At 41.9% G+C, this 261,443-nt stretch overlaps 4 protein-coding genes across 4 annotated transcripts; 1 reads left to right on the forward strand and 3 right to left on the reverse strand.

The window, feature by feature from the left end:
• Positions 1 to 3,876: 3,876 nt before the first annotated feature.
• lrrtm4l1 (leucine rich repeat transmembrane neuronal 4 like 1) lies at positions 3,877 to 127,358 on the reverse strand (the record flags this gene model as incomplete). Its single annotated transcript, XM_079179268.1, has 3 exons — positions 3,877 to 3,942; positions 26,010 to 27,640; positions 127,349 to 127,358. The coding sequence occupies 3 exons, from the start codon at positions 127,356 to 127,358 to the stop codon at positions 3,877 to 3,879; spliced, it is 1,707 nt and encodes a 568-aa protein (XP_079035394.1).
• A 73,996-nt stretch (positions 127,359 to 201,354) lies between these two features.
• On the reverse strand, positions 201,355 to 208,693 carry tmem230a (transmembrane protein 230a). The gene is made up of 4 exons (XM_079179521.1): positions 208,590 to 208,693; positions 205,025 to 205,132; positions 204,491 to 204,613; positions 201,355 to 202,241 (listed from the first exon to the last, which is right to left on the reverse strand). The coding sequence occupies exons 2-4, from the start codon at positions 205,124 to 205,126 to the stop codon at positions 202,101 to 202,103; spliced, it is 366 nt and encodes a 121-aa protein (XP_079035647.1). The 5' UTR covers positions 205,127 to 205,132; positions 208,590 to 208,693; the 3' UTR covers positions 201,355 to 202,100.
• Positions 208,694 to 225,316: 16,623 nt separating this feature from the next.
• adra1ab (adrenoceptor alpha 1Ab) lies at positions 225,317 to 232,238 on the forward strand (the record flags this gene model as incomplete). Its single annotated transcript, XM_079179484.1, has 2 exons — positions 225,317 to 226,235; positions 231,772 to 232,238. The coding sequence occupies 2 exons, from the start codon at positions 225,317 to 225,319 to the stop codon at positions 232,236 to 232,238; spliced, it is 1,386 nt and encodes a 461-aa protein (XP_079035610.1).
• Positions 232,239 to 244,812: 12,574 nt separating this feature from the next.
• On the reverse strand, positions 244,813 to 256,909 carry dpysl2b (dihydropyrimidinase like 2b; the record flags this gene model as incomplete). The annotated part of the gene is made up of 13 exons (XM_079179552.1): positions 256,875 to 256,909; positions 255,991 to 256,175; positions 254,224 to 254,388; positions 253,498 to 253,559; positions 252,254 to 252,334; positions 252,006 to 252,074; positions 250,483 to 250,603; positions 249,452 to 249,608; positions 249,178 to 249,319; positions 248,618 to 248,788; positions 246,167 to 246,346; positions 245,902 to 246,067; positions 244,813 to 244,904 (listed from the first exon to the last, which is right to left on the reverse strand). Exons 1-13 carry the CDS (start codon positions 256,892 to 256,894, stop codon positions 244,813 to 244,815), a joined length of 1,611 nt encoding a protein of 536 aa, XP_079035678.1. The 5' UTR covers positions 256,895 to 256,909.
• Between the last annotated feature and the right edge of the window lie 4,534 nt (positions 256,910 to 261,443).

Consider the following 261,443-nt stretch of genomic DNA (forward strand, 5'->3'; position numbering starts at 1 on the left):
ATCAGTGTATTTTGCTTGTAGTTTAACTTCTTCTTCCTGGGGCCATTCTGTGGAAGGGTTGTAGACTGCCAACTGTTTGGACTCGGGTCAACAGGGAGCCCAAGCTACATGAATAATGCATGGTGTCTGCTCTCAGGCATACAGGCCTGTCTGTGCTGCCACTGCACATGCAGCGCCGGGGACTGAGTTACGGAGATCATAGAGAACAGCGACGGATAAGACAGAGAGACAGAGAGGAGAGCAGGGAGACAGAGAAACACAGAAGATAATACCAAGCACAGAGATGTACACTCTAATTACAAAACAAGTTCCTCATGTACCACTAAAGCTATAATCTTATTTTGGATTAATTTGTTTGTATAGTAACATATATTTTTTAAATAATGTAAAAACAAAATTTCATTTGATAAAATGGTGCCTCAAACCAAAGACTTCTTAAAATGTATCGTTTTTTGTTTTTGGTATTTTTCCAACCATCATCCAAAACCCAAAGATATTCAGTTTACACGGAAATATTTGGAACGTTTTCATGATAAAGAATGTCAATGTCCTGCTTTTATTTATCGTTGTGAATTTAATATTTTGGGGTTTTGGTATTTTGGTCAGACAAACACAATAGTTTTAAAAATGTGACCTTAGATCAGGGGTCCCCAAACTTTTTCCTGTGAGGGCCACATCACTGAACATATCGTTTGACCTAGGGCCCGATTGGGGGGGGCAGGTGAGCGACTGTTGCATCGTGCGCGCGGATCGGGGCGGAACACCGCCGTGCGCGATACAGAGAGCAGGGGAATTGAAAACGCGCGACCATGTAGTGACAGACACGACACGGCGTGTAAATAAATTAAGCACAAGTACTCGTCCTTCAAGCTCCTGTCTCTCTGCTTCTTTTACTTCTTCTACTCTTCTACTTCTACAGGGTGCGCGCATGACAGCTCTCATCTCGTTCGCCCCCTGGTGGTTGGCTGATTCAGGAAGCGTTTGATTTGATATGTAGCAGAGCACGTATTTTAAACGTTAATATCGCAGACGATCATGCTCATTTAATCATAATGCGTCTCTGGTATTGTTCAGGGGGCCGTAGTTTGGCGACCACTGCCTTAGATACTTGAGAAAGTGGTTGAGACAATTTCCTAGAAAATATTTTGGACGAAATGATTATTTTAAAAAAACTTCTGCAAAAACTCTCATGCATGGCGCATGTGCGCTTCTGGTGTGAGTACTGTCTATGTAAATGTTTTAGATAGTAAGGTTTTAGCGAAAAAGCATGTTTGTGGAGTATGACCGGATTAATGAGACTTAGATTATTATTATTATTGTGTGAGAACTTGTATATAGTTTATCGTTTTGCTATTGTATAAACACTGCCCCAATTAACATCAATTCATGAAGACTTTTCTCCATATTTTGGATTTTTCGTTCATCGTGGAGAAATGCGAGAAAGTTTATTTTCACAAATTCAAGGTAACACCGGGGTGAACATCGCTATACAATTGATCAGTTTGTGATTTAAGTATTCTTTAAAGACAGAAGAAGGAAGAAAATAGCCTAAAACTGTCCAAAAATGTCATAAATAATGTTTAGAAACCGAGAGCCAGTGAGATGTGGCCCCCCAACACATACTGTGGGAAGACAAGATGAGCAAGGGAGAAGTGAAGCAGCAGGGGGGGGGGGGGGGGGGGGATAGGTAGAGAAGGAGTATGCGAAAATACCAGAGGGAGCGTCGGGCAGATTGGCCATCTGGACCTCTGAGCTGACAGCTTGACATGTTCCAAGTGCAGCAAACGTGGAGCAAATTCACCAAGCAGGCCCCCCTCTTGAGATATACAACACATTACACAGGAAGTGTAATTAGAGGGCTGGTGGGGCCAGCAGTGAGCGTCACCGTGAACAGAACGGTCGAACAGAGATCAATGTCCTGCTCTCTAAATTAATGAGGCTGAAGTTGACGCGACGGCCTTCGTCCACGTCGATCTGGGGACGGCATATAGGACAGATTTCTAACAGGCGTGAATGGAGACGCGAAACAGGGCAGCAGCTTATTCAATTACAGCGGGCAGCAAGCATAAACACACACACACAATAAGAAAATGCTTCAAACACACTTCAACACACAAAAAAATGATTAATGAATATTTTAATTTGACCAATTCAATTTGCTCTCCAATAAAGTCATTATTCTCATTATAAAACATACTGTTGAAAGTGAACAAAGAATACAGCTGCATACTAAATATCAACAAATTCAAAGGGGGGGGGGGGGGGGGGGGAGGGAAATGTACAATAGAAAATCATCATTTTCAGGTGTAGAAAGATTATGTCTGACGGTTGAAACAAACAATTCACGACTCGGTGTGTCTGGAAACCTAATTCAGAACTCATAACGGATGAAACACAAGCACACAGGGAGCCGTGCACAGCAACATCTGGAGTGTCTTCGAGGGGAGAAGATGGGCAGATTATTTGAAGGAAAGTGAAGCACGTATTGAACATAAGTCATAAAATGTAAACAGTGCTCGAGGTTATCTTTCAGACGAGATCCTCTTAATGAAGACTGCCTTTGCAAGATCGTTTGTTCACAAAGACTTTCACATTACACACGTACAAAAAAAAGAAAGCCAATTGGGTAACAGAGTACTGCTGGACGTGAGGGAAAGTTGAGGCTTTCTTTTCATTTCTCAAGGATTTCTTTTAAAAGAGCAACTCCCGGACATGTTCCACCCCATGGTTAGGAGAGCCAAAAATGCTCCATTTGGCTCTTTGGTATTTGGTGTTGAAAATGGCAGAAACACATATTCATAAAGTACAACATTAACAACATTAAAATTCCAGAAAATTACATTTTTACCATTGATAGGAGCTTTTTCTTTTTTCCCCCCTTCCTTTGCTTCTGATTGCCCTTACTGTCCTCAAAATCAAACTAAGTAGTCGAGGTTTGATTGCAATTAGAAACAACTTGGAAAAATGTTTTATTTTTTTTTTCCCTTTTCTTTTTCTTAAAAAAAAGCAAACAAACAATCAAACAAATAAAAAATCACCAAAGGTCAGCGGCTGGGGGATAGTTTTGCTTTCCCATCTGGCAACGTTTCACAGGCTTCACACCGTCCCTCAGCTGCTGCCTTGACTTCCACCTGATGGAGCGGAATCGTCGAAAATGACAGGTGCACAGACACTCCTTTTTTTTTAATAATGTTTCTGCTCCAGTGAGGCACATTTACACCATCCTAGCCTTTGATTAGTCTTTCTTAAAAAAAAATATATATATTGAAAAGGTGATAACATGACGCTCAATATGGAATCAAAATAAGGAAACCCACTTTAAATTATACACAGCTGTGTTAGCGGAGCCACCTCTTCAGTGCATTTTTCATTAGTGATTCATTGCTCAGTTTAGACTTTTTAAAGCCCCTTCAATTTGTACAGTCTCTTGCCTCTTTTTCCCCCCAACACAATGCCACATTGTCCTCGTGGAGACAATAAGCTATTAATGTCTATACAATAAGCTTCCGTGTTGGTTATAACCATCCATTAGTGCCCACGAGTCTTCTTCCAAGGCTCTGCTACCCACCATAGGACTGCATACCCGCAACCCTCTGCGTCAGTGTTTGTGTGGTGATGAAGCGCGACGGAATGCAGCAAAGCGGATGACCAGAGACCACAGGTCCAAAAAAAGGAGACATTATAAAATCTTAGGAAAAAGAAAAGGACAGTATTATCTCCTGTTTGTCTTGGTCAGCGGATGCCCTTCGCGTGGAGGACGTTTTTTTTAAACGTATCGTTGAATGTGAATGATGGGTTCTCTGCATATGTCTTTCTCCTGTATCCCTGTTCCAGTGTGGTTCGCTGCACCACCCCAAAGCAGTTCCCTTTTAGGGGTTAATGGATGGTAGGCACATCTCCCAGCCAGGCACCAGGTAGGGGGCGTGGGCACGTGTACTCATTCTGCAAAAGAAAAGAAGAAAAAAAAAAAGAAAGGCAATATAGTTAAATCCATTTAACAGCTGGTCTGTGCCAGTTACAGAGGTGGTGGTTACAATGTAAAGTTAATTGCAGTGTCCAGTGATTTGATAACGGCACAATGGGGCTGTGACAGAGCCAGCAAAGCAAATTAGGGGAGGCAATTAAGCAGATGATGGAATCCAATGTGCTCAGATAGCTCAGAAAGCTGAGGTGGAGAGACTTCCCCAATGTCTTATACAGAGATTAAATAAAAGCTCAACACAGAGGACTCGTACAAGGATTTGTGTTGAAAATGTTAATTTGGGATGAAATAATTCAATTAAGAAAATGTGTTCAATTGAACCATGCTCACCTAAAAATGTTGTCACATTACGTCAGGTTTTTTTGCAACAATAGATATTCTAAGTATCCTCCCGTCAAGCAATGATCGGCATCTGGACAACAGCTGGAACAGCAACTGTCATTATGTCAGTGTATGCAAGTTAATTACATGACAAGTGCCATCAAGAAAGATTACTTTTGTTTTCCTGACTTTTGTTTCCAGACGGATGGCTATCTTTAGAAATACATTCCTTAGATGCTGCATTTACATTTAAATTGTATGTACAAATGGAAGTGATACAGAACAACACATCGTGTTATGTTTCAATACATTTTTTTCAATAATGCCAAAATAAGAGTGCTTATATTTTCAATGTATCCCCAATGCAGTACGCGGTTACATTTCCAGAGTCAGTATAAAATACATTTACTCAAAATAAACAGGCTCGTTCATATCGCTTAGCATATTGGTATCACTAGAAATAGTAAATTAGAAATCATGACGAAGTGAATAATTGGGGGCATTCACATGAGAGCGCTTTCCCACAGGTCAACAACTCAAACTTGTTGAGAGCTTGTTGCAAATTTTCTGAGAGATTTTTTAAAGCATTTTGCTCTGATTTAAGAGCCTCGAGCTTTGGATTGATCTTCACACTGCACGATCCAAGTTTGCCTCTGAGCATCTGTGCTCTGAAACCCTCCACTTTACAACTTAACCTTTTTAAAAGAGCCTTTTTTGCTACTTGGCTACAGGTAAATCCACATCGGCGTAATAACACAAGTGCTGTGAGTTTTTGCCAGGCTCAGCAATTTCTAAAGCTTTCAGAATCTGCTCGAGAAATTACCCCGGCTCAACTTTTTGCCGCTCAAGCCGAGATTGTTGTCGGGTGTGAAGCAGATCTCTGTAACACAGGGTTTCAAGACGAGTATGCCCTGAGCACGACTTTTATTTAAACGTTATCAAACAGGCTGATAAGCCTTCACTCAACTCTTTATCTCCGTTCTCAGGTGGATGTGAGCGAAGCGAAGACAGCTGCCTGCACAAATTGTCATACCGTAGACAATTCCACCGGAGCACAAATACAGAAGCAACTCGCAGCAAAAAAAAAGCTCAGGCTGCGTTTGTGAGCACGTGCGCGCGTCGAGGTGAACTCTAAAGAAAAAAGAGCCGTGCAGCCCTCTGATCAGGCACACACACACACACACACACACACACACACACACACACACACACACACACACACACACACACACACACACACACTTAAACAGAAACACATCAGCATAGGTGGAATAAAGATGCAACAAATGAGGATATTAGCCGATCGTCTACCCATTTCAATGTTGTCATTACACAGGATTTAATATTACACTTCTTTGCCCCATTACAACTGGTAATGGGGCATGAGCTAGCCTTGACAGCCTTGTTTATCTCCTATAACTGAGTGGATACAGGAAATCCATTATTATAGAAGTAACACATGGCAAGTCGCACAAATGACAATATGTACTTTTATATATATAAATAGTCTTATTTAGCAATTAGTCTCATCGGCAAGTTATCAAACATTCTGCCTGGTTTGATGTTTGTTTATTCAAATGTTTTATTCTCATCGGCTCAAAAACGTTTTTCCACGGTGCTTTGTAGAATCCGGTGAGTGGTCAAATGCAGTGACCTGGCAGCAAATTGAAAGTAATTCGCTGTCACGTCTCTCGTATCTGAATTTAAGCGGTGGCGTTTCCCACTCCCCCTTGTTGATGGTGGTTGCAGGGCCGACTCGCGTGCGCCTCGTTATGCTTTATTTGTTGGTAAATGCCCACAATTTTCCCAACAAGATCGCAGAAGCAATCATTTCCTTTATTGTCTTGTTTTTCCTTTTTTTTTCCTCTTTCTGTGGATTGGTTGCTGTCATAATGTATCATGCAGTTATTTCAGCCCCGCTCAAATGTGTGCTTTATGGACACAGCCGAGCTGTTATTTGCGAAAAACTCATTACGCTTCAACATGATTTTCTTCAAGTGCTTCGTTAACGAGGAGCACTGGAATTCACTCTCCTGCTCGTGCCTCTTTCAACACTTGCATTGTAAACAGCCAAAATTTTGATGGCTTTCAGCCATAAGTTGAAGACAGTACTTTTTTTTTTTTTTTTTTTTTACATCACTTTGCATGAAAGGACGCGATGGGCTGTGGATATTTCTGTCCCCAGACTCCACCAATCCTCATCATGTCTGCTGCCGGCAGTCAAGACTGACCTCCTTGTCCAAGGAGGTTGGGTCATCTTTCACCGGGGACACGCGCTTCACTCTTGCACTCTCAGAAGTGGGAGCTTTCCCGTGGTAAAAAGGGAACTAAAATGATTTGCTGCCGGCTCTCTGGCATTGATATCGGAGTCACCTGGACTGCACTAGTAGCCTTTCACAACAGAGCAACATCTTTAATACATCAGCAGGAGCAATTGTCTCCCCGTGGCAGCCTTTTGAAAATGCTGCACAAAGCCAGGAGAGGGTAGCTTCCTCGGTTAGAGCAAAAGTGGGAGTTACAACAAGCTGGCAAGGGCCCAGGGTGAACTTGGCAGACATTATGATCAGGGGTCCTTCTTTCCCAACAATGCAGCATGGCAGCGCGTTGTAGAATTGTGGCCTTTGGCTATTTACACTGTTCAAGATCTCGGAGAACCTGTGTCACTGAGCCACAAGTAATCTGCTCTGCCTCAAAGACAAGCCAGTAGCATCCTGAAAAGTTGAGTCTGATTTAGAATACGTCTTAGTGACAGGGGATTTAATTTGCTCGTGGACAAACACCCACTATCCGTTGTGGATCCCGGGCCACCCGATAACAATAGACCCCTGGGAGGCCCCTCTGCATCCTATCAGCCTTTAGTGCATGACATTATTAGTAAGAACTCCTGCTAATTTAAACCAGACTCTGGTGTGATTGCACTCAAAGTACTGTTCAAAATTAACAAATTATATAAAAGAGGTTGAGCTCAAAGTAATTCTCGAAGAACCTTGAACCTTTGCCAACAAAAGCCACAGAGATAGATGCATTTACAGTCAGAGCAAATCTGCAAATTGAAAATGTTTCAAATCTCAATTTGTACATTTTTTGGCAGGAGCTTTTACTACCTTTCATCTATTTTCTTTAGAATCTTTCAATCATGTGTCAAGGACAGTAGGGTTATGCACTTCGTTTACGAGGACCACATTTGAATTTAAACTTGGAATGAGATAGTAAAATGACTTCAAATCTTTCTTGGTTATAGTCAAGCTGTAAACATGAAGACAGAAACAATGAGAGAAAATAAAGTATTATGGCCTTGCCTTTGTTCACAGATTTAGGGTTACGATGTGTAACCATTGATTCAGATACAAGACATCAGATGCAACATAACAGTAAAACTGTATAATCCCTCCAACTCTCAGCACAATTAAAGATGGCAGTTGCACCAGCCCTATTGGCCCGAGCAATATGATGTTGTATTATCAGAACAAAGCTCCAAAATGCATTATCTGTTCAATTTAATTGTCAGCTGAGATGACACGTACAGGACTGTGAACGCCACAAAAGAACCTTGTTTACGGAAAATTACAGTGATAAGTCCTCTTACAGCAGGAAACCAACTGTTGGGGTTTGTGGGGACGTAAAATCAATTTAAAATCGATCTACTTCTCAAAAACAAACCCTGGTATTTCTTTGGTGAAAACTAAAAAGAGTAGGTCTTTGTGGTCAATCCACTCTGCTTTAAAATCATTGCGTACACAACAAAACAACACCATTAATCATAAATGCTGTTCCCCTGCTATGGATGCATTCCAAAGGGAAACCTACTGCTTCCAACGCTCTTTTCAGGAACACAGGTTACTTGTCCAGATCGGTGTCTGCAAACACCCCGTTTAATGCCTTCATGTGCTTTTAATTAGGAGGCTAATTAGCATGCTACAAACATGATGTAATTAATTTGCTCTGATTAAGGACAGCTGGAAGTAACAGGCATATACCAGCCACTCTGAGGGTTCACAAGGCTGTTCAATTAGCCTGTTCTATCTCCTCACCAGTTTGCCTTTATGTTCGTGTTACGTCTCATGTTCCCCTACAGACCATGAAAGGAGAGGCAGACAATAGGAAAAAGTCCCACTGTGTCAATTCAATGCGAAAAGTTAATGAAACAATTGAAATACTGTGTGCACTGCAACGTAGTCCGGTATGTATGTATGTATGAACACAGTTGCTCATGTGTGTTCATATGCACATACGTGCAGTGCGTAGCTGCATGTCTATTTTAGATTCACACACTCCGACAAAAAATGAGATGTTAGAAATGGATCAGCTCCAATCCAAACAAGCGATACAGACAACGGATGGCAAATGCAAGCGTCACAACCGAGCTTATTCCTTCTGAACGGAAAAACAACAATTGTTAAGGGTGTTCTTCCTGGGGAGCTGATGCCTGTATAAGCTCTTGATCTCAGCAACACAGATACTTACACACTTTTTTTTTCTTAAGCCCTCGCTCTCTCCCCGACACAAACACACTCTCAATCCTCTGATCAACCAAGACCAAGTGATATTTCTGTCTTTACGAGTCGCAGCATCGGTTCACTTTTGTTTGATGTTTCAGTCGCCGGTAAAAGAACACAGCGGTGGATTGGCCACTGTGAACAAAGGTGTCTGTGAACGTCTGTAGAAGTTGGTTTGGAGTAATTGGGATCCTCTCTTTGATAACGAGACAGCTTTGAGTGGAACTAAAAGGTGGATTAATGGACATCCTGCTAATGGTCTGACAAAAGTTGTGATCTCAGCAAGGTCACATCTGCCATACTGGTCTATTACATATATAAAACATTAATGATGTAATACTTGTATCATGGGAAAATTCAATTGTCTTTTTTTTTTTTTTAGAAGTTGTTATTTCCACAAACACCTGAGATGATATTTCGTGTCTACAAACACATTTGTAGGTAGTATAAAACAAACGTAGTACAGTACCCAACATGTTTGTTCGTTTTGAAGTGCATGGCCATCTCTGTTTTGATAGTATGAACCCAGATTAATATGCCAAGAGCATAAATGTACGGATATAAAAGATCTTGACAGCAAGTGCAATATTTTGCCTCCAGCCAGACTTTATGACCTAGATTTCCAATAACAGCAGTCAGACAAGACACCAATTAAGGAAAAACATATGGAAAGCAATATGGACACAATAACGCACAAGCATCATCACAGCGTTCATGTAATCACACATTGTATCCTCATGCTGCTGGATGAGTCCAGCCTGAATCACTGGCTGTGCGGAGAACAGAGGCTGAACACCAGTCACTTCTATTGGCAGGTCAAAGGGTAAAACCTATATTTAGCGACCTCATCGCACTAATTCAAACCGCGAGAACAACTACCATCCAGCCACGGTGGAATTCTAGCGAACAGCTATTCTAAAAATGCGCAACAGAAATGCATTTTTCATATCCTATTATGTCTGCGTGTTGAGTCACCGCAGCATCCGAGGGTAAAATAAACAAGCTTAACTGAGCTTAAATGCATTCACGCTAGTCTACACTGTCCCCGTCTCGAACGACACAAACTACATTTCATTAGACGCAAGGGCATAATGACACATATTCAAGCTCCTCTAAAAGAGAATCATTTGAAGTTAAACAGAGAGCGATTTGCTGTTTGCGTGCATTCGGCACGAGATGGAAAGCGTGGTGTGCAGCCAGAGCTCCAAGATCTCCCCGAGGAAATCTGATCGAGTGTGCGCTGGATGGGGAGCAAACTGATGACAGGTCTCAGTGTGTGTGTGCGCAGACCTATACGCAGAAGTGCATGCACATGCATGTTTATCCGGAGCGGTTATGATTTATGATGAGGGTGATTCATGCAGGTGATGGATGACCACATTAGAAGCAGCAGGTTCACCCCCGACACACACCCCACCCCTCCCCCTCCCCACCAAGTCTCTCTTCTGAATATTCCATGTGGTGCACAATGAATAAAAATAAACCTAACAAACATATGTAAATGAATCCGTAAAGCAAGGAAATGATTTCTTACCCTCGTTAGGATACATGTATCATCTACTGCATCACACCCATAGAGCTGCATCCATTCCTCGTATCATATCTGAGTACACACCTCGTCCTCAATGAAACATCTTTTCTCTGTGTTTTTGTTTTTTTGTTTTATGACTCATTTTTGTCATTCTTACCCTTTTTGTCATAAATATCACAAAAAGAATGATTCCCGTGCCTTTTAAAATGCCTTCGGTTTGTGTTGCTAGGCAACATGTAGTCTAGCTTAAGATGAAAGGGCGGATAGCAGCTCGACACGTACACGACTATGCAGGGGTTTCAGGTTTTTGAATGTTTTGAACAACTTTTGAAAAGAAGTTTCATCCCACAAAGCTTCAGTGACCACCTGCTCCGACACGACAAGAATACAGAATAGTGTTCTGCACCATCCGCAACATATTCAAACGAGTATTTGAGTAAAAGAAGTCAGCAGAAGTCACTCTTAACAAACTGCGAACATGAGCATATAGGCTAATGTACTACAATAAAAGAAAGTCTTGTTAATGTTACACATTTACCTACATTAAATGTAGCCTATATTTAATTTGTATACCTTTTGTTTATGTGTTTTATCCTCAACATGTATTGTGTAAATCTGGCTTTACTATGAGCCAGCGCCCAGCCGCTGTTGGATGCTGTTGAAGGAGTGAGCGGCGCTCTCCAAGGTACTGATCCTGTTGCTGGGAGTTGTCCCCGTGCATCACTAGTGTGTAGCTTATGTGTATGTTTTCTTCATTCTTTTCTACAAATGAATGTTCAACAAAGTATACAACCTATTTTGAAAGGCCATATAATCATCTAATAAAACGTGCAATCAGCACACGAAAAAGATCATTATCTAGGTACCCCTCTGGTGTCGGTGTTAGACGTGTCAGGGACAGCACGGACAGAAAAGATCATGGTTTGTGTTGAAGTAAGCATCTGTGTCACATTAAATAAGTACACTTGTCACATAACTTATGTATGCTACATTCATTTACATAACAAAACTAAGGTAAAAATACTTTACTTGATTTCGCCCAGGACACAAAGAGTCCCTGTTTGTCTGACACATCCATTCACCCCCAAACCTCCTCTCTAAGTGGACTTTCCCACTCTTTATACTATTTCAGTAGCTCTGACTGTCTAACACTGACCCAGTGGGGTTTCCACTCTAGTGAGTTGAACGCCATGTGCATCTCACACAAAACGCTGAAGGGTGCTTTGTGCGTCAATATGTGACAAGGTGGGAAGTGAGAACGGGTTGTTCTAACAGAAGGGATCATCACTCAGGACCGTATGCCTACAGAGAATGGAGGACCATCTGATCTGAACTCCCCACTCTGCAGGATTTACACCAGAAGGCGCAGAACCAGCGCTAGCAGTTTTATGAAGGATCCTCACCACCGTATCGATAAACAATTGCAGGTCCTACCCTCAGGCTAATGCCTTTGTATCCATCACAGATAGAAACAAGATGAAATCAGGCTGGTGAGCTGTGTCCTCTGTACATCCTTGGCCTCGTCGAGCACATTGTCCTCGGTGAATTCATTGCATTACCTCGCACTCTATCGTGCATACGCTTGAGTGTATAGATTGCTCACAATTTTCACAAGATTAAATAAATCATCTTGGAATTCTTTCTTTTATATGAAAAGGCATTTTTCTCTCATTCGTGTTAGGGAGCCAATGTCATCCATCCACCTGCTGATTGAACAGCATGATTATTAACATGTACAGGTGTGCCAAGGGCTACAGATATGCATTTCCTTTCTTCTAGAAACATCTATGGTAGTTGACAAATTTCCATTTTCTCTTGGCATAAATGATCGTATCATCCAACCCTGCTGCGCACTGTGCTGCTATAAGACACAGACAGGAAACTGAGCGACTTTGGGGTTCAGCTTCTTGTCATGCCGCCTCCCTGCAAATCCTCTCATCTCAGCTCAGGACGTTCCCTCAGTTCTTGTGTGTAACTTACACAGCTTCTACATCTGGGTTTTTTCAGCTTGTTTTGAGTATTGTTTTTGTATTTGGGAATACTGGGTCATATCTGAGCAACATGTAATAAGGCTACAATATACTGTGGTTACTTCTAGCTGTAAAGGTGTCTCAAAACTAATTTTTCTAATCTTCTATTGACCTATTTCTTTTTTTGCTGTATGAAATGACCCAATAATCACTTATTGAGGAAAGGAAAAGTCGCTCCAAATTAGAGTTCATAAGTATAGTTTCTGTTGTCACATACAATTCAATGAATCAACGTTTCATAAGCATGAATGACTCATTACCACCGGCACACTGTTGATTCATGACTTCATACAATCTAGTGCTAAAATGTGCAGCGATCTATAGTTTAGTTGTAGTGATATTGCCAATAATACATGTCACTTATTTTTGGGGGTTTGTATCTTTCCTTCCGACACTGACATCTTCATATGGAATATTAATCTGTATTTGTTGACTCAATGAAATTACTTTCAGGCCTGTCTTGATGCAATACAATGCATTGGAATATGATTAAGTATGATATAGTCGTTGTACATTTTTTTTATTATTCCATTATTTCTACTGGACAGTATTTTGGCCACTGGTTAAAGGGGGGCGTGTTTGGCATCGGTACGAGAGAAGATGTAAATTACAATGGACTGAATGTAAGGATCATGATAAAAGCCTTTTTAGATGATTAATTATATTCCGTTTGGACAGATATTGTTACACTCTAATTTTATTAGAAGTAAAAATGGAAATCAGTCATCTAAAATTAAGCCTTTCAAAGTAGTGTATACACTCTATATGCTGCGTCTTCAATAGTTTCTTTTGACCATGCGAAGCTGTTGGTGCGTGAAAACACTGCATATTCATAGCTCTGTGATGGCGCTGTTACAGCTGGCTGTAGATAAAGTGAGCCGGATGGAAATAATGGCAGTTGAAATTAAACACGGTAAATCTCACCAATATGAAGTTCTAGTGAAGGAGTAATTTGATTCACACTTAAGTCTCTCCATGTGCAATCTCTATCAACAGATTCTGCATGTAGTCCGAGTCGTGGCGATCAATCACCGGCGAGCAGGCTTTGGTTGAATGCAGGTAATTCTGTTGAGGAGAGCAGTAAACGCTGAAATGCAATCTGGGATCCCACCGGTCAGATTTGTAGTGGTTTAAAATGAGTTTATAAACTGGCTACTTGTAAAAACAATCTGGTTGTACACACATAGTCTCCAACTCCAGTCCAGCATTTCAAGTTGCTGATTGGACTGTAAACAATGAGCAGCGCACATTTGCCTGGGTAACCGCTGGCTGCACTGGAACCCAAGAAAGACAGCCCCTTACCCCCAGAGGCTTATCTGTCCTCAGACCGATAGCTGGTGTTATCTCGTGCATCTTGGATGAATTGGATAGCTGTTTGATCATCAAAAAAAAGCTCAATTGAAATGGACTCAAAGGTTCATTCGAGACTGATTGAAATCGTGTGAAGTGTTTTGAATCTGGCCAAATGGAGAGACGGATGCGTCACTAGTCTTATCAAAGAAACAGAAAAAAAAGGCTCCAGCAATTCACGTGATACAATCATACAGGATGTGCAACTGTTGTCTTTGCCGCATTCAGTTGTGTTTCTGGTACTTAAAAGAGGTCAAAGCGTTTCTTATACACTTCCACACCTCCGAAGCTAAAACATTTTGAACAAAACGGCTGCTTTTGAAAGATTTCTATCGTTCTGATAAGGATCAGGGTCAGAATGTATAATTTTTTTCATGAAACTGTATAGCTTTAGGATAGAGTATCATTTTTATCTCAGAAATAGATGCCACTTTTAATGCTGTGGGTAATGTGAGGGCTAAATGTACATGAACCCACGTTAGTTTCCCGGCTTGGATGAGAGGGCTCTTATACGTCTACGGGTTGGTGGAACATGCTACGGAAATTTAAATGCATCCAAATATAACAGGACTCTGAGCGTTCTTATTAATCCAACCAAACACAAACACAGTTCCGTCTTTAGGCTGCTCTGCCTCTAATTTCTAGTTTTCTGGCCAAAGCATGTTTAGTTAAGTTTTATAGTTCAGCTTGAGTAATTAATTGACTTAGTTTCAGAGAGAACCGTGCCATGCCGAAGCTGTGCCAGTGTTTTGCTGTGTTTAATGTTGCCAGTGGAAACTACAAGGCGTAGGAATTGTTTGTCTTCCTATCCTTTTTGTTAAAGGCTTTTCAATCCTGTTCACATGTTTTTGAACCAGCTGAGACTTTGATAAAACAGGATTTGATCCTGAAGAACTGCAATGGCTACAGGAGACATCTTTTTTTCCATTTCCCTCCCCTTCCCACTGGAGTGGCTGTTGACACTTGCCAGAGGGTGCAATTGTGCAATTAGCACTCCTACTGCAACTGCTAGCGACAGTGTCATACTCTGTTAAAAAAATAGCGAGCATAATGTGACATTTAACAGAATATGGAATGCAAATGATATCATGATCCTGAATGTGACGCCTTGAACTTTTTCAAGCGCCCTGGTATGAAAACACTGTCAGGGTTTTTTTTATTAAAACGTAAAACCGTTCAAATGGATCGTGAAGAGCAGTTAAAAGGAAAAGCACCGATTTCCCTCAGGACCTGCGTCAATTTAAATGAATACATTTAGAAAAGTATTATGTCATAACATGTACTAAAAGTATTTCTTCACACAGGGTTCCAACCGCAGTTTATGGCATCAGACTCTGGAATGCTGATCTACGTATGTAGAGCCCCTGTTTGGTGTTGCTTTAGCATACGAGCACCTTGAGAGGAGTAAAAAGCTGTACAGTTCATGAAGAGGAACCTCTTTAGAGGCTCTTATCATTAGTGTTTTTTTTTACAAGAATTGATTAAAGGTAGGTATCAATTTGGTAAGAAGTATTTGAAAATATATATATATATATTTAATCAGAATCTCATGCAAACAAATGCAGCAACAAATGATCAGGGCTGGATAATACTGCACATTTGGTAACACTAACTTCAAACCAAGGATTTATCATCACAGAGACACTGAATTTTAAGCAGTTTAGGAAAAGTCATCTGGAACTTAGCAAAACTCAACACTTCTACATATAACACAATCAGACGATTCAAGGCTGCTTTACATTTAGTTAAATCGGACCCAATACCGATATGGTTACACTTCATTTCAACGAGGTCTATTTAGAATCATAAGCAGTATACAAACAATTAACCAATTCTTTATAACGCAGTATAAAACATTATAGTGCACTTTTAAGCTGATATTGAGACATTCTTTAACGTTCATAACTGTGGTACAAACACTTAATGAATGCTTGATAACACGTGATAATCAGGCTGTTGCCATTTACACTGTGTACAAAAAAAACATGATGACGGTCAGAACTTTGGAAGAGGAAACAAAACTTTCCCTCCACATTTATTTCCCCCTACGATGGCATCAAATTGAAGCTTTTCAAAGACTACGCCTAAGCACAAAAGCAAATTTAGACGGCATCACTCTGTGGCCTCGGTGGGGGGCTGTCGCCTGATTGTAGCAAAACGAACATGCCTATAGGGCAGCAGCATTCAGAAATATGTGATCTCCACAAATGTCTCGGCTCCCTTCTGAGAACAACACTTTAATAATTTAAACATTTGCAGAGGAGTTAACCGAGATTAAAATTAATGTGACTAGTAAAAACTGCAAATACAGTTCATTTTCAGCAAAAGCAGCTTTAAAAAGATCAAGACAGGACAAACTTATATAATATAGACAGTGTCCAATATTATTCTGATAATACTGGCAACTTACAATGAGGCACTCCAGAGAAAACAAAAAAAAGATGTGACATTTTTATTGATATTCTCTAACTTTTACCTAATAATCCTTGGAGCACAAACCAATGAACTGTGACAAAGGGCTTGTATTTTTGAGTGTGCTGACTCTTGAAGAGTAGAAGCATTTAAGGGCTTTTAACCAGACCGCCTCACAGTTTCAAGGTTCAGGATGCGTGGCAGGACAGCTTTGTCACAACCCTTCATTGTTGGAGTAAACTGGTCACTGCTGTGACCCTTTTTTTAAAGGAGCTGCAGCCCTGCTCTCCCTGCATAGAGGTAATTTCAAAGCATCTCTTGCCCATTATCCACCAACCTCATAATGACATCAATAGCAATTGAAATGGCATGGAGCCTCCTTCTTTCCTCTTGTGATTCCAACTGATTTCCTGCAGGCTTTATTTCCCCTTCATCCTCTGAACTCAGTTGGCTCACAGTTGCCGATAAAACTGCAAACTAGGAATCAAAAAGGTGCTGCAAGCGAAGGTTAATTAAGAAAAAGGGGTCCATGTCTGTAAGTAAGTGTATTCCTTGTGGGGAGTAGAATGTTACACTATCCTCCAACTAATGATTACATTACATTGTCAATTATGATTATTTAGCATTTCATTTAGTACAGTGCTTCTAAATCTGGATTGCAGGAGCCCTTCAAGGGTTGAATCTAAGGGATTGAGAGATGATTAACTGGATAATAAGGGGAAAAAAAAGAAAAAACATAGTTCTGCTCAACAAATTATAATATTTTAGGAGTCTGTAAGTCAGTCCACCACTTGGGTGCAGACTGGTGCCATATTAGCTATTGGATGGATTGCCATGACTCAAACTCAGATGCACTGGTAAACATAGAACCTGCTTGACATCAGCATGTTAGCACTGTCATTGCGAGCATGTTGACATGCTATTAGCATTTAGCTCAAAGATACGCTGTGCCTTAAGTACAGCCTTAAACAGCTGCCGGCATGGCAAGAGTGTGAAAGGTTGGAAGATACCAACTCAATTTGACAAACTCAAGACTGCTAAAGCCTCATATCTACCTTGGCTGGACTTAGTATGGAACTGAGGATGTTGCCCTCCATGTACAGAGTAGCTGCAAATAAAGAAGAAGAAAGGAATATCTGAAAAACTTCATGGGCAGAATTTCTGAAAAGCTTTATGGCCAGTATGGACAGGAGTTTGTCTGCAGCTTGTGGATATTTGTTTCTCAATAATCCTTTGGTATATAAAGTGTCAGAAATTGTCAAAAAGAGTCAATCACAATTTCCCAAAGCCTAAAGGGACATCTTCACATTGATGTTTTTGTCACAGCGCCAGACAGACCACATTTATTGTAAACTCAAAAGATTGTCTCTCTACTATGACAAGACAAAGAAAAGGGGGGATTTGAGATGCTAATTATGTAATTGCAATGTTCGAGTTTGGCCAGTTGCATGTCATTCCGTGTCTTTCTTTACCCCAGTCATTTTATGTCAACGCTGGACGTTTTGTAAAGTGGTACAGTTGTCATCGTCAACCAACTCATCAATTGATCAGTTAATTGTCTCAGCGCTGTATCCCACATTCCAGACTTTACTAGCCGTAAAGTTGTATGCACTTTGGAAAGAGACTGTGTCAGCGAGTGTAGGCAGGAGTGCTGTTCACTTTAATTACACTTACACTTTTCAGTGGAGTAGTGTCATGATACTGCTCGTTAGTTATCCCCTCAGCACCTGTACATTTTAGGGACGGTTATGTATTCATGCCAGTGAACCGTGGCAGAATAAGACGTTTGTGGGCTTTTTGAAAGAAGAAGTGAAGGAGAGTGGGCTGATACTACTGCTATCTGAGGACAAGGCACGCAGGGGCCGCCAAAGCCCGTGGCAAGAGTAAAAAGGAGGGGGGTTATAAAATTACATTTTGGGCAATAGAGATAGATGTGGTGAATCTCTTTTTATAAGGTGCTACTGAGCCCTGCTTCCCTTTTCAGCCCAAGAAACAAACAGACATGCATACACACGGCTTCAAATCTATGCTGTAGAATCTCCCTTCTCTCTGTTTTTGTTGTGATATCCAGCAAAACAGAAGATCCCTATTTGTCTTTGCTGCAGGGCCGAGCCAAGCTCCAGATGCTGCTAATAATACACGGCTCATTGGGCCTTGTGAGTACGTGTGACTGTATTTCTGCATGTGCAATATGGAGGAGGGCCTGGGGCAGAAAGAGCCACGTCTACAACATTTCAGCACATGCATCATCATCCGGTACAGCCTCTGCAGGGAGATGTTCTTTTGAGGATGACCCAGCAATCGAGGGAAGAGGGCATGAAATTGCCCCTCTGAGATATTTAAGAGGCAGTTGCACTGAATAAGTGGAAATACTTCTCACCAAGAGGTTTGCCGGCATTGTCATCCGAGCAGCTGTTCGTTCACCAAATGATGATAAACCAAGGTGTTTTGCAGTTTTCCTGTTTCGTCGAGCAGAAAAAACACTTGAGCCAAGCAGAGAAAAACATATATCTCGTCCTAATTAGCCCCCCTTTCCTTAAGTAGTGGTTCATTTATTGGCTGACAAGAGCAGCATGATCTCACTCCAACTCCAGTGTAAAGACACTGGGAGGTTTGGAGCTGCATTGAACGGAAACGGAAAGGTTTTTTTTAAACTGTAAAAGAGTCTTAATAATTCAATCTTTTAAAACTCTATCTTGCTTGATCACAGCTATGATGAATTTAATAATTCAAGGCCATAAAGAATATCTCGATGTACACGATCAAAGCTGCCGTTTCCGTGCCTTGAAGGGAGAATATTTTTTGGGGGGCTGGGATCGGAGAACAAACGTCTTAACCAGCCTATGAGACCAACTGTATATTCATTGAGACCCTGCTCCGTGGTACACGCCTGCTTGCACTTAAGCTCTTAATAGTTCCTTAAAACTGATGAAGTCAAGGGGGGAGGGACCCGTTAAAATGAAAGTGTTCTTCTACATTCTTTTTTTGGCAGAATGCCTATCGAGTGGAACGGAACTGGAGGGGAAATTAGCCAGGGGACATGCAAAGTGAGTGCTGTGGAAGGCTGTGTGACATCCTCCTCTCTTCAAAGTGGTCTGAGGGGAGGAGGCGTACAGTCACAGTATCTCCAAAAGGCAGGGAGTGCTTGAGGAGAAGACCGGAGGGAGACGGTGAACAGGCTAATCAGTTTTTTTGTCAGTTACCTGGTGCTGCTTTTTTAGGACTGTTTTTGCTAATAAAGTATTTCTATCCATCTACTTGTCCTTTCAGAGTTGTGAATTCTGTAGACCAATTTCAACCATCAATCACGTATCAGAAAAATGATGACTGGGGATGGGTATTGCTAGGATTCTATCAATACCGCTATTGATGCCTGTGCTGCTGATCGATATCAATGTTTACAAGTACTCTTATGAATACGCCTTCATTCCAAAGGGATTCAAATTGACTACTGATCAATGCGCCCTTGCTTACTTCCTTTCTGCAAAGTGACCATGGCCTATTGTTAGTTGCCGTTTACAGGGAGGTGGAGAGAATTAATGTGTGAGTTCGAGATCTTGGCTGTCTAGCCTGCATGGTACGGAAACATTCCAAAACACCGCAAATACTGTATATGGCATTTTGTCCCGTTAGGTCCCTGACCTTAACCAAGTAGTTATCTTTGTAACCATGAGTAACTAACTAACCTAAACTAAGTGGTTATTTTAGCTGTAATCTTTACCAAGTTGTGTTTGTGCCTAAACCTACCAAAGTGCAACCACATTAAATATGTATCTGGAAGGGGGCGTAATCACTGTGACATCACCCATTGGCTAGTGGACTGCCGGTTTGAAGCCTTGAGTTTGGCATTTTTGCCGCGCCATCTTGGATTTTGAGACCAAAATGTTACAACTTTTGATTTAGTAAAATTGATTTATTGTTGTCTTGGAAGACAATGACAAATGCAAAATACAAACTGAAAATGCTGAATTTTAAATGAATGAATGAAACCAAATAAAGATAGCAGTACCTACTGGTCCTATAGCTTACTAGTCAATACTGAATTGACCATTTTGGAACCAGCACCTATTTACGATCAGTTATCGGTATATATCCCTAAAGCAACATCAAACAAACGTATTTCTGCTTTTCTTTTAATTCATCGGAGGCGTCATTTTAACTGACGCAATCTGACATTTTTGTTCATCTCTCAAGGCACCGTCATCATTATGGGGCTATATGTATAACTATAAGGAGGCATAATGTAACTCAATTGTAATGCACTGTATTATAGTCATTAACTCTATTTACAATTGCTGATGTTGGTTTCTTAATAGTAAAACTTTTTGTTTTCGTCCGAAGAAAGAAATCTAAAACTATTCCATAATCTAAAAGTGAGAATGCAGTCTTTTTAATCAACACCTCATACAATAAGCTTATTTTTCAAGATGAAATGTTCTATTTAGGCTTTGAACATACCAATAATACGTGTTCTTTAGTGTTGTGGTTGAATTACAGTTAGTTATCGCTGAAGAACTCAGGAATACTATGCCATGAAATGTTTTTTTTTTAGACAAATCCCAATGCTGCCGCAATTTTCTAAAGACATTTTTGTCTGAAAACAACACTAAATATTTAAATACTAACCTGGTTTATCAGTTCATAAAGAGCGTCCCACTGTGTTTTATGAGCTCATGAAAGAAGAATTTACAGAAAAACAGAGTGAACCTCATTGTCTCGTTATACATTTGTCATCCAATACAACGTTGAGTAAAAATAGTGTCAGCTTATGCTCATATTGCAGAGTGTCCCACTCATTGTGTATTTGGCGTATTTTAAAGCTCCTAAACATGGATCACCCACATGTGTATTTGCACTTGTTTTGCCTGATTCAACCTCTTCTAATGAATGTCTGGGCGTGTGGAGACTGTGCTTGATATTTTTCAGAGTCAGGAAAAAAGGACTAACTCACCCTCCCTTTGTGATTACGCGCAACCCGGCCCTACTCGCTCTTTGTGGCTCAACCGCAGCGTGATAACGTTACATCATTTTTGCTCAAAATGAATGGGTACCATCCACTTCCTCAATACATGCGCAGATTTATTTTTCCCCAGAGGCCTATAAATTATATATTTTCCTGTACATGGGTTTTAAACGTGATTCATCTTGTAGTTGTAGGATGTTGAAACAGTTTGATGCATATGTGACCTTTATAACACAGTTTGTTGCATATCCTTTGAGAATAGCGTATGGGCGTAGCTGTGTGGTCGAGCGGTAAAGTTGTGTGGAGGTGGTAAATGTATAGTGTCGGTTTCAGTTTGTATATGAATAAACACTGTGAGCATGTGGGCATGTTCATATTCATCATGGGATGCAACCTAGTTCTGGTCTGTTAAACATTTATTACACAATAACATTTTAAATGAGTAATCCAGAACATCAAATTGTTGAAATAGCATGACTTTAGCCTATTGTTGAATCAATTCGATTAAAGCCATCCTCAATTTTTTGTTCCAAAGGTAGCTTAACCAGGTCATATAATACGATATCTGTTTTTAATAAAAAAATGCTTGTGACATCTCAAATGTGGCCTTGATTTACAACTGAACATTCATATTGAAGTGAATATTGTGTTTTGCCATTCCGCTTAAAAAATACCAATGACTTTTGGGCTATATCGTCCTACAATAATACAACATTCTTCAACGTTTTAGTGGGAAATTCCAACAACTCTGTTCACCAACTGCAGAGCTACCTGTTAGGCAATCACCTAGGTTATGTACAAATCTTTGGGAACCTGACCATCAATAGAATCTCAATTCGAAAGTGATTCAGTCCACTGAAACGCAAAATGAAATGTCTATGGCACTTCAGCTTACTGGTCCCTTAAAGTAACCTAAACCAAAAAGGCAGAGTTGACAGCTTATGTCAATGTTACACTTCACATTCATTTACTGGTTACCACTGGCTAAATGTCTTTCTGTTAAGGAGAAGTTAATCTACATGCTCTGGAGATAGGGGGAAAACAGTGTTTGTCTATGTTTTTATTTCTCTAGCAATGCCACCACTTTGAGTTATTTTCTTTACTGAATCACAGTTGGCTGAAGATTTGTCAAGTGGTGCAGAGTGTGTTTGTTAGCCGGCTCATTTGTTAAGGCTGGGGTTCAATGATCCACTCGCTAACGTTAATCTCTGCCTGACTTTCAAGGTCGTAAATCCATAGTGTGCTCAAACACTGGCCTGTTTAGGAGATTACCAACGCTACTTTTGGAATCTCTTGATTCAGACTCGAACAAGACAAACGTCCCAACTCATATATATATATCAACTTTTTCCCTCACCCCCACTTATAAGGTCACTACTAATTATGTAATTTACAATTACAATTGTGGCTCTCGCGAATTGAAAATTGCACTTGAATATTGAAATACTTAATTGTCCAGCCCCAATAGATATAACCAGTGTAGGCTACATTTTAATTAGCTGATTTTACTAGTGTTCAGAGCCTTCTGTAGTTCTTTTCTCAAAGTGGAAACGTCGTAGCTGTGAGATATTCCGACTTACTCCTACTCGAGACGACCGAAACTGCATTTCCCATTCAACTGCTCACATTTACATTCGTACAATATGAGGAGAATTTGATTTGAGTGAATGGATTCTGGTGATCTCAGCAAACTCCCAGCATAGCTGCATCAAACGTTTACGTGAGCGAAAGACCAAATCAGCCAGAGTAGATATCCCCTTCTGGGTTTGAGGGGGCTTTGAGGTTTGGAGTATCCAGCCCCAAAGTGAAACAGACTGTTCTGTTCAAACTCTTTTCCTGCTGGGCTCTGATACCATTCTATGACAATACCTCATTTGAATCCTTCAGCAGGGTGAATGTGTTGTGTTGCCTTTTGTTCTGCCACATTGCCGTCCACAGAGACTGCTGGCGCTGCACAGACCCATAATGAAAAGCACAGTCGGCTGTGCTGGCCAGCAAGATGGCACTTTCATCAAACTAAACCCAGCTTACGCCCGCTTCTCAATTATTAAACACCTGAAATAAGCAACAGTGTAGAGAGCCCACCCAGCAGGAAACTAGCGTCGAACACCTGTCAGGGATGTTGAAAAGGACAGATTGTTTTTCAGATGAGGAGATTTGGATTATGGTTATGTAGAGAGAGACAATACAATCACGCTGATTGCTACAGAAATACTTGCAGTGTTGGAGGAGAGAATCGGAACACCTCTTTTGTTTTGTAGCATCGTGTCGTCAAGCTGCATATTGACTCCAGATGCATGACTAACGCATCAGGTTTGCAGCTAGGCCCAAAATAAATCGGTCTGTCATGTGAATTTGCTTATGACATACTATATTATACTTATAATAGAGCATGGCAACAGCTTCAAAGCGATTATACGTAAAAGTGTCAATGTATTTCTTTCTCGTTAAAAATACATCAAAATGAGATTTTTTCCCCATGGGGAACGCAGCTAACTTGTATGCTGCTAAATAATAAATAATAACCACAGTAAATAATGACAATATCAATGTGCTGTCCTGCTTGAGGTTTTCCCCAGTAGGACTGTAGGGTAGAACTGGATAACTTTGAATTCTCCAACATTTTTCTCCATCACAACTTCTCCTGACAATGCTGGAATGACATAGGATGCGGTCCATGGAGGTCACCATGTGAGAGGTCAAAGTGTGACTTAATTGAAATTTGTAAAATCTGGCAGGACATTAAAGCATTGAAAATAATGTTCTTACTCAGCACAAACTTGCAAATTGTTCAGCAAACATTAAAAATCAAAACCTCTCCACCCTGCCATGCGTCACAGTTGAAAATAGGAAGGTACGTAAGTGGAATTGCTCTATATGTGAAAGGAGTCAATTCTCCCAGTGAGGCAGAAATAAAACAGGAATCAATTTGGCCTCACAATAATGTTCTTCAACATTGCCTTTTCAAAATTGCTTATGCACAACATAAAATCATAATCCAGCACAATCACTACAATTCCTCTATAGCTCCAAATGTTTGCTTTTATCATAAGAAAGGAAGTAATAAACCCACTTTGTCGTGGCTGTCAAGCTTTTCTTCCGAACACAGGACACAAGCAATACTTGCCGTAACTGCAAGAAGGAGCTTGAGAACATTTTTATAGTCGATGCAAAAAGATAAAAGCTAGATCTGCTCCACTGTCAATATCAAGAGATTTATGACTCTTACAAAGTGGGATGACATGCTTTGCATCCATTTGACTTTTCCTATGCAGATGATGATCCCACAGCAAAATCATATATCCTGTGATGCACGTATTAAACTATCGAAGATAATAATAACAATAATAATAAATATTAAAAAAATAATTTCACTTTTAACATTTTTTTTCGGTGAAGGAAAGACAGTACAGTAAGGTACAGTGACAACAATAATTTGGCTTGCGCAATGTGTAGGATTTTCAAAAAGTAGCATGATTACTGTATTATACAGCGCAGGGAATTCCATAAATACTAAACATCACAAGGAATCTTTACTTTTCATTTCAAAAAGTTTGTGAAAGTTGCAAATCATTTTCTTATCGCCATTTGTATACATTTCCGTACCTTTACTGTAATGATATAATACATTTTGAGCCCAAAGTTAAAAATATACAGGATTTAAGGCTTTGCACATCGAGTCTCTGTCAAAGCTATGCTAACTTCCTGTAACTAGGGAGAAGTTACAGTTTGAGGTGGTAATATATCCCGTGGTGTCAGAATATCTTTGTTACTTCTCTTCACATCTTACTAAACACTTTTTTTTATTGAACCCTTAAACTCTGTGCCACCCATGAATAAAACTGTCTTAGGTGTGCACCTAAACCATGCTTCCTGAGATCAAACAAAGACGCGTGACTGTAATTACCCTGGTTTATAAATATACTCCTTATCATATCAGAGGGATCCACAGTTAAGACATATCATACGCTTTGGGATTACTGTAGTGCCTCTCCTCTGTACAGATTACCATAAATCTTCCCATACAGCTCAGGGAAACATGAAGGGCAGTTACAGTGCACATCCACAGACAAAACCACACAAACCACAGTCACCTGTAATTGATGTTCAACCTTATAGTGAACAAGTTAACGGCAGCTTTTCAGTTGCATTAATTGCCTCTCAAGCTAAATATCTCACTTAGCCATACGATAACGACACTGTCAAATCCTGATCAAAACCAATACAGTTCACTTCATCCACCACTGCTTTCGCACAAATGATGATGTTGTGTCTTAGAGACTGACAAAAGTTATGGCACTTTAGAGGTTTGCATTGGTATATGAAATACACATTTCCAGAGAATCTAAGGTCTGTAGACCAACCCTCAAAACTCCCCTAAACACAGACACACACACACACACACACACACACACACACACACACACACACACACATACGGTACAAACACACAGCAAACAAATAGCATATCAGCCATGCCATGCAGATGCAGTGTCCAATTATTCATGGTCCATTGAAGTCAACATACCATAAAGAACATTTGCAAAAGAGTAGCTTGGCAATACAAATTTGATACAGAGATGAAAACCATGTTAAAGCCACACTCAATTAACCTCAGAGAACACAACAATTTAGTACTAATGTTAGACAATGGTCCTCTGAACCCATTTTGTAGATTGCTTTCCCTGAATCAGATTAGTAATTTTCTGTTTTTCACTTTAATGTTTTAAAAGTAAAACCTGAATAATTGGACACATCTAACATTTTAACTCAAGTGTGTTATGAGCAAAGAGTCAAATATGCTTAACTGTGAATCAACAGTGTCTTTTTAAAGGGCATACTTGATAAAGGATTTACCTCTCTGTTGAGCCTTTGTATTTTGATTTTGATTTTTGATTTTTAGGGCTGAGGCGATGAATCATACCTCACACTCCCTGGAGCCAGAAATTGTGCATGTGCAGGAACCAGTGCCATTGCCTAGCACCTCCAATGCCTCTGGTGTGGCTGCAGGGTTGTAGCTCATGTAATACTCTTGCAGCTGGGAGCTCAGATTCTGCTCTGGCTCTGGACTCTTTTTGCGACGCCTCCGCCCCACCATGGATCGCTGTTGCAGCAACCTGGTTGCTCCTGGATAGCGCCGCCAGAACACATAGATAATTGTCAAGATTAGGGACGTGGTGAAGAAGAGTGCCACGCTGCCCACCACCACTTTGTGCAGAGTCATGTGCTCAATCTCTGGGGGTGGTATAGGAGTGGGTCGAGTGCGAGCAACTGAGTCTCTTGGGTCTTTGCTCATATGCCCAGGCAGGGTAGGATGAGGAATCGATCGAGGTCTGAATGGTGGGACAGGACCAAAGGTGCTGGCTGGTGGCATAGATGGAGAGCCGCTAGTGGGGGCAAAGGTTGGTTCACCAGTGGCTTCAGAAATGAGATCTGACATTGGTGAAGGTGTTTCAGTCAGAACGTAATCAGTTTCCTCACAAATACCATGGTTCCTCGTGGCTTCCATCATTTTTTCTCCCTGGAGATATTTTGGGCTGCTGCATATCATAGTGGTGTCTTTACTACCCCGGAAATTCCTCAACCAAGCCACAAGTGGGCATATGCCAGTTCCACAATCCCACATGTTCCCTGCTAGGCTGATAGAGGTCAGTGAGATCCATGCTGACACTGCCTCTTGAGACACATTAGACAGTTTGTTGGATTCCAGGTTGAGGACTTGAAGGTTGGGCAAGCAGTGAAACACAGCTGGGTCCAGGGTCTGGATTTCATTTCCAGACAGATCAAGTTTCTGCAGTGTATACCAAGTCCATGGAAGGCCCTGGTTGACCACCCTAATGCGGTTCCACTGCAGATAGAGTGATCTTAGGTTGGCTAATCGTGGAAATAGAAAAAAATTGATCCGTGAGAACTGGTTGTGCTCCAGATGCAACTCCATCAGCTTCTGCAGCCCCAAAAAGGTGGTGCGGGTAAGAGCCTTGATTCGATTGTAGCCCAAATCCAGAAACTCCAAACTTCGGCATTCCAGGAATGCTCGAATTGGGATGTTGGAGAGACCATTTGAGCGTAGGTGTAGGTTTTGTAATTTTCGCAAGCCATGGAATTGACCTGGCTGCAGGATTTCCAGTTTGTTGTAGGACAAGTCCAGACTGCGAAGATTGGGAATTCCATGGAATGTTGAGTTGTGTAGGGATGTGATTCTGTTGGAGCTCAGTATCAGCTCTTTAAGCCTGCGGACCCCCTGGAATGCTCGACTGTCAACAGCTGAAATCTGATTATGGTCCAAGTATATCCAGAGAAGCTGGCTGAGGTGAGCAAATTGATATGGCAGCAGGGTGTGCAGTTCATTGTAGCGCAGAGAGAGGCCTTGGCAGCCTACCGAGATGTTTTCTGGGACATCTAAGAAGCCAGCTGAATCACAATGGACGGTTTTCCCCTCACATCTGCAGCTATTGGGACAGGTGCGTTCACCAAAGCTGAACAACAGGGGAGCCCGCAAGAGGAGGAGAAGAGGAAAGAGGAGGTGTTTCAGTCTTCCATAACACAGCAATGGACCTATAAGAGAATATAAGACACAGAAGAAAGAGGGCAATTTAAGGATTTTACTGAAGTCAATTTTTTCAGATGTTGTATGCAAACAAGCCATGTACAAATAAAATAGTCAGTATCCTCTGTGAAGTAAAAAGGATTCACAACTTTTCCAACAGATTTGGTAAGTGAAAAATAGTTTAAAGCTTTTTGTTACACAGTACCAGAAGAATATGAAAAAAATAGAGAAATGGCGGCTCTCAGGTGATTTAAATGAAAGAATGATCTTCAGAACAACATCATGAATGCTTTCTGCAAAATATTGACTTTTGGAAAATTACTTCTGTGGTAATGCAAATGGAATAATGGCTGCAGTGTGAGAATTGTTTTCCTTCAATATTGGTACTCATTCTGAACGCAGCCATAGCAAGAATCACAATATATACTTCCATACCACGTTTTTTTAGTCGTCCTTTGATTATGGGGCACAATGCTGGTTTCTGCAAAAGTGCACTTATTGGAGATGTTGCTCTCCTCAAACATTAATATTCTGAACCCAGACTTGTCAAGGACACAACCAACTAGCAGTCTAGAAGTTTTAGAGGATCATATGAAAGTACTGGTTTTTTCAGGACAAGTACCAGCCCTCCACATTGAGTTTTGAATATTTGTCACAGCAAGACCCCTTTGACCCCTATGTTGATTTTACAGGGAAGGTTTTCATACATAAATACATACATACATTTTGATAAATATTTTCCTCTGAACCGTAGTGCTATTCATCAATCTAGGTTGTTTTGGTGTGACTTAGAAATGTCTGCCATGTCTTGAATACAACAGAACGAGATGGCACTTGGCATATTAGCCAGCTTGGTGACGTGGTGCGGGTATAGATGCACGTTTCTGTGCAGTTATACGGTTGGCGGCTGTAGTTCGGTGGAACGAAAATAGTTCCTACATGAAATTGCTCACAACCAGGTCTGTGGATTATCTTGAGTACCCGGATCATGATTTCTAAAAAGAACATTGTGGTTAAGTTTTAAATGTATCTTTTTTTTCTGCTTTGACCACCTCAAGCCGATTGCTTTCTTGTTCCATTATATTGGAGAGAAGGCAGACACCTCTGTGGCTGATATCTTATAGGCAACTCACATCAAAACAATCTAGATTTACAAACAGCACTACAGGTAAGATGTTTTTGGGTTGAGCTGTCCCTTAAAAAATGTGAAACTGGCCGTATATTTTGTACTTATCTTTCAGAGTTGCCAGTACTTTTAGACATTTCCCCATTTTAAGAGGTTTTCACCATCCTCCATACAATGGTATATACAGAAGTTTAATACAAAAGGAGACTTGGGTAATAGCAGTATCTGAGTCCAAAAATTCCAGGACCTTGACACAGACCATCAAATTTTGAGAAATATAAAGGTTTGATGGGTATCATAGCCCTCCACTCAAGATTTGTTCTGTCTGATATGACAGTCTTGATTTTTATTTCTCACTCTTGAAGGAACCAGCATTGAGTCTTTGAATATATATATTTTAATCTGGATCAATGACAACCTTAACCTTTACATTCAAGGTTACTTATACTGTGTGAACAATCAAGGGCGTATGGCGCCTTTTTATAGTAGTCCTACAATTATAGGACATTGCAGCTGTGATCCTCAATACAGGCAAGGCAATCAAAGATTTTCTATAGCCAAAGAGTGGAATGTTTTTGACTGTCCATGTCAGTAACCTGATGCAAAAAGCTTCAAATGAAAGCTGACATTTGGCCCTTTTTTACCCAAAATAGCCTTGTTTGATTTAAAATTCTACATCTTGCAGTACAGAGCCAACAGTTAAAAAGGATGTGTCACTGACCTAATACATTCTGACTGCACTATATGTCAAGGACACACATCCTTGACCGAGGGCTCTCATCTGGTCTCACACTGAATAATGCTCTGACTAAGGATATTCATATCTCAGGACAACGCTGCTTTCAAATATACTTTTACCTCCCCCCAGGCACCTATCTGCTCTCTGTTCAGTTTTGCGGCAGCTGCTTTGCTGTTAATAGCTAGATTTGAAAATTAACAATGAGAAGCTCATCTAAAAAGGCATAAAGGGAGGAAGGGTTCACATTTTTGTTTGGACAGGCTAAAATGACAATGGTTCTGAGTAGGGTAAGGTGAGGGTGGGAATGACATGTTTCATTGTGGAGATGTATAAAGTAGTAGTTACAGCTTGTATCTAATTAGTTTTAGGTTTAAAGGTCTGGTGGTTTTTAATAATAAATGCTACCACAGGCAATTTGTAATTTGAGTTTTGGGAGAACTATCATTTGTTGAATTACTAAGATCATAATTGTATGCGTGATTGCTATATCTTAGAGAGAGATAGAAAAATGATTTCCTTAAGTGGGGACTATTAAGAGTTCCAAATGTATTGGCAAAAAAACAAACAGGAGTAGAGGTAATGCTGGATGTAATTACATTGTAAGATATTCATATTCAGCATATTTTAGTATTTTTATGAGAATTTTAATAGTGGCTGGCCTTCCATTTTTTCTCTCCTGTTTTTAGTGAGTTGAGTTTTGTTTGTAAAGTGCTGGTATTGCACACGATTAGGTTACAAGTCTCTACATATATTATACATGAACAAAAAATACCTCCATCTATCCATTCTCATACACATGGGTTGCAAATATGAGAAAACCCATATTGACTAGGGATGCCTTCTAAACGGGAAGACAGTAGTTTAAACATGGAGTATCGATTACGTCCGGAGTTAACGGTTCTGCTATCGGTGCTTTAGAAGTTACGGTGTGAGATCTACGTGTAAAAAAGCAGCGTTGAAAACCTCCTCTCTCTGTTTCTGTGCCTGTGAGCTGTGCTTTACTCTGACACACACACACACACACACACACACACACACACACACACACCGACTCCGGCTCAGTACAGCGTGAGACACACATCATGGCAGACAGAAGAAAAAGATTGAAAGTGCGGCTACATTGCACACCAGTAGATGCTGATAACTGTCGTCTCAAATGCAATAAAACCCTGAAAAGTGTGTGAGTTAATACCAGCAGTTTATCAAAACATTTGGCCAACAAGCAGAACACAAATGTGCAGAAATGCTCAGTGTTCTACAGTTTGTCGAGCAGCTGTCCATCCTTGCCCTCTGCAGGTAAAGTTAGCGATGTCATAGTTTGATAATATGTACAGACATAATAAATGAAAGCTAATTGGTTAGCTAATTGTTTAGCTGCGATTGTATTTTAGGGATTTGGGGACTTCTTGTAGCTTGTCAGGTGAAGTTGACCCAGCCCATCCCCCCCTTCCTCAGCCCAATTCCCTTCATGCGAGCAGCTACAGGGAAGAGGGCACAGGAGAGGCTGAACGAGTGTCAGAGGGCTGTTACCCAGTTTATTGTTAAAGGCGTGGGATTTGGGATTTGAGGCGTGGGATTTGGGATTTGACAACTAATAAGTCTGTCAGTTGTTTGATACATAGTTATTAATAAGGGGAGCAGCTGTGTTGTTATACATTAGTGTTATTAGTATGTTAGTAGTATATAGTAAGTTATTTTGAAGCTGCTAGTCCCACTACCACTCCAGTCAACACACCTTAACAATACTTGTTTCTTTACTGTAGGGCGATGGCCAAGGCTCTCAACTCCATTTACTGTATATTCCTCCCTGTAGGAGTATATTTGTTGTTGGCATTAAAATTGTATAGTCAACAATAGTAAGTTATTTAAACATTTCTGCTGTTGCCATTTAAGAAAGACAATTTGTTTGCATATGAATAATAAATCAATGTTGATTCTTTTTTAATTGTCTTTTTTTTCTCACAAAATACACAAAAAGAACCAATAAGCAGTATCGATAATAGTACTAGTATCGATAATAGTACTAGTACGATCCCTAATATTGACAGATCAAGGAAATCAAATTAGTTATGATTAAACATTAGCATCAATTCATGCATATTAGAATATAACTAATGACCTGTTGACCTGATGTTAGCTGCCCACCACGTTAGCTTCCATTTGATTTGGAAGGAGTTGACTACGTGTACAACACACACACATTTGTACCCCAAAACCCTGATCCTAACCTTAACCTAAACCTAGAACCAACCCCAGCCATTAAACTAAGTCCTAACCTCGAAACAACATCTCCTGGTCGAGGTAGGGACTGAATAAAATGTCCTCACTCTCAAAGTCTAACACTCAAATGGGTCCTCACAAAAATAGAAGTACAAGAGCTCACACACAAATGTTTTGATTTGGAATATGCATAAGAAGTTTGACTTTTGACAAGGTTAATAAAATGATAGCAAGTGAATGAGATGAATACAAATACAGAAACTGATCATTTTACTGGCGGAATGTGCAACTCTGTATAGATAAGTTTTGGAGAGACATATTGCTTTCCAGAACTTGGTGGACAAACAGATTATTAAAGATAAACAGACGGGGGGAGACTGCTTGATGGCAAGTTGCAGAAATTCAATATGGAAATGCAAATTCAGAATTTAACAAATAATATGTGTTGTCACTTTATATTCACATTGACAAGTCTTCAGACAGCTGGCTACATTGCAAGGGACCAGGACTAGAAGTATTTTGTGTTCAGAAAATGACTTGTCAATTGTTCTGTGTGCTGACCTGCTGTTGTAACTAAAATAAATCCTGTGTGGGGGGTTCAATGTGCAGAACACATTATTATGCATCATTACACCACAAATTGTTGGGTATCACACATCACTGGTACAATTTCTTGCTAAAATGGATAGCAAAACATGCACTGTCACAAATTATCTACAATTATCACAAGCTTCCGGTGTGTCACTATGCTACACCTCGGTACAGGCAGGGTTTGTTTTGAGCCATAAAGTTACCAAAGAAGCACAGGTCAGGTCATATTGATTGGAATTACATGGATGAAAGTTGAAGGTGGCAGCCTAGTTGTAAGTTTCTAGCCAATGTGCAACATTAAATAGGATAGAAGGTATGTGTGCTCGGCCCTAATTACATTTGCAATGTGACTACTAAGAAGCACTCAAAGAGTTGAAAGTGTTGTTAGTCACGTGAGTTGCTAATCAATTGCGCTTTCCCGAAACCTAACTAAGTGGTTTTGTTACCTAACTCTAACTTCCTGTGGGGACAGAAGTTTATTTTGAAAAGACAACAAGCGTGTATGTAGATGCACGCTATGTTAAAGAAAGAAGAAATAAATCCCTTAAGTGCCCCAAACAGATGGAGTGCCATACCCATCACCTCCATTAGGAACTCTGTGAACTGAAGCATCCACGGCACCACACATAGTCATGTGTCCGTTGTGAAGCACTTAGGGAAACCTCATTTTGTCATATCACTAAAACTACATTTGGGATCAAACTGAGAAGGGGGTTCGCATATATATAAACCTCCAAGCTGTACGCTGTGATAGCAAGCCACAACCTTCAGACACTGGCTCATTGACGCCTCCGCAAGACATTATCTTTAATTAGCACACATTGGTTCAGCAATGGAATTCTATGTAGACAGACGAGTAATAACAACTAACTGGACATGTGTACAACGGGTTCCCAGGGGACATTACACAGAGCAGAATGAAGAGAGACTTCCACTTTTAGCACAGATTGATTACCCAGTCGGTTAGAAGCAAGAAACGAGGACTCCCGCAGAACAGCATACAGTGTATCGGGGCAAGCTGTGCAAGCCTCCTACAGCTTTCCAAATATACATGAATCATTTCAAGCGCTTGTCTCTGAGTCTGACCGACAGCAAACAGAGAAAATAGCCTCCTGGAACGGCCATTACGGCTAACTCCACAGAGATCTACATCCCTACATCTGTGTCACTGCAGGACAAGACTGCAAGGTAGGAACATTAAATATGAATATAATGATGCAACCATGGTTCGGCAGGCATTGCTATCAGTTCCCAGCAGAAGAGATTTGATCTCATGTGGTAAGCTACACACATCTGTTTACCTGCCTCTCTCTTCTTAGTAGAGCATGACCAATCAGAGCCGGAGGGTTTTGGAAATTTCATATCTCGCAGAAGTTAAATCTTGGAGATTTGAGCAACTTGCAGTTCAGCAATACGGAAGTACACATTAGTGTAGTTATCACAAAGATAAATCTGTTCCTAATAACTTTCAAGTCCCAATTCTGTTTTTTCCCACTTCTTTTTAAGTATTCAATGGCAGTGGATGGGGTTAGCGTGGTAGGCTGGCAGTCTAATAATGCTGTTAATGCTATAGTTTTGCATTGATTAACATCTGACGCAGAACATCTATGGATTGAGCCAACAGTCTCTTTTTTTCCTGCATGGAATCCTCCTGTTACACTTAACCAAAAAAGTATTGTTGCCATCTTCCAAACACTGTATTCATTCTATATTAAGAGCACCAATTTAGCGTTGTGACCCCAAAACACATTGACAGACTCATGTATGACAGTAAAATAAAAAATAAAGAATCAAAATTGATTTAGAAGGGACAGGTTTTTTCATTCCATGCATTGTTCTCCCATATCAAAACCTGGTGCCTGCATTCCACACAATGCAACAGTAAAACCTTTTATTCTTAAAGTGATCTAAGTTAGAACCTTGTTGGCAAAAACCGAGTGTATTGCACTTGATCCAGTAGAACAGAGCTCTCGGAGAAGGACAAGATGGGTGGTTGTGCTTCAAGAAAACTGGGGCACATTGCTTTATCTTTATTGCGTGCGGCGAACAATGCTTCAACACAATTTGCATCTCATGAAGATGCAATGGCAGCCAATGAATATCCATTAAAGAACAGGCTCTGTGCCCCAGTTTCCCTCTGGGCTAAACTACTCACTAACTGGGAGCAGTTGGACACTAAATGTCAACTGAACTGGACTTGCAAATGCACAGAACAGCAAATGTTGAATCATTATATAATTTAATAAAATATATCTTATCCCCGATTACCTCACCTAAGGTCAACTTCCAATGAGACTGCTCCCCCCCCCCCCCCCCCCAGGGAAAGAGTGGATTCTGGCAGGCCCAACAGATTCAGCTGTCGTCTTCCTTGGCGGTGCGACAAAGTTGATATTTCATTTGAATGCACGCCGCTCTGAGCACTGATGCAGAGGCTATTACCCAGAGTGCCCGAGTGGGTTGGCCAGCAGGGCTAAGGCCGCACGCTGGGGGCACTTCAAAGAAATGAAAAGTGCGCAAGAAAACAAAATATTTCTTATTAAATGGTCTACTGTAGTACAGGTTATATACATTAAAATGAAGCGTTTCTTTGTGGAAGCTATTCAAGGTTATAGACGGGCAGAAATGTACAGTCAACGTTTTTATGAATTTATTGCAGGCATGCTATATTTCTTTGTATATTTACTTAAGACATTATGTAGTATACTATACTTCATTGTATATACTTGCTTGTGTATGTGTCCTCTCCCTAAAACTGTACAAAATGTATACATGTTGCCTTCTTAGGGAGAGACTGATCACAACACAACTAAGAGGCTGTATGATACATAATCTGTATTTTTCCATAACTTGCCTCAGACAGGGATTTGGTCATTCTTCCAGACCAACCTCCTGCCTTCCTCTCTGACAACGGAAGCCAAGGGTTTTAAACTGTGTGAAGTGCGATTGAGCTTAGGCAAGCAGAACTGTAGAACACAACAGCATGTTTGACATATTACATTATTGAGTGTGCGCGCTCAGATTTAAGGCACATAGGATTAAAAATACATTCAGGGCACTGAAGTATGTGACACATTACTAGTCACTTAGCCCACCATGCAACACTGATAAATTGGACACACTGCCTTTACAATATTGAAATGGAGTACCTTCTACACACTTAAAAGCAATTATTTTACGCCCTTTAATTTGAAAATTGGAGTCAACTGTAATTTGAACTCGCAGCAACAGCAAGAAGCAGCGTGAAACGGACAATTTATGATAGAATAGTAGAACACGGCTGGTTAATATCTCAGTGGAAATGGCGAAATACAACTTAAATGGGGCAGCAACCATTAAAATTTGAAATGAAATGAACAGTTGATTTTGTAAACTCAGTTATTCTGTCTGGATTTCTGAGGGATGTAGTAATTGAGGTCTAGCGAGTCTATGACCTACTCAAGAATACAAATGTAAAAGGGGAAGGAAGACAGACAGATTGCTCTAGCTTTGCCTGCTGGCCCATTTTATAGAAAAAAGAGAGAGGCCTAAATTATTACCACTTAAAGATCTAATGCCATGATTAGGTGTATTGATTTGCTAAGTCTTACTACACCTGGAGCTGCACATACATGCAGATCAATAGGATTAGCAACATACGGTTTATAGAATTCTTATTTAAGAGAGACTGCCTGTAACGTGCATCAACTTCTCACTCTAAGTGTTGTGCAGCCAAGCTGGCCGCCATGTCTATTGACTGACATGTCTGTAATTATAATGAATACCAGGACCACTGTGAATTCTCAATTCCTATTGGCTGGCAGCAGGCGTGGATTAACTTGTAGTAACCACACAGCAGGTCGCTTTTGACGATAACCGTGATATATAAAAATCCTGTTAATAAGAAACATAATTAAAAATGATTTTCGAAAATAAGGGGGATTTCTTCCTTCCGTAATTTAGTATTTTATCTGTAAATTGTATTTTCTCAGTAGAGCATGCTTCTGATAACAAGTCATTTTTTTTGTATTAAACCGGATATCATTTTAGGGGACAAGAATACGACAGCAACGTTAGTTGAGGAAGTGACTTTTTCTAAAAGCTTCAGCCAAACCATACTGGTCTGGTGCCTACAGCTTTTCTCTAAGCCATAGTGCTGCGCCTGATATTTCAGTGACTTGGATCCCCATGAATAGCCAATAATCGTAGATCTGTTTAAGCGTGTTTGTATATTTTCATAAAAACATGAAAACATCACGTTTTAGAGTAGACAAACATAAAACATAAAGATAAAAGATGATGGCACTTAAGAGAGGTCAGAGCAAAAGTTCAATCTACACACTTCTTTATATCCCCATTAAAACTTTAATTATCTCTCGCTGCAGTGTTTAGATCTAACAGGAAGTTCGTGCATGATGAAGATCTATCAAAGATAGCAAAACTGTAGCAAAAGATAATTAAATTCATGAAACAGTAAAGCGATTTTATTTTTGCCTTGATATCTGCGTCTTTATCCAGCTAGTGTGCTGCTTATCTTCCTTAGACACTGGCAGTAGCTTCATTCGTTTGCTGTAAAGATACACTTAATGATTCCTTCCCCTCAAAGTGATTAAAGTCTAATGGAAACTATTTGAATATGGTGGCATTTAAGAGGTCTAATTGGGGTGAGGTCTGACTTTTAGTCATCTTATTTATTTATATTTGCTTACGTCATACAGTGTGCCTCTTAGCAGCTCTAGCAGCTAAGAGGCACCCTATAAATCTAAAGTATTCCACCTTAACACCCACACTCAAAATGTGACAGCCAAAACTCTTTACAGGCCAATAATACAACACATATCAGGAACTTCACTGACACTGGCTTTCCTATGGATCTACACACACACACACACACACACAAATGCACGGACACACATTATTGGTTTAGAAATCTGTGCAGAGAGGTAGAGAGCTGCATTGATCGATATAAGAGCTGGTGTCAAAAGATCAGCACTAACCCAAACGTCTAAGCTGGCCACTGTGAAGTAAGTAATCAGTAAAGGTCAAAAGGACCCGTTCAGGATTGTGAAAAACACTATCTATCTTTAGTAAGAATTCAGCACTTAATACACTGTATATACGTAACCTTTACAAAAACGTTCTGTATGTGTCATTTCTTAATTATTTGAGCTTTGAAAAGGCCTTTACACTGACCCTGGCTGTGGAAGGGTTGGCCAGGAAATCATTATAGAAAATAACATTTTGGTGCAAATCCAGTTATGATCCTAAAGATAACTGAATAATAAACATACATATAAAAACTGTCGGAAAATGTTCAGTCCCGATACAAATAGATTACCTGGACTTTGGGTATTGGCCAATACCCAATAACATTAATTAGGAATTGTTACTCCAGGTTCTATGAATATAGGCGTAGCCCTCTGAGAGCTGTTGCTATTGGGTTTAGCCCAGTGCACATGAGCAGTCATGAATATTTCTTGTCGCAACAGAGACCTCCCTTCGCACTTGCAACACATAACAGCCATGCGCCCACAGTTCTGTTTCAAAATTAAACAAGCATTTCTTTTCAGCTGGCACAGATCGAGCCAAAGTGGCCCACAGCTTAGAGGGCTACTCCTATACTCAGACTCAGAGTTACTGATGTAACTGACTTGCCAAATCGCATAGGCTATGCAATTTATCTTGGGGTTCTTATGAGGACTGATTCACTTTTGGAGCCAGCCTCAAGTGGCCATTTGATGAACTGCAGTTTTGGCAATTCTGCGTTGGCTTTATTGTTCAGCCTCGGAGGGTGCGGCTTGGATAAAAGTCTCTTGGAGTACGGCTGGGCGGCCAACGGAGGCTCCATTCCCCCTGCAGTGTAGGCTTGTGAGATGGCGATTTGAACTGAATGAACAGCTGCTGCGTCTGCCTATTTCTGTGCATACAACATACTGAGACAAAGCGCACACTGGGCAATGTTGGTGAGACACTTCTGCCTCATTCTGATGAGGGAAAAGGGAGAGCGAATCGAGAGAAACGATTCACGACCAGACTGACAGCACGCATATGTCACTCATGGGCCTTTCACAACAGTTTGCGTTGGGTGCAGTGCACATTGTGACGCATTGCGCCCCATGTTTCACCAGGTTGAACCAGCATTCTGCAAGCAGAGCGCTGTGGCCACGCATAGTTCAATATAGCGGGGAAAAAACATCATGGCGCCGTGCAAGCCATTGGACATAATGGGTTTCAGAGCACAATGCTGCCATTGTCGTTCTGTGTTGTGTGCAAGGTGCTTAAATCTAGCTGATATCAGGGCTTGGAGGAGCGCTGTCTTGACAGATGGCATCTTGAGAGAGATTTGGGCTAGCGGCTTCGAAAGGGAGATGCATGACAGCGTCAGCGTTTGACTTCGAGGTCAAACCCTGAGTTTGACACAGGTCGGGGGCCGGGACATCACCACTAACTCGCTCCGATTAGCGGGAAGAGGTTGATAACACTTTAAGGTCTGTAATGCATATTAATAAGGAGGATTGTTACTCATGAAAATGTGATGAAATGACTGGGTTTGTGTCTGCTGCTGTTTGTGCAGAGGCAAGCCACTGTTTTGTTTGGGGAGCATGTACTGTGAAGATCAAAAATGCTCAGTGGGAGCATTAGCAGACCGGCTGAGAGGAAACTGCTATTTAGAGAAAGTGGGTGGCCCTAAAAAGGGTTTATTTTGCTTCCATTGGCACTGATGCCATTGTATTCATTGTATCAAGCTCTTACTGCTATAGCATAGAGCTGCTGGTCCAAGGAGAATATCTTGGCAGGGTAGGAGGAGGCACTCGAGCTGGAGCATGTTGAGCGCCTCGCTATCTGTGATCTTGCGGCTGAAGCGCAGCTTTTTGCTCCAAAGGTGTTGGCTGCTTCAGGCACATGAGACATGGCCCCCCCGGTGGCATGGTCCAAATAGTCCATTGTGGGAAATGAGACCATCCAGCACTTCCCGACCAATCTGGGGAGAAGCTGCGACATGTGGAGCCAGATGTCATGCTGCATGTCGCCGTTTGCCGTGCTATAATTCTAGACACCACCATGGCCGTAGAAGCCGTGGTAAAGGTCAGGACAGCCTTCATAGCTTACCCAATGTCCGTGGCTAGCTCCGGGAAGAGAGCCCAGTGGCCATGGTGGAGACAGCGGAAAACAGCAGCAAATATGTTATTTTGTGCTGTAGCCATCTGAGCGGTAAGTGATGTGAGCTTGTGGGTGTTAACATTTTTTTCATGCCATAATTTACTCCTCAACTGTTGGCTGTATTTAATAATTTACCGTGCATTGATTTTAAACAGAGACCGTTTTGAGTCATTTTCAACCATGAAATGTTGACATTAATCAATTTGTTTCAATATTAACACCAGCATAGATATTGTGTATTATAACAGTACAGTCATATAATTCGGTTTATAGTTTAAAAACACATTTAAGTGTTGAGTTATTATTTAAACATTGCTTTCCTAACTTTCTAAAACATAATGTAACAAATAAATATGTATAAATAAATGTAATGAATTGTAAATAATAAATCGTACACCAGCAACTTGGAAAGAAATCTTCAAAGTGATCAGAAAATTAGAATTGAAGTGTAAACCTTTTTAATGCAGCATAAATAGTTTAATATGGTATATTGGTTAGCACTACAGCCTCACAGCAAGAGGGGCCAGCCTTCTCTGTGGAGTTTGGATGTTTTCACCGTGTCAGCATGGGTTCTCCTGGCGTTCTCCTGCATGTAGATGTAATTGTGAGAGTGAATGGTTCTCAATATGTGTCAGCCGTGTGATAGCCCCGCGAGCTGTCTAAGGTGTACCCTGCTTTCGTTGGGATGGGCTCCACCTCGTATTGGGCAACATTGACTGATCCTGCAATCCTGAATCCTACAGATAATGGATTGATTGATGATCGATACATTTAATCGATCGGCCCCATAGTCACTGATAAATTATTCAACCATTTGAGTAAAATATAGATTTTGGCCCGATATCCAAAATCAATATCGTGTATCCCTAAAAAACTACACAGATTATATATCAAAATATTCCTCCTAACCTGAACCTTAATCACAGTACCATAGGTACATAACAAACACTGTTTTGACTTTGTTTCCCAGATGTCCGATCAACCTAAAAGAACATTAAGCTGTGTGTTAAAACTTCTTTTGAGATCTATATTTGTCTCCATGTTCCTTCTGGGGCTTCAAAAGTTACATAGTGAAACTGAACCTCATCAGAGAAATTAAAGCAACGGTCATTTGTTTGAAAGCCCTGAAGACCTCATTTATAAATCAGCCTCTTACTGCGAGCTACGAGGGGCTTTTCATGAACTCCCATTTGGTTTTGACAAAGTCAGCACAGTTAAGGTTATTTCACGTGTCTTTGTCTAAACTCTCTCACTGGTTTGAAGGGAGCGGGGTTTCTGCTGGAAAAAAAGGTGATGGCACGTACAGCCTGGTAGCGATTAGGATGCATCAATATTTGAGTCAAAATATGATGGCAGTTATTAGTTTGGCCATATGCAGGGCTTTAGATATACCAGGGTCCAGAAACTGAGAAACTGAGAAACTTTAATGGGGTTGGGGACATGCCCCCTTCCCCAAATATTTGTTTTTAATTTCCCTGACCTAAATGGCATCTTTTGGGATGTTTGGACAACAAAAGTGGTACAACAATAGCTTTGAAAGCATTTCCGTGGGCAGTAGCAAAAATGACCTGTCAGCAGTAATACATGAACATAAGGTTAAATGTTGCAATGAATGATCCCCACGACAATCTGAAAATACAGATGAAGCAAAAAAATGATCACAAAACATCAGAAAGTGAATGTTGACAGTGTTTCTGTGTCTCTCTACTTTCCATAACGTGCTCCCTCTCGCTCTTGTATCCTCTCATCTTTCTGCCTTCAACATTACATTATTTCTGTTCATTTCTCTCTTTGTCCTTGACTCTTTGCTCTCTCTCTCTCTCACCTTGTGCTTTCACCTACTGTCTCTCTCTCTCTGACTCCTCACTTGCCCCTCCTGTGAAAGTTTATTCAAAATATGTGCTTGAGTTTGCGTTATTTTGGATTTGAATTATAGAAATGTGTCTCAAACGGTACATGTGTGTTTTAGTGAGCCTGTAGGTTCCACAGTATAAACCAAATACACATATATTTATGTGGTAATAACAGTTCAAATTGGTTTGTGTTGAATAGCACCTGTCCTGGGCTCAGTGGGCAGTACCTGGTCCTCCTCTCTCATCTCCCATCTCCATCACCTTCTCTCTTTCTCTGGGTTCCCTCATCTTGTTCATGTATCTCTTCCCTTCCCAAAACTGAGCTTTGATTGGTCAGTCTCAGTGAAGAATAAAGTAACTATATGTAGGCTGATTATGGGTGAAAGTGACCACTGCTCAATGTAGTGCGACTGCACAGGAGCTATTGTCAGATGATGTCTGTCAGGGGATGAATAGCACTGAACTCAGAGCAGTCCACGAGTAAAGGTATATGTGGCGGGTTTCTGGATGACCCACCTGTCAATCAAACTCTTACCGAAGTGAGCCGGTACATCATTTTTTCTATCAAGAAAAGCCTTCAGGCGTTCTTCGATCTTCTTTCAATGGAGAAATACTCTTCAGTTGGGATATAACTGACACTTTTGAAGAATCTATAGCCATTGTTGTTTTGAGCAAACAATCGCCTCTCCTGTCGCCGCGCACACACCTAAGCCACAGCTGTAGCTGGTAGCAGCTCCTCCCGGGATGCTGATTGGTCTGCGCACTGGCTTGCCGGACACAATTGCATTTCTTGAAGCCTGACAAGATGGATTTTCCTGTGATATGTAATCCCGCGATTCTCGCCTAATCCCGTGACATTCTGAGAATCCCGCTGCCGTGCAAGGCAGTGGTGCCATGCCACTGTCAATCAAATCTAATCAAACCACACCGCGTCCCGATCAAGCAAATCAGCTCTGTCACATTGCATCAACACTGAGGATATTGTTTTCAGAAGCTTAACTTTGAGCGTTGGTTATTTTGTCATTGATATTCATATAACGGAGAAATACAACAAAATGTACATTTTCAGGGGCTTTTTTGACAACCGGCCTCTTCTGACTGAGGGAATAATGACTGAGAAAAAAAAAAGCGGAAGTAGTTTCACGTTGTTACAAACCACTGTCAACACGCCGTCATCTACTGTACCAACAGTGTGTTGGTTTCTTCTAACCATGGCCACAATCTTCCCCCCAACCTTGTACTTGTTGTTTTAGGGGCTAACCACAAGGTCATATGCGTTGTTCTGGAAGGGACTGACACATTCTCTTTTTTATCTTTGAGGCTGGAAGACCATGACAAGCAAACGTGGGCTGTAGTGTCCTCCGGGGGCGTACAAATAAACACAATACCTTATCGTGTGCTTCTTGTTGCATCGTCTTCTTTTTTGTGCATGCTCAGCTCCCACTGCTTACTGCCAGGCTTTGTTCTCAGTTATGTCTCTCTGCCCATATTTTACCGCATGGGCTCAATGTGCAGGACACATTACTTGGGGAAGTATCTCGCAGAATTTTAAGGATAAAACAAAAAAGAAAAGAAGAAACTTTGAGGAAATGTTGCAATTCAAGACAGGCTTGCTCTCTGCACGACGACGGGGACAAATAAACTTGAAATGAAAGACCTTGAGGTATATAGGGAAAGAGTTCGATGTGATATGCTGTGTTATGATAGTTTGATGGCGTGTGTGGGTAGTGGTGAAGTGAATATTACTAAACTGCAGCAAGAAAGTGCCTGATGGGGGCTTTCAGTCAGGCTCGGAAAGAGGAAACATGCCTCACACTGACAGAATAATCCTTATTGATGGCTTTAGCTATCTGAAAAGGAGCTAAAGCTGAAGCCTGTTCGAGGTTAGTTAGGTTTTCTTCTCTCTGTTTCCACTGGACCGCGGCGAAGCAGGGGCCAGCCCTGCAGTGTCAACTCAAAAGTCTGTCACTGAGTGAGCGAGTGAGCGAGCGAGCGAGCGACGAAGTTACGTCATCGGTCGGTCGACTTGGAGTTCCCCCATTGGTCGTTGCTCTTTCAAAATGGAAAGTGTTCCTCGCAAGTGACGTCTTTGCCTCGGTGATGAATCATTCAATCCACTTCTTCAATAGCTACGCAATATTTGTTGCTCTCCCACACGTTTGTTTTCTTATATATGTGTTTCAAACCTGTATTTGTAGGGGGATGACACAGGGTTATGCATATGTCATAAGAGTAGCATATAGTGTAGGCGTCGCTGTGTGGTCGAGCGGCACAGAGAGAGAGGGGGGGGGGGGGGGCGTGACGGTGAACGCGCTCGGAGCAGACAGCTGTTGGCGATCAGAGCAGAGAGGAGATTAACAGTAAAGTTGTCAAGTAGCAGTAAATGTTCAGTGTTTGTCCATGAATAAATGCTGCAGCTCACCGAAGTGAGCATCAGCTTTGGCCCCGGAGGCAAAACAAAGTCTCCCCTGTGCCTCTCGAACTACGGTCTGGAAGCCGAAGCAGTAATGTTATCTTGCTCTGTTTACTAGAGGACCAACATTTAAAGCTGTGGGTAAGCTCAAAATTGTCTTGGGATGCAACCTAGGTCTAGTTTGTTAAACAAAGTAACATTAATTACACAATCACACCACATGTGAGTAATCCAGAACAACAACTTGTTCAAAATAGCATGCTAATATTGTTGAATTCAAATAAATTGAAGCAGTCCTTGGTTATTTGTCTCGAATGTAGCCTAACCATGCCATATGATATGCTCTTCCAGTGGTAGTCGGAGAATTATTATTGTTGACCGCTACATACAAATTCAGAAGAGCATTTCATATCCAGGAATTCACATATCCCTGTAACAATCTGACCACAATTTATCACATTGACCAAACACTGTTCATCCATGAACTAGCTTCCCACCTAGTCTTGAGTTAAAGCATACGCAGGCTTTGTCTTCATCCATCGCATGGCTCTGGAGGAAGCCCCTAAAACCAATCACGTTGTAGCTGCTGCTTTAATCTGTAGATTAGAGAGACCTTGTCCTTAAACAAAAAAGTGTTAATCTAATTTGTTGATTTAATTACGACTTGGCAGTTTTACTAATGATAAACTTATAGAGCTGAGAAACTACATCCACATATATTGTCCAACACAGCATAATGGTCTTAAATTGGCATGAAACGTACATGATTTTGTGCCAGTGAATAACATCTTCTAATTATCTGCACTATAAGCTTGAAGAAAAAAAAAGTGCCCACAGGTTAGGTATTTTTTCCATAGTAATTCAGCTTAGGCTTTCCTGGCTTGTGGTCATTGGGCCAATTACTGTCTCTGTCTGCCCTAGGAAGCTGATGGATTATCGAATAAATTGAAGGTTATTTGAGCGTAATTGCCCTGTTGCTCTTGCCCAAGCAGTATGACCGCAGCAGACGAGTGTGTACAGTCAGACCGGAGACTATTGAGCCTCCTGTGTTGTTCACAATGACTCCTGTATTGCTGTTCCCTGCCCTTACTTTCTGCCAGCTGGAAATGTAACCCTCTTTGCATCATTTGCACAGTTCCGTTGTTGTGGTAGGCAGGGCTGAAGGTACGTTTCACAGCTTGGGCCACGAATATGTGATCAGCACACACAGTATCAGAGCTGGACTTGTCAGTCAAAATGATGCTCCTCCTTACTTGTTATACATTTTGAAAAGTAACACTACATTACTTCATACAAGTTTTGTAATGACCAGTCAATTTAATGCCAACCAACAGATACAGTGTTTTATCAAGCAAAAATGCCAAACGTGCTCTCGTTCCAGCCTCTCAAGTGTGAGGATTCGCTGCTTTGCTCTGTGTTGTACCACTTTATATGGAATATCCTGGTGTTGTGAATTGTTGATTGGGCAAAGCAAGCAATTTGGGGGAAATTGCGATGGGCAATTTTCTCATTTAGTCAGAAAAGTAATTATTATTGAAAAAAAAAAAAAGGATTTGCTGCACCTCTTAGCTGCTATTCTCTCAAACATAGCCAAAGCTGATTGTGCCCTTCTGTGCAGATGATTATAATAACCAAATTGTGTTGATGTCGTGTTTTATTGTCGAATTCAGGGAGAAGAAAACGTCACCACTGAAGACGGTATGAAGTTTTCACTCCCATTTAATCGGTGGAAACCAATGTAGATGGATGAAGATGGGGTGGATACTGTGAGAGAGCTTCAGTTAGAAGTGTTGATATCCTAACAAATGCAGCCTCTTATTTGGGCTTATAGTAATTGTGATGACATAATTAAAACTTCATTAGCATGTGCTCATTAGTTGCACTAAGCTGCTCATTACTTGGGTAAGTGCCACATTTCTGCACAGATGTTTGGGCAGCAGGCATCTCTCCAGAATGTCTCAGCTTTTCAGTCAATTTGAAAAAGAAGGAGAAACAAAACAGCAGCACAAATGACGCGAGAAGTCGAGACAGACAGAATGAAAATGCATGGTGTAGTTTCAAAACGTCTCTCTCTCTCTCTGCACCTCGCCGCCCATCACGAGTGTGTGCGCGTGTGCGGGCGTATAACAATATCAGCCTTTCCCTGAGATATTCAACAATAAAAGTTCCACTGAAAGAAAGGACACGAAGCAATTGTGCGGCTTTGTGTTTGAACAGCTGCAGAGTGCTCGAAAGTCAGCGCCGTTTCATCGCATAGTGAGTGACAATTGTGAACACCCACAGTTCTCTTTGAGCACCCCCCCCCCCCCCCACCCCAAAAAAAAAAATTGGAAAAAAAAGAAACACTGAAGAGAAGTGTGGGTTTGTGAGGTTGAGCGGTGCATTTAGCTTTGGAGCACCCACAGTCAGTAAAATGGTGGAGGTGATAGGCAGTGTGGGATGAGATTGTAGATGCCCAGAGCTGTCAATAGGGGAATCCAATCGAGTCAAAACATGTCAGAGCTTCGAAGGGGGAGATGAGGGGGAGGCCACAGAAAACAGAATCATCACATCTCTGCCCTTTAAAGTCGGTTTGGGATTTTAGGGTATAAAGTTGCTTCAATAACAACAAGGACGTCACCTGACAGATAAGGAGCTATTGTTCAGCTTCAACTCATTGTGCATTCACTGGAACCTAGACTAGACAGACCCATGTCGACTGATTAGGATAATGGGCTACATCTCTTCCACATCATAAAAGGTGAGAGCATTATTGTCTCCCTCCTCCCCCTTGATTTTCAGAGGCACCAGCACTCCCTCCTGCAGCAGGCTATTTGTTTTGTTTTTTATTCGCGAGTAGAGATGGAGAACCTCTCAGTGGTGATTCAAGATGCTCTTGAATGCAAATACAAAAATAAAATTAAAATAATTCTCAGGGAATATTTGAAGGAAAACGGAGCAACAGTGCTACTCTGAAACACTGGAGATGTCAGTTTGCAGCGCAAGAATAAGCCGCGAAAATATTTTTGGGGGGATTTTCTGAAAATCCAACACACTCACAGATGCGCCAGAGGAGAAAACACAACCCATAACCATTGTAAGGACTGCGCTCAACTAATAATAGTCATGAACTCGCGGTGTTCGTCAATCTCTGGCGGCAATCGTGTCAAAACGACACAATCCTCCACTTACTTACCCATGATGTCTCATCGGCCCGTTCCCCTCCGTCCTCCGTGGCGCAATCCGCCGCACAGATCACGACTTCCACCGCGTCGCCTTTCCTTTCCTTTCGTACCTAGAGAGCTCCGGAGCTCTGCGCGTCTCTCACGCGAGGGGTGACTCACCTGCCTTCATAAAAAAAAAAAAACTATCTCTCGATTTTAATTAGAAAGAGAGGAAACCGCTTTTAAACTTTGCGCCCATGCTCCCTGACGCAGGGCAACTTTCCAAACCCGTCACTCACAAATATCCATCAAGTGCCAAGTTGGATGTCAAACGCACGGCTCTACAGGGTTTTTTTTTCTCCCGATGCAAACAGAGTCTTGGAACAGGTGCCTGCTACAAAACAAACTATATAAGAAAAATACAAAAAAAACAAACAACAAAACGTCGCAATTTGCAAAAGTTAGAAGGTGGACACGAGGTGGATTTTGCTGCGTGGATCGGTGCAGTCACCGGCGGAGGTCGGTGTCCTCTGCGCAAACATCCAGTGGAGCGGTAGAGACGCCAGGCTGCGTTCACGGGCAGGCACTGGCACTGTCCGGGGCTCCTGTGCTGTGCTGCGCTGTGCATTGGCGAGCAGGTCTGCGTGTGCGCGCGCCTGGCTGCGTGGGGAACGTGTGCGAGCGTGTGCAGGCGCGCGCATGTGGGAGAAAGGGAAAAAAAAAAGGCATGAGGGAGAAAGCATTCGATGCAGTGTTTAACAGCTGCAGGCATTTTTTGGTCAAATGTGAAATTTTCTAGGGTTTTGTTTTGTGTAGATCTGCCTTTTATTTTTTTAGCCGTCTCTATCACCGCCAACACAAACAAGCCAATGCAGGAAGCCGTCTCCCCCCTTTTACCATGCTTTTCCTATGGAAGTCCATTATGCAGGTGTTGTGGAGGATATGCTGATGGCTCTATGTGGGCATCATTATAGCATGAGTGGGTAGCCGGCCCGATCCCACATCTTGTTGCATAATTATTGCGGATGGCAAGGCTAAATGCAAGAGTGTGCTGTTAGAGCAGAGATACTGCTGGACATGCATTTTCAGACATTAAAAAAAAATGTATACTGTAGTGAAGCATTTCAGTGTCTCCCTCATTAGGGAGCATGTCTTTGAGGTTGTTTCAAGTCCCAATACGTTTTTAGATTTTTGTATGATTACATTTTTTTTTAGCAATAATAAAAGTGTGTGTGAATGTTTGTGAAAAACGCAATGTTGGGCTTGCTAACCTTAAAGATATTGATACTTTGCTCCTAATTGCACACCTACCTGCTTGACTGCATCTGTCATCCATTGCTACCCTGCATTGCAATTGCCTGGCGGCCTTGGTGTATCCGCGAGCTGTCACTTTTTTTAATTTTTGCAAAGCAGTGTGCCTTGATATTTTTGTGGTTATGACTTATTGATAAAAAAGCTTGGTACAAGTCTAATCCTTCTCTGTATTTGGTCTCATCATAGCCTTGGATCCTAAGCACACCTGTTTGTTTTTTGATATACCTGCTTTCGTGAAGTAGCACTCCTCAGACAATCTACTGGCATTGTTTTTCTCACGAACAAAAGTCCTACAGCAATGACTTTTCTCTCAAATTTGAAATACTCAGTTGAAGTTATACGCGCCAAAGTCCATAACACTTTCAAATATTTGATTTAGTCCCCCCCTTGTTCAATCACGTCCCATTTTGATTAATTCCAGGGATGGTGTTTAGTCTTCCGATTGGTACTTCACTTCAGATGATTCAGACACAAGAGATGACAAAAAAAGACCATCAATTATAAAACTGTGCCCATTATAAGAAATGGCTCCAGCCTGACTTGACTTTTGGGTTAGCCTTGGCACACCATTTAGTGACTTAGTGAAAGTTTTATGGCGGCATGACATTGAAAGTACGAGGTTCGAAGTGAGCAAGTGCAGACAATAAACTCCATCTTTAGTCAGGCTTTGAGTTTCGCACTGAGAATAAAACGCGAAGGGTGTAATAGCAGCACATTAAAGCCTGCGGATCTGGAATGACATTTTCAGCAATCCCTCGCGGTGTCGGTGTCACGCTCTCTTGTCCACGATCATTCATTTCATGAAACTTTCTGCCACACGCCAGAAAAGTTTAGGCCACTTATCGGAAAGGCAGACTTGATTAAAATTCAAAGCATTTCTTAAAGATCTTTGACAAAGGAAAACCCCTTTCTCGTGCCTTAGACTTCAATCTCTACTCTGCAAATTTACAAAATCGGTGTGCACATGTGACAGGAAGCCATATAACAAGAAGACCTGAAAAGACGTCAGTACAAACTGAGCCGCAGAGATACAAAACCCACCCTTCCAACCTAGTTTTTTTGTGTGTGTGTTCCTGCTGCGGGCAAAACAGCTGCAGTATTTGCCTGTGTGTAGCCAAACTGACATTGTCACAATAATCTTTTATCGAGCTCAGAGCTCTTTTGGCCAGAAGACCTGTTCTGTTTCTTCTGGCCAGTCACATACAAACAACGACGCGTCTTTATTTTTGGATAGATGTTTCCTAACGAGCTGAGCATTTCTCCTACAAACTCCTCCAGGTGTGTGCGGGACTCATTCCCTCAGCTCTTTGCTTTTGCGATGGGGTGCGGTTATTGTGAAGCAGCTCCGGCTGCATTTTCCCGAATTTCGCACATATTTTAACGATGACATAGTGATAGCATTAATAGTGATAGCATTAACAGTGAAAGCATTAATAGTGATAGCGATAACATTTAGTGCAGTGCAGCTCAGTCAGGGAAGACGCTTTGGACAAGGGGCGACAAGAAATTAATGTAACAAGCACACGGAGTCTGACGGTGGCCCCGATGCCTGGAGCCGCTGTCACAAGGAGGCAGGGCCGTAAATCAGCAGCGCTATTGGTATCCCTCCCCCTCCCATTCGCTTCTCTGCCTACTCCTCCTCCTCCTCCTCCTCCTCCTTGACCAGAGACGGGGCCTTGATGCTGGTGGTGAGGAGGAGGAGGGTCGAACTGCGACAAAGTGCGGTGTCAGCACAGAGATGTCAGGTAAATACGAGGAGGACGAGGAGGAAGGGCCCCACGACAGAGAGGGCGGTACAGTGGTAACACAGTGGAAAGGACAGGTGATGCCATTCCGATGAGCCGGGAAGGCAGATTAGTGGAGAGTCTTTGTGGGAATAGCTTCTTTGATGCTACACATTGGGTGTGTAAGAAAAAAATGATCTTCTCACAATTTATTGATATGCAGGCATGTGAGACTGTCCTCCCAACAAATTCATTACATTCTCAAAAGTGACATTTGTTCATGTGGCAAAGCCCTCTAGCAGCCGTAGTAATTATGCCTCTTGTCCTTTGGGAGCAAAGGAAGGAGTCCTGTCATGTTGTCATGGAGCTGTGGTTTAGTTTGCTTGGGTTTAGAAGCAAAAGTTACATGGTTTGGGCAATATGTTTGAGGAACCTCTGTTGCTGTGGTTACAATAATTACCATGTTATTCAGGTTAAGGGAACAGGTGCGGCGTCAAGGTTTTTAAAAGAACATTGATTGTCATCGTGAAGCAGAAAACAAGCGGGCACTCTCCCTCTGCAGAATTTGTGGCTCCATAACAAAAATACACACTTTTGCTCCCGATAGACAAGAGACATATTTCCCACAGCCGCTAGGGGGCTTCGTCACTTGAACACGTCAGCGTTTGGTGAAATGACCGACAGGCCAAATCTCAATGTCCCCCCTTACGGACTCACGGACTTTGAGGCTCGCTCCCGCGAAGTGCGTGAGGGTTTAGGGCTGTCCCGTTGTCAAATCATCGAGTGTTTGAGGCTCTCTGGCAGACATTTTGAGCCCTTAATGAACTCTTTCCGCAAGTCAGCATGGCATGCTGACTTAGCCGAAGGGAATTACCCACAAATCATTGCAATGTGACGTTAAACACGGGGTAACCAGTGGACGCATGGAGACGTAAAAAAAAAAAAGGTAAACAAAGAGGACGGCTCACGTGTGTTCAGCCTGGAGTATTACATTTACACAGAAACATTAAGGGCTAAAGATGGAACAAAAAATAAACATGAAATCAGAGAATACTTATTTATTTATTCATCAAATATTAGATTTTGTCATTGAAGCTGTTTTGACAAAAACGAGTAAATAGATTATATGAAATCACTTCTCATCTTGTGAGTAAAGAGCCTGAAGACGTTCAAATCAGGGAGTACAAAGTATAAAATAAATACACACAATTATACATCATATTTGTTGTCGTTTTCATGGTAACGTGATATGTTGCAGCAAAGTGTTGTCCCGTTTCTATTTACACCATTTCGAGCCCTCACAGCCTCTCACACTCAACCACTTACCATGAGAAGTCAGTGAGTCCTTGAGGGTTCAGGGTTTGAGGGTTTAGGGGGGACGTTGGGATTGGGCCACACTCTTTGTTTTTCTGCAGAGAACAGGCTGAATAGATACGCTTAATACAAAATCTGCAGGGCAGTTACCAAGAATTTATTCTGTTATTTCATTTGAAGAACTTGCTGTGAGGACAGTTTTGGTTGAATTCTTTGACAGAAAAAATTGAAATAATTGCTTTTGGCTGCAAAGAAGAGAGATTAATAGTCAGTGTTCACCTAGAGTCCCTGACACTAAAATGTAGAAATCAAGCCAGAAATTGTGGTGTAGTTATGGACGCGGAGCTACATTTCAACAGCCACATCAAGACAATAACATCAGCCTCCTACAACATTAAAAAACAGAGCAAGATTAAAAGGATTTCTGTCCGAACAGGATGCAGAAAAACGTGTTCATGTATTTATTTGCAGCTGCAGCTCGTCCAGAACTCTGCTGCCAGAGTCCTCACCGAAACCAAGGAAGAGGAGCACTCCCTTTGATCACTGACTGTACTGGCTTCCTGTGTGTGTGAGAGGATAGTCTCCAAAATCCTATTACATTTCTATAAAGCACTAAATGGTCTCAGGCCTTAAGTCAGCAGTGATCCCACCTATTAATGGTGCAATTTGGTGCATGACTTAACCCTGGCAAAGGTCCCATTTTATGCATGAAGAGTATCAAACAAAACATGTTACCTTCGAGAAGGTCGAAACTACCCAACTATTTTAGAATAAGAATAATACAAATTGCTGGACTTAATATTGTTATCAACTTTAAAAAGGCGAACAGAATCTCCATCAGTCCAAAGAAAAAGTGAAATATCTTGTCATATTCACATATGTGACCGTACACTGTTAATCTTTACTCGTATGTCATTAGAGAGAGACAAAGAGAGAATCAATCCTCCTCATGGGGACTGAGCACTTTGCCCACACTATTTTCATTATAAACATAAGGAACATTTCATTCACACAACATTCTTTTATTATACCGTACGAACGCTGAACAAGCAATTTCCAAAAAGGCAACAAGTCAAAATGATAAAACTATAGACTATAAAACTGAAAAGCATTTCTCAATGTTATGAAGTGGAAAATCTGAGATAAATAGAATATTACAAATAGGCATTAGGAGGAGATCTTCAATTAGTTCAGCTATATGCCAATAGAAGTGGCAATTACCTCTGTAATTATTGTATACCGTTCTGCTTTTGCATCTAAAAGCTGCTTGAAAGTAGCCGGGATGAGGAGTCGGGTTTCTTTTTTCCTTTGTCTGAGTGATATTGTCAAATGCACGTTAGCATGTTTATATGTATTTCTATTCACATAAGTAGGTTGACCATTGTTGTTTTTTTGGTGTTAATCTTAGCACATGCTGCCAGTGGTTTATGGATAAACATTTCGGAGCAGAACTGGTGGAATTTTGGTTCCACTTAACGTGCATCAATTCTTTTCTTTCTAGTGCTAGAAATAAACAGACTATGAAAGAACAAATGAATCACTTCTGACAGAAATTGAGACAGAGCTTGTGCACCCATCAACGCCCACCTCCCCACCTTAAGTACATCTCTAATTGACTTGTACTGGACTGAAGTGACAGCGAGCATTCTCTTATGTGTAATATATTGGGCTTGACTTAACCATTGCTTTCCTAACTTTGTCAAAAAAAATATAATGAATAAATATAGATATAAATGCACCGAATTATTATTGATCAAAATAATTGTATCCGCTACCAGATCATTCAGTTTACTGTTGCTTTCCAAAGAAGAAGTAACTTCTTTTTACACTGGAGTTAGTTATTTGCTTTACTGTGTTTTAAATTCAGTTTGAATGTTTTCTTAAAGTCTTATGTTTCTATGCCAGGCAACATGCACATGCAGTGCTGTCATGTGCAGCATTGTCTGGTTCTGATTCTGACTAAAACAGCAATATTTAAATATCACTAATGCAAAAATAAATATTGAAAAAAAATGATTTAGATTGTTCATGTTTAGCTTTTTGCTGTCCCAATGTTTCATATGTTAAAAAGTGGTTGATAGCAACCAGAGGCCAAGAATGTGTTGCCAAATCCTCAAAATGTACTTACCGTCGAGTCCTGCCTGTAAAGCCCTTTGGACTCCTCTGTGTCTGAATGGAGCTGCCTTCTTGACCGGCCTTGCCTTGAGGTGAATGCCATTGTATTTTTCTGGCTTCACAGCATTTAAACCAGTTTCTGAGAAAGGTTTTTTTTTGTGCTCCATTCACCTCCATTGTATTGGGCTATGTTTACTCTTGTGATTTATGTGAACAGACCTTGGCTGGATATGTCACGGCCATTATCAGGTCCAACAATTGAAAAAAAAAAAGAACATTCAGTTTGTCTGTGCTATTTTAGACGTGACTTTAAACAGAAATCTGCTTCTATTCATATCACAATTATGTCTGCAGAATGTAACCCAGACTAAACCGAGAGAAGCATCTTATGTCAGCACATGCGTAAATAATTTCTTAAAACTGGAGTGGGAACCCTTGTGTGCCACCATTGGTACACTGTGGCTTAGCCAACGGCACACTAGCAATATTCGTGCAAGTGAGTTTTTCTTGTTTCAGTGCCCTCTCATCCACCTGCCAATTCAACCTTTCACAGCCATTGGCAGTAATGCGGCCTGTTATTAACGGTAGTTTGAAGGATTTCTCTCCCCACCCGTTTTCCAGTGAGACCCGTCCTACTCTGCCTCTGATTGGCTGGCACTCATTGCTTTTCAGAAGTTTTTAAGTTTATTACTGATGAACAACAAGACTGGTGGAAGGTTGGAAGGGTTAATGATTTCAAATCAGACAAGGATGTTTTTATTCAGACGGCAACTTTCTTTTATAGTGCTCTCATATATATTTACATTGTCAGGATAAATATTGCAATGCATGTTGCCTATATAGAGGGAATAAAATAACATTTACATACATAACTGGCTTCCACATGTGATAATATTGTCTGTGACTTGACATTGCCTAATATGTGAGTGGATTTAAGACAGCATTGTGATGAAGGAATTGGCTAATGGCTTCATTTTTGTTGAGATTACCTTCAAAGTCCACCCCCTATAGGTGTGCGTGATGAAACCATCTCGCAAACTGTGTGCAAGTTGCTGCTCTATTATTATGCATGATGCCGTTCCCCATGTTCTTACTTTAAAGTACAAAAAGCTGCAAGAAGAATGGCAAGAAAAATAGCTTTTCTCTCATGACATTTATTTCTTTGAGGATTAAAGTTGACATCAAACTTCTGAACATGTTTCAGTGCTCTGTAGTTTCGGTGTGATTAGGCTAAGGATCTGTTCCTGATTCTGTTGAATCGGTTGCAAGTTGATGTCAGGGGTAGAAACTTTTTGTCATATCTGGGACAACAAAATGAAGAACAAATGTTAAATGTCTCAAACTGGGCAGCCATCTTTCTTTATCACTGCACCCCTGCTGATGTGAATCATTACTGTCTGAAAATTATCATGGGAGAGTCTGAAGAGGAGAAGAATGAGCTGCATTTTGATTTTTAATGCAGAACCCAGACTTTGAACTGATGTTGTTAAATTTGTGCTGAAATGTATCGGCAATGCAAAGTACATATCTAGGCCATAAATAGTTGTGTATTATTTTCCATATAACGCAGAAAAATACTGATCAGGGGAAAACATGATATAGATCTTTTAAACTCAGCAAAAACGAGTTTGATTGAAGAACATTTCTCAGCTCTCTGAAACATGAAACGGTTGCTGTCAGTCTCACATCATCAAAGTGCAAAGGCTTGTTTCTAGACTCCATTATTCCCACCAACATTCAACAGGGAGAAAACTCTTCAAGAGGCAGAGATAAGAGCATTTCTACATTGAGCTCACAATGCCGTGCAGCCACCAGACATGGCGTGATCGCTGACATGCCCCAACATGCCCCCTGTGTTCATGAACCAGTTGACTCGCTACGTGTATTAATATCATGGATGTTTAAAGAGAACTGGATGGCATCACTCCTTCCATATGAAAGTTGAATTCTGAGGATAAAATTCAGAACACAATACCCGGATTGATTATGGGGCCGATGTGCTCTTGCTTTTTTTTTTTTAACCCCTCTTCCCATTCAAAGGTCCAGCCTTGTTGTTGGGCTCATTCACATGAATGGAAATAACTTGGCTATTGGTTCATTTTACAACTTTTAGGACCGAAGGATTTACAAGTGATATTCATGTGTTTGTACTGGGAAGATGTTTTACCGAAAAAAAGAAAATAAAAATCTGCTGAGTTACAGACGTCTCTTTATCAATGTAAGTCTATGGGGACAAATAGTTTTAGGCCACATGCATCACCTGCAGGGCCCGGAAATTGTAATTCCACCGTTTGGCAACGATATGTAAAATTTGCTTCAAAGCGCGGCACTCTTCCTGGGGGTTTGGTTGGACTGTTTAACTGCATTCAACCAAAGCCTGCTCCAACATGATTGGTCACTACTACTCGGACTACAAACGGAGACCAGAATGTCACGTTTCCTACAGAGTCTACATGTGAATCCAGAATCTGTTTGGAGACATTAGTACTTCCGCTGCTGAGTTTTTCCCAGCCAATCAGCACCTTTCCTGTTCCTAACATGTTTTCCCCCTGCCAGTCAGCTCCCTGCATGTTCACCTGCCTAATGAGCTTCTACACCCATCTCTCCATATCTGCCCTTCATCCCCTTTTTAGAGTATTTTGTATTATAATGCTGTGTTCCAGGCAACTCAGAGGTCGTCATTTTTCCCAGTTGAAATTTTCCAACTTCCATCCTCCAAGCGTTCCAGGTCCACGACGCCAAACGTGAACAAAACCACGGCTGACCGTGACAAACTGATGTTTCTTTGGCATGTGTACACACAATTGAACTCCTAGCAAAGCAGCCTCTACATTCTTTACCTTTTGCAGAATAACTTGTGCAGAGATCACTTTCAGAGACTGTTTGCCATAACCAGCTATATGACAACACTGCAACATATTTGGACATCAATTTACATGCAGAACTGATTTGACTATATTGTGTGTATTATTTCAATGGAATACAGGCAAATACAGTTAATGTTGCCATTTAGTTGATGGCTTACCATTTAAAATGTGCGCTTTCATTGTTGTGCAAAGTCAGGTAAATGGATTAGCAGTGGTCTCACAAGTTTTTCATTTCAGTCTTTGTTCCTTGGTTTTGTTCTGTAATGATTAGTTTTGCCTTGTTGTTGCCTTGTTGTTTCTGCATTTGGCTCCGCCTGCTCCACTCCATCACAATGTATCAAAGACTGACATTCTAATGACTTACAATACCATTAATGGCTCAAAATTGTTGTTGGCTGATTTTCTGTTGATAGATATATCAGTCTCAGCACTACTCAAATTAATAAACATGACATTTGAAACGCCCAACGACTTGTCTTCCGAGGAAACAATGTTGTTATTTTTGGGCAGTTTTCATCGGAATATGGTTGACAGAGAGGTCTGTGGCCTGTGGATGATCCGCACTTATAGGGACATTGTCATGAGTCTTAACTGGTTGCCTGGCAACACTGTGAACAAGACACCAGTGTGACTGATGGCGGACTGGCAAGAAATAGTGACGGCAGGTCACTCCTTATAAACACACAGATGTGTACAGATTCAACAAAAGATATGAAATGTGTTCATTAGTGAGATGTGCAGGTGTTGGTAGTATTACTCATCTTTTGACTGAATTTAGATTGCTCTTTCTCCTCATTGAAGTCTTTTTAAATAAACCAAGCTAATGACTCTCCACAAGAAAGAACATTTTCTAATGTGGTTAACTAATCTTCTACAGAAACAATTCATTGAGCTTTAGAGCTAATTTAATTGGTCACTTTATTTCCCTGAATGCAATATCCAAAGTCTTGATAAGAAGTGTTTTGGCCTCCATAGTTGATCTGTGCTTAAAGTTCCAGCGTGTAGGATTTCGGCGGCCCCATTAGCAGGAATGTTATGTTATATTAATAACTATGTTTTTATTGGTGTATAATTACCTCAAGCTAAGAATGGTGTTTTGTTAGCTTAGAATGAGTCCTTTATCTCTACATAGGGAGAGGGTCCTTTTCACGGCCATGTTTTTGAGGTAGCCCAGAACGGACAAACCAAACCCTGACTCTGAAGATTCTTTGCTTTTTTGACTTTACTCGAAAAGGCACCGTAAGTTCTCCTACGAGCTTGTGGAATTCTGGTAACTCGAGCTGCCGAGTGCAAAACCCTGTTAACGCCAGCCAACATCTGAATCTCGAGGTCCTAAGGTGGTGTTATTATGGTAACGATGGCCTCTGAGCGAGGCAAAAGTTGTGTAAGATACCACGGCGTTGCCAGGGTTTTCCATTCAGCAGCTCACGTCACCGCAGTCTCGGAAAAGTGACGGGTGAGCGTGGGTGTATTCAGTTGGATGCATTCTGAAGCCTCACATCTAAATGCTACCAACACATACTGGACCCTTTAGGTTCAGGGCCACCAGCTCTGTGTAATACCTAATTTTTGTCATGTTTCTGAGATCATGATATAAGCCAGCTGTAACTCTGAGTGGCCTGCCGCTACATTAGGTCTGCATAGAAATGGTTTTCAATTATGGTCCGTTGAATCGTTGAGTCGTTGAGGATTTTACAACTAACTTTGGCACTTACTGTTAAATAGTATAATGCTTATTAATATAAGGACAAAAGGAAAATCACTAATTCCACTGTGTGACCTTAAACTGCCATATTGCACCTTCTAAAAGCACTTCTAATTGACTGCTGAAAATGACATGAATCATGACATCTCATGATTCATGAGAGGACTCAAACTGCAGCGAAAATCAATAGTAGCTCATATCAAAGCTTATTGAAGTTCTGCAAGGAGACGTTTTACAGCACAGAGGTGATAGCTGGGTATTGTCTTATTCCCTATGTTGTGTTTAATGGATTTACAGACAGAAAGTTCCGTTAACTCATATTGTCCCAAAAGAAAAAGTGATGACTAAGTGGTCTGCGAAGCGACATATCTACTGGTTTTTGTGACACAAGTCATTTCTTGCCATTTTGTACAAGCTTACAAATACAGAATGCAATTGTTTTGTTCTATTTCAGCATTCCGTCATTTAATAATGTTCTTGTAGCTCCTTGTAGGAACAGCATGCCCTAAATAGGATCAAGAAAATGAAACTCAGATAATGGTTAGAACATACAGCGGGAGGTTAATAATATAATACTGCATAATTAACAGGATGGATGATTGTTGATGGTGTATCCAGATGAATACCTACTAATGAAATGTTTGAATCACTCATTCATCCATGAATATAAATGGTGAAATGCTGCTGAGAATGACGCTTTCTCCAAGTCAGACACAAAATAAAAAAACGCAGAGCAAGGATTTAGGTAAAGGGAGCAACACATGTATATGAAAGCCCTGAGAGGCATGAGAGAAAATAAATTCTGTTGAACCATTTTCTAAGTCTGTTCTAAATTGTAAACAGGTGAAAAAATCATTCATTAATTTTTCCAATGAAACATGTTGGGGGAAACAAATATTGGCAGGTGTATTTTTTTGTCTGCATGATTTTCATCTGTGGTAAAAGTTTAAGCGTTAAGTGTTAAAAAAAACAAATGCCACTGGTGATCTCTTACTATATTATCCGATCCAAAGCTTTTCCCACCTGTTCTTAAGTCATAAACACAGGAAAGACAGCAACGTAGGTCAGACTTAGAAATTGGACCATCAGAATTGTTTTTTTCTCACTTGCCTCACAAGGCTTCCATAAATACCGTAAGATGAAGAGAAGACAATAAAATACTTTATTAGGCCGGACTCTGATTAACACATGTTATACAATGCCAGAGTTTATATCAAAGGTTGAAAAGACGTGAAAAATTGTGGTTGTATAATCTTAGAGACATGTAATCTAAGCCAATGCAAAGCCAAGTATGAGTGATGTCATTTTCTTGTAAATCACTTTAGACATCCAAGCTGAGGCTTCAGGCCTAGTCTCTCTCTTAACTAGACTAAACAGTGCATGTTAGATTTGACATAAATTGTGAGCATGCATATCAATTATTCAACATTATGCTCAGAGGTCGGTGAAGCAGATAAGGTCACATTATCATAATAACCACCACTCATCCTACCCAGTGAAGTTTTATCAATACGCAACACTGACAGCCCGAATGGTTTCAGTGCTTCATCACAAATGAGTGTGTGATGTCATTTCTCAAAGCAAAAACGTATGCATACACATCGCGGTGATCACTGGCGACTTTCCCACAAGCCCATCGGTAAAAGACCTGAACGCCCAGGTTACATTTCTTTCGGAGTCGTTGAATCAGCACACGGCTGATTTACAGTGTATTCCATTGCTACCGTGGCTGCAGGGAAATGACCCTTCCAGCCTTTGCCAGTGGACTCCCACCAGACCAGACAGCCAGCTCTCAAGAGGCGAAAGTGACTGAAAGTCCTTCCCCGATCAATTGGACAGGCAGATACATCGATCACAGCCGACACGTCTCTCCGGTGTCGCATGCAGGTCGGAGACAGTGGAGGAAAGTTTATTCTAGGGTGCCTGAAAGGAGGCTTCAGCCGATTGTCGAACCTCAGATCACACGTGTGTATACGTATTGTATATACAAATGTGATATACACATTAACATATAAAAATCAGATTTAACAGATGTTGAATTGAACACATTTATCATAAGTTACAGTGATTTACTGAATTTAGCAAGTATTTCACTTTATCATATTTTTTCTCAAAGCTGGTGAGAGAGTAGGAGACAACGAAAAAATCCCCACCAGCTTAAACTGAGATAAGGATGAGTATGTACAAGGCTCCAAAAAGATATAGATGTGCATTTAAGAATAGATGGCAGCTAACGTACCACGACCCCCATGGCAGCCGGTGGATCATGGTTGAACATTTGGCCTGGCTACAGCTCAGTCAAAAGGTATGGAACAAACCGATGTTGGTATTTATAGGACGCTCAAGAAATCTTTGCCAATTTACAATCATTCACAATCATCTCGGTGCAGGAGGGAGTGTGATTTGTAGCACAGTGAAAAATACTGCTTGCCGACTTTGACACTTGACCTCCGGACCCTTCACAGCCCCGTCACTGATTGTCTGAAGTGTGGAACAGAACGGACTGTTGAAAAAGGTGAAGTATATATCTTAGACAGAGTTACTGAAAAAAAGAAAACATGAGAGAGACACACAAAAAGCCGGTTGGCACTGTTGAGAAAAAAAAGTAGCGAATACTCCGCACTCAGAGATGGAAAACCGTGTCAGATCAAAGCCTCTTGGCAGTGTTTCGTGTGAGCTTTCTGCCCTTTTGAGTTTCAGTGCTGGCAACAGTTGTATTCGGCGATACATGAAAGGTTGCTCATGCTCATCTTGTTCTTTCACTTGTTTTAGAAACATTAACCATATTATTCTGTACCCTATACTCTACCATATGCTTAACTGCAAATGACGCAGAATGTAGATGTTGATTCAAACTACAGTGTAGGACTTTGCCGTACAACTAATGACCATTGATTGGACTTCAGTGTTTCGCAACGATATTGCACAACGCCAAGATGTCGGACTTCTTTTCACATTGCCTGTGTCCGTGTTAGTTTCGCGTCCTCCCCTACACAGTCGACATGCGTTTACTTTCCTCACGTTTTGGGAAGTGGAGAGACGAGGAGATGAGGAGAACCAGAGAAAGAGAAAGAGAGACGGTGATGGAGATGATAGAGGAAGAGCAGGTACTGCCAAATGTGCCCAGGATATGGATTAGCATTACGCTGTTCAACACAAACAAAAACTCACCTGATCCAATTCAAACAATGTAGTTACCACAGAAATATATACGTGTTCTCTGGATTATACAGTGGAACCTATAGGCTCAACACAAATACCAAGCATAATTGTAGTGTAATAACTATATATTGTAATTGTAAAAAACACATTTTGCTGATGTCTGTGTGCCGCTTGAGACAAATTGATATCATTCAAATCCATAATGATGCAAAACACAAAGATGAAACGATTAATGTCATTTTAGAAAACACATGTCGACAGGAGAGACAAGTGAGGAGTCAGAGAAAAGGACAGGCGGAGAATAGAGGGAGAGAGAGAACACTACTGTGAGTGTCCTCTTACTTGAACACTATGATTAGACATTGTCAACATTCATTTTCAGATGTTATACATCATTTTAGCCTCTTCAGTATATCCAGAGTGTAGTTTTGATCATGCATTGCAACATTGAACCTTATGAATCCTCATGTATGACTGCTTGACAGACTATTTGTGCTCCTGCCCTCGGACATTCGAAAGCTTTTGTTATCTAAATTACGAATACTGAATATATATATATATTTTGGCCAATTATACACGTTTTGAAACTGACTATACTTACTAAATGGTAAATGTGAGGGTTATAGGATGCTGTTCAATCCATAAATCCACCAGTGACATATACTGTCATAGTTGGTTGGCAGATACTCAGAGATTGCTGAGGTGATTTCTTTTATTTGTTGAGGATAAGGAATGAAGGACTTCCTGTTCAGCGCACTGATAAAAGCAGAAGCTCTCGCTTTGTGTACTTTATTTGGAGCTGGAGAGGATGTTTCAGTTTTTCAATTTGTACCATTTCATACAGGGCAATCTTAATAGAATCTTCAGTGTGTGTGTGTGTGTGTGTGTGTGTGTGTGTGTGTGTGTGTGTGTGTGTGTGTGTGTGTGTGTGTTTGAACGAGCCGAGACAGAGAGAAACGCAGGGAAAGACAAAGAGAAAAGAAGCTATTTCTCATCAATCTAACAGACAGTCATCAATGTACATTTGTATGGCTCTCTCGCGGCAAACGAGTCTAAGTGTACTTAGGTTGCAAAGCACTTGGAGGGAACGGCTGTTTTTGCTGTTTGAATTAAGGTCAGCTAGAAAGCTATTCACTTTGCTACGCATCGAAAACCTTGCACTGTGTGTTTGCGAAACGATAAGCGAGCGTGTCATTTAACGATTCAAAATGAAATAGGCGGGATACATGTCAGTATTCACATGCGGCAGGAATGTTACTCGGGGCCGGCTTCCTATTTTTGCACAGTGTGTCTCTAAGTGGGAGTCCCACTCCTGATGTACAGGCATAAGCTGCAGATTTGGTTGCTAGGTTGCAGAGTCATGCACGTGTGCAGTGCCAGACACGAGAGGGGAACCAGCAACCCACCAGCAGCAGCAGCAAGGATTCATTTGCCTCGGTGTTGTTTTCCTCTGTCCACACACACAAACACTCTCCACCTTTAGTAAACAGCAGCAGCTGAATAGAGGCCAATTTTCTGCACTTTGTTGTCTACATGTGTGCTTTATATTCTTTATTAGGATTACTGGATGAAACCAAGCATTTATTGTTTTCCAAAAATATTGTTTTCTTTCACATTCAGTTAGGTAGATATACATTGACAGAAACAAGAAAATGTATTCAACTTAAACTGCTTACATGCCGCATTACGTGGGTGGTTTTAGCAGCACTAAATCAATTTGACAACTTAAGACCGGCCAAAGCTTTATGTATATAACTTCTGCCTGCAATCAACAATCAGGTCCACAGGGTGTCTGCAAGCAGGAACCACACTGTTCCCCCATGCCAGCACCACACCTCAGCCTCCTACTGCATGTCAACCCAACAGCTTTGTCAGACTTGAGCAGAAAACCAGGAGAGGTCTGACTTTTTTCATGGCTCAAAGTGGGCATACAATAACACTCTCCTCGCATGTTCCATTTTTCTATTTCTATTTCTAAGATCTTCTATTTAGGTATTTAGTTAACCATGGAAACAAACAAACTAGATTAAAGCCTCTGTACATATATGGATGTGGAGAATAGTGTCCATGTCTGGGAAAAAAATCATCTTCTGTACATAAGCTCTCAGGGGGAAACTAATGTCTCACCAGGTGATTGCAAACCTGCAGCTTATGAATTAAGCTGGATGTGGCTTATTTGTATAATTGTATTTAACATTAAAGGAAACATTCAGTGCAAATGTGTCAAATGCAAACAAATAAATATATCGTCAAAAGTGAATTAAATGATGATGCTTAAGCTCTTAAAGCTCCAGGACACAGAAAACATGGTGTTGGTGTTGTGTAACCAAGACCTTGAAGTGAAAAGATGTGATGTCGGAGGTGGAGACACTGATATAAAAGCTCATTTGTGGAAATATTTCTACGTTGAAAACGCTGACTCCATTACCTTCTCCTGTTGCGTTACAATGGTACTGCTGGCTTCAGTATGGTGATTTCACGGTGGCAAGTTTTCTCTTCTCTTCATAACGGCCACTGCAAATTAAGCACACTGCTCTTCTGCTTCCCCCTGGATCTTTATTAGAGAGTGAACACACATCTCTCAGTCCACTCACCCTTGCAGTTCTCACAGTCAACCCCTTCTTTTCTTGGTACTGGCTAGTTTTGATGCCATGCCATTTCACACCGTGCATTTCAGCCAAGGCGCCAACCTCCGAATGTGAACTTGCTACCTTCGCCAACTGTAGGGTGACAGGAGGAGGAGATGCAATGGTGAGCAGTCCGCAATCAGCGTACGGATCAAATTGTCTCTAAAACTGAAAACGTTTGGTTACCTTCAATTAGGCAGGGTTTTTACTAAAACTACAGATGTGAATGGCGTGTGTGCTGTGCACGTCTGAAAAGTAACAAAGAGCAAAAACAGAAGTTTCTTTGGCTGCTGAAAAAGACTTGACTGCAAGCCCACCTGTCTTCACCCTGCAAGAGGACGGCTGTATTTGAGGAAACCTAAACTAGCCATAGATGAGCCAAATGAGCTTTTAAGCCCCGACAACATTCTTAAAATTAATTATCATTATAATGATCGTTAAATATGATAACTATGTATAGATACGTGATTAAAACTATCAATTTGCAAAACTCACAGGTTTAAACACTTGATAAAATCATGGCCAAATCAAATTTGGCGGCCCTGCCTGACCGGCTATACAAAACGTGCCAGCAGCATGGAGTGCCTTTTGGATGAATCAGAAACAACGCAGTGCCCTAAGTCAGAGTGTTAGTTTCGGTCTCCCACTTCTGATTAAAAGAAGCGCATAACTTTGTGTCATCCAGAGAGTCAGACGGTAATACGCCGCAGTTTTTTTTCTCCTTATAATTATTTTGTCTTTCTTCTTTTTTCTCTCTCAACATACTGCCACTACTCAGACAGCACATGACTGCGCAGAAGGTTTTGAACATGAGCAGAACATCTGGCTGAGAAACATATGAGCTAATAAAGTACAGTGGATTACATATTCACTTGCTCAAACAAAAGACACAAAAGTCTGCAGGGATTTCATTAAATGAACAGTTGATCTACAGGAAAAAAAAAGATTTTTTCAAAGCAATACAGAATGTCTGAGAGGCTTATCCCATCATATTCCATTACATTTCTATTTTGCATTGTCACCCGGCTCCTGAATGTTGGGTTTAATAAACATAAATAAAGACTTTAATGCTATAAGTGTTGTGCACTCCTCGGATATTTGTTCTCGCGGCGACACTGTTGACGGGTCAACAAAAACACCAGTGATTGAGTGACTAATGAACAATAAGTGTGGGTGCTTTTCCATGCTCCTTTGTTTGCTGTACTTTATTTCTGCAAAGAGATCAAGATAGATAACAGCCTCCTAAATTCAGGCTGCATCACTCATATGGTACTGGACTGGAGCCATTAAGTCTTTGTTTAGTTGTTTTCTGATGTTGCTCTTTTGTCTTCTGTTTTAGTCCTGAGCTGAGAGCGCCAGTGACGTTTCAACGTATCTTATAATTTGTGTTTGTCTTGCTCTGACGCTCTCTCTCAAGTTGTCATCTAAATTGAGTGCAAATTTGAACAGAATTTCCAGATAATCAAAAAAAAAAACTGTGCATTTCCATCCACAACTGTTATGCAAATATTAGAAGTTTGTCGCATCAAGATAAACAGTTGGTGTCACTGATTCCCCAGTCAGGTGCCAATACAACCTTTGCAGAAGAAGAGGGGCAAACGCGCAACTTTCACCGGTCTTCCATTTTACCAGCACCCAACCAAAGTGCCGGCAAATGTAATTTGACTGGTTTGCTCTCATAACGGCATAGTAAAGTTTCTGTGGCCGTGGTTACACTCGTCTGTCCAATGCCAGAACACATTTACTATCAAGTCTGTTCGCTTCAAGATCAGATCTCGCTCGCACTGGGATCCGATCTGCCAGGCCACATGCCGAGGTGTACCGGAGTACTGCTCCTGAGGAAAGCAAAGGGAAGAGAGGAAGAAGAACACCGGCGTAGTACATTTGGGAGCCGCTGTCTGAGCCGTGTTAAGTCACTGCTGATGGAGGAAGAGCATACATTTATTGTAAAAAATGTATATAGGAGATGAAATAATCTGTATATCCAACGGTTTACTGCGCTCCTTTGACCGCAATATCCAATCACCATAGGTCAGGCGGGTCATATTGAAGTGATAAGTGTGGACACACATCTGCTGACACAGTTATGATGTGGAACATCCGATCACAAAAGTCGCATCGAAAAGACAAGTGTGACCACGGCGAGAGAAAAGGATATTTACAAATCCTTAGTAAGTCCAGCTGATGATTGTATTATTTGCAGTGGTGTATAAAGTACCCAAAAGCCATACTTGAGTAAAAGTAAAGATACCTTACTGGAAAACGACTCCAGTAAAAGTGAAAGTCACCTATTAAAATACTACTTGAGTAAAAGTCTTAAAGTATCTGATATTTACTGTACTTAAGTATCAAAAGTAGTTTTCTGATATTAAATGTACTTAAGTATTGAAAGTAAAAGTACAAGTACATGCTGTTAATAAAAAAGCAAAGGGTCAGAATTTTGAGAATTATGAAGTTTATTCTTTTAAGTGCTGTGGCCACCATGACCAAGGACAAGTGTTGTGTTGAAAATAATTGGGTTGGCTGTGATTCATCCAGGAGCAACCATGTTCAACATCATATATTGTACAGAAGTATACTTTTGCATCTACTATGAACTATGGGCCTGATTTGAACACAACAGGCAAAGATTTTGCTTGCATCATTTTTGCATCATTGCATCATTTTGCTTGCATCATAACTCGATCTGATCATCCACCAAATGACTCAAATATCAAAACATGATCAATACTAAAATATTACAAAACGTAATGCGGCGCTCTCGTTAGCTAACTAGTGCTGCAGTGATTATAAGATGACTCAAATCAACAACATCTCACAACTGTCAACACTTCCTCAGCTCACTAACTCGCTAGCGATCTGTCTACTACACTAATTGTCTCATTTGATTTACGATAGCTAGCGAACGTTAGCCTAACATACACCATGTATAGCTAAATTAGAAGATCAGACACCTGTCCCCCCCCAAAGATATTGATGATTCACCAAACCTGCTTGCTTGCAGTCTGTGTTCCACCACAGTCCCCGACGTTGGTCTCATGATTCATTTTTTTTCTAAAGATAGATTTTATTTTGTAGCGAGTAACGAAGGTTTCAGGGGAAATGTATCGGAGTCAAAGTATCAGTTTTGTTTGCAAAATGTAGTGAAGTAAAAGTAAAAGTCAACAGAAATATAAATAGTAAAGTAAAGTACAGATATCCAAAAAAACGACTTAAGTACAGTAACGAAGTATTTCTACTTCGTTACTATACACCACTGATTATTTGCCTATGTACATAATCTGTAGTGATAATATTGATTGTGGCGACTTGTCGGAAGACTTTTCCCGCTCTGGTTCTTTGTTGGCATGTCTCTAACCAGTTATTGGTCAACTCTTACGCAATAATTGCTCTGATCAAACATTCCCTTTGTTGTTGTTTTTTTATTTTCTTCTCATCACAGCCATTGCTGTTTGCCAACTCAATTCCCAGTTTCCCCAGGTTACAGTTAGTCCTCTGCATGTGTGCTCCACAGGCATGGGGTACTGATGAACAACAAGGACACCGCAAAGCTGCAGTGAATATGCACACATTTGTATGCTGTGCTGTTTCTGGCTGTGTTTCTATCACCGGCAACCTCTGCTCAGTTTTAGAGTTGCAAGAGGAGATATTGTGGAGACTCCCCCAAGGATGGCTGTGCCTAAACATATATCCTTAGCATATCAACTAGAAATGGAAAGGAATGTGAAAGCAAGTGGACTGATTGAATACATCTTGACTCTCTCCTGTCATATAGTGTCTTACAAACAAATGACAGCTCCCCCCTGGCCATATTGGTGACCATTAACACACTGTATTACTAAGCTGTGAATGGCGACTTTTGAAGAAGCACTCAAGAGTCTCAAGACAAACATGGAAATCCACTTTAGAGGCACAAATATGTGACCTGTCCTTCCATGCTGGCTCGCCAGACCCTCTGTCTCGTCTGGACTCATGTGAAATGTTGTCAGAGACTCATTCTGACTCTCACGTGCTCATATGTACATGAGTGTTGTTGGTCGATGTATTTACCTTAATAAGTGAACCTTTCATGGCCTATATGGACAGGGGAACCAATAAAGCAAGCAACAGTGCTTGCAATGTACACATGGACGTGTGAGGATTGTTTTAAGACATATGTGAAGAAAAAAAAAGGTGAACCTATATCTTTAACCATGTCTCTGTTGCCATGTGCAGGTATAGTAGAAAAACGTTATTTTAAAACGTTGGCATTGACATATTCTGGAGTTTTACACACGTTATTTGGGGATGGGTTTGGTTTCTATTGGAGTAGCCACCATGTCCTTTTGTATTAGAAATATGTTGCAAATCAGTGCGCAGGCCTACTTTATGATAATATTTGATTTGCAGGACTGTATTAGCCAGAAACATACTTTCTTGTGTGGTTGATTTGTCTTAAAATGTTATTTTTTGATTCATGTCAAATCTTCAATATTGTGTTAAAATTACACTATTCACGATAGAAGATTTGTATCTCCATCCTCCACTGTAGTTAATGGCTGATTCTGCTCTATCAGCCCTGCAGACTACATGGGGCACTTCCCCGTATGAACTTTTCTCTTTCATAGATCAGTTCAGTTGAGTCACTCAGCAGTCGTGTCAGGCCATCCCTGGTTGACCCCATCTACACCACCGAACACACACAATGCACGTAAGCCTGCACTACCTGCCTGAGCAATGGTGGAGTTTCACCTCAGTGGGGGAGTAGGACTCCTGCTGGCTCCTTTTGATTGGCACTCAGTGGAGTCCGTCTGTGGCGGTACTGAGCAGTGCCCCTGCAGACCCTATCAAACACACTACACTCTGCACCAGCAGCCCACTGACCAGGTTTCCATCCCTTTTTCGGATGTCTACGACTCAAGTTGCAGCTCAAAAGAGGTGCATAAATGAACAGAAAACATTGCTTTGACAGACACCACGCAGACAATGTTTGTCTCATATGTTACAATTTTGGGGGTAATATCGCAGAGAGTGAGTCAGCAGTTTTGGCACTGAATTCATCTGCATCCAGATGTTCTAACCAAGTGAATTATTGGTAATCCTAAAAGAAAATCTGAAAAAATGCCTAATCTCTTTAAAAAGTTTGAGATAAATACAAATGTGAGAATCCATGTATTGATGTAGCAATATACTGTACGCCCTTGTTCCAAAAGGGATGTTGTATTTGTAATCTTTTCAATATTTAATGGCATGTCTTAAAAGCTCAGAGAATAAATATGAATGAATAAGAAACTTGAGGGTTTCTGCACCATCCTCCTGAAGATCTTGATTGTATTCAGTGAATGTTCCCACACTTTTCTACGAACTTTAATTGGCTGCAACTGTAGACGCCAATTCTTTGAACATGCATTGGGAGAATACTCTTCATCTTTGTCTGCTTTGAAAACGTCTCCTCCTCAGATCTTGGAGCAGCATAGCAAAATAAAAAAGACTACACAGCAAACACACCAAAAAAATGAGGTGCTAAACAAATGCATAAATATCAATTATGCAGCTTGGACAGATGTTTTCCAGACGCCACTGATGCTAGCTGTGTGAGTTGATACCGCGCTAATGTCACACTCTGTGTGGGAGGAAGCACGGGTGGGTTTCTGATTATAACCAGAGGAAGGCAGCTTGCATAAATGACGCTCATTACTCTAAATATCCCTTTTTTTTTTGTACGAGTGGCTGGTGGATGGTGCGACAGCGAGACGGCAGATATTTGTCAAGTTGGGAACCCCCCCCCTGCGGGCATACATTCCAGTTAACACCGTGCCCACAAGACCTCAACTGTCACCCCGACCTGGACTGCCTTCCTCTCGCCAGCGCTCAATGCGATTCATTCATGTTTGCCTGACAGTGAGGCCTCCTGACTGGGAGAATGAGCAGGAATGACAGCGTTGCCTCTGGCTCCCGGGTATAAACCATTAATGGCCTCACATACTGCAGGGGTAAGTGAATCAGTTGGCCAGACACTCCGCAGCTTAAAACTCCCAGCCCGCCCATGTATCATTGTCTGTGTGGAAAAGAACTCCGCTAACCGCTGTCCCAGTCGTGTGACAGCCGACAAGATAAGCAGCCATTGATTCCCCCCCCCCCCCCACCCCCCCTTGACATTGGCTGAAAGGGGAACCCTTCCCCGATATAATTGTGCTGGGTCCTTGCTTCACAGCGATTGAATAGAATATGAGCCAGCAGATGGGTGCAAGCAGCAAATGACTAATATCACGTACACTACAGGCTGCAGCACTGACCCTATTAAGTGTCTTCACGCTTGTTTGCCAACGCTCCAAGGCAAAAGTCATCTGCGCACCAAACAGCCTAACGGAGAGGTGAGTCTCAGCTTGTAGCTAAACCGGAGCCGTGGCTATACATTCACATTATTCAGCTGGTGCTCATTTTCCTCAAAGCACGCCTCAACCTGCATCACACATTTGAGGATTCATTCAGTATTGTTCTTCCTAAATCATACATGCAAACACTGTGCAGAGAACACACCTGCGATGATCCCCGTTGTTAATCTGGATAAACTCATTTCTGCAAATGCTTTCGAGAGACACTTAACATTCAGTTCATTTATTTCTATTTCTGAGAGGATGAAATCCCCCTCAGTGAAGCAGATCAGACACATGGCAATTTCATGGGATACATTAATGTATTCATAGACCTGCTATATTGGTTTATGTTTTACTTTTAAGCTTGCCAGCAAATGGACACGTATACACATACGGTACATGTGGTGATTTGTCTCACAGAGACTGTAATACTTTCACCACAACTAAAACGCGGCCCGTGGCGTCGGCTTTGTGGCCAAGCTGATGGACCATAACTTATTCCCTGAAGGATTTCACAGAGGTTTTCTTCAGCAGCTTATGGCAGCGATTGTGATGCAACTTGCAGAGATTTAGACGTTTAATTGGTCTTCATGAAGAAAAAAAGATTGCCATTGTAAGTCAGGGCGTATCGTAAAAGTTACTGGAAATATTATTCATTTTTTCATTAAAAAAATGAAAGCTGTATTTGAGAATAAATGGCAACATTAGCCCATTAACTTCATTTCATGATGTTCTCAGGGACTATGAGACTATGAAACCAGTTTGACATTTGCCTTGGAAAATTAAAGAATGAATAGATGTGACGATGTCTGTAAATTGAGGATGACATTTCTTTCAAATTTGTCCATCAATGTGATCAAATTAAACTCAGTCATAGAAGTCATTAGTTGTGATCTGACATTATTCATCTTATCAAACCTCTGTAAAGCTGAATCACTTCAACTTTTGAGGTTTTTGTAAAAACAGGTTAGATTGACTCCATACAGACCCAACACACAATCGGGGAAAGGAATAATAACCAGAGAGCGCTGTGACCTCTCAACTCAATCATTATCAGTGATTCTGAATGGATGCTTGATGGTGGTTTTGATGAGAGGGATGTTGGTTGGATGTTGGCATCAGCTTCAGGTGCTTGAGGCAGTGAGCTCTAGAAGCAGCCTATTGAGTCAATTAAGAGCACGCCGATTAGTGATTGTTTCCCGCGTGTTTAAGCAAAGGGGGGAAAAAGGGAAGCTTGAGGCTTCATTGGATGATGTGAACCCAAATGGAGTTGGCTCATGAGGAAATGGCTTTCACAAATTGAACAGGGACTTGGAGGATTTGACTTAATACGGGTCTTGCTGGGGCTGTTTGCCAGTTAAAGTCACATTGGAAGTTTGTCTTTACGTTTCTCTTACTAATTAGCTAAAGTTTTAAAAAGCACAATGCTGGTACTTACGGTTTGAAATGGGCAGGGCTCGGTTGCAAAAACGGTGATATCATGTACTTCCACGCACCAATCAGGGTTCAGTGTTAAACTGTTACTAAACAACACTTTGGGAGTTTTTCCTTACTTGAATTGCTGCATTTTAAATACTCAACAAGATAATGAACTCATGCAGTCAGTGTTTCTTGTGTTCATTGCTAGACTGTCATCAGCGGCAGCAATGATGCTCTGAATATGATTGCTTGCAATAAGTACACGGCATATCATTTCTGATTCGTCGCACACCGAGCAGGTTGAGACGGAGACACGAGTGCTGATGGTATTCAAACGATTGCCCCCGGACCTGAACACATCAGATGACTAGTGGCCTGCCATCTAATTAAATGTTTTAGTAGAGAGGCTTCCACCGCTCTATCTCGGTATATGTGGCTGACGTTTTTAGCGGGCCACTTAGGAATATTTGTGCCCCCGGCAGCCTGGCTTTTTCAGCAGTGTTGCTGCCTCGGCGTCTAACTGAGCGTGCCGCTCTCTGGCAGCATTTCAGCTGCTGCCGAGCCCCACCATGCAGTTTAACATCGATTTTGTCAGTCTTCTTGTCATGTTATAATGGAAATAATTCATACTACAGGATCTCATGTGCGTTCTAACCTCCTGCACTAATTATATGTCTTGATCGAATGCTGTCAGTGAATAGCCATCATCACTCCGAGTATTATGTTGTATCACAATTCTCCCAGGAATACAAGAGTTTCACATTATAAAAGGGAAGACACTGTGCTTTCTTATTTTCTGGTGATGATACAAATGGTCTAATCTCTTATAATGATTTGGAAAAACACCATTTTGAGCAGAGAATTACATCATCACACCCAGTTTTTTAAAATCTTATCTCGCAATAAGTTCCGCGTTGCTCCGTGGTTATGAGAAACAGCTTACATGTGCTGTCTGTCTCCTTGCAGGACCCAAGTGTGTCTGACATAAGCACACAAAAGGATTTGCACTGTAAAGTTTGGATCGTCTGGAGATTGTCATCTTCCGTTCAGCATATTACACAATCTGAATAACAGCCTATAGCGGTTTTTACAAAATTCGATATTTAAATCACTTTTTTCACATCAGAGATATTCCTTTGGCTTGTGCTGCTTCTAATTCTGATTATACATGCATTGTGGCGCTTCAAGTCTAATATTTCTAACAAATAAAAAAATCAAATAAAAACAAAAGAGTTATATTTACATCGTTGGTGTACATTTTTTGTTCCTCAACATTGTAAAAACGTTTTACCGTCCTCATTATTCATAGACAACTCTTCAGCTCTATTACTGTGTGAAAACAATGAACACAGTGTTCCACACATTGTGTTTTCATGGGCATCAGATGACATTTCTGCACGACAGCCCACGAATGTAATAGTTTGCTTCTTTTGCTGTTATGCAAATTCCGACAGGTGCAATTAAGGCAGCTTTATTAGCAGCCTTGTTCATGAACCAAGGCGACATGCGTGTCAGAAGGGGTCTGCAGAAAGAAAGTGTGGGAACTCAGCTGTGACCAGTTCCATTAATAACTTCCTTGCCACACCATGTATTTCCACTCTGGCATCGTCTTTTTAAATTAAACAGACGGACTCTGCATGTCGGAAAGCATCTCGGAAAGCCAAACTATGTTCACCGTCTATAGAAGCCGACGATAATAACCACCAGAAAGAGTACCAATGTTTCTCTTAAAGTTGGATAAAATGATTTTCTACCTAGGTTGGCAATATCACATCCCATATCCAGTTATTATCAACACAAAACTCTAAAATGTTCATCCAAAGTGCCATTTACCTTTTACCAGCCATGGCCAGTGTTGGTCTGTGGGATACTAGCACTATGTTGAACTTGCATAGACACATTTTCAGCATTTCCGCTTTTTTTTGTATGCGCAAAATGAAATAAATGTGCTTGAACACCGACGGATTGGAAATCCCCCTTTAGAATGAACGGAAGACAGTCAGACCGGACTTTGCCAAATGTATTGAGGCAAAAATTAGATGGGATAGGAATACGAGTCTGCAGAGCTGTAAGCATAAATTGTGGCCATTAGCATAGCTAGCAAGCTAACAACAGTATTCCAGCTTAATACGTTTAATTAGTTTGTCATTCCCATCTCTTCATGTCATTTATCTCACCACAGAGTTTCTCCCTCTATGATGCTTTTATTATCTTGCCACACAGTTACATAAACTGGAAATATCATACGAAACATATTTTAGGATAGAGTGCATGGGTTGTCTTCAAATAAACTGGAACGAATTCCGTTTTAGCAAAAAAAAATGTTTGGGAAAAAAATAAAATCAAGGCTATAAAACCCAACTTAATTAAAAACCTGTATATTCACATGGTAAAGAGATCTATTAGCAGGACAGTGGAACTCATAGCTCATTTGTTTTACTTCACAATTAGTAATATCAGATGCGATATCAGAAATGTTTACGGATTCTCAGGTCGCCCGAATAATCTTATCAATCATGGATGGCGTTTACTGTTGCATATTAATGTGGCAAAGTTTCATTACTGGGTTCCCCACGGTGTTTGAAGCAGCAGAGTGGCCCCATCCCCCCCCCCCCCCCCCACCCCCCCCACAGCCCTGCAGAATACGAGATGAATAGCAGAATCTTCTCCCGGACTCGCTGTGACACTGAGTTGTATCAATGGACAGCTTTCCCACTGGGCCTTAATGACAGGCAGTGATAAGCCTGTTTACGTATTTATACCAAATGCACTTCTACTCCTGCAATCCTCCACAGCCCCGGCTGCAGGAACAGTTATTTTTGTGTCTTTTGTGACGCTCTTCTGCTGAGTCATACATAGTTTGTTCTTCTTGAGAGAACACGTCTTTTCTTTTTTTTTTTCATTGTCAGCAGCATATGTTAACATAATGCCACAATTATTCAGTATATGGTTCTGATTATTGTATTACTTCCACATTTTGCATATTTTAGTTTTATACTTATATTATTTGTCATTTCCCCAGCTCAGTCACATTACTTTTGCCACAGTTTAATAATGATTGAATCATTATTTCCATTATTCATATTTTTTCCGAAGAATGAATTCATCATGTCTATTAAAGCTTTAGAAAAGTTCTCAATTTAATGCAGCCTGACAGTCTGACCCCGTGGCACTGATGACAAGCACCAGGAATAACTTAATTAATAGCCAATCTTCTTGGTGATGGTCTCGTTTACTTATGTCGTTCATATAGAGTTCATTATTATATCATAATTACATTGAGACAGTTTAATAACCAGGTAAAAGTTGCTCACAGTAACTTTAAGTATTTAAAATTCAAAAATAATCATCTCAATTTCTAAGAACCCAAACGGGGTAAAACCAATCATCTAAAATCCAAAGATATTCAATTTACAATTTATTTTTTTAAAGCATAAAATCCTCTTATTTGAAAAGGAGGATACGTGGGTGGAATGGTTGGCATTTTTTTCTTGATAAACTACGTTACTGATTAATAACCAATGTTGTTGTTGATACATTTCCTGTGACGCAGCTAATCAACTTATTTCAATCATCTGAATTACTCTGCTCTGAATCTGCCCTTGTTGCATTAGGACAGCGTCACATGCGCGGAATCAACAAAGGCAAATATATTCGCCTCCCGTTTACTTCCGTTCTATGCAAGCGAAGGGGTTAATAATAAAACACTTGCTTCAGGTGGCAAAACCAATCCGCATCTTCACATCGCGTGAATTTCAACTTTGGTGAACTTGTCAAGTCGCAGCGCTGACTAATAGGACAGATCCGCGTGTGGTTGACCCCACATATTGCCTCGGCAACAGATGGGGAGGACAATGGTGGGGTTTAGTCTGATATGAAGTTGGTCATGTGAATGGTTTTGTGAAGGCAGCTATAAAGGATGCCCTGGTGTTCAACTGTGAGACAGGTCCCACGGGCATTGGGACTGATCAAAAATTCACTTTCAAAGTACAAACAGACCCGTCTTTTGAACAGCTGCACAGACACGGGGGCCAGCGCTCCTCCTGTTGGTGGACAGAAGGTGGTTTCTTTCCCTTCTTATGAGGGACGATACATTGCACAGTGATGCTGTCAACATAACTTTTAAATATGACTAGTGGCAACAAAGCACAGGCACTTGTTTGCTAATGAAGCCATCTAAAAAATTGCTTTCACACTTCATTGAAAAACCAGTTGAGGGAAAGGAACGAGTCTGTGATCACCACTGTGGCAGGTTGTTCTTTTAGTAATGCGGCGCTGGCGTAAACAAAATGCTTCACCTTGAATGTGCGGCAAACTTTAAATAATGGTTATGATGGCAGCGGCCACACTTTGGCTTCGCTGTCTTTGCTTTTCGGGCCCAAATTGTATTCTTTGTCTTTCAACTCCATCATCTGCCTCCAGCGTTCTATGTGCCTTGCCAGCTTGAAGAAAACACATTTTGACAGAGCTACTTCTTTTTCTTTACCCAATATTATGTTACACCATGTTCATCATGAACCCTTCTGTCACTGAAGAAGCCAAAATTGCCTCCTCCAATTACATTTACAGTGCTTTTTGACTTTGATAGGGCTTTTTTAAAGGAAACCGAGCGAACAAATTCCATTATTATTGATGTCACAAGGAAATCCAATCAATTGGTTTTATAGGCATGTTTTTTTAATTTGTTTGAACTCTCAAAACTGAAATAGTATTAAAAGTGCAACAGTTAGCAATGTCTGAAAACAAAATTTGTATGTGCAGAGGTTGTGCATGTGCAGCGTGTGTTTCTGTGTGTCGCGTTTGTGTATGTCTACTCTGCTTCTCCCTCGGGATCTCCCTTGCTTTCCGGATCAGCGTTTATTCCCTTTCCGTGCCTCCTTATCCTTTATGCACTTCACATCCTTCTGCAGCTGTGTCTCAAGATAATACGAAACGAGAAGAAGAAGCAGGGTGTGAGGAAGGTTGACAGTGGTAGAAGTTGTGGAATACATTGTCGTGTTTTCAGCATACACTCGCACACACTTTTCATACCAACCAAAAACTCACAGCGTCTGATTTTAGTTGGAATGGTGGGGAAGGAATGTGTTTACAGCACTATGTGTTGGCCCAAACAAACACAGGACTTGTCCCGTGGGAAACTAAAAGTAAACGTTTGAAACCACGCTGGTCGTTGGCGACACGAGTCATAAGACACGCGTCTCGTTTGTCACTCGCTAGCCACGCAGTCAAGTTAACGTCTAAAGTGGTATCGTTGCCAAAACCTATACCTTCCTGTGACCTTTGGTCATGTGATTTCAAGTGGTTGTATATGTTGTCGGTTTGTGACCTCTGTTTCTGTTCAGAGATGGCCTTCGTCTTTGTGAGATGTGAAAGGCCTCCTTGGAACATTTTTCAGCCACCAGCTGACTTCTGGTCGATGGCTGTCTCAGTCGATGCTGTGAGCGGTTTTGGCCGGATGTTCACAGACAGCTCGTGTTGTCTGCTTCCAGTACTGTCAGTCTTCAACTAGGGGTCATTGTCGATTTAACCATATGTCCGTCTGTTGTCATGTGACCGAAGCTGTTGTTTCTCCGTCCGTCTACTGCAGACATACAACTTCTTCGCATATCGAGCATTTCATTTTCAACTTTATTGGCACAGAGCAGCTGCAAACAGTGACCATCTGCATCATCGTTTGTGAGCACAAACTGTGCAGCAGATTGTGAACTGCAGCACACATTAGCATTTTAGACTCTAGCTAATGTCTCAATCAAATGGCAATCATATCAAAGATGTGACCCAATACAGAACGACTACGCCCGCCAATAAACGATGTGTTTATTGGGCTGTCGCTCCACCACTTTGCATCACTGACACAACTAAGGATGGATCGCCATGAACGTTTGGAAGGACATTCATGGTCCCCAGGAGATGAATCCTACAAGCTTTGTTTCTGAACGTTGAAGTTATAATTTGTCCAATACTCATCTGAAAACGAATGACATATCCATCAGTCTCAGCTGTATTACCGGTGTTGTTTTACTGCTAATTAGAACATTTTAGCATGCCAAAAAAAATGCTCAACTGAAATGGTAAACATCATATCTGTTAGCATGGCTGTGCCTAAGTACAGCCTCACAGAGACATTTGCATGGGTGTAGACTCTGAGTGTTCTACAATACGACTGATAATAAAACATTGGCTTTTTAGGTGCAGTACAAGTTATTTCTAGTACTCTGCTGCAGTTTTCTAGAGGAAATATTGGTCATTGTTTCAAGACAAATCTGTATCACCGTTTTATTTTATACCATATAACAGAACTGACCCATATCCCCTGGAATACTCTCCTTAAGTAAGATTGATTTCACTAATGGGACTAGTCTATGCAGAATGAATGTTCTCCTTCATCCTGAATGGAGTAATAGAGAGTTTTCTTCTTGTCCGTTTTCCTCCCTTTGTTCAGCTTCTATCTTGTGCATTTGTGTTGCTGCTGAATGGAATGTTCTGCCACTCTGTAAACCCAAGAAGCATGAAAGTAAAATGACCGATAGCCTACAACTGTATATGATGTTTGATTTAAAACAGCGTAGTTCTTTCAGTTCTCTTTGATGTTTTTTTCTTGGTGAACGGAATGAATTTGGTAGCTTCCTTTATCTTTCGAACACTAACTCGCTGTCAGCCCCCAAATTCCTTAGTTCCTCCTTATAATTAATTCGACAACTTTATAATTATAAACGCTTAAAACTAACTTGGAAATTTGCTCTTTGTTCTGTCTGCAACGTATACTCTCATTGGTTTCAAAACAGGTGGGAGGAGGGCTCCAAAGGGGTCGAGATGCTATCAGTGGTCAAAAAGATCTGGGGTTCACAGAAAATAAAAATATCATTGACCCCAATCACAGTTGCACAGATTAAAAGAAGCAGGAGGAAACATAATAAAATATGCATGTGTGAGTGTTAGATTTCATCCGTCCTTATGTTCTTTTCCTGCTTCCTGGTTTCACACTTTTTTAATGTTCCTCTGAGGCATCAATTAAATATTTACTCACTGGGTGTGAAATTAGTCTCAAAAGGGTCACAAATGTGTATTAAATGATCTTCAAGAATTGAAAGTAAGATTTACAAATGTGAAACACGTGATTTTGAGTATTCACAAACTCACAAATCTACGCACAAAATATCAAGCAATTTGAACACGTGTACAACTCTTTTACAGATGTACACATCACAACCTGAATAAATACTCATATTTAAAGCACAGATTTCAACTCACAAATATTATAATGTTGCCTTCCTGTGTATTTATAGTTGTAAAATCATTTGTGACATTCTTCAGATCGGCAGATCCGCACAGAGCAGGTTGCATTTGAGCGGAGAGTTTTGGGACTATTTTCACGATACAACTCTACACAGAACTACAAATGCGTGCTGCGTTTAAGAGCTGGTGCAAACCTGGGATTTCAATTTCAGATATCCACAATTACATTTTAGATATCTACAATGGATACCAACAATACATATCCAGTCCAGCTTTAAAATGTTAAAACAAGTTGCCATAGCCGAAATGCGTTTCCCTCCCGTCAGAACTTACCACAGCATGGCGCCCCTCATCGGGGGTTGGGGTTAAATTCAGCCGGCGTCTGGTTTTTGACTCGACTGGCCGTTTTTCCAGCAGAACAACGTCCACCACCGAATAGAAGCGTATTCAAAGTACGCTATTCGGTCTGCTTGGAAACATGTTTTTCTCTCTTCGCCTGTGCACAGGATTTCACCAAAAGCCCAGCAGTCCCAGGTTTCCGCCTGCACTTAAACACAAATTGCATCTGTGGATCGACACATGCTCTAAACAGCTTACATAATATATAATTACATACATACATTACATACATAATTAAAATATTTGTATACGTCAAATGTTTGTATATTTATTCAGGTTGTGTTGAGATGTGTGCATCTGTAACTGTTTGGTATTTGTGTGTAGCCTGGAACGTGCATTGGTGGATACCAAATATTACACTAAATTGTTGTACGCAGTTGAAAATCTTATTTTTCATTTTTAGATCATTTAACACACTTTGGCGCCCATTTTGAGACAAATTTCACCCCCATGGCTTCCACTCTTTCTTACTTCAAATCATACAAAAGCAGCGAAAGCTACACAGGAAGAACGTTCTCCAGTTTTCAAAGTATTTTTATTGTATTTTTTGTAATTTTGTAAAATCAACTTGCATGTTGACTACACCCAACTTACCCCAACTCACCCAGGCATGCGTGAGACCATAGCATCCTTGTCAGTGTGATAAGTTCAGGTGTTTCCACTCATTAATGTATCGTAATGATTTGTCAGTGGTGTCCAACCTTTCATCTGGTGTCTAATAATAGCCCGTGCAGTGGGGCAGGGTGAAAGTATAGAGGCGAGAGTGACAGAGATGCTTCTCTGATGGCAAGCTGTTCTCATTCCACCTAATGAGACACGAGATGAACCTGTCATTCTTAATACAACACCTGCACCGTGATGAAGTCACGTTTTGCTGAGAATTATCCAACATGTAGATGCTGTGCAGAATGGTTGCACTGTAAATATGTATCAGAGAGTGATTTGAATGTAAAATGCCAGGTGTTCTGTTCTTCTATGTACGTCTGTCATCCTTCTACTTTTTTATAGTCATCTATAGTGGTCATGCATACATACACACAATTCAATGTTAATCAAAGATATTGGCCTTAGTAGTTCTAATTATGTGTATGTAATCATGTATTATGTAAGCTGCTTAAAGCTTGTGTTAGGAAGTTAAACAGGTCATAATTCCCTCTATTTTTACTGCTGTGAATAGATCTCCTTAAAACAACTGTATTTATTCAAGTTCATTGCCAAAAACGAGATTACTTTTGAACAGATCACAATTATACTTTACCTTTGCCCAATGTTCATTTACACTCAATAGAGCTTGAAAGCATCTTAATGTAAGCCAACGCAACCTCCGCCCAAATGAACTGTAGCTCTGTTCTAAACAGGACTGTGCCGTGGAGAGACCCCGAGCTGTCGGCAGACGAGCCTGTGATTACTCGCAGCATGATGGGAATGAATTACAATATCAAAAGTGTCTGAATGTGTTAGTTTTTCCAAATGTTTTATGCTCCGCCACGGCTTATTTTGGACTTGCAGTTGGGACAGCTTTTCATTTTATTTATTTTTTTAATGAGCAGATTTCTTTAAACTGATTCTTGTGCTGTTTTCCCCATCTTTCTGTAATAGAAAGTGAAGAGTATTTGTAGAAAGAAAAATGCAAAATTTAGATTTAGCCATGCTCGTGGTAAAGATATAGCATGGCCGGTCTGTTGATTGATGCACAAATTTGGTTCATAGTGATGTGTTGATTGCCCTATAATTCAGGACAGGCATTCATGGTCCCCAGAGGATGATTCTTATAGAGCCCCTGACTTTTTCTATCGATAGTGACCATTGTATTTGTTGTTTCGTTCACGAGCATGAACGTGCGTCCTCTTGAGCATGCGAGCGATGGCGTACATTTATCTTCGTCCCACTTGGCGCTAGTCCGTTGACCGATAGTTGGTGGTGGTAACGCGCAAAGAAGAGTGTGTAATGAAAAAGAAGAATGAAAGCAAGCACACATATGTAAACAATGCACGGTGTACAGTAAAACAGGCTTTTTGAAAATTCAGCTTTGCAAATGTTTTGGGAAATAAATAACAGTTCAGTCAGGAACACTCTCGTTATAGATTTTAACCATTTATTGCAACAAATGGAATACAGTTAAACTTGGCGATAATGGCTCCGCTCTTTGAATGCTCCCCGGATTAGCCAGCAGCTACTGAGCTAAGACCGGGAGCATGAGCAATAACCCCCCTGGGTTTACAGGACAGAGGTACATTTTTGAAATACATTTCAAACATTTGCCAGAAGATGAACTAACAAAGAGGTGGAGGCTGGGGTGGAGGAGGCGAAGCTTCGCCAGCAGTGTGGTCTGTAGCAGCGTAGATGTAGAATGAATCAGTGAGAAGGAAGCCATATTTAAATAAACCTCCGTGAAGTGAGAGTGGGCTGTGATTGGTGCGTGGCCGATCGGAAGCTATGATTCAATCGGCTGGCTGTCAGCTGGTTACAGCTGGGGCGTATAACTTCCGTGTCCTGCATGAATTTACGCTAGCTTCATGAAATAAATACAATTTTGGTTAACATTAGATGCAAACAAAAAAGTTTTTCCCTTGGTTGAAATGCTCCACTCTTTGACTCTACCGTGTCTCTTCCTCTTCCATATATATATACACAGGTGCTGGTCATATAATTAGAATATCGTCAAAAAGTTGATTTATTTCACTAATTCCATTCAAAAAGTGAAACTTGTCTATTATATTCATTCATTACACACAGACTGATATATTTCAAATGTTTATTTCTTTTCATTTTGATGATGATAACTGACAACTAAGGAAAATCCCAAATTCAGTATCTCAGAAAATTAGAATATTACTTAAGACCAATACAAAGAAAGGATTTTTAGAAATCTTGGCCAACTGAAAAGTATGAACATGAAAAGTATGAGCATGTACAGCACTCAATACTTAGTTGGGGCTCCTTTTGCTTGAATTACTGCAGCAATGCGGCGTGGCATGGAGTCGATCAGTCTGTGGCACTGCTCAGGTGTTATGAGAGCCCAGGTTGCTCTGATAGTGGCCTTCAGCTCTTCTGCATTGTTGGGTCTGGCATTTCGCATCATCCTCTTCACAATACCCCATAGATTTTCTATGGGGTTAAGGTCAGGCGAGTTTGCTGGCCAATTAAGAACAGGGACACCATGGTCCTTAAACCAGGTACTGGTTGCTTTGGCACTGTGCAGGTGCCAAGTCCTGTTGGAAAATGAAATCTGCATCTCCATAAAGTTGGTCAGCAGCAGGAAGCATGAAGTGCTCTAAAACTTCCTGGTATACGGCTGCGTTGACCTTGGACCTCAGAAAACACAGTGGACCAACACCAGCAGATGACATGGATCCCCAAACCATCACTGACTGTGGAAACTTTACACTGGACCTCAAGCAACGTGGATTGTGTGTCTCTCCTCTCTTTCTCCAGACTCTGGGACCCTGATTTCCAAAGGAAATGCAAAATTTACTTTCATCAGAGAACATAACTTTGGACCACTCAGCAGCAGGGTGCGGTTATCCCTATTGCTTGTACACTTTTTCCTACCACATCTTTTCCTTCCCTTCGCCTCTCTATTAATGTGCTTGGACACAGAGCTCTGTGAACAGCCAGCCTCTTTTGCAATGACCTTTTGTGTCTTGCCCTCCTTGTGCAAGGTGTCAATGGTCGTCTTTTGGACAACTGTCAAGTCAGCAGTCTTCCCCATGATTGTGTAGCCTACAGAACTAGACTGAGAGACCATTTAAAGGCCTTTGCAGGTGTTTTGAGTTAATTAGCTGATCAGAGTGTGGCACCAGGAATCTTCAATATTGAACCTTTTCACAATATTCTAATTTTCTGAGATACTGAATTTGGGATTTTCCTTAGTTGTCAGTTATAATCATCAAAATTAAAAGAAATAAACATTTGAAATATATCAGTCTGTGTGTAATGAATGAATATAATAGACAAGTTTCACTTTTTGAATGGAATTAGTGAAATAAATCAACTTTTTGATGATATTCTAATTATATGACCAGCACCTGTATATAAACTGTTAACAGCTGCTTCTGAATGTGTATGTGTTTCTTTCTGTCTTGAAACAAGCAGCTCGCTTCACCTCCTTTCTTTTATTGACACTTGATATCTCCTTCCTCCACTTTTCTGCTTTATAATTCTCCCACTGCCACAGTGAGTGATGGCAATCCCCCTTTCTCTCACTTTCTCTCTGCACACGTGCACACTCATCACTGTCATCGCTTTTTTTTTTTTTCTTCCTTTCTCCCCCCTGGAGGCTGATGATGACTGTTAGTGAACAGTGTACCATACTCATCACATCAATTCAATTCACACTGCAGCTCAATACACAATGCTACTTTCCGCTCGGGGAGGGCACGTAGGAGGGTTCGATTTTGTGTGCGTGTGTGTAGGAGTGTGTGCGTGTGTGCGTGCGCTTACATGCATTAACGTGCTTGTATTCGTGAGGATTGAGGACATATCCTTGAATCCAGTTCTATCCGGGCAATGAAAAAAAAGAAAGACATCCGACACACAGAGGTTTGGCAAGTGAAAGCCACTGACAGGCAGCGTGTCGGCGGCAGCATCATTTTCTGTTTTGGCAACACTGTATTTTGGGCAGGTGCTGTGCATCAGCCAAAAGATGCAGAATGCATCCGTGGAAACTCTTGTCACAAGCACATTTTTTCCTCTCTGGCAGCTAAATACACATGCAGCTTGACTCAATTTGTAGAGCGGTGTGGAGGTTAGACAGAACGCCTTGGTAACGGCAGTAGGAACAGGCTGCCTTCGCTAAGGATCTCTATGTGGGCATAAGGTGAAAACTTCAACCCTGCAATTGGCATCGATGAATAAATGGATGGGAGTCTGCACCAGGCAATATGGGCATAGAGACGGGAAAGAAATAGACACGACTGACGTGCATGCACGTCTGTTGTACAAGTATGTCCTTGTTTTTGTGCGATGTGCTGTTTGAATAATTGCACCAATATAGCCTTTTTTTTTCGTTCAACTGTTGCTTTGCACACTGTATGCCGCTGAGCTGCTCTCAGCCGTCCCTCTGCGCGCCCATGAATACCCTAATGAATACGGGGGTCTGTTCTCTGGAGAAAGCACCCACTGTTTCTCCCCGTCTCAGAGGAGGAGGCAAGGTGCTGCCGCTGGCTCTCTAATACCCGCCTATTGAATATAGAGCACTATAAAGCTATCGCTGAGGGATTACCGCACTTCAAGAACCAATTAATGGAAAGTACAAGTTTAAACTGTGGCAAGCAAATAGCCAAGAGGTAAACAAGATGCAAGTTCCAGCTCATTCTTTGCACGCTGCTTTTGGCTCTAATTAAATTGCGCGTTTTCAGGGAAGGATTAATGTTGCACTTCAGGCAAGAAAATGTCAAACGAAAGTAGGAAAACACAACCTTGTGAGGTGAAAGTTATCATACAAAAGAACACAGTTGAGCAAGGTGATCAGAGAGTGCAGGAAAAGGGGGAATGGAAGTATTAACCCACTGCGGTTTGGGAGTGAGGTGATGCCCAAAGTTAACGACCTTGGTGAGAGTAACATAGAGTTTTGAGACCAAAGAGCAGTTTGGTGCTGCATCTCCAGTCATGCAGATGCAGCACTGTCATGCCAAACAAGACGCTGAGGCTGAAGCTCTCAATTTACCAGTCCACATGTGCTCCAACCCTCAATTATGGTCACAAGCTTTGGGTAGTGACCAACAGAATGAGGCCATAGATACAAGTGGGTAATGTGAGGTTGCCATGCAGGGTGTCTGGGCTCAGAATAGATTCCTTAATGTTCAAAGCAGCATGTACCACCCTGGATGCCTCTCTGCTGTAATGTTTCTTGTTTTTCTTTTTCTTATTGATTAAAGGACTGAATTAATCATATAGTGGTGTAATGGACTGTAGTTGATCAGTTGTCCATGGGGATCCTCCGTCATGGTTCGGCATGCAAAACGCACAGTTTTACCATCATTGTTTCAAAAAAAAGTTTGACTGGAGTTCGTTATCAGCCAATATTAAGCAATCAAATGATTGGCATTAATGCTTTCTAATCACAGATTCCTGATAGTGCTACATTGTGAACAAATCCGAGTTAAAATTGGCAGGAGGAAAGCGAGCAACATTGCCAGCACCGGAGCGAACAGGTTCCCTTCAGTTACATTAGATGCGTTCATGCTCAATTCAGTAAAAATGAGTACAAGGCAAAGGTAAATTATACCGTTATCATGATGTAATCAAATGTAATCTTGTAAAATGTTGGTTTTGGCGAGAAACTAGCATAAGTTTAAGATAGAAGTATGATTTTAAACTTCCTCATAATAGCTACGTAATGAATCTTATTTTTTTAATAATTTAACTGTGTGTTAAATGCAAATAAACACTGTAGATGACTATAATAAAATAAAAGGATAACATACAAGTGCAGTGAATACCGGGTCAAGTTATACACAACTGCAACATTTGTTATCACTGTTACTGTATGCTGCTGATGCACAGATGTATCTGTCCATAAATCCACTTATCACTTACAACCTGATATAAAGTCCTAGATGTCTGAAATAAAGTCACAGGACATCCGTTAAATTCAGATTAAACTGAAAGGATGTTCTTCAGCCCCATCAAGCACATAGGGAATACAAAAAGCAGACCCTACTCGTAGAAGTAGGCTTCTCTATTCATTTTTATTCAAAACAAAAACATCATTTGATGTGTTTTCTTTCACTTCTTTTTGTTTTAGGACACAAAAACCTTTGAATACAGCAAATGGGATATTGCGAATCCTTATTCAGTGTTCAGCTTGTACAAAATGCTGCTGCTCAATCTCTCCCTACCAGTCATGGGTCCAAAACTGTGGAGTAGCCTTCCATTGCAAATTAGACAAGCAGCCTGAAAGTCCTATTTTAAATCCCTATTCATTACTCGTTTCTATAGCTCGTTGTACGTTTTGCATTGGCCTTTAATTTACTCATTAAAGATGAATTAATTTATATATGTTAATCACGTGTTCTCGTGTAATCATATGATGTAATATGTATTTTATGTGCTCCCATGAGTTTTTTTTTTTCTTTTATTATGTCTGTAAACCACTTTATTTTGAAAAGTGCTATATAAAAAAAAGTGAATATTTCTTGAACGTCAAAAGACATCTATATATGTTACAACTGGGTCAAATCCTGGTTGGAAAGTGAAACTTTCTGTTTTCTCTGTAAAACAACAGAAAAGGTGCCTTGTCAAAACAAACTGAATGACTGTACCAGCGACAGACACATGTTGGGAAACAGTCACTAAGTTCAGCGGGTTCATTTGCAGGATTGCAGCAGCAGATTGGATAGAGCAAATGAACAAGAGACATAAGTTAATTAAAAAAAACAAGTTCAAAACAATCGTAGTAAATAAGTAATCACACAGTAAAGGTATAATAAATAAGTAAAAATAAGCCCAGTGAATTGCACAGATTATTTATATTGCCCAGTGGATACATTTGGTTTATAATGCACATGAATCAATAAATGATGAATGTTTCTTGGTATGTGCGGTCTGTTGGGAGCAGTGTTGGTTGTGCAGTCTGACAGCGGTAGAAAGGTAGAACCTTTGGTATCGCTCCTTCACAAACAGCGGGTGAAGCAGCCTGTCACTTAGGAAGCTGCCCAGTGCTGTCAGCTGTCAGAGTGAGTATTATTATGCATGTGACCGAAGTTAAGTGTGTAAGTTCAAATACATCTGTGTTGACCTTTTTGTTTCACATGAAAGGCAGTCTCCTGGGTGAAAGTCCTGTGTTTGTTTGCGCCATCCATCCAACCCGGCCTGTTCTCTTTATACGTCTACGCTCCCTCTTTGTTGCTCTTCAAACTACGTCACCTTACTTCATCCTTTGCTCCGGTCATAATTGCTACCGCCACTAAAGGTTGCAAAGTAATTCTATGAAATGACATGCAGCCCTCAAGCAGTGATGATCGCCTCATTTGTGAGGAGGAAAATAAGAGACAAAAGCAAGAAGAGTTTCTCAAGCTGATAGCTACTGTAGTAGTAGAATATCTACAGAAGATCTACTTTGAGATGTCAGGAGCCCAGTTAGATACATTACCAGACATTCTGGAAGTTCACATCAAAAAAGAACTGGACCAATTACTGCAATCCGGTTGATCCTCTACAGCAGCCGGCAGTATGATAGACACGGACATATGGCTACACTGCACTTTGCCTCAGGGAATCATCTTTAAAGAAAATGCTCATGTCTCTTACAGAGAATTATTTTTAACCTCTTGAGCCTTTTGACTGATAATTGAAAGCACAGGAATCCAGACTCGTACGAAGCAAAGACTCCCAGTTTTTTCTATGATAGATCAAAGTAACTGTATTCTAGTCATGTCATATTTATACCACATAGTTTACCACTAAGAAGCCCTATGGAGCAATATTTTGATGTGCTCAATATTACTGCCGATGGTTTCACACCACTCCACTGATCAACAGCAAAAGGTGAGAGGGAAGAAGAAGAGAGCCAGCGAGCACAAATTGACATAAACAATGCAGAAACTATGCAAAATATATATAGATACAAATCTATAAATTGGCTTTGTAAATGCTTTATGAGCAAGGAAACACAACATGTTTGTCAGACCTTAATCATACATGCAATGTTTTTTGATGAGAACAATTTGATTTGGTTGTAACATGAGTTACAATGGTAACTTTGGAAACTTAACAGGGCACCAGATTTAATAAAAAACAAATCTATAAAGTAGTGATAAACAAATAATTTGTTGCAGTATTTTCAATATTAAATGTTCAGAGAAATTATTAGATTGATTTACCATTGCAGCAGCGAACTGGCAGGACTCACCCTCGATACAAACAATACGTAGATTCAGGGGAAATACATATCTCCATAATATGAGCTGAACTGGTTGCCTGCCAGATGTTACATACCCGAAAAGGTTGGTAACACAGGGAACTCGGGCTAAAGATGTCAGTGAAAACAGAGGAAACCCCTGAAAGGGCCTCGCCGCCCACTCCACCAGAAGCCGTATCAGTGTCAACACTGCTTGAGCTTCACAAGGTCTTAGGGCTGGGTTTACACTTCGTATTAATACGAGTAACTCATTTTCTTGATGATGTTTTTCTTAATTTGTGTTCAGTTGATCCTCTCATCCAGAGCAACTTTGGCATTTGGGCACTTTTTGTTGTCTTACAAAAGAGACTGCTGTGATGCCGAGAGCACTTTGGTAAATTGAGGTTTTTATCTGACAGACAGGCGTTGAGGGGATGTTAATTGGGTCGAAACTTACTCGGGGTTAATCTTTTTTTTGATGACTGGACCAGTCACATCCAAAATCTGCGTTACCCTGACTAATGTTTCGACGCAATGGCCTGGATGCGTGTGTTTGCGTGGATGTTTTCTTGCTCCAAGCTGCCTGGGAGGTGGGAGGTGTGGGGAAGCCTTATTAATCCTGACAGCCTGCTTCATTTTCTGTGGTATTATTCATGCTTGCTTGTTACATGAATGGGCTGATAGTATTAGCTGTGCTTTTATGGAAAGCACACAATGAAGAATGAGTTAATTAACCCTCATCCTACCAACATATTCAATGTTCAAGGACTACCCACTTGAGGACCTGAAGGATAAACTACTGTGAGGTTGTTTTCACACTTTTCAGCCTACCAAACATACTCAGAGCAATTAGTCAGCATTTGTTTTGTCAACACTCCAGAAGAACTCAGACCCAAATGAAATGAACAGAACTCAGACCTCCTCTGGAGGTGGAACTGGGTATTGTCTGAAAATAACCCAATTAAACACTCATTCTACAACCTACCATTCAACCAAATTCTGTTCTCAACACTTTTCAAAATCCTGATGGCACCATTCTCTGATAGACAGCCCTATCAGGCTTCAAGTCCACATTGTGGTTCATTTAAGTGTGCAGTGTGAACACAACGCTCTCCAGGTTCACTTTATCCTTTGCCATTGTATTTTAGCCTACCAAGCTTGCCATTAGGGATGCTTTGATCGGCCACCAATCATTATGGACTGATAAAAAAACATGCAGTCGGGAGATTAGCATTAATGCTTTCTAGTCGCTGATCCCTGATAATGCTACATTGGGACAAGAAATCTACATTCAAATTTGGAGAATCCTCTGACATAAAACACATGCCCCTTTTACGCAGAACTGGACACTATTCTGTGCAGAAGCGCCTGTGCATTGACCTTCAGAGTGAGAAAGGTAGGAACTATAGTGAACGGAAAGAGGAATGAGCTGAAGTGGACCTGAAACAGAATTGAGCCCTATTTTAAATAAACTGAAAGCATAACCAGAAAAGAAATGAGTCCATTTTCTATTGGTCCACTTGAAGAGGAATGAGTTTGGTTTGTTTAAAAAGGACTATATGTGAAAACACCCTAACCAGCATAGCAAAAATCTATAGTTATTGAATTGATGTCATCTGGAAAAAATTATTATTAATTATTATGATTATTATTAATTTGTTTAGGAAAGTTGCAGTTAATTTGCAAATTGTGTAAAATGAAGACAGACAGAGAACTTCTGTGTTCGTCTCCTTCAAAATGGCCGACAGAGTGCCCTCCTGCTGACGGTATGTGATACTTTCAATTAAGACCCAGGGCAAACATAAACCATAAACTCAATAAATGGTTCTATCAATTAAAACTGCAAATGTGGGGCTTTTGACTGGGGCACCCCAAGACACCAATATTTTAAAAGCACTAATTAAAACAGATCCAGATAACAATGACATTCATGAATTAGGAACAAACTGATTAACAGAGTCATGAACAACTGGATAGAATTAAGCGCCTATGACAAAGTATACCCCTGGGTGTGCGGGGACCTCAGTTAGTAGGATATTAAGGGTCCTGTGTGTGCTTTTTAAACACAGCAGCCCGTTGATTTGAAATGATTTCATTTGTTGGTGAAGTTTACACACTAAAATCAACTAGAATGAAACTAAACATCTAAAAATACAAACGTACGGTTCATTTGGGCAAACACAGAAGATGAAAAGCACTCGTTCACCAAATGAGTATACATTTAAAATATAAGGTTTATTGTGTATTCATTACAGCTTTAGACGCATCCAGGCTCAAGATTAAAATGTGATTTGTTTGTTGGAGGAATGCATTTTTAATACTGTTCCATGTTTCACCCTCATTTAACATGAGTAATAATAGCACAGGATGAAGTCACAAACAATTTGTCTACGAGATACTTCATTTTCAAATTCAATTAGCATTACCCAAAGCCTGTGAGCTTGTTTCCACACTTGCCTCAATGCATTATGCAGGACGATTAGCTGGTTTGTATAAATTAAATGTGAAAGCACAATGCATTGCGCCAAATATGCGGGGGGGGGGGGTTGTGTTTTGTAAATATTATGAAGATTGAGAATGTGAGATATGATTTCAGATAAAAACAAAACACAGCAATGCCTTTTATGTGGAGATGCAACTATTGCAATTTTCTTGACTGATTCCCATTTTTTTTTCCGGTCTGAACTGCCAATTCCAATTTTTGCCAATTCCACTTTTCTTTCTAAGAACTGTTATTGACAGGAAGGCTTTTTTTGACCATCGTCCCAAAAATGTATTTCAACCGCCCCAAAGTCGGTGAAAACCATAAAAAATTCTAAATGTTATCAGTTTACTTTTTTTATTTGCATAAAACACACAATGAAAATGATACGGTGAGTAACTATTGTATTTTTCTTTATATTCTTGCTTTGAATATAAAAAACATCTTGGTATTAGTAGTTTTGATTATGTATTATAAAGCTGCTTAGAGCTAGTCTAAGAAGGTTAAACAGGTCACAGTTCCCTCTCTGATATGCATAAATATTTTCATTTTGCTGTGAAAATGATCTCCTTTAAAGTTTCTCTACAAAAAATACATTTATATTGAGTAGACCTAGAACGCATTGAATGGTTAGCTACGTTATAAGCAGGGAGAGACTGTTGGCAGATGAGTCGGTCACTGTGATTACTCTGAGCAGAATGATGGGAATGAATTACTATATAATAAGTGTCTGATTAAGTTCGCTTTAAGGTTGATCCTCCGCGGCTTGTTTTGAACGTGCAGTTGTGACAAATTGCGAGCTTCATGTCTTCTTCCCTCACGCTAAGGAACTTCCACACTGCGTGAGTGTGTGGTGTTAAACCATCATGTGGCACGTGTGTCGATGTGAGAAAAATGGAAATACGAGACTGATCCCCGGTCATGGCAGATCAGCTGAAAACCAGCTAATTGTTAACGGCAGCAGATGGATAGATGCCTCGCTAATTAAAGGCGATCCTTCACTCTATTTGCAAAAAAAACTGCTCACACTTCTCTTGTGAGGGGGGTGTTAACCGAGTCGATTATCTCACATAAAGATCTAGGGTTGGATTGGTTTTCTAAAATCAAGTCTAAGAATGAGGATATTCTTGCTTCTTTGACTGCCGTTTGATAAATCTTCGTTTGCTTCTTTCCAAAGCTCGTGAATACAGCCTCTTTAATTCCTGCCTTCATTCGTTAGGCTGGGGATTTTCTACTTGACCTTTTGTCTTTGTAGAGGGCAACAGAGTCCAGGACCGTCTGACATGTGTGATTAAAAGAAGAGACCAGCTCACTCTATGTGAAAATGTGGATCAAAGCCAGTTAAAGAAGCAGTGGTGAAAAACTCAGAAAACGTGCTCGCAGACAGAGTTCAAAACCCTGCAGAGGAACTGTGTATAACAGGTAGTTGGGATAAAACCACACTGAATAAAACTGCTTTCTTTAGTCTCAAAGTTGCCGGGGCTGAGAAGACTGAACAGGACCAGATCAAGGCTGCGACTCCTCCAGTGTGTTGGCTCCTGTATTCCCTGAGTGAGGTTAAAATATCCTCAAGTAGGGCACCAGCCTGTGTATGTATGTTAAAATCAACATACACAGTTGAAGTCCTCAATTACGTTTTGTCCGACCTAACAGTCGAAAACTGAATAATGCACGTTCGGCGCATTTTTTTACCATTAGCGCTGTTTGACGGTTAGCTACAAGCCGTCGAATAAGATGTCGTCACATTGAGAGCCGTTGAGAGGAAACCAAAATGCTCTAAATATTGTATCTTGCGACTTTAATGACTCATAGATTCTAAAGGTATGTGGCACTCTGCTGGAGGGATGAACAGCATTCCTACAAACATAATTCTCTGAATTTGTGTTTTGACGATGGTGGTGGAGAGAGCTATCGCTCCGAAAACTTCAAAAAGGTGTTCAGTTGTGTTTTAGGTCTTATGGCAGCAAAATACAAAGCCTATGATTCACATCATTTTTATACTCAGCAAGCTGTTCATGTACTGTGTGGCAGTATCTGCATTTATGTTTATCTTTTATCACTTGTGTTGATTTTATATCTAAGTAAGTTGCTGGTGGACAACTTGGCAGGGGGTCTTTTTTTTGTCTTTTTTTCTGCTGGGCCAAAGTGCTCCGCACAGCACCGAGAATCATTTCAGCTCAGTTTATTGTCACACACAAAAAAAGTACAGCAATGCCTTCCAATGCAATTAAAAGCTTCTGCCCTGGCAACACCCTCTGGACAGCTTACAACCCAACCAACTGTGTTGCATATTAATAAGTAAAAACACTGACTATGTTTGTACGCTCAAAATATTCTGGTGTTTGCCCTTACTCAGAAAAAGATAATATTCCTACGAAGCTTTTTGCATGACAAATGAGAGTGAATATTCCACTAATGCTCCTGTTTACATGTAGCCGTGCATCCTGCGATGAACTTTGTTCACACGGGACACAAACAGCAGTCTCCCCGGTGAAGGTCCTGGTTTTTTCTCTTAACTCATTCACCATCCCAACCTGCTTCCTACTGTGGGGGGGCATGCTGGGGGGGGGGGGGGGCATGGCTTCATAGGAAGACTGTGGATAAGTAGAGAGCAGGGCCGTCCTTCAATCAGAGGGTCGGCGGTTCAATCCCCAGCTCCGGCTCTGCTAGTCGCGTGTCGATGTGTCCTTCAGCAAGACACTTAACCCCAAAAATTGCTCCCGTAGCTGTGCCTATGGTGTAGAAATGTGATATAATCTGAATTGTAAGTCGCTTTGGATAAAAGCTAAATGACTGTAATGTAATTAAAATGTTCCATTCAGCATGAGGCCCAATTTGGAATAGCCAGACATAATAGGATGTTTTCATGATCTGTATCAAATCGAGAATATTGTCATATTAGAAATAATAGTGGAATGTTAGTGTGCACGTGTGCATAGTCAGACTGCAACCAATTGTAACTAAAATATGGTGGTTCCTTATCAACATGTTCACATTAAAATCATCCCGAGATGTGGAGCTTTAAATTGTAACATAGCTGAGAACCAACATGATCTAATTCCATCAATGAATAATGAGTAAAGGGTATCGTCCTCTCATCCGCAACACTGTGGGCTGACTGTTGATGAGTCCAACCGCCTGTGGATAAAAGCTCTTCCTGAAGCAGGTGGTGTGGGACTCGACAACCCTCAGATGGTAACAATGTAGTAAATAGATTATTTCTTGGATGAGGAATTTTAAAATAATAAGTATGCGCCGTCCTCCTGCATTGAGAGCACCTCTGAAGGCGATGAGGAGCTAGCCACGCACCTGCCTGTCTTTGTAGGAAGCAGGACTATGTCTGAGCTGCTTTTGCTGTTTTACAGATGAGGTGTCAAATGATACTCTGATTGAAGCATAGAATTCAAATTTCAAATGTTTTGATTTTGTTGTTGCCATGCCAACCACAGGAATAGGAAATCTGAAATATAAAAAAAAAGTCTAGTCTGCTGAATAGATCTGTGTTTTGCTCAGGAAGTGTAATAAGCTAGTTTTTACTTACTCCTTTAAAAATGACTTATTAGTTGGTATCAAAACGTTACTCATTATATATTACTTAGGCTTGGATTAATACCTCTAACATAATTACTGTTTTGGAAAACACTACTCGTTCGTGGGGAAAGTAATAATATCACAGCTGCCATAGATAGACATGGCAGGCTATTTTCTTCCCAGCACAGGTACGGCTCCCACACCTCTATTCTGTGGGCCTCCTTGTTGTTATCATGGATCAAACAATCTCCGTGGGTTGCTAGGATGTTGGCCACACAGTCGGCTTTTTCGTCAGGCTTTTTCTCCATGCCGTTTTATCCTACCTTCCTTCCCATGTCTTTTTGTAGCCTCCTCCTGCACAGCAGCAAGCAGTGCACCAAAGCTGCAACTGATCAGCAGAACGTGGAACATTGACTCTTGCATATCTTTAAAAGACCTAAAATCACCTCCCGAATGAAGGATGGTCCACCCGCTCTTGCAAAAAGACACCAGTCCAGTTGTTACGCCCTGGACAGTGATCATTGCGTCCACATTCCACAGCAGTCTGTGAGACGCACTGCAGGACGAGAAAAGAGACACACCACCAAACGACCCAATGGTACTTTAACACTTTGCTTTCACGCCGTTTCAACACTGGTGTAATAGCACTTTAAGAAATCCTCGAATGAGTCCCATTAACCATTTGAACCCGAGGCTGTATTTCATCCCCTTTATTTCGAGGCTAATTGCATAGTCAATGTATGTTTCTGCCAGGCGTGCAGTATATTGCGACTTTAAGGACAGCTTAAGCTACTCAGAAATGACATCATTTGACATGTGTTCTCGTGGACTAAAGAGCAAAAACTAAATACATGCATAGAGTCATACACTGCATGAAATTGCTGCTTATCTGGAGTGTTAACGGATGTCGCCGTCGCATGTGTGGGCTTATTTTCAACATGTTTCTCCACCCTGGCATTTTAAGCTTTCTTGGCATTACTGTTATATGAGAAATGGATGATTCGATTGGCTGCTCATTTTTTTCAATGAAAGTTACTCACCCAGTGTACACACTCAAAAGGTTGGCTTTAACACGTTGTGAGGCGCACGCAACCCTGTCCACCAGAAATGTATAACGGCTACCACTAATAAATGTGTAAGCTACTAATTAGCAACAGCAAATACATACTGTGACCAACGCATTACATTTTAGTACAAAAAATTGTACAAACTGATCATGAAAAAAATTGAAAATATGGAATAAGCTAATGTTGACTTGAAGCACGAGATGGGAGGTTTTACTTTTTTACGATAATTAAACATTTTCAGGTAAAATATCTTCAATTATGAGTTTTCCCAAACAATTACTGATATATGTGATCGTTTACAGTAAAATCAGCATATACATGTCTTTGCCAGTGCGATTCTCCATTCCACTCTCCTGCCACCCCATGAATATTTCTCTCAAGCCGCCCATGCGAGGTTTTTTATTTTGGTTCTCTAAAGGGAACATGCTTTGTGTGTCGTGGTGGAGTTTTTGTTCACAGTTGGCTATTGGAACAAATTGGCAGAGAGACTGACTCACTGTATTGATAGCTCTTTGTGTGATTTCTCTCATCAGGCATTCTGTCATCATTAGATAGTTTACAGAGGAGATACAAAAAGGAAGCATGGGGGGAGAAAGAGGGGCGTGCCATGCAACAGATCAATTAGAACAAAAGAATTAAACCGGGGACATTGTGATTATAAGGTATTCTTCCCCATTTTTTATTTCCCCCCCATCTCTTATAATACATCCAACACATTGAACTGACTCATTGGATCACATAACGGTAACACAAGAGTCACACGAATCAAGGTGCAATTGGTGTGAACCTCTCTCGTGTGATGGACTTGATTATCCGGCTGACTGTAGGCTGCTGCCGTGTGCTGTCATTCTCTCACCAGGTGTTCCGTCTGTTCTTTAGTCCCTTCCTCGGCTATCTTTGGGCAGGCGTGGGCTTGTCGCTATACGTAGTCCTAAAAGCTCCATTTGTTTTCTGTGTCCTTTATGATCCAGAGATTGTGTTTATTGGGAAACAGTTTTTATTGAAATTAAATATCATAAAGAGAGTTTAAAGTTAGGGTAGGAGTGGCCCATAATCGTCGACACATTGTTGGGAAATTGTGGTAATGAAACAAAAGGATAATTCCTCACTTGTAAATAACAGCATTAGACTATTTCAAAGGCCTATATTTAGAGGCCTCACATACGGACGTAGCACTATCAGAGTGCAAGATATATTTTGGGGGGAGATGGAATTAGGACTGAACGTTCTATTTACAACCACGGAAAGCAAGTGGAATGAGAAACCGTGTCTCTCTGTCTGTCGATCATCGCTCAGTTTCAGTGCCACGGACAGCGGCGCACATACAGACCAACACACAGCAAACATTATTGTAAAACAGCAGCTAAGCGATAGTTACATCTGTCTCAGCCAATAATGTTGTTTTCACTATTTTTTCTAGAGATACATAGAGCTTAAATAGAGGGGGATCAATGAGCAAGAAAAAAAGACTTGATGATTCCACAATCAGTCAACTATTGGCAAGACTTGACCCATCAGACTATTTAAATTCTTAGTCGAACAGCTGTCATCAGGCACGGCTGATCATAGCGCTCATGCCACAATTCACCACCAATGTACCTGCAAACAATCAATGCAGTGATATCTCATTCTTCATTATTAATTGTCAGATATTTCATAAAATGATTCAATTAAAGCGCTCACAATAAACACGTTTTACAAAGTTCTACACAGCTCAGGAGAAGACCAAATGATCATAAACAGTGAAATGATGACTCAATGTTAGTTTGTGTGGAGGAATGGCATACGCTGTTGTTTCCCGAACACTTGTACCTCCTCTAGATGATGGTTTTACATTAAAGCCAAAGCAGCAAACATGCCTCCGTCATTGTTTGAACTTTACCCTTCTAAAACAACATATGCCCAATACCTTTTACAGCCTCCTCATGCTTGCACCATATGTGCGTTTAGTCACGTACAGCTGTGATATCCAATCAATATCCGTAGAGGGCGAAGAGTGTGCGGGCTTTTCTGGCAGCCAATCAGCGGGAGCACCTGCTGATGTCAATGACTAACGAACGTTCACTAATGAATCTACATGCACCCCCAACATTTCACCATGCTCCAGCCTTTCTTATATTGGATGACTGTAGATGAGATGGAGTACAGTAAACAACTCGGCCGTACTGATTGATCCTGTAGGATAATGATTTAAGCAATGCACAGCATGTGAAAGCTTTTACATTTGTGTCATTTTTCACGTAGTTCTTTTCCAGAAAAATTAATAAATCATCTCGGCGAAAGAGGTGTGTTTCGTAAGCAAGTGTGTTTTTGTTAAGCAATTCAAAGCTCATGAAAGCTTTCACATTTGCATCATTTTTCAACTACTTCTTCTGTGTTTTATTGATTCTATACACTTAAACAGCAAGAGCTCCTCCTTCATTTTTACTGCTCTGAACCCATGTGTCTGCTTGCCTCAACCCTTGAGTGTGATCGGAGGGTCGGGTGTATTCCCTCGTAGCAAAGGCTCCGTGAAGCACATAACTCTGCATTCACAATATTCCCGCTGGGTCGTGACCGAGGCAGGAAGCTCATCAATCTTTTTTTTTGCCAGTGATCTCACTTTCCCCGATCCGAAAAGATGGAGGGGTAGGTTTTAAATCGCCTTTCGTTTCTTCCTCTCTCTCTCCCACCAAAGCAGCTCGTCAGTAGATTCTTCGGCCCCGGGCCGGCTGCCAACACCACTGCGATCAGGTGCTGCCAAGCGTATAGCTTACGACAGACTGGAGAACTTAGGTAGAATGTCCATTGTTCAAGTAAGTCTCCAGTCTGTTTATCAGTTGTTACTGCCGTTTTGTAAAACTGCTTGGGTGTATATATTTCTGGTACACAGGTTGAAGCGTGGAAATAAGACTAAAGTTATATCCCTTCAAAACAAGGTTGGGTGACGCCTCGTCCACTACGTTGATGAAACCAAGTTGCACAACTTTTGTAGTGTGGCAATAGTGTGGCGATAATGGGTGATAGTGGAAGTATTTGTTGGTACTAGAGATCAATGAAACATCAATGAATCCTTATTGTATGAAAGCCCATTTCCATCAGTAAAAGGAAAGAAAATGGATGAAAAGTCATAACGTCAAACGTCTGGCATGGTAAGTCAAAGTGATGAAATAAAATTGAAATAATGAGATACAAATTTTGACCGGAGTCAAAATTATTAAATAAAGTCAAAATGTCACTCACTGAATAAAAATTTACAGTTTTGAGTTCTGGTCCCACCATCTCTATTTAGCAAGTCACATTTTTTGCTTTTTATCTCAGATTTTTTGGGATAAATCAAAAATGTGATTTTTTTATTATTCAAAACTATGAGATGAAATCAAAAATATTTACTGAAACAAGAAACTCATTTCATCAATTATCTTATAATTCTGACCATAACCCTTATGAGATAAGTCATAATCAAGAAAAGGTTAAACATTTTGAAGATTTGCCTTACCAACAGCATTTCTTATATAAATCAGACACACTTCTGTTCTGTTTGTTGTTTGTTTTGTATTTAACTGCTGGAAATGAGCTTCCCTAGATGCATTTTCCAGTGTACCGCTGTGCTATAAAAGCATAGCATGACTACTACTTCTGCCTTTGCTAATGGCTTGTCTGTTGACTTCAATGCCGTAGACCCGAGCATCATGTCCTGTCTCCCATATGTCAGTGTTTCATCAGTCTAAACAATGCTCACCATCTCTCCCTATCCTTAACCAAGACCCTAACCAAAGAGGAAGCAGATCACAAAATGTTGTGCCTGAAGAGTCTGTCTAAAGTAGCAGCAAGGGGGCCACACAGGCAGAAGGAGGTCTCCTAACGGTCAGGGATTTCAGGAAGATGATTGTAATCCTTTAGAAGATAGTGATCTCAAACATTGGTGCAGTGGTCAAAGTCGCAGCACTCTGTGTTTGTTGTAGTGCTCATGGTGCCACAGGAGGATTCGGTCGAGGAAGCTTATGTTGTCTGAGGTTACAGCTCAGAGGCAGTAGAAAGGGGCTGTAAAGGTAGGTTGTGCCCTGTGGTTGTAAGATGCAGGAAAGCCAAAATTCCCCGTTAATCCTTCTTGCAGTGTTGTGGGTGTAATTCAATGAAGTGTCAAGTGAAGGACGGTGCCCAGAGGATAACTGTAGTGACCTAAACATTCAATCAGATAACCTTGTAAAAAAAAAAAAATTGAAGGCAATACTGTACCCCAGGGGGTACGCGGAAAGACTGTGAAGTTCATTTGAAATAAACAAAAAAAACAGAAAATATACTTTCTTGAATCGAAATATATCGACATATACACTGTAGGAGAAAAACAATCATCCAAACAGAATTGCAAGTTGGTATGACACTGATTTTTATATAAGGTGTCTTCACTCAACTAAAGAATGTGTGAGACAAAAAAGATTTGCAACCACTGTTAAATATCTATGGACTGGAGGAGGATATGTTGCAATACCCAAAACAGGAGCATGCTGAGATCCTGATCAATCAACTGGTAGTGACGTCCCTTGAACAGTCTTGCCATCCATGACTGTAACAATCATTTTTTTGTCGCTTTTGCAAAAGGCCATATGGTTGAAGGTTGACTGCTCATGCTGAGTTTTGGTCCAGCTGCTCTTTGTGGATGAGTCGGTGGCAAACTTGCGCATTCTTCCTGATGGTGAGTTTTAAGATGGGAGCAGAGACTTGTGGTGTTTGCATCATTGGTCCCGGCTTGTTATGAAATAATATATCACTTTGTTTACGTTGTCTGGCTCTCCTTTTCCTTAGGGCTGCATAGTGCTGTACCGAACATTTTGAATCTTTATTTATAACATTGACATTTGAATTATTATTGATGATAACTTACAGAAACAAAAGTCCACCGGCTTTCAAAAAAAAAGTTTTCAGTGTAGTCCAAAAACTTTTCTAAACCTGTATTTAACGGGTGGTCTGGCAGCAATCTAACAGCACCATAAATTACATTATTTTTCCACAATAACACAATATCAGACGTATGCTGGCATGCTGTTACTTGTTTTTATGATACGCTACAACAATGCTGTTAAGCAAATAGAGAAAGCAAGAGAAAAAGAGAGAGATGAGAAGAGATCAAATTCTATTTCTCAAATGTTTTGTTAACTCAAACCATTTGTGTCTTTCATGTATCGATGTCATTTTGGTAAAAGCTGCTAAAAAGCAAAGATTAGGACCACACTTCAAACCGCCTGATGGTAAATCAATTGTTTACAAAAAGCTACAATTCCTCATGTAAGTACATGCTGAACAAAAAAAGCGTGAAGATATTGTACAGCCACGAGAGAAATTATGACATATGGTTGTACTCTCATGGTTTGATCGTGCCTCTGAGAAAGAGCACTTGTTGACAGAGCTAAGCAAAGTGAATAATCTTCAATCTTCTCACTGCGCCAGCTCAACAATCTCCATTGACTCTCAATTTGGGAGCAGATTCGGTTAGTCTGAGTAATATGACAAGATGGATAAGTGGATGGCTGTTGTAGTCACAGCAGTGCTGAATGTTGCAGTCCTTTAACAGGAAGATGCTTTAAAATGACAGGATTTTCTGGAATAATCCAATACTGCTGTCAGTGGCACTTTATCAAACCCAGTTACTACCATAGGAAAGTGAATTAAACATGTGGTCCGATTCTGCCAATGCTGCAGCTGTAATGGTTCAAAGCTTAAATGTTACAGTTTCCCCTATTGATATTGGAAGATACTTACATACTTTAATAAATAGATAATAAATAGATACACAATGTAGTCACACTGCACTCATCTCTACCACAATAAAATTCAGTCATTCATTAAAAAAATACAGTAGCTCCAAACTCAACCAGTTTCTACATGGCGAGTGTAATTTATGCTTTAAATCACAGTTAGGGATTCATTTTCTTCCATTTTCTCTCCAAAGTAAGGATACAGCAGTAAATAATTCACTGAAAGCATCAGTTGATTAAAGGAAATCTTAAGCTTAACTTTTAACAAGTTCATATTTTTGTAGCTTCGGGAACCTCCTTAATATTTTCAATTACGTGAGATGGTGTTGTGATAATTAAAATAACCATTAGTTACAGTCCAAAATAAAAGTATGTATAATATACTGCTTCCTTTATAGCCAGATGTGAGTAACATCAGCCATATAAGCACCGCCTTATCATATCATCAGCAAGACTGTCGCAAATAGTTCACTGAGGATTTTTACAAAGACAGTCAATTCAATTTTGAGTCATTTCAAGATTTTTTTTTAAATCTACAATTAAATATATATTTTGCCAGACAAATCAAATTGGATAATCAGACAGGATATTTAACCTTTGTTTCATAATAATGCGACTAATATTTGACTTTAAAGTATATAAAGTAGTGAATATGAGATACGAGTTTACAGTAAATTACGATTCCTCCTCGATTAAGGAGGTTGGTTTATGGCATTTTGCCGGTTACTCTCTTTGTCTTCTTGCTTCTTCACAGTACATATCGTTTGTACGCCCTTTGGCGTTTAGGAGAAGAATGCAACCAAAAGTGCTTTGAGCATAAACGCTTCCCCGCGCTCCTACCTTGCACGCCATCTGCGGAGGCTCACGCTACGGTGCTATGCGCAAGTAAGCTGTATGCTTGAAGTTGGTCTGAGACCTCTTCAGACAGAAGCAGAGTCAAGCTGAGAAGAAGCTGAGAGCTGGCGCTGCAGTTTCCCAGAGTATGTTTAGCATCTCTCACTACCTTACTAAACCTTTTGACTCTTGTCCCTGTCCCCACTCCTAAATGTCCCTTCCTTTTGGAACCTTAGCTGTCTGTTTCTTGCTGTGAACCCGGGATAAGGGGCAACTGTGGCTACCCTGGCTCTGGCTCCGGCACCACTAGTTGCAAGTCGATGTGTCCTTGAGCAAAGACACTTAACCCCAAAAATTGCTCCCGTAGCTGTGCCTACAGTATGATAGCATCTAAAATGTAAGTCGCTTTGGATAAAAGCGTCAGCTAAATGACTGTAATGTAATGTAATGTAATGATAAGCCTCACCCTGGTGCGTGATGGTACACAGCTGTCCTCACAGAAGCAGATGTATGATGTCACAGCCTACTCATCGAGACAGTTGGTGACAGTCCTGCCAGTATTGGCATTGGTGCATCCCTAATTTTTGTATTTGGTGAAGACATATTGCCAACATCAGAGACTTATGGGTTGAGACAGTATTTATTTTAGCGTTTGATATGACAAACCCAGCGGAACAGCAACAGCTGCCCGACATCTGCTGCTGAGGCCTTTCTGCTCTGTAAGTAAATGGACATTTTCAAACCCATTTATTTTACTTGTCTGGGTGAGACAACTAAAGATATTAAGTTGTCCAACCCAAACTAGAGCTCTCTGTCGGGGGAAGATAAACCAAATCTGACTGACGGTTGACTTTTTGCACAAACCAATCCATGGAGTCATTTAAAAGCTGGAAAACTCTTAAAAGAAACTTCCGGACTTCTTGGAACAAAGGCTGCAACTACTCTTTCAGCTTCATACGGTGGCAGCTTTTTTTAAAGCATTGTTAGCAGCATGGCTGAAGGGACGGCAATGTCGGTCTGTCTTTCTGGGTTTCAGGCTCTGGACCAACGTGGTGGCCTGAACCAACTATAACTAGGTTGTTTATCAGTGAAAAAACAACTGTTGGATGGATTTCTAAGAAATTTGGTAACATTGATGTCTTCATTGGGATGAATTTGAACAACTTTTAAAATGTCCTGACTTTTCACTTAGCATCACTGACAGGTTTGATTTAACATTATAATTTGTCCAACACTTTGACTGGAGATGCACGGATTGCAATTGTCTTATTCCAATTTCCGATTTTTCAGAATGACCTGCTTATTCGGATTTCTGCCAATTCGGATTTGCTTTGTAAACAATGTAATTGACAGCAAGGGTCCAGACTAACTATTTACCAAAATCCCAGAATGCCCCACAAAAATGTTTAAACCATCCTGAAGTCAGTGTAAACATACACAAATTCAATATGTTATCCTTTTACTTCATTGTCATCTCAAGAGTTTTTTTTTAAATATTGGTGTAAATAGTTCTAACTATATATTAGAAGCTGCTTAAAGTTAGTTTAAGGGAGTTAAACAGGTCATAATACCCGCTGTAATATCCATTTGATATTTCTGTGAAAAGATCCCATTCAAACAATTGTATTTATTCAAGTTTCTTGGCAGCTGAACAGTGCTTGACCTCCGTTACCAATAGCTGTTAGCTCTGATATAAGCAGGGCCGTGCTACTGAGAGACCCCGTGCTGTCGGCAGGCAAGCGGGTCACCGGGATTATTCTGAGCAGCGTGCACAGGAATGAAATGCAATACAAGAAGTGTCTGATTGAGGTAGTTTCCAAATGTTTTTAAGGTTGGTCCTTCTTCTTTTCCGCTGAATAACTTCCCCACCAAAATAAATGAATAATATTCGACCTGATTAACACCAGCATAGCTGGGCCCTTCTCAAGGCTATATCTCCAAAAACGTTGCTGCAAATTTCCCAACAGGCGTTCATTTGATAAACTGAACACTAAATGACCTTCTCTCATGAAAACATTTGAAAACATAAGTGCCTTATCAACAGATTTCAGCCTGAATAGAAATCGCACTTGATCGGGGTCACCAACACGCAGTGCAATGTGGGGCAGTTGAGCATAAGCAGTAAGCTCACGTCTCATACTAAGAAATTCTTGCTCATTTAGTAAACAGCTGGCCATTTCTCACACACACAAAGTCCACACACTATTGTCAATGCACAACATATCAAATTGACATACTTAGTATGAATAGTATGTTTTCAACACAGCCTCAGTTTTAGTTACCTTCTGTCTACAATCACACACATGAATATTGCTATTGTGATTTTTCACCAAGTCATCTGTTCTCACAACATTTTTAACTGAACATGGAAATAGAAATTGGACTCGAGCTTCCACTCGAGCTTTGTTTTACTGTGCCTTTAAATTAGATTCATCGCTGGCAGGACCCTATTATGCTCACGGGACATACACGAAAAAAGTGCAATATGTGCGGGGATATTGAACAAGCAGGCAGGCATAAAGCACTGTATAAATGTATTGTCGGAGACAAAGCCATACCTCAGTGTCAATGACAGTGCAAGTGACAATGAAATATTTAATAGCATTTAATGTTGAATAGAGTCCTGCGAGGGTAAGAAGATGATGAGACTTCAAATGTGGCTCTCGCAAGATGCTTTTGTGCTTCGTAAAATTCCCAGCGCAGGGTAGGAGTAGTGGATGAAAGGATGGAAACATAAACACTGCATGTTTCCAAGGATGGCTCAGTATATGAGAAAACATTTTAATCTCAGATGTCAGCGTTAGATACTGTCAAAGAAGGAATAAACTGGCACAGGCAGACGTGTGGATAAGCATCGCCTCTGCCATTTGATGCTGGATTTCGCACATCGTCTAGTCGATGCAAGCTTTCTGGCTGTAGTTATGGATGCCATCTAATCTATGGCATAATATGGCTAGAGAAATGGATTTACTTTGCAGCATGAGCAGCATTTTATAAAGCGTGATCGTCATACTAACAAAGTTAAGTAGTAGACTTAAGTTTATGTCTGTTTATGTCAGCAGAGGATCTGCTCTAACCCCAAGTTGACGGTAAATGCAAGTACCACCACGGAAGCAGGCATGAAACAATATTTTACATGTTAAGACAGAATCAAATGACTCTGAAGCTAATTGTTTTACATGTTATTTACTGTTCAGTCCAATCTAATTGCTCTGATAAACCCTGTTTACAAGAGCAGGCATATGTTCTCAGAAAACAAGCTGTGAAAACCTCCCACTGTAAGCAAAGTTCAGTGATAAAACGGGAAAAACAGGAGAAAAACAGAGTCGGTGGAGATCAAAATCGAGGTAAAGAGAGAGAAAGCATGTTAGCAAGTATTATGATGGTAGCTATGTATCAACCAGCTTGTTGTGATGCTTTTGTGGCTCCAAAATAAATGAACGCAGCTTTGAAGGCGCCTTGTACACGAGTGGGAGCATTTTGATTGCCTCTCAATGGCCCTCAACGCGGTGAAGCCTGAGCTAACGGCTTGTAGCTCAGGGCGCTAACAGTGTTAACAGTACAAACTACGGTAATCTTGCCGACAGTATTTACCTGAGGGGGAAACCGAGGGTGGATGCTGATGCTGTCTGTTTGGACGCCGTTATCAGCTGTAACCATACAAAGACAGTGCAGAGTGGCGGCCATGAGCTAACCAGCGGGGCACGCTCACGTGCATGAACATGGAGTAAAAGCAGCCCGGCTATGTTAACAACACAAGGAGAAGCGTGGATATCAACACACACAGAGGGAGTGTGACTTCATTCTCTGATCAGGTAGACATTACTTCACTATATCTTTACATAGATAATAGTTGTTTGCTGCTACATTGATGCTCTGAATGTTGTTTATTGCTCCTTTTAAGTTTTCATGTTGCAAAACGCCAACTTACATTTGTCAAATGACAAAGCGATGTGAAACCATAGTTTACCATTATCATCACATATTAGCTAAATCCAAAAATGTGGCTAATATGTGACATGACATTTATGACACTCCATTATGTTACTGTAAGAGCCAAGAGTGTTAAACCTGGATAGAATAACCATGGCTACCACTGCACAAAGTAGTTCTATTTTCATATAACAAATTAAGCATTGCAGACTCTTGTAGACCTTTTTTGTTACAGCGGTTTTAATGCAAATACAAAAGCAAACTGCAAAAAAAGAAAATAGCAACTGTATTCTCTGAAGTTAAATGTTTTTATTATTGATAGAAAATGTATGTCCTTGTATTACAAAACGTTCAGTCGGGGGTATTTCTGGGCCCGTTGGAGGGAAGGGAATCACAGGAGAGCCAAAGCTGATCTGGCTGATCTCTCAAACCCGGCTGCAGTGAAGGTTTTCTTTATTGGACACTGGTGCTCGGAAGCACTGCAACTTTCGTCCACAAGGAACGCCAAAAATAACACTAAATGAAACTTCCTTGTAGTAGCCTAGCATTAATCTCTGAAATTATTTTGTAATGTGTTTTAATTGAGAGAGGATTCCATTTTAGCCTGTCTGCTTTTGCCACGCTGCAAGTCTAATTACCCACACGGGACGATAAAGATTGAACTGAACTAAGACTGCGTCTTCTTTTATTTCGCCTTAAAATGATCGATCACAGCCACATTTCCATGTAAGATGAGATGCCTAAGCTTACCCAAATTGCTCAAGTCCAATGATTAGTCATTTCAGCGTAAGTATGGGAAGGGTTTGATCACACCAATAGACACCATTTATAAAGACAACATTTCAGTCCATAAAGGAACAATGCAATTAGAACATTGGTGTGCAGATGTTAAAGTGCACTGTACTTCCACAGTATTCAGCTTAAGTGAACTTTCGGTTTGCAGCCAAGTGTGAAGCGGCGGGGATGAGAGTTAGCACCTCCAAATCTGAGGCCATGGTGCTCTGCTGGAAACCGGTGGATTGCTCCCTCCAGGTGGGGACGGAGTGCCTACCTCAAGCGAAGGAGTTTAAGTATCTCGGGGTCTTGTTCACGAGTGAAGATGGAGCAGGAGATCGACAGGCGGATCGGTGCGGCTGCAGCAGTAAAGCAGGCGCTGCACCGGACCGTCTTGGTGAAGAGAGAGCTGAGCCGGAAGGCGAAGCTCTCAATTTACTGGTCGGTCTACGTTCCTACCCTCACCTATGGTCACGAATGAGTTTCCTCCGTAGGGTGGCCGGGCTCAGCCTTAGAGATAGGGTAAGGAGCTCGGACATCAGGAGGGAACTTGGAGTCGAGCCGCTACTCCTTCGCATCGAAAGGAGTCAGCTGAGGTGGTTCGGGCATCTGATTAGGATGCCTCCTGGACGCCTCCTACTGGAGGTTTTCCGGGCACGTCCAACTGGGAGGAGACCCCGGGGAAGACCCAGAACACTCTGGAGGGATTATATCTCCCAGCTGGCCTGGGAACACCTAGGGATCCCCCAGTACGAGCTGGAAAATGTTGCGGGCGAGAGGGAAGTCTGGGTAAGCGGAGGAAAATGGATGGATGGATGGATGAACTCTGACGTGCACATTTGCAACCAATTACGAATTGCCGCGACGGTGTCGACTGGCTTGTTGTTCATAACATTTTGAAATTTAACAATAATTGCATTTAAGGCAAAACAACGCCGTTTAGTACCACTTAGTACTTAGAAAAAACTAATCGGAGTGCAATGTGATTTTGAAACAATGCTCCAAGTCGGAACGGAACTTTGGCGAAGAAACGATTGCATCTGCGACACTTTTGCACTGACTGAGTACAGGACTCTCACAGCTGCTCAAAAAGTAATGAAGCTTGAGTGCATTGTCTTGTTGTGCCTCTGGTAAATCGACGCCCTCAATCATTCATTTGGAAGAAATCTGGTCCCTTGTTTGTTTCGCTCAAGCAGCATCAACGACAACATTCACATGTTGACAGAATGTACAACTTTTAAGCTCACCATTTTAACTACTTTACTTTTATGTATGCATCTAATTCCCCGACAGAATTACCACTCATACTCCTCCCTCTCTTCCATTTCCAAAGACACACTTCCTGCCTTCTAAATCAAAGCCATTACTATAATGAAGTGCTGAATAGTAAATGAAGAAGTCACTGTGTCGTTAGAAGTCGGGTGTCTTGTATTGTACATGTCAGCGAATAGTCAATACTATGGCGAGAACCTTGACAACAAAACGCACTCACCCTGTGATTGCACCTTCATTAACATGCTTCTCAATCTTGATTATAATTTCCAGAGCGATGGATAGGCCTTCAGAATGCAGCGATTCAATGTGCTGAGCATGGACTGGGACACGCCGCCTGAGATTGATGTCTCAAATTAGCGCACTAAATAGCTCTAAAACTCAAGATGTGTGTGTGTGTGTGTGTAGAGGAAACACACAAGGAGAAATTAAACTAATTGCACTCTCCGTAATTCATTGAAAATAATACAGCGAATAGAGATAAATAATAATAAATAATAATAATACATTTCAAAACAAAGCAATTTGAACGCAGAAATCATCTGCTAGTACTTCTATATGGATATTAATGGCAGCATATTACTGTTGGAATTGCTGTGTTTTAAAAATTAATAAGTAGTTCTTTCTTTCTTCTTCCTTTTCTTTCACATTAATAATTCCATGGTTTCTTTTCCTCTGTTGGTTATGGTCACCTCAAGGTTTAAGTGTTATCCTCACTGTTCTCTCAGGTACCTTCTCTCAACACATGCAGTTTTCCAGTTCACATCAGTGACATTTAAGATGTCTATACCCACCCCCGTTTGCTGAACCTTAACCTAATGTTATAATCTCATATCTTTTATAAATAATTTTTCATCTGCATGTGCATACACACACACACACAAACCTGCACAAGCATTATTGTCTCAGTAAAACGTAACACTTACGTGCAAGCGCAATAATGCGCATCATGAATTGGTTGCTGGCTGTCACCTCTGCTGCCTTTTCTGGCCAAGATAGCAGGCAGCAGCCCCCCCAGGGGTCCTTTGTTCTCTCGGATGTTTGCTCTGTATAAACATTAGGCTTGCTAACCTGCACTTCAGAGGATGCCACCAGCTTTTTAGAAGCAAAACAAAAAAGCAAGAGCTTCTTGGCATGCAGGGATAGTATCTATATGAAAACCACAGAACTGAATCACGCACAAACAGGAGAACAGAGATGCATACACAAACACACACACATTTGAGACAAGGCTTAAGGAAATACTTGCATCCAAACAAAGCACATGCACACAGTTAGCGCTCACTGTGCGCTTGTTGTTCTGTTTGTGTGAAACTAACAGGGGGACAGAGGAACTCCCTGAAGCCTGGAGGGATTGGTGGGCAAAGCTTAACACGGCGGATTTCTTGGCCGAGGAAGACTGCCTCCTGCCAAACTAGCGATGTATTTCAAGCCACGGGACACCACAGGAAGCATCTCCTGATTTGATCTCCCCCCTTTATTTTTGTAATCCGCTTGTGTGCAAAAAAAGCTAACTCGGTGACTCACGTCATGAACTTGTCAGCGTTGGCGTGAACGCAAGCTGCAGCATAATTTGATCTGTTAACTGACTCATCAACACCTCATACATTTGGGAGTCGACGTACAATTGCCTTTTAATGGAAGTCATTTCTACTTTTCCCTGCAAAGCTTCTTTGAATGTTTGCAACTGATTATCAGGTCACTAATGTCGTTCAGTGATTAAACTAATCCCGACATAGAATTTCCCCTTTACTGTGTCCAAAATATTTAAATTTACAAAAAGTAAAAAAATCCAACTACTAATTAACAGCAGGGTAAGAATACGCAAAATTCGACCAAACTACTGAAACTCTGAAAGCACGGTTTGCACGCTGGCTGAATTGGAGTTAACTGCTATCTGCTACTGGAAGCCCGTCACCTTTAGCTGCTGCACAATCTACAATCGGTGAAGTTGTCTCCTGGCGGCGGGGAGGACGAGGCGGGGGTGCGAGTTTTCTCGTTTCCTGCAACTTCTGATTGAATCCAATAAACAAACTATGAAAACGTACAAACGATTTATTTTTGTTGATGTTGTGCTTACAGGTCGTAGTAGCGCTGCCCCAAGTAGTCAAAAAGATAAAATTATTCCACATAAAACTACACGAGGAGAGTTCTGTCAAATGCATACAAATGACCAGCATGCACATACAAACTAAATGTGTTTTGGGGGGTTTAAAACTAAAGTTAGATGTCCTTTCCTGGTTTGGGAATTTAACCTCTGCTTCAGATAGTATTACGATTTATAGTTTTTTCTTTTTTCTTTTGATATACCGCCCTTTGTTGATTTTCATATGCGTGAAGGAAGTTGGGGAAAAGGCTGATGCTACTGTTGGCAAACTAAATGTGTTAACAGTTTTGTTTGAGAATTAATTATTAAAAATAGTAATTGGGTAGTTACCTGCCAGTATAGATTAAAGCAATAAGTAAAGAGAGAGACTGTTTTCTTTGATTCTAGAAAAGTTCAAAGGCATTGAAAATCCCTGCAAAGCAGCTCTTATGAAATACCCGGCAGCGAGAGAAAGGGAGAGAAAATACATATTTTCATCATTCCTTTATTTCTTTATTTAATGAATAAAGCCCGTCTGTGAAATGGTGAACTGTCCAGAAAGGTTTTTCTGTCTTCTAAATTTTGCATGCTGGGATTGGCCACCGGCTTTTTTTGGCAGGTCCTTTACATTTCTAAGTAGCCTTCAGTATCAGGAAATGCACCGACTTGTTCAGTACTTGGGTCTTAGACGTTGCGCTGAGAATAGACGTCGTTTTTAGGACAATGTCACTCTGCTTGAAATTTCGTGACATCAACATGAGACAACTAAATATTTGGAGCAAACGAGCCGCACCAATGGAACAATGTTTCAAGTCTAAATAAACCATTAAGTCTAACCAGTAGATGCATTTAGATTAGGACGTCGGTAGAGCAGTCTATACGTATCACCAGGTTAATATGGGTGATTCTTATAGTATCCTTGTCCACAGCTGATTTATACAGCTTCTCACACAGTTCATTAAATCCCTGCAGCCATCTGAAGGCAGCAGGATACGTGTTACAAAATCTGCAGCCTGCGATTTGAGTGCCAGGCCAGAGCACAGTGCCATTACCCACTGCTGTCCACTGGGTTTACCTTCTTTACATCATGTACACATGATACCCGGATGCTACTAATGAACCACACATTACACTTCTACACACGTCAGACTGGTCAGTTATACCGTGAACTGTATACTTCCTGTCCATGTGGGAAACGCTCATTACCAGGACTCGTCAATTCTGTGCCCCGTCATCCAACTTAGTTTATTAAATCTTATTCTTGTTCTGTAGCTAAAGTGGCGTTTCATGTTTTCTTCTTGAAATTCAAAACGGAACCCCCGCTGTTTGTCTCACATCAGTTACAAAAAGATGTGACCATTTGTGAAGAGAGATACAGACAAATTATGGATCAAGTCAGATTGATGCCATCACAAAGGATGAAATGGTTTCACCAAACATTGTTTTTCTTACATTATGGTGCATATTAACTATAAAACTATCTAAAACACCATCTGCCTCTGATTACAGATGTATCTTGATTCAACAGTGAGAGTAGAGAAATGTCAAGGTTACTTACTTTTCCTTGTGTTTTATTTAAGTTATATCACGTGTTGAATGACAATATTGCAAGCTGTTGTGTAGCTTCTTTTGGAAAGCCTTGGCTCCCCCCCCCCCCCCCCCCCCTCCCCCTCCCCCTCCCCCCCCCCAAGCCGTTGACCTCAACTGTGATCCCAGTATAGCGGCAAATCAATTTCAAGGTTTCCCTGCCTTGGCCAAAAAATGTCAGCATCTTACACTTGATGAACATTTTTTTTTTTCTCTTGCCCCAATCTGCTCATGCAAACTTATATTTGCCAGTAAAAATATAAACAAAACCTGTGAGTTCGGCCTAAATTCTTAACAAATATAATTTCGAAATTCAACAGATTGTGCTTTAAATCAGTTCATGGATATTAATTACTTTTTTTTCCCCATAAGATGTGGAAAAGAAAATCCCACATGTAAACAGTTTGGAATCTGCCTTCCTCCATCTCTGTGGTATATAAAGCCACGGTAGCATTTTGTTTAACATCCTGTGTACACATATATATAGATAGTTGTGGAGGGAAAACTGCCATGTGGTTGGTTCAACTCAGTGCACTGCTGTCTGAAAAAAGGCAGATGCTACAATGTTGAGCTGGTGGTGTGGTGTTTTTTTTTTTTTTTTTGGACACGTGACCAACATGACAAGCATGATGATGGAGGATGCTGTATGAAAACCCAAAGACAGATGGGAGTTGAGGCTTTACTTCGACTTGACTTGGTCACCTTTACACTTGAGTGGATTGAAGGTAGTTGGTGAAAATGGCGATGGACCTTTGATCCTTCATGTTTTCAGAAGCATTTTGTTGCTCGGGGGCACTCTCCGTCTCCTGTCCACCGACAGGAGATCTATCAACTACTTCCATTTCGCGACCCCGTATACTTTTCAGATTCTGGAGACTGTTAGTCCTGCAAATAGCTTTCAACCATTCAAAAACAGTCCAAAAGACTGAAATGGTTTGACCGTGGAACTGGGTGGCTATTTCAGTATCTGAGCCATCTGTCCATTTGTCCTGATATTCTGCAATTATATTCTGCTATTTCGGGCAATGACAACCCTCTCTCCTACAAAATGATGTTCCCATACAACAAAATTGCTTTGAGTAATTAAATTGAAACTTCAACCTAAATTACTTGGTTATGTTTAGGCAACAAGTTCTCACTCCCAACTCGTTAAATATGGATGCTTGATCGATGGATCGGTGGCTCTACGCTTCAAACTCTGACGCTCCAGTTACCCCTCTAACCACTCATTACATGCATAGCGTCTTTTCAAGATAAACCATATTCACAGAAGTTACGTTACAAAAGTGAGGTAAAATCAGTCAATGTTCCACCTGCCCTACACACACTCTTTTGCTTTTTTTATACTATGTCAGTTGCTCTTAGCGTCTAATAATGGCACAGATGGGTTTACATTGGAGGTACTTGAAAGCTCAGGGCATCTCATAGAGTCAACTGTGCAACAGTATCTTGATGTGAGGGCCACTGACCAAGTATTTCACAAGTTAGGGTTGGTTTAGGCAAAACTACCTGGTTAGGTTTAGTAAAGCGCTGTGGTTTGATATAAGTCAATGCTGAAGCTTGGTTTAACACAGGTCTCCTGGGTCAAAGTCCTGTGTCTTTTCTTACCCTCCCATCAACCTCGACCTCCCTGCGCAGATTTCCGCGGAACATGATTAGAAACCTAATTTTTATACGTCAAAAACAAGCTTTAACAGGGAGAAAATATGTTTCTAATGCAGTTCCATTGTATGGGAACTTAACTTTTAGAGACCAGGCTGAATGAGAATGAGGCAAAAGGTGTAAACAAAGTCTTGATGTTGCATCTCTGTGTAAACTTGGACATATTGGACAACACCAGAGGCCCCACACATGGAAAAATCTATGTGGACAATTACCAAAAAATGTAAACTCTTGGATATCGTTTGTTCAGAAGTGGCTCTGAAGCGTTTGACTTCCTTTCTGGTTCAGAGACAAGTTGTGTTTTGGAGGACTTTGTTGTACGTAGAGTTTTCTCCAGATGATTGATGATGCTGTTCACCGCTCTGTCTGTGCTGCAGAAATCTAACCACTGTGACACAAGAGATAAATTCCCTCTACTGGTTCAGCATAAAGAACATGTGCTTTTATTCCATTGAAACCAAACATTTATTTTAGGTTTCGACAATTTCTGAAACTCCTCTTCCTCAGTCCTGAACTTCATCCATATGGGCTAAGGAATAACCCTTTTTCTCATTTTCCACATATATGCATTGTTTCACATAATTCACTCAAACACAAAACTCGTAAAAAAAAAAAATATGTAAAAAAAATATATACTGTATATAGTGTGTTATGAATTATGCGCCACTCCTCTGGTATTTCTTTCCATTTGTTTTAAGTCAAATTAGTCTGTCATGGCTTATTGTTGAGGTATCTAAGGGCTTCGAACATGACTGTAAAAGGACTGGCGGTAAAAAAATACACATGCCATTGTAATGAAAAATGTCTCACCCCCTCTTAGAGTTAAACACTGTACGCGTTGACAGCACAAGGTGAACAATCACACATTTTCCCTTAAACTGCTTAGTGTTCATTTTTCGGCCAGGATCGAGAACAGCAAACGTCTCTCCAGCCCTCTCTACACCTGAAGAATAAAAACAATGAAAAAACACGTGCACACACGCACCAAAAAAAGCTGAGTAAGCAGATCCTGAAGTGGGTGACAGCGAGATAAGCCCGAGGCTTTGCTTTCACCGTCATTAGCAAAAACATGTACACTCATTCATGGACTAATGATATGCTGCAAGATCCATCTCCGCTTGCGCTTTCCCCGGAAAATATTGAAGAGCATTTTTTTTTTTACCTAAATGAATGGTTTTGATGGGTGTTCTGGCTTTCTGTAAAAGCCTGCATCTCAAGTCACATGTGGCAACACTGTTATCAAATCTTTCTGGGGTAAAGAAAGGGACTCTGGAGGGCATTTCAAAGACATCAATCTATTTCCACCGCTTTAAAGTTAAAGGGGCCGGGGCAGGGTGGGAGTCCAGCTCTGAATCCCCCCCGAGGGCAGCGCGCAATCATCCCGTAGAGTGATTTCCCTCCCACTCTCCCAAACTATACATAGTCAGATGCAAATTCAACAAGGATTACATAAATGTTTCTGAATTCGAAAGCGCTTCCCTTTAGAAAAACAATTTTACAGTATGGCCCCACAACACAGCGCCTGACAGCTTGCAATAAGAAGCTGCAGGAGAATACGGGAGCTGTTGTTTTAGCTTGTGCCTATCTGAGGGCACACTAATATATTTTTAATGCATCCGTCTGTGCATTAATGGGACATAATGATGCAAACAAAGGACGGACAAATAAAGTGTGGACAATCACAGAGTTTCTGATTACACGTGTATGGAAATGTATTTCTGTAAATGTCAGTTGTGCAAAACAGGAATACAATGAAGGAATATTATGGAACAACATGCATAACCTGGGGTGGGAAGGAGAAAAGAAACAAAACAAAAACAAAATATTTTGCCCGTATACTCGAAAGGCGGTAATTAGGAATCCTCGCTTTTCTGTTCTATTTGATCCGGTCTGCAGTAGCTGCTGTAATTTGTCAAGTCCTGCACTGTATTGACCGTTATAAATACAAAAAATACGTGCCTTTTAGCAAAGGAAAATAAATCATTTTAATGATAAACCTGCCAGCCCTGCAGGGATTCTAAGACTCAAACGAGAATGCACTCAGTAGAGTGAAAGAAAGTCATACAAATCGCTCCAGTTAGCCGGCAATTTTCACTCACAAGCAGAAGTTTGGTTGGATAGATGACAGTCAGGGGTTATGTAAGACCATTAGTATAAAGGTGGACTGAAGCTGGCACCAGGGGAAACGTCATTAAAGTCTCCATAATAATGGGAAGGTGAAAACGAAAAAAACAACTAATCTGCACATTCAAATGTTTTAATTTAGGTGCCAAGAGAGAACTCATGTGTTATTCAAATACATTTGTGAAATTTCAGGAATAGAGGCATAGAGGACGAGGTACTGTACATTATTTTACCTTATTTCTGTTTTCAACAAATCCTCTGAAGAGACGTAAATGCACCCACAGCCTCAGATAACATGTGATACAATGCCATTGTCTAAAAAGACATTTAATTTAAAAAAAGACATTTAAATGAAATCCTTCAAGGACATGGCCATTAGCCAAAACATTCAATATCAAATGAGTTGAAGGTTTGTTGATATTTCCTTCATTTCTCTCAGCTTTCATTATTTAGCAAGTTTTCATGTTTTTCCCCAACTTTAAACTCCTGTACTTTAATTACCTAATTATTACCATGGATACCTTAATTATGCTTTCATTGCCACGAGTGGATATCTAATGCTGTGTACACACCAGCGCTGGGCGATATGGAGAAAATCAAATATCACAACACCATCTTTGATAATTAATCATCAGTATTCCACATTAATACTGATGATTAATTATCAAAAATCGTATTGAAGAGCAAATATTTTGTAAAGGCACTAATGGTCAACCATACAATATCACGTTATCTTGAAGTAGTATTCAAGTATTTGAGCTTTCTCCACTGAATCTAGCAAGCCACATGTCGGCTGGTTTACTACAGCTGTAGGAACCCACATGATGTCGTTGTGACTTATTGCAAAGGGATGCCGAAATCTGCACGTCATGATGCTGATTAATACAAAGTTAGAATTGATCCGTAAGACGACATCGGATCGGTGCTAGGCTATGCTATGCTAACATCAACACTCAAAATAACCTCATCCAGCCTTTTGTTTAGGAGAAACGGTTGCATGGATTGAGATTGAATGACAATTACATTTCAGAAAATGCATTTGGAGATTTGATTGATGTAGAAAAAAAAGAATAACTCATTTGACTGTTGTGCACCTCAACAGTAAATGTACAGTACACACACACACACACACACAGTCATACACTCTGCTGTGCCAGGCAGTATTCGTGCAGGCAGGAGTACGGGCCATAAACAAACATGACTGTATCTACTGTATCCGTCACTTCTCAGCTTTCCTAAATCTACTTCTTGCCCTGCCAGCACCATTGTTGCCAAGCCAGCAACTGTTTCACCAGATCTGGTAACTTTTCAGACTCCATTTAGTGACTAAACGCCTCACAAGAGCCAAGAAACAAATCTGATGACATTTTCAGTTGGCATCAGCTACTTTTCCTTCCCTTGCTCGTAGATCTCCAGCTCACATAACTGCTGCTGGCTCACATAACATGTTGGTTATGAGAGTTGCCAGATTTGGTCGATCAATCAGCAGCGTGGCTGAAACATGAATGAGCTGTTCGCGCAAAAGCAGCAGGAGGGAAAACCCTGAGGTTATGGATCTTGAGGAGGATGATAACCGAGTTGTCTTTGAGCTTTTTCATGAGCTGATTCCACAGAGAAGTTTGCAGCACATACAAGATATTCAGCTGCTAAACACTCTTATTTCAAGATGGCATGGCATTGTGCTGAATGCCCTCTCTGTATGCTCATGATCTCTGAACTTAAATAGGTTTACTTTCCATCGAAAGTTTATTTGTGGACAAATCTTCAGGCGTGTGTGAATAATGTGATTTTCATCTTGTGTGTAATCGTTTGGCTGGTAAAGATAAGATGCACACTGTATGTCAGCCAGTGGTGGGATGTAAATAAGCACATTTACTCAAGTAGTGCTCTACATTTTTTAAGGACATGTACTGTGCCCTCTTTTCTTTTTATGTCACTGTATACCTCTACTCTACTACAATTGAGAAGGAATTATTGTGCTTTTTATTCCACAGAAAATATTTGACACCTTTTAGTTACTTTACAGATTAAGATTTTCACGTCCCAAATATATGTACAAATATAAAAATGTAAAAATACAAAAAACATTTCACAAATGTGGGGATTTTTTTACTTTTAATTAGGACTTTAATAACATCTGTTACTTGTGTTTGGGTGTGGTGCATATGTGTGTCTTCTATGTCTTTGAGTTCTAGGTGCAGCTCCCTGATGACTGATTGAGGGCACCTGGATGAAGGTGTGGGTTTGACCTATATAAGCGCCTCCTTGCGCCGCCTTCGCTCTCTCTCACCTTCCTGGCACCAGACCCTGGTCTTCAGTTGGAGTTGCGCATTACGTTTGTTTTGTGTCCTGTAATAAACTGTCACCTTTTGGTTTTTGGATCTAACTTGGTGTTGTGTCCCTCCTTATGTTGCGAATTCCAAGCAAGATTGATCTAGAACAGCGGTCACTAATAGGTGGACCGCAGTCCGGATCCGGACCCAGGACCTAAAACCGATTCTATTTTAACCGGCGCAACTTTTCCAGCCTTTCCGGCACTCGTTCAGTGGTGCAGGAAACACACCGACCGCTTACATGTATATTCAATTATATCAAGTGATGCTTGATATTCAATTATATCAAGTGATGCTGCTCAGCCAATCAAATATGTGTATTTCGGACAAGTTTCCTGACTCAAGTGAGATTTACACACACGTGGGAGACGAGGAAAGAGAACGAGGAGTAGGAGAATTACGTGAGTCAGAGAAGTTCTTTCTCGTAGTGTTCTCCAAAGAGAGAAAAGAGGTCAGCGAGACCAGAGAGACCTGAGTCTTTAACCGAGAATGGACAGACTCTTACATGTTAATTCTTCTCACGGGCAGTTTAAAACCAGGATGTCTCATATGTTCAGAGACCGTGACAATTATTAAAAGCGGTAATGTGAAGCATCACTACGAGACAAAGCACAACTCTTTTTTAGAAAACGTACCCACTCACATCCCAAGTGAAGGCACAGATAATAAACCTCAGAGCCCAATACGATCAGAATCCTAACACTGACCAACAATGATGTTAACAGAGAGGAATAGAGCTGAAACAAGTGGTTTGAATAACCACAGATAAAGTCCCTGCACACACATTTATTTTTTTAGAAGATGAGAAAAATATAATATGTTTTTTTTGGTTGACATCACTTCACACATGAATGAACTGAATTTGAAATAACGTTTTTAATTATATTTGAATTAATAAACATGTTTTAGAAGCTTTCTGTTAAATAATGTATTCTTTAATCCAGCCCTTATTTTACTTGAAGCAAGAGAAGAATATTTATTTATTATTAGAGTATATAATATCTATTATTCATCCGGTACAATTTGAAATCTGACAATAAATATTGTTGAGATATTATTCAACTTTCTTTATTTTATTTGACAGTAGGTAGTTGACTATATACAGAAGTTAATACAACTGTTGGCTAATTCAATATATATGGAACTAAACTATAGCGCAAGTTAGACATTACTGTGATGTTCTGGACCTTTGCATGAGGAAATTCTCTCTAACTGGACCTCGTTGAACTTTAATTGAATACCCCTAATCTAGAAGGAAAATAATTAGCCCCGGTCCTACATAAAATATAGATAAAAAATAGCTTCCCATTAACCAACTACTGCAGTCAAATTCAGCTTTTACATTTTGCATGAGTAATGATAATTAAATAGAATCAGGGTCTCTGAGGCCATTGTTCTACATTGAGTACATTTAATTTAAGTACATTTTCCTGATTATACATACTGTAGTCGTGACTTCCTTATTCCTTACATGTATGAATCAGGCTGTTTAATGAAGCCGTTTAAGCTGTTTCACTTCTATGGTTTTGCGTCTCATTTTCAAAGTCAGTTTAAAGTGAAATAGCAATGATGCATGATATTGTCTTCATTATCATATTTAGATATTTCTGATGTCATCATTACCTATTTACATCGATATGTGCAGCGTATGGGAGGGAGATTTTATGGGGGAGAGAAATTACCAACCGTTTACACAGTTACACAGCTGAAAAAGAAGAAGCAATTTAACCATTATATATATTAAGTGCATATTATTCAGTATTACTGGAGCGAGCACGGATTTGGTGATTTGTAGCTGGAACAATCTAAAGAAAACGAGGTTAAAACTGAGCCGAATGTGATTAAAGAGTATTTTATACATCTAGGATACATATCATGGACTATTATCATGGACTATATTTCAGTTAGATTTAGACTACAATTCAAGTACGGTCATCGCTGTTGTTGAACGATAGTTCTACCTAACCTTGATGACTTTTAAACAAATTCAGCCTGTTTTCTTCCTTGATATCTATCTAGACATCCTCACTACTGAAATGAACCACATCATTGTGAATCCACTGTATCAGGATGCTGACAAGTTGTGGAGGAGTTGTCTACGTTAAAATCGAATTGTGAATTTACTTTAAAAAAAATGGAATAATGCCACACAGAAAAAAACATAACATTTAAGTAACATATCTGCATTGAAAAAGTCAAATGATTGAGCAACAGTACATTTACAATTGTGTACAGTGAACTGAAAAACTAGGTTTTTAATATTGTTAAAGTAATTATTTTGAAAATAAGTGTATCTGGTATTGGATGTGGTTTTGTATTGAAACTGCCAGAGCCTTTAGAATGACCAGAAAAGTATTTTCAGTTTCACCTGCTGAGCAAACTGTGATCCCCACTGTGTTGCATCAATGCAATGAAAGTGCTGCACTGAAACCTTATCAGCGCTGTCTTAGGATGATGTGATCCTCTGTCGGGCTCTTGAAATCCTTTTATCACTCGCCCCTCCACAGATGGGTCAGTGCTGCCGGAACCAGGAAGGATTCAGTTAATGTGCTTCAGGTCTTAGTTGCTGACATTCAGTAGGTGCATCCTTTTCATCAATTTGCATTACAAAGAGCACTGGCTTACCAGTATTATGCAGTTTATGGGCAATCGGTACATGAAACAGTGAAAGACTGTCCTGACCAGAGAAATTACAGTTGTGAAAACAAATTTGACCTTCTACCTTTTCTGTTAATTTGCAGTGACGGGCGGATCATAGATGGTAAAAAGTGGACCTAGTCCGCATAACGCCACATTGGTTTGTGGACTGCCGTTTTGAAGCCTTGAGTTCAACAGTTTGGCCTACGCCATCTTGGTTTTTGACCTTCGCCATCTTTTTGCAACCAGGATAGGTCGGAGTCGAGCACTACCAAACGCTGAATAAGACATGTTCATGCAACCAAAAATGTTCCAATTAACCGTCATGAACTTGAAAGCACACTGGAAAGGGTCAAAGCTCTAAGACGAACTCACAGACAACTCCCAGACCGGACACCGCTGTGGTAGCGACCTGTCAATCACAAGGTAGCCACACCCTGCTTTATGGTCCATTTGACTCTAAATGGGACCATCATGTATTAAATGAACATCATGCTGTATTAAAGAAGGCTTGAAAGTAGCGATTGAGACCATAAATCTATATTTACAATGTTTACTGAGGTAAAAAGTCAAGTGAGTCTATTTCTCATTGACTGTAAAATCGGACTTCTTTTTGCAATCAGAGCAGTCGCTCTCCCGAGTTTTGATACATTTTTGCAAAATAGGGCACTTCAATAGTACCTATAGCACATTAGACAGCTAGCGCTGCCCGTCCCACAAAGCATCTCTTTAATGCATTACCAGTCACCATCTATAAGTATACATGAACAAATATAAAATATTAATACTATTCAGCATCCCCTCTTGTATGTAGGGCAAGCTAAGCCAGTTCAGTAAGTTACAGGAATGTGGTTTTGACTGCAGTGATTTGCTGTTCTTCCTGGGCAAGCAGCAGACGGTCTAGCGCAGTGGGTGTAGCTGCCAGGCTGTATCAATTCAAGTTACTCATCGGCGTCCCCGTTCAATCTGTTAATTGTCTCGCTTCCTATGTTTTGAGAGTTAAAACCAGCAGGCAGCCTGAGCGGTACCCTACAATAGCAGTGGGTAGAAATTGATGAGCACTCTGTACGCTCCACAGGGTGACCAGGTACATATAGAGGAAACTTAGAAAGAGTGGTTCAAAAAGATGTGTGCGTTCATTTTTGCCCATAAGTGTCAAAGTTGTTAACAACAGCTACTTACACATCCAGCAGTTATGGACCAACATTACTTTATTTTAGTTCCCCATCCTGCAACTTTACTGTTTTTGTTATACTCAGAATGATTGCTCATGTTGCTCCGTAACTGCTGGATTAATTCTGATTTAAACAAAAACAGTAAAGTTGCAGGATGGGGAGCTAAGATAAAGAACTGAAAGACACCACCAGGAAGTTATTTCTTTTACTTAAGTGACTTAAGTATACCTTTTAAAAATACATCATCTTTGGATTAGTCACATGGGTTGTTTTGGAGGATTGACTGGAAAGACCACCATCTATCTACAAGCTCTTAATCGCTTACTACATACTGAGGTATTGACTATGCATTATACTGTATGTACTCAACAACGTCAGTATAAAAACTAGATCTGCATGATCTCTGAGTGTGCTGTTGATAGAGATTCTTGTTCATCAATAAGCTCTCAGGACGTTTAAGAGGCACGAACACCTGCAAAAGAAATGTAAAAACAAATTGCTGAAGGTAGCGAAACCGCTTCAGCATGATCTGATAAAAAACAACTGTGGTTTAATCTTTGTAAAATCATTTAGCTTTCTCCTTCTTAAATTTAATTGGCAGTGAAATTCCAAGGTCGCAGTTTGATTGTCGTGATTGGCACACGTTTTGCACCGTGTTGGTACAAAACAGAAGTACACGGATTTCTTTTAACTCTAAAGCATAAACGTACACAATGAAACTAAGTATGTTGTCAATACTACACTATTAGTAGGCCATGTACAATAGCTGCTGTAGTAGAGCAGTGTATGCGTAGAATTTACTTCATCAACCTATAATACAACAATGAGGGAACAAATACATCTCTCTCTGAAACCAGTGGTTAAATAGCTTTTATTAACCAATGGGGTTAGTGTGTCTTGCTCAAGGACACTTAAACAAGGATCTATAGGCCGACTGATTGTTGTGTGACTTGCCAGGAAACAACTCCTCGCAACCAGTTGTTTGTGCCTCAAGGATGATGAAGTCTTAAGATAACACGCCTCTCAAACTGCTGGTTCCCGACATAATTAACATGTTGACCCCTACGGTGGAGCTAATACGCGTTCATCTTGCACTCATTTGTTTCTAAACCAGTCTGCCGGTGTGTGGGTAATGTGCACAATGCTGCATTCCTCCCACCTCGGAGATGTGATGCAGACGGAGCACTAGCACTGTTAAGTCAATATACTGTATACACAGTACATGTAGACTGAGTGGAAGAAAGTGAAAGAGTTTCCATCTCCAGGGTATATACAGTATTAGGCAGGAAAAAGAAAGCTGGAGGAAACAGACTTCAGTCATATAACACATGAGTGCATTGTGGCTGTAGATCACTTGTGAGTTCAACTTTTCTTATAGTATCTCTTACTAATTACTCATTCAAATAATCAGTTTGAACTGGGTTAGCATTCAATAATTAAGAAGCATAATCCTACAATGAAACAATATTCAAAATCACCTTTTATTATATGAAGCAGCAACATGAAAGGACTCTATTCTTTTAATTTTATTGGAGTCCCTCTAAAAGCATTTTCAAATTAAGATAAACCAGGATGTTTTATGGGTAATGCAAAGGCAAAAATACGTACCTAGTGTTATCTCCCGCTGAAAGCTCTTCTCGCTAAGATTCCCTTGGACTGCAATGTGCTGGGTCTGCATTTTTCTTGATTTAGGCCCAGCTTATCTTAAGCTTATAGAGATGTCAGCAAAACCCTCCTTTTAATAGTGCAAGGCTCTTAATTCATTACCAAATGTAAACTTCGCTGCAGAGGAGAGCAGGATGGGCTGGGGGTAAATTAGAGGGTGTATTCTACTCAACTAATTACTCTGTAAATTCAAGCCCCCCTTGGGAGAAGGAAGAAAAGAAAAAAACCTCAGACGTTTCTCTCTCTCTAAAGGGTGTAATCTAACAAAAATTAAATTCATGAAACGAAAGAAAAGTCTGTCACCGTCCATCCAAGAACGAGGCGAATTATAGGCGGTTAGCAATGACGAGCGGCGTTGTGCATACGCATCCAACCAAACATCAGCTATCAAAAGACGGTGCCTGCTGACAGGTTTATTGCTCATCGGCGCTGCTACGGTAACACAGGGGCAAATCTCCAGCTCCCTGCCTGCGATGACTGTGATGATGAAACCCCTTTGATGCAGAGCCGTCACCCTGTCAGGCTAAAGGCTGATGTGGGCGAGGACAGAAATCCTGGCAAACTGGTCATTTTAACAGCAGACATCACAGAGCCGGAGGATAAGCCGGACCAAGTGGCGCTCCCGTCTCCGGCTCTCATCCACCCTCTTATCTTGTCCAAGGAGACGGATTTCACGGTCAAGCTGGTGACCCGTCGCCTGTCCGAGCTGTCACGCTGCTCACCTCACACACTTATACAATCGCCTACACATTTTATACATCGGTGTCACAGTTTGCTTAATGGGATGCTTTCGGTGGCCCTTAAAGGCCTCGTGAAGAGTAGACGTCGTCTCGTGGCTTGTATTTTGCCCTTTTTGTGGAGAATGGCAGCTGTTGTCTCCTTGGGTTCACAGTCTTAAAATAAGTAGGTTTGTTACATTATATAAATTGTGGATGTAAATTAAAATAAGTCGACTTTTGGTTTCACAGGGGACACAGACATTTCCCTCCAAACATATTTGACAAATGCAGTTTCGTCGTATTGGGAACGTCATTTTTGGGAGACCAGGCTGAACTGATGACTGATGTTTTGAAGAACCTTGTGAAGGTCCAAAGAGCTCCCATTTGTATGTAACCCTGGACCAATCCAAAGCAAAGAAAAAGTAGATTTTTGAAAATGCACCATGTAGCTCTTGATGAAACAACAAGGTTTCCGAAGGTTTCATTGAGAGTATTAGAGTTGAGCCTCTCTCGACATGCCATTTGTAGAAAGGAAAGAGAAAACATGAACGCATGATTGCATGTTACGATTGCTCACTCTGCTCATCTGTAGGCAGTAACGTGCGGAAAAATTTCTGTGTAGGCAGTGACCTCTCAATGTGGCATATGTCTGCATTACGCATGGGTAGATAAATATACATATATTATACGTATGCACAAATACTAAAATGTGGTACACAGGTTAGAGAAACAGAGAGAGAAACAGAGAAAGACAAGACAGGATCTTGGTATCAGCGCAGCAGCAGAAAACAGCTTAGTCACATTCACAATGAGCATTTGGTGACGGCTCACCAAGATAAAGAAAAAGAGGGAGAAATCTTGGTGTTATCACACGAGTTGGAAACAGCTTATTCACTTTTACAAAAGCGCACCCACACGCAGTAAGCGTCTGGCGACGGTGCACCATGGATAAAGAAAATAGAGAGATGAATCCTGGTGTCAGCGCACCAGTAGAGAACAGCTTATGTACTAGAATGTGCAAAGTCCGGCCCACACCAAATGAGCATCTGGTTTCCAGGATGTAGAAAACATCAGACAACACAAACACAAAGCCAAAAGAGGGCTAAAGATAAATATTGTAGCGACCCTTGGTCAGGAAAGCTACGAGACGTGCTCTTATTTGTAGTGTTTTATTATGGGACAGCACACAGGCTACTGTGGGCCGTAGCCTACGCCAAACAACAGTCCATCCGTTCAACGTTCTCGACGACTCAACCATCTGCTCCTGCTGCCCCCCCCCCCCCCCCCCCCCCAGGCTCGCAGCACTAACACAACAACATCCTCATGAGGCCTTCACTGACCTCCGTAAATGCAATCACCAACTTATTGATAACACAATAACACTTATAACATAACTCAGTCCGTTACGATATATTCATTAGGGCGGTTACAAATGCCCTTTTTCTATATTTGAAGCTACTATTTAGCTTTTCAAATGGAGGCTTTCTCTCGCCATATTTTATGATGTAATCACTCTAAACTAATGGGGAAAAGAGGATTTTGCATTACTGTGGTCATACAGTATGAATGTAATTTGTGGTGCTGTGAGAGCGCCACTAAACCGCCTATGTGGGCGGCAAGCAGTAGAGCTTTTTGACCGCAGTGAAGAAGTTGTTTTTGAAAGGCTAAATGCCAACAAATATGGATAACAGAGGAATAGATTGTTAAGATTAAAACAAGCAGGAACATTGGAAATGATTGCAAAAATATTCTTTCTATTCGTTTTGACTTTTTGGACTGAGATAATTACAGCAAGAAGGACTTGCTGTGTGTGGGGGTGGGGGGGGGCGAGAGAAGGTAGTTTTAGGCCTACTGCAATGTCTCTAAGTTATTAATTATAACGAATTTGAATGTCAACGTTATGAATGAAGCTTTAAACTATTCTGTACAGCCATATTATTTATTTATATATCTTTAAAAGGAGGCACTTACTGTATTTGTTGACTATCCCTCTAGACAAAGACTTTTACAAGGATGTTCTTGTTAAGGTCCTCCTTGTTAGATGTATTCCTCAGTTTCAGACGACAGTTTTGTTCCATTCTGTCCTCTCCACAGACAAAAGTGTGTCAAAAAACAAAGTACCGGTGACGTGCATTGGACTGTTTGTTAACAGTTTAATCAGAGTTTAATTGAGTCAGATCAAAGAATTGTTGTCAGATTTCTCTTTTATCTCACTCAGGCTGTTGACGTATCTCGATATCGAGGCTTGTTTGTAATATCTGTTGTCTCGTCCGCTTCCACTGCAACAATAATGCTGCTCGTATGTCACTTTTTTATGACTCCTCAATGGTTCTGAATCTGATTCAAAGCTCTGGTCAACACAGTGAGGAGCTTAAATGTGTCGTGTGTAGTTATGTCTTGCTTGTCAGGGTAATTTAACAGTTCACATCGATTAGGCTTCTTTTTTTTTTTTAAATATTGATCCGTTTTCCTTTACCTTAGCATTGTGCGCGCTTGATTGGAGCCAGCGCTGCTCATCCAAGGCCACGTCAATGCGACTCTTGCCGAAGGTTTTCAAGGCCACCTGAGAGTGGACGTGGGCCGCTGATTATCCACGCTTCAGCGGAGCTCTTGGTAAATTGTCCAGGTCAGTTTCCCCCCCTTTAATCCACTCGCTGTCGCTGCCAGAGGAGAAGAGTAGGCATGCAAAACAAACCCAAAAAAAAGTGTGCTAGTCATCCGTTTGATCTTTTGCTACGGTGGCCCTGAGGGTCAAAACAAACCATAATACAAAACACATTTCACAAAAACACAACAGTTCAGAAAACACGTTAATATTTCACAAAACACTCAAATTGATCAGAAAACACATATTTTAGAAAACACAACATTTGGCAAAAAAAATGACTAACACATTTTACAAAACACAAGGACGGATTGATTATTAAGAAGCAGGATTTGTGGTTGGCAAGGTGCCCTCAGGTTTCACCCTGGGTTTTCTCATTCCTAAAATTGTGGTTCACCTTTTACCTAGGTTTATCACCGTGGTAACTCATGCTGCACATCTAACCTGGGCCCTGTTCCAGAAAGCAGGATTAGCAAAAAACTAACCGTGAGTTGAGGGAAACTCCAGAAAGAGAGGGAGCCATACACGTTGCTTTACATCCTCGTTGATTCATCAAAACGCGTATCCGTTTTACTGTAAGTCCCAATCTCAATCCTGGATATTAGTTTGTTTGCTCAGAAAAATTACTGCTTGTATTTACTGTCAGTCATTTTTTTTTTTTGCCCCATTTAAATATTACACAGCGTCAAGTCACCTTCAGCTCAGAATGAAACCTCTGCACGTCCTTTTATTTGCAAGTGGAAGTTCTTTTTTCATTTGGACATGTAACGCCAGGACTCTGTGCACACTGTGAATGTCAGCTGATGTCAGGTGTCACTGATTGAACATAATTCCTGTAATACTGCAGGAACATGGTGCAGCTGCAGAAAGTAGTTTTAGAGTGAGCTTTTTAAGCAGGCTGCTTCAATTCCGAACGTGTTTTAATGTACCACATTTGTTGAAGTAGCTGAAATAAAGCCACTGCATGCTGCTGAGCCACGATGTCTACAATTTCAAATCCACTGTATTTCAACCAAACACATCATTAGTGGATCAGATTGGGAACTTACAATCATCATGTCTCTTATGTCTTTCATCTATATATATATATATATATATATATATATATATATATATATATATATATGTATTTTTTGTTTCATCTTCAGTTGCATACATGCATTCATTTTTCTACTTCACTGGCTCTGCCTTACCTGTTGCCATGGTGAATCTTGGAAAGGGAGCTCCGTTGATGGCTTTTTTTTCATTCACCACGCACAAGCTTCACTCGGAGTGGACGAACTCAGAGATGCCTGAACAAACTCCGATCAGCTGTTCTGGAACCAAAACCTCACAGTTTCCCATTTCAGGGTTAGTAGGGTTTATGCTCAGAGTCTGATAAACCTCCTGGAACAGGGCCCTGGTCCGGAGCAGGATGTGTTCCTGGGATAATTACAGGAGTCGAAATCCAGACTAAAAGCAACACATTTTAAACGGCCAAATGCAGACGGGACCGCAAGCAAAAAAACGGCAAAATGAACAGGCTTATAATATCACTGCCCCATCTAGAGCATGACTAGATCTGACTATATTTAAATGAGTGAATTTGATTATATTTATGTGTTGCGCTGTTGTATGACAACATTTTATCTTTCAATTGCAACCTCGGCCGTGTGAAATGGACTTGTAAGGAGACTTTTGTAAGGCTGTACTTAATAGTTTGAAGCTTAATTCATAACATTGACATTCAAATTTGACAAAGATTAGAGAACACTAATATTATTAGTATTATTGCTGTTATACTACTTGTAGAATTAGATTCCAGTGGTGGTTTGGTGTGATTAGGTAACATTTCCTATAGCTCCAGAGCCAAAAGTCAAAATCTAATCTAAAAATATATATCTGAAGAAATATTGTTTCTTTTATTTATTGGATTGTAGCCTTTCAAAAACAACATTTTCACTGTATTCAAACAGCTGTTTGCTCTCCCGCTTGCGGTACACAAAGTAAGGCACACACTGATGAGTCATCGATCAACTACACATTCAAAATGAAAATGAATTTCAGGATATGTGGACAATTAATTTTAGCACAGTTAAATACAAATTAAATTGTGCTTAGAAGGAATTATTTTCACCAGACATTATGACCTTGTGTGTGTGTGTGTGTGTGTGTGTGTGTCTGTGTGTGTGCCTGCTTGTGTCTCTCAGGGGAAGAAGCGAGGGATGCATATTTTATCATCATTTAGAATCAGACAATTTCTATCATATGCAACATATTCTTTTGGCGTAAATTGTTTTTATGAGATTATAAATATGTTTTTCTTGCCAGACTCGCTCACGGCTCGTTAAATAGCTGGCAAGAACGCCTGTAATTGAGTATTGAAAACGTTTCAACTCAGAACCGATGCGTCATCTGATCGGCTCTTCTGATCGCGGCACGCTTAACCAAGCCTAATACATTGTTTACAGGAATTGCTAATAGCTGATTTATAATACCTTTAAGGCCAATTTGCCAAAATGTGAACAAATATAGGGGCACCGTTGTCTCAATTTCGTCTCTTTGGATCAGTGATGTCGACTGTAAGAGCGTTCTGGTGAGAGTTGAGGGATGAGAAGCAAACTGTGATGGACTGAGACCCTCGTCAATCAAACACCTACCAAATAAATGAATAACCACCAAGACACACGTTTTAAGAAACTTTGATTTTGAAAACCCTACTTGTCAAGGAACATATCAATCAGAAATCAATCAATCTATTGTATATGTCAAAAGTAATCCTATAAGGTACGCTACATTTCCTTAAATATGTGCATTCATAATATTTTAAATAGGATCGGGTTGATAGCAAATACTCTCATCAGGGCCGGAGACTGCATCAGAATATGCAATCTGTTCTGCATCATCTCCAGATCCATCGTTTCTGTGGTATTTCAATGCAAGTCAATCACTGACAAATGTTAGCCGCGAGGGCCACTTCAAAAGTTGCAGGCAGAGCACGAGGCAGCAGCTCAGCCGTCTGAAGCTTGACCTCCTGAGACGAGTGCAACATCGTAAAAAAAGAGCAAATATCTGGCTGCTGCTTTGGCAACGTGTCTGAGTCACAGCGTTGCCTTTTCAGGACAATATGTAACCTGCTTTTAGGCAAATGAGTCCTGTTGTTGATCCATGAGGAAATAGGCAAAATGTGTACTGCTCTGCTGTTGAAATCTCCGACAAAAAGGCTGAACAGAGATAATATAAAAGAAAATCCCCTGAAGATTCTGAAGATTAAGCTTCATATTATGCTACCGATATGACAGATTCTAACATGTACAAGATTAACATGAGCAGGGGAAAGTCATTAAATATTTCTAGCTAGTTAAGTAAACCCCAAACAGCTTCTCAAATCTATCATCAAAGTCTGGGACGCATTGTAAAAAAAAGTCAAAAAAAGATATTGTCTGCTGTGTTAAATGCACCGTCTTGAATAATAGATGGTTGCAGAGTGCACATGGTTACTGCCGTTAGAAAAGACTGCGTCTCAACGGACGCGTCCTCGTGTGCAAAGACATCACAAGTTTCATTTCTTAGAGAGTACTTTCTTTGCCATATTTTAGGAATCATCAGAAATCATGACATTAATATATTCAAATATAATGAAACTGGTATCCAATAGCGGGACAACAAGTGGAACCATGAGAGAAAAGAAACCGATGCAGATATTTGGCCTGAAAAGATGAAACTCAGGCCAAACATGACCACTCTCCATCCAGGGATGCAGAACATCTGAAATCCCTGCAGGAAAAGATCTGCATGAAGCTGCAGAAAGCTCAAGATGATCTAGCGCAGCAGATCGCCTTTACCAAGAACCAAGCATGTCAGACTGGAGCGGACTAAGAGACAGTTGTTTGCAGTGGCTAAATCCATTGCGGTGTTGGAGTTGGGAGAGCTAGCTGGAAAGTGAGAGGGCTCAGATGCTACAGAACGATTTGAGCAAGATGGAGGAAGTTCTACGAAATCAGGGAGAGAAGAAAGATCCCCGGCCTACCATCAAGCCCAGCTAAGGGCCAAGGAACAGAGAGCGCAGGAACAACAAGATCGCAGCAGCCCTCAAAGAGGCAGAACATCTGCTGAAGACTGAGCCTCTCTGCTTTCAGCGGGATTAAACCACCATCCAGGAGTGAAATTCAGAGCCTCTCGTCTGGCTCAACCGGACCAACAGAAAGCCAATTAAAGTAAGCCCATGGCTGCTCTAAAGGAGGCTGAGCAGCTGTTGGAGAGTTGTGGCAAAGAGCGGCAGGAGGACAAGTCGGCCCTCCTTCAGGCCACCGAAAAGCCCCAAGGAGGCTCTGCAGGAAAGACAGCAGGAGTGGAAGAAGGCGATTTTATTGTTGTAAAATACGCCGCTCTGCTGACTCGTCCATGTTTGCGATTGGACTCATGCTGCAAACATCGCCCCTTTTTATGTGGGGGAGCTCAAAGCCAGATTGAGAAACCATCGCGGTTGTTAAGGTTGAATTAATGTTAATGTGTTTTTTCCGTAATGTTGTTGTGTTTTGGCCCTCAGGTCGAGCAGCATTTCAGCCCTTCTGCTGGGTAAGTTCCCACGGGTCGGTTGCTGGTGTACCATTAGCGACCACAGCTTTCCAAAAGAAAAGTGTTAAGCTATCCCCACAAGCTGCTAGGGGATACTGCTACCGCTACTTCATAGGGCGGAATTGAACTTCTTGCATTCAGGATCGGTATTTCTATGGGAGCATACTATACTATTTTTACTGGAGTAGGCTGGCTGTAATCCTGAGACAAATTATAAATAATGAAAATGTCAAATTAAAATTATATGACATATGAAGTTATTAAAATTAGACATATGAAGAAATGATCGATAAACACAACTGTCATGTAATTCCTTCTTAAGCTTTGGAGAGGCACTACGTGCCCTGACCACACATCCCTGAAACTGCAAGTTAGAAATTGAACAGGGACCCAACTGCAGTGTATTTTTGGTCTGCTTGTCGTGGGCGGGATGAGGAGTTTGTGTTCACTCTATTTCACTCTTAAATGATATTCCATACTGTGAAGGTAGAAAGACAGACTATAGCTGAACACTGTCAATAAAAGGATAGTTAAATGGATGGATTGAGTCTTTTTTATACAGATATATATATAAATATGTCCGTATACATATATATTTATATATTTACATATATACGTATATATATATATATACATATCTATGTATGTATATGTAAGCATATACGTATATCAGTGGTGGGCCGTCAGGGTCAGCAAGGCCTTCTCTGCTGGCTTAGACAGAATCACAAAATTATAGCTATTTTATCTTTTAATAATTTTTAATAATTATCTTATTTTCTCATTGCACAGCTACTGTCTTCCTCAGTTGCTCTGCTTCCAGTGCAGCTTGTTTTAAGTAGAGCTTTTATCCAATCAGATTTCACCTCTGTGTCTCTAGGTAAGAAGAGAGGCCCGAGGCTTTCAGACTCACCAGTGCCTCCATCTGCAGTTTAAGTGAATGGGGACGATATTGTTGATTGTCATAGTGATCAACCAATCAGATCTTTAGTTTGACATGTTGGGCGTATTCGTTGACATGTCAGAGCCTTCTAGCCGGCCTAGCCATACGTGATTGGTCAGTGGGAGGCTCGACTGTCTTCACTGGCGTCCATGAATCGAGATGGACTTCTTACTGGAACTAAAACACACGGATGTACTGAACAACCGTGTGATTAAACTCTTTGTAATCAAAGAAAGGAGGATGGACTTTGTCTTGAAGTGAACAACAGCTCTGGTAAGTTAACTGCTCTTGTTTTTACATCTGCAGTAGCTTTAATATGCTTGTGTATATATTATTTGTACAACTTGTTTTTATGAAGATGGATTTTTGTTTGGTTTTATATGTGATAGAAACTATTGTTACGTCCAATGTTACTCTGGGGACATAATTAGTCGGTGCCAGTGTTGCCAACTTGGCGACTTTCTCGTTATATCTGGCGACTTTCCGAACCCTCTTCTTGTCAAAAGCTACTAGCGACAAATCTAGCGACTTGTCGTTGGAGACTTTTCTGGTGTTTTGACTCTGACGTGAAAGCACGTACCGTTCTACAGTTACTGCCATGAACGGGCAGCGGTTGCTGCCGTGAGCCCCTCCGCCGTCCCAAAGCACTCACAGGAGGCTACTCTCACAGCAGCCTCGCGCAGCAGTCCCAGCTGCAGTCAGAGAAGACACACACGGCGTATTCATGTATCTGCACTCTGCAGTTAGTGTATTTATAGGTGTTGAGCTTCATTTTTACACAAAACAAATAATAACCGTAGCTGTGGCATCATAATGAGGACAGCAGTGAAGGCCCAGGTATAAAATGCATGGCCCGCCACTGACATATATATACAATATATATATATATATATATACAGTGGCTTGCAAAAGTATTCATACCCCTTGAACTTTTCCACATTTTGTCACATTACACGCCACAAACATAAATATATTTTATTGGAATTTTATGTGAAAGACCAACACAAAGTGTCACACAATTGTGAAGTACAAAGAACATTATACATGTTTTTAAATTTTTTTCACAAATAAAAAACTGAAAAGTGCAGTGTGCAAAATTATTCAGCCCCCCTGAGTCAAAACTTTGTGGAACCGCCTTTTGCTGCAATTACAGCTGCAAGTCTTTTGGGGTATGTCTCTACCAGCGTTGCACATCTAGAGACTGAGATTTTTGCCCATTCTTCTTTGCAAAACAGCTCAAGCTCAGTCAGATTAGATGGAGAGCGTTTGTGAACGGCGGTTTTCAGATCTTGCCACAGATTCTCGATGGGATTTAGGTCTGGACTTTGACTGGGCCATTCTAACACATGAATATGTTTTGTTTTAAACCATTCCATTGTAGCCCTGGCTTTATGTTTAGGGTCATTGTCCTGCTGGAAGGTGAACCTCCGCCCCAGTCTCAAGTCTTTTGCAGACTCCAACAGGTTTTCTTCCAAGATTGCCCTGTATTTGGCTCCATCCATCTTCCCATTAACTCTGACCAACTTCCCTGTCCCTGCTGAAGAGAAGCACCCCCAGAGCATCATGCTACCACCACCATGTTTGACAGTGGGGATGGTGTGTTCAGGGTGATGTGCAGTGTTAGGTTTCCGCCACACATAACGTTTTGCATTTAGGCCAAAAAGTTCAATTTTGGTCTCATCTGACCAGAGCACCTTCTTCCACATGTTTGCTGTGTCCCCCACATGGTTTCTGGCAAACTGCAAACGGGACTTCTTATGGTTTTCTTTTAACAATGGCTTTCTTCTTGCCACTCTTCCATAAAGGCCAGATTTGTGGAGTGCACGCCCAATAGTTGTTCTGTGGACAGATTCCCCCACCTGAGCTGTGGATCTCTGCAGTTCGTCCAGAGTCACCATGGGCCTCTTGGCTGCATCTCTTGTCAGTGCTCTGCTTGTTCGGCCTGTAAGTTTAGGTGGACGGCCGTGTCTTGGTAGGTTTGCAGTTGTGCCATACTCTTTCCATTTCCGGATAATGGATTGAACAGTGCTCCGTGACATGTTCAAAGCTTGGGAAATCTTTTTATAGCCTAACCCTGCTTTAAACTTCTCCACAACTTTATCTCTGACCTGTCTGGTGTGTTCCTTGGACTTCATGGTCCTGTTTGCTCCCCAATATTCTCTTAACAAACCTCTGAGGCCGTCACAGAACAGCTGTATTTGTACTGAGATTAGATTACACACAGGTGGACTATATTTAGTCATAAGGTCAACATTCAATCATTCAGCAGTCATCAGGCAACTTCTGAAGGCAATTGGTTGCACTCAGAGAAAAGAGGCTGAATAATTTTGCACACTGCACTTTTCAGTTTTTTATTTGTGAAAAGAATTTAAAAACAAGTATCATTTTCTTTGTACTTCACAATTGTGTGACACTTTGTGTTGGTCTTTCACATAAAATTCCAAAATCTAAAATTTGTGGCGTGTAATGTGACAAAATGTGGAAAGGTTCAAGGGGTATGAATACTTTTGCAAGCCACTGTATATATATATATATATATCATCATGCATTCTTTGGTATTCCAATAGAAACCACGTACAATGTATGCAATCTGCTTTGAGTTTATCATCTCACATTTTCTTGTGGAGATGAATGGAAATGTTGAAAAGCCTCTGCTTGTTAATTGTGTCCCAGAAATAGATGCAAAGACGGCAGCAACAGGCACATACCGATGGAATGCCCTTATATGCAAGTGTGAAGTGTGGCAAATGCGGCATCTGAATAAATTAATCAAAATATGAGTTAGTCTGTGGAGCTTTCCACAAGAAACACTTTCATTAAAGTTAACCTCGTGTTAATTGTGAATGAAATGCAAGATAATGGAATCTAACTAAATTCACTGATTTGTAAATCAGCAACTCTTCAAATGTGACTGCTCTTATTTCTCTGCTTGTTAAGAATAAACTATACAATAGTTAGTTTATTGAATTTGATTTAATGATGTTAAAATATAACTTCGAGAGAGAGAGAGAGAGAGAGAGAGAGAGAGAGAGAGAGAGAGAGAGAGAGAGAGAGAGAGAGAGAGAGAGAGAGAGAGAGAGAGAGAGAGAGAGAGAGAGAGAAGCGGTAAAAGTGGGAGAACAACAGAGGGTTATTGAGAATCGTGGCTTTCAGAAAGTTAATATAGAAAGGACTATACATAGTCTCAGTCTTTACATTGAGACTGAGACCGGCCCTGCCAGTCAGATAATGAAGGAATACGGTTAAAAGTGATTTGGTTTTGAGCATGGATTTGAAGGCCTCAACAGTAGCAGATGACAGGAGAAGCCCCAGTGGCCTGCTGGGGACAGACAGAGCCCTGTATTCTGAGAGTGGGGAGTCCTGATTGGAGTATAAGGACATCAGACAGGTACTTACAATTTAGTAAGTCATTAGAGGCACCCTTACATGGGGAGGGAGCCAATGAAGGAAAACTAAAACTGGTCTTGTATGGTCCCGTTTTAGTTAAGATTCCGATAGCTCGTCTGCAGTTTGTGCTGATGTACTGCATGTTCATGGAAGCAGTGAGTGGATTAGAGTGAGTATTTGCATTGAAACAACACAGAGTGAGAGCTTAATAATCCAATATGCAGTGGAACTAGCGGAAACCTACATACGGTTTAGCATGCACAGCCATTAGTATAGATCGGGTTGCTCCTCCTTGAATAACAAAGACCTCACTGCTATCCCATGACAGCCTGAGGAATCCATTTAATTGCCTTCCTTATAATTCTTTTCTCAATACACGCACAGACTGATAACAAAAGACGATTATTTATATTTATATATATATATATATATATATATGGCTGACAAAGTACAGCTGACGTCACGTTCGGTGGCTCAGGAGACGAGTAATGAATCCTTGAGTTACCTTATTTGTTCAACAAACAAGAGGGTCTTGCATTTCTTAAAGTTTAAAGTTACTTTTGTACACTTAGATGCCTTCGTGAGTGTACGGTGGTTTCTTGATAATGCGCGAGTATTGCACGGACAGAAATCCAACTATCGAGGAGATTTTCATGGCATTTAAATGCCACAGTATGTAGACATTCAATTATCAAATTTAGCACAGAATTAATTAGTTTGCATTCTAATCACAAAAATGATGACATTCCCATTAGCATCAGCTGTTATTTTCGTTTTTCACAAACAATCCAGGATGCAGTGAATGATTATTATTATGACCATTTGTCCGTATCTAGAAATTAACCAACTTGCTATAAACCAGTCAAGATAATGTTTTAAGTTAAATTTGAATGTGGCACTACAGTCTTTCAATTTCCTGTCTTAGCCTCCCAGCTGTGGCCATGCTAACACAATGCCTGTAATTCCAATGAGAAAACGGCAGAAATTTGAATGCTAACCGAGACTACACTAAGCTCTACAGGTGGTGAGAAATGTCCCAAAACATCAACCAGCAGTGTTGGTTACAAGCGCAGAAGCCCTTCAGTCAAGTAGCATTTGCGTTAGAAAAAGGGTTAGCACTGACTATAATTCCTGCTGTTTGGCAAATGCACCAGTAAAAAGCACATAACCTCTCTCATACTGGATATTAGTAATGCCAGTCTATATAAAAAAAATCCTCCAGCTCATATTAGACGACTGCAGGAGCAAAGCTTCACTCAGAACACTCAGATAGAGACATTACTATTTCAGAGGAGTTCTCAGCCACAAGTGCCCTTAAAACAGCCTGAAACAAACTTGTTCTTCTTGTTTGTTTGTACCCGTTTGTGGGTGTTGCCTACTCTGAGTGTTGGACTGTGTACAGACTGTGAAAGCAAATGTCTTCTATAGACAATAAAGAATTCATCTCTACACCAATACAAAATTGAATAAGTATTATTAAGAGCTGCACAAGAACAAGACAAGAGTCACACCTGTTTGAAATATATACACACACATACATACATATATACGATATGTATATGTTTTTCTTGTGTAAGTACGTTTTTGAAAAGCATTGATTAAGGCATTGATTGATGGTAGCTGCGCTAGTATTGAAACGTTCCAGTCCTAAGTAAGAATATTTCAACCTTTTATCAATGCACATCAGCTTGTTTCAAGTATTCACTAAACCAAGTCTTTCCTGATCCTAATGCAGCAACCTGCCTTATTCTCTCTAGAACACGTTGATTTATATTCTTACTGCACTGGTGCATTTTTTCCCTCTTCTTTAAAGAAAAGGCTCTTAAGGAGCCCGTTATAGCGAGGAAGGATTTGATGAACAAGGTGATTTTTGCGGCGAGGGCTCAAAAGCAATTTGACGCAAGGAAACCATGGAGGAGCAGGGCTGAGGTGGAGACGCGGAGAGAGAGAGAACGGGAGGAAAACTGTGAGTGCAGCAGAGTGAAAACAGAGGTTATTTTGTCAAAGCGCGTCAGTGTGGCAGCACTTGTTCGCAGTCAGTGTTTGCCCTGTTGCTGCCAACTCTTAGCTTTCTTAATTCTGCTCCCTGCAACTGTTGCATTGGCACCAACCCAAACAGGGATTTCAGTCATCGTGGCTTAGTCTGCGCCCTGCCATTATTGCTTTAGAGACAGTGCAACTGTACAGATTTCTGAGCGGCGGGGGAGCCGGCAGACTGTGTGAAGTTGATGAGTCGAAAACGAGCAAAGACACCATGCCTGATGTTGACTTTTAATTACAAGCTGCTTGTTAAGTGTAAATAGATCACGTACTGGAGGAGCGATGTGAGGCTCTCCTTACTGCAGTATTACCGCCGACAACACCTCGTGCGGTGATTCATAGTGCACGCAGAGCATGCGAGGCTGCTGAGAAGGGAAGAGGAGAGACGGAAGAAGGGAAGTGGGGGAGGGGGGGGGGGAGAGAGAGAGAGAGGAAGACTAAAGCGTTATCTCAGAGATAGGAGCAGAGATGCCTTGTCTCGAGTAAATTGGCAGCTGCTTGGAGGGAGAGTAGCCCGCGTGGAGGGGTGTGATGTGAAATCACTCCAGTGGTTTGCGGCCTGCAGGGAGCTGCGTGAGGACAGGAGCAGGGGGGCAGTGAGCGATGAGTGGCAAACAAACAGTTCACTGAGTGACACGCAGCGTACACAGCATGGACAACCCGGGTTGGAGGTTAAAACAGCAAGAGCAGTGAACTCTCTGGGGTGGCAGGAGAATGAGCGAGAGAGGGAGTGCGAGCATGTGTCAGACGTGTGTGTGTGTGTGTGTGTGTGTGTGTGTGTGTGTGTACCCCAGAGAGATGGGGAAAAAGGGAAGTGGAGGCAGATACTCAGTAGAAACAATTAAAGAAAAGAAGAAAAGAAAATGTATTCTCTAATTACATGTAATATTGTTTGCTTGGTTGAAATTATTTCTATTTTGGGTGTACGTGATTTATAATTATACATAATGAGACGTAATCACAAACAGAAAAAAGTTATTGAAAAAATATACAGAGTACCTTGTGTGTATTTATTTTATATTTTTCCACAGAGGAAAAAGAAGCTTTGAGCAACACTTTAAGTTAAAGGCTATTGTCAGCATGTGCACACAATGAAGTTGTGCTTCTGTTTGTTTTTTACCATGTTTACTATCTTAGTTTAGGGTGTTAGCCTGCCAACATTTGCAATAAACACAAAGCATAGCTGAGGCTGATGGGAATGTCAGTTAGACGTGTAGACTTTTAGCCATAAACCAAAGTATCAAACTTAAATGTTGATGCGATGATGGCGCTGGAGGAAAAGTGCTGAGAAGTGCTATATACGCTATATGGGTATAAGCATCATTCATTTTGTGTTTGCTGCTTTTGTAGCTATGATTCAACATGTGCCTTTGGGTACAAGTAAGTGCACACAATACCTTTTCTTCCATATTCTTCTGGGCTGAATGCATCATCCTCACTCATGTTTTGAATTTGGATTGAATGGCCAGACTGAACAGAAACATCTCTTTGTATTTAATTACACGACAATTCAATCAAAGTGATGAAGTGAAAGGGTTACAAGTGTTTGCTAAACTAATCACGAGTAAAGCACAGATCTTATTAGTTTGCATCAAAGACATTTCTCGAGAGCCTTTCTTTGTTTTGCTGGACTAAATAACTGTACAGCAGTTATTTATTGTGTCTGTTTGGGAATCAAAAGTCTCTTTCTAATTAAAATGAAACACTGAATGAATTCAGCGATTGACTTATTAATTTACACAGGTGATGGTTTGAAATAAATTGATGTAAAAAAACATTCTTGGTTAGACACCATATGCGGGTGCATATGGAGAATTGTGCATTTAATTCTGAGTGCACAATAAAGGGAAACAACTTTAGGTAAACAGCAGGCACTCAAAATGTAATTATCAGTGAAATTATGAAACTGGGATACTGTCTTTTTTTTTTTTTTTTTTTACATCCCAAAGAAACCAAATCAACTTTATAAATATCAACATCATGTAACTGCTCCATTCCAGTGGAGCTAAACCATTAGTTAAAGGTTTTTAAAAAGGCTCAGGCCCCCCCTGTAGCGGGGGCACTACAACTTGTTCAGCCTTAGCAGCTTACCAAAATTGAACTTTAAGGTTTAAAATGTAATCTGTATGGTGGAACACAATATTAAAATATTAAACCGGCAGTGTAGCATTGCACTTCCGTTAAGTTAAGGGACTCAAAAACAAGGAACAGTTACAACCGCAGCAGCAGTGGCCGAGATAACTTACTCTTAATCATTTGAATGTATGCTTCATGCTCTAAAACACTGAATCCTACAATTCCCATGAAGCAACACAATATAGTTATTCGACCTACATCTTTTAAATACCTATATCTCTCAAACTCCATGCCCCCAAGATTGTTAACAATCTTGTTTCTGAAAAATCTAAGTCTTATCCAACAAAACTTTGAGAACGTCATCAAGGTTAGTTTTTATCATACTCCCTCCGAATACACAGAAGACGTTATACAACTTCATTCACAGGCCGACACAATGCCACCCTCCAAAAGCATGGCCTCCAGGATAATTAGAAAGATTAATCAACATTTACACGGCCACAACACAACATCAACATCATAGGCTCTCTTTCTGTCAAGAGTATTACTGAATATAATCACATTGTACAGGCTTTCCTTTTCAACTGGTCCCTGGTTGTGCAATGTATTACTTTTACAGGCAAGCATAACAAGAGAAAAAAGGCTTCTGCAGCAATGCAGCATAGAACCGTGTAAAGGCTGTTGTCTTGTCTCACAGGCTTGAAGTAGCACTAAAACGCCCATCTGTATAAGAACAGGGACATCAGGACGATAAAGTCTATAAAGTAGCATTCAAATTTCTCCTGCACTCTAACAAGATGCTTGGTTATGTCTGGCCTGTGTCTCACTACGGGGTGGGTGATTCTTGTGGTGGGCAGATAGGGGAAAAAAAATACCTCATGAGTGAAGTCAGCGCCTGTCGTAACCTCAAGACGTGCGGTGAGTGTTATCCTCAAGCCAAAAATGTGTGTTGATTTGTTCAAGATCTGTGTGAAGTCAATTTGTTTGGCCAGCCACAGCTTGTCACAGAGAAGGTCAGAGAAATCCCTACCTCGCTCCCTCCCTCGGTCTCGACGGTGTGTCCATGACCTCACTACTGAATGACCACTTTAGCACGAGTGGAACGATCGGTGCTGATGCTCTGCCTCACATTTTCCAGCATCATTCTCAGAAAAGCTAATAAAAGGACTTGTGGAGAGGTTCATTTTTTTTTTCTCAGACTCTCTACCTTTGCAGCAGACCCACGATCACATGGTATGAAGCGCAAACAAAACACACAATGATCAAGAAACAATGGCACACCACATGACTAAAGTAGAACAATTGTTACTGAAACAAAAGGAATGACATGCTTTAAAAAAGGCACCTAGTCTACAAATAACTTTTGTCTTATCTGATTGTAACATCAATGGGCGGTAACGGTTTAAATAATACTTTCCCTCTAATTAATTATGCTTCTTACATTCAAACAAAATGTGACTCCGCTCCCAAGCCATCGTCTTTACACGGGTTGCAGATCCTCTGGTTTCTATCCAACACCAAGAAAATATTACTTGATTTACATTTTCATTTCAGTTGGACTTTGAAAAGAATACTCATAATAATTCTATTTGGCAACAATAAAGAAAGACTCAAAGTTATATGTAACCTTCATTTCCGGGCTGAAAGAGCTGGAGAGCATCGCTTCACTGCGATATTAACAACAGCTCTTTCCATGTAGGCCTACATACATAGGGCATGTTAGTATTAGATGATGGTGTATCAAACTTAATTACAATATTTACGCCTGGTGAGATATATTACTGTCACACAGGAACAACCTTAATGTACACCTCTGCTACACTTAAAGCTGCCACAATAAAGGACACAATCTGATCTTTATAATGTGAAAGTATAGTGTATGTTTTCATCATCTTTTATGATGACATGTTTTGACATATTTTTTCCTTTCATGACAAGCCATCTTTGGTTTAACAAGACAATTCCCATTATAACAAGGGAAGTATGATCGTTTTGAGCAATGCACTACACGCTGAAGTCCTCCATATGGATCATAATGGTGAGGCCTCACTTTTAAGCCACTTTAATAAGTTAAATCCTGCTTCACCGCCTCTATTTTTAGATTTAAATCGACAACCTTATGTCCACTATTAGCTGAGAGATAGCTTTATCCAGTGATTTAAAGAGCTGTAGTATTTTTGTACTTTAATATCGGCAAAGCCACTGGAACTCTTATGGTCTTTTATGTTATGTAAGTATTCAAAGTACTTCCTGGCGACAACAATATCTAATCAGGAGGGCACTCGGAGAGCACAGACCTCCGATAAGGCTGTTTCCATAAGTGAAAAACATAGAGTGTGTCTGCATTGTGATGCTGATCCGCTCCAAGATGTTATGTGTTCTTCATTGTCTCATGCGTCACAAAAACAAACCGAACTGAAAACCTCCATCTTCATCACATATTACCACAAATACATACATACATACATACCTCATGCTGAGACGCATGCTGCTTCTGCGCTGCCTGACATACTTTGGTACAGAAGATGAAGAACGCAACAGAATGTGGCGGTGAGTGCAAATGACATCCTGGTGGCGCAATGTGCCAATTAATGTGGATTTATGAATCTGTCTGAACCTCTCTGTGCTGCCTTTTCACAGATGAAATGTTGAAATCATGTGACAGTGGCTTATTAAACTAAAGGTGTGCTGATTCAACTTCTTTACAGGTCGCCTGTAAAGATCCTGGAATGAATGAATGGAATTGATTTATATTTTTGAATTTTACTCCCAAGTCTGTGTAGAATAAATCCAAGTGTAGCCCCTCTCACTAATTCTATTTATTTTATTTTCCTTTTGATCCGAAAGTCACTGTCACTGGTGTTATTTCAGCCCAGTCTCATGGCATTTGGTGAAATAGTCTTGAAATTTAAATCTAGTGGAAGTAAGTTTCTTCAAATGCCAATGGAAAGTCAATTAGGATCCTTTTTCATGGTGAATACATGAATGAAACGCATCCACGACGATGAGAGGTAGTGAAGTAGTATGAAATATTGAGACCACTTATGGTGGGTGGCGGAGCGGGTGAGGAGGTGGATGGGTCCGACAAATGCAGGACTTTCCACCATCGGTGGTCGAGTCCGCGTGTCCCAAAGTGTTGCTGAAAAAGTGACGCATCCGTGACAGTTTCCCTGAACCTAACTAAGTGATTTTGTCGCCTAAACTCAACATTAGACTGACGTGACAAAAACGTGGCGCAGGAAGTGGTGTTGGTTATTTAGCTCCTCCCATTTCCATACTGAATTTTGTATGGACTTTCATTCAACTGCAGCAGTGCATGAAGATGGATGAGGATATTGTCCAGTCCAGTGCCGATTCCCTGGCTTCCCGTTATCATTTGCTGCGCAGTCATATCTAATGATTCTGAATGCGAGGCGGCTCACAGAGCTCGAGGGATTACGCATCTCTTTTGATTCCAAAGTCACACTGGCCTGTGGCTGATTGAGTCTCTGTGATGATGTAATTGTTGAAGGATGAGCATTGACTTTCTTAGCAAGACAGCAAGTTTCAACACTGGGCCCACCCTTTTAGCCCATAGCATTATTGCAGGATTATTTTCTTTGCATATCCGTTGTTTACTATCAACATTATCAATCTGTTGTGTAAGTGTCACGGATGTGGGAAGCTCTTATGGCATTACTTTTCTATTGTGCACCCACAGTCTCGTCTTCCTCTCCGTCACGTCATAATTGTTCTTGTGATTGCTCAAGGACATTCCTCAAAGTAGCCTTGAAGACGTCTTATGCTCAATTTAATTAGTGGTTCCTGGTTTAATCCTGTAGCACTAAACCATATGAATTATCCGCCAGCGGTGCCAAATGGCTTTTGTCCCCGTTTCAGCCAGCAGAGCAGTGCCAGCCAAAGTGCAGACGAGGACAACGTCGGGAAAACTTTGTTGTAGCAGGGGCTTTCAACAAAGTCGCAGTTTTATCTCCGTTCAAAATGTCCTCTTTTGATGTTACATTTGTTCCAAAAGACAGATGATGTAATCCGAGTTAACATTTTGCAGAACGTATTCGAAGATGGCATGTGTATCTGTCTGACGTCCTCAGCTAATGAAATGTGCACTGGCAGCTGTTGTCTTTCCTGTTTGACAGAAGTTATGGACAAGTGCAAACGCTCCGAGTGATGTGCGATCTGAAAGGCGATGGAAGTGATGGACAAACAAGAGGGATGATGGACGACCTCAAAGTACAGCATGGACAAACTCAGACGCCTGCGGGGACTGACAGCTGGAAACGGCACCAGTGGCTGCAAAACGGCGGCAGTTGTCAGTCCTCAACAAACAGCACACCAGACAGATGTGAACGCCTGTGAAAGGTGACACAGCGCCGACGACTCGCACGGCAGCCAAGCAAGGAAATGTTGTAAACGCAGGCAGAAAATGAACAGTAATATTTGGTACAAAATAAGAGCGGAGCACACGACAACGCTGTGCTGGCACATATCAAACTCTTGTTACAGACTTCAGCACGCCAGACTGATTGCATTCACGTTTTATCTAATTTGCTGTTCGGCCAACACGGTCGACCCCGCTAACTCATTTGTAATCAATTTGACTAATGGAGTAATCTATTTGCCTGAAGCAGCGCACATTCATTGTGTAAAACAGCCTATTGACGGCTGCATTTGGAGGCGAATACAGACCATTTATATTGTAATCTATACTTTAGGCTTCAGGCAAAGCACAGGAAAAAAAGAGAGTCTCATTGAAATCATAGAAAAATGTTAGGTTATGATGCATTTTCATCCCTAGAATAGCAATTATAATGTATGAAGCCGAAAACAAGTTGTGCCTTTGTGAAGTCCTGCAGGACATTTTGCTCGTTCGGTAATGTCTCAATGACAGGCTAGCACTGACAGCGCTGCACTCGTTTAGTTTTACATCTGGCATTCACATCTTTGAAGTGTTCTGACTGGAAAGAATGTGTGGCTGTCGTTCGAGGCCGCCAGCAACTCATTCCATCTCACAACACGGCACGGTATATCACAGGCAAAGTCAAAATGCATGTCAAGGACAATCTCTCCACTCGCGGTTCTCGTCCGCTCTCTGGCATGTTTGGAAGACGAGGCGAATCAACAGGTGCGATATGGAGATTGGTTGCGGACACGAGATGTTGCAGCATATTTGGATGGAACGGACAGCTGCATGCAGCATCCATCTCATCTCATTGAGGGCAAACTGTCATGAGAGTGACAAATCACAAGCCCAAGACACACTTGCCAGATCTAAGGCTCTGTAATCCTAGGATTCAATAATCCTTATTGAAACCTGTGAATATTGAACAGCCCCATATTACAATGTAATTACACTATGCTATACAGATTTCTATTTAGTCTTGAGAATCAGAGAGAAAACACACATTGATCAAGCACTCAAGTGTATCTGCACAGAAATTGTCACTCATCAAAGTTTACCTTTTGTTTCTTTTTGACTCGAGATCCTGGAGAATAAAGTAATGTTCACCTTAGTGTGGACATGGCTTTAACCGAGAACTGTATCACTCCCTTTTTCTGATTTTCAGGAGCTCCAAAAAAGCAAAGGTACCCACAGGTAAAAACTAAAATGTATAAAAAAGAAAACGTATATATATAATAACAGTGTGACAATCATAGGCTGCATATAAGTAGTGGGCGTAGTCTATCATACATTGTTTTGTGAACTGGCATTTTGTAGCCGGTTTGCCCGTTTGAAGCATGTTTGGCTGTTGCTATCTTGTTTTTGGCGAACCCCAATCGCATAGCCTACTTTTTCTTTTTACTGTTGCACATGCAGCAGCAGCGAAATGGTAAATGCACTTGTATTTGTATCGTACCTTTCTAGTCTAGTCCGACCTCTCAAAGCGCTTTAACACTACACGTCATTCATCCACTCAAACCAATTAATACGCTGACGGCAGGGGATACCACGCCAAGGTGCCACTTGCCAATCGGGACTAAACATTCACACCCCTTCATAGACCGGCAGCTAGACAAAGTAGTAAAATAAACACCTACATGTGTATTTTGGATGCTTTATTTTCCTGTAGTCTGAAAGAAAGATGACATGTTGTGGAAGCTAAATAAGCCCAAAATCTCAAAATTGATCAGTGGATGAAAAACAATGTTTTCGCCTGAGGTGTCTCATCTTAAATAGTGAGGTCTTTTGTGAAGATGCATGCGTTTGGGAAGTAGTGAGCACACGACGTGGAGGCATACGCAAAAAGTTTTCTTCCAACAATACAAGGTAACAGGGTTTGAGTAATTAATGCACAAATGGTTATTTTGTGGGCGAAGTGTTCTTTTTGTACAGGAGAAACAGCAGCCACTCCCCTTGTGTTATTGTCTGACAGTGCTATAATTAAACAGACACATTTTCCAGGTTTACTGCTGTAATTACTGAGGAAGTGTGAAAGTGCCCACTAAACCCCACTGACACTATAGGTATTCATAAGTAATTCAATTTGCTTTTCTTTATTTGATTTGTGGCGTTTGTGTTTTTCTCTGTTGGAGGGGGGGGGCTGGAAACTTATCATTTAAAATTGATGATGTGAAAATTATAGGCATAACACGCTTTTTTTTTTTTATTCTTGAGTTACACGATAGACAGTGATTGAACAACAAAGTCACCACAGACAGCCCAGTGACTGGAGAGGCTCATTGTGCATCAATGTGAGAAAGAAAAAGTCAGTCAACACGGTAAAAGAAGCAATGATGGTTATATCATCTTTGTCTCCACAAAGCCTAATCACTTTGTTAAGACATCCCCAAGTTTATACAAATGGAGCTTGGCACTTAGAACGTTATTGCCGTTTGGATGAAAAGTAGATACAAGTGTTCATTGGCTTTAACAGGCTCTGCGTGTCTCACCCAATGAGAACGAAGCGTCTATTTTTAATTGGCCAGTTATTAAAGGGCTTACCTGCTGACATAGTTAAACTGCTGTGAGTGAAGTCGGTCTCCAGTGGTGATCCATGATAATCACACCCAGTCGTGATCCCAATCCGAATGAGACGGAGAGAGGCGGACGAAAAAAGAAGCGGTGTCATCTGAGGTTGACAGAAATGAAAAGCATAATCTTTAAAACTATCAGTTTTCTTACGAGGCTTCTCTTGGAAATATTAAGCAAACAGGAGGGGACCGACAAATGGAAGGCTACACCTTCTCACTGTGTACATCCACAGTTTGAAAATAACCTTTGGTATTTTATTTCTATGCCAGTGAGCGCCCACATTCTCCCGAAAGAGCCCCATTTTTCAAAGGGTCCGGATCAACTAAGTCCCATTGATTTTGAACGTATTTGTGTATGCGAAACGCTCAAAATGAGCAAAGGGGAATACCAATCAGTTTAAAGAATCCGCGTTACTTCTTCTAGTGTAGGAGAGTCCGATCGATGGCTGCTTCTGGGTCCATGTGTCTGATAAACAATGTCATGTAAAGATCCTGGAAGTTAGTGGAATGGAAACATGATGCTTTGTGGTTCTTTATTAATACAGAAATGCATTGCCTACATTGCTGCCATGTTAATCTGTGATTTACTTGGGAAAGGTAGATGAATGGTTTGACGAGGCAGTGAGACACCAAAGAGATTTACAAACAAAGCTCATTTCACCGTACATGAATTCCAAAAAATGTGTTACAATATTGCATTATTATTTGAAACCATGTTAACCCTGACTCAGGGATAGCCACAAGTTGCATTAATCCCACAGCTGTCTCCAAGTTATAGTTTCTACATGACACACAAATACACAAAACGTTAAAAAAAAAGTAATCAACTACATTCAAAATCTGCTGATGCAATCAAAAATGTACAAATAAATCTAAATGTGACATCGAAAACATAACTTAAAAAGTAAGCCAATATAAAAAAAACAAAAAAACATAATTCCTCATCCAAATATAAACAAAATAGTTCCCAATAAGAAAACTTATATATAATATTTTTATTCCCTTCCGCTGTCCCTGTTGTAAACATTACTGCATCCGTAATCATAGTACGCACATGTATATGCTTCATTATTACAATATAAATCTGTATATTTCCCCCAGGTTTTAATAATATATATACACACATACAGTAAGTCCACAGCTCAAAGCTTTTACCTACAGTTATGTCAGTTGATGACAGGAGAGCCATCTGACACAACATATGTCAGAAACCAAACACCCCAAAAAGAGCTTCATAATGTCGACATGCGCCGCGAGACATGGGGCTCAATTAGGGATTTCTGTGGAAGTGCGTTATCAAGGACACAGTAAAACCAGCCATTATAATAAGGTTATCAATTCTGGATGAACATGCTTTGCAATCAATGAGAGAATAAGAACCACTTACTGGTAGGTTATTGCCCTTGGGATAACAAGTACACAGATGTTTTTCAAAAAGTAAGTCTCTCGGGCAAATGTCTAATTAAAGTGAAATAGGGGTTAAGAGAGATTCTGCGGTACTATAAAGTCAATACAACAGAAGAAAAGTCACTCTCTCCCCTGACGCTATTATTCCACACTCTGCTGGGAGGCATTCGGTGAAGTAATTAACTTCGCTGACATGTTGTGAATTCTCGCCTCTCCGACTGAATGCTGCATGTGCAGATAGACTGATTGAAAAACTTCCATTTAGGTTTCAATCTTTAAAATTATTCACGTCCGCCCATATTACTACGGTAATATTGATGATAATCACACTCATTTTACGCTTGGCAGGAGATAATAGCTGCGGCTTATCCTCGGCTAATTGCCATCCTCGTTCTTTCTGCCACGCAAAACAGAATACCTGCTGTAGTCCACTTGAAGACGGATAAACACAAAAATAATCACATGCGCAAGGTTAAATGAAACATAAACGTCACAGCGGAAAACACAGGAGGAAAATGTCCTCTTATCAGGTGTGCCTTTCATTTACAATTGCTTTGTTGAAGTGATACCTCAAGTTTGGTCCCCCGTGTCACACAATGAGGTCATTTTTCTTGTTTCGCTTGCTTACAAACAGAGGAGTACTGCTGGTGGCCGGTGTTTGGTTTTGGCTCAGCTGTTTTCAACATGGCCGCCGGGTCACAGGTGTTGTCATGTAACAGCTAAACGGTTTGCTAAAATGTGTTTCCTGAAAAAACATTTGAGGCGAGGAATATGAAATAAACGCCGCCTAGTTTTGACAGTTTGATGAAGTTCACAAGCTTCGCCAGCAGTGATTGACGGCTGCGTTAGAGAATCCTCTGCTTTCTTTGGGCGCAGTGGAATCTTTCAAATACATTTAGGAGCACTAAAAAAGGAGGCAAACAAACCAGATTTCTTTTTACAAATGGTATTTCTCATGTATAACTGTCAGGGTATAGTGACAGTTTGAGCAAATATGACAAAGTTATTTTCATGAAAGTTACCAGCTGCAGCTTTAAGATAATGGAACAAAGTTACATTCTAGGAGACTTTGACTTAAAGATGACTAAAGACTTTTCATAAAGTGATGGTCCTTCAGATTTTCATAAAGTGAAATGGCTTTTTTGATGCCGTTTGTGGTCAGTATCAGGAGTGTCGCGATATACCAGTATTGACGGTAACCGCATAGACTGTATAGAAGAAGTGGACGTAGTCATCGTGCCGTCACCCATTCATTTGTGGACTGCCGCTTTGAAGCCTCGAGTTCGGCAATTTTCTTTTGCAGTCAACGAACGTAATTTACCATATTTGGAATGCGGAGGAGCGATGTAGAGACGGCGTATGCTGCTCTGGTAGCGGCAGCGGCCTGTCAATCACAGTAAGCCCGCCCTAAATGATGCGCTTTATGGTCTAAATGGATCATAATTTACTAAATGAAGCTCATGTTGTATTGAAGAAGACTTGAAACTAGAGATTGAGACCATAAACTCATGTTCACAATGTTTACTGAGGGAATAAATCAAGAGAGTAGTAGAGTCATTTTCTCATAGACTTCTATACAATCTGAATTATTTTTGCAACCGGAGGAGTCGCCTCCTGCTGGTCAGTTGAGAGAAATCAAGTTTTAAGAGACTTCCGCTATGGCGTCACTCTTCTCTCGCCTCTCAAATCACGTGCTTGTGCAGTTATAGTTACAGTATGAAGCAGTCACAGGTAACAACGTTTTGTTCTGTCCTTCAAAAAACATCCATTAAACAAAGCAACACCCTTTTTCAACAGCAGATCTGCAGATTTCTTTGATAAAATGACAAGTTTGTTTGGCTGCACCGTCTACGAACGAACACATCAGACACCACGGGTGTCACCAAATCACCCAGGATTGAAATCTTCTAGATCGCGACTTTAACTGTCATCGTTGGCATAATTGGGGAGGTAATTGGAAGCGAACACTAACTGAGAGTAACCTCAAACCATCAGCACTTGAAACATTTGTGTCAAGGGTCAGCGAACACAACAAAGATCACAAACCATAATCACACACATCGGGCCGCCGTGCACCTCCTCCACACAAGGCTGATATAGCAAGCTGTCATCGTGTCACTTCTTGTATGAAGAGCGTGAAAAATAAAATCACAGGATGAAATAAACATCTTCACTGAAAAATATCGCTTGAAAAACAAAAAACAGTCACCGGTGGTTTGACAGCGACAGATTGAGCTGAGCACAAAGCCTGAATGTCAGCTGATAGAGTCACTCTCCATGTACACACGGAGAACTAAGAAATGTTACCCGTCAGTGAGGATTGCTGTTGTTCTCGTTGCAATGCCACGAGTGTGTTGCCTTTGATATGAGCTGTTGATGAAGGAGGCGCGCCGCACTCGCACACGCTCATTACGGCTGTCTTTGTTTGCTCTCAGCAAAACTCTCCTCCGCCGCCTCAGACATGAAATATGTGTTTGTCCCGCCCCTTAATCTCTGATGTCGAAGGGATATAAAAAAGTCAAAATAAATGGTAGCGCAGAGGATTAAAATAGATGACTGTGACATTACCTCCGATCATTTTCTCTGGAGCAGGGCTGTCTGCTGTACTCATACCATTAGTTTAATTGGAGGCCGGTTGAGATGTAAGACGAGTGTTTTATCTGTCAATGAAGTCAGCTGCCCGCTCAAGTGTCAAAAGGGCAGAATCCAGCTGTATATCTGTGCACCATCACATATTTTCTCTTTGGTTTACAATGTGTAAAAGAAGCAGAGTGAAGAGAGAGTGGCTGTCGCTGCTATAAAAACAAAAACTTCAAACTATTTCAGAAGCTCTAAGAGCACCGAACGTTTGCAGCAGTTATCTTAGATGTGCTAAATTGAATAAAATAGTCACTTTAATGGCTTCTTACTGGGAGCGATTGGGTCTAAAAGTCGTTTCTCGACAAACGGCTCTTACGTAAACACATTATTTTCTGCCAAAGTTACAAAAGTTTGAGTTATTTCATTTTGAATGTGTGTCTGTTGATTTATTTTTTATTTTCTGTGCTCTTACAGTTCGTTTGAATTGGGCAGGGCTCATACTCAACACTGTCGGGGTTCATTTGAATCAGAACGTGATGACACTTAGTGGGTTGTTAAGTCAATGATTCTTTTCTTTAAAGTCATGAATATCGAAAGTTATCGTGAAACATTTCAGATTTAAAGTTTTCGGGGGTTTAAAAAAAAATCTGGCAGTTAATCAGTGTTAAATGTCAGATGAGATTTTATTTTAAATAATGTAAAAATGTAGGTGAGATTTGGACTAGTACAATAACATTTGCAGCTCAAACTTTCTGGTCTTGAACAGTTTTTGCTTCTTTTTTCATCTCTTAGGAGGACTCATTATCAGCAGCTTATATGCATTTCACTTCGGCCAACATCCTCTTCTTGCTGCAGATAAGACAACTTTTGGATGTTTTGGAAGAGATTAGAACCTGAATGAAAAAAGCTGGTCTGCTACTGTTAAAACCAATCAGCATTACGTCTGCTGTAAATACGGTGGAGTGTGCGCGGCTGTGACTGTCACTTTTCTACAAACAAAAAGAGTATTTTTGAAAAATGAAAATTTTCGTTTAAAACCAGAGAACCCAGACCGGGAAGGTTTTTCCAGTACACTGACATTCATTCACTTAAAAACTCAGTTTACTCACTAATTATGGCGAGTTCAGAATGTACTAAGCTAACATGAGTGCCATATGGTTTCACTCTTCAAATTTGTATCCAACATTTATTTTCCTTGATAGGTTTCAAGCTTCGAGAGTCTCACTTCCTGGCATTAGCAAATATTTCACCCGCTGCTTAATGGCCACAATAAAGGAGTGCTGGCTTTAAAGCTAATCCCCTTAAGTACACACAATAACTGAAAAAAGGAAGCAGTATAACAATCAGGTTTATGCGTCCTCGCCGGTGTTTGAACAGGATTCTGTTGTGATGTTTTATTCTGTTGCTGCTCTGGTGTACTATGTATCCACATTTCTATACGGCCAGTAGTGTGTGTGCATGAGCCAGTAGTGTGTGTGCATGAGCCAGTAGTGTGTGTGCATGAGCCAGTAGTGTGTGTGCATGAGCCAGTAGTGTGTGTGCATGAGCCAGTAGTGTGTGTGCATGAGCCAGTAGTGTGTGTGTGCATGAGCCAGTAGTGTGTGTGCATGAGCCAGTAGTGTGTGTGTGCATGAGCCAGTAGTGTGTGTGCATGAGCCAGTAGTGTGTGCATGAGCCAGTAGTGTGTGTGCATGAGCCAGTAGTGTGTGTGTGCATGAGCCAGTAGTGTGTGTGTGTGCATGAGCCAGTAGTGTGTGTGTGCATGAGCCATTAGTGTGTGTGCATGAGCCAGTAGTGTGTGTGCATACACACAGATCATTCAACTTACAGCATAGAGCAGTTGCCCCCCATGTTTCCACTATTCAGCTTGTAGCCCTGAAAGTTAAAAACTGGCAGAATTATTTCCTAAAAAGTATTATATCGAGTACATTTAAAAAAAAAAAAAAAGTAAAAAAACTTGCTGACTGCAAGTCCCGGGAGCAGCACATGGGGTCTGATCATTCACGGACCTGAGGTACAATATGTGTACACGAGAAAATGAAAATGTCCTGCAGAAGTGAAACATTGATTTGCAGTAAATGTAGCCTCTATGAGTGAATTTCAATTATAGGAATGATACCCCACAATGCTCTGGTACGCTGTGGAGCTCGGAGTTAATTATTTGGTTGACTAATGTGAAGGCCTTGAGCGAGAGCAGCGAAGCCGAACCCAATTTTCCTTTCTCTTCCATTGTTCATGAAGAAAAAGAGCATGAAGCATGGGCATGTTCCTCTCAGCGGGTTTGCAGTCGCTGGTGGCAGGTTTGGGCCGCGAGAGTCGCTGGTTTCATCCCGCAGAACTAACGGAAACAATCTTAATCTACATTGGGAAGTCGGCCTTGGCGAGATCAATGGATTTAGTGCGTCCAATTTCCAAAACCAATATACTATATCACAACAGAATAAACTCTTTGCACACGTGAGGGCCCAGTGACACCAGAAAGTGGCAGGGCTTCCCACCCTTTAAGAGAGTCAACATTATTAGTTTTAGTGAATTACATTAGTGAATGTTTTAGAGATTAGAGGCAGATTAAGGTTCATATTGACGAGTTGATAGCAATTTAAAGAATAACAGCAGCAAACGATAATGCTAGTTAGAGTCTGTTAAGTTGAGCTTGCCTTCTTTGTTTGCCTTTCATTTCTTTCTTTTTTTAAATCTAATGGTAATGAAGTCAACAATATGCACATTGGCACATGAAGCCACCCGTCAACATCTGGCCAGTTTTAAGAAATCAGGCTTCTTTCCATCAGAAAGAGTTGGCAGCATTGTTTTCGGGTATTGTTTTTTCCAGATTTTTAACCAGCAAGTCCGATATATTGGAGTGAATCCACTGAACATATGGTTTCCACCAAAATGAGTTAATTTGTGTCTAAAACTTGGCTGTTATAAATGCTGATGTGCACTCAAATCACATCTTGTTCATTTTTGATTACAATTTATTTTTGAATTACCACATCGGCATTTTGTAATATGACAGTATTACTACGCAGTACCTGCTGTTGACCTGCCCTCAAACAAGGCATTTAACCACTTAACTGGTGCCACTTAGCAGCACCCCGGTTGGCTCCCGAGTGTCACAGCTTACAACTGTGCGAGTATACAGCAGGTGCTGCAGGGAGTCATCGAGTGAATTGATCCTTGGTAAGTAAACTGAAAACTAAAAAGCTAATTTCCCTTTGTGTCCATAAAAAAATAAAAACGGGCAAACCCTACAAGTCGGCCCGATCTTTAATTACCAAACATAATTAGAGTTCTTGAAGGAAACTAAGGCTTTTAGTCACACGAAGTAGATCGTTAGATACCGAAAATTCAAAGTATTTCAAAGGCAAAAAAAGCAGATAATGATCTCTGTTGGGGAATTGTCCTTTTAGAAAATATGAACTATGCAGCAAAGTAGCGTTTTTATATTCTATTTATCTTCCTTATTTATTGGCATTTCATCAGCAGCTCTTGTTGAACTCAACAGGTGATTGATGATATCTTTAAAAACTTAATCATCCCCAGCCCATAACCAGTCACTTGATGATGACTGAGACTGTTTTTCTCCCTTGTGTGGCCACTGAGTCGTCCCTGGATGATGAATGCATATCCAGCCCCACACACACACACACACACACAAGAGAACGTGGTGAAGTCATCAGCACAGTGAAAAGCTTTGATATCGGCAGACTCTTCTCAAAAGCAAATGCAGAGCGTGTGATGGCGATGGGTCACACAGCAAAGCAACCTTTAAAAGCTCTGCATAAGGGTAAAGGTGATTTTGTGTTTCCATCACTTTTACCCAGAGCAGTATTGTTGAAAACCATTATTTTCAGAGTGAAGTTTATCAAAGAGACCGAGCAGAAGACTCCCCTGAAAAGCAAGCTTTGTCCTTTTTCTTGGTTTGAAAAAGGGGAATTTGATCGATTCAGACAAAAAGCTCACTTTCTGCCACATGCACTTTTTTGTCGCCTCGTGGTGCCAGTCAATAAGTGAGAGGACACACCAGGTGAGATGAGCCGAGGGCTGGCACTGTCAGAACAGCACGGTGTCTGGTTCTGACTCAGCAGAGCAGCTGCTTTGATGCCCCAGGAGCAGAGAGAGCTGAGCACAATTTCTCTGTGCCTTAGTGGAGCGCTGCATTCTGGGGAGGCTGCGGCACGGAGCGGGCTTCAGCGGATTCAGCGGGTCTGTGGGTAAAAAGAAACTGACATTATCTGGTAATGTTTTAGCACAGATGTTATTATAAATGTCCACAGCCGGTGGGTTTCGTGCCCTGGAACCTGAACTCCCACGGATATGAAACAATCATAGCTTATGGGTTAAATATTTAATACTGGCTTCTGAGTGCAAATGTGCCATAGAGTGAAAACATGTCCGACCTTAATTTGTTCTTGAAACACAGTAACAAATGTCACATAGGTCAGATCGGAAATTGCTAAGCGTCGCTTATAAGGCCTGTTAAATGTTGCTCCTTACTATGCATACCACGCCGCTACTGCACGCCGCATTAAGTCTGCCCATTGGTTTGAATATACATTTGAGCCAGTAGGGAACGCTATACTACGTATGAATCATACCAAATGTAATAGTAAATACAGAATATGTATACCGTATATTGTCATCTATATCACTGATCAAAAACATTCACTGCAAATGGTATTTGTTATTATATAATGTGGAAACACCACTAAAATCATTTAAAACAAGGTGGGGTACAAACGGGTCGCCAGTCAATCACAGGGCCGACACATAGAGACGACCACCGTTCACACTCACACCGACCATTTTTAGCGCCAATCCACCAAAGCTGCATGTCTGTAGACTGCGGGAGGAAAGCTGGAGGACCGCGAGCAAACCTGTGAGGACGCAAACTCCACACGGAAGGGTCCAAGACGACCTGTGGGCTCAAACCGCGAACCCTCTAGTCTAAACGCTGATTGCCGTGTTCACAATGGGAAAATCCTCAAGCCTAGCACCTTGTGAGTCAGTGTGTGTGAGTCATCACGGCAAAATGTTGCCCTGGAGTCACCTACTGTAGCAGGAACCATCACTGAGGCAGTTTTGAGTACTTTACTTATTCTTTTTTTTCTGCCTTTGAATAGATGGGGGGGGGGGGGGGGGGGTTTGGTGGGTGTGGTCTGAGCAAGGGGCGGTGTAAGAAGCAGGAGTAGGAGGCGATGAAGGGGTCTATTTACGCCTCTGGTCTGATTTGGCTTCACTTCTCTTGTTCTCTGCGTCTTCTTGGAGGGAAGGCACGGTGAGCCCAAAAACGGGCGTGACCGAAGTTATATACCAAAAACCACGGGCCAACCCTGTCCAGTGACAATTTCTCCATCTTTAGAAAGATGTTATCCGTGCTCATGTTCTAATCCACTCTGGAGCATGGCATCCCCGCAGATTAAATGAGGAAGATGCTGTTTGGAAGAATCAAGATCAAAAACAATCGCCCAGCGCTTGTTTTTTTCGTTTCACCTCAACACTGTATTGATTTGTGATTTCCAAAACAAACAAATGTATCTAGTTGAAACATGAACTGCTTTTCGCTCAACAGGGAAAGAAAAACACTCACCGTCATGGTCTCCGGGCTGTGAGCAGAAATCAGCAGCATCCCACTCATAATTCTCATCAACTGAGGCCTTTCTCCTGGAAAGGTCATAAAACATCACTTAGTATGTAAACACAGTTCAACGCAGGCATTGATGCACTCATTAATGTTTACCGATGACAAAGAACTTGCAATAAATTATACATAAAGGACCTACTTTAAAATAAGTGATGACTTTTCATCTTAATCTTAATCTCTGCTTTATTAAAAGGTGTGTTCATTATTACAAAAGCGATGAAATGTTTAGCTACAGCACAAATACAGGTCTCAGAGTATTACATTACATTACAGTCATTTAGCTTTTATCCAAAGCGACTTACAATTCAGATTCTATCACATTTCTACACCGTAGGCACAGCTACGGGAGCAATTTTAGGGGTTAAGTGTCTTGCTCAAGGACACATCGACATGCGACTAGCGGAGCCGGGGATCGAACCGCCGATCCTCTGATTGAAGGACGGCCCTGCTATCCACAGTCGCCCGCTAGAGCATTGAACCATGTGAGGCTTTATGCGATTCATCCAGGCTTGTTTTGCCGTTCAGATACATTTATTGCTTTTATATTGTTACTTCAAACATAACTTGACCCTCACTTAATTATGAGTCGTAAAATAAAGAAAAGAATAAGTCTGTTATGAAACTGGCTTGGAAATCCGGTGAAATTAACTGGGTAACACACTAACCTTTCTGTATTTCAATCTATAAATTATATAGGAATATAGTGTATATTAGGCTCAATTTGAAAGCCTTAGAATGACCACAAGGGATCCTCCAGCACTACAAATGTCAACCTTCATATTTTCTTCAATAAAGCAGAATTCCCCTCGTTCATTATGTCCCCCTAATACCTTTGGCTTGGTTCCATTTGGTGACTGTGCTTGTCCTCTGTGCTACCCTGGCCCTCCTCTACGGTCTCAGGTGAGCTGGTGAGGGTTGGGGAAAGGTGACACAGGGACAGGCGTCCGTTGGCGGGCTCCATGCTGCCTCGCCCGCTGCTGGCATAACTGCTGTAGCTGCTCCCGGACTCTGGCACCTCGTAGCCCCCCGCCTCCACCTCTAGTGCCTCTTGGTAATAGTCGTCGGGGGTCAAGCATCTGGAAGCTTCCTTCATGGCCTCCAAGGAATCTTCTGCCTTTTTCATGGCCTCCCGGTAGTCTACTGGCCATTTGGCGGCATTGGGAACGATGAACGCCTCTCCTCTTGGCTCGCAGTGGCAAGGCACGTCGGCTTTTGGTATGGGCCTCTCTGGTCTGCTTCTTAGAGATAAAGCATCCACAGCAGGAGGTGACCGGGAGGCAGCTTGGGTAGCAGAAGGAGTATTTGCTGGAGATTTGGAGATCTTCCTGGTCAGAGAGCTCTGGGGATCCCAGAACAGAGTGTCTGGGGGACGTGAAGACGCAACAGAGCAGTTCTCTTGGCTGAGAGAGTCTATCCACGCATCAGGAGGCAGGAAACGGCTCTCTCTCCGTCTCCGTGAGTCAAGGCTCTGACTTCGCTGCTTAGAGTCCCAGAGTTTAGAGCAATGTGTCCCAGCTCTCCGGGGTTCTGGAGCAGCTGGGACCCTGACAATATCGTCCACAGAAGCAGGACTGCTGCAGTGAAAGCTTGCGCTCCTGCTCGCGTCCCCACGGCGACCTCTGAGAGTCAGCGAGCGCCCATGTTGCACATGGGAGGCGATTCTGTCGTGCAGCATTGGCTTCGCACGCCGCGTCGCACGCGCCTCCAACTCTGGCTCATCCACACTCATCTCGACACACACGTCTTCATCAGTGAGCTGAGGGAACACTACCTCCGCATTTGCGGAGTCTGGCACTCCATCGGCAGCCCAATTAGACCCCTCAGTGTATTTACTGCTATGGAAAGACGACGTTGAAATGCTGCCATGACTAAGATTGTTCTGTCTCCGTGCCCCAGAGCATGAATCACTCGTTTGCATTGCTAAGACTGTGGATTGTGGTGAATTATCATAGCCCTCTGGTGCTGCCTCTACCCTTTCATGTCTCTGGTGCTTTGAGGAGAGATGTGGGAGAGTTAATCTGCCTTTGGAAAAGCTGCCTACCTCCTGAGATAGGAGGGGGGTCTGTTCAGCAAAGGATGGAGCAGGATGAAGGTCGCCGGACTTAAAACAAGAGGAACTCGCGGTTGAACACGCACTGAAGCGGGTCCGGGCCGGGATCATAGTCAGAGGTTGGCGGACATCCCAATGCACAGAAGAGGAAGAGAAAGGGCTCTGTGACAGCCCAAAGCTGTCCTTGCTGCCCTGGGGGTGTCTGTGGGGCAACGTGCTGCTTTTATATTCCCACACAAGTTCATTACCACCAACCTCACCGCTCTCCGGATCGGAATGCTCCCTCTTCACTTCTCTCATGGAGCCCCTCTCCAGAGTGTACCTCTGGAGCTCCCTCTCCAGCTCCTCCCTCTCCCGAGCCAGCTTCAGGCAGCGACTCAGGTTTCCTCTCTCCCTCTCGTGCTCCATCTGGAGCACCAGAGCGCTGGCGGTCGTGGACGACTGACCAAGGCCGGACCGGATGTGTGGGAGCACCGGAAATGTGGGAGTTATTCTTCTGTCTTGATAAGGAATGGTGGCCAAACTACTGTTTGAGGCCAGGCTGTTGAAGTCGGGAAAGACATCATAGCTCGCCTTCTGATCCAAGATGCAAGGGCTGTGATGGGACAAGCCTTGGGCCATGCCAAGACTTTGCTTCGTGGAATCAGCCTCTGCTGGTTTGCAAGGCGGAACATCAACAGAGAGCACAAACGCTGGCTGCTTCCTGTCTTCCCTATCCGAGTGCACTGACACAGACCTTCGGACTCGAGCTTGGTCACACCTTCCACTCTCCTTGATGGGAGCACTCTGCGCGTCATGGTCGTACGGTAGGAGTGCGAAGCGCCCATCCGGGCCTCTGGAGATCAACTCGACTGTGGAAGGAATCGGAGAAGAAGTTGTCCTCGTCAGGCGGCCTCTGCCGTGGGAGGACGGGAGTTGCTTTTGCCGATGATGACTGTCGGCGCTAAAGGAGGAATAGTCTGTCTGTGAGGATGAGGAGGTGGTAGAGGAAGTGGTGGGATAGAGGATGCTGGCTGGAAGTAGGCTCGTCTTCAACACACTGTCTGGACTGCCAGTGCCGGAAGTCTTTCTGTGAACGAGAGAAAGAGGGGGAGGGAGGGGTGAAGGAAGAAAATTGTAAGAAAAAAAATAAAACGGAGGTGTAAGAGGGAGAGAAATAGAGGCAGAGAAAATAAGATTGAGTGAGAGAGAAAGAGGGGGCGGCAGAGATGTAGACAGAGAAAGGCTAAAACAGCAGCAGCGGCAATAGATGAGGAAGAAAAAGAAGATCTGAAATGGGAAAAAAAAAATATGTGCTGGCATTCTCGACATTTCGTTTTTAAAGGAAGCAGAGGGAAAGGTCAATGGGAGGCCTTATAATGGAATGATAAAGGGGTACTTACATTGATGGGGAGCATTTATAGATGACAGAGAGGGACTCTGAAAGGGAGGGAGAGGGGGCAAGATGGTATCTGACTCATTAGGATACAACCACACTGACCAAGAAGTAAAAACATGATCAACCCTAATAAGGGCCCATTAAAGGGCCCAAGGCACCCAAGCTTGTCCAAAATGCTAATTACACTTACATTTATCAACCACTAATGAGAAATTATCCTAATTAGCAAGTAATGTATATGACATCAATAACTTTTACAACTGAATGGATGAGCAGGGGGACAAGAGGAGCGCCAAATCCATGCAGTGGGGTATGATTTATATAATGGATTGAAAGTGCCTTCAATATTTTATTGAATAAATGATGATATTCATGACGCAGTTCATCAAAGTGAGTGTCTGCTGAGTCTCCGGAGTGAGGGGCGTTTTTACCGTGCTTCTTCTTTCTGCGACGCTGGTCCCTCTTGCGGCTGATGAGACAGGCGGACCCCAGCAGCAACACCAGTGCCAAGCACATGAAGCCGACCCCGCCCAGCACGCCGGCCAGTAATGGCTCGGGGACGAGCTCCAGGAGTCGGGATGTGGCAGGGTAGATCTCCATCCCTGTGATGGCATTTCAGCAGTGATACACATATAGAAATGTTACTAATTAAAAGCAAGCTAAGTGAGACTATAGTGTCAGCAATGACCATATAAACCGACAAAATGATGAATAAATGAAAAGGACCAGAAAAAAACACCTGCTTGCCGTAGAAGCAACACACACTGAGACAATAAAGATACATTTAATTAATTAAATATAATTAAATGTAATCTAAATTTAAATGTTTTTTAAAAATACATGTTTTGAAAAACATTTATTGTGCAATTTCCTACTTCATAAAAAAGTATTCATGTGTATCTATTACAAAAACATTAAACATTTATGTTTTAATATTTAATTATACTTTCTAAACTTGAACTTTAAATTGATTCAAATGCATTATTATTATTATAAATTGAGATATGTGTGCTTATACATATATAGTCAGATTATTATATAATTATATAACAAAAATAATATATATGAAGGAGAAAAAATGTTGTGTTCATCAAGCTATATAACCATCGGATCATACTGGCTGACCTTTAACACATGCGTATTTCACGGCACTTGTGTCAGCCACAACTACAATAACTACAAGTCCTTTACATCACAAACAAAGAAAACTGTAAAAATGATACAAGATTGCTATGAGGTTTGGTATCAACCAATTTTAAGTGAATCTAATCTCCCTGTTGATCATCAGCAAATCATAAATTTGATTGTTTTGCATTTGCTCAGTCAGACATTAAACTGAGAATATCAGCAGAGTTATGTTAAACAATACACAAGCTCTGATTGCTGTGGCAGTCCACGGGTGGTAACAGTGGGAGTTGTGCATCCCTCCGCTCGATATCTCTGTACCATATCCAATGAAACATTCATGTCACATTCCCACAAGAATCAGAAAAGACCAATGCAAATTCTCTCACTAACACTTTTGAGAAGTTATTAGCGGAGCTATTTCTATCATTGAGGCCTCTAATGGACAGCGTTCCCGCCCGGGGCCTGCTCTAATTTTGGTCCAACACTGTGTAAAGAGGGACGGGGGGGGAAGAAATAAAGAAAGAGAGAGTTAGACTGAGAGAGGAGGAGGAGGGCGGGTGGAAATGGAGGGCGGGGTGAGAATGCAAAAGGGGGCAAGGTTGCTCTCGAACACCTACCCATGGTGGAGACATTGACTGATGGACTGGGCTCGCTCAGCAACTCCCCGCGACGAGATAGCAGCCGCAGCTCGTACACACAGTCCTGAGACCAGCATCCGCACACACACACACACACGCACGCACACGCACAGTGGGGAGGACAGAGGATGAAACCACACTTTGTCAACACGGGACTGTGCCTGCAATGCTAATGAAGTTCATTTGAATTTGTGTAGGCCTACACAGGAGAGGAAAAAGAAGGATGAGACGGGGCAGGGAGAAGAAAACGGCAGCGCACACAGATTGAAAGGCGACAGAAAAGTGATGGCTGCCATGAAGTGTGCATAATTGAGACTCTACAAAAAGTGAAACCACAGATGTATAGCCTAGATAAAAAAAAAAAAAGACAAGCAGCGTGGACTGATTAGTCTCAGTGGGAGCAGCACGACTGGCTTGTTACCTTGTGCAGACCCGGAACGACCATCTCGCTACTCTTGGCACTGATGTCCTCGTCCAAATGGAACCACTCCCCCCGCTCGGCGCGGGATTGGAGAACAAAGCCTGTGATGGGAGGGTGCTGGGCCTCAGGAAGGGACCACCGCAGAACGACACCTGCTGAGCCCTGATTAGCCGACAGCGACGCAGGGGGCTTGAGCTTGCTTCTCCTCGGCGGAGGATCTGATGCACAGGAATAAAAAGACCTTCAGCCTATCAGCCAGACACGCTCTGCTGGAAAAATTAAATTACGGTGGAGGAAATTGCTTCTGCCACAGATGTTCAACCTTGAGAGTGTGAGGGGAGCTGGGTTCCGAGTGGATGTTAGTTATTTTGCAGAGTCTGCATATGTTGAAACATACAGTGTGTCGCCCAGTTTTGTTATGTTCTAATCAAACCAGAAGCCGTAATGGCAGCACCGGGTTGCGTCTTTAAAAGGTTTGTGATTTTATGATCTTTTAGGTGTCTACTTTCTGCCAGGAAGGATAAAATCTTTTCAGTAACAAAAATCAGCATTTAACTCACAACATTTCCACAAAACTATGCCACTGCCCTGGGCTGCCATCGGCAGGCATACATATAGCTAAAAGTACTGTAAAAGAGTGAATGTGGAATGTGGAAGCACTGGATATAAATGTTGATTTCTCCCCCAGGCGATCATTTGATCAACCCAGGAAGACTGTAGACATCTGCAGGATCATGAACGTACCTTTGAGGATACAACCCGCTGCTGGTTTAACAGATGAAACAGATACACCAGTGGCTTTGTGAGGCTGTGTTTAGTCTCAGCGGTGCTTCCAGGTTAATGCTAACAGGGTCTGACAGCGCCAACATGCTAATATTTAGCAGGCATAATGTTTACCCGCCTTCACCGTCTTAGTTTAGTGCGTTAGCAGCATGCTAGCATTTGTCCAGCATGTCATTAGTTTTGCAGGTATTTGGTCATAAACCAAAGTATTGGACTAATTGCCACTTTGACATGATGGTGGTCCCAGACATTTATTCAGAGGATCATCAAAGTTATGTCAATCCATCCAATAGTTGTTGAGAGCGTTCAATTTGGATCAAAGTGGTGAACCAACAGACCAACATGTTAAAAAAATGATGTTTAGGTTTGTGTTGAGAATGCTATGTTACCAAATCAACCTGGTCTCACAGAAATACGTAAAATGACTACGACCTCTTAACAGCGCATTTCGTGGTGGCGATTAGGATCCTTTGTTGCAGTGGACACAGAAATGAAGCGCATTAAGCGTACAGTAGAGTATCAACCACACAACAGTTTGGCCTTTGAGCAACTTACTCAGGAAACAAACTTAAATCAGCTACAGTTGATATCAGTTGATTTGCCGTTTCAACCGGTGAAAGTGATGGTCAGTACCGGCTTGAAATGAAAAGCCTGCTCGCCAAATGTTTTGTGCTTTGTTCATATATAACAATAAAAAACGGTGAAGTAACGAGTGGAGAAATACAACACTTGAACTGAGACTTGTTTGCTCAGTGAGTATTTTGCAAACCTGCGACTGGATCCCAGATGGAAAAGGCTGATATGCGACGGATTTAGGGGGAAACTGGGGCGCGGTACTGACCCAAGGTGCGTGCGTCGGTGATCTCGCTGAAGGGCCCGGTGCCCATTTTATTGTGAGACAGGACGCTGAACTGGTAGTCCGTGGCGGGAGACAGGCCTGTCACCTGCAGGCTGCAGCCAGAGGAGGGGGTCACGGGCACGGTGAACCAGTCCCGCCGCCCATCATTATCGCCAACTGAAGTCTTCTTCATCCTGCAGACGGGGAGAGAGAGAGAGAGAGGAGAGAGAAGTGAGAACAAAAGAGCGGCGGGGAATTCTGGCAGTGCGGTTTTATGAAACATGACAGAAAAGTAGGTTTCATTAATCATTCATACTCATCATCAGCTCCAGATTTTGTGGCGGAGACAGCACTGATGTATCCCTGCTATTGCACAAAGGGCTTGCACCTCAAATTATGGTGATTTCCCGAGTTCCTATCGGAGCTGATGTTCTACATGTCTATTTTATAAAGAGCAAATGACTTGACCCAGAGGCTGAAAAAAATCTATTCACCTATTCAAAACTCAAGGAACTTTTGAAAATGATTAATGTCAGTCTTTTTCTTTTGGGGAGGGGGGGGGGGGGGTTGAAGAGCTTTGACTTGACTGAAGTGATGTTTTTTTATGAGAAAACAGAAAAGCTCAGTGTAGCTCACATTGACATGGTGTGGGTGATTGTGAGGTTGTTCTCTTCCAGACACTTGAGCGTAAATTGAATTCCGCATGTATTATTGCTGTGCATAAAGCAAGCCGTACCGTTAATGCAAAACGAAAGAGCAAACGCGCCTTCTTAGAGCAATAGGTGAGATTTGTTTAGCTGCCTTTATCCTGTTCTGTAGTATTGAATTTTTACAAAGCACATGGTGTGAATATCCACACACGGAGGCTTCACAACTGCCAAACAACTGCATGATCGTTAACATTTCATGTGCTGGAAGTCACACAGTGCTGCTGCAGTTTTCACCCTTTTATGAGAAAAAAAACAGAAACATTGCAGACAAAATGTCAATGGTAAAACATTGATGTTGAGCTGTTGTTATTCTCATAACCGCGTGTTCCGCTTCATAATATTATATGGTCATAACATGCCAGGCTGTCAGACTGCGGACTAGCTGAGACTTTAGAGGGTTTTTGTTTACACTGATTTGGCTCATCTATTTTTATGTGGTTTTTAAATGTCATTTATATTTATTTCTATGCTGAAGCGATGACCCAGTTTCCCTTCTCAGGGAGGAAGATAGCTCATCTCATCTTCATCTGATGTAGCGCTCCGAGGTTACAATGTGATTAAGATGAGCAGCTGGAGAAGTTTTCTGTACATCCTCTCTGACATAAAAAAAAGGAGAAAGGAAACTCTAAATACAGTTCAGTGAATCCCATTTCTGATAAACCTAATTTCACTAAAATAACCTGCCTCTTGAGATCATCACTCTCACACATTACAACTGTAATACAACACAGCAGTAACACAATAGTTAGTCCGCTGTTGTCTTCGAAAGTAGAACCCATTCCTGTCTGGTTCATTTTCATACCCCGTCCATCTCTCACTCACTATGCAACACTGGCGTATGGACAACACTTCAAGTAAACGCCAGACATTCATCTGTGATTTCTAAGCCACTACAAAAGGTGCAGATTCTGCTCTTATTTTCTCAGTAACCTCGTGTTGTAGCAAGCATAACCACTGCATTATAAAGCCATGGTCTGTTATTGTAGCTGCCAAGAGGTGATAACAGATGAAGGAATTCCTCATCCTAGAGATCAATAGAGTAATACTAGTGCAACCGATGGCTGCCATGGTTACAGAGGAAGAAAGTGAGAGGCTTTACACCCACCAAACTGAAAATGTCTGCGCTGATCCTCCATCAAAGCCTGCCTCCCAGGAAACGTTGGCCTGCCTCACCCCTGGAGAGACAGACAGAGAGGTAGCCGCATGGGGACTGGTTCCTGTAATGGAAGGAAACGGAGAGGAGCTGATGGATAACTGCCAGAACTTCAACTACCTGATGCCGCTGAAGTTCAGAGGCCGTCTCTGGATGTACCGCATTCATCCGATGGTGGCGGAGTGGAGTCACAGGCATGTGTTATAGAGGTTTTACACAGGCATATGGAACACATTTTGAATGAAGCTCACGTATTTGGACTACAGTTTTGGTATTCTTCTTCTGTTTGCACTCACCCAGGACAAAGACTTGTGTGCTGGTTTTCACCGAGGCGACGCGGTTAGCAGCGCTGCACTCCCACGCCCCCTGGTGGTCCTTCGTGAGAGGCTGCAGGAGAAGAGAACCGTTGGGTTCTACGGAGTAGGAAGTGCGACGAGCCACGTCGACCTACCGAGAACACAAATGTCATTCACACAAAACTCTCAGATTCATCCGGCACCACTGCGGTGGATAGATAAGTAAAATATATCAAGCTACTAACGGAATGGACGTCTTCTCTAGCTGAAATTAAGGAGATACAATATGTGTATGCTGAAAGATGATTTGAAATAATACAGAAGTACCTTAAAAAACACATCTGGAATTACCACTATTTGCCATAGGTGGGGTACATCGATAACAAAATGGAAATCATCAAGATTTTTTACCATCGATTGTATAAAAGAAGTGGACGTAGACACCATTACATCACCCATTAGTTTGTGGACTGCCGTTTTAACGCCTTGAGTTTTGCCATTTTGGCTAAGTACAATCGAACGCTGAATAAAATCTTTAGGCAACAAAATGGTGACACTTTACTTTCATGAGCTGAAAACACTCTGAAAAAGAGTTAAAGTTGTAAGACAAAAAAACGCAGAAAGCTCCGAGACCGGACAATGCCGGCATGCCCTATTTTATGGTCTATTTGACTCTTAATGGAACCACAACTTACAAAATCAACATCATGCTCTATTAAAGAAGACTTGACACTAGCGATTGAGACCATAAACTTGTTTACAATATTCACTGAAGCAATAAATAAAGCGATAAGTAGGGTCATTTTCTCATAGACTTCTATACGATCAGACTTCTTTTTGCAACCAGAGGAGTCGTCCTCTTTCATTAGAAAGAATGGAAGTTTAAGGCACTTTCACAATGACCCGGCGGTTGCACAATCACTCTGTTATACCGTGTATGGATTCTGGTCCCGTCGTCTGTGTGTCTGGATTTGAAACCCTTTAGGCATGCTAACATTAGGTGTTAACTGTGCTGACTTCCAGAGCAACTGCTTACTAAAACATGGGAAAAGCATTGATGCACTGATCTCAATGGGTTAAGAGGTTGCACTTCTGACCACATTTCATCATCGCATGGTGAACTGCAGAGGTTGTGTGCACAGAGCATGTTGCAACCATTAGGTGGACGAGCAGAATGTTCAGCCTGGCTTACAGTTGCACTGAAGAGAACAGTTGGAGCGACTACAACTTACGTAACGTGCTGTATTTCTAAGTGAAAAGGAATATGTGGGCAGGGTACAATTACAAGATGGATTTCATTTAATAAAACCCTAGAGCTGTAGAGGACTGTTGGCGTCCATCCACCCCTCCCTCAAAAACCACCTACCTCAAACACGCTCCATTGGTAATGTAAACCAGGTTTTTGCCAGCTGACAACCGCCTCCCACATGATATGGCTCTGTTAGAAACTACGACCCACTTGCTAGCGGTCAAGTGCAGTTTTACACGATCGGGTTAGCTTCTCGTCCCAAACCACATGTCATACAATACATTTATCTATGCGAGGAAAGAGAAGGAGAAAGGAGACACACTGCTGGCTTATTATGTTTAGAAGGTGTAGACAACCAGACTGGATGAACACTGTAGGAATTAAAACCCATTTCAAACAGATATTCCTCTAAGTTTTGAATAGTACAAAAGGGGTGACCATACAACAAGACAAAACAACCAACGCATTTTGCAGCGCCATGAACAAAACAGGACTGGTTATTGAATAACCTGTGCTGGACAATTTACCTTGCTCCAGGTCACTTTAATTGTGGGGTCCTTGTTTCCTTGACAGGGGATGAGCAGGGTTCTACCAGCTTCCTGTCTGTACTGCTTCTCTGGAGCGACGCTGAACGATGGGGGGTCCTGAGGATTTCCAAAGCAATATAGCGGAATCAAGGAGATGGCAGCAATGGCAACAATGTCTTTTAATGACCGGATTACTGCCGCTTTGATTATCTTAATAACAAAAGGATTAGCCGCACAATTAGCTCTCCAATAGTGGAGCCACTGTAGTGAGTCTGAGTTGACTTCCATTAATGCCAGGGGGCTCAGACGTCGGGAGTGAAAAGGTCAATAAAATGTCGTTTCTGATAAGTTTTTAATTTGCCGTGACGGCTGCAGTAGTGACTAATTAAAAATGTGCACCCGGTGGTCGAGATAGACAGTTTAGCAGAACTACAAGGACAGACTCAGTGGCAGGTTTGTGAGCTTTGAATGCATTCGGCCTTACGGTGAGTCTTTTTAAATGACACGCACAGCTCGTCTCCGCTGAGAGTGACCCAGGAGGCCCCAGAGTGCACACTGACCTGTAGAATAACGTCCGTTGGCTCAGATGAACCCGTGCTGCCGTAGCTGTTGTATGGGGTACACGTGTACACGCCCGCTGTGTCGTCATTGACTGTGGTCATGAACAAAGAGCCCTCGGGTGTCAAGGTCCATCCTGGATACTGAAAGAAATGCACAATGCTCAAACCACTCTGGCTGCTGCATAGAACAGGCTTGCACATGCTGTTTTGAATGATATTCAAAGCGTTAATGGCAGGTGTTGAGAGCTTGAAGAGCTAAAAAGGCAGGAAATAAGCCCATACGTGTGAGCTCCTCAGCTGCCTGTGAAGAATTTTAACAGACATCATTTTTTGATATCTGCCCGTCATAGTCATGAAGAGACTCAGTACTTGAGTCCCCACTGGAGGATTATTTCCAAACTTCTCTATGTTGTCGCAGCTTTTGCAAGATGATATCTAAAGTACACGAAAAAAGATAAAGTGGTCTTCTGTTCTCATTTTTTTTTTTTTTTTTCAACGTTTGGGGTTTTCCATTTATCATTCTTAAGTGAATCGCTGCACACATAACCGAAATGCTCTGAAGTGCTTCCAACCAAACATCACTTTTTGAAGCTTTTTGCATTAAAAGCCGTTACATGTCCGTGTCAATCAGCCGCAGCAGTGGGCTCGTGTTGTGCTTTGACTGTGCAAAAGGTTCCCGCTCCCTTTAATGAAGTCAATAACTGCTATTATCCTCCCCAGAATGAGGCTGCGAGAAAGTATTAATGGGTGTATGAGAGCTTGAGACATCCAGTGTGGAATTGGAATAATTGGCAGAATAACAGCCGGACTCCGACGCCAGTGTCCCTGCACTGCAGGAATGTATCACATTTCCTGTGGCGCGTCACATCCGACGACATGTCCATCGCTCACAACTAAGTGTAAAGGGGGGGGGGGGCGCTATCAACCCAGCATGTGATGAGGGAGGAGGAGGAAGTGGGTGGATCAAAAGACAATGGTTTTAAAACTGCCACCCTGAGCTCTTGTTTTGAAATGATTTGTTCAAATATGGTTTTGCGATCCGAGAGGACAAGAAGGGTTAAAAAAAAAAATCTTGTGTCCACTGCTGAGAAGTCCCACCCCCTGTCCCTCATCTATAGTGATCCTATACCCATCCCTCAGACGCAGTGACCAGTAGATTGAGGTGGAAGTGAAAAAAAAAAAAGGAGAGAGCCATGGGCAGTAAGGAGTTCCTCGGGATTAGTTCAAAAGCTTTTAAGATTGCACTGGCCATCCCTGTCCTTTAAGATGTATGTGGTTCAATGACCCAATTGTAAAGCTGAAAGGATATTTCCATCACCGGACAGACGAAAACGTCCCATTAAAAACGCCTAAAAAAAAATAGATGTCATCATCACGTCCACCTCGGTCCTCACACTGTAACAGCGTGGGTGGGCTGATTGTTAGAATGATGACAGCCGCTCACAGATGCCTGTAGTCAGCAGCAGGGTTCTGACATTTCACTGCTAAAAAAGGAAATTGTGCCCCGTGATGTTTGCAGTATCAGGAATCAATAAATAAAGAGTGGCGGTGCTAGCCGGGGGCAGACATTTGAATTTGGGCACACAGTAAAGGTCTGGCACTAATGTGGTGACAGCGCCTCCGTGGAAGATTTGAATTTTTATTACCAAGGACAGGTCAAGTGGTTCTCCATCTTTTGTCCAATCCACCCGGAGCAGCGGAGGCTGAGCCGCCGCTGGGCAGGTGACCACGCCCTCCATACCTGCGGGGAGGTACGTCTGCGGCGGCATTGGGAGCGCCTGGGCTGGGTCTGAGCAGAGGAAAGAGATGAAAATAGTTTACTTTGTAAGAACTGCCACAAAGCCAGGGGAAGTACCGGTGCAAATAAACTGTACGACGATCCATAACTTCAGATTCATTTTGAGAACAGATTGTTTTGTTGAAACCAATTTTCTGTGAGTCTACTTTTTTTGTCACAGGTGCTGCTGCTGCTTGTATTTACAGCTGACTGACTGCGTCTGAAGGATTTCCAAGGAACTAAAAGTAACCACCGAAACAATCTGTGACAATAGGCCGACCACAAGATAAAGGCATGAGTGGGACTTGCTGCTGGCACTTCCAAGCGGATTAACATGCCGTTTAATACACTGATTAGCATTAAACAGGAGTTAAATCGCCGTTATCTGAGGCTGTTATAGGCTTGTTTGCATTTGTGAACGAACAGGCTTCTATTTTCAATTCTGATTAGCTGACAACCACAATATGTTTGTTTTTCTATATGTCAATCACAAATATGAATATAATTCATACACATATAGTTTTGGCACTGTAATCTCCGCTAATTTAAACGGCAATTTTTACGGAAATGTTTAAGTGGGCTCATCAACAACGTTTCTTGAAGAAATAGGAAAAAAGTTTCAAGATTCAATTTCACACATTCGATATTTTCCATTTCTGACGTGTGAAATTTGAACCGTGTGATAACTTTCTCTCAGACACTCTAATTGGTTGCTGTGACTCCAGCTGAAACCAATGCATTAGAGCAGTGGTTCCCAACTGGTCTGGCTGCGGGACCCACCGTCACCCCTTAATGAGAAGCTGCGACCCAAATCGAGGAAAATGTTCAACTTCTCAAATGCATTTAATGAAAAGATGGAGCAGTTTGAACCTGAGCTGAACATGTCCTCTGCAGTCGTAGTATAGGGAGCTCTCTCGTGCAGAGAAATTGTTCCTGTCAGTCCCCGTCCCACACACGTTTCACGTTAACGAGTAAAACTGCTTTGTTTGTGATGTCTGTAGATTCGTCCATTTGTCACGCAAAATGACCACTTGCCTTAATTCGAGCTGTGGTTTGTTGTTTGATGTCATCCGACATGTCTTCAATTCGTCTACTTATAGTGTCATTTGACAGAGGTATAGTTTTCAGTTTATCCGCTGCTGATATTAGCATTACAAGGCATTAACGCCAAATATTGTTAAGGAGGGTGAAAAGACGGCACTCCGCTGCATAAAAAATCCCCTTCAAAATAAAAGCACAGGATTTTTTATTTATTTTTAATAGGCAAAGGCCCGCGACCCACTTTGGGGTCGCAACCCACCAGTTGAGAATCTGCATTAGAGATGATGGTTAGAGACTGCATTTAAAATGACTGGCCACTCGCGATTATTCTCACACAGCCTCTCTTAGGAAAGAGGAACTTTAAGGTGCCTGTGGTTCTTTGCTAACAGTCCTCTCTGCATTTATTCATAGTATCTTTATAGCAACGGCAAGAAGATTAACTCGAGTTAAAAAGCAACTAAACACAGTCTTGTCTTTGCTGAATTCCAGCGGTTTACTTGTCACTTTGCTGCAGTGATGCAGAAGTGTACTTTAGGGCGTGTCAGCACACCGTGACATCACCGATGGGCGTGGTTAAAGGTGAAACAGAGCCCTTCTCTGACCACACTCGACCAAACACGCCCATCAAAGCGGTGAAAAGTGAAACACAGACAAGCTTTCTAACCAGAACGGGTAGAGAAATACTGCTTTTCAGCCGGGTATCAAGTTACCCTTTATTATTAGTATTAATGAGTATTTCGGACCTAGAACAATTTAATTACATATGTCCTACATTTGTCATATTATGTAATAATATGACAATAAACAGTATTTCAATAATCATTTGTTAATATTCTCATTTGTGATTAGATGATACAATACCAATGTTTTAGTGCCAACAAGCCAAAACATAAAAAACGATTGTAGAGTTAATAGTTGAACCACGATGTGTTGAAACTGTGGAAAAATGGAGAAAAAAAGCAGACTGAAACTACAGACGGAAACATACGCATCACTGTGAGGTTGGCAGAGGCCGTCGGCGGGTTCGGCAGGCCGTTGGTCGGCATGCAGGTGTAGTTCCCAGAATCCTCGGGGATGAGACGGGAGATGAGTAGAGTTCCATCTACCATGATCTTCACTCGCGACTTCAGAGACCTCGAGAGAGAGAAAAAAACACACACAATCACAATCACACGTGGGAATTCTTCAATATGCAAAGAACACACCAGCTGCTTCAGAATAACAGCGAGAGGTAATTCAGCTCTTCCATTATAGTCGAGTCTCTCGGTGCATCAATAGTGTAGGAGGGTTTTTTTAGGGTTTTTTTTCCCTGTGAGTTATTCACCACTGTGTACAGATGGAGGTTAAGGAAATTTCATTTTGCTTCAGTTGGAGTGGGAGGAGGAGTGCCCACTCATTTTATACATTCTTACATTTAAAAGACAAACCACAAAAAAACCCCAGAGGAGTCTTGCAGGCTGCAGCACCTCACTAACAGGTTACACAAGCACACTGACAGTAGGTGTTTGTGGGACGACTCACAGTCACACATTCAAGCTAATTACCATACAGGTCAGATGATTCACGTACTGTCACCGACCTGGATATTTCTCCACACTAATGTGTTACTGAATGCTGCTTGTATTCAAACTCCACTTACCAATATGTTCATATTACCGATGAATCAAATGACTGATGTTATTAAAGGGGGTTTATTATAAGAATTATCACCAACTCTGCAGCTCTGCAGAGCTTTTAAGACTATTTTAGCGCACTGATTTAGTTTAAGGACACATCTACTGTCTCCATGTTTCCAGCAGCAGTCTCTTTTTCCACCGCTATGGCTGATTGTACGTGAATGCAGTCTTAGCCTTGTCTAACCTTTGTCCTCCTCACTTTTTCCAAGTCGTTTCTTTTTTTACAGCATATCAGCTGTTCATCAATTTTGTTACACACGTTTGCCACAAGATGCAATTGTAGCTGTATAAATGTCAGGGCTGCTCAGCAGGATTTCTTCCTCCCTTTCTAGCTTTAAGCATAATAATAATGTATACCCTCCAATAGTTCCCTATTCCTATGATATTATATGCTGCTTTATAATAAACTCTACATGTGCAAGGAAAACAACTTCAAACGAAAACCCAAAACCGGCATGGAATTGAGGATATTTTGAACCTAAAGAAACTGCAGGATACTGAGAATAAATGGAGAAAAACCAAACTGAAAAGTCGGTTTTGACATTGCCAAAGAGCACTACACTATTTTTAACAAAGCAATTATAAAAGAGCTTGTTTCTGAAAATTCACAGCAGGTAATAAGAATAATCCTGGTCTGCTCTCCTCAGCTGTTAACAGCAGAGTAGCTCCAAAAAGCCTCTCAGAAACATTTGTCTTCGTCCCAAAATCAGGTTGAGTATTAACCGGAGTGGAGCTGTGATGAATACCGATATGTGTGATGGAGAAACGCTCAGGAGGGGAAGTAATGCTAATTAAGCCCTCCACCTGCTCAACTGACCCTAACCCAGCCACTGTTTCCTCAGAGTGCTCAGTCATTCATGGCAATCATCAACCATCCTCCGCTCGCCCTGATCTTCATCCTGGGACTGAACACTATATTGTGAAACCTCTCCTACAGAGCAGCTCAGTCAGTGCTTCCACAGTTTTATGCCAATCTCGTTTTTTTTTTAGTAGCAAGCTTTTTTTCTTTCCTGTATTTTACTCATGTTTGTATTCGATGTGTCCTTTTGGCAGATATGATCACATATTGTCATTACTAAGCCTGGGTTGTTTCTGGGTCAATAAGAAGCCAAAAACAACATTCACTCTTATTTCATCTCTGGATGACACTATAGCACGCAGTAAATGTGGCGAAAAAGAAAAGCAATGAGCTATAACAGAGGTGGCTTCCCTGTGGGCTTGTGTCACTGCTCTAACATGACAAATAGTCATTTATCAACTGTTCAAGGAAATGTGGATTTGTCAAGCTTTAAAGAGGTGCGATATGCTACTTTGGTCGGCTGCTGTTCATAAACACACAGCATTCGAAGTTGGTCACTCCTCCACGGCTCACCTAGCCCGAGAGATGGAGAGAGTAGCGGCGGTCGAGCGAGCAGTGTCCCGAACACGGCAAAGTCAGAAGAAAAGAGAAAACAAAGACATGAGGGCAGGGTTTCTGCAGATACAGACACCGCCACACAAGAGGGCCCTAAGTGACGATTGAGAGATTATGTTGTGGAAATCGACGCCTTTAATCACCAATCTTGAAAAGCAGGTTAAAAGTACCCTGTGGAGTTTTTCACTACCAGAAGGTATGGAGCAATGTTTCCACGTTTTTGTTTGCATCATGCATGCACAGAGGGACGCACACGCATGCGGGGGGGGGGGGGGGGGGGGGGTCATAAACCACCATGCAGCTGGTTTCACGTTATCGCCCGGATTGAAAGTTGGTGACAATAACATGCAAAAGAATGTAGTACAAAAGTAGACACTGCTAGAAATCATGAATGTGAACATTGCAGGACTTGAAATGTGCGCACCGGCTTATTTTGGTGAATCAGAATCATTCTAAATTGAATTGTTGGCTTGTGCCCGCTATTCCCATCATCAGCATACTGCCACGCCACGATTTCTCTCTGTAAAGGAACTAAATGAGAGAAGCAAAGCCCCTAAAAGAAACGAGGGGTGTTCGAGGGGGGGGAAGGCAAAACAAGGCACACGTTTCCACAGGAGTGCTGATGATAAAGGCTTGGGGCTGCAAGGCGGTGAATGTTGTGTCCCCTGAGACACGGACTGTGGCTCTAGTAAAAAAAAGAAAAAGAAATGGTTTGATCCAAAGGTTTTTGTGAGAAAAATACTAACAGAACAAAGGAAAAATAAGGAAACACGTGGAGGAGCAGGAACAGCCTGATCGGTCAGACCGAGATGAGAGACACATCGTAATCATTGGATACTAATGAATAAGTGGAATTTGTCCAAGACATGAGGGTGAAAGCGAGGACGTCGAGCAGGGACTTTCGGAATTGCAACGTCTTTGTTTATGTTTTTGCATCGATGCACGTTGACATTGATTTGCTGAATTAGAATTACTACTTTCATCAGATTTTCCAGCCAATAGCAATCATTGCGTATCGATATGGGCATCGGCAACCTTCATTCCTCACGCAGTGCCGCTGGGACAACACGCGCTTCCATAGCCATGCATTTCCAACAACAGACGATATACACAACTGTTGACTTCTAGTTGATATGATGTTGAAATACCTTCAACTGGAGGTGCAAAAATCCCCAAAAAAAAGAGAAGCTGCGCCCTGACTTTTTAAAAATCCCCCGGTAACAAAATGTCAAGCCCACAGCCAGTAACCTAGGTGTGCTTTTTGTAATGCCGATTTGAACTTTACATCAGAAGTAGCAAAAAAATACACCTTTTATCCTCATGGGGATATTGCCGATGTACAGCCCCCCCCCCCCCTCTCTCTCTCTCTCTCCTGGAGGCATAAAGCATCCTTGATTACCACAAAGGTGTGTTTTTCTGGTATACCAAAGAAACCTCTCCATTTGGAGTTGTCTAACGAGGCCTTTAGATGTGTATTGGCTGTGAGAACATTTTGTGCAGCCTCCAGTGTTTCCCCTACCATTCCCTTGGAGGAACCACCTGATTCATTTACCTAACTTAGGTACAATAGTTTTAATTTCAGCAGTCTTTACTACGTTTTACTGCCGGGCTAGTTTCTCCCCTCTCCCCTGATCTCCGTGTTCCGCTGCGGAGCGGAGAGGCCGAATTCAAACACTCGGCAGTCCGCTTAACTTGTTGCTCTCGCTACCAATATTAGTTGCTCTGTTTCAGCAATGTCAGGCGGAGAAACTCAGCCGAGGAGCTCTGTCGGGGAGATGCACTTAAACCAAATAAGAGTCGGGGAGCTACGCATGAGCAAAGAGTCTGCTAGCCGTCAGGCTAATGTATGCAGTGTTAAAACTCCGCAGGCAGTCAACCTGTGGAAGACACTGAACTCCAATTGAAAATTAAAACGATTTCATGAATTATAATTTTTTTCTCTTCACCATAGACACACCCAGGGGACAGACACTCCGCTATGTCTTTTTTCGCATCACCAAAACCCAACGGAGGGGTGTGTATCTTACAGTTGCCAGCTAAGTGTTGCTATTTTAACCCAAGCCAAAGTCAAAGTCAGCAAACTCACGGCAGAAAAAGCAATCCCGTTTGGAGGGACTTCCTACATGCAAAGTATGCACCAGCAGAGTCAAGAGTTTCATAAATAAATTGACTTCAGTTGAATTTTTCATACCTAAAAAGGGAAGTTTTTAACATCTCTCCCCTTTCTCCATGTCAGTTTCAGAAGAATTTTTATGTTATCAAATCCTTCAGTGGACCGGCGCAGGAGTACACGTCAGACAGGCTTGTAAGAAATGTCTTTTCTAGATCCATCTGGTCTACTGGGGCTGGCTCTCATGTACTGTAGCTCTCATGTACTGTAGCTCCATGGACTACAACTTAGACCTGTGAGGAGGTTAATTTTACTGGAAGAATTTAGCTTGTGTGGATATAAAGGAGTACAGTTTAGTCTCTCACCTCTGGAACAGCAAGAAGACTTTATGGGAGAGTGTCTTTTATTTTCCAACAAAATGTTTTGTTCTTTTAATCGTTATCTTTGTAATTACAAAGTTAATCCGACTGATCTTCCTGAATATCCTTTGTTTATTTCACCTTTCCACTGTTGTGTTGCATCTCTTTTTGTTGATCTTATTTCTCATCTCCTCTCTGTGAAAACATTTTGTTTTGCACTCTACCGTGAAATGTGCATGGTTAGATTTGAACAAAAAAAAAGGGAAACCACTCAAAAGGCAACAATTTCACCCTAGCTGCTGAAACGCACCGCAATAAAACATCAAGTGCGTGTAATTGGACGGCTCGGGAACAAAGGGCAACGGCTGCACTCACTCTATGTGATGGACGTTCTCGCCTCCTCTCTGCCACACGTAGGTCATGTTGGGGGGGTCGGCCACCGCCTGGCACCGGAGAAGTGCATTCTGGGACTTGTTGAGAGAGGTGCTGGTGGGAGGGATGACAATAACAGGTGGACCTAGTGGGAGGCAGGTTACAAAAGACATCACATTAAGTATATTCACAAAAAGGCCAGCAATTCACCACTATTTTCCTTATTGGTTAATTTATTAATTATTCTTTTGAACCATTCCGTCTCTAAAGTGTCACAAAATAGCTCAAAAATATCTCAACGTAGAGCTGCACAGTTAATCGAATTTTAAATCGCGATCACGATTTTGGCTGCCTCAATTAAATGAGCATGATCGTCTGCGATATTGACATTTAAAATGCGTGCTCTGCTACATATCAAATCAAGCGCTTCCTCAACTAACAGTCAGCCAACCACCAGGGGGAGAACGAGGTGGGAGGTGTCATTCGCGCACCCTGCAGCGGCAGCCTCAAGTAGAAGTAGAAGAAGTAGAAGATGTAGAAGAGTAGAGAGACAGGGGCCAAATCCCAACGTCCCCCCTAAACCCTCAAACCCTGAACCCTCAAGGACTCACTGACGTCACCTGGTAAGTGGTTGAGTGTGAGAGGCTGTGAGGGCTTGAAATGGTATAAATAGGAATGGGGCAGCACTTTGCTGCAACATGTCACGTTACCATGAAAACCACAAAAAAATATGATGTATAATTGTGTGTATTTATTTTATACTTTGTACTCCCTGAACGTCTTCCAGGCTCTTTACTCACAAGATGAGAAGTGATTTCATATAATCTATTTACTCGTTTTTGTCAAAACCGCTTCAATGACAAAATCTAATATTTGATGAATAAATAAATAAATATTCTCTGATTTCATATTTATTTTTTGTTCCATCTTTATTAATGTTTCTGTGTAAATGTAATACTCCAGGCTGAACACACGTGAGCCGTCCTCTTTGTTTATCTTTTTTTTTTTTTACGTCTCCATGCGTCCACTGGTTACCCCGTGTTTAACGTCACATTGCAATGATTTGTGGGTAATTCCCTTAGGCTAAGTCAGCATGCCATGCTGACTTGCGGAAAGAGTTCATTAAGGGCTCAAAATGTCTGCCAGAGAGCCTCAAACACTCGATGATTTGACAGCGGGACAGCCCTAAACCCTCACGCACTTCGCGGGAGCGAGCCTCAAAGTCCGTGAGTCCGTAAGGGGGGACATTGGGATTTGGCCAGGAGCTTGACGGACGAGTACTTTTGCTTAATTTCTTTACACGCCGGCATGTCACGTCTGTCACTACATGGTCGCGCGTTTACAATTCCCCTGCTCTCTGTATCGCGCACGGCGGTGTTCCGCCCCGATCCGCCCGCACGATGCAACAGTCGCTCACCTGCGAGTAACCCCCCCCCCCCCCCCCCCAAAAAGCTGTAAGCCTAGGGAAAACACTGAAAATAATTAATGAATAATCGTGATAAATAATCGGGATCTCAATATTGATCAAAAATAATCGCGATTATGATTTTGGCCATAATCGTGCAGCCCTATCTCAACGTCAGGACCAATCAACATTTTATGTGCAGAGCGATCACTCACTCAAAACGATTCACTCGACACAAGTAAATCACTGCATTTGAGCACATCACTGCCTTCAAAAATGACATGTCCCTTCATCAGTCAAATGTCTGCATCATGTCGTTTCTCATTGAGACTTCAACACCCGTAATAATAAATCAAGTATCTTCTACACCCAACTGATTGAGCTCATGTTGCACAAACACCAGTAAAAGAGGGTAAAAGACACACAATCCAGTTTCACAAACACAAGACATAAATGAATCCATCTTAATATCTTACATTCTACCCATTACTCCACTTTTATATTGCATCAACTCATGATGATGATGATGACTCACGGTGATAGACGCAACATATTACACAGAGACATTAAACTGGAACCAGGTGTAAAGTGACGCAAGTCTGACTTACCGACCAACCTTTATCATGCTGTACCTCAGAATCATCAGTCATCACTAAAGCTTGAGGATGACCATGTTATCTAAAGATTCACCTCTTATCAGTTCTAGTGGCATTAAGATAACGCTAGATGAAATAAATGAAAATATGAGACACGCGTGTTTTCAAAAGGTGAGATCGGTTGGGTGCAATGCTTCGCATGTGAGGATTTATACATTGATGGAGTAACGCCAAGCAAGGAAAAGTCACTCGGTCCAAGGGTAACTTCTGTTTTGCCCATTAGTCACAAAAACATGGGAAAATAGGGTCCAGGTTGAAAAATCCCAAATTACCATTGAAGCAACAAGAATATTGTTGTTGTGAGAGATCGAGATAGGGATTTTAGAATCATAATTTTAAATTGTTATGGCAAGCGACCGATAGAAAAACTGCCAATGAACCCCCCCCCTTCCTCTCTCCCGAAATTAAAAAGTTATATCACAACATCTCTTCGACTCCAAGCTGTCAAATACACCAATGTCTCCTTGGCAACTAATCACTTACAGCTAGTACAGCGTGGCGCTAAAATGTCACATTGATCTCTTCCCTCTAGCGTGTCGAACACCAACACGTGTCCTTTTTTCAAAAGAGCTAATAAAGGAGGCTTGACGTGCCACATGATTCATGTATAAATAACCGCGTGATCTCCACAGCAGTCATTACCGGTTAGATTCATGACCTCAGATGCTTGACGGCTATATGCATGGGCGACAGTTTAGAGGTTACTTAAAGCTTTTAGTCTGACTTCATCCACATAGCTGTTAGTCTCCTATAATCCATCCATGTGGCAACCGCTGTGCACAAACGCAGCCAAAAGCTCAGTTAATGTTACTTCGACCGAGCGGTATTAAGGCAGCGTGAGATCATGGCGATTATTATTCAAAATGGGACCACTGCGGCTAAAGAGATTCCAAAACGAAGTGAAACCTCAGGGGAACGCGATGCCAAAACTAAATATTTTCAACCACGCACCACGCTCCAGACGAGTCCTGGTTCTCCGGAGAAAATCATCAGTAGGTGTAGGAGTAGGAGTGCAGGAAGGAGTCAGAAATAAATTCCACAATGTATTATGCACTGCTGCTGAGTCGGTGTAATCCTATGACACACAGTGGCATATTCTACGCGCATTTGTCCTCACATGTGTTATGTTTTTGTAAATCTGTAAGTGAATCTGTCAAAATGAAAAAAAAAAACATTAAATCTCATGATATATTTTTGAGCATATACCTCAAGAGAAATGCGCATTTCCCATTCAACCAGGATTGTGTTTTAAAAAAAAAACTAAATCATCATGGACGTGGATTTGTTGACTGAACGGATATACTTCATTCCTCTCAGCTGCAGCGGCCTCGACAAGCTCCTCTGAAACGCAGCCTAGAAATTGAGCTAAACACAAAGCTTTATCACAATAAAGCGAGCCCCAACATCCCCGGAGGAGAACCCGTCTCATATCATGAGATCAGTATTATCTACACAGGGACAGAACGAGAGTTAAAGAACTCAGTTCAAGTTTCTGTTACCGCTCGGTCATATGATGCAAGACGGAGAAACACAGAGATGTAAATGGCGGTGGCTCGCTGCCAGTCAGGCGCACAGACATCACAGATACTGAACGAACTTGCAGGCAGCGCTCGCAGACAGACAGGGCAGGAAGACAGACAGGACAGACAGACAGACAGGCAGGCAGCAACTGACCTTTGATCTTCACTGTGGTCATGCGAGTCACGTTTCCCTCAGAGTTGGAGGCGTGGCAGGTGTACTGTCCTGCTGACTGCATGCTCACTGCTTGCAGAGATAAGACTCCGTCCTGTTAATATGATGCAGGTGGATGAATCAATACATGGGTCTATGTATAGACGGCCAGACAGGTACACACATACCGCACCTGTGATACACAGACACCTGCATACATACAATATGTACGAATGTAACTACATTTACTCAAGTACTGCATTTAAGAACTATTTTGAAGTACTTTAAAACTACAGTTACTAGTCCCTTTGCAGGTTGAGATTTTTTAAATGCTGAATGTTGAACATTAAAACAATGTTATCTGAAGTTTTGGGATTGTGACCACTTCAAAAAGCAGCTTGTAGTTGGGGCTTCTTGGCACATTTCAGATTTCTACGAGCAGTTAACGTAGCAGGACCGGTGATTTCCACTCTACACTTTCCAGATGGCTTCATTTAAATAACTGTTCAAGTTATTCAATATTTCTGTAAGCATACATATTTGTCAAACAGAACTTTGTTTCTTCCTTGTACCACATTAACACATCTCAAGACCCCTCAGTGACCCTATACAGGGGGCCCGGCCCATCGGTTGGGAATCCCTGGACTAAATCGACCTCGACCTGCTGCAACAGCTACATTATGCTTATGCACAGATACATCCGTATTAACAATCTAATAATTGTGTATTCACTGTGTTGTACAGGTATTTTTTACTATAGCTGGCAAAGTACATGTACAAGACAGTAAAAACTATTCAGATAGATACATTACTAGGTAGCTAGATACATATGGTAGCTAGATGGATAGCACCAAGTAGATCCTACTCCGCAGTATTTTACAGGTCACAGATTATCCTCTTTCTTAACAAGTTATTATGGGTCTCCGATGTCTCCATGAGGTGTCTTTAAAGTGTTTTGCACAGAAAAAGAAAACAACGGATTATGCATTCTAGCATGTCTATACACCCCTCAGTTTCAGCTCTGTTCCAGACGTGCCGATTCTTTGTCTGCAGCTTTAAATGAAACTGAGAAATTGGAGGAAACATTTTTTTATTATGCGCGACTAGCGAATCGCTCCATGAACGACTCCTTTGCTGCCTGAACAACCCACCACCACCACCAGCACCACCACCACCACCACCACCACCTCCACCACGTTATCGGCGAAAATGACAGAAGGGCGGGACTCCGAGAAGAAGTTGCAAATACAAATCCATCTGCCACTTCAGCACCACGGACATCTCCATTGATGCATCAGGATCAGAGAATCAGGAATGCTGGACTAACATATTCTGATATTCTGCCCCTGCACTCACTCTGCTCATAATGGGATGGAGAGGGAGCAGGTTGACGTGCATTTTGGTCATTTTGCTAATATATGCAACTGGAAACAGTACAAACAGAAGATACAGCAGATGTATAGTGGATAGAGCCAGAGACACAGGAAAATAAATCCATATATTCATGCATTAATGCCTTCACAATTGTATAAACAAACCTGATAATTTATTCTTGGAATCACACTGCCATCTTTTAGCCAAGAGATGGTTGGGGTAGGGTTGCCAACAGCAACACAGGCAAGCGAGAGGCGACTTCCAACCAGAGCCTCCATCACAGGAGGCGGGGCTTCAGTGAAGGTGGGTGGAGCTATGGAACAAAACATCAAGGTGAACATTTAACTAAACTACAGGCATGGAAGTATATGAAAATGTCATGTCTGGGTTATCCAAAAGTAATTTTGTGGAATCATACCGGAGTCATTTTATTGCATCACAGATAGCACAAACAAACAATCAAACCTTAAATAAGGTAATCATAAAGGTTTTTCTGCATAAATAAAAGGATAAATAATGCATTTTTATATGATATTTCCTGTATTGTTTCACTTCTCCACTATTGTGGAAAGCTGGACCGCTTTTTCATGTCACTCGTGACGATATTCACAATAATGCTTAATGGCAATGCACCTACATTTGGAAATGTGGTTCTTCAAATAAAAGGTGAATTTGGGTGAAAGAAACTCTGATGTTATATACGGAGAGAAATCTAAAGCTGTCTCCCAAGATAAGAAAAACACTGCAAAGACAAAAGCCGGACTAGCAGGCAAAAAGTCTTTTGTCTCCCTCATTCCTCATTTTTATATCGCTATAGTTTATTCAACAGCGGCAGCCTGTGCTCACTATACTGACATTAGGGTACATTATTATTTCATATACCGAAGTGAAAATGTCAGTTACGCCGCTTTCAGATCTGCGAACGCGAACGTTTTGCTGCCACTTTAAGTCTCAGATCTCATCAGAGAACATACGGAGAGCCTTTTTCTTTTAACATCCAACTCTAAACAAAAACAAACCCATTGCAACTTCAACATTGCATTACAATTACTCTGACTCGTACCCTTATTGTACCTTGGCACAATAAATAACCAGAGGAAACGTTGAAAAAACGGCTTCAGTGTTTTTGTTTTTGCAATAATCAGAGTCATTTTTCTTTTCTTATCTGGATTACAGCTTGAGATGTTTGTTTTATTGTCTGTACACGGGAGAGACTCGGGGAAACTCTGGTCTGTAATTAGAAAACCACCTGCTGGATACTTACTCCGGGTCCCTGTAAGATATAAGCTTTTGCATGTAAAGAAGATTTACTTCTGCATTTCCAGCCTGGAGGCCACCAGCACTCTCAAATGTTGAGGCAGAGTGCAAACAATAGGATGTGAGGAGCGTACCTGCGGGGCATGTCAGTGATGTTACATCGCAGGCCTGAAATACACAGACATAATCGACGATCTGACGCACACAGACCAACTCTGTAAATCTGTCTCACCTCGCTTTGATCTGCAGCGCGTGCCGCTACTTTGTTCTGTATGTTTCTGTGCACAGAGTCATGGCAAAGGTTTTTCCCAAAATACGGATAAACTTCAAAGCAGAGAAAAATAATGATGCATATTTCATATTTAGATGTATTATTCAAACCTAGCAATACATGACGACGGGTGAGAACTATGGTCGGTTCGGAAAATGTGCGTGAGGAGAGTCAAAAGTTCTCCTAAAGTCTTTTGACGAGAAGTTTTTCAAAAAAAGTTTAGATTTAAGTGGTGTACATATAGCACCTGTCAGGAAATAAGCAGTGCTTTACAGAATAAATTAAATAAAAGACTAGATGTGAAGAAGTTGTTGTTAAAAATACACCTTCAGTCAGACTAAACTGCTTCATGAGGCTGAAAAACAGATTTCCTGCCGAAATAAAAACAAGCCAACCAATAAAATAACAACTTTCACTAAAGCGATCAATAGATTTTCTCAGACGTCAATGTCATAACTCTGTTCACACAACAATCTGGATAATGATCTCGCAAAGTAGTGTGCTCTTTGACACACAAAGGAAAAGATAATCAAGACGACATTTGGGGAAGTAGAGCAGTTGAACTTAATTGGGATGGTGAGTACAATTACGGACATTACAAGTCCGAAAATGACATGTAGTTGCTGTGAAAGGGATAAAACCGGACCATAAAAAGGACAAGTGATCGAGTTTCATCAATTATTATCCAACTGTAAAGCAAGGGATAGTCAGTCTGTCTGTGTGTTCTTCACATATTTCAGGAACAGCTCATCCAATCTACTTCAAACTTGCCGGGTGTATTACAGGGAGTCACCCTTTGAATAAACAAGCGAACAGCGCTGTGTGCAGCAGGGGGGACGGATCTTCAGTGTTCCGTGGACTTGAGCGTGTCGTCCGCATAGACTGTATATAAGAAGCGCACGTAGTCATTGTGATGTCACCCATTGCTTTGTGAACTGCCGTTTTGAAGCCTTCTGTCGCCATCTTGACTTTTTGCAACAAGTGCAACCAGTGACCATATTTGGACTGCAGAAGAGTGACGTGGAGCTGCCGTGTAAGACTCTAGTAGTGGTAGAGACCGGTCAATCACAAGGTAGCCCCGCCCTAAAGCATACCCTGCTTAATGGTCTTTTTCACTCTAAATGGACCATAATATACTAAATGAACATCATGCTGTGTTGAAGAAGACTTGAAACAAGAGATTGAGACCATAAACTCATGTTTACAATGTTTACTGAGGTAATAAATCAAGAGAGAAGTAGACTCATTTTCTCATAGACTTCTATACAACCAGACTTCTTTTTGCCGTCACCCCCTGATGGCCATTTGAAAGAATGCAAGTTTAAGACACTTTCACTCCTCAAAACAGGAGGTCGCTGCCTGGTCGTCCGCAGCAGAGCTTTACAGGCCGCGGTTCATTGACCACGGGTCTTGTTTGCTGCCCGGATGCTGGGTAGACAAACGAACACTTAGCCCTACACAGGCCGACTCGAGGCTGGTTTTTATCTGCCGTTTGTTGTGGAAACGCAGGTTTCCATGAATCACGGTTGTATCTGGACTATGGCCTTGCCTCCTGCTGTGGTCCTCCTGACACCCACTGCTACTCTCATTATTAGTAGTAGTCGTATTGGTTGGTATTGCCGATACCATTACTGCTTTTGTTATTGTTGTATCTACTATATCCACTTCTGCTGTGAATGCTAGCAGTCGTAATTTCTCCATAATTATTCTGCTTACTACTCTCATATTAATAATTTATGTCATAGGCATTTAATGTGTTGTAACTCTGTTATGTTGTTCATTCTGTGATGCGAGGGTCCCGGGAGAGAGGATGTCGCATGTGTACAGATTGTAAAGCCCTCTGAGGCAAATTTGTGATTTTGGGCTCTACAAAATAAATTGAATTGAAAAGTAAAAGTTATCTATTCTGGGTTCTTGTCTTATACATCCAGACCAAATGCTGTTCATCAATTGTATTAATTAGTATTAATCATCTTTTGTTTACATCGGGATCACTGGCTTTGTCAAAACTAAAAAAAAAAACACGCACTGCTTGATACACCTCACCGGTTACAGAGAGCAGAGTCCAGGTGCCGTTCTGCAGCTCGTCTGTGGGTTCATCCAGTAAGAGGATTCGACACTCGTACGAGCCCCCGTCATCCAGCTGCAGGTCCTCCAGCCTCAGGTCGGTGACTCGTACCAGAGACACCCGCCCTGCAGAAACACAGTGCCGGTAGAAAGGTGAGAGGGCAGGCGTGAAGGGCACGAGACAGGCCGAGATGCACGTGATGCTGACTGCACTTGTCATCTCCCTGTGATGCTTTGTTGTGCTGGTGAAGAACACCGTCCTCGAGCGTTGCTGGAAACTGCCGTGCACAAACAACACTCACCCCACACACACACACACACACACAAACGAAAGGAACTGGGATCTCCTGGTTGCCAGGTAACGGCTCCCTCGAGCCCGTAGCGCAGCTCGCAACATCAACTCTTTATCTTTACCAGTCGGCAGCCCACATCTTTCCTGGTGTCCTTTTAGTTTTCACACTTTATCTGGTGGACAATTGTGCGGTGACCTAACGGCGTGGAACAGCGCGGCTGAGGGGAAGCCGTCAATAAAATCATTATTGGGGACACACAGTCTTTCTCTCTGCATCATCTCAGGAATTAAACAAAGTGGAAGCAGCAAACACACTGCAGCGTGGAGGCCATAGTGCCACTGGGATGACTGTGTGGCGATGGTAATTATTAACGGAGGCTCTGGTAATCTGGTGACTGTAACAGGGAGGGACAGTCCTGACCGTCAAAAGGAACCAGGAAGTTGGGAGTTAGGTATGTTGTCAGCGATAACGCACCTTATTTACTTTTCAAAGCTGCCAAAGGGGACTAAATCCACAGGGAGTGGAGGGGAGTGGAGGGAGGGTTAAAGTGGAGCAAAACACACATCAGCAAGCACTCTGGGGATTTGAGCATTTCAAAATCCTACCCTTTGACCCCTAGCAGGGTTTTTTTTTTTTTTTTTTTATCACCTCTCTCATGTTTACTGTCTCAGTGTGATGTAGGTCAGCACAGGCCTGAGAGGAAAGGTTGCGCTAAGGCAGGAAACGTGACTGGGAGTCGTCAGATTAAAAGGGAAGCGAAGGGCGGAGGTGGAGCGAGAGAACAACCCGACAACGCCGCAACCGCTGCCAAATGAAAAATGCATGATTGCAAGAAATTTGAATGCGAGGTAAATTGAGTGTGAGAGGGAGAGCAGAGAAAGAAAGAGGGAAACTTAGACTCTTTGTCTGTACGTCTCGTGTTTGCGTTTGTGCACGGCTGAGAGTGTAAAAACAAGTGTGTGCATCCATTTAACACAAGATTTCATCAGTTCTCTGTGCGCAAACAAATTCAGAAGTGTAGTCGAGTTCGGTAAATTTAGCTTTGAATTGTGAATAAAACATTTCCCTTTTCTTCCTTGTATCCAAACTCACTCCTAGCCACCAAGGAAAACTCATGTGACATGATGTGACATGGTCTATTGGAATGATTTCAATATCATTTTATGAAAATAATGTATATTGCAGAAGATACAGCAAAACATATTGCTAATTAGTCTTTTTATTTTCCATGTATTTAGTTATTTATCTAATTTAATTGACCAATTTTTCCATTCATTTTTTTTTAAATATAATTTGAACCCAGCCAACATCAATGGCGGCTGAATGGGAGCAAATCCCTGGAGCCACGTTCCAAGAAGTTGTAGAAAAACGAGAAGAGGCGGTTATAGCAGCACATTAATGCCCATGCTTTTTGGAACGAGGTGTTTTCAGCCCAATAGTGTTTTTAAACTGTGATACAACTGCTCTGGGGAACCCTGCAAGAATAGTAGTTATTGCTGTTGAGAGTTTGGGGAGAAAAAACTCCCCTATCCTTGATTACTTTCAACATGCAGTCATTAAACATCATTGCAGATGTGCTGCTGGAAATGGGCTTTAAAACAATCACAAAAACCCCACGGTGAAACGGACACTAGAGTCATTCCACAGATCACGACGCAGGTAACCAAATAAGAGTGAAAAGGATACTGACAACAGGTAGAGGCCCCACCCCTAACAACAATCCTCCTCCTCCTCCTCCTCCTCAATACACTCTCAGGTGACAGAGAAACACGAAACCCTTCAGCGCCATGACGAAATAGAACTCCTTAAAAATGAAAAGCTTCATTCATGAACTGAAATGTCTGCAGACTCTGCCGGTTTCAGAACAGATCATTAAACGCGGCTGTCGTCATCTTTCCTAAGAGAATGGCTTTTAAAAAATGAACCAAGGAGCGTTTTGAAGCGATGGTCCTTCGCAAAATCTTTGAAAAGTACTTTTTTTTTAAATCGCTTGGCCTTTTAGTAATGTCAGCAGAAAGGTTAAGCGGTGTTGTGTTTAGTTAAACTTATTCCTGCATTTGGGTTTTCTATTGTCTGTCTCATGCAAAAGCACTGAGGAAAGTGGAGCGGGTCGTGCTCTGAACCACCAAACATCTTTTGAAATGACCCAATCAACTGTCCTAGTGAAAGAACATGTGAGGGGTGCTTCACAAAGCTCACTAAGAGGCCCGCCGCTAAATGACACAAGAAACAGTTTTTGTTCTCGTTTTTATTCAGAGAGAAGGACGCACCACAGATATTGATTTCCTTTCTCCCAAAATGGATATGTAACATTTTGGAAATGGAGTTTTTAAATGAAAAAAAAAGAAGTCTTTTGGGGAATCATCAAGAATGAGTCTTGTTCCATCAGGACAGCGCTCTGAAGGAAGAATTATCTAAATCGAATAGCACTCCGTGCGACACAGACGTTTCTGCTCCTGAGAATGTGATATTCACTAGGCAGGGTGCCCAACTCGTCTCTGATGTCGTCAGCGCTTGGCAAGCCGCGCGGAGGCATTCAGGTTTCGGGTTCGGGTAAAGAGGCAGATAAGGTTACACTCCTTGCTGCTTGTTGCTCTATTAAGCCGGGGGGGGGGGGGGGGGGGGGCGGTCACATTTGAATGGAGAGCTGAGCGACTGGCCGCTGAAACAAATTTGAGCGACCCCCGTGCAAACTCTGGTGTTTGTCCATGTGGTAACGGAAGCATATTAGCCATGGTAACTGTGTGTAATGTGTTTCAAAAACGCACACGGTCTGCCCCTGCTGATTGTGCACGGGAAGAGCTTGAGAATGTGGCATTTATACAGCTGTATTTACTCTTTATAGAGTCAGCAGCTGTGTGGGTGCTGAGGGACTTTATGTCCTGTTCACAGAGCAGACGCTAATCTTTTGATCGCTACTGCTCTATTACAATAAATACATTTAAACCCTGTTAGCTCTTAACACTCTCGGGGGAGCCATCTAATGTATCTCACACTTCAGGGGCGGCAAACGCGGTCAAACGCAAACCATATTGTCCGATGAGTCGGCCTGCAACCAGAGGTGTTCGATTTTATGCCTTTTAAGAAGGCGATGAAGAGGGAGAGCCTCAGCAGAGTGAATCGCTCAGATAACTTGGGTAGCAGCGAGACTCACAACAGCCAGCAGTGGGAATCTGAAGTCCAACTGTTGCGAGATACCCGAGAATACCCGTGGCCCGAGGAGGTGAAATCCACACCACTCCATCCGCCTCTAAAACCGTTGGTTTCCCATGCTGCACCTGTTGCTCCCACACCAGCCAGTACCTGTGAGAAAGCCCGAGCTCAGCATCAGATCGGACAAAGCATCTTTTTCAAACCCTTTTGTGTCCGTAAAGAACAGACTTTCTGTTTGTTACCGGAGAGGCCTGTGATTAGCGTACCTGTCCGTTTAAAGAGAAGGTGCTTTTCTGTGCAGGATGCTTTATGGCTGAGTGAAGTGTTTTCACGGGGCAGAGGTTAGGCACATTTTCTTTTTTTGGACTACCAGTGCGCTGCCCCTTCCTTCTGAAACTCACATTCAGCGTAATGAAGTGTGACATCGGTGTACGTGGAGGGATCGTCCTCACAGTCGATGACAAAAGACCACTGTCTTTTATGAGCACCGGGCTGGAATTACAGCCTGCCCCGCTCCTGCTCCCGATAATTCATCAGGCGAGGTTCACCCTGACTTTATTGCTATGTAAATGTCTGCATCGCTCGGGATGGGTGAGGGAGTGGCGTTCACCTCAAATGAGAAAGGCCTTGGCTCAGCGGAAAGCAGCTTCTGATCCTCAGACAAACACGTTCCTTAATGGAATGATTACTGTCCTTTACAGACGGTTTACAACCAATGAATCTGTGACACCAAAGACTTTTCTAGATTGGGCTAATAAAGTGGCCTAAAAGATGAGGCTGGCAATGTCTTTAACTTTTTTATTATTGTCAACAGATCCCAAAACCAACAATGAATTGATCCTGCTATGTATTTTCTATTCAGCCAAAGCCTGATTCATGTTATTTCTCTGGGCCATGGAGCTGCACTGTTACTCAAAAACCCCACACGTATACGTCACCCTGGTGCTGTACATACACGTGTATGTACGTGTATAAATCCGCAGCTGAAAGTAGTCCCAAACAATTTCACTGTTTACTTCAGTTTACCTGCAAGATGACCGACAAATGGGCTTTTTTCCATTTCTTTTGTCCCTTAAGTAGCTATAAAGTTGAGGAACTCAAACTCATTCCACACATACTGCATCAGTTTGAGTGAAATATTTCAGCCTCCATCAAATGGAGGTATTCTAGATGTCCTTTTATACAAATCCCTCCACACATTAGCCTGACATCCTTGATATCTTTAATAACGTTTGGATCTCTACTAGAATGTAAAATCAAGTTATGTAAATTGTTTAACTGCACAGCATGAATTTGTCATGACTCATGCAACGGTGGGTAAGTAGGGTTTATAGAGTTAAGTCTCTAATAGTTCAATTGTTACATGAAACGTTGATTGTTGACGTCTACTATCGACCGCTATACTCAACTCGCTGAAAAAGAAAAAATGACAAGTGGTAGTCAGCCGTCTGCTTTCTGCTCCCACCTGAATGTTGAACACGAAGAATTTATTTGACTCTTTGAAGTGGTATCATCATGCCTGCTGGGGCACTTTATTTCTCAAACTGTATTTTGTCAGAAAACCGTACATGGCGCTCCAGCAGAAATTCAAATAGCCTTTGGAAAGGTCATTAGGTTGAATTTCTCTTCAGGCCGCTCTATGGAAATAGAAGCGACTCTGACAAAAGGAAGATCTGAGCCACCCAGACATGCTTTCCTTTTGTCCACACTAGTCCCATTGTTTGTGACTTTAAAGGATTTCAGGACCTACACAAAGGTATTCCTGGTCCATTGAGGAGCTTTTTCCCCACGGACTGTCTTTGTTCTTGGAGCTGTGGGCAGAAAGCGCACAATGGATGATGACGATGCATGGCAAGAGTCTTAGCTGCTTTTAATGTGGCTCCCACTGAGGCCGGTGTTGAAAGGCCATAAAGGTGTGCTATTGAACGTACTCCGAGGCTCAGATACCGGCTGCATTCTTTCACTTGAAGAAAGTGGGACTGAAGCATGTCATAACTGTCATCATTCGATTTTCAACTTTCCAAATGATTGTTATGACAACGATTGATTGCGGTACAGATTTTATCTGTTGTTCACTCTGTTTTGGTTTGCAATTACAAAGCTAAGAGGCAAAAACTAAAATGTAAGCACACTTTTTCCACACACAGACAGTGCAACAAGACCTGCATCAACATTTCCAATGATCCGTGGCCTGACGTTGCATACATGGTGGCATTAAAGTCTGCTAGTGTCATTGTTGTGGGACATCAAGCAATGTTTTACTCTCTCTCTGTTTTATCAAGACTAATGTTGTGTTCAGACCAAACGCAAGGCAAATGTGTTGATGGAGCAGCTACATTGTTAGCATGGCATAGCCCTAATCCATCAGAACTCCATTCAGAGAAGAAGTATCTTAGAATGTCTGGGACTTCCACAGCAGGCACAAAGCAGCAATAGTGCTCTTTTCAACCATGGCTGATGACAAAAAGAAATTTCAGAAGGAAACGTCGTTCGTATCTAAGATGCTCCGAGGCGTCTGTTGGTACATGGAGGAAAGCCCATCCTCCTCTCCGGCCCGTGTCGCACAAATAACCGCATATGGCCAATAATGATCCCGCGGTCAAAATATACGATTTGTATTTGGTGAGAATAAGTGTCATTACTAAATTAGCTAATTAATTTAGCTAAATGCTAACATCAGTATTTTAACATAACCAACAATGAATAGGTTTGCATGCTTTTGTTGAGCAGGTATAATGTTTACCATGTTCACCATCTTAATTTAGTGTGTTAGCATGCTAACATTTGCTCATTAACATAAAGTAGAGCTGAAGTTCTGTAGTCTACGTTTGTTTCATAAATATAAATGATTTATGAATTAAACAAGACTTGCAAGTAGAGCCCGGTCAATATCTATTGCAATATTTTTCATACATTTTCTTGTTTCCTGGCAAGTTATATGCTTGATATCACATATACTGTATATGATAACATTTTCTAATAACAGTTGACATACAGAGGTTTGCATAAAGTGTTAAAAACCCACTCTTCTACCCACACGGCATGAACACTTAGCAGCAAGCTCAGCAAATACGTTTACCATACAGACGAAAAGATAATATAATATAAAAGAAAGCCCTGTTTAAAAAAAACACAATTATACATTACACGTATAGAAGGCATGTGTTGTGCAGTCTGCTTCAGATAATCACACACATTTAAAAAGGAATCACAGTGAACAGCAGGGCTGCACAGAACATTACGATTGTCAGCATTGTAACCCTTCACAGGGACGCTTACCCTCATATTGTGGGTGGAGGCGAGGCGCGTAGGAGCCGAATTTGATCAGGACGGAGATATCAAGTCCCCGTCGGACCCATTCAACCACATGCAGGGAGGCGGAGGTCACACTGGTTGGCTCTGTTGGAGGAAAACTACACTCCAACTCAACCACACCTCCAACCTTTCCACGCACCTCCGGCCTCGCACCGCCGCTGGTCCCTGTTGGGTTTGTCAGAAGCAAAGTGAGAAATGACTTTAAGTTACTTCATCACCATATGTGACGGGATGAGTAACATGGAGAGTGGTGTGTGAAAATTAGCTGAAAAGATGCAAAATATCCATCTTATCAAATGATGGAGATACTTACGAAATAGGCAAAGAAGTGCCACCACTGTGAAAGTCTGCAAATATGATCTCGCTGACCCCATATCTGTCACTCATGCAACCTGCAGCATGTTCAATCTGTTGGCAAAAGAGACACAATTGTCACGATCACATTACTTCCTTGGCTGCGTTGCAATAGGGGAGCCATCTGTGACAGATTTCCAAGCTAAAAAGGCTACAGCAGAGCTGCCACTTCTGTCATCATTTTACAGACAGGAGGAGAGGAACGCTCAGATTTTTTATACAGCTTTCAAATAACTGGAATTCATCCCATATCATTACACAAATGGGCCGAGCTGCCGTCTTGCTGCCAGAAAACTCCCCGGCCCTATATCCTTTTCTGAATGTAAATGTCATAAATGCCACATAAATCTCCTTTGAGAGTCACGTGCGGAGCGACATCTAAGTGTTTTATTTAGAGCACATCAATGAAGACATTTTGGCAAGAGCAGCCGGGGGACTCAGCACTCAAGGACGGAGATAAGTTGAGCTGATGGGAGAGCGCGGGCCGCTGCAAAGGCACCGAGGAGTGCAACTTAATGTCAAGACGCTGCGACCGATTCATCCCAATGAAAACAACACCTGCTTCCATTTTTATCAATTGTGTAAACCAGAGTGGAGGAAATCTACATGATCAGATTTAAGACACACACACACACACACACACACTGGGCATCAATCATTTTTACCGTCAATCACCAATGTTAGACGCTACCAGCACGAAATCAATAAATAAATTAGTAAATGCCACACATTCTGTTGGGAGATCTCGTATCGTCCAGGCCATATACAGCGGGCCACAGCTGCTGCTGCTGCTGGTTAAGGTCAGATTTGACAGGAAATGGGTCTGATATCAGCTGTACAGCCACACACACACACACCACAGCGGCCTCGCCTGCTTCAGCCCACTCACATCCATAACAACATTTCATTAGACGGAGTTATTAACAGCAGAGCGCACCCATCTGAAGAGCAAAGGTTTCATACAGTGAATGGCAAACCTCGAGAAGTGTGCCATGCAGATACTAGCTCTCTGTTCCACGTGCGCAGAACACTCAAGCTGTGCTTTGAGTGTGTGGTTCATTCCCTCCGGCACAGCGGTCAAAGCAAGACTATAGGCAGCTTTTGCTGAACAACAACCTCTGCAGCTACAAGTGGCGAGTATTGGCTGATGCTGAATGCAAAACTACTGTTATGCATTCAGCTGAGCTGAAGCAGTAGCACAAATGAAGTGATAGCAATTGCTGCAGAGATGGCGTAACTTTTGTGGGTCAACCCTGAAAGTTAAGGCCTTTACACACCGGGGGGCATGGCGAAGAGCACTAAAATGCTACATACTCGGTTGCAATTATTTCGGATCAGAACTATTCATACCAGCAGCATTCAGACAGATGCAGCACTGAATAGATTCTGCTCGGACCAACCACCATTCTAACTGACCCAAAGCTGTGTCTGGCAGTCTGTCTCAGCTAAACTGTTGTATAGCCTAAGCTACTGTAAGCTGTTTTACCGAGTTTCTTTTTAACAAAATGCTGCGAGTGGATGTGAGTTCAACAGTTAGGCGGTGTATATTTTTAGGGCATTAATTGTGAAATGGGAAGAGTGGATCTGGTCTACTTTGACTATGTAGCCTCCGTTTCATTGTACGCTACATTTTAACGTTACATATTGAATATATCCGTTCCGCACAAGTGAGTGATTGGTTGCTTTTAAAATGCTCAGAATACTAACAACTTTTGTTATGAATGTATATAATTTCCCTCTAAAATGTGGTGGACTGGAAGTGTAAAGTAGCATAAAATGAAAATGTAAAAGTACATAATTGTTCTTAACAGCAGTACTTTAGCAAATGAACGTGGTGACTTGCCACCACTGCCAGTGTAGTAGTGGTGGAAAGTAACTCACCGAGGAAACACAGTAACCTCCCCTCTGCTAATGGTTTAATTTGTTATTGTGGTATTGAGGGACAACTTGTGTTCCTCAATGCAAGGCACAACAGCAGGGAAGAAGCAGGAAGAAGTGAATTTTTGGCACCAGCTCCACTGACGGCTCATAAAAAACAAGACATTTGTGTGTATCGGGACACACACACACACACACACAACCCCACTATTAGTTAAGATTTGGTTCTCATTAAATTGGAAGCTGCAGTTTGACTGACAGCCCCTGGCTTGTATCATTTCCTGCTGTGAAAGGTAAAGTAATTAAGTTCTTTCATGCCACAAAGTGCAATGTCAACATTAGCATACAGAGTACAGTACAATACAGCTCGACTGTCCACCAACAACACTTCGGCAGTATAGATGATTGCAACTTTAAGACATGATGCACTACAGGCAACATTTAAAGCAAGAATAACATCACCTCATTCCAGGCATGAATGACATCACATCTCAAGTAAAGTACAACTGAAATGCAATCTAAAACGGTGCTTTATCTTTGCGGCGCTGTATATTGTCGGTTTGAATTTGGATATAAATTTAGGACTCCTACATGAAATGGTATTGTTACTGAAAATGAAATAAGGGTAATATATTTGTATCTTTGTGGACTTTCTTGTGCATAGCTGCTATGGTCACATGTGCAGGTATGAGTTCAAAAGGTCCATTATAAAATGGAAAAAGGTCGAATTTAATAGATTTGTGTGGTCATATAATGATGTCCTTGAGTGTGAACAATAAACACAACCTCGTCCCAGCAGCCGCACAGGCCATATCTGCCCTCCGCAACCATGAGGCTTTTACAGGGCCTTTTTTTTCCATTTCATGGCCGGAGCAAAGTCTGAATCGGTGGAAAACAATTACGCAGGCTGTCAACAGCTGCAGTGCCTTGTTCCAACACAATGCTTCAGCAAACAGCGCGGCGTACACAGATTTTCCACAGAATCAAAGTCAAAGTAAAAAAAAAAAAAAAAATAATAAAAAAATCCCCAATCTGCGGCGTGTCTGCTGAATGCCATCTATTCCGCAGACTTCCCCTGCCCTTCATGCAAAGCAGCGCGGCAAAAAGCTCATCCAGAACTTATTGCATTAGGCAGGCGAGTGTTTACAGAGACCGAGGCAAGCGAAAGTTTCGACATTATGATTGTGTTGTTTTCTCACGGTGTGCGAGGGCGAGAGGGGCACGCACGTGTTAGGCACATGATGAAGACACGCTCCAGCATCTTCTCCTCGCTCTTCAGCGACTGCCTCTCGTTAACTCAAAAAGAGTGGCGAGGGATTAGATGTCGTGATAATGGCGTTCATCGTGTAACTGATTAAAGAAATATAACCAGACACTTGGGCTCTGCATTTGGCCTCCAAATACAGACAGCTACAGATGAAAGGAAATATTGTTTATGGTTTTATTGCTCTGACAAGGTAAGACTTATTTGTGCGTCTGGCGAAATAACAAGGCAATAAAAGTAGAACAGTGACAAAAAAAATAAAATTGTCGAGAGAAAGGGAGCAGGGAAAGTGTGGCAAACACAGCAAGAAGAGAGATGAGGAGAGGCGGAAAAAAACAAAAGCTGCAGGATTTTCAAAAACTCACAGAAGTGCCTAACCAAGCGGCCCGCGCAGGCGAAACGCTCAGCCATGGCAACGCAGATGGTCTCTAGATGTTGCGCCGGTGGACGTATTTCCTCCCTCTGACATTGCACACAAACACAGTGACAGCACAGCACTCTGGGAAATGTTTAAAAGCTCTAATAAATGAGCCAGTAGCTCACAATGGAAAGCATCCTGTCTCACGCAGATTCATCAGCCGACAGAAATAGAAATGTCAGTGACAGGCGTGATGTGGAATGTCTCTGTTGTTGCCATTTTAATCTGTGTGGGGAGAGAAACGGGGGACCAGTTGATTAATCGCGACCGAGGCACACTAACAGATTTGTCAACAGTTCTGCCTCCTCTTTCCCCAACACACTTGAAGGCAAAAGATAAAAGGGACTCCTGCACATTTGTTTTCTTATCAAATTCCATTTCTTCGGGGTGAGACGTTGGTTTGTGTCTATGCTCAAAAGCTGTCCTTTATAATGTGCTAGGTGCCGGTGTAGGCAGCTACAGGTTCTGTATCCTGTGGGGAATCTGAATCTCGGATAATTGTTCAGTGGGTTAAGATGCTTTTAAAAAGGCTGTTTGGATCGGCCACGGCGACAGAAAAAACACAAGAAAATGGTGTTTCTCTGTCGCTTTAAAATAAACAAAATCATAATGGAAACCATTCCTCCAAAAGGCGGCGCACACTCCATGGATTTACGTTGACGCTTCGACAGTTAAATAAAAAAAGAAAGGATCCTAACTGATGCAGCAGAACCAGACATACCATCCTTTTCCTCCACATCCTTCTGCCTTCATTCCTTCCTTCTGACGCCTACATTACCCACAATGCAACTCAACTGCTGACAATTCGGTCAGAAATGCGGGTGTGTAAGCCGCCGGCCTTGCGCAGAGATGGTCTGGTAAACTCCTTTCTTACTCCAGATTTCGGGCCGCACAAAAGCACAAACATAGTATACAACTGCTCCCCCTCTCTTTAACTTCCTACAGAGCCGAGGCTTGAGACCTGGACTTCTTTCAGGCTTTTACAAAGTGACCCTTCGACTCACAATACAACCAATCAGAAGATGGCATGCAATGACACAGAACACCTTTGCCGAGGCGACACTGTATGCTTAATAACACCCTTTGTGATTGATGGGAGACATTGACTTGGCTCTTCTTGCACATTACTTTCCACCCTAGCACTACTGTTCAACAGGTATTCATCGCATAATGATACGCATCAAAATTGATGTTGCACAATAGGGCTGCAACAACAATTATTTATATTACTGATTTGCAGCAATTAATCGTTTCTGATCAATAAAATATCAGAAAACTGTGAAACATGTCCCTAAAGCCCTATGATGTCTTCAAAGTGATGGTTTTGTCCGACCACCACTCCTGTACTATTTCTTTATTTATTGGTTTATTTGATAAGGGACAGTGCACATTAATAAAAACATTTCTGTAAATGCGCCAGAGTTAGTCAAAAGGCTATTTTTCACAATCACATGTGAACTATGGATTTTACTTTTGGCTCCCTAAAGATGCGATGTGAGACTTCAAGTCATAAAACATTAAGTCAGAAGCGAGAAGCGGCGTCCACTTCCTATATACAGTCTATGGTTAAAAGCAATAAAAGAGAAGTATGGCTGACACTCAAAGGCCTTGTACCGTCTGGCAGCCTGAGTACTTAATCATCAGGCCTTTGTCTCAACAAAAAAAAAAAAATCAACACAGCTTGTAAATAGAATTCAGCGATCGTAAAGCTGTGAAATGTGGTTAAAAAGACTGGGACTTGACCTGGAATCTTACCTTTATGTCTAACATATTCCAATCATCTAAATTTGCTTTGAAATCTCTTGTCAGGGTGCTGATTGCCAGATGCCTTTCACATCTGAATATAAAACGCCGCTCGCTGGCATTCATCCTGCTGTAACCCACCTCTGCAGCACTAAATGCTTTTGTGATTAAGTTACTTTAGCGCTGAAGTTTTCCCCCCACAAGATGCTACATTATTTTGTCTACACCCTGTGAGTGTGCATTCTATTTTGTCATAGCTTGCACACGGCTTAGAAAAGCCCATTTTCAAATTCTAACAAAAGCTTCCCATCACAATAGGAACCCTCCGCGTGGCTCAGTTTGATGTGCACTTAAGAGAAAATAGGACAGACTGAAAATGGGAGAGGAAAAAAAAAGGGGAATATAAACCCGCTGTGTGGGTATTGCATCTCTGCACTCAAGAGTACAGACACGAGGTATCTTTGTTGTGAATCAGACAGCAGGTATTGGCAAATCAAGACGAAAGCCACAATCTCTAATCTGTGAAATATACTTTAGTCGTACACAGCGGAGAAAGGACGTCAGGGATTAAAAGCAAAGACGAGTTCCAAGTCGAGACAGACCAGTTCAAAGTCAGGACAAATGGTTTCCAAGTCAACACAGACCAGTTCTCAAAGACACAATAGTTCCAGGTCAACACAGACCAGTTCCAGGTGAACACAGAGCAGTTACAAGTCAAGCACAGAAAAAGTACTTATTTATGAGAAAAATGTTAATCATATTCATTCAATTATTAATAATACCTCTGTGCAGTTATGTGTAATGCCTGAGCCGGATGTTTTGCTTTTAGCCGTCTGGTTTTTGTTGACAGCAGCAGAGTCTCTACATCTCAGTCTGATAATCTGGGGTATCATCTGCTGTCTGTCTGCTGCTCTTCACTGCCACATGCACCTCTCCCTAAAGATGGGGCGATGTGATTGGCTGCCGTCACATTAATTCAGAGCATATCTGTATCTGTTGTCAGGAAAACAGAGAGCTTTTATAACATCATTTTTTTTCCTAAATCCTAAATCCGAGTGATGTCGACTTGAGTCCACACCTTAAAAGTTACCATTTCCAAGACAGGAGACAAGCATGACTGAGCAAAAACAGCTGAGACTCAATATTAAGATAGTGTGTCTCTGGTAATGTTGTGTACAGCAACTTGCAGCAGTCTTCTGATGAAGCAGAAATACATGTAATCCCCATTGTATCAGTGTGATGAGTGTGATGGGGTCCTACATGAACACGTGTTCTGCCAAAGTTCCAAACTATTTGGTTATTTGACAAGAGAAGTGTTCCTTTTTTATCGTTGCTATTCTCACTGGTTTGAAGTGGGTGGGGATCATTAGGAAAAGAGTGATGACACATACTTGGGAACCAATCAGCATTTGGCAACATTTGAATCAGAACCTGATCAAACCACGGCCACACAGTACCTAACAAAGCAACCTTTCAAGCGTAAAACTTTAAATAACGTACACCTAAAGATGTTTTTTTCCAACCTTGATGTTTGCAAGCTTGTTATAAAGTGTTATAAAGAACATCCTGATCATTTGGAGCAAAGTATCCAGGGGCTTTAAAAAGCCAATCCCAGTTGGTTTTACATGACTGCCAATTTGAATCGTGTTTTCTCCCAGCGTTCTGACAGTTGTTGGTTTCCAATTCATGACATTACAGTTTTACAGAGACTCTCTGGACACAGATAATCCATCACAATAAACCAATTTATTTAAATGTTCATAAACTATATTCTGAACGAACACTGAATCGGCTCTGGGACACAGCATGCAAAAATACTGGTATGGACTCAAGAGAGTTTGCAGGTGGTAATTTGCATCTACTTCAGACTGCTTTAATTATCACACGTGAAGTGTTTCTCTGGCTCGATATAATTCAGGTGGAGTCAGTCTTTCTCCTTCACACTAAAAAGTCATTTCCACCCTGTTGACGTAAACTTTGTGGGAAATGTAACATTGTGGGGAAACTGCGCTCATCTGGCACCTTAACAGACTCAATCAAACCAGAGATGGAATTTGAAATGATTAAATGAACCTTGTCTGGGGGAAGTTATGAGAATAGTTCTCTCATAATCTGTGAAATGAAGAAAGACTTGTCACAATACAAAGTCAACAGCACAAAGAGATGACATTCCACATTCTGTGTCTGGCTCTACATATTGTATTGGATCTTATCAGCTTAGACTCTGCTCCTTTTTCGAACCACCAACACACTAAAACAACACACACAATAACACAGCCCGAGTTGGTATTCTGGAGGCTTGAAAAACGGTCGTGAGAAGTGAGTTCAAGCTCCACAAACTTTAAGCCAATTTCACAATCCACATTATAATGCCCCCCCATAAAAACTTCTTTACTCACGCTTAAATGCATGCCACTGTTCAGAGGATTGAGAGGAAATTTCGCACTTATTTCTCATCCTCTCAGAGCTGCAGGAAGTCAGAAACACTTTCAGACTCATTAGGTTCTGCTGGCTTTTTGTATGTATTACTGATCCTACCTGTAGCTCGGTGACTGGCGCGGCCGCTGAGAGATTTCCTTTTCTTTTAAAAACGCATCCTCCGTATGTTCCTCTCAGTCCAACCTGCAGGTCACCTGTCTGGGTTGCTTTGAGCGGGCCTCGACACTGCGAGGCGGCGCAAATTACCTGAAATTCGACCGTTTTTTTATTTTATTTTTTAAACCCCCGCCGGCAAACAGGTGTTCATTTCACGTACAGGTGACAGTGAAGCATCGACCCACTTCGCTGCTCCCTGGCTGAGCTTCCTGAGAGTCCACCCCCTCCCTCCCGTCCGTCCCTCCTCTGGCTGCTGCTGCTGCTGTTGTGTCCTTGTTGTGTTCAAAAGACTCACACCACATTAAACTGGAGTTACCACCCCGGCCATTTAAGCGCTTTAACATTTAAACCGGTGCAGATTTAAATGTAAGAGTTTTGTTTGTGCAGGCAGAGGATGAAAAGGCGATTTTATTTTTTATTAGCCCTTAATCCCCCTGATGGCAACCAGCTGAGTGGTAACCACAAGAGGGTGTCCTTTACCTGATGTTGGTGCCCAAAACCCAAGCTAAATGTTTCCTTGGTGGGCCTGTGACTCGGAATAAACATGAGTATTTATTACGAATGAAGTGAAAACGGCGGCTTCTGATATGATTCATAGATGTCACCCTTCCACAATGACAATGGAGTAAACTGCAGCTGGCGAGGCTTTGCTGTTTTGTTTCTGTGAGACTGTTGATTTCTGAGTTTTTCATAATTAAAATGTTCCGTTTCTGTTTTTGTGAATGTCAACCATGATACAGAAGTGATTATTTATTTATTACAATAAAACCGCCTCTCCAACAGATTAAAAAAAAAGAAACGTGGATTTGAGTGATTTGTTTGCTTTTCTTACTTTCTATTCTATATTCATGTTTTTTGATTAAGACAACAAGATTAGAAGGAAGGAAAGAAGTTTGAGATCTATTTTTCTAGTTTCTTTTTTTGCTTTTTAACCTTTGGTGTGTGTGTGTGTTACAGTTAAAGTTCAAGTGTCTTATTACCACACGGTGAGGCTGGTGGACTTAATCTCAGTACAGATGGAATGACTGTGACAGTACACCACATACAGCATCTGTGCAAACGTAAAGGGCAGAGCATACTGCATACATATTCACAATTAAGCCGACTTTTGTGTTTTTATCGGCGGCACTGGAAAAGATTCGGAGGTTTCCCGTGAGACGGTGCTTTCTGTGTGTACGGAGGCCAGTTTGCAGCTTATGATCCTTGATTTCTTCGTTGTGTGCACAGATGTGTTTCCGTACCAGACAGCAGTCGATAGTGGCAGGATGCTCTGGGTTATGGCTGTGTAAAAACCTCCGCCTGACTGTTTCCTTGTTACCTTAATGGATTAATTTCCAAATGATCTCCACACTCTGCCATCAGAATCACATTCCTCAGTGCAATCAAGAATCACAGTAACAACACCTTCAGATTTCTACTTTTATTCATTTTTTTCTTAATCAAGCAAATGCATGTAAAAAATACATCTTCCTGTGATATTTCAATGAATATGCACAAACAGCAACACTTCATACGGAGAGTAATACATTCCATTCAAAAAACAGACAAAAGTATACGATCTTTGGATAGTACTGCAAGTATAATCCTTCGGGAGAAATACAGCCCCCCGGCCAGCTTTGCATAAAATCATATGGACTACGGCCACAAATAAATATTTGTTTAAGATACACCGTGAATGAGCTGCGCAACTGTGCAAAGAACACAAAGCGGCTCGGTGGTCCAGGCCGTGGATTCTCTAGCAGTAGTAAGTCAAAGGCCTCTGTGTGGTCTCCAAAAAAAGTCTCCCCACTCAGCCGAGGTTTCATTCGCGTTTTTTTCGTGAATGAGGCGTGAACGGCCGCACTGTTGCAGGCGAGCGACAGGTTCTCTGCTCATTAAGCGTTTGGTTCACTGTTAATAAAGTTCAGTGTATAAAGCCTCTAAGGTTCACCCAGCTGTCTCGTGTGGAGGATAATACAACACGGAGCGTCGAATAAACAACGAAGAATAACAATAAAAAAATCAGCAAAAACTTTTAAAGTCTCCACGGCAGAACGGGGATGTGAAGTGTTGCCACATTTGCTACATTCATCCAGAAACTCAAAGTAAAACAGCAGGCAACGGTCTCAAGGTACACAGAGTGTGGCAAAATGAAGGGGGACTCTCCACCAATCAGTCGCCAAAATCTGGGATGTCATCGTAGGAGTAACCTCGGTAACCCTTTGCGGCATAGTAGGCGATTCTCAAATGGTAAAACCCAGGAAGGAAAACGAGCAGTCCTATGATGATGACGGGAATGGTGCGGTCCGGGTGCTGAGAACACAAAGAAGAGCAGGAGGTGGGAGTGAGAGTCTGTGATGAGGGGTTACAAGAAGACATGTCTTTGTGTTTCAAAGCTTGGGAGGAATTGATCTACTTTAAGTGTGACTCAGACTCCCTGTTTACTCGCAAACATCAAAGACAGGAATACCCGTACTTGGTGACGTACGGCAGGACAGAAGCGTCGCATCGGGCTTTAACATTCTTATCTCCACGCCGCCTGCCAGCACGACTCAAACCTGCTCTGAATGAGGAAAAAGGGGTGCGCAGGAGGCGCGCGGAAGTGATGACTTCATCTTTCTGAGATCTGGTTCCCTGCTATTCATTAGTCATCTCACATAGGAGGGGGGGGGGGGGGGGGGGGGGGGGGGGCACTTACCACTGGGAGGCACGGGCACAGGTGTTTCATTTCACCACCAGATGGCAGCCTTGTGCACAGAGTTGCTGTGGCCCTCTCTGAGATGAGGAGGATTCTTCTTATTGAGGAGAATTGTTTTTGGAGTTTGACTAAAGGCACTTTTTTTATTCATTTTATTTGTTCTGGACCTTCAACCGCATCTCATGGTATGCTCAGTTGTTATGGAGATGGCTCACACTGTAGCTAGTAAGTGGACCTTGTGTTGAGTTTATCCAATAAACTCATCGTCTTTTTTTTGTCATTTTAGGGAACTGATCCTTGACTTCATAAATAAGTAATTTAAGTAAAGCGAAAGGATATGTCTTGCAACATGGGTTTCATTTGCCACTGCAATAGTTAGACACAAAAACACACACACACACACACACACACACACACTCAAGCTCACCCTCTACAGCCAAAATCAAAAAACAATGAAACAACTTTCTTTCAACCCAAAACTCCTACAAGGCCTTGCATTGGAACCTGCCTCTATCCCCAGCTTGAACCTTGTGTAATGTGTGGTGTTAGATATGCTATTTCAACTCGCGTGGGCTAATTGGCACGAAGACTGCTGAAATACTCGGATGCTGCCTTCGTGGCAGATCCAATTTTCTGCAAATACAATCTGCAGACTGGGTGAAAAAAATAAATAAAATACACACATTCCCATTAACCTCCCACTGATTATTACAAATACAATATGTGCCGGCGTAGAGTCATGATGTTAGGAAGCAGAAACCGCAGCAGGGGATCTACTGGAGTTGGCACTCCGAGCTAGGACATATCAAAATCGTTAGTTATATTCAAACACACACACACACACACACCCACACACACACACACACACAAGACCGTCGAGGGCCAGGAAAAATGAGAGCGTGGCAGAAAACTGGCAGCAGGGCAATAAAATGCCGGGACAACAGTTCAGCTACAGAATTTTAAAAACGAGATTAACTCGACGTGAGTGTTTTAATTACTGCATGAGTTGACATTCTGGAGGCCGTGTTGGCTCTCTAGATGTGTCAAAACTAGGGCTGGGTATCACACCGAGATACTTTCCTGGTACTGACTGAAATGTTTTCAAACTGTAGCACCAAACTGTCAAGTGCCCATAGAGAGGGGAACAAGGCCCTTCATGTGTGTGTGTGCGCTGAATAACTGGTAACTAGCGTGTACTAGGGCCCTTCGTAGCTACCTTACACCACTGGAGAAGAGTGATACCACTCTCATGCCTTTATGGTGAATATGACCGGCAGCTTAGCTTAGCACAAAGACACAGGTAGCCTGGCTCTGTCCCAAGGTAACAAAATACACCTCGTCACTGCACCGGGCCAAGCTGGCGCACACAAATTCAGTTTTTGAAAGGTTTAACATATATTATAATGTATTATTGGTGAGCCTTGGAGGCGTTGGTGGGTGGATTTTGTTACCTGCCTGTGCTTGGCGACACATTTTGTAATTAAAAAGATAAATAAAAGAGCGTCTTTAGTTCACACATAGGAGCAACATAAAAATATATGTACCTTCCAAGCGGGAAATACACTCGGAGCAGACAGGAGGCGGGCAGCTCAGACAGAAACATTTTAGTCACAAATGGATTTTCAGGAGAACAAGGCTGACGGGGTATTTACTGTCAGTTTTAAGGAACCCAAACATTATGGGGGAATGTGACAGGCCTCACAATAAGCTCTTTGGCAACAGAACAAGAAATTCTCTTTCAATTGATACTAAAGACACATTTCAACTGCCGTCCAAGTGTACTGACAACATATCTGGATGCGAGACCCATCGATGTAATTCGCCACTTTGAACAGACTTTATTGCGTTAACGGACCAAACTCACCTCGACCTTTATGATTCCTGACAGAAGAAGGGCCCCGAAGACTATCAGCAGGGAGCCAATCAGAAACAGGAATATCGCCAGAGCGATCGCCTTGTACGGGACCTTTGGTGGGCTTTTCTTGAACTGTGAAGCGTTCAATTGTTGGGACAAAAACACATGACATTTAAGTGGGGTTTTTTTCACCATTATGTTTAATCATTGCAGAAACTGTAGCTTGCCTCAACATTTGTAAGTACTGCACTTTCATAATTAATTCTACAATCATTTCGGTTTGCATCAAAAACAAAATTAGCCGGCGTTAACCACCAGCAAACACTGTACACAGACACAAAACAGGAAACGTTTTATCAGACTTGTTATTTTGCGGGCAGAAACTAATAGCTGGTGTTATCTCTCTGGGATAATCACAGAAGGCTTTTGGCACATCACCAGGAAGACATTAATATGGATTTATCTCAAATGTAATGCCAGGAGCCCTAATAGCTGCATTAGGGTTAATAATTACCAGGCTCCTGGCCAAACCATGTCTCTCACCTGTAAGTCTATGTAACCGTCGTCATCAGCAGCCAGCCGTGAATACTTGACCTTGTTGTTAGATATTCCAACACCCAACATATTCCCTCTGGTCGCCTTCATTAAGAGCTGTTTGGACGGACAGACAGAGAGAGGTATAATCATTCAGACTGTCTCCGCGGTATTCTGTGACTGCTGTAACCTGTGCTGAGAACAGTTTTTCAGCAGAAGGTGCTCATGCCCTCTTGTCATCTCCAGTGTCGCTTCTGCGGGAAAATGTCAGCACTGAACTGGCCTTTTCCATTCAGCGCCGGACAGTAACTGGCTGTTACTGTTGAAAGCCTTTATTAGAAAAATGAGAGGTTTGCAGCACGCTGTCTGAGTGGGTTCGGTGTAGCTTCTGATCTTTCTGCTTTTCTACAAAACCTGCCCAGAACAGGGACTATTTATTCCACGTGTACACACAGCAAGAACGAAAGAAGAAAATTACCACAACACTGATCTGCCCCGAAGGGACTCAGAGAAGTGTGATGACACATTGCGATCTGATCATCCTCGAGGCCTGAAGTTTTGTTTATGTTGGAGATATTTGGCTCTGTGAATAAGTTGCACCCACAGCAGACTAAACCCAGGAATAAAAACTGTTGTTTCCAGCTTGAACAGAGCACAGATGAGCTTTTCAGAAACATTCTGTTGTGTTGCCGGCAGCCGTCACATTAACTCGCCACAGAGCCCTTCGAATGCAGGAGAGCTCCAGGTTATGGCTCCTGTGAAGTCGAAGCGCTCGCTGCAGAAAGGGAATGCTGTGGATTTAGCGAAAAATGGGGGAAAAGTGTTTACGAGAGCTTTTCTGGATGTCCCTGTATTATCTGAGAAAAACATACGCGAAGCTTGGAAGCTACAAAGACGTGGGAGTGTTCGTCAGTATTCATCTGGGTTGGTTTAAGGGAGACGGAACCTTTCGTGCAAATACTTCTCCACAAGATTGCTTCAGCTGAAGAGCAGCATTTTTACAAAGGGTGTTCCCTGATCAGTTGTTGTTGATGATGGCGGCGGAGAGCGCCGTCTCAGGTGTTCAATTGTTTTCGATGCTCTTGCTACAGACCTGTATAAACTCACTGACATTGTGAAGAGGCCTGCAGGACATCCCTAATTATAAGAGACCCCCCCCCCCCCCCCAACAAACTGTGGACAACCATCAACTTGACGACGACCTGAATGTGCTTCACCGCAAGCTTGACGAACGCACATTCACATCACGATGTGTGTGTGTCGACACAGAAGTTCAGGAAGGCGCCGGCCCAGACGGCGTGCAGCCCTCCTTTCTGAGAGTCTATGCTGACCAGCTGGCCCCCCCATCTTCACACAGATCTTTAATAGATCACTGGAGTCGTGTGAAGTCCCCCCCGCTTCAAAAGCTCCACTATCATCCCGGCCCCTGAGAAACCCTCCATCACAGATTTTAATGACTTCAGGTCTGTCGCTCAGACGTGTGGGGTCATGCAATCCTTCGAGAGACTGGTGCAGGTCCACTTGAAGAGCATCACAGGACCCCTGCTGGAACCCCCTGCAGTTTGCCTACCGGGCAAACAGGTCAGCGGATGATGCTCTCAACGTGGGACTGCCCTACATCCTGCAGCACCATGCAGGGACATACAGGAAGCACGGATCTGGGACCTCAGCTCAGCTCGGCGTTCAACACCAACATCCCAGACATCCTCTGCTCCAAACTCACCCATCCGTCGGTTTATCACAAACTTCCTGACAGAGGGGAGGCAGCAGGTGAGGCTGAGGAAAATCCCACCCAGCATCCGGACCATCAACCCCCCCCCCCCCCCCCCCCCCATCATCATCCTCATTGTATACCGTAGTAGAACATCCTGGTGTTTTTGACATAATGCATTTGACATACTGGATATTTTCCGGCATACTAAATAGTTTGGTAGTGTTGGTATTGAAACACACAGTGCATCTGCTGCGGAAGCCTTCAGAGAACAAGGCCCAGCAGAGGATTAGTCCTTGCGCCAACTCAGCAAGTTCAACCTGCCTCAGGAGCTGCCGATCCAATTTTACACTGCAACGATTCACTCTGTTCTCTGCACATCCATCACCGTGTGCTTTCCGATCAGCCACCAAACGGGGCAGGGAACAGGCTACAGCGAACAGTCAGGAGGAGTGCAGAAAAGAAATCACTGGCGCCAGGACGTACACACCTCCATCCCTGCAGACCCTTCACAACCTGGTCACAAGCTGTTCCAACTCCTCCCATCTGGTAGCAGCTACAGAACGCCATACGCCAACGCATCCAGACACAAGAACAGTTTGTCTCCACGGGCCTGATGAACACTTAACACCTGTCACAAAGGAACACTAACAATAACGCTGTGACACCAACATGCCGCTGTACCGGTCAGTTACAGCCTATGTTTTGTCATTTAAATACACGCTGTTTTTAAACATGCAATTATCATCACTGTCAAATATAAGCACACTGTGTGTAGCCTGCTGTCATGTCCGCCCACCTCATGTGAATAAATCAACCAGTTACATTATTCATTCCATATTTATTCCAACAACCATTGTACTTTTTTTATTTATTTTTTGCTTACCGTTTACAAATGTGTTGACCGAATTTTCATACTCAAACTATTCAGCGAGCCGGTACGGAAGCATTCTTTATTTATGAACATGCATGTATTATATATATAATGTTATTCATACATCCTACAATTGCACACACACACATTTTATGGTATGTTTTAAAGACTGATGCTGATGTTTTTTTTGGCTATTGTATTTATATGTATTTTTTGTATTGTATTATTATTGATACACAATGCAAGGGTTTTGTATTCCTACTCCATTACCACACCCTTGAATCAGCATTGTTACACCACTGAAGTCATATATGGGGACGGGGTTGTGGTGCTGTGACGCAGTAAAACCCTGGCTTCCCTAAATTACGTTAAGCTCGTTTAATCTTTTAATGCGTGACAGGTTGTGTATATGGCACTCACACCTCTATGGTACTTGTTTTAGTTCATCACTGTATCGCCTGTGAACGACCTATGTAACGTATACATTAACGTTAATGTATGAGCATGATGTTCCGGTATCATTTCCTCCTGTATCCTGCAGCTGTATCATGTCTCACTGTGTCGTCACGTAAAGATGCATACTACTACTGCTAAAACATCCAAAGGGAAAAGTAAACGAGAATAGTTTTGCATCATGCCCACAAGTGTAACGTCACGTTAAGTTTAAATTCACAATCCTCCTCGTGTTATCTAGGTTAAACCATGTAACGTCACATATGGCTAATTACAGGCTAATAAACAAGCAGCTCCTGTGCATTTAAAACGTTATGGAGCAGAGTTTCTTTTTGTCCCGCACGCAAGTCCAGATGAAGCAGTTCACTGCTGGGGGAACTATAGCTAACCTGCTTTGTTTACGTCTACTCATACCTAATTAGCTGGAGCATTAGCTTCTTAGAAGTTACGCCATCAAACTCGAGCTAACGTAACACGATAAAAAACGCAAACGGCTTTGATGAAAAGCTCGTTTCTTCTGCTCGGTCACCTCTTACCTTCACTCGAGGTTTAATTGACACCGTCGGTGTCGTTATCTGTGGCGGACTGCTCCTCCACGGCGCCACATCGACTTTGTTTTCATTGATGGAAATCTGCGTCAACTTCCTTGTTTTTGAGCATTGCGCATGCGCACAGAAATCTTCTCCTGATCCTTGTCCTGGTGAAGTTCACAGGCTTCGTGTCGAAGTTTTCCATCCATATTGTGGCCGATCAAAGTGGGCTGATGATCCAATCCTACACACATCAAGAAATCCACTTCATTAAAAGTGCAGAGGTGGACGTATCAAAAACAAAGGTTTTGCAGCCAAATAGCCCGATTCACCATAATATTGCTACTGATTGATTGGTTAAATATTATCATTGGAATATTATTGTTAATGAAAATGAAAGCAATTTAATGTTGTGCCAGGTTTATATAAAATAGCATTATATTGTATTATTATTTAGAAAAGTGTAAAGTAAATGATATGACTTAAAGCACCTCAATACTGCACTTCAGTACAATAGTTGATTAATATACTTTATGTTCTTTATGTAGTTGGTTATCAAATACTTTATTTAAAAACTACAATAATAACAGAAAAAAAAGCCTACCTGTTCCAACACTGTCACATCAATAAAATAAAGAGACATTCTTATTGTGGGATTTGTCTTTGCGTCGGACTTCTGTGTGCTGTCTTCTCTGTCCTTACCTTGGCCACTCTCCTCTCCGAGGTCTTTCACTGGTCTTCTTCACATGTCCTTCAGTGAATTACATAATATTGAAAGATTCAAACATTTTGGCAATGCAAAATTGTGTTTGATTTCTTTTTAAAAGAACCCACGCTTGAACTATTAGGTGCTACATACAGTACATGGTGTCCTTGCTGGCTGTGTGTTTTTTAATTAGATTTATGTAAGCTCAAACGAATGTAACTGAAGGATATGCATCTTTACCCTCCACTCAAAATTCCAGACACGTATCCTTGTGTTTGTCAATGCTGTTTTTCTTTTTGTTAGATTTCTATCGCACTCTTTTCTTTTTTTATTTGAAGCTTCATACCTATTTATTTTTATTTTACTTTAAACTTTGTAATCACATTCCGGTCTATTTGCTGATTGTCTCTGCAGCTGTTTGGTTAAGTGGAAAGTAAATGGCACTGCACTATCAGAAAAAAGATCCTTCCCTTTGAGCTCTGTAAGTGGATTGCCTGTTGTGACAGTCAGTCACATTATTAGTGGATTTTTAAAAACTGATGATATTCCTAATGTTTTTGTTATAAAGCTGCAAAGAGCTGTGAGAGAAAACATGCATTTTCTATTTACACCAGATTTGGATTCTTTGTACTGTGACAACTTAATTTGTGCAAATGAAAGGATGACTCTCTCGTTAAACCCACACAAACTCTTTTGTATTTTGAAGCTCTGGGATAGAAAACAGATATACGCAGCCTGTGTTCTGTATGGAACCGCCATCATCTTGCAGCGAGCTACTTTGTGTCCTGATAAGTGAATGCTCTGTGCACCAGCATAGAGGTAGTTTGTTATGTTTGTGATTTTTTTACCATATTATCTGGTGTCTGCAACAAATCTCCATAGAACAACAATCTCGAATTGTAGCCTACAGACATATTAATTTGAATACAAACATGTATCAATCAGATTAGAATAAATGCAGTGTGTTCCAATCAAATCATATCAACCGAGGAACAATATGACGAATGATTGCTGCGCTGCCAAAAACTAATCTTTACAGCCTTTGCAGACTATGAAAGGGCATTTAACTAAAGTAACCTAATTCAAGTACCACAATATTAAAGCAACGTCACTTCATTACTTTACGTTACTTTAGGATAACCTCCAAAGACAAGAGAAAAGGAAAATGCTCAAATGTTGCCATTATTTTGTAAGTAAAGCAGAAAAAATGAACAACCTCACATCACTGTGCAAATCCTGCCTTCCAGCTGTGAACATTCTGTCATCATCAAAGGACTAATATTAACTTGGAGCAGCAGCAATAACCATTAATTAAAATAAATTAACCTATATGCAGATTTCCCCGTTTGTCCTCTATTAAACAAAGTGTCTTTTCATGCAGCAAAAATGATAATCTTTATTAACTGGGAGTGCGTAAACCATCATGCTTTGTGATAACTTCCACTGTACAGTGATGGTATTCCCCTTTATTGCTTTATATGCAAAATAACGGTGAAGTTTCCACCCAGCAAAATTGTATTTTTTCACCAATGTTAGAGGCCACTGTCTGAAACTCGTGACGGGAAGGTAGAACCTTCTCGCCGCGACAGCAGATGTCTGGTGTTGTTTTCACCTTGTGAGTGGGCACACGCGAAGTAGCTGAGGCTGATGGGAGTGTCATTAGTTTTGCAGGTATTCAGTCATGAACCGAAGTATTGGACACATTTAAATTTTAAAATGATGATGGTGCCACATGAAAAGTTATGGGATTGCCAAAGTGAATGCAAATCATCCTAATGGGGACACGAACGTCCGTACAGAATTGCATTGCAATTCATCCAACTCATGATGAGGCTAACATGGCTACAAATAATAATAACCAATCCTGTGATAGGATCACACGAGACGCAGCGCCCACTGGGGATAGGGGCATAAATTACCCTTTCCCCACTTCCAACAACCCTACTTCTGGCACCCATTGCTCGGACCACAGCCATATTCACTTCTGCCTTCATTTTGATATCAACTACACACCTGTAAAGTTGTGTGACTGCATCTTACACAGTTGTTACGCTATCACAGCAACAAATCTCTCCACAGACAAACAACAATATTAACAGCTGGTAAAGTACTCAAAACTCTTCTGTGGCAGTTTCTGCTACAGTAGGTTGTCTCCAGGACCACATTTTGCCATGAGGACACATACACAGACTCAAAATGGCTGGTAATAAGTTAACACAGGCATCTTTATAGATATCCACATCTGCTTTTGAAGTTTGGTTTGTGAAAATATTGTACCAACGAGTGAACATCCCTTTTCACATAAAACAAGTCAAAAAACCACAAACAACCACATTCACGGCATTTTGGGTAGCAGCTGCAGTAGCCTTGAAAGAATAACAAGTGCATACATGGAGGGAACAAACTGTTTGAGCCTGCAGTATTTTTCTACTAATGGCAGGAAACCAGGGCCCTTTGCAGAGGACTTACTGTGCTCAAATATAAACTCTAAATAAGACAAGACAGCTACACACTACTGTGATCATTGTGAGAAATCCAGACAGTCCAGAGTAAGTCAATTAAAAAAAGACTACTGGAAAAGCCTTATTATAACAATCATCCAAGTCATTACTAACAAAATGAAATACACTCCAAGTGTTCTATAATAAATCGAATAGTGCCAGAAACAGACCCCTTCACAACTGAGAAAATCTAGAAGAAGTCATCTCCACTCCTAAAAGCACTTCATGAACAAACTATTCTCAGAACTCGTGGCTTCCCAGAGTTTTACAAACATCATCCATATTGCTATATTTGAACGTTCTTCATTATGCCAGTCGGTGCATTTAATAAAATAGATATGATCAAATGAATAAAACATTTGTGAGGTACAGGGTGCACATGCAGCGCAGCACACCATCTATCAATTGCCTTGTGGCACTTTAATAACACGTAAAAAAACCTCCGGTCATCGGAAAGTGCTGAAATAATTGCTGATGAAAATGAACACCAAAATGGATTCTGTGGTGTGCCTGCTACACTGGAAAATCGTACTTGGCCTGCTCCAGCCTAATCTTTTTATTCACATTTATGTTCACGCCTTCCACCGCTCCAGCAGTCATAAACCAAAACTCCTGAGATGAGCACGCTGCCTCGTCTGCTGGCAGGACATCCTGTTCACCTCGACAGGCACATAATGCACCAGCCGTCGTGCTGTAAAGTATCTCTCTGCTCATCCTTTCTTGACCTCTAAAAAGGGTTTTGTCTCACAAAACCACTTCGTCAGGTTTACGAAGTGAAGGTAGTACAAGTATGGAAACACGTAACAAACATCACTAATGTTACTTTAAAATAACTCAACACAGGTCTCCAGGTTGAAGGTCCTGTGTTTGTTGTGTTTGTGTTTGGCGCATTTTCTCTGGGCGTCTAATAATGACCCGGATAGGTTTACATTGTAGTAACTTGAAAGCCTGGTGCGTCCCATACGGACACTAAAGGGAACCTTGTGCATCAGTATCAGACACCAGATGGCGTGATAAAGCGTCTGTGTTTGACGCCATGGGAATGTGAATGGGCCGCTAGTCCGCCCTATTCACATCAATGAAGATAGACTAAATATTAGAGACCCCTCTTCATAAACACAATTTTATTCAAAGCCACCAAAATAGCCATGAAGGAGAATCAACACCTCTCTAAAACGGTTTCAACAAATACATTCCAAAGTATAACCTTCATGAAGGTAGGATGTATTGCAAAGCAGTTGTATTGGACATTAACTTTAGCTGGGCGCACAGGTGCCGATGCTGCAGATGTTGTTCATAGTTATGTTCACATGACATGCATAAATGTGTGTGCGTGCATGCTTGTGTGTGTGCAAAAGGGTTTGTTTGTGGTTGCATTTCTGCAGACACTGTATACATTTATGAAAATATGTGCATGCATGTAGATTCTGGTTGGTGCATTCATTCATGCATGCATGCATATCTGTGTTGTATGCTGATGTGTGACTGTACATATACTGTTTGGAAAATACAGCTGTATTTATGTTATGTCTGCTAGTTTCATTTATTTTACTTTGAGTGGCTTTTAGTACACAGACGTCCTTGAAGAAATTAATGAAGGCATAGTTATAAATAAGGAAATAAATCAATGTTTCTCTCAATTTTAAACCTTAAATCTTAAGGAACTTTGGGCCCTTAAATAAAAGATGAATGTTGCTAGAGTCAATAAATTATCTCAATCCTTATCACAAATCATTGAATGTAAAAGTAATATCTTGCCCAAGCAAACGGACCAATTTGATAGTGACATGTACGGATTGACAGAACCAGTTAGTTGTCTGCTTATTCAAATAAATGCAGCCGCCACGGCATTAGCAGTAATTATTAGTACATTCTTAGAGCCGGCTTAACCAGGTGCCAGCTATTAATTGCATGCCAACGGGCCACCTTTCCATTTCATTTCCATTGGATTTTTTTCCTCTTCTTGCCCAGACTTCTTACATCCATCCTGGTTTTCTGTCAACCCCAGAGGCTTTATAAGTAAATGAAACAAAAGTGCTCATTTCAAATTCCATTTACCCATTTCTAAGTGCATTCCATTATTAATTGCCCCCCCCCCCCAATGGAAAAAAGTCCAATGGAATCACAGGCATCCAGCATCTCTGCAGATCCCTGCCCTACACAGGAAATCAAATTAGGATTGACATCATGTCTTTGAACCGCCTACCTTGCTTTGACTAAACAGGGAAGGAAAACAAACAATGTCATACGTTTGATGGATGCAAGTGCACCATCAGCCTCTCTTTAGAAATGATCTGTGGTCTGAGAAGGCAGCACAGAGACGGGTGTAATTTTCCCAGCTCAGAGCATCTCCTGCCAGTGTGCCAGCATGTCGGGACATTACGTAGGTTGCTCAGCATGCTGGGGAAATAATAAGGCATGCCTGTTAGACCCATAGAAACAGGCGTAGAATGATATATTGAGATCATTTTCAATACTGCATAATATCATATGAAGGCTTATTTTCTGCAACCCAATACCTGAGATGTTAAACCCACTCTTGGCTAACCCCCAGACTAATGGGCTGCAAGGCGTCGTAAATCACACTGCTGCACAGTGATGCATTCAGGCAATCGTCTCAAAGTCATTGTATCAGACATTTCATACAACTTTGCCAAAAACAAAACTGAATTCACCAAGCTGCCTGCCAGAGTAACAGCAACTGAATGGCGACGATGTACTCAGCAGTGTGTGTATAGTCCCGGTAGCTGTTAGCCAAGCACACGGTCCAAAACACTAAAGGTGAGAGCACTCAGCTGTGTTATCACTGGCAGACCCTGTACCAGCCGGGGGCCGGTTAAGACTAGTGAGTGAGGAGTCAGCAGGCAGTCAGTGGCAGTATAAAATATCAGGTCTTTTGAGAAAGTGTGAGTCACCACAACCCCGACGGGTCCTGCAGCCAAAACTATTGCAGCAGAATGCAAGATTAGCCGTGGACAGACACAGAAGTGCACACTCAATCACGGATGCAAGCGTGACTGATCGCATGATCCTCCTGATGGAGATAGCAAAAACACTGTGATTGCCTTCAGCAGGCATTTGGCATTAAGGCAGAATATCATTAGCATTTCATTTGGCAAAGTATTGGATTGCTTTTGAGTTGAGTGTGGCAAAAACAAATATCCACCCACTGCAGACAGCAGTGCAACTGCAGTATCCCCCCCCCCCCCCAACCCAGTGCGACAAGCTTTTTCGAGGCTGACTCATAGAAAAAGCTTAAGAGCAGTCAACTAAGAGCTCTATGTGTACTTGTAATCAGTTGCAGCACACCAGTTTTATGTTTATAGCAACTATAGCTGAACTTTCACACTGAATCTAATAACAAGTAGTATATTTGTAGGCCTAATGAACACAGCTGTGATAGTTTGATAAATCAGACACTGCAGATATTTCAAAATTGTACAATTTTGTGGACTTCGGCATGTCCTAGGACTTTTACAAGGGCCCTGACGGATGAAAAAGGTTGAAAAACTCCATATATTTGCTCAAATAAAAATGCCTTGAGAGAACTAACAAATCTGCATATTGTGGAGAAGTATAAAATAATCTCCACATATCTCCTGGAGCTTGAAAACAGGCCAGCGGGACATTACGGTTTCAGATAGGTACGGATCGGACATGCAGGAGATTTTCATTAGGATTAAAGAGATACAAAGGCTATAAAGTAGTTTAAAAGCCTTTTGGGTTTATTTTACTGGGAAAATAAGATAATAGTCCTTTTCTTAAAACACCAATAAAATGTTACAAGAGTGAACATCCTCTAGATTCTGTGTTTTACGGTAGATCAGCCGCCTTCACCCAACTTGATTTCTTATTTCCCTTTTAATTTTCCCAACCTGCGAGGTTGGTGGCACCTTTTTTTGCTAAGCTGAGTATATTAAAAGTTTCAGGAGCTCTGTAAATAGTTTCTGAATGTCTCGTCTCGTTTCCTCATTAATGGAATCATCCAGGATGCTGGTGTTCAGCCAGCCTCGCTCCTGCATTCAAGCAGCAAACTGGAGGAACAATTAGGCGCACTAATCTCATGAGAGCAAGCCTTTACCTCCCTATGAATAATTTAGCATTTAACCAGCTGAAGCTGATAACAACAAAATGTATTTCCCTCTGCCAAGCGGAGGCTGCAGCCGCCGGAGTTCCTCCCCCCCCCCCCCACACACAATTGTAACCATTTCCTGATGTCTGAAGTCAGCGAATGGGAGAGAACATCAAATATGAGAGGATGCTCCGAGCGCTTCAGCGCAGTAATGTTTCTATGAGATGCCGGTCCACCCAAGGCGAGGACCCTGACCTTTAAAGTGAAAGAGTTTAATTATTTTTTATTTGCTTGAAAGGTAACAAGTTCAACAAAAAATCTGCAGACAGGGGCTGAATATACCCAAACCAGAAACACATGCCCATGGGATAAATGACTAAGATAGATCAATTTCAGGGCAGAAAAGTCGAAATGTTCTGCTATTGCATGGGCACCGGTGAGAGTGTCCGTCGGCAAGCTACAAATCGCAGGTTAGCAAACTGGCTTAGATTCAATAATCGCTCGGATCAAGAAAATGGAGAGTAGGGAATAGCAAGAAGAGGATGGAAGACTCCTCTTATTGAAGTCTTAAGTGCAGTTTGAGTGTGTGAGTCATCCTCTAAAGTTTGAAAAAATAAATGTCAAGCTGTCGTTTCAGTGCAGGAACACAACTCTTCATAGCTTACATCTGATAGAGCTCCATGACCTGTGCAAATGAGCCGCCGGGTTCAGGAAAAGAATAATAGACGAACGCCTCTTCCCTAAAAAAAACTGCCTTAGGTCTCTCTGTGTTTACGCCTCTTAGATCTTCACACAGAGCAACTTGACACATATACCTTTAAGGTGTGTCGAGTTGCTCCGTTTTGTATTTTTAGTGCCACTTGTTTTGTCATAAGTCAAAATGTCTCTACAGTAAATATTCAGTACTTAAGTCAATTAGTTAATCTTTAATTAAGTGTGTGGGAGGCAACTCTTCTCCAATATATCATGATTTATTCCTCAAACAATGTCAGCTTTCCCTGAAACCATTTCCAGTTGTTTTATATAGATAGCAAAATAATTACAACGCGTTTGTATATATACATAAACAGTGGTGGGCCGTCAGGGCCAGCTAAGCCTTCTCTGCTGGCCTAAACAGAATCAAAGTTATAGCTATTTCATAATTTAATAATTTTTCACAAATATACTACATGTAGTATAATTTTTTTTTTCCATTATCTTATTTTCACATTGCACAGCTCCTGTCTTCCTCTGTTGCTCTGCTTCCAGCCTGCAGCGCTGCTTCCAGTGCAACTTGTTTTAAGGAGAGCTTTTATCCAATCAGATTCAGCCCTTATTTCTCTATGTAAGGAGAGAGGCCCGATGCCCGCTAGAGAGGCTATGTAGTATATGGGGACGATATGGTTGATTGTCATAGTCTTCAACCAATCAGATATTTAGTTTGACATGTTGGGCGTATTCATTGACGTGCCAGTGGTACCGAGGTAGCGTCCTAAGTACGTCTGCATTAACGTGCGCTGTGATTGGTCAGTGGGCCAGCGTGACTTTTGTCAAACAGAAAGCTAGCTAGCAGATGTTAGTATTTAGTAAGAGTTCTGGTTGAAACATATGTAAGTGAAGTTATGACATTGACATGACATTTTTAGCATTTTTTTTTTAACACTGAAGGAGGAGGAGAAATGGATTTGGGAGTTACGGACTTTGTTAACAAAGAAAGGAGGATGGACTTTGTTTTTAAGTGAAGGCAGCTGTGGTCAGTGAACTGCTTTCATTTTTACATCTGCAGTAGCGTTACTACTGTGTTCATTTGTCTATCGTGTCGTTTCCCCGCTAAGCTAGTTTAGCTTAGCCTCCCTGAACACATGCAGGGCCTCAGCTGTTTTTTGTTATTGTTCCGGGTTCAAAAGCACAGCCCATTGTCTGTTACGTGAGCACAGTCCACCGAAAACATAATATTTCCCACAATTAAGATTCTGCATTTTCCAAATGCACTAGTATTATTCAAACGTATTGTTCGGTTCGTAAGCCTCGTACCGAACGGTTTAATATGAATACGTGTATTGTTACACCCCTAGAACAGTAGCTCAATAGGACAGCACAGAAGGCCCAGGTGTAAAATGCACGGCCCGCCACTGTACATAACATATTGGCATTTCTTTTCCGTTTCAAAATAACAGTAGGGTTGAAGTTAAAACATTGAGAAAAATGTTTTTTTAGGTAAATCAACTTCCCAGTATGAACACATGAGTTTTTTTTACTTCCTCTGTTCATTTGAATGAGCCAGAGAACGAGACTGGACCGACGGCTGGGAGGCCAAGAAGTTGAAAAAGATTCTGAGGCTGACTGACCGCAGTTATTACAAACTCTACAAATCATCCTGAGGGAAACGCAACCGTCTAAACAAACCTTCATGGCAACCACTCCAATAGTTTTCTAGAAATTCAATTTGCTAGAGGAGAAGTCCACAGAGGATGTGGATACACTATCTGGGAACCATGAATGTCTGTTCAACATTTTATGCCAATTCATCAACTAGATGTTGAGACATTTAGTAGATCATTGAAAACTTAGACCTGCTTGTCACGTTAATTGAAAAGTCAGATGATGATCACTAAAGTCTCAAGGATTCATCCTCAGGGGACAGTGAACGTTTGTACAAAATTGCTTAGCAATCCATCCAACAGTTGTTGAGCTCTTTTAGCCTGGACCAAAGTGGTGGACCAGCAGACCAAGATTGCCATTCATGGAGCGGTCAAAAAGACACTCCATGTGAAACACAGAAATAATGGAATGCACTTTATGAGCCTCTGCAGAGCCCTGTTTGTGCTAAATGAAGTGTATATTCTAAACGATAAAACTCTTTTTATATACTCTGGGACAAGAAGCAAGCCAATCCAAGAACAATATAACGTCAGCCCCGAAAGAACAGTGAAAGTTCCAATATAAACCCATAGACTAGAACGATCCATATACTAGATCAATACACCCGGTGGCAGCAGACGTATGAGACAGCTCAGCCATTTGAAGATGAATGCATCTTCCTGACATGCCAGACAGAAGTGAAGAAAAGAGTCTAAAAGTGAACACTGCTGCCGGAGCCCTCGGAGGCATCTGAGACACCTGTGGTCAGGTCACGGAGCCGTCACAGAAGCCATAAATAACTCAACCAGAAACAATAACCTGAGAGAAGAAAAAGCCGATTTGTCATCCTCTGGGTATTAGTGACGTACTGGACCCCTCCCAATCAGAGTCTGCGCCAATACACCTGCTATTTCTCTGCAGAACAACGCCAGGCACCACCAGGACCGAGCAATTTCCTTCGGCCCCCATGGATCAGCACACATCCTAAATGTTCTGACTCACTAAAAGTCCTGCAAACAGTGTGCTTCCAACTCGTGGCAAGGGCTGCTCTTATTCCCTTCCTGTCTTAACAAGACCATATCTCTGTGCACAAGTGTAAGAACCTGACTGGCCAGCGCAGAGCCCTGAACTCAACCTCATCCAACACCTTTGGAATGAACTGGAACTCCCGACTGTTAGACACCCAATTTCAGTATCGACGTCACTATTGCTCTTGAAGCTGAACGGTAGCGTATCCCTGCAGCCAGGTCACAAAATCTGGTGGAGGGTCTAAAACCAGAAGAGTGGAGGCTATTAAGGCAGCAGATTAAACCTTACATTACAACTAGTCAGGTTAAGATGAAGTTTGTCTGGAGAGTTGCACTGCAGCAATGTTCATGACTTTATTCAAACCAAAAAGGGTTTATCCCTTCGGGAGCATGACTGTGGTCCTCAAATTGTATCTCAATCAACCCCATTACATTGGTAAATATCCTGTGTGCAAAGAATTAAGCCTGGTGTTGGTGCTTGGGCAAAGTTTGCAGTCTCAATTGGAAAGTGGTTCATCACCTGGGGAGCATGAATCTGTCAGATGATTCGTGGCCATCTGCCCATTAGATTTAGATATATCTGGTGAACCAATACAAATTTGAACGGTAACGCAATGCTGATAAAAGTCAAGGGTCACCAAAAACATTATGATTCATCCTCAGTGGACGACAAATATATATACAGTGAACAATGATAGATTTAAGGAAATCCAACCATTAGTCTTTGATTCAACAAGTCCTCCAAACTAAACAACAACAAAAAACGATGTCATCATTGCCTTCCAAAAAGGGAATTGTCTCACCTTGTCATGGAGCACTTTGTTGCTTGTGGGAAAGTTGTCACGCTAGACGAAAAGTCAGGGGTCACAAGTTCAAATCGTAGTAATTTGATAATTATATACATTTTGTCAACTAACAATGTTAGTTTGACTTCCCTGTCCTGTCTGTTGCCCATCTGAAATATTAAAAAATGTCACATTTTAGAAAAATAACAAAATAATTTCAGAAAACAGGTGGGCGCTGTAAAAACACCAGCAGAAAAATAGTCGTAGTAGTATTTGTTGGGAACTATTTTCAGCAGCGGATTAATACATATTGTTTATACAGTTTAGCATTTGTGAACAACTAAAAAAAAACAGTGGGGCTTACTGATGTGTTTTGACAGCAATGGAAGAAAAATATAGAGACGACAATAATGTGTGTGATGAATACCTTGTTTGCCAAGTCCACTATAAATTCCAAGTGCATATTTGTACCTTTAAGATAAGTGTTATTTCTCCACCTTTCGTATGAACTTAAAAAAAACAGTCCCTTTCACGTTACTTATAAACATCTACAAACACAAAATAAGTTAGAGTTTTTGATTATTAGTAAGTTCGTGATAACGTCTATGTGCGTTGTCTCGCACACAGTTAATAAATAAACGAGCAGGGTGCGCGGACACCCGCTAATTTAAAAAAAAAAGGTATGAGCCGCGCGGGCAGGGGGGCGGGGCCTGGAAGGATCAGGTGGGGTGGGTCCACTGTGACTTTCTCTCCCTGTAGAGGAGGCAGCAGAGACGGGCGCCCCTTGCACTCCGTGCTGGCGGACAGAAGAACACACGACTGCCTCTCAGAGAAAATTTGCTTTAAAAATAACTGTTTTCCTTTTCTTTTTAACTCGGTGCAGTGAGATGTGTGCGCGCTCCGTAACAGGTACGTTTTTTTCTTCTTCTCCCTCCATCCCACAGCTCACTTCACAGGCTGTGTGACTTCCAATTTCCATAATGGATCGTTATGATTATTTGTGATTTTTTTGTAATCAGCTGGAGGATGTGATGATTGTTTTTTTTTAATTAGCCACTGATGAGCACATTGGGAAAATTGCTTTTTTTTTCCCTCCGTCATTTGGTTGAGCTGATTCATGCAGTCTGATGTTCAGTAATTGTTTATTACTTGCATATCTCAAAAGTATTCGCAGGTGATAAAAGTACAAAGTAAACATGTTTCATATTTATAATGAACAACACTTTCCCTTTGCAGCCTCATTTAGATTTATTGCCAGAACATATTTCTCTCAACAGGTAGGCCATCTAAATGTAAAAACACAGAAGTGGCAATGGGCTGTAAATAAAGATACTCTGTAAAAGATATCGAGGAATGATTAAAGCTGCAAAGGCTCATGGTTTGAGGCTTAGGGAAATTAAATATCATCAGCCTCTGGGATAGAGCTGCCTCAGATGAAAACACACTTAACTTTCCTTTCTGAAGGGCAGTGTGCAGCTAGTGTTCAAGGGTGATAAGATGCAATGATTAATGTCATACAGGTTTTAAGTTATGACCCCCCCCCCCCCCCCCCCCCCACACACACACACACACACACCTTTTTCCTGGAGTACAGCTTTTCTGAAATGGACTTCAAGTGTAGAGTAATTTATCATGGTAGTGCACTGCTCCAGAGGACTGACACAAACTGTTATATAACAGTTGGTAAAAAAAAATCTAATGATATATGAACTCTACAGTGGCCTGAGCTGCCAGCAGAACACATTACCGTGAAGGAGATCCATGTGTGTACTTAAAAAGGATGCTGGATTTCATTTGTTTTGATGTGACCTAACGGACGGCTACGCCAGTCGACATTTAAAATCCGAGCATTCGTCCAAGCGGTGGTGTTGTTGGAGAAATGTTCCAATACAAATTGTGATTTTAGCAACTAACATTCTCTGCTTCCGCCTTCCTATTTGCTGCGTTTTCTCTTTTACATCAGTGTGAATTAATCTTTGTCGGTGGGTTTGAACTATCATTGGGACAAAACAAGCAATTTTAAGAAGTCTATGCGGTCCCTAGGAACACTTGTTTGGCATTTTTCCACTCTTCTCTGTCATTTGTCAACCAATCGACACATTTCACAGGTAGTCGATAAAAAAAATTTGAAATGAACCTAGAACCTAGAACTCGTGGGCAGCAATAAATCAGACGTGCTGCAGGTTAAACAAAGTGCTGCAGCTGTGATCTTTTCTTCTACAACCTCGACAATGAGTGTCTTGCTAAATACAATAAATGTAGAGGGATTTGTGGAACACAATGCAGCACAGTTTGTTTCAGAAAAGCAAACAGAGTAACTGTTGTCAGGAAGACTCATGCTGATATTGTGCGCATTACCCTTGCGATAGTAAGGCTATGAGCTGCTGCTCTGATTGAATATGCCCGTGGTCAGGCTACATTAAGCCATTTAATATGCTTGCTAATATTCCGTCTCCTAAAACAGAACCATAATTATCATTTCTAATATGAGATTTAATTGGCAGCCTTGCTTAAATTTTGCAATGGCCGCTCAGACTGAGGAGGCTGACGGGAAAGTTTCTTCAAGGGCAAAGCGTCATCTTTCCATGAACTCCACTAATGCAATAAAATGAGCAGTGGACCTTCGGATTTTAGATGTAAATTGGATAGTAATGATGTCCGCTGATGCCTTTTAATCAAATATTACCTGCAGGGAATGAGAGATGTGTGCAGTCTCACTGCTGGGATGAAATGCTGTTAAGGATGCAACTAGTGATGTTTGTCTATTCATCTCTGGATTCTTTTATTACATTTTTTTCTTCCAAATTGAGTAAACAAGCCAATCACAAGTTCTTCAGAGGCCGAGGTGATGTCTTTAACTTGTTCTTTTTGTGACCAACAATCCAAAACCCCACGAAAATTCACGTTGCAATGATATAAAATAGAGAAAAGTGGCCAATTGTCACTTTTAAGTAGCTGGAATTAGGACATATTTGGTATTTCTGCCTGATAAATTAAAATCAATTGTGAATGCTCTGAGGTTAATCAAACATCTTGACATTTGAGGATGATGTCTTTCCTATAGGGCACATGTCAACGCATCAATAGGATTTGTGAGGTTTTCATTGATTCTTAAATTGACTTGCTCTCTGTTTGCTCTCTGTTTGTTGCTCAGTTCCCTCACGTAACATGTATTGCAGGCCTTTTGTTCTGATCTTTTTGCTTCCATTTCCTATCTGGAGAACTGCACAGCAACAGCACTCTACAGCAGAAGAATGAGTCCTACAAACAGGAAATGAGTCAGCATTTTTGCACTTCCGGTTCCCTCTTCTTGAAGTCAATGGGTTTTTAAATTGGCTTTTTGGTTAGTTTGCACATGATGATTAAATACAACGTGTCAGCCAAGCAGCTTCAGGACTTCGACATGACACATGTCCCAGATGTTTTAAAATTCAGGAAAGACTTATTTGCCGGAATAAAGTCGTTTTTACCGTCAGTGAATTGTTTCTACTGTATCGCCTCGGGGACAATGTAAATCTATTTCCCGCCTGACACTTTTCACAGTAACTGTAGTCCTCAAACACAGGTGGGCTGAGGAAATACACTTTTTAGACGGGGTTAATCTCTTTAGAGCAGGCACTTCACCACACTGAGAAATCTCATTATGAGCTAAAAAAGCCATTCCAAGTATCACTGCGTTCAGTCATCCCCTGCTGAAACAATCCGAGACATCCATTCGCCGCCCGTTTCATTTTCAAATTCCCCCTCCGGCTACTGACGAGGAAATCCCGGCATCGGGTGTTTATTTGGGCAGATTTTGTTCTGCCTCGTGGTGACATGCGCAGCGAGCGAAAGCCTTTGATCCAGCACGAACACCCTACGAGCATGACTCCGCTCTCCAAAGGCTTTATCTCCTACTGCTTTTACATTCTTTTTTTTTTTCTTCCCTTGCCGCCGTTTATCTCTTTCAGTGACATCCCAGATCGCCAACACGTACACCGAGAGTGCTGCTGAGTGGGACTATCAGCGGGCCGAAGCCTTTGCGTCAGTAATATAGTTCTCTCCTCAAGGTTCAATTGCTGGCCTGTCATCCACCGTTTGAGTTAGAGCTCCGCTTGCAGACACAAGACCTTCAAGGAAGCCATCACAGGCTCCGGCTGAATTATCTCTGCTTTGATTTATCTTTGTATTCCCTGGATGGCTGGCTGGTTTTCTCATAATGCCACAGATGATTTTTCTTTTTGCCCCCCGAGGAACATTATTGCCGCCGTGGTGTCCTCGTCTTTACCCCTGTTGCTTTTGATTATGTCTCGTCCATTGTTTTTATTTTCTATTATAACACCCACCACCCCTACTGCTCACAAGCTCTGTTGCCTCCGCCCAGTAAATAGATATTTTTGCTTTAAAATTGATCTGTCTGGTTAAATAAAGGTTTAACAAGACTCAGGTATGAGAAATGGGGCGCTTTATGGTGCGAGTGCTTGCCGAGGCAAAAAGACAAGTTGGCATTTCTTTGATGAATAAGGAAATTGCAAATGCCATTTAGTTCATTCAAGCATAACCTCCATTTCTGCAAATGCAGCATAGTAGGGGGCAGAATAATTTGTAAATAGAAAGACTGAATCTTGTAAAAAGAGACTATTAAGTGATATTTTACCCCTTAATCATAAACTGTGATCTTTATGATACTGTAGAAACATGGGCGGTGCAACATGGCGGACTCAGTGATGAAGGGGTCGATCTAAGTGAGCAAAAACACAACGGTTTTTAGTTGGTGATTTAGTAGGTGATTATACACAAATGAAAACATAATTATGAATATTATATTCCATTTCTGTTAATTAATACAGCCCCTTAAATCCTACACATTGGACCTTTTGTGCAGTTTTTTTATAAAATCCCCTGAATGTGTTGAATATACTTTCATCCCTTTTGTTGTTTTAAAAGGCTTCCTGCATTAAAGCCTTTCATTATGACAGAACCTGTTGTTCTAAATCCACCAGTGACCACCTAAAACATGAATATTTGTCCTTTCTGTCAAGCTATTGTGGACTAAATACAACGAAACCGTGGCATTGTTTGTCTTTCAGAATACGACATCGTGCCAAGGAACCCTGCCAGAGGCCACGTGATCGATGGAGTGTTGGCAACAGTCCCTGCATCACCAAATGAACTGGCGGAGCAGTTTGTGCAGCAAGAAGAGCTTTTATCCGCATAATTAGGAGGAGCAGAACAAGGCAGCTGTAATTGAGTAACAGATGTGGCATGAATGGCATCAATCTGCAAGGCACTTGCACAACTCAATGCACCCAACAGATAACAATGGCTGCTGCTGAGAACACCAGTGTTTTCCCCGTGGCAGGTCGCTGTACCAACTGCAGCTCCTCCGCCCACCCAGGGATGGATGTAGCCAAGGCGGTGGTTTTGGGGGTGGTGCTGGTGGTGTTTGTTGTGTTCGGGGTCCTTGGCAACATCCTTGTCATCCTGTCGGTGTTGCTCCACCGCCACTGGCGCTCCGTGACTCATTACTTCATTGCCAACCTCGCTGCGGCGGACCTGCTGCTCAGCTCCGCCGTCCTGCCCTTCTCCGCCACCTCGGAGGCTCTCGGCAGATGGGTGTTTGGCCGGTCCTTCTGCAGCGTCTGGGCCGCTCTAGACGTCCTCTGCTGCACCGCCTCCATCCTCAGCCTGTGTGTGATCTCCATCGACCGCTACCTGGCTGTCAGCTACCCTCTGCGCTACCCTGCCATGGCGACGGGGCGGCGAGGCCTGACAGCGGTGGTGGCGCTCTGGGTACTCTCGGCGGCAATATCCGTGGGCCCCCTGTTTGGCTGGAGGGAGCCCGACCCAGAAGACGAGACGGTGTGCAGCATCACGGAGGAGCCCGGCTACGCTTTGTTCTCAGCACTGGGGTCCTTCTACATACCTCTGGCCATCATCCTGGCCATGTACTGTCGCGTGTATACTGTGGCGAAGAGAGAGACGAAGACGCTCAGGAAGAGCAGTGAGGGAAAAGGCGTTGAGACTGAGGGGGTGATGCTGAGGGTACACAGAGGGAACGCTGCCCAGACAGGGAAGCCAGAGGGGGGCGACGATGGGGCCGCGACACATAAACGCACCACCTTTTCGCTGCCGAGGCTGCTGAAGTTCTCAAGAGAAGAGAAGGCAGCCAAGACTCTTGGCATTGTTGTCGGGTGCTTCATTCTGTGCTGGCTCCCTTTTTTCCTGGTGTTACCCATCGGTAGGTACCTCCTAAACTTCTGCCTAAACCCTGTTGTGTGCCTTTTCTAATTTGTTTTTATTATATTCGCAAAGGGTCTGTATAACTGAAAGAAATCCTTCTAGAACCCAGAAGGTCATTTAACAACACTCACTGCCGGTTTGAACGCTTTACTGGAATCCTCAAAGACTCTTCAGTCCATCTTTACCAAAGCAATGTTTTCTTTGCGGGACACCTGTATTACAAATCAAGCAACACCTCTACAATCTCTACCGACTCCTGGGGGAAATATCTGGCTCTTTAGCTGCTAAATGCTCCACTCTGGTCAACTAAAATCTCTGTCTGCTGTGTGGGGCTCAGCAGGTAGTGTACAGTGGGTTTTTAGAGCTGCCTGTTGCTGCCGAATGCGACACTATGAGAAAAGTGAGAGTGGAAACATTCAACAGTAGGTTCATCACTACAAATGATTGCAAAGTATCCATTACAGACAGTTTAATACAATTATACTTTTTTTTAATATTTACTTTTGTAGAACACATCAACAAACATCGACACTGCCATTATGTTATGTTTATATACACAACAGAAATGTGGCTGACCTCCAGCTGTTTAGCTTCTGCAGTGATGTAGAAGAGGACTTGAGGGTGTGTCAGTACACCGTGACATCACTGGTCACTACCTTGAAACTACCAGAAAAGGTTATAAACTGCTTTTCTTTTAGATAAACGTACCTATGATAAAACATCTTGTGAGTTGCAATTCAGGAGACAAAACGATCTTTTATATGGTGCAGTGTCTGTAATACAATATAATAAGAGTCTTTGAGGATTTTGGAAATACTTCCAAAAAACAGTTTAAAGTCAAACAAACTACTGGGGTTTTGAAAGACTGTCATAGATTTACAGTATCTTTCAGAAAAACAAGTCTTTACGGTGCTCTGTGACTTGAATGCAATGCTAATATACGGAGAGGCACAAAATGGGGTGTAACTCCAGCAAAAATGACAAAAAAGGAACTTTAAATGATGGATCTGCTTTATCATATGAATCTAAAAAGAGGAATTTAAATGATTTAGAAATTAATTGATGTCATAATGAGCACTCAAATGATTAATTCGATTCATTTTCTTGAAGAGGCCTGCTTTAATCTGAAAAATTATTAAAATGTTAATAAAAGAATTATACAGTCATGCAAAGGCAAGACTGAATAGAAATTAACTAATTAAGGATTAGTCTGCTGATGATGTCAAACATTACTGTAGATATGAGCTACGCTATCAGGAGCTCAAGAAAAGGTCCACTTCTAGCAACTCATAATGCAATCATTTAAATGTAATTAAAACCCATGATGTAATAAAAAACACATTGTGTAAGAAAGCCATGAGCGCATAACGGAGTAACAGTTTTGTGCTTGTTATGTAACAAGTTATTACATTATGAGAAGATTGTAACATTATAAACTAAGCAAAACAAAAATTAGAACCTTTACAGAGATGAAATGCTAAATATATGTTCCATACAGGAGTCATTATGTATTTATATTATATATCTAATTATATTAGTATGTGCAAAATATTTCACATGCTAAGAATCACCTGGTTTATTAAACTCAGCATTTGCTTTAAATTAAGGATTCCTCTTGCTTCATGTAAAACTAGAAGGGTTCCTATGCTTTATTCAACTTTTTTTTTTGCTTAATTTATAATGTAATAATGTTATCATGATGTAATAACGTATTACATGATGCACAAGAGTGTTTCTACGTTATGCACGCATGGCTTTCTTAGCTTTTATTACATGTATGCTGACGTTAATGCGCAGTTATTACATTATGAGTCGCTACATCCACTGAGCCCGATATTCTCAACTTCATATTCAATTAATGACACCGACATTTTTGTCAGACTCTGTCAAAGAAGGAGATAACAGCGATGTTATCGCAGGCGTAAGAGAGGACAGAGCCCAACCATTGTGAAGCCTAATCTAAGATCTTAATTGCCTCTGAAATAACACTCATGACTTGACTGAGATAAGTGATTGTCAGTGTGGTCCGGTGTGTATTTAAGGGTGATAGTCTGTCAGCAGTTACCTCCCAGGTCACAGATGGTGAGATTATTTCTGCAAAGTGTATTTTGTTACACAAGCTGTAATCTTATTGAAGGAAGGCACAATCTATTATACAGGATGGAGGGGGACGTGGAGGAAACAAATTCTCTGGACAAATAATAATATGTTTTATCTTTTACGCTCTCTTTTTTTTTTGCCAGTGTGTTCTATTCACAACCAGCCACATTAAAGGACCCAATTTGTAAACGGTGTAAACAAAAGGGTCGCTCTACCAAAAAGCGGGAGCTGCTGTCTGTCCTGAATTGATAACCAGGTCTTTTGACACAGGGATTAAGACTACACAATAACCAAGTTATTGAAGTTTGACTTTAGTTTAACTTTCATGGTTATGTCATTATTCTTGAAACATTTTGCTAAAAGGGCTTTTTGTCAGAAGACATTTTGACATGTCACACAGGTGTAACTAATATTTATACTGTCAATATCTCCACATTCCGCCCTAATTTACATTAGTGATATAGCTAAACGTAGTCTGCTCAAACTACATGTGGTAATGCCTAAAATTTATTTTAATAACGCAAAGAGTCGACCTGTGAGGCTGCACTTGTTCATATGGTGTTTTGAGCTAAATGCTATCGCTAACGTTCCCGCAATGACAATGTTAAGACCACAAATGTCCAACTCCTGGTGGTGCAACGGGGAAAGTCTAGGATCAAAGTCATTTGGATTCATCATCTAGAAACTATGTATGTATGTACAAAGTTCTTTTTCAATCCATCCAGTAGATGTTAAGACATTTCAATCAAAAAGTGCTGTGACAGTGTAAATTAGACTTACTGGAAATTGTAGTTCGTCACATTTTTGTCAAGATTTATTCAATTTTAGTAGAATTCTAGTCAAGGCTATAGTCATATCATTCTCGGAAAGGTTCATGGTACTGTAATGGATTTAAAAATTCCAATGAGAAGTAAGCACGCCTTGAACTATGTGTCAAGGCATCTAGACTAAGAATGCGTCACTGACTTACGAGTAATTCTTTCATGCCTTATATCATTATTGGTTATCAGACAATGAAATACCCAGCAAAGACACTTTTTATATATTTCTGAGGAATCTGCATGTTTCACTCAATAGAACTCTGATTTAATACATCAGCAGTTATAAAGATGTGTAAACTGCGGTATCGTTAAGGCAGACGAGCATTATCATTATCATATATTATTATGAAGGTGTGGCTGCTCTTGTGTCTAGAGGAAAGGTCAGGGGATCACCAAAGTCTGGATTCAACCATGAATATCTGATTTCAGGGCAATCCATCAAATAGTTGTTGAGCTATTTCAGTCTGGACCAAAGTGGTGGACTGACCAGCTGACCATGTATGTGACAGACAGAACAACATTGCCATTCACAGAGCCGTGCCGCTATCAAGGCTAAAAATACAGACTGAGCCTTTTTTTATGATGTAGCTCTGACAGCAACCCCCCCCTGTGGGTTACTATTGTAGCTATTGTGATGCAATAGCTGTTGAGGCCTGAATCATTGGTATAATGATGCTTGATGATACGTTTTCCTCTATGAACACAACACCAGGCAGGACCTGCATCTTTCCCCGCTGTCCCTCGACTCTACTGCTGCTCGCATTTCTCAGAAGGGACATCAAGAAATTCAATTACAAGCAACCAAAGAGAGCAAATAAAACACCACGCCGGAGCAGAATAGGCTTCGACTGTGAGAAGAAATGAAATGAACCAAACCATTGCTCCCTCATATGAAAGCTATTACAGATAGCAAGCGCGAGGCTTAATGGGCTGTAATGCCTGTAGGTATCCTCAGTCACCCTGTAGCCTCCCAAGGCAGCCAGTCATCGGAGAATAGCTACGCATTTCAATTGAGACAGACCTTCACGGCTCACAGCGCAGCGCTCTGAGGCACTGATAGTCTGAGATTCCAAGAGAGAGGTGTTTGAAAAACTACTGTATTTTTCCTGAGTGCTTCAGATGGTGTGCCTGTTTTGAGCTGCAGCACACGGTGGTCGCCGCAACCATGCCGGCCAATCACTTGCACAGTATGCTTATAGAACCCATAAAAGGAGGGGACTGCTGCTCATCAATGGCACCATGTAAAGCCGCTGTGAAGTGTTGCTTTTGTGAAAATTTGGTTTTGCACATTGGTTTATGGAAATTATCCCAAAGGGGTTGGATGGAGTTGAGTTCAGGGCTCAATTAAGTTCTTCCTCAACAAACTTGGAATACCATTTCTTTATGCACCTGGCTTTGTGCTCGGTGGGTTTAAACAGGAAGGGGGCCAAACACAAACTGGTGCCTCAAAGTTGGAGACACACTCATCTCGCATAGCCAGACCTATCTCCACAGAGCTATGTGTCAAAAGGTCCCACACGTTACCATTCTGCTTTGGGGGGGGGGGGGATGCTCTAACTTGTTAGTATTTCTTTGAACCAATCACAATCGTCTTGGGCAGCGCTAAGCACAGAATGTAGCAACGGTGCACTTGTTCAAATAGATAGCACAGATAGCGGAAAAGGAAAAAAATGCTGCGTGAGATACATGGCAAATGGCAGGCTTCTACCCCACAGTCTACACCCAGGGAGTCAGATTGGAAACATACTAAACTAAAATATCATGTATGTTGTAGCATCAAGATTACTTTAATTTGGAACTAATGGGCCCAAATCATGAAAAACAGCTCCAGTCAAAAAGTATATGTAGTATGTGGAGTGGCGTGTCCACAAACCTTTGGCCATATAGCGGAACTCAGTGGCCAACTTACAATTCATCTTTACAAAATTCCTAATACTCATACGGGTTTTAGATTTTCTCCAAACATTATATGTTAAAAAACCTTTTGTTAGTATTGACACAACCCAGGAAATGCAGTACTGGACCCAAATGCAGACAAAGCAGGCAAGTTCAGTGATTTAATGCCGATGGAAAGTATATATCTAGACTTACAGACAGGTGGGTACGGGTTCACAGGTTCAGGGTCTGGTTCAGGTTACAGAAGCTTGGAAGAAAAAACATTACAACCTTGAAGAACTGGCTTGTAGTGAATGGAACTGGGACCAGTACATGAACTGAGAGGCTGATGAGTAAATGAGATGCAGGTCAAGGGGGTGAGTGGGGAAGGCCTGGTAATTGCAGATCAGATGAGGAATGTGGGAACAGGTGTGTAGATGGGCGGGGCAATCAGGTGATGGGGAAAGGAGGGAAAGTCAGAGGGCATCTGGTGGACGGATGGAAAATGGCAATGAAGGGGCCTGGGGAATTGGGAATGTGGCTGGAGAGGAGGGACAGAGAGATGAACTGAGACAATTAGTTTACTAAAATACTGTAAATTTAGAGAAACGTTCAGCTTTGATGGAGGTATGCACTCCCTTTGCGCTTTCTATTTTTAGCTGGGACTTAGTATTGTGGTGGATAGCTGTCTGTTTCCATTCGTATTTTGATTTGTCGTTGTCTGTGTGTGCTCTTTAGGATCGATCTTCCCGTCTTGTAAGCCTCCTGAAACCATCTTTAAGATAACCTTCTGGCTGGGATACCTCAACAGCTGCATCAACCCAATTATCTACCCATGCTTCAGCCGGGAGTTCAAAAAAGCCTTCCACAACGTGCTCCGTGGACGCTGCCTGAGAACTGGGGTGCTGGCTGCCAAACCACAAGGACACATCGCCACCCACTCCTCCAGTCCTGGTCCCACGTCCAATACCTCTGACGTCTCAGCCCAAAACCGCGTCACTGCTTCCTCGTGGGGTTGCTGCGGGCCGCTGTCAGCCTCCTCGTCGTCGGTCTGTCGTCCGGATCAGGCTCAAATCCAGAGTAAGAGTCTGCTGAAGGCGTGGTGTCTCTCGGCAAGTGAAACGCCGGAACCGGAGAACCCCTCAGGTCACAGATCGGCCAAGGTCTTACGCCTTTCTCTCGGCATTGCAGGAGAGGCTGTTTGATCGGCATGTGGATGCGACGGTGGAATTTTAAAGCATCCAGCCTTGTGCTTCGTGGAAACTCTTGCGTAACATCTTTTGCATGCATACATAAATCCCTCAAAGGCGTCAGAGTGCAGCGCCAGCGAGCAGTGAGACTTGCCTCCAGAGCGGGCAGACGATAACTCTGTTGCCTATAGGCTTCATGCCAGTGTAAATGCCTGAAGTGTCAAAAAAATATGTCTTGGGAAAGTGAACGAGGAATATTTTGCCTACACTCAACAGCCAGCAACACTTGAATAGAGGCCGAGCACTACGTGTCAACGTGTTCAATAGGAGCTACTTAGTGATCAACAGGAAGAACACTGTGGAGTATGAGTATGAAGTGACTTTTGCAATATATTACAACAGTCTTTGGTTAAAAGGTGCATTGGGTGGATGTATGGACACACGGCTTGGAGGAATCTCTATCTGCACTTGAAAGGGAATAAAACAGATAAGATAATCTCATTGAAATGGCATTGTAAAAGAACTCCAGAGACCTGATTTCTTTAAACATTCGTGGTATTTCTGCAGATTGCACAAAAGCCCTGAAGGGCGGGATACTCTTAAATCCCGGCACAATTAGCACTCACTGACAGCTCTGAGAAAGTGGAATCTGGTGTAAGAGTGGCTGTTTTACACGTGTGAACGCCGCTTTAAGGGGACAAAACATGCGCAGGTATCTGATTTTAAAATAACTGTCACGCATTTGTTTTTTAAAAGAACAGTTAGAAATGGTTGGAGGGAAGAGATATCAGTTGTTATGTGGCTGTGGGATAAATAACAATATAGTGCAGTCTCAAACAAACAAAACCCCTCTGAAGCTTTCAATGGACACTTTTTTGTTTTTGTTGAGGCTGCATCAAAGATGCGTTGAATCGACTTTTAATGTTTGACATGGTAGCTTGTGGTGCAGTTGAATAAATGAACAGGTGTCTGATGGTTTTCTCTATTTTTGAATACTGCTGTCCTGTCGGTGCAGTTCTCCGGAGTTGTGTCTTCCCCGTGCAAACACGGAAAAATACTGTATCATTTTCTGGTGTTTAAAACTGGTTTATGAGTAATTCAGTAGAGAATCTTTAAATGATATTCACTGTACTGGGATGAAACACATACGTACTATCGTTTCAGCTTTTTCAGTAACCACTGTGTTGCATTACAGCACAGCACAAGCCTGTTCTCTCCTTTCTTTGGACTGGAAATCAAGCTATCAGCACACTACAACATCCGGTGAATCCGTGTTAATGATTATCTAGCATTAGCAATGTGCTTTCCTGTGCGGTGACAAGAGTGTGTAGATGAAGCACTCGCTTTTTAAATTTTACTCATGTAGCGGCTGCCTAGTTAGCTTGCTAACGTTAGCCTGCTAATTCCACCATGTTTTAATGCTAAATTGGTAAATAAACAGAACAGCGAGCTGGTGGGCCCCTGCTATCCGCCACTAGGGGACTACAGCTGGCACTCGCTCTCATGCCGGCAAAGTAGTCTTCCAGCAGCTGGTGTAATTCAGTAAATCCATCAAATTCAGTGCTGCGTCGAGGCTTTCGTCATAAAGAAGTGGGTCTTAGCCCCTTGCCCACTTTTTTTTGCACTTTTCAAAATGATGCAGTGGGTGGACTTAGGCTCAAACCTAAAAGAAGCCAAAAAACACTGAGGCGTTGCAGAGGAGGTGGGTTCATCGCTACGAGTGACCCCTTCCACATTATACTGAATTATTGTCGATTCATAAAATGTTGATAAAAGGATCTTTAAATCTTGCTTTTACACTAGTATCCAAGGCCAGAAATAAATTTGCACCTGTGGCCTTGTGATGGAAGGACATTGCTGCGAGGTTGTTGGCATTCGGTTCACATCATGAAATGGTGGGTAGCTTAATTAACTTTGAATAAACCAAATCACTGCTGCAATAGAGGCTATAAAAATAAATCACTACAACTTTTAATAAAAGGGTGCTTGAGTATCATGACACAGGAAGCCCTTCATCAACAATGAAGACTCCCAACGAATTTAAATCTCTCTGAGAAACTATTATTGCAAGGCGATTGTATAAGATTGCATTATACTTTGTGCATGTCTCTGGTGTCTGTTGGAATTTCATCAATTAACAAAAAAAAGCCCACTATATCACACAAATTCCTAAACAAACATTGTGTGGTCCAGTGTCCAGACAACGTGAGCGTTTCATGAAGAAACATGTCGTGAAAATTGATTAATAGCTTTAAAAAGACACATATTTAGGTTGTCTGATCTGCTTTAAGAAGTTGTCATACGTTTTGTTCTTCCCTATAAATCCTTTGCCTCCTCCCGTTACAGAGCTGTTGTTCTCTGCTGTGCTTTGATTAAAGGCATCTTTTGTGCCCTCCAGACATCATATCAGTGATGAATGCCTGAGAATGCTTATCTGGGAAATGCAGGGCGTTGAAAAGGGTTTCTAGAAGACGGATGATTTTGTCATTTCACAATCACCTGGGGAAAGGTCGGAAGAAGAGTAACCTTCATTCTGCATCGTTGTACTTCAACATTATGGCATTGTGCAACCGTTCAGGAGGATAACGCCCCTGTTTAAACTCCCACACTTTACATCACTGTAACTATCTCGGACAACTAATAAACATGCAGCTCCCGTTTTCTGACATTATGCGGCCAGGTACTCAATGTTACACTGCATTAGGCGACAAGTACAGCAGAAAGAGATGCATTGACTTTTCATTAGAGAGGCATGGCTGAATAAATATGTTAGTAAATACAATGAAATTTCACGCTTGGAATTATAACGCTTTTTTATACATTACATAAAATCCGTTTCAGTCTGAAAGTATAACCATGGAAAATGAATTTTCATCTCCAGTGACTTTATCCTCATGTTTGAATGTCAAAGCAACATAACACAATTCATCCTCGCCTTTCTTTTCTGTTTGGCTAAAATTCACAGCATTGCACAGCAGACGCTGCCTTCAAAGAGCAAAGAAACCTTAGAAAAAATAATGATGCATGAGGGGATGACAGTACTAGAGGGACACTAGTAGATGGAGGTTCATCAAGAACCATCTACCCGCCTTATGAGAACAGTGACATTGTGGGGACTCATCTTATTCAGGGGGACAAATTGGGAACAATTGCACATCCCCATAATGTAAATTGTTTTAGTGTGTGAAGACATGGTTTAAGGTTAGGGTCCAGCTAAATTTAGGGTAAGATTAGGCAATGGGTGAGGATTAGGCTGGTAGTGGCTAGACGTTTAAGGTAATTCCAGGAAATTAGGGAAGTAAGGCCAAATCCCAATGTCCCCCCCAAGGCCTTAGACCCTGAACCCTCAGGGTCTATATAATATAATGTACAATTGTGGGTAATTTATTTTTTTTTACTCCCTAATTTGAACGTCTTCAAGGCTCTTTCCTCACAAGGAGAGAGGTCATTTTAATTCATCTATTTACTCGTTTTTGTCAGAACAGCTTCAGTGACCAAATGAAATGTTTGATGAATAAATCTGTGTAATGTAACCTCTGCTTCCATTCCTCTGAATTCATGTGTTTTGATGTTCCATCTTTAACCCTTAATGTTTCTGAGTAAATGTAATTTGCCAGGCTGAACACCCATGTGCCGTCCTCTTTGTTTACCTTTGTTACGAACTGTGGGTAATTCCCTTGGGCAAAGTCTGCAAAACTGCAGACTTGTTCATAAAGGGCTCAAAATATCTGGGGGACAGTGGGACAGCCCCTAAACCCTCACGGACCCTTACAGGAGCGCTCCTCAAAGTCTGTTAGTGTGGCGATTGGGATTGGGCCTCAGTCAATGTAATGTCCCCAAAAGTCGTGAAAACAAGAACGTGTGTGTGTGTGTGTGTGTTTGTGTGACGAGCAGTCGAATGGTGTTGTTCCGGCTCCCATCATTTATGGAAATAAATGCATCAGATTCCTACTAAACATGCGGCTCTCATTGTCAGCACCTCATTCAAACAGTGTTGAAGCAGCTGTCATATCAAAGCAAACGCTGTCGTGATGAATGGATCCAGGCTTCCATTACTACAAAGACAAGCGTGTGCCGTTTAACCTAATCAGTCGCCTTAGTTGTTACGTCACGATGTCTCTGCACTGATGTAGCAAAGAACTGTTTCATTACAAATCGGCGATCATGATTAATAACGACATTAAGCAGCGAGCAAAGCAGATGACAAGAATTGTAAGTGCGTCAGGGAGCCAAAGGAGCATCATTATTTCCGACGAGGAAAGTATCATTTGTGTTATGCGTCAAACAGGAAGACTTTCACGAAACTTCTTCTGACAGTCTTCTCTTCTCGAGTTCTTCCAAGTGACTGAGCATAGAGTTGAAATTCTATTGACACTCTCAGAAGACATAACTTGTGTATGTGGGAAAGCAACTACACCAAATCCACCCACTGCTTAAGTGCTGCTTAATGAAACTCTCTCGTATGCAAAATCTCCTCAGTTGTTACGTCACGATGTCTCTGCACTGATGTTGCTGCAAATGGGCTAAAAATGAGTAAAGCCGGCTGGCAAATGCAGCATGGCATTGAGTGTCGTGGGTTAAAGTTGCCAAAAAAGTCCCCACTGTGTCCTTTCTGTTAATAATTATCTGTTTCATTTACGTTTAGATGACTCGATGTGACACAACGGGTGACTGATTTCTTGTCTGCCAGCAGAAATTGCATTTTTTATTTTGGGCTTCCTCATTTATCGGTTCCAAGTGCTTCTAGAGTTTTTGGGCAGTGACCAAATGTTTTTTATCATTTCCAATTTTCTTCATTTTAACATGTACACAGTAGGATAGATTGGAGAGCAGCTGCATTGAAAATTGTAATATGGCAAAAATAAATGTGGGTTATAACTCTGAAGTTTCTATTTTTTTGTCCCATACGCCACGTAATGCCCTTCAATCTCGGTCATTTATTTTTAGCCACGGATACTCATGGCAGTAGCGTTTATCATTATTATTTAATGACTCAAAGAACTGGACACTCAGTGATGAACCCATAGAACGCAGAACACAAGCCCGCCTGATTAGCTTTGAGGTGGTGACACGTCAAAATCCTTAAAGTGGTGTTTCATTAGTGAAGATTATCGTGCTGAACAGAACATCTACGTATCATAAAGTTGTGTTTGCCACAGAGTTTATTTTCAGCAATAGTCCAAAATCTAATGGAATTATTATTTGTTTTTGAGGAAACCTGTGCGACGCTAACTTCCAGTTTGGCCTACAAAAACAAGTCATCCCCGTACCACTCCATTTGTGAACATACACTGACATTATGCAAAAAAGTAACACCCAAACAGGTGTTTCCACTTATTTTCCCTGATGAGACTTGTGTGTAGGTCACAATTAACTGACAGAAGTCTAATCAGCCACAATTAGTAAACTAGACATTCATCTTGTGACGGGCTCACACACCAGCCGAAGGTCCTTGAAGATCTTAATGAGACTGAACAGCGGAAACAAACAAGCTTTTTTTTATCAATGTATTTCAGCATTGCAATGGAACGAAGTGATTTTATTGCAGAAGCTCTATAAAATGAAACCGTTGCTTTCTCTCGTTTCTTTGTTACTCCTGTCACAGTTTATTCTTCTGTTGCAGTTAGGGAACCTATAGAAGAAGGAGGGGTCATTACGTCTTCGTGACAGCGTTCCAATCATGCCATCGGTGCAAGTTCTATTGATGTGAATGAGGCGGGCATGGCGAGTCCCACTGTAACCCATCATAATCTGTGTTGTGTCACCTTTGAATGAAAAATGCTTCCACACGATCAAAAAAAAAAAAGAAAACGTTACGTGATGCTATATTATTTGCTAGCATACACATAAGTCATGGCAGCGGCTGTAATATCCGCTATCACTCACAAACACTGCAGCCTCCTGTCTTTTCTATTTCCCCCTAACGTTAATGGTTTTATCTCAAAGTTTATGTAGGATTTCTGAACAGAGACATTGCTAGCTAACATTAGCTTAACTTAGTGCATTAACAAAAAACAAAACAAGTACCGGTATAAAGGTCCATATTTATGGGGATATAACGTTATAAAGTTTAGCGATTGGCGCCAGACAATAAAAGAGAGAGCTGGCTAACAATTGACCCACCGGATTATTATTAAATAGTCGTTTAATGGTTGGAATGAATTTGAACAAAGATGCTCTATTACAATCAAATGCATGTATATGTCACCGGCTTGGCACCAATGTGAGTCCCAAAATGACCCTTCCCTCACTTATATATACACCACGTTGCAGTGTATTTGAGTAAAATCCGCTGACAGGAAGTAAACAATGCAATTCCATTGGAAAGGTCCACACATGATTCAATTAATTAGCCTCTTCCTGACAACCTCCAGTGCTGGCACTTGTAAATATTAAAGCTATCAAAGCAGCGTGGACTTGAAATAACTGATTTGAACGGCGACAACCGCGAATGAAAATTAATTTAATCCTCGTGTGAGGGGGAGCAAATGCCATGTAAGATGTATTTACTGTAATACTCATGTCACTGAACATTTGTCTTAACAGCCCTCAGCTGCCATCTGGCACATTGAGGTCTCTTTCCTTTGTTCATTCAAGTTGCTCTCGACTTCATCAAAACACCTTTTACACCTCAGCAATCCAAATTGTGCCTATATCTCGTTATTTCTTGCCTCCAATTTTGCGGTTGTCAAATTCTAAATGGCACCATTTCACAGTAACTGAGCCGAGTGATTTAAGCGGTTTCGTACGGTCTGGAGTTCCTTCAGCAGCAAACGTCCAACCAGCAACGCTCATGGAGGCGGATGTGATGCTGTGGGCTGTATCGTAGCCACAGTTTTGACTCCGGGCAGCACACGAGCACAAGCCATGTTTGGACTCATTTCTAAAAAAAAAAAAAAAAGGCAGACTGAGCTTGAAAAGGTCAGCACACCGGTGCGGTCAGCGGTCCCGTCTCGTCTGATACGCACAGAATCAGGACAGCTTAAGTGTTGCAGTTAAATAAAACACAGAGCAAAAAAAGGGCAGGGTAGCAGTTTTGTGTATACAGCTCGCGTCAAACTCAGCGAAAGTACTCGGTGCTTAATTGCATATATTTTCATCCATCAGAAAACCGGCGGAGAAAGAAGAAAACAAATTAGCAAAATAACATGACCTTGCACACAGAGCGGTACCGAACAAAACACTGGAGGGCCCGGAAGCGCCTGAGGTTAAGGTCAGCGTGGGAGGCTTGGGCTGAATTAAAGAAGCTTTCCTCGGGTTTGTGTATTATCAGACGCATAGGAATTTAAAAGCCTCACCTTGACTTATATTCACTAATTCAAACCAAATCCCTTATTAATTTAGTAAACACTGTAAAGCTTCTGTTTGATGCACTGTGCCCCAAAGTCAAAGGGCAGTAACTGACTTCACAGTTTGTTTGTTTGTTCATATATTAATTTATTTTAAAATAGCTTAGCAAAGGAGCCTGTTAGATTTAAGAGTTGATGTAAACCTTACTGTCCTACTGTCATGACCATGGAAACAAAAGCAGTGCATTTAGACATATTCTGGCTCATATATAATACATCAAATCATTTCATGGATGAGAAATTAGGTTGATCTCGTTCTCTGCCGTGATGAGAATACAGGTGGACTGGAGTTTGGCCTTTAAGCGCTTTCCTTTTAAAATGCAAGCCATGGATTAAACCCAAAGAGAAAAATCCTTGCAGAAGGAAAAGTTGTGACTTTTCATGTGACTCTCAAACATTCATTCGGTGTATATTTTGTGCGTGCACCTCTGAGGAAGGCACATGAAAGTGTCTCTGATGTCAAAGAATGCTTTTATGTTGGAAACGGTGTCAATGCATTACAGTGCAGGAAATAACAGGTCTTCACTTCAGTGCTCTCGGGAACAGGCCTGGCTAGGTTCCACATTAACATTCCGGCTAATTTCGTATCAACCCAACGTGGAAGATTACTGCAGTTTTTTTAATATGCTTTTTATTCACTCAGCTAATGCACTAACAGGAGCAGCTGAAGATGTGCCCATGTCACCATCTTACCACCGATATCATTTTTCATTCATGAGCTGAAGAAAAATAAAAGGAAACCCCCCAGAGGACAGGGGGTGGAGAGTGAACAAGATGACAGCACTGCCACCTAGTGGAGAAACATTAAACGCTTCCTCCCGGTAGAGATCTGCTGCACACAGTATGTTTGTGACATAGTCCATGTGGCGTTACCAGCCTGCTGTGCTTGTTTTTGAGGCTGGCACAGATCCACACATAGATAGAATTATTCATCTTTGGTGACCGTGTTTGTTATCCCGTCCAGCTGGAGACTATCCCAGCATGCACCGAGCATGAAGGCCCTGGTCTATCACAGGGCTAACACATTCTCACCGACTTGCAATTTAGCCCTTCCAGGTCACTTTCAAAAAAGGAAACACACTTGAGCACTGGGAGAACACACCAACCGTACACGGGAACGACGTCACCGGCGCTGTAGTGACGCTCTCCGTCGCCACTTTGAACCGTTTCATTCAGTCCGGAGCACAGAGATGAGGGCCTCGGCATGCTTTCCGTTGGTGTGCTCGTTACGGCTTTGAGCCACACGAGGGAGCCCCTGAACGTGCGCATTGCTCTCATAATTGCAGCCGTCATTGAATCTAACATGACATGAATGAGAGGCCTGTTAACTCCACCTACATGTAGCATTTATTTAGTCTCATTCATAAAATGTTTTACATGTGTGTATGTTTTCAATAGCATGCATGAAACAAAGTGTTTTTGTCAAACGTGTATCTCTTCTAAATGGCTGGTTGACCTATTTCAAGTTAATAGAAGGTGATGTGGAAATGGCAGTAAAGATGGTGGGGACCGTCCATTAGTGCAAGTAAGTGGTCCAAAACAGGAAAACCAACAAAAAGTAATCTTAAAAGTTACAAATGTAGGTATGTTGTTCCGTGTGCTTGTTTCCTTCGTATCTATAATTCATGACTTCAACACAACTTCTATCATAGAAACAAAAGAAACAGATTGAATATCGTTTTTTTCTCTTTTTTTATTCTCTGAAGTCCTTGTTGTTCTTTTTCTTTTTTTTAAATCACCATCCATGGGATTTGATACTTTTATTTCCATAATGAGCAAGCATCCCAGAAACCCCACAGCCACCAAGACATATACCATCACACAGTTTTCACTTGCACAGGGGTGGGGGGGGGTTACAAGAGAGGGAGACGGGGGTGGGCGAGAGGGTGTTCAACGGAAGGAAAGCTCCTCTCGGCCTGCAGTATGTTGCGTACATACATATCATATCACTCATATCATTAGCATAATATGGCATAGAAAAAGCATTCAAGCTGACGGAGCATTAAAAGGAGTATAGTTGTGTGTTTCAGTGCGTGTGTGTGACGAGGGGGGGTGCCAGCATCGACAGACGGGTTTGAATGTCCAAGTCAATTCTTTCAGGCCATGGGTGCTGCATCACAGCAACGGCTGTTTGTTGTGTGTGTGTGTGTGTGTGTGTGTGTGTGTGTGTGTGTGTGTGTGTGTGTGTGTGTGTGTGTGTGTGTGTGTGTGTGTGTGTGTGTGTGTGTGTGTGTGTGTGTGTGTGTGTGTGTGTGTGTGTGTGTGTGTGTGCTTTCAACTCATAGATTTCTGTTTTTAGCAGCAGGGGATTATGTAGGAATGATGCAGAACTGTCCCAGAATAATCATAAAAACGTGTGTGCAGATCTGTTCTAGTAGCACCAGGTCAGGGGACGAGTTGCTACGAGCAACCTCCGATCTAACAAGCGTTGCCATGACAAACAAAAAAAGCAGAGCCCCGCGTGAGAGCGGAGGGGTCTGTCGCCTCGGCAACAGCCAGAAACAACGACGAAGCCAGGGAGGGGGGGGGGGGGAGGGAGGGGAGGGGAGGGAGGAATGAATGAAAAGAGGAGAAAGACAAGCTGAAAGGAAGGAGTGACGCGGAAAATAGAAAAATGCAAGGAGCGTGCTGTTACTCTGGACGCTCTAGAAGTGTTTGAGGACTTCACCTCCCGTCTCTTCACCTATACTCTCCCACCGGAGTAGTGGAGCAGCAAGTATAGTGCAGAGTGTGTCTGTAAGGAGAGAGGGCTAGGAGTGTTTTCATTTGAAGAGTTTAAGTGTTTTTAGTGTTCTCATTAATTAGGAGGATTAAAAAAAAAAGGAAAAGAGGCAACAGCAGTCAGACAGTCGGGGTCTTAATCCCTGCTCCCTGACTTACAGAAACATTGGTGCGTGTGTGTGTGAGATGCACAAGTTGCCGTGGAGATTCCCATCATGTCTCATCTGTGATGGCTTCAGACACGAGCTTCATTCCCCTTGCTTTGGATCCTTTAAAAATAAAACAAAAAACACACACACACACACACACACACACCATCCGTCACGCTGACCTCGCCTTCTGTAGGCTTCCAGTTAGATCAGAGGAAGCCTGGAAAACTAGGGTTGAAAGCACCAACACAGAGTTTGTGTAGTACGTGTGTATATATATACAAACATCATATATGCATATGTGTGAGTGACACAAGCTAATGCTAGCTTTTATGCGCTGCTATAGCGACTAGTAGGACAATAATTCAGGAGATGGCCTTCATCAGATTAGTCTAAAGAATGCCAAACCGGTCCAAAGCAGAGCCTGGTCTTGGTCCTCATGTATTGAACTGGTCCCTACGTCCACGCCAGGGTGAGCTTGTTGCTCTGTGCTGAGTCACTGGGAAGAAAAAAGGGGGCTGCAGAGAGAGAGATGGTGACTGGTTTCCAAGACCTCGCTGGCATGAGGACTAACACAGGAAATCAGCCGCTTGGCTAAATGAAAACCAGATCATGCAACAAAAAAAAAGAAAAAAAGAAGGAACGTCGAGAGCTCAGCACAGCCCGGAGCAAAGTCACGTCCACACCAGTAAAGAAGTGGTGGAGAGGAGCCCGCTGTGCCGCTGTCCCATCCCTCACACATCAACACCACACACACTAGTCAGAAGTACATCAGCTCATGTCTACTTTCAAGCGGAAATCAAAAGTGCTCGGCCCTCAGGCGCCTAGTTACAGAATGACACTAAAAAGCAGTTTGACGACAAAGTTAAAAACCCTAAAACATTAGAACATTTCAAGATATCGAGCGTTTTTCCGTCTTTACAGGGGCTCCGCCGACGAGAGCGGGCCCCACGAAGAGCGCAAAATCTGGCACCTTTGAATCGGTTTATCCTGGCTATTTTTACCTTACATCTTTCTCTTTTTTTCCTCTTTATCTTACATCCTTCACTAACCTCAATAAGAATAACAACACAGGAAGAAGAAGAACAACTAATCAGTACAACTTCTGTGGGTTCAGGCACAAAGAGTAGAAAAGAAAAGAGGGGGTTTTGATGAGTATAAAACAGTCACATTTGGAGGAGGAGAAACATTCTGGATGTAAATGCACTGGATGGTGACGGACGGGGGATCAGGAGCCTCAACGGCTGTTAATCAAAACCTTCATGGACGGTTAGGATTCTCTGAAAGTTTGCTGAAAAGGACGACGTTGAGAGGCCGAAAGGAAAGGTTGCGTTTGAAGCGACAAGCGAGTACAACTTTCTGTTTCCTCCCTAGATCTTTTCCCTCCGTTCTCCCACTTATCATCAACCTCCATTTACTACCTGCCAAAGCTCCTCAGCTAAAAAGAAAAAAGAAAGCTCTAAGGCAGCTGCCAAACGTGGAATATGGTTTTCTACTTGTGTTTCCTACACAAAGCCACGGGTGGGGAAACATGAGATGAGTCAGTGCAGCCAGAGTCTATAATAGAACGGTCGCCGTGTTGTTCCAGTTTTCAAACCTTAAGGCCGTCCTCCTGGCTAATAATCAATTAGGTATTGATGTTGTGACATATTGGGGATGCAGTGGAAAAGTGAAGCAACAGAAGTGCAACGATAACAATACAAATCACAAATAAGTCGACGGCTTGTCGGCTGAATGAACTGTAAGACTGTTCAGATTCCAAACAAAGCTACTGTTTGGCCTGTTCAAGGAAAGCAAGAAAAAAGATCAAAACAATACTGTTTTTTTGTACCGGTGCGCCATTTAGACTACTCTTCCAAATGACAAGGGAAGAGTGGTAACACAACGCACATCCTGCATGAAAATGTTCATCTTCTCTTAGCTGTGTTAATTCAGTTTAGTCTCACTTGACCCTTCTATTAAAACAGTAACTCAAACATCAAAAGGACACATGGTAGGGAGAAAGTACGGTGTAAAAAAAAAAAGATGAAATAATGCAGTCAAAAGTGCTCAAATGAGGAGTGTTTTCATTTTTTTCTCTTTTTTTCATCATATGAGGCAGACCTTTTTTTCTTGTTGTTGTTTTTGTTTCTAACGGTGTCCTCTAGGATCGGGGGGGAGGAGGAGGAGGAGGAGGAGGAGGAGGAGGAGGCCCGTGGAAAGCCAGCGGAGGAGGAGGTGAGAGATTGAGGCTGACGGATGGCCCGGTCAGGTGCTGCGATGGGTTTTCGGCTCCCGGCGTGGTTCCCGTCGACCGCCCGTCCTCCGGATCTCTTTCGTTTCCTCCTCAGCGGCCCGTGTGTGTGTGTGTGTGGGGGGGGGGGGGGGCCTCTAACCCAGGTTGGTGATGTTGGCCCTGCCGCCCGGTGGCGCCACGATGCGCTGGGTGTTCCGGCGAGGAATGTTGTCATCAACCTGAGCGCCTGTGACAACCAAAATGCAAAGTTGGCTAGAACTATTATGGACTATGCATTGTGACATGCACTTTTAAAAAAAAAAGTCCACTCTACTCAGATCACGGATGTACGAGTTTGATCTCGAGGGACCACAACAGCCCGGAAGGGTAAGCATCACACAAAAGACGATGGCTAATTTTCCTGGCTAGTTTATCTACTAGTACTGTTAGAAAACCACTTCTTGTACACAGTGCATGGTATAAACAGAGCTACTTCCCATCCGTAGTGTTATTTGTCCCAGTGGCCAACTGTGGTACTGCAACAAAATGATCCACTGTTTGGGACCCCAAAACATTTTCCACACAAAAGAAAACATCTATAAATGTGTCAGTTGATAATATAGATGAAAGTGAATTTTGAGAGGACCCGTCACTGGATTCCATAAATGATCAAATCAAACAGTGATAATAAAAGCTCTGTTTGGCAGACGATCACACTGCATGCAGAGAAATGAATAGTTTCTTTCTGTGCATAGAGATCAGAGCATTCCTTTAATGTGTATAAACTAGGCTATGCACGGCGTAGTTTTCGTCAGAAGTTGGCTGTAATCTGTCAGAAAAACATAGTAGAAGGAGAAGTAGAGGTTGCAAACTCGCAAACGAGGCGAGTCGCCTCAGCCGTTTAACCATCTACGAGAGACAAATGGTTTAAACTGCTCTTTCATGTCAGCTGGTATTGGCCGTGTTTGAAGCTGTCTGGAGATGAAGACGAATGCAACGAGACCACAGGCTGAAAAAGCTGATCAGTCATGCGAGCTGAATGTTGGTAAAGAACTTTTTTTGCAAAGCGATTTCCATAATCCATTTAAGTCTGTTTTCCAATAAAGGCAAAAAACACCTCAAGCGAGCATTTAAAAAAACAAAAAACAATTGAGGTTTTATGGTATTTTGCTGTTTCTATACAGTTCTTCCTCAGCATGACAACATGTTTGTGGAAATGATTGCGGCCCAACGTCTTCACTCACCGGATAGGCTGAATCCAGACTGGTGCAGGTTACGGACGGGCTGGTTGGGCTGCTTGGCAGGCGAGGTCTTGGCGGAGGAGGAGGGAGTCATGGTTTTGGGGGTGACCGACACCTCGCACACCGGCCCGTCGTACAGTCCCCTGGGAACGCCCCTCAGCTCAGCCAGCTGCAATTCAGGAAAGAAGACACAGACACTAGAATGAAGGAGAATCCTGTTAACGGGTAAACTATGCAGGCGCGTAATGCCGACGCCAGCAGAACGTACCCTGCTGCGAGCTTTTATCCTCTTGTAGACGTAGTCGGGGAAGGGTTTGCGGGCCACGTAGCGTCCCGAGCCCTCAGTGGTGTGGAGGTTCCCTTCCTCCAAGACGATCTTGCCCTGGCTGATCACCACCAGAGGCCCGCCGCGCACCTCCGTGCCCTCAAAGATGTTGTACTCCACAGTCTGCGGAGGGAAGCAAAAAGGAAATTAAAAAAAAAAAGGGAAGTTAGGTGTGAACGTCTGTCAATACGTCACATTTTAAAAGTGGATTAATCAATCCCCCTTTCTTCAAGAGTAAACCGAGGCTCTGGCACACGATGCGTGACGTTATTTCTTGATGGAAAGGTTTATTATTCATCTCAGGCGTCTCCAGCTGTAAACTCACTCATGTTTAACAGCAGTCAGTTTGGAAAAGGAGGACGACACAGAACAGAAGGGTTCTAAATTATGGATTTCTTTTAAATTATTTTGCAGTTGAAAAGGAGTTTTATTCTCTTGGCTGGATTTTTGGGAACACGGCAAAAACGTTCTTGAATTGACAGGACAGAATGGTAATGTTTCATTGAAGCTTGCTCCTAAATAGGGCACGACCAGAATTATGTTGAAATCATGTCGAGAATTCGTGATACACAATTACGTCCTCTAAATTGATAACATTAATTTATGACTATTACTAGACTATTTATTTATTTAGTTACCAGAAACTATTTGAGGCACAGCTGCTCGTTCCCCTCCTACTAGATATATCAAATCATCACAGAGATACCTTCAAGGCAGAGACACTGTGATTCATGTTCTCCAGCTGATTCCCCCCCCATAAGGATGATGTAACCTTGTCCCGTATCTTGGAACGTTGCTGCTAGAATTCACAGATTTATGAAAGTCTTTCTCTGGAGACATGCCAGGGCGGTTTGCGTTCGCACACAACGCCAGCGTGGTAAATCTGCGGGATGTTTATGGATGGAAGTGCACTTGTGTAAGGAGCTTAACTGATTTAACTCGCGCAGAGTTGAAAGTGTCCCCTCTGGCTGCTAATGCTAAGAAAGAGAGCAAAGCTAAAATCGTACCACCGATGTGCTACAGAGGCCTCAGTTTTAAGGCCAGAGGAGGACGAAGAGGAAGAAGAAGCGGGGTCGCCTGTGTGGTTTGTGTGTGTGTGTGTGTGTGTGAGAGAACAGGGAGGGTGGAAGCTGCTGTATGACTGCTCTTTCCTAAATGCTACTGGAGCTGAGGTCATGGCAGTCTGGTGGACTCTGAGAGCCTGAAATGAGATCAGGGTAGGCTGTGACACACACACACACACACACACACACACACACACAATGAGACACTTGCATGCACACTCCGAATGAGCCGTTTCTCCCATGAACAGTAGTTCCGTCATATTTCTGACCAAGCGGAATAAAAAAAGAAACCGAAGAACATGACGGGCTTTTAAGCAAGTAAGAGTCCAAGAACATACACAGCAATAGTCTCTGTGTGTCACACACACACACACACACACACACACACACACACACGATGTGTTCCAGTTCTCTGGCAGAGTTTAGGGATGACATCACTCCCATGACACTGTGTGAGGCCCACACCCTGTTCAACCGTGAGACGGCCAAGCAGAGAGAGCGGACTAATAAAGCAGTCGCTCTGACATCAATGCCATCAATTACATGAACTGAATTCTTATTATTCACTATCACACAGGAGAGTTTTATATTTTTGTAGGGGACGTATTTCACGTTTACACTATATGGCAGAAGTATGGGAAACCCCTGTTCACAAACGTTTTGTACCTTGTGGTGTGTGGCTAGTTGAGGTCCCTTAGTTTCTGCAGCATATAATGATATTTTAAACAGCAAGATTCCAACTTTGTGGCATTTGTTCTAGAAGGAACCCTTTCCTGTTTTAATAGAAACAAAGCCCCGAGCTCAAAGCCACGTCTGTCTTTTTGTGTATTTTTATTCAACATCCGGCCTATTTCTTATCTCTTTAAAGACATTTCATTACTAGAAACCTCTCAAAGTGCTAAATTAAGTTTTCAAGACTCAGTTACAGACAGAAACGATGTGATAAGATGGACGTATTTCAACTGCATGGTCTTAAATGTGTGGACATTAACTTGTGATTTATAGAAGACATTTGATTTAGTCTTGTTGTTGCTGAACCTTTCTCCTCATTTAAATTCTGTTCTATGAAGCGGTTTGAGATAAAAGGTGCTAAATAAATGAAGTTATTAATATTAATATTACAGCTACTCACTCATTGTTAGTAACAGTAACTCGAGTAGCCTTCAACAGGATCTTAAAGCCACTATGTGTAGAATTTGAAAATGAAAGAAACCAATGTGACAAACATCAAATCACATGGAAACTACACACACAGAGGCTTTAACATTTGGCGTTGAGACGCCTCCCTCTCTCCCATGATCCGCTATGAAGTAATGCGTGAAGCTGGTACCGAGTTGTGGCTCTTGGCAGAGATGATCTTCGTGACGTCTGGGTCCCACAGCACCAGGTCGGCGTCCGAACCCACGGCGATGCGACCCTTGCGGGGGTACAGGTTGAAGATCTTGGCGGCGTTGGTGCTGGTCACCGCCACAAACTGGTTTTCGTCCATCTTGCCAGTCACCTGAAGCGAAGCGGAGAACAGCACAGGGGGGTCACTCTCCTACTCTAGTTTGGTCTCGTTTGTCCCGATATCCTCTGTGCCATCCCTTTGTTCTGCTACTGGTGCATGTGTCTTGTCCCGTCTCTATACTTTATATGCATGAATATACATTAGCATCAGGTAAAAGTTAAATGCTGATGTCAGCATGCTAACATGCTCAGAGTGAGGATGCTAACGTGCAGACGGGACTGGCGTCCCCAAAAGAGAAACTCTCAGGTTATTATAGGCATAAAATCAATTGATTTGAAAGAAAATGCAATATATCGTGATACCTTATAGATATAACTTTATACAGTTACATATAATGTGATATGTATCCATATGTCCCGCCCCTAGCTCGCCATACATACCACACACTTGTCCCAGACGATAGACATCCTCTCCTCGGCACCATTGACGCCTTCGGGGATCAAGCTGAAGTCGTCTTTGCCCACGGCACGCTGGGCGGTGTTGAAGGGACAGTGGGCGCTTCCTGTCACCTGCAGGTCACCACTACGCAGAAGGTGTGAAGAAGAGGAGGAGGAAAGACCGAAATATTGTGTTCATCGTTGACAAAATGTACAATCCCATTGGACATAAAAGATATCTTTCACTGTGTGTCCCCAGCTTGAACCTTCCTCTTACCAGGAGAGCAGGGAGTTGAGATAGTCTGGTGTGGTGGGGTCGGGGCTCAGGGGAGGGGAGGTGACGTAGGCGGCTGCCTTGGCCCAGTTCTTGCTCCAATAGTGAGAACCGTCTGTTCCCAGGCTCGCGGTGATCGGCTCTCCGTAGACCACGGTGCCTGAAAAGTCCGATCCCAATTATACCTCCAGATACTACGCTCCTGGAGTTTGTTGCAGTGGTTCCAGGTTTGTACTAGTTTGTGTCTGTTTTACTGTCTGTGTTTTCTGGAAAAAACGACTGCATGAATACACTCGATTGGAGCTGAAGTAATTACAAGTAAGTATGGGTATTCTAGTCCAAAACCTACATAGAATTGTGGAAACCCACAAATGAAGTATTTGTGTCAGTGGTGGCGGGGAAGACTGTGGTTTTGTTTAAACACTCATCTCTCCGGTTTCTAGTTGAGGAAAGAAAAAGACATCAAAGGGATGGTTCAGATTTTCTAAAGTGAAGTGGGTTTGTATGAGGCGATTATCCACAGAGAGTGTATTACAGTAGATGGCAGTCGGCACGCCTCCAGTTTGGAGAAACAGACCAGGGGTACCAGCACGAAAGGAAATCAATGTACGGGACGGGGCAGAAGCAAGACTTATTTTAGCCGCCTACAAATATCAATATCAGTTTAAAAGGGCCAGTGAGAAGCATTTAGGGGGATCTATTGGCAAAGGAAAATGGAATATAATAATAATATGTATGTTTTCTTCAGTTTGTAACTGAAAATAAGAATCAATGTGTTTTCATAACTTTAGAATGAGCCGTTCACCTCTACAAAAGCCACAAGACTCAATCATTTAACCACCTTTGGTGCTTTAAAAGGTTGGTTTGGACTCACCAAAGTAACACAACAACATAAAACACACAAGCAGACGAAGGCAGCAGTTGACCAGCAACTTATGTGTTGTGTGAAGTAAAGTTACTGTTTTCATCAAAGGAGTCTTGTGTGTTTTTTATCTTGAGATTAATAGTATTTAGAGATTGTATTAGAGTCTCACCCTTCTTCCTGGCCTGGGCGATGACATCAGCAGCACTCTTGCTCATCACCTTAGTGATGTAGAGAGGGCAGTTGGTCTGATTGGCCACAGTCACAGAGCGGTTCACAGCCTCCGCCTCCACCTGGAGAAGAGAGGGGACAACAGAAGGCGGCGGGGTGACTCGCTGTCTTCTCCCACACTCCACTACCGAACACTAGAAGCTCCATCATTTCCCCATTTCATATGATCGTAAAGTAGCTTTATGGGGGATTTGGCTCCAACGCTAATGCACTCTCGTAGGTGTTATAGATGAGATAAATCACACCCAGATAAAATGAGTTAAAGACAAACAAATAGTGGACCAAATCAACTTAAAACGCAGCCTTTTGGAAATACTCTTAACAGAGTAGTTATTAACTTACATGGAACAGTTCATAATGTTTGACAGGATGCTTATTTGCTTTCTTGACCGTAATCAAATCATCTGTATGGTAAATACGAAGCAAACGTCTCAAGGAAGTAACAGACAGTGAATAACTCTCACATGTCATTTTTACATTTAGTTTTTTGTAGAGATTTAAAGAACGTGATAGAGGTGCTGGTAGCCTTCTGTATTTACGGAGACAGACGTGAGAGCGGCATCTTCTCATCTCAGAAGCATATTTTCCAAAATGTGGAACTGTTCCTTTGCGGTTTGTTGATGCGTGAATGTCCTTTAATGTTGTTTTGCATCCGCAGCAACCAAAAAAAAAAAAAAAAAAAAACTGGTAAAACACTTGAGAGAACCGCGGTAGTCTATTTTGACAAGTGAGGTGGCAGGATTGCGATATTTCAATGACTTAACACCAACAAAGTGTCCCAAGAGGAGAGAACACAGCGGACTCTTCATCTCGTCTTCTTGTGGATCATACTGGCTTATTTTTACATTTTTCTCTTTTTTTCTCCTTTCGGTCTGAGGTTTTTAATAACCATTCCATAAATCACTACAAAAATAACAGTTTGAATCACAATCAAGATTTGATTCATCGGCGCAGCAACGGCATTGCCGAAGCAATTCCCACACGGCGGTGAGAGATTACTCAGTGTTTTACCTTAAATGAAGCTTGTAAATCGCCACAGAGGACTTTTTGTCTGCCCTTGCCTTAGGAATAAGATTAAGCTGCCATAAGTCATACTCTACTCTGTTCCCACATCTGGATGTTCACGGTGAACGACAATGATTTATGGCGAGGATGTGCTCCTATCTGGAACACCTGTGGGGTTACTACGTGAAAACACGTGAAGGTGAATCTGATGAGGCTGTGTAAGTAGCTCCCGAGGCAGCCAGACGCCCACGGCTTCAATGTTAACACTGTCAAACAAAGAAACACCGACCGCCGCGGAGGTTGGAAAGGTCAAAGCCGCTTGCAGCACGGAAAAAAAAAAGGACTTCTGCGAATACAAGACGGAGGTGAACTCGCTTCCCGAAGCCAAACCAGCTTTTCGCCCCCAAGACCCAGACAGGTCGGTCAGTCGGTGTCCGGTGGGCTGAAACTCTGTCTTACCTCCTCGGGCCGGCTTAACACGTGTCCCTCAGGCCCAGTGATCCCCTGCTCCAGGATCCTGTGTTGCTCCTACACACACACAAACACACACACACACACATACACACACACACACACAGACAGACAAACCACCGTTAAAAATGGGAGATGTTGAGTCACGAGCAGCCCTGGCAGTGATGGAGTCAAGCAGCGTCTTTGAGATACTCAAAGCTTCGGGGCTTTAACATCAGAAAATCACGCGTCCGTACCTCGGCTACGATGTCTCCATTCTCAGCGTGCACCTGGGCGATGGCTCCCAGATCGCGGATCACACTGAACACCTCGTACACCTGCAGCAAAGAGCGGGACACAGGTATGATCTCTGACGCACATATGCAATCACCTCTTCCCCCGTGTGTTCGCTCATGCACGCCATGATGGATGAATAGATCATTTATTTATGCAGACACAAGATCAATTGAGGAACAGCAATCACAAAACCGTACCCACAAGGTACACAATACAAGCACATGAGTCCAGAGTGTTACTGTGACATGGCTGGTGGTCACGTGCTGTGGTGAGTTCTTTGACGGTCACAACGCAGTTCTTTTCTTTAATATCTAACATGTTTGTCAATGTTTGAAGCGACGTGGTTCCAGTCAGTGGGGTTTGCCTGATTACTGGTTGACCAGTTGGATAGACATGAGAATATGGCCCATGGCTATTTCATGAGAAAGCGTGTATGGTGGGGGTTTTTTTTTTAGGGATTTTCTTAGTAAAGTATTTTAATAATGTGCATACTGAAATGAAACACGGACCCGGAGTTTGTCCGTCACGCTCTCTGCTTGTTCGTGAAGCGATAACTTCACAGACTGTGGGGAAATCCGGCGTGTTCGGTGAGTCGTCACCTTCCCGGACGCCAAAAAATATATATAACAGTTGCTACGAGACGACGGCGTCGGCCAGACAAACGGACTGGAACTCTCAGTGCAGGATGAAGGCTACCTTGTTGGCAGACTGACTGAAATATTGTTTTACCATAATTACTCTTCCGGCTGAGCGGTCAGTAAACAAGCTATGACTTAGTTGTTATTTTAGTTAATCCAACCGTTGCTTCGACTGTAAACAGCATCATCTTTGTCCGTAGGTCTCGCGTCTCATATTTCACGCAACACTGACGGCCATTAGGATCGACTGTAATCAGATTGGGATTCGTGTGCGGCAGCGACTTTTGTGTTGAAGGATAATTAATTCAATTCGGTGTAGGAAGAGGCTGCATCTCAACAAGGCCAATCAGTGTCATTGTTAACAGGAGAATACAGCGACACAGCATGCCGAACTCCCTCCAGGTTTCATAGTAATCCAACATATCATATCCGATTCTCATTTGACCTTTGACATAGCATGCATTATCTCTAAAAATGTGAGAAAACGCATTATAGTCTTCAGTTTCTCGGCAACACACGGCACGAAAGAAGAAAGAAGAGACGGGGAGAAGAGAGGAAGCCCCCACCTGAGCGTCAGTTAGCTGGAAAACATCCTTATAAGCCAGGTAGACCAGGAAAGAGTTGACGCCTAAAAGAAAAGACAAGATGTCAGCGTGAAAACCACGAGGGGAACGGAGGACTGACACAGAAGAACATCTTAGACCACTGTGTGTGAAAGTGTGATACCAGAGACACTTTAACATTCCTACAAACAGAGACAGTGTAGTATTTGGTTAATTGTGCACTAGAGCTGCACAACTATTCCAATATCAATCCGCCATCACGATTTTGGCTTCCCACAATTAAATGAACGTGATCGACTGCGGCGTTTCTTTTTAATAACGCGTGCTCTGCTCACAGAAAACTGCTGCATATCAAAGCAAGCGCCTCCTAAACTGACATGGGGCGATCCAGATGTTTAGGCTTCACGCGGCAGTATATTAATATATATATATACATATTATTACTATAGATATATTCAAATGAAAATGTACTGAATTCAGTTGAAGAAGAACATTATTTTAAGTCTTGTTTGATGCAACAATTTGTGAATTTGCAGGAAATGTAGCACAATGTGAAAGTGAAAGCACTGCTCCGTTTATTTAAAGGACGAGTTGGTAATCTTCATCTTTTTGATATTTCTGTTGAAATTCTCATTAAATACCGACAGAAAAAAAATCTGTGGCTGTGGCAGGCCTGTAATAAGTGCGTGTAATAAGACTTGATGGTATAAGTTGGGGCGTGGCCCGTACCGTGATCCTTCACCAGCGCCTCCATGTCTTCCTGGATGCCCTTGTGCCACTCGGTGATGTCGACGTGCAGCGAGTAGTCGCAGCAGGACTTGCTGTCGGCCCATTCGCGCCACTGCTCGAAGGCCGAGATGAGGCTGACGCCAGGCTCAGGAACCACGTGGTCGACTGGGAACACACACACACACACACACACACACACACACAATGACTCTGAGACCCAGTTGTCATATCATCATCCGCGAATGTTGAGACAGCTTGTAGTTCACACCTGGCGGACAAATACGTTCCAGATTTTGTCTCAAGTGACCGTGTTACTGATCTTTGAGGATTACCAGATTCAGGACTCCCGTCTCTGTACGAACCAGAGCCAGAGCTCCAAATACAAAACCGGCATGTGCTCCCTCTGCTCATGGTTTCTACCACAAAGAGGCAAACCGCCAATATATGGGCTCAAGATGGTTTTTGAGCTTTCAAGACCCAAATGAGTGAATAAAACGGCTCACATCTACTGATGTGTGGTCCTTCAGTGCGGTCAGGAAAGAAGGATTATTATAATTATTAGTGTTGTTATTATTATTATAATAAATGTATATAACACCTTTAAAAAACAAAGTTATAAAGTGCTTTGCAATAAAAAAAACATGATAAAAGTACATATATATATAAACAATATTATAGTATAAAATATGATTATATGATATTATACTGAAGTCTGGCGGTTGAATCTCAATGTTTGCAGAGCAGATTTAAACGCGTTCATCTGAAGCATGAAATCTCAAACCGAGTCAAAATCCTCAGCGTCTGTGGTTCGGTCACATCTGTTCCCTCGTGACGTGCCCTCCACTGACATTCAAGTCAGCAGCCCGCCGTGCATTACCTCCCAGCTCCAGACCTGCCCGACCCTGCAGCAGTCAGCGTTTCGCCTCGAGGTGACAACGACACACAAGTCGCCCGGGAGTGTTTGTTCCCAGGCGAGGGAGAGGAGAGTTCAGCTGCTGAGTCAGCAGAGGGGGGGGGGGTCCGTCTAATTGTGTTATCTTTTAAAACATGAGGTTAGCTCTATTTTATCGAAGCCGAGTAGGGGACCGACAGTATATAGCTAACATCTAGTAAAAAGAAAGCTGCTACTTGAAATCAAAATCCCTTTCTTGTTGTTTTACCAAATAATTTCAGTAAATACTCGAGCGATAAAGGAAGAGACAAACAATTGGGAATCTGGGTATTTTATCAACATGAAGCTGGTTGTAAAATGGATCAGAACCAAACCCCAGCAACTGTAGGCTGAAATAGTTCAAGGGCTTAACAAAAAAAGTGATGAAGGATATTAATAAAAGAAAGAAAAAACTATTAATATGCTAATAGATTCAAGGGTAAAAACAGGCCAGAGATTTATATTAAACTTTATGCAAATGAAAATAAAACCAAGAATGAGAAGCCTACAGTATATAAAGAAAAGCATCCACAGGGGTGTGTAAAAAACTAGAATCAGAATGTGTCCAAAGGGAAATCAACTGTCTTCCTGGCTGAGTGTGAGGTGAGTGCTCAGAGTCCTCAGAGCAGACGGACAGTTTTACATTTTGGCTCGGTCACGAACAGGCCTGGCACACTTCCTGGTCTCGGTGAGACGTGTTCAATTTAAGCCCAAATGGGGAGTGAAGAACCGCTGCAGAGGGAGAGACGCTCTGCAGACACCTCGGTCAGCTTTGATTCCCTCACAGAAAAGGACTCGGAAGGAGACCGAGGTATTAAGGCCCAGATCTCACTCACTGATCATGGTGGTGCCTCCGCCCAGCGCAGCCTTGGTGCCCTGGTAGAAGTCGTCGGCGGACACCATGCCTCGATCGGGCATCTGGAAGCGCGTGTGCACGTCGATGCCGCCCGGCATCAACATGCGGCCGTGGGCGTCGATGGTTTTCACCCCACCGGGCACGATGAGATTCTCCCCGATTTGTCTGTTGACAAGAAAAACAAGGAAATTACACAAATTACAGCTTCACATCTGTCACAAATACTTCACATGATCTAATAGCAATAACGGTATACAGTTGTCATAACTATGTTTTCATCAGAGTATAATATATATTGTGTTTAGAATTTTCTACGGCAGCCCAGAGCGGACAAACTAAACGCTGGCTCCAGAGAGCCTTTGGCGTTCTTACCTTACCTGAAGGCCGCCGTAGTTCTCCGTCAAACTGAGGTCATGTGAGCAGCAGAGGGCAAAACAGCGGTACCGCCAGCCACAGTCTGACCTCCGTTGCTCCTAAAGTATTGTTATTCTGGTAAAAGCTTCTGAGCGAGGCCAACGGCGTTACCACTGTTTTGAACTCTGCGGCTCAAGTTGCCGCAGTCTTGGAAGGGGAGGGAGGGGTGAGCGGAGGAGATTCAGTTGGTTGCAATCTGCAACCTCAACACTGGAGGCCACCAAATCCTACACACTGTCCCTTTAAGAAGGTGCAATGCGCATGAATGAGCACATGAGCACTTCCATCATGTAAATGTGCCAGATTTTTTATTTTTTTTTGTTACTATTATCAGTATTGTCACAATTGTACTAAAAAGAGAGACACAGAGATCCATTATCACTTTGTAAAGGTGATGAGCGGTGGGTTTTCCTGTCAGCAGCGTGAAGAGATAAATCCCAGGAAACTCACTTGATGACTCCATCCTCCATATAGATGTCAGCGCAGAAGGACTGGTCATCGTTCACAATCTTCCCTCCTTTGATGAGGAGACGGTCACTCTGGAAAATAAATAAAAAGGATTCAGTCGCCGCACATTTGATCACACGTAAACGCTGCATTAGGTACTTGGTTGGGAAAAGCTCACGTCGAGGTGTATAGGAACCAGACACTGCAGACCAGAACACGGTCTGGGGTTTTATAGACACCTATAAAAATTATAGACACCTATAAACATACACTTTATGAGCGGCGAGTATCTGATTTTGGCTCCATTTCATGCTGAGTGCATTTGATGAAAGGCATTTTGGGAAATGTCACAATAAAAAATAAAACACGCCAAACCTGCCGAATTTACATAGCCGGCTTTGCTTAACCTTTTTTTTTTTTCAGGTTGCATTCTGATAAGGAACACATTGCTGTGCAGATACTGGCTCTCTTCATCTCCACACACAGATACCCATAAACCCACTCTTACTACTAATCCAATGGGGGGGGGGGGGAGTTGTTTGGAAGACTATGAGTGATTCTTCATCCCCGCTCTGCTTGAGCGACAGAATGAGGGGTGTAAAGTATTCACTGGTGCAACAATGAGGACAGGAGCCCGCCCTCCAGACACACCCCTCCGCCCCCTTCATGTGGCTCTCAGGAACGGACACGTGAGAACCAATCGGGGCACATACTGTGTAATCAATCATCCACGCCTGCTGCTGTGCCACTTGTGTTTCTCTGCAAGGGGAGGGGGGGGGGGGGGGGGGGGGGGGGGTGTGTGCCACCTCCACAGGCTCCCACTCTGAGCCCCCCTACCGCCGTTCGTCCCTGGAGCCGCACTGTCCAAAAAGGGAGTGGCGGCTCTGGTCACAAGGCCTCCAGCATCCCCCGGCTAACAAAGGCTGCTCTGTTCAGAGCCGGCCAGCAGCTCTGGCCCCGAAACACAACTGCTGCCACTCTGCAAAGGCTCCCGGTCGGGGACCCCGCCCTGCATGTGAACCAGCACACACACACACACAGCTGAGCACTGCAGGACTCCGCTTTGTCAAATATTACAGGATACTTTCGAGACTCCCGATCAGGCTGCTCGGCCACAGATCAAACTAAATAGATCTCTGCACGCACCGAACATATAACACCTGACATACAGTGTGGGGGGGGGGGGGGGGGGGTGTCTCACCATTGGGCTCTAGGAAAATGTGATATTTCACTATTTTCTGACGGATTAATCAATAATGAAAATCATTTTTAGCTGCAAAAGTAATCTTTGAAGAACACAACACTGAACAAGAGCCAGTTTATTCCCAGCATTCTTCTTCCTTGTCAAAACCTGGGGCCTACATTACCCACAATGCAACTTGACCGCCAATAGTTCAGTCAGAGGTGCAGAGGTCTGGCGAGCTCACTTCCTTCTCCGCACCCCCAGATTTCTTTTCCTTTTATTAAACTTCTGGTGTTCGGTCCTCAACACTTAAGGCAATATATCAGACTTCACATACGTAGCTCCCTCTGGAGCCACGAAAAGAATCAAACACGTGCAGTAGCATGAGCCTTGAATTATAGATTACAAGTCATATCCATCCAAAGCTCTACATCTGTAGAAAATGCTGATCAACAAAGTGCATCTATTTAAAATCATGAGTGGCATGAAGACATAACCTCTTTGCTTTTGGAAAGAAACTCTTCTTTAGCTTCTTTGGCGGCCGAGCACTCCTGGCTTTTGAATAAAGGGAGGAAGACATACACACAGACATAGTGCACAACCCAACAGTACACACACACACACACACACACACACACACACACACACACACACACACACACACACACACACACACACACACACACACACGTGTGCTGACTGCAGCAGGTCTGGAAAACGCTTAGCAGTCGTCAACTGAAAGGCGTGGTGACGCTCCGCTGATGGAACTGACGTGAACAGATCACGTGGTGATCTTGGATCTATGGCGGGGCGGCTCTGGTGGAGCGGCGGGCCTCGCTCCAGCCCAACGCTGGCAACGCGACAACTCGGCTCTGAAATATGTCGTTACATCATGAGCCTCGTCACGACCGACTGCCATGATCCCGGTGCTTAGTGGAGCTCGCCAAGATATTTTCACACGGCATGAAGCTGCTCAAAAAAAAAAACCTCATTTTGGATCCATAATGATGGGCTCGTTTTGGGGGTTTTGAGAGGCAGATGGTTTGAGAAAGTCTCACTAAAGAGGTGTTTTCTTTTTGTCCTTTAGCTTCAGCTGCCGAACGCTGAAAAAAGACGAGGGGAAAAAAAAAATTAGCAGAACAATGCCTTGCCCTGAAACTAGACTGTATAATCCTCTGATTGTTTTGGAGCGCACAGGGGTTGGGAGAGAGAGAGTGTCTGATTGTTCTGGCTCGGAGCCAAACATGACAGTGACCTTTCCCTCATGGGAACCTCTCACAAGCTCACAAACAGGATGTGGATGAAGCTCAATGGGCTCACTGTTGTTGGGCCGCTGCTGTGTTCATGCCACACTACCCCGCTAATGCCAATGTCATAGCAGAAACATGGAATTGGTCTAGCATGACTTGAGGGAAAAACCACTGCTGTGAAGCTACTTGTACAATGTTTAATCATTCACTGCTTATTTTTTTTGTTTTGTTTAAGGCAATAACTTTCCCACCATCCTGGCTGTTGTTGCGCTCGAAATGCTGCACAGGGCGGGTAGTGCCATGAAGAGCAGTGAGATTCATGCTGGCTGAATGCTAGTTGCTACGGCTAACAGGAGCCCGCCTTCCTCCGGGCGAAGTGGTCTCCTGGCGGCAGGCGAGGTCGAAACCCAAAAATAAGAGTCGGTTTTTCAACGTGATTGACAAGCCTTCGAGGTAGCTCTACCTTCTTCGTCCAGGACAGCCTGGATGCTGCAGGGACTCACCATCGCCGGTACGAGTGCATTACAAGACAGGACTAGCCAGAGCTAGCTGGTTAGCATGCTAATTTCAGTATGTAGTTCGATATGTCTGCAACACAACACATAAACGTCTTTTAAAAGGAACATCAACACTGTAACTTCTCATCTCATCAATGCTTGAAACTAAAATTGTGTAAAGATCTTACAGATTGCACCTTTAAACAATCTTTAAGATATGATCATTAAACATGTGTTTTGTATAAACAAAGCCACACAGGTGAAAGCTAGAACCCTCAACAGAGGACAAAAACTTTCACAAATTCAGGATGAAATCCACTCGGGCGCTGTGAAAACGTCTGCCAGCGTCGAGCCGTAACCCGGCAACGCGGCGTGTTGTTGTCCGACTGGAAACTATCCGGGGAACATTTGTGAAGTCGGGTGGAGAAACGCTGCCAGGTCAGACATTCAGCACGTTGATTTACGAGTGTCCTGGATTACTCAAAAAACGCAGCTACCAAAATCATCAGAGAGCATGTTCAGACCACCGCTTTAAACACACACACTGACTACCTTTAATAAGACCTGCTCTTTCAAAATAACCAGCTCAACAGGAACAACAAAGATATTCCCAGAGGGATAAATGTGTAACTGAACACCTTGCAAAATCCAGCACAATGTGTGTGTGTGTGTGTGATTCTTAAGCTGATATTTGGAGATTTGTATTGATAGATTATGTCCTTCGATTATGTCTTAAAAATTCTCTTCAACACGTTGATAACATTCCTAAATTGCTCTCTATGATATTTCACTTGAATTCTCTCTTTGACAATAAAAACGAAAATACTCACATTAATTATCTCTTCAACTGAGAAAACGATGAAACCGAACCCTCATTGACCTCTTTGTGCGGTTTAACCCGAGAATATAGTGCAGCTGGAGGCACCGCGATCCCGTCACAGATTTTACTCGACAGCATTCTCCTCTGTTCAGGTGCTGACTAATAAAAAGAAATGAATGGGTGAATTCAGAGTCCCATTGAGCTGGTGTGTGTGTGTGTGTGTTTGTGAGTGATCTGGAGAGCAGCCCGCTGTGTGTGATGTGAGAGCAGACAGCGGGCTGCCGAGCAATGTGAGAGAACAGCGTGAACGAAAAAGAACACGCCGAGCCTCCACCGGGGACAACTGCTGCTGTACTACAGGTACGCCAGCAGACCGCCTGGTGATCTCTCATCCGCTGAGGATTGTAGTCCCCGGGGCCGTAATCCGGGACAGCCTCCTTATAGCCGCAGTCTATTTTTAACCTTCCTTTAACGTGGATGGTAGAGCTGCATTTACTGCACTGAAACGCTGGCTTTGTTTTCACCTGTATTCACACCCTTCTCTTCAAGCTTACTCGGAGCAAAAAGAACTTTGGCTCGACTCTCGTGCTGAAACGATCTGCCAATTGACACCGGTTTATATTTATCCTCTGGAACTAGCAATTGGCAATTTATTTACATTTTAAAAAGACCAAACTTTGCTCTATTCCCTTCTGTCACACACCTTTCACCTGGGCTCCTGTTCAGCTGTTGCTGTTTAGCTGTATGCTAAACCCAGGTGGTGAACTTGTGGAGGTTCATTCATATTTGATGAGATCCGCCTTAACTACGTCCCTGCCTGCG

This window comes from Pholis gunnellus (genome assembly GCF_910591455.1).
Source record: "Pholis gunnellus genome assembly, chromosome: 18".
Lineage (NCBI taxonomy): Eukaryota > Metazoa > Chordata > Actinopteri > Perciformes > Pholidae > Pholis > Pholis gunnellus.

Bases quoted from the DNA above. Each gene is read 5' to 3' on its own strand.
- tmem230a (XM_079179521.1), bottom strand. From the start codon at position 205,126: ATGAAGGCGACCAGAGGGAATATGTTGGGTGTTGGAATATCTAACAAC. The intron at 204,614-205,024 runs GTGAGAGACATG...AACGCTTCACAG, and splicing joins ACGGTTACATAGACTTACAG to TTCAAGAAAAGCCCACCAAA. The intron at 202,242-204,490 runs GTGAGTTTGGTC...TTGTGTTCTCAG, and splicing joins CAGGAATCATAAAGGTCGAG to CACCCGGACCGCACCATTCC.